Source organism: Adiantum capillus-veneris, chromosome 14, assembly GCF_014529385.1.
Source record: "Adiantum capillus-veneris isolate H3 chromosome 14, ASM1452938v2, whole genome shotgun sequence".
Taxonomy (NCBI): domain Eukaryota; kingdom Viridiplantae; phylum Streptophyta; class Polypodiopsida; order Polypodiales; family Pteridaceae; genus Adiantum; species Adiantum capillus-veneris.
This window is the reverse complement of record NC_140944.1, coordinates 8,259,318-8,547,675: the sequence shown is the minus strand read 5'-3', so window position 1 is coordinate 8,547,675 and position 288,358 is coordinate 8,259,318. Positions and strand designations below refer to the sequence as shown.

The following is a 288,358-nucleotide window of genomic DNA, read 5'->3' as shown; positions in this document are numbered from 1 at the left end:
CAAGTTCAATTTGCATTTCAACAACATTAGTGGTGCTATTCCATCCTCCCTTAACTCTCTGTCTAGCTTAAGAGGCTTGAACAGAAATCGTTTCTCGAGCACACACTCACGAGCTGATAGGTGACATACCTCAGCCAATATTGTCTATCTCAACCAGTGCAGGGGCCTACATGCCGAGGCAATTCCTCTCTCTCTCTCTCTCTCTCTCTCTCTCTCTCATCGGGCAGCAATGGATGAGTGGATTCATGTTGATGTTGGCATTAGCTCCATGGGCAGTAGACTACAGGAGGGATCAAGATGATGTAAACCCTAACTCTTTAAAAGGGTATCAACCACATGAACCTGATTTATTCAATATTTGCCAACATAGGGTTTTACGTTTGCTTTGTGCATGGGCTTTCGTGATCAAAGGAAGGGATTTTGCATGTGTTGCAAACTGCGACACTTATGATTTCTTGAAGAGTGTTGAGTCAGGTTTGGAGGCCACGGGCCCTGGGCACACTAGAGACAGCGCAAAGAGTAGGCGCTTTGGAGGATTTACGGGAACCGAGCATGAGTGTGGAGTGTAGCCCACAAACCAGGGGTGGCAACTTCTATGGCTGGGTAGGAGGAAGTTGAGGACAATATGAGGAAGCATCAAATGAATGTATAGAATTCATGTCATGTCCAGCTGTTGTCAAAGCCCCTGCATAAGCCTTACTTGCATGCTCAACTCGCAAAGTTTGTAGCTCATGTAGCCACAATTCCAATGCCTCCCAATCCGCAAGAGCAACATAGCTCTCGATGATACATGCAATAAGAAATTGAACCCCATCGGCACCCAGAGAACTAAGGGCATCATCTGTCTGCAGGATCTTGGAGAAAGCAATAGCAACACTCCCATATTGTCCTTGGCTCTCATCAACCATAATGGGAAGATTATCTTCAAGTATCCTAGTATCAAACATCCCCCTTCTCCACATCGTCTCTAGGCTCACTAGCTCTTCCTTATTCTTCTGTAGTTGATGCCTTGTGATCTTGAAAGTGGGAGAGGCCTCCTTGGATGTCACATTATGTTGCGTTGATTGTTTGCTATGTGTTGTGCTCACTTTAAAGATTCTTTCAAAACTAGGAGGACTCCTTTCCTTGACATTGCCTGCATCATAGGCTTCAATGCTGCTTGGCTCTTACCTTCCATGGAAACAGCACTACCTATATAAGTCGAAGGTTGTTCCGGTTGTTGTTGTGTTTGCAAATGTTATTTAAGATGAATTTTATGCAATTTGAGAAGAATTTGTTGTATACGAGGTAATAAAACCATGTTTGTTTGGTTATGTAGGTACTTGTTCTCGACCATCAAAACTTTGATACCTTCTCGCAAAATGTTAGCAACATAAAAGGTGAGGGCTCCTTCCTCACTCAGGATTTGGCTTTATTTTTAAAGTTTTCATAGCTTTCAAGCTTTTAACATGTAGTCTTTATGGTAGTTAATTTGCTCTTGGATTGTACATGCGACAAAATGAGAGGATGTTACTCGTGTCTGTTCTAGCTAATTTGCACCCTTAGTAACAAAGATTTATTGCTTGCTTTCTTGTTTATTATTTGGCATGAAGCATAAAGTGGGCTTGAAGTTTGAATGTCTAGAAAAAAATTATCACCCAAAAACAGTAGACTGTCCATCAATAAGACTCGAAATAATACAAGTGAAAAAAATGCACAAAGCATGCTATTTGTTTGCGTTGTTTTCTTCCAACAAACAGTCATTCATTACTTTTTCGGCCTCTTTTGTAATTTGCCATGATTCCTCATATAAGAAAGATAAAAATTTCATAGAAATTAACATTTTTTTTAGGTTTGTCACTGACATAGAGAAAATGATTGTTTGTTGGTCAAATCATATCTAAATCAAGTGAGACTTGATAGGTAGGTTGAAAACATCATAACCAAGCTGTTAAAACCTAAGCAGACAAAAAATTGATGGCATGGAATGAACTCATTTGTCTAGGATCCATAGGATGCCAGCACAAACATGCTAATGATGCTAATGGCTTTGTGTTAAAGATGCTAATATTTTGATTATTGTTAAAGATTCTACTATTCTAATTTCATACTTTTTTTAATTGTTCTTTGGTTGCTAGTTCAAATCAATGGATACCTATACTTATATATTGCTTTTTATATGCGGTTAGCATATTAAAAATATTTTGACTAGTGTACCTAGGGAAAGAAATACTTACAAAATGTCTCTTCAAAATCACTTGTCCACTGGATTCAAAAAGATGAAGAACGAGATTTATTTTTACGAACATTTTCTCGTGGACTGTGAGAAGATCTAGCATCACAATATTCTCGATATCTTCTACAACGCTCGAAGATAAAAGTGTTATGGCCAGAAATAAGATATAACTTATTTTCTAAGGGGGAAAAAGTTTGGAATATACAAAAGATTTTTCTTGATGATCTGGTTGATTGGGAAGGAAATTTAAAATTAGTGTTGGCAAAAGAGAAGTTGGGCCTAATCAAATATCACAAAATGACTCATTATGGAGGTGGAAACATGCCTTTATCATTGATGCGTTATAGAATGAGTATGATAATCCATCTCATTCCAACAAACGACTTTGTACTTATGAAAAGCCTTGGTAGATTTGAACTAAGTTACGTAGTGACTCTTAGCTTGGTCAAGCGCATGGACTTGGGCTTTGTTTTGAAAGTATATTTATGTATAGCTTATGGAGATGGAAACATGTCTTTATCATTGATGCGCTACATAATGAGTATGATAATCCATCTCGTTCTAGCAAAATGGCTTTGTACTTATGAAGAGCCCTAGTAGATTTGAACTAAGTTACATAGTGACTCTTGACTTAGTGAGGGCTTGGTTTTGAAGATATGTCTATGTGTATAAATTGAATGGAGGTTTAGGGTTTAAGATATGAAATCTTTGAGTTTTTTTTTAGTTTCAACATCCACTAATGCAAATAAAAGAGTTCTCTTCCACGTCAAAATTATATACATAGGTTCTAGGGTGCTCTTGAACTTTTGTTAAAAAAGTACTACATAAGGGTACACAAGCATATAAATTTACAAGCATGACATTTATGTGATGTGCCAGAAAAAGATCAATAAGCTAGATCCCATAAGCAGCCAGAACTACAATCCTCCTTATTACAACCCGGCATTAATTTAGAGATCCACAAAAACTAAAAACTTACCTGTTGTACTCAGTTAAAGAATGTCTCTTTTATGCATAGTGTGAATGTTTTTATGAAAACCAGGTAGACAATAAGAGCCAAAGAACCCGTTTATTTTTCCATGTAGAGTCCCAATGTAGCTTTATATGGTAATTAACCAAGTAGACAATAAGAGCTAGAAAACCCATATGTATTTTTTCATGTAGAGTCCCAGATGATGCCTAAATCACATGTAGAATCTAGATGTTGTAGAATCACATGTACTACATGTGCTAATTTTAACAAGGACAGTACCCACTTTGCCCAGTAGCTATTCACTATGGGAAAGCCAAGTGAAAGAGTAAGGTAGGCACTCAATACCAATAGCTATATTAAGTTTTGAGGAAAAGGTACACAAGCTACATATCGATCAAAGTAAGCCAGCTAAATATCCAAGGTTATCTTTAGGTGAATTACAAAGCCAATAGGGAATACCATTTTAGTATCATGCAATAGTGAATGTTTAGGTTTTAGGGTGCGGCTTGAACTTTTGTAAAAAGGTACTACAATTTTTTTAAATAAGTAACTTGTTTATTTTTAAATTTTTTTATTTAGATATATATACTCTAGGATACTTTGAGCTACCCATGGCAAGAAAGGAGATTGTCGTGCATTTGAATGAGGGTAGTTTAGACCAAGTTGACACAACTTTAGGCTTTGTTCTTCTAAAGTTCAGAGGTACTTACAAAGACTTGAGAGCAGAAATTGCTTGTGACAAGATATTTTGTGATGACTTTGTGTTTTTGGGAGGGTCCAAAATGCTTCCTTTAGCACCATCACAAGAGGAGAGGTGGGAAGTTGAAGTGGAGGAGGTGACAATTCGGGAAAAAGAAAAAGTAATGCATGCAAGCATCCACGTCAAGTGGATTCCATGGGTTTAAGCAATGATACACCTACCTTGAGCTCTAGCAATGATCCTCATATACATTACCAAATACCTAGTGTTGGTAATGATGACATTCCTATGTGTGAAGATGTGGCTATCACCTCACACAAGATGCTAAAGAGCACTTTAGCCTCTACAAAGGAGGTTAGAAAGTGGGAAGGAGATGTCAAGGTTGCTAAAGAGAAACTTAAAGCCATGGAGCGTCATGATAGATTTGAGTTGATGTCAAAAGATAAGGATGGGAAAGCTATGTTCCAACTTTGGTCTGTCGAATGTGAAAATCCATACGGGCAAGGAGGGCATGATACAATTTCTAACTTTCTACACTCACACATCAACACAATGGCTCATCGGCGCCACCTTGGAGTGGGCAAAAGAAGAAAGCAGAAGCACGACAATGAAATGGCGGAGCTCTCAAAAGTGGGCGTGAAGTCCAAAAATAAGGAGAAGGTGGATGAAGCCTTGCTTGAAGTTTCCACCTTTGAAAGGGACATTTCTCCCATCTTTAGTGTTGTTCTTGACACTCTTGGAGGTATGATAATTTGTCAAAAATATTTGTGGAATGTAGTTTGGACAAGAAACGGATACCTTTGTTTCCAAAAACTGGATCGATTGGCCAATGCATGATTGAGCATGTGAAGTCCAAGCTTCATATCAAAGCGGCTAATGGAGACATTGATGAAAAGATAGCAAAGGTGGGCTGTCTAAGCAAAGTGTTGATTGAAGATAAGAGACAAAGGAACTTACATGGTTTCTTCAAATGCAACACTAATCTAGGTGAGTAGAAAATCTTTTTTCTTTTTACATAAAAAATGATTAGTGTGTTTAACATTTCAAGTGTATTTTTTAATCTTATTGTAGAGCCTTGAAATGACAGTAACACAAATGCGTCACAAAACGCATTAGGTATCTATCTTTATATAATCATTTTCATGTTTGAATAAAGGAGGAAGATTGTATACTTAATGTGTCTATGCACAATATGCAGAAAATTATTTGCTACCCACTCTTTGTTGGGGATTTTGGCAAGACACTTATAGGGTTGAATACAAGATGTTTGATTTGAAACCTTTCTTGGATGACTACAAAGGAGGTGGTTGTTGGGATTGTGAGCCAACTACAATGGCCACATTTTTGTTTAAAGAGGTGCTTATGTGTATCCTAGGGACATTTCGTCATAAATATTGCAAATGAGTAAATCCTCATGGGGTTCCCTTTGAAAACTTTCAATGTACAAAGTGCACTACAATCCCCAAAGAGCAAGATATTCGCATGCGTTTGTATCGAGAAGACAAATCAATGCAAAATAGAGGCTCTCGTGGGACCGACTATGGAAGAAGATTGGATTTTATGACCCACTCAAAAATTTTACAGATTGCAAGAGCCAAGGGAAAGATGGTTAGGAAACTTAAAAGGCAGGTTTGGTTCACCAAAACAAGAGTTGTAGCCTTAAGTGTCAAGGTTCAAAGTCTTCAAGAAAGCACATTTGAAGCAATGAAAAGAGGAGATGTGAAGAAGTTTTGCCATGACATAGTCAATGCTCATAAGTATGGCCTTTTTGAAGGGAAAGAGGCCTTATAGAACTTTCTTGTGGATATTTCTCAAAACATGGCAAGAGAAAATGCAGGAAAGTGGTACTCAGAAACAACAAAGAATCTCTTTGAGGCTATAAAGATTTGGGGAGGTACTCGGTTGCATAATTTTCTTTCCTTGAATCTTGAAGGTCCAAATTTTTCGACCACCATGTGGGCTACTCGAAAATCTCTTTCTTATCGAACAGGCGTAAGAGAGGACATATTCAAGCATCTGGATGAAATTTACACTTCTCACATGAAAAAAAATGGACTTTGTATGGGAAGTGTGCCAGTAATTATTGCTGAAGATGAAACCGTCGTCAAAAGAATGATTCCTTCGGGATGATCATCTACTCGGATTTTGTGGCAAAAAGGAAAACCATTTTTGCAATCCAAACTTTGTGGTACTTGTTGGAAATGGCGAGGAGGGTTACAACGTGATTATTGACTCTTTTCAAAAATAATGTGATTGCACATCATGCAAGAGTCTTCATAGCAAATCCCCTGATTGATTGCTTGCCAAATTTGGTTGTTTTAGTTCAATTGACATGCAACAAGTTTGATTCTTTGTTTATCAGAGAGCAATGGATGGGAATCTCCCTCTATTGGAATAAATTTGTGAGAAACATTGTGGGTCCCTTAATTGGCCATGCTTCCGATGGAGACTTGAGGCGAAGAAAGCTTATGCTAGAGGATTATACATCATCTCTAGGAAATAGATTCTCAATGTCATGGCAACCTTGGCCTTTCACAGCTTCAGTTGAGATTGATGGGTCTATTTCTGGTTTGCATGATTCAGATTTCATTCTCAATGGAAAGAAATTGATTAATCCTCTTGATAATGCATCTAGAAGATTAGTCCTTGGCCAAGAGTTGGCTACTTTAAATCATGTAGCTCTTGTATATCAAACTTTCAAGGTTGAGGAGCATGGTCTTCAACAAGGTGACATTGAAAGAAAAGATCACCAAAATTGGAGGTCCACACAAAGAATAGCAAGCCGCAATGTTCAAAATTCCTTAAGCTTGTTGCGGACCCAATCCACTATACGTCGAGAGCGAACACTTGCTACGGAGATGTACCTATTGATAGTCTCATCATACATTGATATCTTTTTATCTCCTTCCCTCAACTTATTTGATCGGGTCAAAGCGGTTGGGAGGGTGTCTTTCTTTTTCAGGTACTTACATCATCAATCTTATTTTGTACCTTTGTATTGTCACATGTTAGAGCTTTAAATAGTATCAAGGAGTAACTCTCATGCTTAAATACTTATATAATCTTCCATTGTGATTAGACTATGGCGCATGTGGATTATGGATCATGAAGCATACTCTTTAAAGCAGAATTTTATAAGTAGAGAAACCTTTTTGGACATTCAATTGTCTTGCCATTTTGTCGTCCTATTGATAAAGGCTTTCAGGGACAAGTATGGCCACTTGCAAGTTCCTCTTTCCTCCACAAGTTCTGATTCTTGTGAGAACTTCTTCAGCAAGGTGGGAGGCATGATAAGAAACGACAGATGCTATGATGGTTATGATTTGTTGAGTAGCGCATGTGTTCTAAATAGGATTGCTGAAATGCAAGCACAATCATCTCTTGCTTTTCCTATGGCTCATGCAAAGCAAGAGAATATTTAATTTCAGATGAATCATTTAGCAGGTGTTTCATTAGCTAATCTTGGTGATTATAACAGTGTGCAAAGTGATGGACATATGATTAGCGCTCTAAAAGAGGGTTTATCGGAAGCGAAGATGTTGTGTTCAACACTAGATATGCAACATAAAGATTGGTGTAATGATGCATGGACAGAGTGTGGTCTCTCCTATCTTCTTAGTGTTGTTGACATTGACAATGACAATATAGAGGACTCATCCACTCAAGTTGATGAGCATACCGAGGAAGAGAACATTATCATTGCTGAAAGTAAACTCCACCATACATTGGATTGTCTTATTGATGAAGAGGAGAGTGGAGTGAAAGAAATCTCGTCTCTTGTTTTGATTGATTCAAAGACCATATGCAAAAGCACTCTTGTAAGCCATCTAAATGGGAATCCTACATTGTCGAAGGATAGGCTCACAAGGGTAAAAACAGAAGTTCTTTTCTCATTGGAAAAGAAGACTCAATTAGATACACGCACATGTCTTGTAATCGGATCAGATTGTGCTATTTTGTTTGAGAAGACAACAATGGAAGACAGTGCAAAGGAGAAAATTCGTGGTCGATTTGCAAGTACTAGTCAAGGAGTAACCAAAGGGACATGGCACTTGGGAAGAGTCGTGAGCATGAGAAGGAAGCTAGGAGGTAGTTTCAAAGAGACTCGTGGTCCTTTTGATCTTCTAGATTATCCTCCTAATGTGGACGTTCATCTATCATGGTATCAAGTGGCCAAGGGTAGAAGAAGCTACACATATGATTTAGTGGACAATCAAGCGGTATCTTTGGATTCCATAATTGCTAAAGTGCACTTGGATGATGATGCCACAACAAGAATATGTGCTTGATGCTAATGATTATAAGGTCTTTACTGATTATTTGAAGAATGTGAAAGGTAATTGTGTGGATGGCTATGTGATCAAGGTCATCCTGACATGCTTGAGTTTTTTTTGTAAGATGAATGGAGATGGATAATATGCAAGTTTGATTTTTGAGGTATATGTTTTTTCTTCATTTCCTTTTTATAATTATGTCCTTTTGTAAATTCTAAAACTTGTAAGCTTTAGATTCTTAATTAACATCACTTTTCATCTTATGGTGAATTTCAATATGGTGCAGGTGCAAGAGTTTTGGCTACAGAGTTTTGTTGCATTTTCCTGATGGGTTATATCATACTTCCTCAAAAGACCTCTACTTATAATGACAAAACATTTTGTTATGTGAAACTTCCATGAAAGATGCCATATGATACATGTACTTTATAAAGTGGGTTAGTTACTCATGTAAGATTTTATAATGTGAATTGTATTTTATGAAGAGCTTCAATATGGTACAAGGCCACACGTTTTAGCTACAAAGTGTCTTTGTATTTTTCCAATTGTTTATGTCATACTACCTCAGCAGATCTCTACTTATAAACAATGAGACTAATATTTTTTAGAGCATCCATGAAATTTAAAGAAGAAGAATTTACGATACAATCGTTTATGTGGATTGGTTACTCATATTTATTGCTTTTTCATTGTCCTTTTTGACATTGTGTCATTGTTATGTATGTTTGTGAAATAGATGATTCAATGCTATCGTATGATCAGTATGGTCTAAAGATTTTTTGATAGTTGTCTATTTTGTGCACTTGCCAATGACAATGCTCACTAGTTGGCATTTGAACGTTGTCTCTTTGAGCGTGTTGATAGAAATATTTCTCCAATATGGATCTCGCATTGGACTTGGTGTCTTTAAGAGAGTTGATAAAAGGATATGACCATTGGTTTGTGGCTTCGTGCACCAACATTTTGTTTAAGGCTTGTGGCTTTGTGCATTGACATTTTATTTACTTTTGGACCATGTTACTAGCAAGATGTTGTGAGCATGTATATGGCAAGGAAAGGTTTGGGTTTCTTGTACCACATGTGATCATGTAACTTAAAGCTTGCATTGTGCAAGACACTAGTGTGGGTGTGAGAATTCTTAATGAGGTTTTTTTTCTCATTGATTGCTAGAAAAACATGATGTGATGTTTATGCCAAACATGTCACCCTCAACAAAGCACAAAAGGCCCTTAATTAACTTTTGACTATACATGTAATCTATTTGAGCAAAAGAAAAATATTGCTCAAGAGCGTTCAACTTTACATGTGTTTTCTTTTGACTATAAACAAAAGAAAAATTATTGTTAAAATTGTTGTTTTTTGAAGCACACCAATTGCAAGCTATGAACATGCTTTATGTTTAAATTTGTTAGTGAAAACATTGGGATGGTACTCAAGACCTATTGAAGAAACATGTGCTTTGTGGTAAACTGGTTGATGTGTATGGCCAGTTGTGGCTCACTCTTATATGGAAAATTGATGTGGGTTTACTGAAGTGTGTTGATTGCAAGATATGCCCACAACATGGTCGTGATAATGTGGTTTCTTAGAGTGTGTTTATGGAATACGTGGGGAGGTGCAAACACCTCACATGCTAATTGTGCACCTAGATCGATTTTAAATTTTAGACAATTTTTTGCTGGAAAATTATGCACAACATTCAATCACATATAGATAGGAAAAGGTTGAAGGTGATCTCTTTTAGTGGGTTGATGCAATTCATGAATTGATTTTGATAGAAGGGCAAAAGAAATTTATAAGTTGTGGGTAGATTGTTACATTGTTAGGTGTTCATTTTCATGCTTTAAACCTTATTGTTTGCATACAAGAATCTGTGGAAAAACAAACTCAGTTTGATTACTTGTAATGATTGGTCATTGGTGTGCAATAGGACTTGGATGAATTTTGGGGAAGTTTTTTATCAGGTCACACATCAAATTTTGCATCAAGCCGGTCATAAATAAGGGCTGATTTGGAGCAGGTCAAGGGCTAATTTACATTACCTTTGGATGGGTCAGAATTGGACAAGTATCCAGAGTGCACGCTGGCTAGGCACATAGTTTGAAATTCAAACTAAGACACATTGAGGATACACTCGAGTCGATTCCTTAGTATGTTGTCAGTCACTATGCTACACACTCTTTGACTAGTTTTACTCAGCTAGATCATGTGAGACCTAAATTTTATATGTAAGATAGGGGTATGATAGTTTTCTTCATTGTTGTTGTGTAAGCATAGAAAGGGGGGGCATATTTCCTAATATGAGTCGTATATAGAGGTTTTATCAAAGTTGTCAGCTCGCAGGTGGCGTCCCGTATTGTACATAGAATGAATCCCTCGGGCATCTGGCATGGTTGTACAGTGTGCCACGCAAGCTTGGATTTTTGTGATTCATGGGCAGGTCTGTACAGCGTTGGCACGCCATCAGCTTCTACCCAAGTTGAATGTGTGTATGTGTGATTTGCTTTATTTAGGTGTTGGGCCCGTTGGCCAAGGTTCTGCAAGTTGGTAGGGTTAAGGGTTTTTAATCATAACCCTCTTCTGACTTCAATTATAGTTTTAGGCTCCTCGATTGGTGGGCTCTGTACGTCAAGAGGTCTTCTTCTTCTACCTCTAGGTTTTAGGCCCCTCAACCGACTTCAGTAAATTAATCAGATCTTTGAGGTTTGCCACACCAGTAGTACAAGGTGGGCAAAATAATGGTGGAAACGAGCCAATATGAGAAAACTATCTCACATAGGCCAGGTGTTGGGGTGTAGGCTAGGTGTCCATGGAAACCACGTCTAGCTTCATTTTCTCTATAATGAAATATAGGGAGAGAAAGCGAGAGTTGACTTGCACTCTCACTTTCTACTCCAATAACCCAAGCAACTCTCTGTGCTTCTCCTTCTTCCCCAATTCCCCCTCAGACTCTCCCTTGCTAGTGCACCTACACACACACGTGCACGCTATATTCGGGAATATAGCAATGCTCAACGTGTAGACGTGTACGCACACAAGCAACATCTGTGGGCAAATAAGCCTAGGAATTCCCTAGCCTAAGCCCATCACCCTCTAGCCGCTTAGGCATAAAGTGAGAGAGGAATTCAGCATCAACATGGTCTTTTGATTCCACATTGATTTTGGTGGCTTTCTTGGCATTCTGGCGTTCTCCTCAGCATCAGCGGCGGCTTGATAATTTTCGATAGCTACAACCATCGGTGATCACTCCCGTCCAACAGCAGAAGACGACATTGGCTCGACGTTTCGACATTGATTTTTTGGCATCGACTTCGTCGATGATCTACCGGCAATCTGTTGGGGTATAAAGCCCAATGTGGTCGCCCAGGTAAGTGGGCGGGCCGCCAGATATGTACACATATTCTTTTGTAAAAACCTAATAAGAACTCACTATGCTCTACACATTACAGTAGAGCGAGTTCACCATATCGTCGTGCTCTTCTTCTCGCACTCTCTCTCGCGTCGCACTTCCGCTCGTACTCCTTCAACTGGTATCAGAGCTCAGATCGAGGCTAGGGGCAGCACTGCAGGAGGCTAGAGTCACCAACTCAGATTGGAGTGAAATTAGACAGGCGAAGACACGGCCCCAAATCTCGTGGGTAGCACTGCAGGAGGCTAGAGTCACCAGCTCAGATTGGAGTGAAATTCGACAGGCGAAGATACGGCCCCAAATCTTGTGGGAGAACCCGAAGGGCCTGGTGTTGTCAGAATTTCATTCTGAGGTCATCTCGGCCACCGTTCGGCATTGAAAAAGGTCTGCGCAGGCCATTTTCGACTACGTGGTCTCGACGGGTGCAGATCCGACTCTGCAAATTTGGGGTTTTTGGCCTACGACTGCAGGTGCTGAGGATATCGACACTCCCAGAGTGTTGATTTGTGGCTGTCTACACATCGAAGGACGGGTCACAGTTCTTGGAGGCATGTCACATACGACACGGGCGCATCTACACACAGACTGTAGGCGACATCCACTAGTTCATCAGGTAGCTTGTGTTTGCTGCTTGATATTCCAGATTTCATCCTGACATTGCAGGTACTTCCACATGGGATGTATTGTCAGAGATGATGTATGTCTGTTGAGGGTTTGCTGGCTGTGAGTCACGCAGTAAACAACCGCCGCAGCGGTTACAGCATACAGTGGGAAATTTGTGGATGTATGACTTTGTGGATGTATGACTTTGTGGGAAGTCTATGTACTGTCAGATTTACTGCAGCCTTTGTTGAGGGTCGAGTGAGGTTTTATTGAGCTGGGGGATTCTCAAATGTTGAGATCCTTTCGGTGATATAGGTCTTGGAGCGATCCCTCGAGCACTCTTAGATAGGCAGCTAGGATGTATTGACTGTGAGTTAGACAGTTGGGATTGCATCTTTGCTTTACTACCGTTGAGGCATTGTCGCACTCTATGCTTATAGGACAGTGACAGGACAGTAAGAGACAGTACAGGTGCAAGACAGGTTTACCCGCAGCTTACAGTGTCAGAGAGACAGTGTTTTTTGAGCTGTTTTTTGGTCTGTTTTTAGTACACCAGAGCCATTTTACAAAGGAGACTCTGCCAAAATTTCTGCAGAATCTGAAGCTCTCTTGGTTCATTTGACAGGTTGATATTGGTTCAGAGGTCAGTTTACAGGGGTAACTCTGCCGAATTTTTCCCAGGACAGTAAACTACTGTGAATCATAGCTATGGTTGGATCCCAGGACACTGCTCTTTACAATATCAAGAAGCTGGATGGAACCAATTTCCCATTGTGGAAGAAGCAGATTTGGCACGTGTTGGTACAAAAGAAGCAGATAAAACCTATAAAGCTCAAGGGGATAAAACCAGAAGATATGGACGAAGATGAATGAAGCGAAATGGATGAATTGGCACTTTCTACCATTATGCTGACTTTGGCAGAAAGCGTTTACTTCAATGTAGCAGACGAGATGTCGGCTTATCAAGCATGGTTCAAGCTGAGTGATCTTTATGAGAAGCAGAGTGCACCTTCACAGGTATACTGGCTTAAGAAGCTTGTTGACTTGAAGATGAAAGAAGGGACACCTATGTCCAATCATCTGAATGAATTCAAAACAATCTATAGTCAGTTGTCAGCTCAAGGTGTCAAGTTTGATGAACCTGTTAGAGCTATGTTCCTGTTGATCACATTGCCGGAAAGTTGGGACACTTTTCGCACAGCTTTGAGTAATTATGCACCTCCAGATGGTTTGAACATAGCAGGTGTAGAAGGAAGTCTGCTTACTGAAGAAACCAATAGAAAGACAATGGACAAAGGCAAAGGAACAGCCTTAGTTGTCAGGGGAAGGACCAAAGAAAAGTACAAAGGTGGAAAGAGGAATCAGTCTCGTAGCAAGTCCCGCAGTGCTAAAGGCAAGAGTGACATAGAATGCTACCATTGTGGCAAGAAGGGTCACATGAAAAGAGACTGCAGAGAATGGAGAGCAGAAAAAGTCAAAGAGAAAGCTGAAGACCATGGTGAGAAGAACAAGTCCTCAGTGAAGATTCAAGAAATAAATGTGACAAACACTGTTGCAGAGGATGACAGTCTAGTGTCAGGAGACATCTACTCCTTGAAGAATACAATGGACTCAGCTCTTCTTACAGCATCTGATGGAAATGCACTGAGTGACTGGATTATAGACTCAGGGGCATCACTTCATGTGTCTCCAAACAAGGAGTGGTTTACTTCTTATGTGACCACTAAAGATCATGTTCGGCTAGGCAATGGGCAGACATGTGAGATCTTAGGTGTTGGAGATGTTCAATTGAAGTTTCAGAATGGCTCTTCTTTCACGCTGAAGAATGTGAGACATGTTCCCGCAATTACAACGAGCTTGATCAGCACAGGTTTACTTGATGATGCTGGCTACGTCACCATTTTTGGACAGAACATGTGGAAGATATCCAAGGGTTCTATGACAGTAGCACATGGAGTAAAGTCAGGAGGACTTTACATGATTTATGTATCAAATGTCTCTAAAATGTAATCAATGTAACCGAGCAGCCGAACGTTTCTTTGTGGCATAGCAAGTTAGGACATATATCCAAGAAGGGAATGGAAATATTGTCTCGGTCTGGTTATTTGCCTGGATTTTCATTTAATGATTTTGAATTCTGTGAACATTGTCTGTATGGTAAGCAAACACAGCAGCCACATAAGCATAGAAGCAGTAGAAGAGATACACAGTTGGCACTTGTTCATAGTGATTTGTGTGGACCTATGCCTAACCTATCTCTAGGGGGAGCTTCTTACTTTATGACATTTATAGATGATTACTCGAGGAAAGTATGGGTTTACTTTCTCAAGCACAAGGATGAAGCGTTTAGTGTTTTCAAAACGTTTGTGACACTTGTGGAGAATCAGAGTGGCAAGAAGCTTAAATGCTTACGCACTGACAATGGTGGAAAGTATATTTCAAAGGCCTTTCAGGACTTTTGTGAGTCAAAAGGTATAAAACGTGAACCTACTGCTCCTTACAATCCTCCTCAAAATGGTGTTGCTGAGAGGATGAATAGGACCATACAAGAGAAGGTCAGAAGTATGTTGTCTAATGCACAGCTGCCAAATGGGTTTTGGGCTGAAGCTGTATCAACAGCTGTTCATCTTGTAATTAGATCTCCTAGCAAGGTTTTGCAGAAGGATTCAGTGCCAAAGATGGTATGGTCAGGCAAAATGCCCTCATACAAGCATCTCAGAGTCTTTGGCTGTGAGGCATATACTCACGTTCCAAAGGAATTTAGGAACAAACTTGAGCCAAAGAGTAGATAGTGCATCTTTCTAGGCTATGGTAATTCTGGTGAGATGGGGTACAGACTTTGGGATCCCGAATCCAGAAAGGTTGTCCGCAGCAATGATGTTCACTTTGATGAATCCAAATATCATTCTAAACCAGAGAGGGTTGAGGAGATTAGAAGAGTTGTCTTCCAAGAAGATGGACCTGCACATGCAAGACAAAATGTTAGGGCTCAAGAGGAGTAAGGACAGGATAGAGTGGAACCACAGGTTGTGGCTGAGCCTGAGCCACCTATTGTGCGTAGATCTGGACGTGTCACGCGACCTCCTGATAGGTTTGTTCCATCTATGAACTATGTCATGTTGACTGATTGCAATGAGCCTTCATGTTACAAGGAAGCAGTGCAAATAAAGGACTCCGGGAATTGGCAATTGGCCATGCAGTCAGAGATGACAGCTCTGCATAAAAACCAGACATGGAAGCTAGTTAAATTACCACGGGGCAAAAAGGCTCTACCATGTAAATGGGTTTACAGGTATAAGATCACCGCTCATGATAGTCAGCCAAAGTACAAAGCACGGCTTGTTGCCAAGGGCTTTAAGCAAGAACAAGGCATTGACTTTGATGAAGTCTTCTCTCCGGTGGTCAAGATGACTACATTGAGATGCTTTCTTGCATCGGTTGCCATATTAGATTTGGTGTTGCACCAAATGGATGTCAAGACAGCGTTCTTGCATGGTGATTTAGATGTGGAAATTTACATGCAGCAGCCAAAAGGGTTTGTTGAGAAAGGCAAGGAAGATTGGGTATGCCAGTTGTTAAAGAGTCTTTATGGCTTAAAACAATCACCGAGGGCATGGTACCATAAATTCCACAAGTTTATGCTTTCTCAAGGCTACAAACATAGTGAGTTCGATCAATGTCTTTATACAAAGAAGGCTAAGGATGGTAGTTGGCTGATCCTTATTTTGTATGTGGATGACATGTTGATTGCTGGCAATCACTTGGAAGAAATTTCAGCTTTGAAGTCAAAGATGGCAAAATTGTTTGACATGAAAGACATGGGTGAGGCAAGTCATATACTTGGTATGCGCATTGAGAGAGACAGATCAAAGAAGGAAATTTGGTTATCTCAAACAGAGTATATTGACAAGGTTTTGCAACGTTTCAATATGGAGAAGGGAAAGGCACTGAGTGTTCCATTGCCACCATATGTGAAACTTAGCAAACAAGATTGTCCTGTGTCTGAGGAAGAACAGGCTGAAATGGATAACATTCCATATGCGTCTACAGTGGGTAGTTTGATGTATGCAATGATTGCTACTCGTCCAGACATTGCATTTGCAGTGGGAGTAGTAAGTCGATACATGTCAAACCCAGGCAAGAAACATTGGGAGGCAGTGAAAGGAATATTGAGATACCTGAAAGCTACAAAGAGTATGCGTTTATGCTATGGGAGTCAGGAGCTAAGTGTAAAGGGTTTTACAGACTCAGATTATGCAGGTGACTTAGACAACCGAAGGTCTACGTCAGGGTATGTCTTTACATTGGCTGGTGGAGCAGTATCATGGCGTTCTAGATTACAAGATTGTGTTATTCAGTCTACTACAGAGGCTGAATATGTTGCAGCATCAGAGGCATGCAAAGAATCAATTTGGCTTAATCGACTAGTAACAGATTTGGGAATCAAAGAAGAGATGCCTGTGTTATATTGTGATAGTCAAAGTGCTATACAATTGGCTCGCAATCCAGTTTATCACTCAAAGACAAAGCATGTGGATGTGAAGTATCATTTCATCAGGGAAATGCTCGAGGATAAGCAACTTCAGCTTGCCAAAGTTCACACCACAGAAAATCCTGCTGATCTACTTACAAAAGGACTTCCCTCAGAGAGCTTTACGCATTTTCGCAAGCAGTTAGGTGTAGGGTAGTACATCACTTCTCTACATCTCTTGTATATTAGCTTGTATAGTAGCTTCTCTCACACTTAAAGTACCACATTGGACTTTAAGTGGGAGGTTGTTGGGGTATAAAGCCCAATGTGGTCGCCCAGGTAAGTGGGCGGGCCGCCAGGTATGTACACATATTCTTTTGTTAAAACCTAATAAGAACTCACTATGCTCTACACATTACAGTAGAGCGAGTTCACCATATCGTCGTGCTCTTCTTCTCGCACTCTCTCTCGCGTCGCACTTCCACTCGTACTCCTTCACAATCTTTTGGCATGCATGGGTGAGGTACCTCTGTCATAGAGGAGTGACGCCCGGCGTCCACATCAAGCATGTTTTCATCTGACAATAGAAATTGGCATTGACATTCCTAGTCTACACCGACACACGTTTACAGGGGGCTTTTGAGCCCACATCGACCAGTTTTTCTTTCTTTCGACTCCGACATAGCGAGAGCACTCACAACCTCTTTTTTCACGGTCTCTTGAGAAACACTTTTCTCAAGCACACTGCCCATAGGCGGAGTTGTTTGCATCGAAATTACATGTGGTGTACGCGTCAAAGACCCAACTGACGGACTTTTTTTGGGTGAGGTGTAGACTTGGCTACGGCCATATAGGTGGTGTCTTCACAGTGGTTACAATTTTATGATGTTCGCTCTTTTGAGAGCCTCTTCAAACAAGGATTTTACCACTTGCAGATTTTGTGTGCGCATGTTGCAGATACTGCCTATGCACGTTTTTTGTGGAGCCATATTTGGCTAGTCTTGGCAGTAGCCATATTAGACTTGGTTCCGAAAGATCCCTTTCTAAGACTATGGATAGTGTCTTTGAGTCTGCATAGCCTATTGGAGGGACCACTGTGAGCTTGTAACATTCAATGGCCTAGTAACTTGTGTGTAGCAGAAAATAGCATAGACATAGTGAGCATTTCATTAGAATAGATTACTAATGAGCATAGCAAGAGTGCTTGGATGGAGAGAGAGCCACAAAAGGCATAACACCTAGTTAGATAGGCATGAACAATACTTCAAAAGAGAGAGAAATTAAGCTATTCGCAACAGTTGAGGACTGGATTTTCATGGAGCCGCTCCCCCCTCCAAAAGGTTTTGTACTACAGGTTTCCCCCATCAAGGGAGACATTTTACAATACAATTCTTTGTGTTCCTTCAAGAACAAGCTAGTGCAATGAAGATGGAAACTTCAAGCAGTAAGGAAACACTTTAAAACACAACATCAATTCCCTGACGGTCTCAAACCCAAGACCCCACACACCTTCAAAGATGGTGAGAGCTAGCGGGGTATGTGAGTAGATTGAGAGGAAGAAGGAGTGGTCTTATGAGAAAGAAGTATATCTCCTCACCTAATCACTCATAATAGCTTATCATAGCCTAGTAATTAGCATGGTAGAGGAGATGAGCATGCATTGAAGCTTGGTTCTTGGTTGGATTTGCATCACAAAGTCAAGAGTTGTTGTTGGTGTAGGCCTCCCTTCTCCAAGCTTGGAGTAGATGATGATCTTTCCATTAAAGCTTGAGAAGGAAAGAGAGAGAGTCTTCTTGCTTCACACATGAGGTTGTGTGAGTGTGTGTGTGATAATGCCTTGCCAAAATCAGCCCCTCTCTCTCTTGGTCGACCCCTCTTGCAAAATACTCATGATGGCACCCCATTGGACCCTGCAAAGCTTAGCCAATGAAAATTGAGAAGCATAAGTGATAGACTTGTGACATGTGTCCCCCTTTCCCCTTTCGTGAGAGCTTTAGGTAATTACTTAATGCAATTAACCTCTCACTATGCCCTTTGTGTAAAGGGGCTTGCATGAGTGTGTGTGTGTGTGTGTGTGTGTGTGTGTGTGTGTGTGTGTGTGTGTGTGTGTGTGTGTGTGTGTGTGTGTGTGTGTGTGTGTGTGTGTGTGTGTGTGTGTTTCTCTCTCATCCCCTACTAAAAGGGCTCACCCCCTCCTATGTAGAATCTTGCAAAGACTTTTTGGCACACTACAAAGCATCCAATTTTCCCTAGGGTTGGACCATTGGACATAACCTTTGAATTTTGGAACCTTAGCATTTTGGAAGTCTTAATGGGCTGAACCTTAGGGTCTTTGAAGCCCATTGTTGCACATTGCTCTTTTGCAAATGGCCCCCCCTTCGGATCCCTATTTTCCCTCCTTTGGATCCCTGCTGTGGCCGGTCTGCCAGCTTAACCAATATTCTAGCTTTTCTCCCCTGGTACTTCCCCATATTAAATGATCAGTTTAACATGAGAAAATCATTTAGGAGAATTAGATAGTAGTTATTATGACATTACCTCTCTCTTGAAATCATAATCGTCCTCGAATATGGGGTAGAGAAGATAAAGCCTATTCATTAGTCCTTTTTCTCGCGGGTAGAGGATCCCTATCTTACCCTACGACATCGTTCCAGAATGGATGACTAATCCATTTGGCACTTGAGAGCCTAAGCTGCCACAAGCATGTCTGTGCATTAGTCCTATCAATCTTCCATAGTAGAATGACAAGCTCTACTTGGTGTTTGGAAGACTCCGTCTCCAGAAACTTGATTCTAAGTATGCATACTACTTAACATTTGTGCATAATAAAGAAAAAGAGAGTATTATAAGACAAAAACTTTGTTCATTTTACACATTTGTACATTTCCTTACTCTAGGGAAGCATTGTAAGCATTGACAAGGTTTAGGTTATCCTTTGATTGTATGCCTTGCATCCATCTAGCATTTTCAAAGGGATAGTTCTTAAACTTAATAAGATACCATCAGATAATCTTACCGCCTCTTAATACCTTGTCTTCATGTCAAAGAATGGACTCAGGCTGCAGCACCTCTTCTTCGTCCTCGATCTTCGGTGGGGTCTTCAATAGTTGGTTCTTGAGGTGGCTCTCCTTTATAAGGCTTTAGTAGGCTCACACAAAAATCATTTTGTATGAGCCAATGACTGGGAAACTTGAGTTGATAGGCCATCTCAATGATTAGTCTAAGAATCTAGAAGGGACGATAGTACCTTTTTGCTAACTTAGCATAGTACTTTTGGTGTCCCGTAGGATTCTTGCACGTCGTGTGTCTTAATCAAGCCTTGGGAATTTTTAGCAAGACCAAATCATTTTCTTTAAAAGCTTGGGCTCTTCTATGCTTATCAGCAGCAACCTTTTGCCTTTGCTGTGAGATAGAGATAGCATCCTTAATCTTTTGGAAAGATTCTTGTAGGTCTTGGCTATACTCATCTGCAGCAAAGATCTTCCCTTGTACCTTAAGTAGCAGGGGACTTTTGGATCTTCCCTCAATTACCTCAAAAGGTGCTTTCTTGATGGAGGAATGTAAAATGTTATTATAGGCATACTCCACCAAAGGTAAGTACTTCTCCCATTGGGACCTTTGATCTACTTCCTTTACATAGGCTTTTAGTAGATCAAGAATTGTTAGGTTAGCTATTTCACTTTGGCCATCCGTTTGGGGGTGATAGGCAGAAGAGAAGTTTAGCCTTGTCCCTAAACTCTCAAAGAGACCCTTCTTACTGGTCATTCTAGGATCTCTATCTGACACTATGGACATCGGCAAACCATGATACTTGAAGTTTTGTGATATGAACAGGGTTGCCATTTGATGGGCCTTGATAGTCTTTTTGATAGGTATAAAATGAGCTTGTTTACTGAACTTGTCTACTATTGTCCATATTCCCGTATTCCCATGGATAGACTTAGGCAATCCATGGATATGCTCTCCCATGGTCAATTAAGGATTGTCAAAGGTTGAAGCAATCCAGGTTGCTTCCCTCCATCAAACTTCGTCTTTTGGCATACACATATAGAAACAGACTTAGGCAATCCAAGGATAAAATCCATGGATATGCTCTCCCATGGTCAATTAAGGATTGGCAAAGGTTGAAGCAATCCATGTTGCTTCCCTCCATCAAACTTCGTCTTTTGGCATACACATATAGAAACAGACTCTTGTATGTTTGCTTTCATGGTAGGCCAATAGAAATATGTTTCAATCCCTTTTTGGGTAGACTGAATCCCTCTATGCCCCACATAAGGAGGAGCATGAGATTCATATATTAATTTCTCACGTAGTAAGTTAGTAACACATAGTCTATTGCCATAGAGAAGATAACCATCTTGTAAAGTAAATGTTTCCTCTTTCTTTCCTAGTGCAAGGGCTGAAATCACATCTCTAAAATTGGGATCAATGGCATACTCATCTATCATAGAAGATAGATCATTGTGAGTTTCTATGGAAACCGCATTCACCCTCAGCCGTCTTGAGAGTGCATCGGCTACTTGATTATGCTTGCCAACAATGTGAGCAATATGAAAATGAAATTGCAAAAGGAAATTTGCCCACCTCATTTGTTTATCGAAGAGCTTGGTCTGTGTCATGAAGTACTTAATACTTTGGTGATCCGTCCGCAAAACGAAAGGAGTCCCCAATAAATAGTGCTTCCACGAGTCTAAGGCATGTAGAGCTGCGAGAAGCTCCTTTTCATATATGCCTAGAGCTTGCTCAACATGTTTGAGCCTTCAAATTTCATAGGCTATGGTGTGCCCTTCTTGGAGCAAAACAGCTCCAAGGCAATCAGCACAAGCATCACATTGGACCTCAAATGGCTTTGAGAGATTTGGCAGTGTAAGCACAGGTTGAGCATTAGGCTTTTCTTTAAGCTTTCTGAAAGCATTGTTCTCCTTGGCAGACCATGTATACCTAACGCTTTTCTTTGTTAGGTCATGTAATGGTCTTTTCTATGAACTTTTCTATGAAGCGTCTACAGTATGCACACATACCTATAAAGCTTCTTAGTTCATGAAGATTCCTTGGACTAGGCCATCCATTTATTACATCCATCTTTGATGGATCCATTTGAATGCCATCCTAAGAGATAATGTGACATAAATATTAAATCTCTTGTAAGAAAAACTCACTTTTCTTTAGATGAACATAAAGTTTATTCTCTCGTAAGACTTGAAATATTACCTAGAGATGTTGCTTGTGTTCGTCTAGTGAATTAGAGTAAATGATAATATCATCAAAGAACACTCCAGTAAAGGTCCGGTGAGGCCTAAATAGCTTCTCCATCAAGCGATTGAATGTGGTTGGTGTATTGGTCAAACCAAAAGGCATGACAATGTATTCGTAAAGACCAAACGTAGTGCAAAATGAGGTCTTTACAATGTCTTGATCAACTATCCTTATTTGATGGTAGCCACGTTTTAGGTCAATTCTACTAAAGTAGATCGACCCTTGTAGCTTATCAAATAGGTCTTCTACCCGTGGAATGGGAAACCTATTTTTGATAGTGATCCTATTGGGTGCTCTATAGTTGACACACAAATGATATGCGCCGTCTTTCTTTTTCACTAATAGCACGGGTGAACAAAATGGAGATGAGCTAGGCCTAACCATGCCCTTCTCAACTAACTCATGTACTTGCCACATAATCTCCTCTTGTTGAGCTTGAGAAACTCTATAACGAGGTTTATTAGGCAGCAAACTTCCTGGAAAAAGTTCAATTGCATGGTCATCATTGCCTCGTTTAGGAGGTAGTTCACAAGGAATGTCGTCAATAAAAACATCTTGAAATCCCTTGAGAAAATTGGATAACTCTAATTCCTTGTAATTGTTTATATTTTCTTTTGCTAAAGCATTAGGTTCAATTTTAGAATCTTTAACAAAAATCATGTATACGGAAATAGAGCTCTTTATTGATTTATTGAAAGCTTGCATATGTACAATGGGTATGGTGTTTCCCATCTCCTTAGCATCTATGTACATATCTTTTTCCATGAACCTAAAGTAGATTTTCCTTTCATTGGTAGCCATGCGATCAAACCATGGTGCCCCTAGGATTACATCCTGCTTGAGAGGAGAGATAAAGAAGTCCTCTTTGTCCACATAGCTTTGGACATGGAGCCTCAATTTCCCGATTAAGGGAGTGACTGAAGCTTCTTGCCCCTTGAAAGCACCATCGGCGGGTAGGACATCTCCCATCTCATAGGCTTGGATGCCTAGCTTGTTGGCCAACTCTGTGGATATGAAATTGTGAGTAGAACCAGGGTTAAAGAGAATAAAAGCATCATGTTCTCTTACCTTTCCCCAAGCATGGCATAGAGGAGATCCTTTGTGGTGGTGAGCTTCCTCTTCTTGGATTTTAACCAAGGTAGCTCTAGGAGCTCATGGCGGGTGTTCTTTTGGGGGCAAGCACGGTACACATGCCCTTGCTCGCCGCATTTGAAACAACGGTTATCCTTGCAATAACGCTCAAGCTCTTTAGGAGAGACTTTGTTTTTGCCTTTGTAAACTCCCTTCTCCTTAGCTTTGTTGTTATTGGAATTGCCTTTAGCAGATTATTGGACATTGTCCTTCCCCTTAGGCTCATTAGAACCCTTGTTTTCCGTCGGCTTAGGATTTCTCTTAGCCCCTATTTGGAAATTGATTTGTGAAGCTACCATGGTATGGTGTATGACCGCAGATATGGTGCGTGCCCTTTGGGAGTTAACATACTCCGCCATTTCTTCAATTAAGACCGCACAAAATTGTTGTTTTTGCTCTCCAAAATCCATCTTTTTAAAGACAGTGGCTTTGAGATGTAAGTCCCAAAAATTGTCTACATATTTGTCAATGGATTCGTAGGGAGAGAGCTTCAAGCTTCACCATTCGGTGAGTACTTTGTCTTTGGCATCGATAGCCAAAAACTGGTTCATGATGGAAGCTCTTAAAGCTTTTCATGTTCGTGGAGCTTCACCGTTTGCTTGTAGGCTAGACCACCAATTCCCAACGGATTTTTGAAAATGCATAGCTACATGGTGTAGCTTGGAGGACTCCGTGAATCCCTCATCTCCGAACACCGCATCGAATTGTTGGATGAAAGCCAAGACTTTATCCATAGCACCAAAGGTGCCATCATAGGTAAGGAAAGGGATGGTATTTCCTCCCTCTTTGAACTTCTTGAGCTTGGATGATCTCTTCCACATGGCGGCATAGGATTTCCTATGGCCTATTCTTTTTTATGGTTCAGAAGTTGCACCATCACTTTCTTCCGAAGATGAAGAATTTGAGGACGATGGAGAAGAGGGTGACCTCTTTCTTTCCTTTTCCTTGCCTTGATCCTTGTCTGCACTTGAAGGAGTACGAGCGGAAGTGCGACGCGAGAGAGAGTGTGAGAAGAAGAGCACGACGATATGGTGAACTCGCTCTACTGTAATGTGTAGAGCATAGTGAGTTCTTATTAGGTTTTAACAAAAGAATATGTGTACATACCTGGCGGCCCGCCCACTTACCTGGGTGACCACATTGGGCTTTATACCCAACAACCTCCCACTTAAAGTCCAATGTGGTACTTTAAGTGTGAGAGAAGCTACTATACAAGCTAATATACAAGACATGTAGAGAAGTGATGTACTACCCTACACCTAACTGCTTGCGAAAATGCGCAAAGCTCTCTGAGGGAAGTCCTTTTGTAAGAAGTTCAGCAAGATTTTCTGTGGTGTGAACTTTGACAAGCTGAAGTTGCTTATCCTCGAGCATTTCCCTGATGAAATGATACTTCACATCCACATGCTTTGTCTTTGAGTGATAAACTGGATTGTGAGCCAATTGTATAGCACTTTGACTATCACAATATAACACAGGCATCTCTTCTTTGATTCCCAAATCTGTTACTAGTCGATTAAGCCAAATTGATTCTTTGCATGCCTCTGATGCTGCAACATATTCAGCCTCTGTAGTAGACTGAGTATCACAATCTTGTAATCTAGAATGCCATGATACTGCTCCACCAGCCAATGTAAAGACATACCCTGACGTAGACCTTCGGTTGTCTAAGTCACCTGCATAATCTGAGTCTGTAAAACCCTTTACACTTAGCTTCTGACTCCCATAGCATAAACGCATACTCTTTGTAGCTTTCAGGTATCTCAATATTCCTTTCACTGCCTCCCAATGTTTCTTGCTTGGGTTTGACATGTATCGACTTACTACTCCCACTGCAAATGCAATGTCTGGGCAAGTAGCAATCATTGCATACATCAAACTACCCACTGGAGATGCATATGGAATCTTATCCATTTCAGGTTGTTCTTCCTCAGACATAGGACAATCTTGTTTGCTAAGTTTCACATATGGTGGCAATGGAACACTCAATGCCTTTCCCTTCTCCATATTGAAACGTTGCAAAACCTTGTCAATATACTCTGTTTGAGATAACCAAATCAATTTCTTTGATCTGTGTCTCTCAATGCGCATACCAAGTATATGACTTGCCTCACCCATGTCTGTCATGTCAAACGATTTTGCCATCTTTGACTTCAAAGCTGAAATTTCTTCCAATGCTTGCCAGCAATCAACATGTCATCCACATACAAAATAAGGATCAGCCAACTACCATCCTTAGCCTTCTTTGTATATAGACAGTGATCGAACTCACTACGTTTGTAGCCTTGAGAAAGCATAAACTTGTGGAATTTCTGGTACCATTCCCTCGGTGATTGTTTTAAGCCATAAAGACTCTTTAACAACTGGCATACCCAATCTTCCTTGCCTTTCTCAACAAACCCTTCTGGCTGCTGCATGTAAATTTCCACATCTAAATCACCATGCAAGAACGCTGTCTTGACATCCATTTGGTGCAACACCAAATCTAATATGGCAACCAATGCAAGAAAGCATCTCAATGTAGTCATTTTGACCACCGGAGAGAAGACTTCATCAAAGTCAATGCCTTGTTCTTGCTTAAAGCCCTTGGCAACAAGCCTTGCTTTGTACTTTGGCTGACTATCATGAGCGGTGATCTTATACCTGTAAACCCATTTACAAGGTAGAGCCTTTTTGCCCCGTGGTAATTTAACTAGCTTCCATGTCTCGTTTTTATGCAGAGCTGTCATCTCTGACTACATGGCCAATTGCCAATTCCCGGAGTCCTTCATTTGCACTGCTTCCTTGTAACATGAAGGCTCATTGCAATCAGTCAACATGACATAGTTCATAGATGGAACAAACCTATCCGGAGGTCGCGTGAAATGTCCAGATCTACGCACAATAGGTGGCTAAGGCTCAGCCACAACCTGTGGTTCCAATCTATCCTGTCCTTGCTCCTCTTGAGCCCTGACATTTTGTATTGCACGTGTAGGTCCATCTTCTTGGAAGACAACTCTTCTAATCTCCTCAACTTTCTCTGGTTTAGAATGATATTTGGCTTCATTAAAGCGAACATCATTGCTGCGGATAACCTTTCTGGATTCGGGATCCCAAAGTTTGTACCCCATCTCACCAGAATTACCATAGCCTAGAAAGATGCACTTTCTACTCTTTGGCTCAAGTTTGTTCCTAAATTCCTTTGCAACGTGAGTATATGCCTCACAGCCAAAGACACTGAGATGCTTGTATGAGGGCACCTTGCCTGACCATACCATCTCTGGCACTGAATCCTTCTGCAAAACCTTGCTAGGAGATCAATTTACAAGATGAACAGCTGTTGATACAGCTTCAGCCCAAAACCCATTTGGCAGCTGTGCATTAGACAACATACTTCTGACCTTCTCTTGTATGGTCCTATTCATCCTCTTAGTAACACCATTTTGAGGAGGATTGTAAGGAGCAGTAAGTTTACGTTTTATACCTTTTGACTCACAAAAGTCCTGAAAGGCCTTTGAAACATACTCTCCACCATTGTCAGTGCGTAAGCATTTAAGCTTCTTGCCACTCTGATTCTCCACGTGTCACAAACGTTTTGAAAACACTAAACGCTTCATCCTTGTGCTTGACAAAGTAAACCCATACTTTCCTCGAGTAATCATCTATAAATGTCATAAAGTAAGAAGCTCCCCCTAGAGATAGGTTAGGCATAGGTCCACACAAATCACTATGAACAAGTGCCAACTGTGTATCTCTTCTACTACTTCTATGCTTATGTGGCTGCTGTGTTTGCTTACCATACAGACAATGTTCACAGAATTCAAAATCATTAAATGAAAAGCCAGGCAAATAACCAGAACGAGACAAGATTTCCATTCCCTTCTTGGACATATGTCCTAACCGGCTATGCCACAAAGAAACGTTCGGCTGCTCGGTTACATTGATTACATTTTTAGAGACATTTGATACATAAATCATGTAAAGTCCTCCAGACTTTACTCCATGTGCTAGTGTCATAGAACCCTTGGATATCTTCCACATGTTCTGTCCAAAAGTGGTGACGTAGCCAGCATCATCAAGTAAACCTGTGTTGATCAAGCTCTTTGTAATTGCGGGAACATGCCTCACATTCTTCAGCGTGAAAAAAGAGCCATTCTGAAACTTCAATTGAACATCTCCAACACCTAAGATCTCACATGTCTGCCCATTGCCTAGCCGAACATGATCTTTAGTGGTCACATAAGAGGTAAACCACTCCTTGTTTGGAGACACATGAAGTGATGCCCCTGAGTCTATAATCCAGTCACTCAGTGCATTTCCATCAGATGCTGTAAGAAGAGCTGAGTCCATTGTATTCTTCAAGAAGTAGATGTCTCGTGACACTAGACTGTCATCCTCTGCAACAGTGTTTGTCACATTTATTTCTTGAATCTTCACTGAGGACTTGTTCATCTCACCATGGTCTTCAGCTTTCTCTTTGCCTTTTTCTGCTTTCCATTCTCTGCAGTCTCTTTTCTTGTGACCCTTCTTGCCACAATGGTAGCATTCTATGTCACTCTTGCCTTTAGCACTGCGGGACTTGCTACGAGACTGATTCCTCTTTCCACCTTTGTACTTTTCTTTGGCCCTTCCCCTGACAACTAAGGCTGTTCCTTTGCCTTTGTCCATTGTCTTTCTATTGGTTTCTTCAGTAAGCAGACTTCCTTCTACACCTACTATGTTCAAACCATCTGGAGGTACAGAATTACTCAAAGCTGTGCAAAAAGTGTCCCAACTTTCCGGCAATGTGATCAACAGGAACATAGCTCTAACAGGTTAATCAAACTTGACACCTTGAGCTGACAACTGACTGTAGATTGTGTTGAATTCATTCAGATGATTGGACATAGGTGTCCATTCTTTTATCTTTAAGTCAACAAGCTTCTTAAGCCAGTATACCTGTGAAGCTGCACTCTGCTTCTCATAAAGATAACTCAGCTTTAACCATGCTTGATAAGCCGACACCTCGTCTGCTACATTGAAGTCAACGCTTTCTGCCAAAGTCAGCATAATGGTAGAAAGTGTCAATTCATCCATTTCGCTCCATTCATCTTCGTCCATATCTTCTGGTTTTATCCCCTTGAGCTTTATAGGTTTTATCTGCTTCTTTTGTACCAACATGTGTCAAATCTGCTTCTTCCACAATAGGAAATTGGTTCCATCCAGCTTCTTGATATTGTAAAGAGCAGTGTCCTGTGATCCAGCCATAGCTACGCTTCACAGTGGTTTACTTTCCTGGGAAAAATTCGGCAGAGTTTCCCTTGTAAACTGACCTCTGAACCAATATCAACCTGTCAAATGAACCAAGAAAGCTTCAGATTCTACATAAATTTCGGCAGAGTCTCCTTTGTAAAGTGGCTCTGGTGTACTCAAAAAACAGACCAAAAAACAGCTCAAAAAACACTGTCTCTCTGACACTGTAAGCTGCGGGTAAACCTGTCCTGCACCTGTACTATCTCTCACTGTCCTGTCACTATCCTGTAAGCATAGACTGTGACAATGCCTCAACGGCAGTAAAGCAAAGATGCAATCCCAACTGTCTAACTCACAGTCAATACATCCTAGCTGCCTATCTAAGGGTGCTCGAGGGATCGCTCCAAGACCTGTATCATCGAAAGGATCTCAACATTCGAGAATCCCCCAGCTCAATAAAACCTCACTCGACCCTCAACAAAGGCTGCAGTAAATCTCACAGTACATAGACTTCCCACAAAGTCATACATCCACAAATTTCCCACTATATGCTGTAACTGCTGCGGCGGTTGTTTGCTGCGTGACTCACAGCCAGCAAACCCTCAACAAACATACATCATCTCTGACAATACATCCCATGTGGAAGTACCTGCAATGTCAGGATGAAATGTGGAATATCAAGCAGCAAACACAAGTTACCTGATGAACTAGTGGATGTCGCCTACAGTCTGTGTGTAGAGGCGCCCGTGTCGTATGTGACACGCCTCCAAGAACTGTGAGCCGTCCTTCGATGTGTAGACAGCCACAAATCAACACTTTGGGAGTGTCAATATCCTCAGCACCTGCATTTGTAGGCCGAAAACCCCAAATTTGCAGAGTCGGATCTGCACCCGCCGAGACCACGTAGTCGAAAATGGCCTGCACAGACCTTTGTCGAAGCCGAACGGTGGCCGAGATGACCTCAGAATGAAATTCTGAGAACACCAGGCCCTTCGGATTCTCCCACAAGATTTGGGGCCGTGTCTTCGCCTGTCGAATTTCACTCCAATCTGAGCTGGTGACTCTAGCCTCCTGCAGTGCTGCCTCGAGCCTCGATCTGAGCTCTGATACCAGTTGAAGGAGTACGAGCGGAAGTGCGACGCGAGAGAGAGTGCGAGAAGAAGAGCGCGACGATATGGTGAACTCGCTCTACTGTAATGTGTAGAGCATAGTGAGTTCTTATTAGGTTTTAATAAAAGAATATGTGTACATACCTGGCGGCCCGCCCACTTACCTGGGCGACCAGATTGGGCTTTATACCCCAACAGCACTATCACTTTCTTCATAAGAGGAAGAGGATGAAGAAGATAGGGAAGCAGGTGACCTCTTTCTCACCTTTTTCTTCTCTTGTTTTCTATCATCCCTCTTTGAATTTTGATGCGGAGAAGTGTGCATTGGTCTTCTCCGTTTAGGAGGTAATGGAGAGTGTTTTGCCCGCCGTCTTTTGGAGCCATCTCCGCTGAAGTGGCAAGAGACTCACGTCTTTCTCGTTCTTTTGGTGGGGGCTCTTGAATTCTTCTTTGAGAAGGAGATGTGTCATCAAGAAGAAAAGTTTTGAGCCCTTTGTATGGATCCTCTTCTTCTTCCTGAATTGGAGAGAGGCCTCTTTTGGAAGTTTCACAAGGAGGCTTCCTCGGTACTCTCTCTTCTTGGTGCGGAGTTTGGAGAATCCCATGAGCACGAAGCTGCCATTGTACTTCACTTTGGAGGGATGGATTTCCCATGGCTTGTTGAAGCCTACAAATAAGGTAGTTAACAAGCATAGGGGCATCATTAGTAACCTGCTCATTAGCAAAATCAAAGCTATCAACATTAATTTCACTCTCTTTACTATTGTCAGCCATTCTAACAATTTTTTAGGTTTAGTATTTTTTTGTGTACTTTGGCACTTCAAGCCCTAGTTGCTACTCCTCTTTACCCCTTTAGAAAAGCACTCAAGCTCCTGCGCCCATGGCTTGAATATCATTAATTGCAAGGAATAGAAGAGAGGGTCTTTCAACACCAAAACAATACTGGCTCATATCAAGCTTCTAATACCTCAATAGTGGTTAAGCCGTAGGCAAGCCCCAAAGGACTCCACTATTAAGACCATAGCTCTTGACGGTGATGCCTCGTTATCTGCACAAAGGCAGACACACTGAAAGGCTGAAAAATCCCTATTCTACTTACCCAATTGCAATTAATAATACCTACCATTTATAGCTAGCTTGAGGACCTCCCTTCTTGAGCAAGAAAAGAGAAACCTTGTGCTCTGATACCGATGTAACATTTAATGGCTCAATATTTTGGACCCCAAGCTCCTTGGAGAACAACCATGTAGATTTATCGGATGAACAAAACCACTTAAGCGAATCAAAACCTTGAATAAACTTGCTAATAAATGTATTTAGATCATTGATATCACTTTGTGAGTACGAGTTATTAACCGTTCCTAGGGGTGCTACCTAGGGGGAGTACCATATACCAATATGAGTTTGATGAGTGGTTCACATATGTTTTATGGCTTTTTTTGTGATTTTATTTCAAGTTTTTTACGTCCATAAACTTATATGGGTATGTATGGTTAGCAAATGAATAGAAGTTGGTTGGCATAAAAGGCTAGGCCTTCACAAATGGTTACCCAAATACATGCCTATCTAAGCTAGCCATCCTTGGAGGAGGCTTATATTGTAAGGTACCCACTAAAAGTACCTTCACCTTTTTACCAACTAAAAGCTAGCTCTTTATTTTTACAAATGATTCAAGGAATCTTCAAATTAGATAAAGTAAGATCTTGTGAATCTTAAGTTAAGCATTTCTTCACATAAATTTTTTTGCTCTAAAATCGAATTACTAGCCCTTGTAACCTAGATTGAAGCTTTAATGAAACCTTAGAGCTTGTAGATCTTTTGAAAACTATAAGAGTTGGGCAATCTTATTGGCTAGAATGGATAAGATATCACATGGGATTCACACAGAGTCACATGGGGGTAATGTGGCACTTAGATCAAGCAGGGAAGTAAATGCAAGGCATAGAAGCCTAAGAGATGATCAAATGGGCAGTGTAGAAGCATTAGGTTGCCTCCATGACCTTATCATGCTAAACATAGCATGCCAGGGAAGGTTATGAAGCTAGGGGCTTGCTCTTGCAGTAAGGGCGTTAGGTTCTAGCAAGCCCGTTGCTTAGCAAAACCAATAAAAAGTTATAAAAACATCACACGCACATACATGGTGTTGGGAATTGTCATAATAATCAATATCTAATTCTCCTAAATGATTTTCTCATATTAAACTGATCATTTAATGTGGGGAAGTTCCAGGGGATAAAAAGCTAGAATCTTGGTTAAGCTAGGAGACCGCCGGCCACAGTAGGGATCCAAAGGGGGGGGCATCTGCAAAAGAGCCATGTGCAAAAATGGGCTAAAAAGACCCTAAGGTTCAGCCCATTAAGACTTACAAAATGCTAAGGTTCCAAAATTCAAAGGTTGCGTCCAAAGGGTTAAAGCTTAGGGGGAATTGGATGCTTTGTGTGCTCTCCAAAGTCAACACACATCCCTACACATGACGGGGCGATCCCTAAAGGTAGGGGATGAGAGAGAAATCCACACGCACACACACACACACAAGCCCCCTTTACACAAAGGGAATGAGGGACACATGTCAGCTCCCTAGGCCAGATCCCCACAAGGTATGCCCAATTTCTATTGGATGACCCTTGAAGTGGACCAATGAGAATTAGGCTAGAGTAAATTTAGCCTAATTAATTTTAAAACACTTAATAAAAAGAACCAATGAAAATTAAGTCTCCTGGATGATTATTGGACAGCCTGAGAAGGGGTCCAATAGGAATTGAGCAGCCCAATGGGCTACTTAATTCCTATTGGTCAGAATGGGGAAAGGTCCAATGGGGATTTAATTCATTTAAATCAATTAAGTTTAATTGATTAAGCTCTCACAAAAGTGGAAAGGGAGACACATGTCAGAAGGCTATCACTTATGCTGCTTAATAGCCATTGGCTGAGCTTGGCATTGTCCAATAGGGAGCCTGCAAGAGCAAATAGCAAGGGGGCTCGCCCAAGAGAGAGAGGGGGCTGATTTTTGCAAGGCATTATCACACACACACTCACACAATCTCACGTGTGAAGAAAGAGAAGACTATCTCTTCCCAAGATTTAATGGAGAGCTCATCACCTACTCCAAGCTTGTGAGATAGAAGCCTACATCGACACACTCTTGGCTTGTGGATGCAAATCCAACCAAGAGCCAAGCTTCAATGCATGCTCATCTCCTCTACCAAGATAATTACTAAGCTAAAGCTATGCTAATATGAGTGATTATGTGAGGAGATGTACATCTTTCTCGTAAGATACTCCTTCTTCCTCTCAATCTACTCTCATACCCTACTAGCTCTCACCATCTTCGAAGTTGTGTGAGGTCTTGGGTCTGAGAACGGGGATAATTCAAGTTGTGTTTGCTAAGTGTTTTTCTTAGTGCATGAAGCTTTCATCTTCATTCACTAGCTAGTCTTGAAGGAACACAAAGAATTGTATTGTAAAATGTCTCTCTTGATGGGAGAATCCATAATACAAAGCCTTTTGGAGGGGGGACCGGCTCCATGCAAATCCGGTCCTCAACTGTTGTCAATAGATTAATTTCTCTCTCTTTGTCGATGCTATCTAACTAGGCGTTATGCTTTTTGTTCTCTCTCCACCCAAGCACTCTTGTAATTCTCATTAGGAATCTATTCCAATGAAATGCCCACTATGTTCATGCTAATTTCCGCTACACACAAGTTATTAGGCCATTAAATGTTACATTGGTATCAGAGCTCAAGGTTTCTCTTTTCTTGCTCAAGAAGGGAGGTCCTCAAGCTAGCTACAAATGGTTGGTATTATTAATTGCATGTGAGTAAGTAGAATAGGGATTTTTCAGCCGTCCAGTGCGCCTGCCTTTGTGCAGTTAACGGGGCATCACCGTCGAGAGCTATGGTCTTAATAGTGGAGTCCTACGGGGCTTGCCTATGGCTTAACCACTATTGAGCTATTAGAAGCTTGACAGGATCCGGTGCTGTTTTGGTGTTGAAAGACCCTCTCTTCTATTCCTTGCAATTAATGGTATTCGAGCCGCGGGTACAGTAGCTTGAGTGCTTTTTCTAAAGGGGTAAAGAGGAGTAGCAACTAGGGCTTGAAGTGCCAAAGTACACCTAAAAATTTTACACCTAAAAGTTGTTAGAATGGCTGACAATAGTAAAGAGAGTGAAATTAATGTTGATAATTTTGATTTTGCTCATGAGCAAGCTACTAATGATGCTTCAATGCTTGTTAAGTATCTTGTTTCTAGGCTTCAACAAGCCATGGGCAATCCATCTCTCCAAAGTGAGTGAAGTGCAACGGCAGCTCCGTGCTCACAGGATTCTCCAAGCTCATCACCATGACGAGAGAACACCTAGGAAGCCTCCTTGTGAGACTACCAAAAGAGGTCTCTCTCCGATTCGGGAAGAAGAAGAGAATCCATACGAAGGGCTCAAGAATTTACTTCTTGATGATGCATCTCCTTCCCAAAGGAGAACTCAAGAGCCTCCACCAAAGGAACGAGAAAAAAGCGAGTCTCCCGCCACCTCGGCGGAGATGGCTCCACGAAGACGGCGGGCTAAACGCTCTCCCTCACCACCAAAGCGGAGAAGACCATCATACTCTTCTCCACGCCATAATTCAAAGAGGGATGATAAAAAGCAAGAGAAGAAAAAGGCGAGAAAGAGGACACCCTCTTCTCCATCTTCTTCATCCTCTTCCGCTTATGAAAGAGATGGTGAAGATGACAAAATCAAGACAAGAAAAAGGCGAGAAAGAGGTCACCCTCTTCTCCACCTATTTCAAATTCTTCACCTTCTGAAGAAAGTGATGGTGCAACCTTTGAACCATCAAAAAGAAGAGGCCATAGGAAATCCTATGCCGCATGGAAGAGGTCGTCCAAATTGTAGAAATTCAAAGAGGGAGGGAAGAGCATCTCTTTCCTTAGCTATGATGGTACCTTTGGTGCTACGGACAAAGTCTTGGCCTTTATCCAACAATTCGATGCAGCGTTTGGAGATGAGGGCTTCACGGAGTCCTCTAAGCTACGCCATGTAGCTATGCACTTTCAAAAGTCCGCCAGACAATGGTGGTCTAGTCTACGAGCCAACGGTGAAGCTCCACGAACATGGAAAGATTTAAGAGCTTCCATTATGAAGCAGTTTTTGGCCACCGATGCCAAAGACAAAGTACTCACCGAATGGCGAAGCTTAAAGATCTCTCCCGATGAATCCATCCACAAATATGTGGACAAGTTTTGGGACCTACAACTCAAAGCCACTGTCTTCAAAAAGTTGGATTTTGGAGAGCAAAAGCAACAATTTTGTGCGGGCTTAACCGAAGAAATGGCGGAGTATGTCAACTCCCAAAGGCCACGTACCATATCGGCAGTAATACACCATACTATGGTGGCCTCTCGAATCAATTTCCAAACGGGGGCTAAAAGAAATAATAAGCCCCCAGAAAACAAGGGTTCCAATGAGCCTAAGGGGAAGGACAATGTCCAAAATTCTCCTAAGGGTAACTCCAACAAAGCTAAAGAGAAGGGAGTTTACAAAGGTAAGAATAAACTCTCTCCTGAAGAGCTTGAGCGTTATCGTAAGGATAACCGGTGTTTCAAGTGCAGCGAACAAGGGCATGCGTACCGTGCTTGTCCCCAAAAGAACAACTGCCAAGATCCTCCTACAGCTTCCTTGGTTGAAATCCAAGAGGAGGAGACTCACCAAACTCACCACAAAGGATCTCCTCTATGCCATGCTTGGGGAAAGGTAAGAGAACATGATGCTTTTATTCTCTTTGACCCTGGTTCTACTCACAATTTTATATCTATAGAGTTAGCCACCAAGCTAGGCATACAATCCTACGAGATGGGAGATGTCCTACACGCAGACAGTGCCTTCGAGGGGCAAGAAGCTTTAGTCACTCCCCTTAATCTGGAAATTGAGGCTTCATGTCCAAGGCTATGTGGACAAAGAGGACTTCTTTATCTCTCCTCTCAAGCATGAGGATGTAATCCTAGGGAAACCATGGTTTGACCGCCTGGCTGCCGATGTTGAATTTCCTGAAAGGAGAATCTCCTTTAAGTTCAGGGAAAAAGACATGTATATAGATGCTAAGGAAATGGGTAACACTATCCCCATTGTACATACACCAGCTTTCAACAAGTCAATAAAGAGCTCTATTTTCGTGTACATGATTTTTGTTAAAGACTCTCAAAATGAACCTAATGCTTTAGCAAAAGAAAATAAAAGCAACCAAAAGGAATTAGAGTTATCCAATTTTCTCAAGGGGTTTCAAGATGTTTTTATTGACGACATCCCTTGTGAGCTACCTCCTAAACGAGGTAATGATGACCATGCAATTGAACTTCTTCCAGGAAGTTCACCGCCTAACAAACCTCCTTATAGAGTGTCTCAAGCTCAACAAGAGGAGATTATGCGGCAAGTGCATGAGTTAGTTGAGAAGGGTATGGTTAGGCCAAGCTCATCTCCATTTTTCTCACCTGTGCTATTAGTGCAAAAGAAAGACGGCACATATCATATGTGTGTCGACTATAGAGCACTACTAATAGGATCACTATCAAGAATAGGTTTCCCGTTCCACGAGTAGAAGACCTATTTGATAAGCTACAAGGATCGACCTACTTCAATAGGATTGATCTAAAAAGTGGCTATCATCAAATAAGGATATTTGATCAAGACATTGTAAAGACCGCATTTCGCACCACATTTGGTCTTTATGAATACATTGTCATGCCTTTTGGCTTGACCAATGCGCCAGCCACATTCAACCGCTTGATGGAGAAGCTGTTCAGGCCTCATCGAACCTTCACTAGAGTGTTCTTTGATGATATTATCATCTACTCTAATTCATTGGAGGAACACAAGCAACACCTCCAGGTAATATTTCAAGTTTGAAGAGAGAATAAACTTTATGTTAATCGAAAGAAAAGTGAATTTTTCTTGCAAGAGATTCAGTATTTAGGTCATATTATCTCTCAAAATGGCATCCAAATGGATCCATCCAAGTTAGAGGTAATAAAAGGATGGCCTAAACCAAGGAATCTTCATGAACTAAGAAGCTTTATAGGTATGTGTGCATACTATAGACGCTTCATAGAAAAGTTCTCACAAATTGCGGGACCATTACATGACCTAACAAAGAAAAGCGTTAGGTATACATGGTCTGCTAAGGAGAACAATGCTTTCGAAAAGCTTAAAGAAAAGCTTATCTCTCAACCTGTGCTTACACTACCGGATCTCTCAAAACCATTTGAGGTCGAATGTGATGCTTGTGGTGATTGCCTTGGAGTTGTTTTGCTCCAAGAAGGGCATGCCATAGGCTATGAGAGTCGAAGGCTCGACCCTGTTGAGCAATCTCTAGGCATATATGAAAAGGAACTCCTTGCAGTTCTACATGCCTTAGACTCATGGAAGCACTATTTATTAGGGACTCCTTTCATTCTGCGAACGGATCACCAAAGTCTTAAGTACTTCATGACGCAGACCAAGCTCTCCGACAAACAAATGAGGTGGGCAAATTTCCTTTCGCAATTTCATTTTCATATTGCTCACATTGCTGGCAAGCATAATCAAGTAGTTGATGCACTCTCAAGACGGACGAGAGTGAATGCAGTTTCCATAGCAACTCACAATGATCTATCTTCAATGATAGATGAGTATGCTATTGATCCCGATTTTAGAGATGTGATTTCAGCCCTTGCATTAGGGAAGAAAGAAGAACCATTTACCTTACAAGATGGTTATCTTCTCTATGGCAATAGAATATGCGTTACTAACTCACTACGTGAGAAAGTAATGTATGAATCTCATGCTCCACCTTATGCGGGGCATAGAGGGATTCAGTCTACTTTAAAGGGAATTGAAACATATTTTGATTGGCCTACCATGAAAGTGAACATACAAGAGTATGTTTCTAAATGTGTGGTATGCCAAAAGACAAAATTTGATAGAGGGAAGCAACTTGGATTGCTTCAACCCTTGCCAATCCCTAATTCACCATGGGAGAGCATATCCATGGATTTTATCCTTGGATTGCCTAAGTCTATCCATGGGAATACGGGAATATGGACGATAGTAGACAGGTTCAGTAAACAAGCTCATTTTATACCTGTCAAAAAGACTATCAAAGCCCATCAAATGGCAACCCTCTTCATTTCACAAATTTTTAAGTACCATAGCTTGCCAATGTCCATAGTGTCGGATAGAGATCCTAGAATGACCAGTAATTTCTGGAAGGGTCTCTTTGAGGATTTAGGGACAAGGCTAAACTTCTCTTTGGCCTATCATCCACAAACGGATGGCCAAAGTGAAATAGCTAACCTAGCCATTCTCGATCTACTAAAAGCCTATGTAACTGAAGTAGATCAAAGATCCCAATGGGAGAAGTACTTACCCTTAGTGGAGTATGCTTACAATAACACTGTACATACTTCCACGGGAATGTTGTTTGTAGAAGTTATTATTGGCAAGCGCAAAAGGGTCAAATCCTTTTCTATGTCAAATGATGCCTTTCATGTCAAGGGGTTAAGGCTAAAAGACTAAAGCTAACATGTAAACTAATCCCTTGGATATTCCTCATATGAAGTGGGAATTTCATCAGCATGGATTTTATTACTGGACTTCCCATTGTTCAAGCTGGCTATGATTTAATTATGGTAGTAATTGACAAGTTTTACCAAACATCGAGAAAAATCTTTCAAGCAAAGAAAATATTGTGCGGACCATACATTTAATCAAGGAAAACATTGATTAAAAAAACGTGATTTGTCCAGTTGTTTACAAAAGAAAAATGATGTATGTAACACAATTTTAATCTATGCTCATATTGCCATTGAAGAGATGTTGCAAGATCATGACATGAAACCCAATCATCAAGCTTGCTTTTGAGAGAGTAGAGACTACTTGCACTAACTAATGTGGATGCTGACATTGAAGAGAACTCCTTGCATAATTACTTATAAGCCATCTCTCTAGAGTCAATAATGACTGCAATATAGAATCCAATTTGTAATAAAGTATATTTTAAAATATTTTACTTCAATTTTTAGTGAAATATAAACTAACATAGGAAATTACAACTTTGATCTCACTTTTATATTTTGTGGATACACTTTGTTCTAACACTTAATAAAAGAAACGTGGAGTGACCTAAAACCTTGCAAGGTATTTCGTGTCAAATCATACTCTCAAATCATAGAGTTTTTATCATTACAATATTATGTGAGAGAGATTACTATTGATAAATTTGATCTTGCACTGTGTTTGAAATACTCATAGATCCTAGAAAAGACCATGGCATTGGGATGTTCTCGAGAACCTTGAAAGTAAATATCCATATATTTAATTATAAAGAAAAATGCTTTATTAAAAATTGGGCTAATCTAAATTTTTGTAGTTGTTAGAAATTGAAAATTTTGACCACACCGTAACGTTCAAAATGCCCCAAAAACCTAGGAGCAACTGCCAATATGCCTCATTCTGACGCCCAAATACGGGGTTTCGTGCCAAAAAAATGTCCCAAAACTGCCTTAAAGAGTCCCACGCCGCCATGAGACCCTTCCATGCCGTTCCAGATGGTTGCATCTGGAATGGCCAAAACCCTAGAAAAAACTAAGGGTCCCACAGGTAGCGTCGGTGCAGGATCCTTTGGGACAGTTTTGGGACCTTTTTTGGCCCGAAACCCCATTTTCAAGTCTCAAAATGAGGCATATAGACAATCATTTCTAAGGTTTTGGGGCATTCCAAATGAAATGATGTGGTCAAAATCTAAGATAGAAAAAACAATTTTCCTTTTTTTTATTCTTCTAAACTAGTTCTACGTTTGGCTACATGAATATTGTTACTTCATTTTGAAGTCAAAATTCCGCCTCTAAACTCATAAAGAGACACATAGATATTTACTTTAAAGATTTTGGACATTTTAAATGCAATGTACGGTCAAAATTATTTAATTTCATCTCTCTCATATTGTTTTGTATAATAATATCCAATGAATTACTTTGTGTAAATATAAATATTTTAGGAGGAGATTAGATCATTTTTAAGTCAAGCATCTCTTACTTGGGTGATATATGAGGCAAATGGATGCTTTATTTTAACTAAAAATTCTTTGGTTTTTAGCTCATAATTATGTTTTCTATAATTGTTCTTTTAATAATTTCATGTAACACTATCAAGACAGTGGTGCTTGTAATATCCTATTGTTTGTAGAAATCAAGAATATATAGCTTCTAAAAGTAATTCATCTTTTGTGTCGACACATTGTAGAAATCTTGTGTTCGACAGCAATTTTGTGATGGAACTACAAGTTGTTAACAATTTTGTAGCAATAACACAGTCTCTCATCTCTCGAGTTGCTTTAACCATACCTTGTGTGATTGTCTTTATTTCTTTTATGATGGTAGAATATCATAGTTTTGGTCATCTTCACTCAAAATTCTACTTTTCTAGTGCAATGGAAATGCTAAAAGTTGACATGCTCATTAAAGTGGCACATCTTATACCATTCAAGACTACTTTCACTCCTTCATACCTTAGACTTCTTTGTATTAACAAAATCTTTCAACTTCATGGTTCATCCAAAAGAATTATAAGTGATGGTGATATCAAATTTACTTCAAAATTTTTGGTATGATTGTTTCAAGACATTGATACTCAGCTATGCTTCAGCGTTGTCTATCATCTTCAAATTGATGGCTAATCGAAATTTAAGCCTATTGCAATTGAGAGACTGATAAATGGATTCAATTGTAGCAGTTGGGAGCATAGAAGGCCCTACAAAAACACTAAAAACAACATACTACACACCATAAAATGACAAATTTGCATACATTGCAGCATTCGTAAGCACAAAATCACACCTACACACGATGGAGAGGGGGAAAGGGGAACACACCCAGAACACAACACAATGCCTCACTATAGCCCGAGTCCACCTTCAAAACTCGACACTATCCGCAAGCAAACCACCGCTTGCACATGACCATAGGCACACACGCTTTGCACTGACCAAACGTACCCGATCATTCCACTTTGCCCAACTCACAACCTTCCGCACACCCACAGCCTCTCTCTATCTCCCTTTGCACGACAAGCTTTGCGGGGCACACACACCAACACACGCCCAGAAACACACGCACACAAGCAGAGAAGAGAAGCAAGAAGGGAGAATCGATTCCAAGAAATAGCAATCATGGATTCCACTATCATCCACACAACCATGTACAAGATGACTCAGTCGGAACATCTCCGACGAGCTCAAAAACCAGGGTCGGCAGCCCTCTCTGGCTATCCGTACCTTCAAAATGGCAAAAAGCCCTTAAAAATTCATGTGCACCTCATTTTATATGAGTGACTAAAGACCACACAAAAAAAAATGGAACTTTTGAGCTCGTGCAGTTCAACTTGAGCCCTCTTTGGTATTTTTTGTGCATTGCACCCAATTTGCATGCTCGTTTAGTATTATTCATGCATGGTGGACATCTCCCCTTGTCTTTTGTCCGGCTTGAATTGCCTCTTGGCCCCTTGTCTGATTGGGTTTGGACACCCTTTGAACACACACTCTCTCTTTCACTCCCTTTTGGTCCTTCTGCTCCCTTTGCCCGGCCTTCAGCTGCTTTCTTGGCCGCCCTCTGGGCTCTCTCCCTTTTTCTCTCTCATATGCTCGCTCCCTTGGAATTTCCCCTCTACTTTGTGCTCTCTCTCTCTCTCTCTCTCTCTCTCTCTCTCTCTCTCTCTCTCTCTCTCTCTCTCTCTCTCTCTCTCTCTCTCTCTCTCTCTCTCTCTCTCTCTCTCTCTCTCTCTCTCTCTCTCTCTCTCTCTCTCTCTCTCTCTCTCTCTCTCTCTCTGGGGTGCCAACTTCATCCAGCTTCCATTTCAGCTTCACAAATTCAACCTCTGAGCTGCAAAGCTCGGTTGCAAGCTCATATCTTTGGCTTTGTTCTACGCAATCCCAGCTATCTTTTGACTTCTTCAAGCTTTCTATCTAAGGCCGCAAAGAAAACCGAGAAAATCATCTGAATGCACTCCCCTGCCAAATGCCCTAGGCTTTACCTGGCCATACCTCGGCCACCAAGAATCCGATCGATAACCCGAAAGTTCTTGCTGACTCCACACAGTATGTTCTATCTTCTTGAACCTTGACAAGCACCACAAAACACCAGATGGCACATCCTCCCTTGCGATCAGGTGGGCACAAACCCGTGGGCACAAACCCGACCCCCGGCAAACTTTCAAATGGTCACAGCCTGCAATCTAGAACTCCTATCATATCCAAAAGACGGGTATGCTCCTTAATTCAAGCACTACACATGTATCCACTAACATCCACTCGGGCCACCTATCCCCAGCTACCCTGTTCGTCTCATATCTACTAAACGTTTTAAGTTCAAACTTCAATATCTTCCACATCGGGGCTCCGTTTGACAAGCCGTCTGGACATCCTCCTTTAGCAACTCAAGATTTACATTCTCAAGACAAAAAACAGCCCTACAATCCTCTTTCACCTATCATCCTATGAGGCTCATCCTTGAGCCTTTTTTATCTATAAAACCTCATCAACCATACCCATCCGTTGCTATCGACCTGCCCAAGATCTTTGTAGTTGCTCCAGCTCTTTACCATGCATCTGCTAGCCTGCACATACCTGACCATGCCATCTTCTATGGTCAACCAACTTTGGTTGCACCATCATTGCCCACCCCCTAGTTGAACATTCATGCTCAACCAAGAAAGAGCTTTATTCCACTTATAACTGCAAAAACTTGGCAAACCCTATCAGAAAACCAAAACCATATATACAACGTTTTATTCATCCTACTGCCATCAAACCTGAAGTGGGTTGCCTTACCCCCTGCATCACATAGTTTCCACCTGGATCAAAAATCTATCATTGGTTCCTTCCACTTATTTGTAACAACATTCCATTGTGCCTTACCCTAGCACATAAACCATCATCTACGTGGACATCCATGGCTTGCCTTCAACACTCCATACATTCACCTACAAACTGCCTACTCCATACCAAGCAGCACCAAGCATACCATCATCCAAGAAACATGTACCTGACAACATATTTGAACACATGTTTGACCCTCACTCCCATCCATGTAAAGTAGAAGCCTCAACCATATACCCCTGCATGTGCTGAACCATCCACCGCATAGCTGCATCCATCACCATATTCATCAACCATAGCTCACATACCTTCAATGGAAGCAAAGCTACCACCTGGGATTCTCCTTTATCCATCACTAGTGGACATGCCTGTTGCATCGGGATCTCCACCATCTTTGGCAACATAACCTCCTCCTTGGCACCACACTCAATTATAGCATCATCCAGCCCTTTTATTGCAACCAGGTGCTCTTTAGCGTCAACCCACTCCACAGCTTCAACTACTTGTAATGCAATCACCTCTTCTCCTGCTGCATCATGTTCTTCCAAGGTAGAGAGAAATTCTCCCCACACTGCATCCTCATGGTGGTCATCCATAGGTAAGGCCACTTGATCCCTTTCTGCACCATCTCTATCTGCATACCTCCGGTGATGGGCATAGGCTCCTCCACTTGGTCTCCATTAAGCACAATGGCTTGCTCTATTCCCTGCTCTTCTTGAACATTGGATATCACCATATCATCAAGAACATAATAAGGCAGTTTTACCTTTACCATCTCAGGCTCATCAGACTTTGTTTCCTCGCCATAGGATGTGGACTCATAAGCTCTATCCTCCTCGCTCATTTCCTAGCAACTCGAGCTTGTATCTTCTTCATCACCGGCATCATATACCGACTCCGTATTTGCATCTTCATCCGCTTGCTGCTCCACAAATGCTTGACCATCTCCATGGCTTTGCACACTTTCTTCATCTGCTTCCACGATCTTGGCATATGCAACCTGATTGCACTCTGCTACCTTTTCATACAAGCTTTCCAGAAGAGCATGTTTTACCTCTTTAATCCGCTCTGGAATCTCAACATTTGTTACCGTTTTTGCATCTTGGTTCACTTCGGACCAAAGAACACTTTGCTATTGCCCCAATAGGCACATAATCTGCAAGATTCAACACGCCCAACTCCAGCTTCCACTTCACCTTTTCAGCTCTTCATCTTGGCCAGATACACCATGGCCTCATATGTATCCGCATCGTACTCGACCTTTTCTCTAATTCTTGAATGCAAGCACTCTAGCATCTTTGACAGCTTCAAATATTGATTGCCCTTTACCCCAATGGCAATCCTAACACCTTCCAACACGCTTCAAATTGATCAAGAAAAATGGGAAAATCCTTACTTGCGTCCTAGCATACCGCCTTCAACTTTGCACCAGCTTCTTTTGAAGTAATCACTTCTCGAAACCGCTCCAAAAACCAACTCTGCAGCTCCTGCCATGATCCTCAATCACTACTCTATAAACCATTGAACGAAACCTTGTCCCGGTTGCGCATCAACAGTGGCACCATCTGCAGTTGTTTTGCATCCATCAACATATGCATCGACAGCAGCCATAGCTCGAAATATGCTAACCAATCCTCAGGGTCTTCAACACCCATAAATAAGGGGCAAAAACATGGCTCCACCATTTTTGTCAGCTTCAAACTCAACCATCAAACATTTTGCCCATCAGCCAACCACTTTGTCAACTACCAAACATAACTTTAGACCTCAAATTGGAGCATTAGACAACTCGGTGGGGGCACTGGAAGATGAAGAGGGGGAGAAGGGAACACACCCAGAACACAACACAATGCCTCACGATAGCCCAGCGTATACATAGCTCCCTAGTCCACTAGAGTTCACCTTCAAAACTCAACACTATTTGCAAGCAAACCACTGCTTGCACATGACCATACGCACACACGCTTTGCAAGAAAACCACCTTCAAAACTCGACACTATCCGCAAGAAAACTACCGTTTGCACACAACCATACACACACACTTTGCAATGCACCAAACAAACCTAATCATTCTGCTCTGCCCAACCCACAGCCTTCCGCACACCCACAGCCTCTCTCTATCTCCCTTTGCACGACAAACGTTGGGGGGGGCACACACGCCGACACACGCACACAAGCAGACAAGAGAAGCTGGAAGCGAGAATCGATGCCAAGAGACAATAATCATGGATTCCACTATCATCCACACAACCATGTACAAAATGACTCAGCTGGAACACCTTTGACGAGCTCAAAAACCGTGGTCGACAGCCCTCTCTGGCTATCCATACCTTCAAAAGGCCCTTAAAAATGCATGTGCATCTCATTTTTACGAGTGACTAAAGACCAAAAAAAGAAAAAAATTGGAGCTTCTCAGCTCATGCAGTTCAACTTGAGCCCTCTCATGCATTTTTTGTGCAATGCACCCACTTGGCATGCTCTCCTAGTATTATTCGTGCATGGTGGACATCTCCCCTTGTCCTTTTTTTGGCTTGAATTGTGCTCTTGGCCCCTTGTCCAATTGAATTGGACACCCTTTCACTCCATTTTGGTTCTTCTGCTCCTTTTGCCCGGCCTTCAACTGCTTTCTTAGCCGCCCTCTGGGCTCTCTCCCTTTCTCTCTCTCATATGCTCACTCCCTTGGAATTGCCCCTCGGCTTGATGCTCTCTCTCTCTCTCTCTCTCTCTCTCTCTCTCTCTCTCTCTCTCTCTCTCTATATATATATATATATATATATATATGTGTGTGTGTGTGTGTGTGTGTGTGTGTGTGTGTGTGTGTGTGTGTGTGTGTGTGTGTGTGTGTGTGTGTGTGTGTGTGTGTGTGTGTGTGTGTCCCCTACCCATAGGCCCCAAGCACTAGTGACCTCGCTAGTTGGGTGGGTGGGGGTGGGGTGGGGGGGGTGGGGGGGCTTGACTGTCGGATCCTCCTTCCAGCCCACCTAATATAGGAGGGCCCATGGCCCTTTGCCCTAACTGGATCCCCTGTCCACACCTTCAGTCCGGCCCTTGGCCTAAGTCCCTGACTCCCCTAGGTCAGTACCTGCCCTCTAGCCCTTGGCCTGACATTACTCCCCCCTTGGAGAAGCGTCTTCGTCCTCAAAAACAAAAGTGGTAGGATCTTCATAAGAACACTAATGTTTTCCACATTGGTATCCCGTATGGATCCATCTGTTTGTTTGATCGAAACATGGTGCAGTAGGAGGTCCAATAAAATCTAAATAACATCTTGATTTTGCACATTGTTGTCCATTTGCAACCATCTTGTGTTACTCGTTCCAATCAAATCATAATGTGTAGACTCCATTTAGAACGCACATGAGCATGCTAAACAAGTTATTACAACAAAGATGTACCTGAAAGAGTACCGCTTTTCACTTTCCATAAAGGTAACTTGCTGACATAACTCATCAACCAAGTGTAAGTCCTTGACTTGTTCTCAAATTTTATCAATAAACAACCCCACCATAACTAGTGTTTAAGGTTGAGAACCTGACTTATACATGAAGAGACTAAACCTAATTGCAAGCATGCTTTATCTAATGGTAAGCAAACTCCAAGTAGAGCAATAAATTCTTATTAATTGGATTGCTTGGTGCTAATGTGTGCACTTTGCATATCCTTTAGCACAAGATTACACTTTGTAATCTACCTATCTCCTTGGATAATTGACAGTACTGAGGTGTGTTTCCCCCATGGTTTACAAATAGTCTTCCCAGATGACTGGTAAACGGGGATCACAATATCGTACAACATTGCTGAGGAATCACAATGTCCAAAATAACCATCGTGGTTAACTTGAAAAATCCACAAGCACCAAAACCGAGCCATGACCTCTATTGGTGATTGGTAGACCCAAAAGTAATCTCATAGAGATACTGCACATAGAGTGCAAAATGCTTCATAAGCAACAACTTGATAAATACGCATGCCGTTTCAAATCATCTTTTGCTAAACACTAGGGTCCATAACACCTAGTGTGCATACATTTAGCAAAAAAACAGATCCGAACTTGGATATCCATGATCATCCTTGCCAATACTTATGGCGAATGTGATGTGCATAGCACGCTGTAATGAGGAATGTAAATAGTTCTGAAAAGAAACTAAATACTTTTAGTTGCAATCATTTTCAAGCCTTGCTGAAATGTTTGAACCATAATAGAAGGTGAAACATTAATCACTTCTAGGGACAAACAATGAAACGTTTTCATTAACAACTCAGAGCCTTGCTATATGTATAAACAACCATCACTCATGTTGTTTAGCAGTACTTGTACTTGAACAAGTCATTCTAAGTATCTGACTATCTCCGGCCATTGAAAGTGCTCCTGATACATCGTGCTAAAAATGGTCTAGAAAACGGATTTGTAAGGACTTTGTCTTGACACATACTTGAAATAGTGGACACCATTGTCAGTTCCAGAGATGCATATTCGCCACATGTGGAATATGTCTCAACTAATGATGTCTGAAAAAAGAACACCCTACAAGAACAAGATGTACTTGTGTGTGGAGGTAATTGCAAACACTCTACGACGGGAGTGAGAGGGACCCTCATTAGCCTTGCTCCACACAAGCTAAACTGAAATCCTTGAGTCCCTAGAACATGTTGTATCCCAAGTGACAACATGTGCTAAATAAACCCTACAAGTGGGTCTATAACTGCATAATGCAGAAACTTATTTTGGACACTATAGCCCAAATGTCTTTGGCTCTTACATGACCTTGTCATCTCTCTGAAGAGCAAAAATGGATATGCATCCTACATAGAAAAAACAAACCAAAAGAAACAAAACCAAAACAGATGCGTACCTATAGCAGAGTGAAAAGCACCTACGCAAATTTCCCGCCGGCAAAGGTCTAGGGACACTAATTGAAAACTAGTGAAAGGCAAGTAGTCTTGCACATGGAACTCTGGGTGTTGCCTTTGCAAACCAGATCCCTTGGTTAAAATCATCATTGTCAAACCCCTTGGTTAAACGTTGCAGGAAAATTGCTCGACTAGCAGCCGACAGTATCTTAAGTCAACTCTGGAAACTAAAGTTGTCCACGAGCCCTTGGCAACTTATGGATTTCTGTCCTTGGAAGTGAAGGTGTGAAAATTGCAATAATTGACCATCACATTCAATAAGTGATTTTATAATCACGAGTTGGGTCTTACCCCAAAACTAGAGTCGTACAGACACTCTTAGTGTTGTAGATAAGATAGAAGACCCACTCAAGTTGGAATCGTATTCACAACCGGATCTTGTCTAGACTCAAAATCCATTGAAATCAATGGGTACTCAACATAAGAGATTTGTTCAATTTTGAAAGCAATCACTGATGGATTACAAACAGATGGCTCTTAGCCATTTCAAAATAGGTGGCTCTTAGCCCTTCAAAAACAGATGGCTCTCAGCCCTGCTTGTTACCATATCGACATAGAAAGATTTTAGAAAAATCATGCCTAATTTCACCTTTCCCGCATAGAAGTTAGAGAGAGAGAGAGACACGGAGAGAGAGAGAGAGAGAGAGAATGATGGGCTGAGGAAAACCCCTGAGGCGATTGTGTTGTATGCCCCGTGCATATGATCCTGTGCAAACCATGGTTGTGTTGTAACTTATCCTATAAGCGTACAACTACATGCTCTTGTAGAGAGAGATACCATAATGCACATCTGGACCCACCTATCGTATACGTGGTCATGAATGTACGAGAGTGACTGAGGTCTGGGACTTTGCTTGTGAATATACATAAAAATTGTTTTAACATGTCAGTGATTTACCTCGTCCTTGACAGAGTAGTTAGGGTGATAGTGGAAGCGTATACAATGATGGGTGTTATACGTCCATCATACTAGTATGTCATGGATACATATTGAAAAATGGAATGATAAGCCCTTGGCTACAATAACTGTCTCAACCATGTGAGCCATTGGTATACGTGCCGTGCATGATTACATTGGCATGGATACATCAGAGTGTGTCGTTGCATACTATGAGCTTAATACAATCGATAATACTTTGGCACAGAATAGAAGTCGTACTTCACATGAGACAGGCAAAGCACTTTGATTTATATAGTGGCTTCTGATGGAGTCTAGCCAAGCACTTTGCGTTGCACAGCAAAGAGATCCTTTCCCAAAAAGAAAAGTAAAACATAGACAAAAACAAACATAGCTTGAAAATGGACTAGCCTTGTCGCCCATTTGTGGTCAGGTTTTTGGTAATTTAGTCGAAGTCGGCTCATAGCCATATGTACCATCTGAGTGAGCTAGCGGATGTAGCATATACATGCTCTTGTGATGTAAAAAAAACTGCAAACGTCTCAGTAAGTTTCCCCAAATTCGTATGCTCCTAGCATAGTCCAAACATGGAAGTCTTGTATTTTCATGATAATTCTCAGTAGACCCACTTTGGATGCTACCATGCCTCAGAGCGACCGATACTCTTGCTCATATACAAATGTCATAGTAAAAGAAAGTCGACCTTGTCGAGCAGTCACAAATAATTGATCTTGTCGAATTGTCCAATTTATTGAAAAGAAAAAAATAAAAATAAAAATTTCTTGCAAAGAATGTACCTCCTACCTACTTGTCTTGATTACAGAGACAAAGCCTTGCTCCAGTGATGTCCAAAGAAAACAAGCCCTAACAATTTTCTTGACAGCTTCTTGAAATGGTCATTAATGGTCGGTCCTGTCGAGCACCTGCTGCCTCCTTCATCAAGATTAGCAACATATCGTGCCGATCTCCATGAGATTCTCCAGCACTACCATGCCCTAACCTTTGCCAAGCATGGACAAAAGCCTTGCTGTGAAACGAGATCATTTTTCACCCAAGCCTTGCTTGATGGGAAGTGGTTGTTGTGTATCGTGTGCACAAAAACAAAAATACCATGATTTTGGGAATGGTCGCGAGCATTGCTTGCACGACACTATACATACCTCAGTAAGTGCTCATGACGTCCAGTCTTACCGTTGTACTAATCGAAGGAAGAAGAAAACCGAGAAAACCATGATGTCAGATATTATCGCCTTCTGCTTGATCCTTGGTATCGTTGTTGATAGGGGCCCTACTTTGGCCGATCTTAATTCATATTGAGGCTCTTTGCTAGCTTTCAAATTTTTCGCTCCCCACTGGACATGCCTCGCATGATTTGTGTGTTGGAGCTGCCATGGTTCTTGAACCGGCTTATCCTTGGTGAGCTATACTTGTTATTAACATCTCACATGCCACATGATCATGCATGCAAAGCCATCTCTCCAATACGCACTTTGTAGCCCTTTTGCATCCCGGGGGATTCACCATGGAAAACTTATTGCACCACGTAAGTGCAGGGGAGGGGGGTTTTTCTACAAGTTACATAAGCGTATAATTTAGGGGTAGGCCCCCAATAATTTATCTCCTAAGCTTAAAAATAAGGGAGGGGGTCATATTTGGGGGGAAGGGGGGGGGGGGGTGAGAAAATGGAAAAATAAGAGAAAGTTTTTGTGTTTCAAAATCATGGCTTCCCAAAAGAGTCTTCCCTTCTACTTGCGAGTCAATAGCTACCAAGATACATGCAAGAACCAACACTACTTTGTATCAATTGCTTGTTTTGTTATTATAGTTCATTTGTTGAGGAATGAAAGCTATAAAGAGTTTGTATGGATTCAAATTTACACGGAGAACCTAACACATCTTTATAACCATGTTTTTTGAGTAATTTAGATGGTTCAAAGTCAAAATTGGACGAGTAGCTAGAGTGCACGCTGGACGGGCACGTAGTTTGAAAGTCAAACTAAGACACATTGAGGGTACATCTCATTATCAATAGAAGTGGATCCTTAGTACATTGCCAGTCACTATGCTACATGCTCTTTGACTAGTCTTACTTAGTCAGGTCATGTGAGACCTAAATTTTATACGTAAGATAGGGGTATGATAGTTTTTTGCATTGAATTTTGTATAAGTGTAGAAAGGGGGATCATATTCCCTAATATGAGTCGTACCGGGTTCTGCATCCATAGTTGTGCACCGGCCAAGGGATGCTAACACTGTGACTGTCAGGTGTGTGCCCGGGATGGACATGCAATCAGAATTTATGCACTTTGTCTCATTGCCTTGCTTCGAAACTCGACATGCAATCGTATTGCTTCCGTGTTGCTCTTCGGCATGGGAAAAGTCTCCTAAACTTGGGGGGGGGGGGGGGGTGCCCAAAATAGGGTTCCCCTTTAGATTTATGTGAACTCAAGGTCAACCATGGTAAATTTGTGTCGTCGAAGCCTGCAAGAAGAATGTGCTTGTAGCGCCCTGCGGGGTTGTCTTCTCCACCTGCTCTGTAGACTCGAGAAAGGTCCAACTTGCGAGGGCGCTCCTCTTTGGGGCCAGTCTTGTTGCAAACACCGGAGGTCGCTAAGGCCGACCTTCCATGCAAGCGACCACTCCCATCGATCCCACCTTCAGCCATCGGCTTCAAAACTCCGCCCTTGGAGAGCATGTACACGTTATTTCCTGCACGGCCCCTCCATCTCCTGCTTAGGGCACCTACCCACAACCTTCAGCTCCTGCTTGCTAGATGACTTGTCCACAAACCGAGAGAGAGAGAGAGAGAGAGGGAATACACATGAAAATCCATGCGTGACCTCGTACCCTTCTCCTTCTCTCCTCCATAGCTTCTCCCTCCCCCCTAAGCTCTGATTCCAGAGAAAGGCCGAGGGGATATTGAATACCAGATCCTCCTCCCAACCCACCTATTATAGGAGGTCCCATGGCCCTTTTCCCTAACTGGATCCCCTGTCCACGCCTTCAGTCCGGCCCTTGGCCTAAGTCCCTAACTCCCCTAGGTCGAGCCCTGCCCTCTAGCCCTTGGCCTGACAGGGGCTTTGAATTCACTTCAAAAGGGGCCCTTGTGGGCACGGGAGCCGGCCCATCCTGCCATGTCATCAATTGTGCCCCACTGCTACCGCCCACTGGCCGCCAGGAGCCCACCATTGTCAATATAATTGCCAGCACCGCCCGACTGCGCGCGAGCAGCGTAGTGAGGGGCACCACCATAGCCACGGTGTGGAGAGCTCTCTCTCCCTTCTACATCTCCATATGGGCCATGGTTTAGGCTTTATAGGCTCATATCTTGGTTCAAAGCTACACCTAGGGGATTTTGCATATGCCACATGGCATCCTCTCATTGCCTCCCTTCAAAGCCTCAAAAAAATCTCATTTTACGAGAGAAAACCCAGCTTGGGGTGCCAACTTCATCCAACTCCCATTTCCTCTTCACAAATCCAACCTCTGAGCTGCAAAGCCTGATCACAAGCTCATATCTTTGGCTTTGTTCTACGCAATCTCAATTGCCTTTTGACTTCTTTGAGCCCGCTATCCAAGGCCACAAAAAATTGAGAAAATCATATGAATGTACTCCCTTGCCAAATGCCCCAGGCTTTACCTGGCTGTAACTCTGCCATCGGTAATCAGATCGACAAACCGACAGTTCCAGCTGACTCTACATGGTATGTTTTATCTTCTTGAACCTTGACAAGCACCACAAAATACCAGATGGCACATCCTCCCCTACAGTCAGGTGGGCACAAACCCGCCCCTGGCAAACTTTCTAATGGCCACAACCTGCAATCTAAAACTTTCATCCGCAATCCAAAAAGGCGGGTATGCGCAATAATTCAAGCACTACACATGTACCACTGACTTCCACTGTCATAAAAACTAATATCTAATTCTTCCAAATGATTTTCTCATGTTAAACTGATCATTTAATATGGGGAAGTACCAGGGGAATAAAAGCTAGAATATTGGTAAGGCTGTCAGATCGGTCTCTACAGGGATCCAAAGGAGGGAAAATAGGGATCCAAATGGGGGAAAGTCTGCAAAAGAGAAATGTACTTCAATGGGGCCTAAAAGACCTAAGGATTAACCCCATTAAGACTTCCATAGGATAAAGTTCCTAATAAATTATTGTATTGTCCAAAGGCCAATATAGAGGAAAATTGGATGGTCATGGGAAGACTAAAAAGTCTTCCCACATCCCTATCAAGGATGGGGCGAGCCATGAGAGCAGGGGATGAGAGAGAATCACACACACACACACTCCAAGGCTTCCCCTACATGTCAAGCTCCTAGGCCAGTTGCCCCCAACCTCGCCTCAAATCCCATTGGATGGCCATAGAGGTGGACCAATGAGAATTAGGCTAGAGTAAATTTAGTCTAATTAATTTTAAAATGCTTGATAAAATAACCAATGAAAATTAAGCTCCCTAGAAGACTATTGGACAGTCTACCAAGGGGTCGAATGAGCATTCAGCAACCCAATGGCTTGCCTGATTCTTATTGGCCAGAAGACTAAGAGGTCCAGTGAGAGTTTAATTGAATTATTTAATTACCTAAATAAAGCTCTCACTAAAGGGGAAAGAGGGACACTTGTCACAAGGCTCTCCATTTGACCTCTAATTTCCTATCGGCTAAGCTTGGCATGAGCCAATGAGGGGCCAACAAGAGGAAATAGCCAGAGGGGTCGACCAAGAGAGAGGGGGGATGATTTTTCAAAGGCATTATGGCACACACAATCACACAAACTCATGTGTGAAGTAAAGAAGACTATGTCCTTCTCAAGCTTTAATGGAAAGCTCATCATCTACTCCAAGCTTGTGAGAAGGGAGGCCTACAGCAACAACTCTTGGCTTTGTGATGCAAATCCAACCAAGAGCGCTCCAATGCGTGCTCATATCCTCTACCATTCTAATTACTAAGCTATGCTAAGCTATTAAGAGTGATTATGTGAGGAGAAATACTTCTTTCTCATAAGAATACTTCTTCTTCCTCTAGATCTACTCTCATACCCCGCTAGCTCTCACCATCTTCGAAGGTGTGTGAGGTCTTGGGTCTGAGACTGTTAGGGAATTGATGTTGTGTTTTTCAAGTGTAAGCTTGGTGCTTGAAGCTTCCATCTTCATTGCACCAGCAAGTTATTGAAAGAGCACAAAGTATTGTATTGTAAAATGTCTCCCTTGATGGGGGAAACCTATAATACAAAGCCTTTTGGAGGGGGACCACCGGCTCCATGTAAATACGGTCCTCAACTATTGTCAATTGTTCTATTTCTCTCTCTTTTCAAGTATTGTCAATGCCAAACCAGCTAGGTGTAAATTGCTATGTTGCTTTCTCAATTAAGTACTCTCTCTATGCTCATTAGGAACTTGTTCTTAATAAAATGCTCACTATGATATCAATTTCCGCTACACACAAGTTACTAGTGCAATAAATGTTACATTGGTATCAGAGCTATTGGTTTCTCTTTTCTTGCTCAAGAAGAAAGGTCCTCAAGCTTGCTACAAATGTTTGGTGTTATTCATTGAAAAAGAGTAAGTAAAATAGGGATTTTTCATCCTTGAAGCACGCCTGCTTTATGCGGTTAACGGGGACACCGTCGAGTGCTACGGTCATAATAATGGAGTCCTATGGGGCTTGTTTTTTGCTTACCCATTATTGAGCTATCAGAAGCTTGACAGGAACCGGTGCTATCTTGGCTCTGTTGAACCCTCTCTTTTATTCCTTGCAATTAATAATATTCGAGCCACAGGTATAGATGATTGAGTGCTTATCTTTGAAGTTAAAGAGGAGTAGCAACTAGGGCTTGAAGTGCCAAAGTACAAGTAAAATTTTACACCTAAAATTTGCTAATGTGGCTGACAAAGGAAAAGAGATTGAAATGAATGTTGATAGCTCTGATTTTGCTAATGAAAGAGCAACTAATGATGCCCCTATGCTTGTATACTATCTTGTTTCTAGGCTTCAACAAGCCCTCGGCAACCCATCCCTCCAAGGTGAACTACAGCAATTGTGCACCCATGGTATTCTCCAAAATCCCCACTAAGAAGAGAGAGTACCTAGAAAGCCTCCTAGTGAGACTTCCAAAAGAGGACTCTCTCCGATAAGGGAAGAAGACCATCGCATACTTCTCTACACCATAATTCAAAGAGGGAAGAGAGAAAACAAGAGAGGAAAAATGTGAGAAAGAGGTCACCCTCTTCTCCAACTTCTTCATCCTCTTCCTCTTTTGAAGAAAGTGATGGTGCAGACAAGGAGGAACAAGGGAAGAAAAGGGCGAGAAAGATGTCACCCTCTTCTCCATCCTCCTCATACTCTTCCTCTTTTGACGAAAGTGATGGTGCATCTCTTGAACCACCTAAAAGAAGAGGCCATAGGAAATCCTATGCCGCATGGAAAGGTCATCCAAGCTCAAAAAGCTCAAAGAGGGAGGAAAGAACATCTCTTTCCTTACCTACAATGGCACTTTCGAACAAAGTCTTGGCCTTTATCCAACAATTCAATTCGGTGTTTGGGGATGAGGGCTTCACACAGTTCTCTAAGCTACGTCATGTAGCTACGCATTTTCAAAAGTCCGCCAGGCAACGGTGTTCTAGCCTACAAGAAAACGGTAAAGCTCCACAAACATGGAAAGCTTTAAGAGCTTCCATCATGAAGCAGTTTTTGACTACCGATGCCAAAGACAAAGTACTCACCGAATGGCAAATCTTGAAGCTCTCTCCCTACAAATCTATTCACAAAAAGTAGACAAGTTTTGCGGCTTACATCTCAAAGCCACTGTCTTTAAAAAGATGGATTTTGGAGAGCAAAAACAAAAATTTTGTGCAGGTTTAACTGAGGATATGGCGGAGTATGTTAACTACCAAAGGCCACGCACCATATTTGCGGTCATACACCATACCATGGTGGCTTCACGAATCAATTTCCAACAAGGGGCTATGAGAAATCCTAAGCCCACAGAAAACAAGGACCGTAACGAGCCTAAGGGGAAGGACAATGTCCAAAAGTCTCCCAAAGGCAACACCAACAACAACAAAGGTAAGGACAAGGGGGCTTATAAAGGCAAAAATAAAATCTCTCCTAAAGAACTAGAGTGTTATCGGAAAGATAACCGTTGTTTCATGTGCGGGGAGTAAGGGCATGACTATCATGCTTTCCCCCACAAAAGTACACGTAATGAGCCTCCTAGAGCTACCTTGGTTGAAGTTCAAGAAGAGGATGCTCATCACAAAGGATCTCCTCTATGTGATGCTTGGGGAAAGGTAAGAGAACATGATGATTTTATTCTCTTTGGCCCTGTTCTACTCACAATTTCATATCCATAGAGTTGGCCACCAAGCTAGGCATCCAAGCCTATGAGATGGGAGACGTCCTACCTGCCGATGGTGCTTTCAAGGGGCAAGAAGCCTCAGTCACTCCCTTAATTGGGAAATTGAGGCTCCATGTCCAAAGCTATGTGGACAAGGAGGATTTCTTTATCTCTCCTCTCAAGCATGAGGATGTAATCCTAGGGGCACCGTGGTTTGATCGCATGGCTGCCAATGTTAAATTCCCTAAAAGGCAAATCTACTTTGGGTTCAAGGAAAAAAATATGTGCATAGATGCTAAGGAGTTGGGTAGTACCATACCTCTTGCACATAAGCAAGCTTTCAATAAGTCAATAAAGAGCTCTATTTTCGTGTACATTATTTTTGTTAAATATTCTCAAATGAATCTAATGCTTTAGCAAAAGAAATATACACAATCAAAAGGAATTAGAGTTATCCAATTTCCTCAAGGGGTTTCAAGATGTTTTTATTGACGACATCCCTTGTGAGCTACCTCCTAAACGAGGTAATGATGACCATGCAATTGAACTTCTTCCAGGAAGTTCACCGCCTAACAAACCTCCTTATAGAGTGTCTCAAGCTCAACAAGAGGAGATTATGCGGCAAGTGCATGAGTTAGTTGAGAAGGGTATGGTTAGGCCAAGCTCATCTCCATTTTTCTCACCTGTGCTATTAGTGCAAAAGAAAGACGGCACATATCATATGTGTGTCGACTATAGAGCACTACTAATAGGATCACTATCAAGAATAGGTTTCCCGTTCCACGAGTAGAAGACCTATTTGATAAGCTACAAGGATCGACCTACTTCAGTAGGATTGATCTAAAAAGTGGCTATCATCAAATAAGGATATTTGATCAAGACATTGTAAAGACCGCATTTTGTTTGGTCTTTACAAGTACATTGTCATGCCTTTTGGCTTGACCAATGCACCAGCCACATTTAATCGCTTGATGGAGAAGCTATTCAAGCCTCACCGAACCTTTATTGGAGTGTTCTTTGATGATATATTCCTCAACTCTAACTCATTAGACGAACACAAGCAACACCTCCATGTAATATTTCAAGTTTTACGAGAGAATAAACTTTATGTTAATCAAAAGAAAAGTGAGTTTTTCTTACAAGAGATTCAGTATTTAGGTCACATTATCTCTCAATCTGGCATCCAAATGGATCCAACAAAGCTAAAGGTAATAAAAGGATGGCCTAATCCAAGGAATCTACATGAACTAAGAAGCTTTATAGGCATGTGTGCATACTATAGATGCTTCATAGAAAAGTTCTCACAAATTGTGGGACCATTACATAACCTAACAAAGAAAAATGTTAGGTATATATGGTTCACAAAGGAGAACAATGCTTTCAAAAATCTTAAAGAAAAGCTTATCTCTCAACCTGTGTATACACTTCCGGATCTCTCAAAGCCATTTAAAGTCCAATGCAATGCCTGTGGTGATTGCCTTGGAGCTATTGCTCCAAGAAGGGCACGCTATAGCCTACAAAAGTCAAAGGCTTGACCCTGTTGAGCAAGCTCTAGGCATATATGAGAAGGAACTCTTAGCAGTTCTACATGCTCTAGACTCGTGGAAGCACTATTTATTGGGGACTCCTTTCATTCTGCGGGACGGATCACCAAAGCCTTAAGTACTTCATGACACAGACCAAGCTCTCCAACAAACAAATGAGGTGGGAAAATTTCCTTTTGCAATTTCATTTTCATATTGCTCACATTGCTGGAAAGAATAATCAAGTAGCTAATGCACTCTCAAGATGACCGAGAGTGAATGGGTTTCCATAGCAACTCACAATTATCTATCTTCTATGATAGATGAGTACACTATTGATCCCGATTTTAGAGATGTGATTCTAGCTCCTGCACTAGGGAAGAAAGAAGAACCATTTACCCTCCTACAAGATGGTTATCTTCTCTATTGCAATAGACTATGCGTTATTAACTCACTACGTGAGTCACTACGTGAGAAAGTAATGTATGAATCCCATGCTCATCATTATGCGGTGCATAGAGGGATTCAGTCTACCCTAAAAGTGATAGAAACATATTTCTATTGGTCTGCCATGAAAGAAAACATACAAGAGTATGTTTGAAAATGTGTAATATGCCAAAAGACGAAGTTTGACAAAGGGAAGCAACCTGAATTGCTTCAACCCTTGCCAATCCCTAATTCACCATGGGAGATCATATTCATGGATTTTATCTTTGGATTGCCCAAGTCTATCCATGGGAATACAAGAATATGGACGATAGTAGATAGGTTTAGCAAACAAGCACATTTCATACCTGTCAAAAAGACTATCAAAGCCCATCAAATGGCAACCCTCTTTATATCACAAATCTTCAAGTACCATGGCTTGTCAATGTCCATAGTGTTGGATAGAGAATGACCAGTAACTTTTGGAAGGGTCTCTTTGAGAATTTAGGGACAAGGCTAAACTTCTCTTCGACCTATCATCCACAAACAGATGGCCAAAGTGAAATAGCTAACCTAACAATTCTTGATCTACTAAAAGCCTATGTAACGGAAGTAGATCAAAGGTCCCAATGGGAGAAGTACTTACCTTTGGTGGAGTATGCCTATAATAACATTTTACATACCTCCATCGAGAAATCACCTTTTGAGGTAATTGAGGGAAGATCCAAAAGTCCCCTGCTACTTAAGGTACACGGGAAGATCTTTGTTGCAGATGAGTATATCCGAGACCTACAAGAATATTCCCAAAATATTAAGGATGCTATCTCTATCTCACAGCAAAGGAAAAAGGCTAGTGGTAATAAGCACAGAAGAGCTCAAGCCTTTAAAGAAAATGATTGGGTCTTGCTCAAGTTTCCCAAGGCTCGATTAAGGCACACAACGGGCAAGAATCCTCTAGGACACAAAAAGTACTATGCTAAGCTAGCAAAAAGGTACTATGGTCCCTTCCAAATTCTTAGGCCTATCCATGAGATGGCCTATCAACTCAAGTTTCCTACCATCGGCTCATACACAATGCTTTTTATGTGAGCCTCTTGAAGCCTTATAAAGGTGAGCCACCCCATGAAGCAACCATTGAAGACCCGCCGAAGATCGAGGACCAAGAAGAGGTGTTGCAACCCGAGTCCATTCTCCAACATGAAGACAAGGTATTGAGAGGCGGTAAGATTGTATGACGGTATCTTATTAAGTTTAAGAACTATCCTTTTGAAGATGCTAGATGGATGCAAGGCATACAGTTAAAGAATAATCTAAACCTTGTCAATGCTTACAATGCTTCCCTAGAGTAAGCAAACGTAAAAATGTTTAAATGAACAAAGTTTTTGTCTTATAAGACTCTCTTTTTCTTTATTGTGCACACATGTTAATGAGTATGCATGCTTAGGATCATGTTTGTGGAGACGACGTCTCCCAAACACCAAGTAGAGCTTGTCACTCTACTATGGAAGATTGACATGGACTAATGTGCACACATGCTTGCGGCACGTAAGGCTCTCAAGCACCAAATGGACTAGTCATCCATTCTAGGACGATGTTGTAGGGTAAAATAGGGGTCCTCTATCCGCTAGCAAACAGACTAATGACTAGGCTTTATCTTCTCTACCTCATAGTCAAGGACAACTATGATTTCAAGAGAGAGGTAATGCCATAAAAACTAATATCTAATTCTCCCAAATGATCTTCTCATGTTAAACTAATGATTTAATAATGGGAAGTACCACGGGAATAAAAGCTAGAATATTGGTAAGGTTGCCAAACCAGTCTCTGCAGGGATCCAAAGGAGGAAAAATTAGGATCCAATAGGGGGACAGTCTGCAAAAGAGCAATGTACTTCAATGGGGCCTAAAAGACCTAAGGTTCAACCCCATTAAGGCTTCCATAGGCTAAAGTTCCTAATAAATTATAGTATTGTCCAAAGGCCAATATAAGGGAAAATTGGATGGTCATGGGAATACTAAAAAGTCTTCCCACATCCCTATCAAGGAGGGGACGAGCCATGAGAGCAGGGGATGAGAGAGAATCGCGCGCGCACACACACACACACACACACACACACACTACAAGGCTTCCCCTTTACACAAAGGGAATACTAAAAAGTCTTCCCACATCCCTATCAAGGAGGGGGCGAGCCATGAGAGCAGGGGATGAGAGAGAATCGCACGCGCACACACATACACACACACACTACAAGGCTTCCCCTTTACACAAAGGGAATACTGGACACATGTAAAGCTCCTAGGCCAGTTTGCCCCCAACCTCCCCTCAAATCCTATCGGATGGCCATAGAGGTGGACCAATGAGAATTAGGCTAGAGTAAATTTAGTCTACTTAATTTAGAAACACTTGATAAAAGAACCAATGAAAATTAATCTCCCTAGAAAACTATTCGACAATCTACCAAGGGGTCCAATGAGCATTCAGCAACCCAATGGCTTGCTTGATTCCTATTGGCCAGAAGACTAAGAGGTCCAATCAGATTTTAATTGAATTATTTTATTACCTAAAGCTCTCACTAAAGGGGAAAGAGGGACACTTGTCACAAGGCTCTCTATTTGGCCTCTAATTTCCTACTGGCTAAGCTTGGCATGAGCCAATGAGTGGCCAGCAAGAGAAAATAGCAAGAGGGGTTGACCGAGAGAGAGAGAGAGAGGGGGGGGGGGGGGGCTGATTTTGCAAAGGCATTATGGCACACACACTCACACAAACTCATGTGTGAAGTAAAGAAGAATATCTCCTTCTCAAGCTTTAATGGAAAGCTCATCACATCTACTCCAAGCTTGTGAGAAGGGAGGCCTACACCAACAACTCTTGGTTTTGTGATGCAAATCCAACCAAGAGCCAAGCTCCAATGCATTCTCATATCCTCTACCATGCTAATTACTAAGCTATTCTAAGCTATTGAAAGTGATTGTGTGAGGAGAAATACTTCTTTCTCGTAAGAATACTTCTTCTTCCTCTAGATCTACTCTCATACCCCGCTATCTCTCACCATCTTCGAAGGTGTGTGAGGTCTTGGGTCTGAGACTATGACGGAATTGATGTTGTGTTTTTCAAGTGTAAGCTTGGTGCTTGAAGCTTCCATCTTCATTGCACCAGTAAGTTATTAAAGGAACACAAAGTATTGTATTGTAAAATGTCTCCTTTGATGGGGGAAACCTATAATATAAAGTCTTTTGGAGGGGGGATCGGCTCCATGTAAATCCGGTCCTCAACTGTTGTCAATTGTTCTATTTCTCTCTCTTTTCAAGTATTGTCAATGCCAAATTAGCTAGGTGTAAATTTATATGTTGCTTTCTCAAATAAGTACTCTCTCTATGCTCATTAGGAACTTGTTCTTGATGAAATGCTCACTATGTTATCAATTTCCCGCTACACACAAGTTACTAGTGCATTAAATGTTACATCCGCCCAGGCCACCTATCCCCAGCTGCCCTGTTCGTTGTTAAATCTTCTAACTTCCAACTCTACAATATCTTCCATACCGGGGCTTTGTTTGATGAGCCGTCTAGACCTTCTCCTTTAGCAACTCAAGCTCTACATTCTCAAAGCAAAAAATAGCCTTGCAATCCTCTTTCACTTGTCATCCTGTCAGGCCCATCCTTGAGCGTTTTTTAATCTATAAAACCTCATCAATCATACACATCCGCTGCTACCTGCCTGCCCAAAATCTTTGTAGCTGCTCGAGTTCTTTACCATGCATCTACTAGCTTGCACATACCTGCCCATGCCATCTTCTATGGTCGACCAACTTTGGCTACACCAACAATTTGAGAGAGACAGACGGCAAGAAAGAGTAGAAGAGTGTGTGCAATTGCACCTCCTAAAGCGGAGTGGAACACTAGCACGGCGAGAGAGGAGAGGGGAGAAGAGTAACATAGACACTAGGTGCAATCTCCCTCGTGCACGTGTGAGGATTTTCCTCTTGCACATATTTATTTATAGATTTCTTGAGTGCCCAAAAATGAATATAGACTGCTCGATCGGACATAATAATGATCATAACTCATAAAGAGCACTTGAATAATACAATGTACATACATGTAATATCCTTTTGCATAAATTTGTCAAATACCTCCTCCATTGACTCGAAATCTCTACGTTCAATTGAATCAAACCGGTTGGCAGCATCCTTCTCTAGAGTTAACCCAAATCCTACAAACCACGTGGAAAATTCTAGGACCTCCTCAGCTCTAATGACGTGCACAAATGTTTCCACGTGATCCCTATTTTTGGAATATTTTTTGTTAAACCATTTTTGGACTTGAGAAGGTCTGATCCTGCAGTAATCCATCAATGTGAGCATGGGATCCCCCATTCCTCCTCTATGAGCTCTTTTTGGTCTCGAATATGTTATGTGTTCCTCACCTAGGGGTGCTCCTAATCCATCATTCGTGATTGGTCTAGCAAGTGGTTGTTCCTCTGCTCGGACCCTTTCTTCTCGTTCTCGTTCTCGTTCTCGTTCTCTATGTGGTGCTTCAGTCCTGGTCGGATTTGGCATTCTTGTTCTACTCTCATCTTGGTATTGTTGATGGAGTGGTGGTTTTGGTGGTGCTTCTAACCCTAACATGTCCTGATATCCACCTCCTTTCGCGTTCAAGTTTGGTGTTCTAAGCTGCTCAAGCCATGCTTGAAATGATATTGACGAGGCTTGAGAGTTCTGAGGGTTGGAAAATGGCTATCTATTTTATTGTGATGAGGTGTTGTATTCATCTGAGAAGGTATTTCTAGATCTTTTAGGGGTTTTTATGGGCTTTTGCTTCTCCTCAAAAGCCTGTGCCAACAGTTTTGGCGTTATCACTCTCCCTACATCTTTTGGATGGATGGGTTCATATTCTTGTTCGTACTTATCAACAAAAATGATATGGGTTCCAGCTGCAAAATCATATGAAAATAAGTACAGGACTTTGTCTTTGCTTAATTCATTCACATGGGGTTCCATGCACCGGTAGTAAGAGGTGACTCTTCGCTCCCTGTGCTTGTAAATCCCAATATTTTTTGTGAATTGTAGCCACTCTCACTACTCTCTTCTCATGAATGTAGAATTTTCCAGGAAGAGTGAGTTTAGGAGACAATTGTTGGGTCTCCATAACCATCTTTCCTTTTGCTATATTGTCTCCATACCAATTGTAATTTTTTGGGTCTTTAACAATGAGGTAGTGGTTTCTCTTCTCATCGCAAAACCTATCACCATTGTCGTTTACCATGATTACTGCCAATCCTCTCATTGGTCTTTGTTCAATACAGATGCGTTGACGTTCTCCAACATTAGCATACACTCGGGCTCCATGGGCATTTGTTCCCTTTAGGAAGATTTTCGTGTATTTTGGTATGTTTAAGGGTTTTTGGGAGGTGCTACCCCCCATAGTCCCTTGTTGTTGGAAACCTCCAAGTTTTTGGTTGCCATCCACTAATATGATCCGTCGAAAGAGGTATCAATATCGATGCCCTCTTCTATGATTGGTGCTAGCAGATCTATCCTTGCTTGGTTTACACTCTCTTCTGTACACTAAGCTAACATGATCTTCTACCCCTCTCTGGTCTCTTTGAAGATATCTACCGGATCTCAAATTCATCAAATCTTTCACACAAACAACTATTAACCTAAACCTCTTACCTTAGGAATCTGCTTGCAGCTACTCTTTGTCTTGATTTGCTTTTTCAACCGCTTTTTTTTGACTTGTAAAGTACTTTGCACTCCACAATGTTCACCAACTTGCAGGATCCTTGGTTCTGGCTATTTGTACAAAACTTTGATCCTGCAATTCTTTGTCCAAAAAGTGATTCTCACTTAAGTTTTCTATGGTGTTGATCAATATCACTAGATGGTTAATTCCAATCAAACAATTTTATATAAGGACCTGATTCCCTTAATGAGCTCTAAGCACTGATCTAAAGAGACAAATGGGATCCTAGGGTCACAAGGAAAGTTCTTGGGCAGTCAAAATCATTATCTCATTCCTAGAATAAGCTTTTAGACTTCATACGTGTATTATGTCTAAGTGTTCATAATTAGCCCAAACTTGAAATTTAGACTCTCCTTTGATGTGCTATAGCCTATCTCCAATTCCAGTCCTATTTTGTGATTCTAGCACTTGTAGGCATGTCAATCTTCCCTAATTATGTCTTAGTTGTTGTTAGCCTCTCTGGGAGGTCTCTAAGTCAAAGATTATCCAAACTAGGTGAAACTTGGTCTCTAAGCTTGTTTTTGTGGTGCTAAACACTCTGATCGGCTCTGATGTCAACTTTGGTCTCTAAAAATGCCTTTCAAACATCATACACATATGATGTCCAGCTGGTCAAATTGAAGTGAAACTCACTCCAGAGGTCTCTCACCTCTCAAGTAGCTCACAACAATTTTCAAAACTCAATTTCAACACTTTTAGTGCTAGATATGATCAATTCAAGCACTCACTTTGCCTAGATCTCTCTAGGTCTTTACAAGCCCAGCAAATGCTTCAAATTCAATGGAACTTTACCTATTTGCTTTCTAAATGCTCTAGATCACAAGGGTGCACACATATGTGTCCTTTGGCTCCAAATCTGTCCTCTACTAGGACATCATATGAATATGATGTCTTTCTGATCAGATTAAAATTATGTTTCTACTCCAGGTGCTCCTTGATGTGTACAACATGCACATATAATATGCTCCATCAAGTTTTGGAAGTCAAACTTACACAAATTCACCACTTTTTACCAAGGAACTTTTTTAAAAGAGAAAATTCCTCTCAATACTCAATCTATATGTCCAAATGAAATGAAAGTTGGTGTATATGCTCAACACAACATGCAAAATATGGGTATAATGTCAAAATTTCACTTCGGCTATCAAATTCACTCCTCAGACATCATTCACGTATGATATCTACTGATGGATTTTTGTCCAGAATTTATCCAAAAGCATTCCCAAGTCTCTCGCACTAGTTTCAAGCACTTTCACCAATTTTTATGCAAAGATATGCTCAAAATCACAAGTCCCTTTTTTCCATTTTCGACACTCCGTCTTTTGTCTTTTGGGTACTAAGTGTTGGTCAGAACTTTAGTATCAAAGTGTACTTAGGGTAGAACACCCCATTTGAACACTTTGGCGCAATCTGCTGTTTTGTCAAATTTGGCCTTCTGCTAGCCCTTAGGACATCATACGCATATGATGTCCGGAGTTGCAGGATTGCAAGTTTTCTCAACATATCTCTTGCATATGCTTTCTTATACACTCAACATCATTCATGTTGGAATTAGGGTTGCAGGATAACACACACAGCTTCGAGAAGACGAAGGAAGCTCAAGGCACACAACAGAGAGTAGATTACTTAGTGTGCAATGGAAAGATTAGATAGTTGTTACCATATACATGTGGTAGTGATTTGTGTGAACACACTTAAGACCGTCAGGGCATTTTTTTCCTCTTTAGGAGGTTTTTTCTCCCGTGCATTGTAAATACTCCCATCATTCTAGGGCTATCTATGTTTCCATCACACACTAAGATATACACTCTCTATTGTGTGCCTTGTGCTTCCTTAATCTTCTCCAAGTTGTGTATGTTTTCCTGCAACCCTAATTTTAACAATTGGTATCAAAGCAAGTTGCATCCTCTCGGGCTTAGTCACTAGCAGCTCCAGCACACGCCTTCTCACTTTCTCCAAATTCAATGAGCTTTGGCAAGCATTTCCACCTCGACAAAAATTTTGGGAGAGCTCAAAGAGCATAGTCTACGTAGATTTCTGATTCGGGCTCATTTCGGCCTTCGTTTCCACTACAGGCAGTACTGCATGTGCTATTTTGTCATTTTGTGCAAAAATTTTGTCAGTGCCATTTTTTGCATAACAGGTCTCTTACAGTCTTTTATGGTTTGTGCTATATAGCACGTGTTGTTCCTGCTTCATTTCTCCTCTTTTCGAGCAGTTTTCACATCAGGTGCAACATTTAACATGGATGACAACAACACAGATGTATTCAAGATGTTTGCTGCTAAGGACAGATTGGATGGCTTATATGATGCAACATATTCTTGTGTCAAAGGGCGTCTAGAATATTCTGTAGAGCATTGATGTACATCCTGGTTCTGAGGATATAGGCGATGTTGAGGATGTTGCAGGGCTGCAAGGATTGTTGTTGTTAGAGTTTTTTTGCCTACAGCTCAGCAAGCTCGTTGGGATGTAAAAGATGCACAGGCTCATGCATTTATTGCGTTTTCTGTGAAGCGCACTATTGCTCCCCACATTCATTCAATAAAATCTGCAAATTGGCTTGGGATATTCTGGTTGGTCGTTATGCAAGTCGCAATGAGGCTAAAATTGTATTGCTACATAAAGAGTTGGAATCGAAGATTATGCATGAGGAAGATGATATGGACACTTTCCTTACTGGTGTCAAGGATATCAATGAGCAACTTATTTCTGCAGGGGAAGTCATTTCAGACAATTCCCTTGTGCAGACTGCTCTTGATGCCTTGCCAGATTCTTACCAAACTTTTGCTAGTACTTGGAGACTTATGACCCAAGGAAATCCGAAAGTTGTCAAGTTTGATGCATTATGCACATTGTTGTTGCAAGAGTTGCTTTCCAAAAAAAACAGGGCTAGACAATGTCCAGTTGAACATGCCTTTATTGCTACTCAAAGAAAGGGTGGTAATAATAATGCAGCCACTTCTCATGGTTCTTCTGCCATTGGAAAATCACCAGTTCCTAATGCTTCTGTTGGCATCAATTCATCTGGAAATTTTGGTGATAAGGGCAAAAAGAAGATGTGTTGCCATTTTTGTAAAGCTAATGATCACTTGATCAAGCAGTGTCCTAAGTTGAAGGCCAAAGAGGCAACGAAGAAAGAGGGTGGTTCCACTACAAATGTTGGTTCTACTACAAATGTAGCTATTTTTGAGTCTCTGTGAAAGGAGACTGTGATGCTGATGTTGATGCAAAATGGGCTTTTAGTGCAGAGTGTACATATAATCCTGTTGTCCATGATGCATGCATGTCAGTTGCTGCAAATTCCATGTGTGGTATTTTAACAGTGGTGCTACAAAGCACACTACCTCACATCGTGAATTGTTCACCTCTCTTGAGTCTGCCCTCATGGGAATTCAGTTACTTGCGCCAACAATGCCTCATATCCGGTTCAAGGAGCTGGAAAGATTGTGCTTATTGCTACAAATGGTAGTTCTTTCACACTTGTTGATACACTTTATGTACATGGGACCAAGAAGAATCTTTTGTCTGTATCTACACTTGCTAGACTTGGACTTATAGTCAAATTTGTGGATGACAAATGTACAATACATGATCTCAATTTTGGTGATGAACGCATCCAGCATTTTATGTCGTGGGCTGTATAAGCTCACTTGTATGACAAGTGTGGGTAGAATTTTGCAAATGCAATTGTGCACTCAAAGACTATTTCAAATGCAAAATGTTGGCATGCACGTTTTGGTCATCTGAATTTTGCCAATTTGTTGTGTTTGCAGAGATCTAATATGGTTGCTTCTTTGCCGCCTCTTGAAGCACCTGGTCAAACATGTTTGTGAAGGTTGTATTTTGGGTAAGATGCAGTATTCAAAGTTTCCAAAGGATGGTTCGGTTAGGGCCACTGTTAGGTTTAATGGCCATGTGGCCGACCGCCCATCACTAACTGCCACTAACCCTAAGTGTATAGCTATACACTTGTGTGAGCCACTAACACTAAGTACAATGTGTATTGTGCCTTAGTGCATAAGATAAGAAAAGAAAGAAAGGGGGCATACAGTACGTTGGCTTTCCCCCTTCAACCTGTGTGTGGCTATGGTGGTATGTGTGTGAGTGTGTGTGCGTGCGTATTCTTCTTCCGTTGTGCTCCTAGCTCCTCCCCATCATCAGGTATCAGAGCGGTTTCATTCTCGAAATTGTTTCCGCGCGTGCGCGCACTTTCAAGAGTGCAGACAAGATTCCGATTTCGCCATTGGCAAGTTCAGCTTCTCGAGAGCGTTTCCACCAGGTGAGGGGTCTTGGGGTTTTACCCCCCTTTCAAAGCCATTCGAGCCATCAGAAACCCCATTCGAGCTACGATTCAGGAGCTGAAATTTTCAGCCCTCTTGTGGTAGTTTGTGTTGCAGTGCTTCCATAGCCAGTTTTAGAGGTACCATTGTTGCAGTCTCTTCCATCTACGAGATCCCACGGCTCATTCGGGAGTGTGTAGCCTCTTTCGGAGTGGCCTCATACACACACATAGAGTGGGAGCTTGACAGCATTGTCTTCTTTGACTACAGATACAGGTATAGGTACAGGCTATAGGTGTCAGTGCTTGCGATATTATGGTTCCAGTGGGAGAAATTGTTTATGCGTACATACATATGTTGACACTTTTGACAGTGTTTGAGCTCTTTTGAGAGTGGATTGACTCCTTGCAGGGATGTTTAGTTGCAGGCACATGCTTTTGATGCCTATTTGACCGTCTTGACAGACTTGTACGTCTTTGTGGATACTGCCAATGTACGCTTTTGTGGAGCCATTTTTTGGCTAGTACGGCAGTCCCGGCCATTTCTGAGACTTGGTCCAAAAGATAGCCATTTTTGAGACTTGGCTATACGTTTTTTGCTGCATAACCTACATTATTGAGGGTCTATAACGTGAGGTTTTCATTGAGTTGGGGTATTCTCAAATGTGGAGATACCTTCGGTGATACAGGTAGCTGGAGCATCCCTTACGAGGCCTCGCCATAGGACATGTATAGAGTGGTATAGGTGCTTTTGACGCCGAGTTGGCGGTCTATGGTCAGTTTGACTGTTTATGCGCCTCGGTTGGTCTCTACACAGTGTGCTTTTGAGAGGCATTGCTCTCTTCTATGCCTTGTGAGTGACATACTTGGTCATTTTGTCTCGTATTTTGGTTGACATAGTCCCAACTACAAAGGAGACTCTGCCGAAATTTTCCCAAAATCTTTTGGTAGTTTTGTCACCATGTCTACTAGCAAAGATCGTGACATTTATGACATAAAGAAGTTTGATGGCACTAATTTTCAGCTTTGGAAGAATCAGATGCAATATGTGCTTGTCCAAAAGAAACAGAAATTGCCTATTATTTATGTGACACGGACTGAAGAGATGAATTTGACTCAGTTTCAGTGGGAGGAGCTTGATGAGCTATGCAGATCTACTATTAGATTGCACCTTGCTGAGTCAATGTACTTTTCAATGCTAGAATGTGAATCTGCATTGCTTTATGGCAAAAGTTATGCAATACTTATGAGAACGATACGGCAAGTAATAAGGTTTTCATAATGCGAAAACTGTTTAACCTTCACATGAAGGAGTCAGCCAGTGTTTCCAATCATATTAATGACTTTGATTCTCTATTTGCCCAGATTCGTGCACAACGGATCAATATTGATGAGACGAGATGAAAGCAATCTTCGTACTTTGTTCGTTACCACCCTCATGGGATATCTTTTGCACAACTGTCAGTAACTCTGCTCCTAATGGTACGCTAGTGTACATTGATGTCACTATTTCTCTTTTGTTAGAGGAAATGTGCTGCAAGGCTATGGATAGCTCGCATCATGGAGAAGCTCATTATGTGCAAAAGGATGGAAAACAGCGTAAAGGTCGTTCTTGGAATCGTGAATCCAAGAAAGAGGGCAATAGAGATGCTTCAAAGGGTAGATCAAAGTCTCCTGGTCGTCGCAATGTTCAATGCCATTATTGTGATAAGTTTGGTCACATAAAGAAGGATTATTATGCTTGGAAGCGTGACAAAGGTAAATGCAAAGGCAAAGACAATGATGATAAAGAGGAAAAACCAAAGAGTTCGGTTAAGATTGAAGAACTGAACATAGTGCAAGATGATTGTGATGCACAAGACATCAATATGTTGACTAAAAATAATGATGTATTTTATGATGCACAAGAAACTCTATCTTTGGAGAGTTCTATGCTAGCAGAGCTACTTGTTAGTGGTGAAGTGTCCCATACATGGATTCTTGATTCGGGCGCTTCGTTGCATGTCACACCTCATAGGCATTGGTTTACTACATAGGAGGAAACCATTGGCACTGTTACGCTAGGTGACAGCTACTCTTGTGACATTGTGGGCATAGGTGATATTGCTATGGTTATGGCAAATGGGGTGAGGTTTACCATATATAATGTGCGTCATGTTCCAGCTTTGACACAAAATTTAATTTTGATTGGACGTCTTGATGACTTGGGTTACAAAGTCACTTTTCATCAGCAGTCTTGGCGTATTGCGAAAGGTCATCTTATTTTAGCCCATGGTTCTAAAGTTGGTACACTTTATCCTCTTTGTGTATCTGACAAGAACAGTGTTCTTTTTGTAACCGAGCTACCAACTGTTGCTTTGTGGCATAGCCGGTTAGGTCATATGTCAAAGAAGGGAATGAAAACTCTTTCTCGTTTGGGCTACTTACCGTCTTTATCATTTTTTTATTTTCCCTTTTGTGAACACTGTCAATTTGGTAAGCAAACATGAGCACGTCGTACACAGTCTTTTGACAAAGAAAGAAAGCCCTTAGAGCTTGTGCATAGTGATTTATGTGGGCCTATTCCTTCTAAATCCCATGGTGGTGCGTCTTATTATGTTACGTTCATTGACGATGCAACATGACATGTTTGGGTTTATGGCATGAAGTCTAAAGATGAGACTTTTTCTTGTTTCAAAAAGTTCTTATCTAGTGTGGAAAATCAGTCTGAACATGAGTTGAAAGCTTTATGCTCAGACAATGGTGGAGAATATGTCTCCAAAGAGTTTGTAGACTTCTGTTCAAGTAGGGGAATTAAGCGCGAGTTTACAGCTCCTTATACCCCTGCACAAAATGGTGTTGCCGAACGAATGAATAGGACCATCCAAGAGAGGGTTTGTGCTCAAGGGCAAGGAACATTTGGTCTGTAAGCTTCTGAAAAGTCTCTATGGCTTGAAGCAATCGTCCAGACAATGGTATCAAAAGCTTGATGCATTTATGCGTTCCCCAAGCTATAAGCGCAGTAATGAGGATTGGTGTCTTTACATGAAAAGACAACCAAATGGACAGCTTATTATGCTTATCCTTTATGTAGATGACATGCTTATTGCTGGTCATTCTAAGAAGGACATTGCTGACTTGAAAACCAAGCTGAAAACTCAATTCGACATGAAAGATTTGGGTGAAGCCGATCACATTTTGGGTATGCGTATTACTCGTGATCGTAAGAAGAGGTTGTTGTACCTTTCTCAAAAAGAGTATGTGCACAAGGTTCTTAATCGTTTCAACATGCAGAAGGGAAAGGCCTTGAGTACTCCATTGCCTGCATATTTGAAACTTAGCAAGAACGATTGTCCCAAATCTGCTAGGAAAAAGCTGCGATGGCCAAAATTCTTTATGCTTCAACTTGTGGTAGTCTCATGTATGCCATGGTGGCTACAAGACCTGACATTGCACATGCAGTGGGAGTTGTCATCAGATTTATGTCTAACCCTGGTAAAAAGCATTGGGATGTTGTCAAGTCGATTCTCAGATACTTGAGTGGCACTGCAGATAGACAGTTATGCTATGGTCGTGGAGAGTCATCCATTCAGGAATTTGTAGGCAGTGACTATGCAGGGTGTGTTGACAGACGTAAATCAACAACAGGTTGGATTTACACATTTGCTGGTTTTGCTATTTCTTGGAGATCTGTTCTTCAAGATTGTACATCCATTTCTACCACAGAGGCAGAGTATGTTGCATTGAGTGAAGCATGCAAAGAAGCTATTTGGCTTGCTCACCTAGTGAAAGATCTTGGATTGGAGCAGTATACACCAGTTCTTCATTGTGACAGTCAAAGTGCTATTGCCTTGGCTAACAATCCAGTGTTTCATTCCAGAACGAAACACATTGATGTGTGCTATCACTTCAGTCGTGAATGCCTGGCAAACAAGAGCCTTGATTTAGTGAAGATTCCTATGTTAGAGAACACAGCGGATGCACTCACTAAGAGTCTCTCCAGCCATCAGTTTCAACACTATCGTGAGTTGATGGGCATTGGGTGAAGAGTGGTGCTCTTCCATTTTTCTGTCTCCCACATTGGCCATCAAGTGGGAGAATGTTGGGTTTAATGGCCATGTGGCCGACAGCCCATCACTAACTGCCACTAACCCTAAGTGTACAGCTACACACTTGTGTGAGCCACTAACACTAAGTACAATGTGTATTGTGCCTTAGGGCATAAGATAAGAGAATAAAGAAAGGGGGTATACAGTACGTTGGCTCTCCCCCTTCAACCTGTGTGTGGCTATGGTGGTGTGTGTGTGAGTGTGTACGTGCGTATTCTTCTTCCATTGTGCTCCCAGCTCCTCCCCATCAGCCACATGCAGGTTGCAGCTTGTGCATAGTGATGTTTGTAGGCCCATGCAAACTCCGTCATTGGGCAATTACCTTTACTTTGTGACTTTCATTGATGAATACTCCAGGCATGCATGGGTATTTTTTTCTCAAAGACAAGTCCAAAGTTTTTATGTGCTTCAAACAATTTCTGGCTATGATTGAAAATGTCTCAAAATGTACTATGGGCACCCTCCTTTTCGATCGGGGGGGGGGGAGTATATGTCTCAAGAATTTAATGCATTTCTAGCTAGTTGTGGGATAAAACACCAATGTACAATGACTTATACGCCTCAGCAAAATGGTGTTGCTGAGAGGAAAAACAGGTCACTTACAAAAATGGCACAATGTATGGTCAAGTCAAGCTTTGCCGCATTCATTTTGGCTTGAGGCCATTATGTGTGCCACTTATGTACTAATCAGGTGTCCTACAAAATCTTTGCAGTCTATTACTCCATATAAAGCATGGCATGATAGAAAGCCTTCTATTGAGCACATGTATGTTTTTGGTTGTTTGGTGTATTCTTTGATGCCACCAACACAGCACAAAAAATTGGATGATAAGGCTGTCAAATATATTTTTGTTGGTTATAGTGTTGAAAGCAAAGGCTACAAGTTGTATCATCCACAAAAAAATTGTATTTTGGTTGCATAGGATGTTGTGTTTGTGGAAGGTTCAGTTCAGCCCTTGTTGATGTCATGTACTAGAGACAGTAATGTAAGCTCACAGAACATTTATGACACTTTGTTGCCTCTTTTCAATGGTGGAAGTTCGAATGTAAATTCTAGTGAGGAAAATTTACAGCCTATGGGGGTTTCTAAAAATGTTACAGAAGATCATCCTATTACTAATGCAGATGTACATGATTTACTTGATGAGGAACGGGCTAAAATGAGTAGGCTAAAGGTATGCCAAAATGGCTGGTGCATGCATTGCATGACATTAAATTGGATGCACCTTTGTCTAGTCACACTCGTTCATGCTCTTGCCATGCATCTTATGCATCAGATTGTTATGCTTTGGTTGTGTCTAGCTTACATGATGTTGAGGAACCTGTGTCTTTTGAGCACATAATTCAGAAATTGGATGGCAGTCATCCAATCAGAATATGATGCACTTCTAGAAAATGATACATGGACTTTATGTGATTTGCCTCCTGGAAAAAAGGCCATTGGTATGAAGTGGGTTCACAAGTTGAAACGCAAGCCGGATGGTAAGATTGATCGCTATAAGGCTCGACTTGTTGCAAAGGGTTATGCACAACAAAAAGGCATAGATTATGAAGATACTTTTACTCCCACTTGTCGTGTGGCTGTTGTGCATTTTCTATGTGCATTGGTAGCTCATTTTGGTTGGGATGTACATCAATCAGACATCGTTATCGCTTTCTTGAATGGTAACATATTTGAGGAAGTTTATGTAACACAGCCTCATGATTTTGTCAAGAAAGGACAAGAGGATAAGGTGTGCAAATGTAACAAAGCTTTGTATGTAATGAAGCAATCTCCTCGTGCTTGGTATGAGAAGGCTACACTCATTTGGTCAAACGAGGATTTTGTAACAGTCCAACAGAAAGCCCATTATATGAAAGTGTGAGGGTGATGTCCTCATTTTGGTTCTTTATGTAGATGGTTTATTGATCATTGGACCGAATGAGAGACATATTGTTGAATTTAAGGCTGATTTGAATGCTACTTTCAAGATGAAAGATTTGGGGTTGTGGCATCATTACTTGGGTATACAGTTTAATCACTGTGAGGGTGATGTACTTCTCATTGTGGTTCTTTATGTAGATGATTTGCTGATCACTGGACCAAATGAGAGACATATTGTTGAATTTAAGGCTGAATTGAATGCTACTTTCAAGATGAAAGATTTGGGGTTGTTGCATCATTACTTGGGTATACAGTTTAAGCAGTGTGATGGTGGTATTGCCTTCTGTCAAAAAAGTTACATAGAGACATTGCTATGTAAGTTTGGACTTGAGGATTGCAAACCTATTGCCACTCCCATGGAAAGGTTTGAAATTCATGACGCTGGTGATCCTGCAAATGTCTCTCTTTACCAAATTGTTGTTGGATGCTTCATGTATGTAAGCAATACGAGGCCGGATATTTAGTTTGCAGTCTCATAGGTCAGGAGATTTATGCATAGCCTAGGGTCCAAGCATTGGCAGGCTGTCAAGAGGATTTTCCACTACTTGAGTGGCACTTTACATCTTGGCTTATTTTATCCCAAGGGGGGGATCATTGCCGCCAGACGTACATGCTTTTTTGGACTCAAATTGGGCTAGTTGTTTTGACACACAAGTGTCCACAAGTGGTTTTTGTTTCATGCTTGGCAGCTCATGCATATCATGGTTGAGCAAGAAGCAACTTACTGTGGCCACTTCCAGTTGTGAGGCTGAGTACATGGTAGTCTTCATCACAGCTACGGTTGAGTGTGTATGGCTCAAACACCTTATGGCTAATTTGGGTGTTGGACAGGACACTACCAATAGTCAGAGCGCATTGGCGATTGCAAGGAACCCAATTTTTCATGCTTGCACAAAGCACATTGAGGTGCATTACCACTATGTCAGGGAGAGGCTCTTAGCAGGAGAGACCAGCTTGGCTTATGTGCCAACACAGGACAACCTTGAAGACCTTTTCACAAAGGCATTCTCTCGTGAGAAGTTCAAAGCTTTGGGCTTACTCCCTTTTGCAGACTGAACATATCCTCATGGCATGGCACTTCCCTTTACTCTATGTGCCAGCTCTCATTCACCGCATCACTCCAGGGGGTATTTGTTACCATATACATGTGGTAGTGATGTGTGTGAACACTTAGGACCTTCGGGGCATTTTTTTCCTCTTTAGGAGGGTTTTCCCCCTGTGCATTGTATATACGCCCATCATTCTACTTGCGAACACTCGCCAAAGCTCACAAAAATCAAAGAAATGGACAGGCGTGTGTTGGAGCTACCGGCAACTAAACCCCACAGGATGCAACCTGCTCTGATACCAATTGTTGGAATTAGGGTTGCAGGATAACACACATAACTTGGAGAAGACGAAGGAAGCTTAAGGCACACAACAAAGAGTACGTTACTTAGTGTACAATGGAAATATTAGATACCCCTAGAGTGATGAGCGTATATACAATGCACGGGGAGAAAACCTCCTAGTGAGGGGAAAAATGCCCCGATGGTCACATCACTACCACATGTATATGGTAACAATTCAGTCATGCACATATATGTCAATGAGCTTGTTTGTTGCATTTTTCCTTAAAAACCAAACTTTTCTATGATTTTAAATGCAAACAAGCACACAAGCAAATAAATATGTGATGCATAGCTCTAGATCATAATCAACATGTCCTAGATCTAAAACTACTCCTACACATCATATGGGGTGTTGCATTTATGATAAGAAAAATGCTTCACTACCTCACACGGACTAGCTATCATTTCTGTCACCTCACAAATCAATCACACACCATCTACAATAAAACACGAAAAAAACATGACTAATACTACCTATGGCAGAAAATCCACACGAGTCACACGCTCCCGAGCATTTCTCCTAGATCTCAAGAGTTCAACTCCCGGATCCTATCTAAACTAAAATACCAAGACTCTGGCAAACCAGTGGGACTTCTACCTTGTAGGACTAGTATAAGGTCACCTACCTAGGGCTCTCGTCCCCGGCAATGGCACCAATGTTGGCAGATATGCCGCGAGCAGCCACTATTATAGCGAGAACTAAACCAACATACCAAAATGCCAGCCAAGGATGTAGCTTGACCTGCAGGCGCGTGGAAGCAAATAGATGGTTGTCAATCACCTACTCAACCATCTAAGACAATCACTACTCGAGGAAATCAAACACGGACATCCTATGTGCTTGTGACTGCAAAACAACCTACACCACTCACGCTACCAAAATCAAAACCAAAAGTCCTCGAATCGCCTTGAAACTCACAAGGGGCTACTCTACTTATAAGGAGGTCACTACCCTATGGACTTTGACCCTATATCCTGTCCGCAACCACTTGGTGCAACAAACACATATGAAGACAAGCAGTCTATTACAGGTCACCAATTCTCAACTTGTATGATCCTAATGTGTAGCTCTACTCACCATGAACCTATTGTTATGAAGAACTCGCAAAACAGACACACGATTTGCAAGAAAACTCACTTAGATGCTCGTGGGAGCTTGCCTCACGATGGAACCAAAACCTCGCAAGCTTGGCTTTGGTGCGTAGCCCTCACCGTTGCTATCTCATTGTTGGTGTTAGCTTTGCAATGGTTGCTCCGTAGCGTGCATAGCAAACAGATAAGACCTCTCTCTCTCTCTCTCTCTCTCTCTCTCTCTCCATATATATATATTTATTTATTTATTTATTTATTTAGATATATATATATACTTGGTATCAACGGAATTTGATCTACCACATCCTATCTCTGTCTTGGTCTAAACACTAGACTAGATCGGACTGGATATCATATCTACTACATTGTAACTCTCTGATTTACTTTGACCCTTTTCTCTATGTGTGTGTGTGTGTGTGTGTGTGTGTGTATCCTGCTAAAGGATTGGCGACTCTTCATCCATGGTAACTACCTGGGGTTTCTTTCACCCCTTGATATTATTGTGTGAAAAGAAGACTTCTTGGGCGCCTTGGACTTTTTTGAGGGTCTTCTTTTTTCTAACCAAATATCTCATTGCATAATGAGGCGTGACAGCACATCATATCGACTTCAATGGCAGAAGGTAGCGCCGCTTACTGTTTTTGGGTTGCATGCACAGAGAACCGCCCGGCATCGAATGGGGGAGGAATCGAATGCGCTGCCAGCCAGCCTCTCCATCTGCCCCAAAGAGGGCTCCACGACCAGTTGAATGCGACTACGGACTTTCTTTGGCAATACTATATAAGGTGATCCTAAGCTCACTTAGCTTCCACTACGCATTGGGTTTCCTTTCTATCTTTTTCAATATTGTTGAGATTGTGAGTGGCTTCATCTCTGCAAGTCCTTTGGTGATGGCTCCTAACAAGAAGTCGCTGGCCGAATCTTCAGAGGTACCCTGTGTGATTTTAATATTGAATGGCACTTTGGACATGGTATGCTTTGATATAACGGTTTGAAATGAAGGTTTTTCAGCTGGGTAATTCATTGATGTTTCTTACACCATTTTCGGTTTAAACTTTGCAAAATAATTAAAATATGCTTTCTATCTCTGATGGGGAACATGGAAGCTCGTGGTTCGGGATGTAGCTAGGCTCACTCTATGGTTTTTTGGATATGGTATGATTGGGTTTCTCACAATAGCTCAATGTATCGTGCTAGGTAATCCAATGTGTTTAAAAGGTTGTATTGGCCTTGTATCCGAGTAGTGGTTGACACTGTTCGGGTGTTCTACTGAATGTGGTGAATAAAAGGATGGATTGTATCCTGTCCGGCGTTTGGTATGGGGTAATGTATGCTTTCTTATAATGTCCTAGCTATTTTGCAGACTGAGTTGTCTTTCTTTCTATGGATATCTTACAAAAGCTTAACCTTCAATTTCGGACTGTTGCATGGCTTAGTATATCCGTTAAGGAGTAAGGTTTTGAGACAAGGTGTAGTCTCGGGCTGTTGGACTACTCTTCTCTCTCATTTTGAGGGGTTGGGCTGGATCTACCTTGACTCGTGGCATTATCTGGTAGTGATGTGTCTAATCAGTGGATGGACTGAGATTGATTTTTGACTATGTAAGGATCCTTGCCGTTGGTAAATATATGGTAAGGTACGCTATCCTATGCTGGTTTTGGCCAACTGGTTTGCTGGTGTTACTCACAACTGCCAACTCTTAGGATTGCCTTACCTCAACTCTTGGCACTATATGGTAGTGGTATGTTGGATAGGATGACTGATTTTTTTCCGACTAATTGATGGTGAATTAAACTGTTGCCTAATATGATACAGGTATGATGCTTACTCTTAAATATTAAGTCTATCTTGCAGCGTTTTTGACGGGTAGGTTGGACTGAACTAATGAGTTGTTTTGTGAGAATCCTTGCCGATGTTTGATATATGGTAGGGTAAGCTATCCTCTGCTGGTCTTGGGGTTATTTTTGCTGACTGGTTTGCTGGTTATATTCACTGCTCCCGACTCTTGGGATTGGTCTACCTTGGGATTGATATATGGTAGGGTAAGCTATCCTCTGCTGGTCTTGGGGTTATTTTTTCCGACTGGTTTGCTGGTTATATTCACTGCTGCCGACTCTTGGGATTGGTCTACCTTGACTCTTGGCACTATCTGGTAGTGGTATGTTGGATAGGATGACTGGTTTTTCTGACTGGATTGCTGGTTTATTAAACTACTGCCTCGTATATACAATTATGATGCTTAAACTTAAGTATTAAGTTTGTCTTCCAGCGATTGACGGATAGGATGGACTGACCTAATGAGTTGTTTAGGGCTGAAGCATATTCTGGTGATTGAGTTGGTTTGGGAACAGAACGGCTTAAAGGCTCCCCACTCTATGTGGAAAATTATTTAATGGCCTTTGTTGGTCTTAGATGGTGCCGGAGCCATACTCTTTTTCTCTTATTTTTACTGGCTGGTAGCTATGGCAATTATTTGTTTTTCTAAAATCCATATTTTACATACAAGTATTTGTACTAGCTAGGAGCTTTTGGTTTTTTTTGGCCTGAGAGAAATACCAATTGAATGACTGGATTGGATGTGAATGTATGCATATGCTCATATTCTTTCTATCTGGATTTAGGAGGTTGTTCGTGCTGATGCATTTTCTCACACTAGCTTGATTGAGTGACTGTATACATATGCTCTTTTTCATTTATAGGGATAGGGTTGCATGACCTTGGGAGTGTCTCTTACAAATCTATACTATTTCGAACGGTTGGATGACATTGGTCTGGGAACGGACTGGTTTTTCCCTCGACTGACTTCTATTTTGCAGGCTATGTAAAGCAATAAAATACTAACAATTGAGCATTCTGTTGCGGAGAAATGAACCGACAGCAGGCTGTAGTCATAACATGGGTTGGTCTAATGGTTGGTTTAGGGATTCATTTTGGAAACACGTGAGGGATATGGGCCCCTCGTTCGACCTGAATGAGTGGGGTTGCAAAATATATTTCTATTTATTCTCTATATGATTAAATGGTAGCATAACCGGACGATAAAAAAGCTGGTGGTAAAAAATTCTTTTGTCTGCTGACTAAAATCTCGGATCATTACTGTTTGGGTTTTTGGTTTTTAAGAAAAGCTGTGACTCAAAGATTTCTTTAACTCATTAAAATAGGCTTTTTGAAATATTTTTGATGGTGGAAATACTGGTAGAGGCGGACAGCCATGCTAATGATTGATTAATCTGGATGAAAAACACTAAGACCTGACTTCAAGGTAACATAAAAAACAACTGATATAGCATGAACACTGTTTTGATCGATAAAAACTAAATTTTAAAGTAAGGAAGGAAGGATTTTTACTTGAACTGAAACTGGAAAGTTGTTTCAAAATTCCATTCTAGTTTAGGGAGAAAAAATATTACTAATCACTTTAAACCTTAGCAGCATGATTTTTCTTTTCTTGATACCTTGGTGACATGGATGACAACGAACGAATAGTTTCTTTTCTTAATGTGGATGCAGGTAAGGGTGTCCTCTCCTTGGAAATTGATTAAGAAGATGAAGTGTTGTACTTGTAACTATTGGACTATAACAGGACCATCCTACCCTTTAATGGCCTATTACTATGATGTATTTGCTTTGGATAAACTGTCAAAAGAAATACATGACTTTGTACTTTATCTGTAGGCCAAGGTCTTTGTAGAATATCTCATGTGTTATGTATACTGTAAATAGTTAAAACTCTCTCTCCTTAAGCACATGGGTGCTTTTCAGCCCTCGGGTTGCCCTAAAGCACCAAGACCTGGTCTAGAGGATGTTTATCCTCAGAAGATCTGGCTTGCAACCATATTTTCCGGGATAGGGAGTATCCCACACAACCGTTATGACCTTCTATCTTGGTTGTCATTAAGGTGGAATACTTACCAACTCCTCTTTTGGATCTTACTAATTTTTTCCTATTTCTGGCTTCAGATTATCCCTATCTGTGCTACCCTTGACCTTTCTACCTTGCCCTTCTCACCGGCATCCCTGCTCGTGATTAAACTAATCCGAGATGCTTTTGCCATTTCCCTCCTGAATCAACACTCAAAAGTAACAGAGGCCCATGATTCAATCATGAATCTGTTAACTTTCAACGACTGGGTTTTGATCCTCGCCAACCTGGTTGCTGATTCAAAGGAAGGGGTACTTCATCTACAGAGATTGGCTTCCAATCTATCTGCTATTGAAATAAGTCATAAAATTGATCTGCTACAATTCTCAGCTAAGGGAGCCGACCTATCTAACTTTATCAGAAAATTATGTGGCCTCACTTCATTTTTTTGCTTCCACTAAATCATTCGATCATGCTAAGGCTCCTAAAGGGCTTTTTTGTAGGGATGACGCGGCTCTAGAAGTTGTAAAAAGCTTTCAACAGGGACTTAGCTCGTCAAGTGAAACTTCTTTACTTATATGGTTCCAAAAGTCTCAAAATTTTTTCCTTTTCTCCCTCCCAGGCAGATTGCAATTGAAGGAATTGAGCTTGACCATCAGCTTTGGGAACTTCAGAACAAAGCCTCTGTTGCACCCATCTCTATAAAGACTTGGGTCTTCTTAGCAGCACTACCGGCCTCTACTAGTGAAGACTGTCGACTAGAGACCCTTAAAGGAGTTCAGTTCTTGGACAAAGGTGATGTGATAAAAGCACCTTTCAGTATGCACTTCTTGGATTCTAGGAAATGCCTGGTCTTATCAGGCATCTATGTCAGAACCAAGGGGACGATGACCTTTTCTAAACAAAGCAGTGAATTCTACTCTGAGTCTATTTGGAACATCTACCGTCCTTACATCAAGTGTGCTTGTAAAGCTTTGGATGCAAAAGCAGACTGTGAAAGCAACATCCTCTGGTTTGATCATGCCATCTGGTTATTTTTAACCATTTGGAGGACCTCTTCCCTTCACACACGGAGGAGCATTTTTTACCTATGATCTGTTCATGGCTTGGTGACCAAGCTAAGGAAGCTGTGCGAGCCCAGATTGCATATCTACATTTTAGGAATTTCATGTATGAAGCTCTGAAGGAGCTAAAGTTAGATGCACCTAGTCATCTACTGTCAAATCTTAGTGCTTCTAAAGGGATCAAACATATTCTATCCCTTCTCAAACCATCACTAGATACAGATGAGTCCCCCACTCTTAAAAGGCCTCTACTGAGTAGTTCTGCTTCTCACTCTATCACCTCATTTCTATCCCCCTCTTCTACACCTGGGTCTTCTGAAGGACGTAATAAAGCTAGAAGCTATGTCAAACGAAGAGGGAAGAATCTCCCTATCAAGAAAATGTTCAACTCTTGATTGTATTGCTTTTTCAGATCAAGCGGACTGATTCAGGGAAGCTGGTTCTATGCAAAAAAGATTATCTGAAGAAGCGTTTAATTCACTGCCATTTTTCAAGTCGATCTTTATACACCAAAGTCTTTGATGCAATATGCCTTTCAACGATTGTTTGGCAATACTAACATGTTAGATGAATTGACTTTTGGTTGGACCTTTGACCCACCACTAAAGTATTTTGTATACTCTACAGAAATTTTGACTTCTGACAAACAACCATCATGTACATGCCCTCTTTTCAGAGACTACTGTTCCGATTTTGGTGAGTTAGGACAACACGTTTGTACTACAGATCTATCTCTAATTGGTTCAAAGGAAATCAAAGACCTATTGAGTAAAGGTCTAAATCATATCCCCTTACAACCTTTGAACCCGCACTTGGCATTGGCCGCACTACTTACCTACTTGGCTAACATAGCCAAGGTATTGAATTTAGAAAGTCTACAACATGCTAGATTTTTTGAGTTTATTTTCTCATATTTTCAAACATGTATTGGAGCAATCCCACCTACATGGTTAAGCCAGGAAACAACTTGGCTATCTCCTCCACTGCTGTATATGATAAATAAACTAAAACAGGATTGGTTTGTGGTAGGATTTGACAAAGCCCCGCATATACCTACTCTTATCTGCAAGCACCTAGCCAAAGTAGCAGTTGAGGCTAGTCTTAAAGGACCAGAGTTCCTAATATCTGAAATGTGTCCAGAAGAAACCACACGATACCTCGGTATTTCACTAAATACCTTAAAACTAGACACTCATAGTTCGAAACTACCTTTACTATTTCCCGCGTATAAGAGTCACAAACGCAAGACGTAATTAGTGCGTGTCTCAATCTCATTCTCACTGACTTTACCAACATCTGTGAAGAAAAATTTATAGCAGCTAGGACCTTCACAGGGCTTCAAGTGAATAACTTTTGGCTATTAAAAAACGCGAGTGAGGTGCTCATTAATCTACCACAATGCATCTTTTTCATGTTTTCAGCAGATATCACGCAATGCTATGAAAACATATCACTATTTGAACCTTTGGGGCTGTTTTCTGTCCTACAACAGATGATTAAATGGGTGTTTCAAAAAAGAAGTTTGATAGGTTATCACGCTATTTCACTTACCCGGAGTCCCAGATGGGTAAAAAATGCACGTAAGGGACCACCCACTCACTATAACCGGTGTAGTCTGACTATGGTTATTGAATGGCTATTTCAGAATTGCTTTGTTTTGTTAGAGAATCAATGCTTTTGGCAGATTCATGGTATCCCTATGGGATTCTCATGTTCACCTGTTATGTGCAATCTCTACCTTGCTTTTTTTGAGTATAGATGGATAATGAAACAACTAGAGACAACGGACACCACTATTGACTTAACACTCTTTCGGCATACCTACAGGTATATGGATGACTTATTGATTCTAAACAATCCCAATTTTGCAAAGTACTTACCACTAATATATCCCAACAAACTTCAAATTGAACCTACCTCGTTGGATTGCGTGAACGATACCGAGCTGAATATCATTACTGAAACAGTATTTCTAAATATGGAGTTATCACTTCTTTCTCCATTAACTGGGAGGTTTGTCACAAAATTCTCCTAGAAAAGAGATAATCTGCACCTAAGCTTGATCGAATACGTCAAAAGGAAGAGTAATCGTCCACATAAGATAGCTGTAAAAACCTGTATCGGCATGGTGTATTTGATTATGTACTCATCCTCGGACTCATTCTTAGCCTTTCAGGCAATTTGTCACCTTATGAGGAAATATAAGGCGAATGGTTTTGCCATGAAAGAACTACAAGGCACAGTTAGGAATTTTCTCGCTAAAAACTCTTGGCCCTTACGCTTGGCTGACAAGGAGACTATTATTGAACTTTAACAGTCATACGCTGATACATTGGTTGTAGGGCAGGTCTCACCACTTGGTGATGACCCCCCTCACCAAGTGGAAGATCTTCCCCTGGGTAAGGGTGGGTCTCTCTCTCTCTCTCTCTCTCTCTCTCTCTCTCTCTCTCTCTCTCTCTCTCTCTCTCTCTCTCTCTCTATATATATATATATATATATATATATATATATATATATATATATATATATATATATATATACTTGGTATCAACGGGATTTGATCTACCACATCCTATCTCTGGCTTCGTCTAAACACTAGACTAGATCAGACTGGATATCATATCTACTACATTGTAACTCTCTAATTTACTTTGACCCTTCTCTCTCTCTCTCTCTCTCTCTCTCTCTCTCTCTCTCTCTCTCTCTCTCTCTCTCTCTCTCTCTCTCTCTCTCTCTCTGTATCCTGCTAAAGGATTGGCGACTCTTCATCCATGGTAACTACCTGGGGTTTCTTTCACCCCTTGATAATATTGTGTGAAAAGAAGACTTCTTGGGCGCCTTGGACTTTTTTGAGGGTCTTCATTTTTCTAACCAAATATCTCATTGCATAATGAGGCATGATAGCACATCATATCGACTTCAATGGCAGAAGGTAGCACCGCTTACTGTTTTTGGGTTGCATGCACAGAGCACCGCCCGACATCGGATGGGGGAGGAATCGAATGCGCTGCCAGCCAGCCTCTCCATCTGCCCCAAAGAGGGCTCCACGACCAATTGAATGCGACTGCGGACTTTCTTTGGCAATACTATATAAGGTGAGCCTAAGCTCACTTAGCTTCCACTACGCATTGGGTTTCCTTTCTGTCTTTTTCAATACTATTGAGATTGTGAGTGGTTTCATCTCTGCAAGTCCTTTGGTGATGGCTCCTAACAAGAAGTCGCTGGCCGAATCTACAGAGGTACCCTGTGTCATTTTAATATTGAATGGCACTTTGGACATGGTATGCTTTGATATAGCGGTTTGAAATGAAGGTTTTTCTGCTGGGTAATTCACTGATGTTGCTTACACCATTTTCGGTTTAAACTTTGCAAAATAATTAAAATATGCTTTCTATCTCTAATGGGGAACATGGAAGCTCGTGGTTCGGGATGTAGCAAGGCTCACTCTATGGTTTTTTGGATATGGTATGATTGGGCTTCTCACAATAGCTCAATGGATCGTGCTGGGTAATCCAATGTGTTTAAAAGGTTGTACTGGCCTTGTATCCGAGTAGTGGTTGACACTGTTCGGGTGTTCTACTGAATGTGGTGAATAAAAGGATGGATTGTATCCTGTCCGGTGTTTGGTATGGGGTAATGTATGCTTTCTTATAATGTCCTAGCTATTTTGCAGACTGAGTTGTCTTTCTTTCTATGGATATCTTACAAAAGCTTAACCTTCAATTTCGGACTGTTGCATGGCTTAGTATATCCGTTAAGGAGTAAGGTTTTGAGACAAGGTGTAGTCTCGGGCTGTTGGACTACTCTTCTCTCTCATTTTGAGGGGTTGGGTTGGATCTACCTTGACTCTTGGCATTATCTGGTAGTGATGTGTCTAATCAGTGGATGGACTGAGATTGATTTTTGACTATGTAAGGATCCTTGCCGTTGGTAAATATATGGTAAGGTAAGCTATCCTATGTTGGTTTTGGCTGACTGGTTTGCTGGTGTTACTCACAACTGCCAACTCTTAGGATTGCCTTACCTCGACTCTTGGCACTATCTGGTAGTGGTATGTTGGATAGGATGACTGATTTTTTTCCGACTAATTGATGGTGAATTAAACTGTTGCCTAATATGATACAGCTATGATGCTTACTCTTAAATATTAAGTCTATCTTGCAGCGTTTTTGACGGGTAGGTTGGACTGAACTAATGAGTTGTTTTGTGAGAATCCTTGCCGATGTTTGATATATGGTAGGGTAAGCTATCCTCTGCTGGTCTTGGGTCGAAAGAAATACATGACTTTGTACTTTATCTGTAGGCCAAGGTCTTTGTAGAATATCTCATGTGTTATGTATATTGTTAATAGTTAAAACTCTCTCTCTCACACACACACACACACACACACACACACTCAGTCACTCACACACACACACACACACACACACACACATGACATAGTAAACGCAATAGTTTGATTCAAATGTCTCCCTAGGGTTACAAAACTTTAGCTTATATACATTCCTCTTTAGGGGCACATTTCCATCAAAATAATCTCTCCAATCTATTAGAAATGAGATATTGCGGGTGATCTGGTGATCCTTCTCAGTGTCCATCAGTCAACATATGAACTAGCTACTAATAGAACAATTGTATAGATAAACACATGAGGGAGTTATTCTTCTATACATAGAAACCCATGTATGTGAAACAAGCTCATAAGACTATTAGTTGTCCTCATTATATGCAAGACAACTCAAACATGGAAAGACTCAAGTGGTTAGGAGTCTAATGGCCATCTATTGTACAAGATATTACAGCATACATATATTTTTGCAAGCAATGTCAAAAGTTAATCCATATTCCACATGTCACACTATTCCAAGTAGTGTTGACACCCTCTCGGAGCAAAGATTTGGTAGAAATTCTATCAAATAGAACATTCCAAAAAAGATGAGCAAAATATGCCGGTGAGCAATTGACATTAAAAAAAGCTACGAATTAATTGGAACTTAGTTGTACAAAAGAGGCCAAGACCAACATCTTCACCTTTGTGCAAATGCATATGATTACATTTTGTTATTAGAACAAACACACGCCAAATTAGCATGAGAATATTTTTTGGCAACAACAATTGTACAATCAGTTATGGCTGCAAGAATTTGGTAGTTTATGCTAAATTCAAATGGTCAAGAGTATTTGAAACAATATGATGCCTTCAAAGACGAGATAACATGCCACTACAGCCAATAATGGTACTCAAGATTTTGCAAAATGAAGAATAGAATTTTAGGAACAATTCACCTACACGGTCTGTAAAGTCCAAGCCCAATACATCGTTGTTGTTATAGGTTGTTCAACAAAATGGGTAGAGGCCAAAACATCAAGGAAAAATGATGCACACACCACAATGCAATTCTTGAATGAGAATCTGTTTACACGCTATGGGTTACCAATCAAGATTGTTAGCAATAGGAAAACTCATTTCTTAAACGATGTAGTTTAATATGTGTTTAATGAACTCATGGTGATTCACAAAAAAAATTAGCTCCCTATCATCCCAAGCCAATGGACAAGTAGAACACGCTAATAAAACTTTGAGCTCATTTCTCACAAAGATTATTAGCACTTGATGAGTTGATTGGTAAATATAGACACCTTACGTTATGAGCATATCGTGTCATTTACGAAAGTGCTTTGAGCTCAACACCATTCAATTTAGTTTTTGGACTAGATATAATGTTCCCAATGGAATTTTGAATTCTAGCACTTTGGGTAGCAAAAACACTTGAGTGGATGGACACAAATTGTCGAGCAAGCTAAAACTTTGAGCTCATTTCTCACAAATATTATTAGCACTTGACAAGTTGATTGGTAGACATAGACACCTTGCATTATGGGCATATTGTGTCGTTTATGAAAGCGCTTTGAGCTCAATGCCATTCAATTTAGTTTTCGGACTAGATACAATGCTCCCAATGGAATTTTTAATTCTAGCACGTTGGCTGGCAAAAACACTTGAGTGGGATGGACACAAATTGTCGATCAAGTTAGAAAAGCTTGAACATCACCCATATGTACACTCAAAAAAGGGGGGAAATTTTTTTGAGTCAAAAGTCGTCACCAAAGAGTTCAAGAAGGGGGACCTTGTTTTGGTATACTCATTGAAGCATCATATTCCAAAGTTTAAGGAAAAGGGGAATGAACTGTTCATTATTGAATATTTATCTCCTAGTAATAAAACTCACCACATTAGAAGGAGATCTTGCGGCCAATTGGATTAATGATGAGGACATTAAAAAAATAGCATCTCCCTCTAACAAAGGAGAGGCTAAGTAGACTGCATGCCAATAAGGAACAAAAGTTCAGAAAACATCAAGTAATCAAACAAGCTTCAGAGGAGACACAACTTTGAATTCTCAAGTGCAAGCAACTTATTCATCCGAAGACCATACCAATGGCAGCCACCTTTGAGCATGTACCATCTAATGAGTCCATACAAGCGGACATGGGTGTCAAGATCCAAATTGGTTCAAAAATAGGTGTCATATCAAATTCTATAAACTATACAGCTTATTTTCAAATGACCACTAAAGAAATGGAACCATAAAGAATAAGTCTTTGTACCACCAATCTATCTCTTTTCAACACAATTGGGAAGATGTACATAGATATTACAATTTAGGGCATTCCATGCATAAATTTGTTTTATATACTGTCGGATAACTAGCTCACAAAAAAAGTAATCCTTAGCACACCTTGGACTTGAAGTTTTAATGTAATTGCAAACTAGGAAAACAAGTCATTGATAGTGAAGACACCACAAGATCAATTTACAATTCAATTTACAAGAGCAACCATCACCACAAATCCTCTCCAACCCTCTTCCAGATATAACCATTGGAAAATAATGGTATGGCAGAAGAAAAATAACTCATTGGTCATTCAGCCTTCAACAGAGGCTCCAAGCCATCAATGTACTACCATCATCGATGCCCCCAAGCTAATTAAATAACATTCCAAGAGCATATCTATATGGATGTGGAAGCCCACACTGCTTGCCAAACCGTGTTCATGTATTACAATTGCAATATCTATTATTTGGTAAGGACTTATAACAACCCTCCTCATCTGATACCTTGAGTGCATTGCTCAAAATCCTCATCTTGCATAGCATGACTCCTTGAAATGCATTGACCTAAATTGCATGATAGAGCCATCATGGCTATGCATACGTGCCCTTACACCTATTTTCCAAGAGGATTCAATTTGAGGGGGGGGAGGTAGAGTACATATAGACTCAGTAAAATTATAATATGTTAATTATGGCCATTGTTTTCAAGCCGTTGGTTTCCTTCTTCTGTTTTGAGTGTAAATACTTTTTAAACTCCTATAAATGCCCATATTAGAAGCCAATAACAAGAATTAGGGACACAAGTTGAATATAAGCCCTTAATCAAGTGCACATGGCATGAAAAATTCAATAAAACCTAGAACTTAGAAAATTCATCAAAAAATTAAGTGCGAGTGAGTAGTTTTTCATAAAATTTTAAGCCAAATTTTATATTTTTGAGTGGTTTTTTTGTAAATATTTTAATTATTCCTAATAAAAATCCAAAACAAATAAATAAATGAGCAAGATTGTTGGAATCAGATTCTGACTTCAAGCATCAAATATATCCAATGGAATGAATGAAAAAAGTTTGGTTCAATTTTGAGGACATCACAGAATGGGAAAATTGGCTCGAGACTCAATTTGAAACCCAGGCATCGAAAGGGCCTATGGGTATCAAAATTAAGAAATTTTTGTTTTAGGAGTACATTACATGAGCTAACAAGTATAATGGTAAGTGAGTATCCTAGGCATAAAAAAATATAAGGTATATATAACCAATTGGGTCATTTTTAGGCTCATTTCTAGTTTGCTTTGTGAGAGAGAGAGGGTACACAACCTTTTTGTCAGTGAGCTCCCACACAAAATCTATGCCTCTTACCCACTCCAGACATAAAGAGTTAGTTCCTAACCCTATCTAGAAGTATTTTGACTCTGGGTTTGGACAATGGGGTAGTAGAATGGTCATAGGTAATACGAGGCAAAGTGCAGGATTCTAGGTAGAAAATCATCCACACTGGCAAGACCACGAGGCCAAATTGTATGAAAATTAACCAAAGGTATCCCCGTAGAGTACAGAACACAAAAATGGACTCAAAATCCAAATTCAAGCCCATTTTCTTGACCTAGAATAGTCGGCACGCCTATATTGTTGGGGGGGTCCTTTGGGAAAAGTGATCTAGCAAAGTTGTTTGGTGGCAGCATCTAGAGTACAACTGGACAAGTTGAGACAATTTAGAGCTCTAAACAAGGAGATCTACCCCCTTGTAAAGCTACAAAGCGTCGTTTATAGACAACGGGAAAAACATTGACCCAATAACCACCAAACTTCATAGGGGGGTTGGTCTTGATATGTCTAGCCCATTCTTAGCCCCATTAACTCAGCAAAGTGATGTATGTGTACCACACAATTTTAGGCCAAGTCAGAGGCCTCGGGCACCAAAGAATCAACTCAGGCATCATGGGAGCAAACAAAGGCTACAAAAAAACTTCAATAGGCTATTAGGGATCGTGTATGGAAGTTAAATTCTAATAATTCTATATTAGGCATGCTTAATATGCCAAGCTTAAATTTTGCATCACTGGCACCTCACCTTGCTTTGCACATGTTTGACTGCTTATATTAAACACACAAGCACATATCATCATCATTGAAAGTCACATCCAACCCACGAAGGACAAAATTGAGCACATACTAACCCCAATCAAACATATGAAGGTGAAAACACATGAGAGGCCATGAAGTGCCACCAAGGACCCATGCCCAAACACTAGGAATTAATAAAGTCAAAATGGTGCACTAGATATTAAGCACAACCAATATTTAGGTACCTTAATTGGGGGAAATTTTCATCAAACTAGGTCATGGCAAGGTACACATGATTTCATATCCTTATGTCAAGTTTCATCCAAAATGGCTCTGCGCACTTGAAGCTATCACATATCAGTTAGAAAGAGATTTTTTTGAGCCTGTTGTCCTCAATTGTGCTCTAAAGCCAACCAAACTTCACACACATCGGATGATTACAAGAACAATACCTGATAACAAGACAAGAACTAGAAGAGCATTTACCTCGCAAGCACCTCACAGCTGGTGTTGGCAAGACTGAGGGGCTTGTAGCCCAGGGCTTGTAGCCCAGGGCTTGTAGCCCAAGACCTCTATTCATACTTAAGATTAAGGAGGTTAAGAAACTTCTAGGTTCTTTCTCAAGCTTAAGAAGGTAAAGAATCTTCTAGGTTCTTTCTCAGGCTTAAGGAGGTTAAGAACCTTCCAAGCTTCTATAACTTTTTAGGACCTTCTAAATTCTTCTTCAAGCTTCTAGAACTTTCTAGATTCTTCTAGCTACTTCTAGAATCTTTTGGATCCTTTTAAATTCTTCTAAATGTTTCTAGAACCTTCTAGTGATGATGTTGGTGATGACATAAGCGATGATGTAGGCAATGCCATAAGCAATGATGCAAGCCATCTTCTAAAACCTTCCAAAATTTTCCTCAATCTTCTAGAATCTTCCACACCATTCTTCTAGAATCTTCTACAACCTTTTAGAATCTTCTAGTGCTTTCTTGTAGGAAACTCAAGAAGGCCAAATCTCAAAGCATCAATGACATTCCCCCTCCTCTAGTGACGAGTTCCACGAGGAGCGATATTGCTTCTTGGTATGGGAGCAAGGCTTGATGGATGTTGTTGATGGCACTCACAAACTTTGGACCAATGGCAAGGCTCCAACACTGAAACATGAAAGACTCGATGAATTTGCACAGAGTGGGAACAGATATTATATGTGACTGGATTCACTTGGCCATTTATATTGAATGGTCTTAGTCTTTATAATTCAGCTTTCTAAAAGGAAAAAATGAACCTAGATCGTGGGAGAGAAGCCACACTCGATCCTCCAATCTTACAGAGTGAATGTTGCATTTGATGTTTGTCTGCAATAAATCATATACCTCTGTTGAGCCTCTCTGATGTTCTTTGTCAATTTTTTATGAACGCTTTGTCCATGTGTGGATAAATGTGTGGCAGTCGGATTCTTCACTTTGTGATTCATGTGGATATCCATTGTTGCATCCTAGCCATGGTTTGCAAAGAATGGGGTTAAACCACGAATAGTGTTGTTCTCGGCAAGCTCAGTTAGGGCTTGCAATTTTACACAATTCTCTTTATGATAGTTGATTGTGCATCGAAGATACTACTCTAAGACTTGATTCACTCCCTTTGTTTGTCCACCACTTTGTGGATGATGGGATAAAGAGAGGTTAATCTTTATTCCTTAAAGCTTGACCAAGTCTTTCCGAAAGCTTGATATTAATTGTAGTCCTTGATTTGAAATATCAATGGAAAGCCCATAATAGCAGTAAATATCCTCAAAGAAAAACTTTCACATTGCTTTCCTAATGAATGAAAAAGGATGATAGCCTTATTGTAGCTTGCAAAGCTTGGTTTTGATAATTGCTTCTCCAAAGTGTGTTGAGAGAAGTGTGCCAATGAGACTAACATGAGAAGAATCATCCGAGTAAAGCTTTGGCTGCATGCATATAAACAAATCCACTTGTTGAAATAAGCCTCTAGACTTTGATCTTGTCGCATCATACTTTTCAAATGGGTTGAATTTGGGCTCCCTCCATTACTGTGGTGGACTAGCTGAAATTACAAGTGGATTTTTGCATGTATTGGCTTCACGTAGCTCTTGGATTGGGGTTGAAGCTCTTGCACCACTAGACTTGGCAAGTGTGGTTTCTTTGCTTGCCCCGCTGAAGTAGTTGAAATCATAGCTGGGTTTTGTTACATATTGGCTTTATGTAGTTCTTGGGCTCAATGTGGAAGGTCTTGTACCACTAGACTTGGCAAGTATGGTTGCTCTATTTTCCATGTGCATGTAGCTCCTGAATTTGTTGCTGCAAATTTTGCAAGTTGGATACTACACCTTCCATGCCTTGACAAAATGAATAAGTTCAGTCTTGCCAAACTGCTATGAGCGTGTCTCTAGCTAGAAGAGAGAGAGAGAGAGGAGGCACTCACAATATACAAGAGCTTGAAACTTGATTGCAATACTTAATCTTGATTACAAGGCTTAATACTTGATTGGGAGAACTTGATTATAAAACTTGGATTACAAAGCTTGACTTACAAGGCAAGACTTGATTACAAGAACAAAACTTGATAACAAGACAAGGAATGGAAGAGGACTTACCTTGCAGGAGCCTCACAAACTGGTGTTGAGAAGATTGATTACAAGAATAAGACTTGATAAGAACTAGAAGAGGACTTACCTCATAAGAGCCTCACAATTGGTGCTAGCAAGATTTAGGGGCTTGTAGCCCAAGACCTCTATTTATACTAAAGCTTAACGAGGTCAAGAACCTTCTAGGTTCTTTCTCAAGCTTAAGGAGGTTAAGTTTTCCACATTGGTGACTAAATCCACTTGATGCTTGGAAGATTAGCTATCGCAAGCATGTCTTTACTTAGCCCTAATAATCTTTCATAGTAGATTGAAAAGGTCTACTAGGTGCTTGAGAGACTAGGTTGCCGCAAGTACTGATGTATGCATACACTTACATAACTTATGAACAGTAAAAAGAAATATAAAAATCAAAATAAGACAAAATTCTTTATAGTAATCGCATTTTCATACCTTCTTAAGAACCTTGGATAGAAGTACTATAAACATTTACGAGGTCTTCATTGTCCTTTAGCTGGATGTCTTGCATCCACCTTTTGCATCTTCAAAAAGATAGTTCTTAAATTTGACAAGATATGGTTGAATAGTCATACAACTTCTTAAAACCTTGTCTTCATGTTGTAGGATGCTCTTTCGCTTCAAAATCTCTTCTTGACCTTCAAACACGGGTGGCTCTTCAATTACTAGTTCTTTGGGTGGCTCGCCTTAATAAGGTTTCAAGAGGCTTATATGAAAGGAATTATGATTGTGTCAGGAACTTGGTAACATTAATTTGTAAGTTGATTCATTGATAAGCTTAAGAATTTGAAACGGGCCATAATATCTTTTTGCTAACTTATCCTTGTGTTCCTTGGCCCCTAGTATGGCTTAGGCATGCTTTTGGAAACTTGAGCAATAACCAATCATTTTTTTTAAAGATCAAGGCTCATCTATGCTTATCAGTAGTGGCCTTTTGCTTATCAGTAGTGGCCTTTTGCTTCTGTTGCATGATGGATATAGTTTCCTTAATCTTTTGAAAAGATTCTTTAAGGTCTCTACTATACTCATCAACAGCAAATGTCTTCCCAAGTGTCTTATCAACAGGATCTTGGGTCTTCCTTTAATTATCTCAAAGGGTGCCTTTCCTATAGAGGTGAAATTCAACTTAGTATCCAAATTCTCAAAGAGACCTTCTAAAAATTGCTAGTCATTCTTGGATCTCTGTCCAATTCTATAGATATTGATGAGCCATGATACTTAAAGACTTGTGAGATAAAGAGGGTTGCCATATGGTGTGCTTCAATAGTCCTTTTGACTGGTATAAAATGCACCTACTTGCTAAATTGATCTACTATTGTCCATATTCTTGTATTTCCATTTATAGATTTTGGCAATCCAAAGATGAAATGCATGGATTTACTTTCCCATGGGGAATCATGTTTAGGCAATTAGCTAAAGCAAACCACGTTGCTTCCCTCTTTCATACTTTGTTTATTGACATACAATGCATTTGGCAACATAGTCCGATATGTTTGCCTTCATTGTTGGCCAATAAAAGTATATCTCTACTCCCTTGAGAGTACCTTGAATCCCTCTATGTCCCACATAAGGTTAAACATGAGATTTATACATGAATTTTGCATGTAAATTATGTGTAATGCATAACCTATTTCCATAGAGAAGATAACCATTTTGCACATTGTATGGTTCCTCTTTCTTCTCTAGTGCATTGGCTGACATTACATCTTTGAAGTTTGGATCCATAGCGTACTTATCTATCATAGAGGATAGATCGTTTTGATTAGCTATTGATACAACATTCACCCTTGGTCCTTGTGAAAGTGCATAGGTCACTTGGTTATGTGTGAGCAATATGAAAATTAAACTATGAAAGAGTGTTTGCCCACCTCATTTGTTTATCACTTCATTTAGCTTGCATTGAGAAGTACTTCAGACTTTGGTGTTCTATTGGAAAAATAAATGGAGTGCCTAGATGTAATGCTTCCACGCATCTAGGGCATGTAAAATAGCTAGCAGTTCGTTTTCATGTATGACTATATTATTTTCTTGGTCATCCAATCTCCTATTTTTGTATGCTATGGCATCCCCTTCTTGATGCAAAACAATCTCAAGGCATTGTCCACAAGCATCACACTAGACTTCAAAAGGATTTGAAAGGTCTGGTAATATTAACACTAGTTGAAAGGTAAGCTTAAGCTTTGAGATTTTCAAAAGATTCATTCTCTTTTGTAGTATATACAAATTTAACGTTCTTTTTAGTCAAATCATACAATGGCCCTGCTATGGATGAAGTTTTTCTATGAAGCGTCTATAATATCCACACATTCCTATAAAGCTTTTCAATTCATGTAGATTCGTTGGTATATGCTATGCTTTTCTTACCTCTAGATTTTTAGGGTCCATTTAGACCCCTAAATGGGAGATAATATGACCTAAATATTGAATCTCTTTTATGAAAACCTCACTTTTCTTTTGATTTATGTAAAGATTATCATCTCTTAAAATTCAAAATATTATTTGAATCTGCTGCTTATGTTCCTCAATAGATGATAATGTGAGTAAAGGTAGCTGGTACATTGGTAAGTCCAAAAGGAAGTAGCAAGAATTCATATAGGCCAAAGGTTGTGCGAAAGGCCGTCTTATGAATGTCTTCACACACTATCCTTATTTGATGATAGCCACTTTTGAGATCTACTATACTAAAGCAGGTAGACCCTCATAGCTTATCAAATACATCTTCTATCATGGGAATAGAATTCTATTCTTTATGGTTATCCGATTAAGCGCCCGATAGTCCACACACATTCTATAAGTACCATCTTTCTTTTGTACTAATAGAACTAGTGAAAAAAATGGAGATGAACTAGGCCTCACCATCCCTTATTAACAAGCTTGTTCACTTGCCTCATAATCTCCTTTTGTTGAGCCAATGAGACTCGGTAAGGAGGCTTATTAGGAGGTGAACTACCAGGTAGAAGTTCTATGGAATGATCATCTTGTCCCCTTTTGGGAGGTATCTCCCTAGGAATGTCATCCATAAACACATCTTGAAACTCATTTAGGAAACTAGAGAATTCTAACTCCTCTTTAGTTTCATTTTTAACTTTATTAGGAACACACATATCTTTCTTAGACTCCTTGACAAAAACCCATGATCAATGGTAACCTCTTCAATTTCCCACTTCCACACTTAGATATCAGCAATAAGGTCTCCCATCTTTCTTTGAATATCTTTCTCTAATGCATACCATTTTTTTCCTCCCTCGAATGTTGGGGACTTGATCCTCACGAACCCCTGAGACATTCACAATTCCATGCAAATAATACAACACACTAGTTAGATAGACTCCAGGGTAGAGAAGCCCATAAAAGGACGTGTCCCAAAATAAAGACAATGCTTGTATAAATCCATCATAACCTTTTTATCATTAGAATACTTTTTGATGTAGACATTTTGTACTTAAAAAGTTCCAAATCAGCTATTGTTTCACATCATTTTGATTCAAATGCATGGAATATCATGGGAGATTGAATTAGGAAGATTTAAAATTCCAACTTACATTGGCTCATATATTTTGAGTGTCCAGCGAGAAGATTTTAAATTTCCTACAATTTAAGTGTTTCTAAGAGCGCTCCCCCATAGCCCCTTGAAGGGCCCTTTAGCAGGCTTGACTGATGCTCAGAATGTGCGCCATACCCCTGCATCAAAAGAAAAATGCCCAACAGTGGAGGAATCGAGGTGACTTGTTGGTAACCACTGTTCTTTCGCTAGGGACACCCCTCAACCACCCCCTACATTTTCTAAACACCTTTACAATGGGCAATAGCAGGTACGCCGGTGATGTAGCAAGAGAAAATCACAGGCTATTGATGGGTTGTTGTTAGCAGCAAGCTAACTTGGATACCATTTTTCGGAGCTCTCATTGTAAAAAAACTTATTATTTTGATAAATCGGGAATATTGTAACTCTTATATCCGGATAAACTTTGTAATTGATGCACCGTGGCTACAAGCTTCTAGATTGTATCAATCTGTCAATACCTATCTTTAGTTAGAGCTCCCAGATTATTAGTTTTGACCACCAAAAACCTTGGCTAAGGTATAAAAGCCAATTTTTGTAAGTTAATTTCAAGTTTTGGATAATGAAATACACAGCATGAGCTAACGACGCTCACTTCTCTCCTTCTCACACCAATTTTTGTAAGTTAATTTCAAGTTTTGGATAACGAAATACACAGCGTGAGCTAACGATGCTCACTTCTCTCCTTCTAGCACCAATTTTTGTAAGTTAATTTCAAGTTTTGGATAATGAAATACACAGCGTGAGCTAACGATGCTCACTTATCTCCTTCTCGCACTTCTTACTCCCTCCCCAGTTGTCACATTGCAGTCGCGTTTGTTGCATTGCAATCGCAGGTAAGAGCTTTACGCATTGACGTAAACACTTCACGGTATTTCGTAGCTTTTGGCGTCAGCGACCTGCGGCCTAATTTCATCATAAGTAGGAATTTACAATTCAAAATAAAAAACTAAGCATAGGCCACGTATTGGGGCATCATTGCTAAGCATTTAGGTGCATTCTTGGTTGAAAACGACTAAGTCAAAAATCCATTGTTGTTAATAATCGCGATTTTTGCACTTGACCTAAAGTGGAATTTGAGACCATAAGCATGTGTGCTTAGGTCTTATAAACATGTCCTAGACTTTTCGTTACGTTTGGATGTCATTTGATGCTATAACGGATGTGATTTGTTTGTCGATGAGCGATTAACTTTTGGTGATTTCAGTCACTTGAGTGTAGCTTGAGTTAGATGCGAGTTGTATGTTATTTCCGAGAGATTGACAACCTCTTGTAGCCTCTATGCACTAGTCGAGTCAGCTTCGTCCCATGGATTGACAATTTAATCATGGTTCTCGCTAAATCTGCAATAAGATAGGAGTGAGGTTAGACACCCGTCCCACATTTGGTGCCGCTGATGGGGATCGAAGACACCTAAACTAGGGAAAAACATGAGCGTCTTGTGAAGTTATCCTTTAACTTCCTCTAGGATCTCCTAGAGTAAAAACTTATTTTTAGAAATCGCATAGCTTAAGATTGTCGTCTTTTGTTGTGTGGAGGTAGCTTGGAAGTAATCGTACTTGGTGAGTGCCTTTAGGATTGTAGGAATGTAGAACTAGATTAGGATTTCGAGGATGATTGATAGATGGGACAAGTCCATTAAAAAACAAGAAAACGAGTGTTTGTGGGCTTTCCACAATCCCATTGCATAAGAACCTAGGAGTAGGGTAAGTAGGATTTGAGGTGGATTTCAGAGCATTGCTCTCTCCGAAAGAATCATTGTGAGTTGTTATTTAAAGTTGCAAAATTTTAGGTCTACTACTAGAAATAGCCAAAAAGACTCCAAACCACTCAATCCGACTGGAGAGAGCATGCTTATAAGTTGTATGAACCAGTGGGTAAGCTCAAGGAGACATTGAGGTAAAAATTTCAAGATTTTGCAAAAACTCAAATTATTTATTTTTTCTTGACATTTTAGGAAAAACTAAGTTTTGACTTGATTCATAGGCTTAAAATAGCTCATGAAAAGACTGTCCATTGAAAAATTGCAAAAAATTATTCATTTTGGGCATAAAGTAAATAATCAAGATTATTCACTTTCAGCTCAAAATTGAACAAGGTTGATCCCAATGACTCATTGCATCTGTACAAACAAATTTTGTAAAGGCACAAAAGATTTGGATCACCAAACTAGCAAAAAACTAGGTAAAAACTAAAGTTTCTATTGGCTTTCGGGAACTTGAGTGTAAATTGGGAAAAAACTTGTCCAAACTCGAGGATAGAAATGTAAAAGATCTTCTGTGGACTTCGCATGCCAAATCAGGACAACTAACACCCATGAAGATCATCTATATCTTCAAGATCAAAGATAAGGGATCGACAGAACTACCAACCTACCTGTTTAGGGATTGTTATAACAACAACTTTGTTATGATCGACTCCTGAGGAGGTGGAACAACCAAGGGTACTCCATAAGGGATTGGATATTGGGCCAAGGACCAAAATCTATTCCAAGAGATGAACACCGTGAGAGATCTTCTTAGAGTAATGTTAAGAAACCAGAAACCACCTCATCACGAAGAAAACCGGGTAATACTAAAGCCAATCCAAGGCTACATGAGTCACTATTTCCAACAGACTGGTTTGAGGGACTCGGAACAGGACCAAATGCCAGAAGACCGGGAGTTGAACCAAATAGACGTTTCAGACAAGTTGATTTTAAAAAATGATTCAGAAAATATAGTGGATCTGGGGATCCATACGTCCACTTAGCAAGCTTTAAGCAAGTGCTAAGAGCAGAACGCATATTTGATTTTCATACTCAATTCGATGGGTTTGGAATGACCTTAGAAAGAAAGACATTAACATGGTTTCAAAACATTCCACCAAGGTCAATCATGGACTTGAATACATTATCTCAAGGATTTATAGCTGCTTGTTCCAAAACGGGGATCAAACACAATACGGTAGCTCAAATCTACAGCTTTAAACAAAAATAAGGTGAGTCTGTTATGGATTGTGCAACTGGAATGAAACAATACATTGCCAGATGCCTAGAGCTAGAGATACCTGTAGAAGAACGACTAGTATCATTGTTTCTAGAGGGACTGCTAAACAAAGAACTTCATGCTATATTGTATAGCAAGAAGATACCACCCTAGAAGAGTGTGTGTCAGATGATATTGACTTAGGAGACAATTGTGATATTTTCAGCGAAGAAGATGTCCCTAAGGATAACCAAAATGAGAAAACAGCATCCACTAAACTAGCACAAGTGGGAATGGCTGCTGCAGCACCACTTTAGCCGTAGAAGACATGCTCAAAAGGATGAATAACATGCAAAAAACACATATGAGGGGACCAGGGCAAGGGATACCTCAACAGGGACAACCAATTAAACGGCAGAAATAGTGTGCAATCGAGGGTAAATGGACCAACCATGAGACCAATGAGTGCTACTACCGACCAAAGTATGATGGGAATGTTCAGTACGTGCCTATGAGGCCACAAGGACAACCCATGTATAGATATTAGCCTAATATGGCCTCAGCTCAAAGACCACCAATGGGTATGGAAAGACCTCAACCATGTTGGGTCAACAACCTCCGTATCCAGGACATAATGCAGTGCCTGTAAAGTACATGCATCCAGAGGGAGTCATAGATAAACAAGCACTAGTGCCTGTAATACCCTATATCGAGCCTAGTCCATCTACAGTCATGGTAGAAGAAGATTGGTATAATTCACATCCACCACCAATGGAAGAACCTGTGACTTATGCTCCACCAGAGCTTGCACCAATGTACTATGTGGCTAATCAAGGTATTAGACCTCCTATGGTAAGACCCATGATTAAACCAAGAACGAAAAACTTTCATAATTGTGGTGCAGATGATCATTGAAAAAATGAATGCTCAAAGCCTGATAAAAACCTCAAGTGTCATCAAAACTAATATCTAATTCTCCTAAATGATTTTCTCATGTTAAACTGATCATTTAATATGGGGAAGTGGCAAGGGAGAAAAAGCTAGAATATTGGTTAAGCTGGCACACCGGCCACATTAGGGATCCAAACGAGGAAAAATAGCATCTGCAAAAGAGCAATGTGCAACAATGGGCTTAAAAGACCCTAAGGTTCAGCCCATTAAGACTTTCAAAATGCTAAGGTTCCAAAATTCAAAGGTTGTGTCCTAAGGTCAAAAGCCTAGGGAAATTGGATGCTTTGTGTGTGTCCCAAAAGTCTTCATACATCCCTACATAGGAGGGGCGAGCCCTAGTTGTAGGAGATGAGAGAGAAACTCACACACACAGACACAAGCTCCCTTTACACAACGGGAATGAGGGACACATGTCAACTCCCTAGCCCAGATGCCCACAAGGTGTACTCAAATCCTATTGGATGACCTTGGAGGTGGACCAATGAGAATTAGGCTAGAGTAAATCTAATTTAATCAATTTAAAAACACTTAATAAAAGAACCAATAAGAATTAAGCTCTCGAGAAGACTATTGGACAGTCTCCCAAAGGGGTCCAATGAGCATTCAACGACCCAATGGCTTGTCTGATTCCTATTGGCCAGGAGGCAAAGGGTCCAATGAGAGTTTAGTTGCATTTATTAATTACCTAAACCTCTACAAATTAAAGGGGAAAGGGGGACACATGTCAGAAGGCTATCACTTATGCTGCTTAATTTCCATTTGCTGAGGTTAGGGAGGTCCAATAGGATGTGAGCATGAGAAAATAGCAAGAGGGGTCAATCAAGAGAGAGAGGGGGCTGATTTTTCAAAGGCATTATTGACTTACACACTCACAAAATCTATGTGTGAAGGAAGAAGACTCTCTCTCTCTCTCTCCTTCTCAAGCTTTAATGGAAAGCTTACCACCTACTCCAAGCTTGTGAGAAGGGAGGCTTACACCAACAACTTTTGGCTTTGTGATGCAAATCCAACCAAGACCCAAGCTTCAATGCATGCTCATCTCCTCTACCATGCTAATTACTAAGCTAAGCTATTCTAATATGAGTGATTATGTGAGGAGATGTACATCTTTCTCGTAAGACTACTCCTTCGTCTCAATCTACTCTCATACCCCGCTAGCTCTCACCATCTTCAAAGGTGTGTAAGGTCTTGGGTCTGAAATCGTGAGGGAATTGATGTTGTGTTTGATACGTGTTGTGCTTAGTGCTTGAAGTTTCCATCTTCATTGCACTAGCTAGTATTGAAGGAACACAAAGGATTGTATCGTAAAATGTCTCTCTTGATGGGAGAAACCATAATACAAAGCCTTTTGGAGGGGGGACCGGCTCCATGCAAATCCGGTCCTCAACTGTTGTCAATTGCTTAATTTCTCCCTCTTTTGAAGTATTGTTCATGATATCTAACTAGGTGTCATACTTTTTGTTGCCCTCTCCACCCAAGCACTCTTGTTATTCTCATTAGGAATCTATTCTAATGAAATGCTCACTATGTCCATGCTATTTTCTTGTACACATAAGTATTAGACCATTAAATGTTACATCAAGCCAGTTGAATCTTATTGCATATAATGTTGCAAAAAAGGAGGACACTTCCTAGAAAATTTTCCTAAAAATCCTTTAAACAAGGGTAAAACAGTAGTGAACATAGTCAAAGTGATACCTAGTAGCTCATCTGAGAGTGAACCGATTGTTCCAATCAAGGTAATCACGAGAGCCCAGGCTAAGAAAAATAAACATAACTCCTCTGATGATTCGGAGAATACAAAAATTTCCTTTCAAAAGACCAAAAGAAGTAAAAGCAAAAGGTATGAGGTGAGAAAATAGAAACAACGGGCTGAAATTGAGGAGAAAGCAAACAAATATTCCAAGAAAAGGTAAAAGAAACTGGAAGCGAAGTCAAAAGAAACCACCGTGAAATCTAGAGGATCAATTTTGGTTGATAAAATTTTTGAGCCTATTAATGCAGCCTTGGAAGCCTACCAAGCAGCACTTAAAGCAGGCCAAAACATGGAAAACAAATGAAAAAACTATCCTCTCCAAACATGGAAGCTGCTAAGCTTGAAGCTTATAAAAATTTGGTAAGAATCACGCAAGAAATGCTGGAAAAACCAAAACCCAAGCTTGAAAGTATGGAAAAACCTGAAGAGCTTGTGGCAAGAGACCATAAAGAAAAATCCGAAGTGGTGGTAGAACCCCACCTTGAAACTAAAGAGCCAAAACTTATAGTGTCGGACAGCGAAGATGCCTTAGACAGGATTCCATTCGTAGAGAAAGATTGGCCGGGACACTTATGGGAAAAAGTTAGAGAGATCAATGATGGGAGCGTAACCCTGAAGTCAGATCCTTTAGAGGAAGTTTGGTTAGACAATCTACCTCTTGATATGGACATGGATGTACACTCCTTGTATGGGGATTGCGGATCTGAAGCTTCAGGAATGTCTAAACCATTGACCTTAAAAATGTTACCCTCTTACTTGGGAGATAACAAAGAAGTATGTAAGACCACTCAAGTAAAAAGAGCGGAACAAACCCTAGAAGTAGACAACATCCATTCCATCATGTCTACACCCATCCAAATGCACTCTTACTTTGGGAGAAATATTAAAAATCAAACCATAATTATGGAATGATCTATAGAAAACTCTAGAGAAGGTGGGGGATAACGGGGCTAATCACAAAAAAATTGGAAAAATTGAAACATGAAATGGATAACAAAGAGATTCAATCTGTTCCAATGAACAAAGTCGAAGAATACTACAAAGTGGAAGAAGGAAACGCCACTCTTCCAGTGAAATATAATGACACAGAAACCATGGCAATACTGGATAGTGGAGCAGGCATAGCCATAGCCATGAAGGTAGTATGGGAATCGTGGGGACAGCGAGCCATTAGGAAAACTCAAATGAAATTGCAATTGGTGGATGGACACATTGAAAGACCCTTAGGACTGCTTGAAAAAGCAATAGTTAATTCCTGTGGAATTGAATATCAACACACTTATGCCATAGTAGACTTTGGGAAGAAATTCAATTATGAAATCATATTCGGAAGACCTTTCATGCGACAGATACAACTCATCCAAGATTAGGGAAACAATTATCCGTACTTGAAGCAAGTGGGATCAATAACAAGGGTTAATCTAAAAGATCACACTTATAGAGATGTCATGAAAACGCCCATACAAGAGTTGGATTCAGTCTTTTCGACTGAAACTAAGCTTCCATTTTGGTTGAACAAAGACACTCCTATTTGGATGTGCGAAGCTTCAAAAAATGGGATCTTAAAAAGAGAAGAATGTATCTTAGAAAGGGATTTCACAGACGAAGCATATGTCCTGAATCCTTTTCACAACATTTTTTTGAGCCATTTGAGTGGACTCAAACTTTAGTGACAATGGATGTATGTGTTCAATTTTGCAATGAGGACGGCTACGACATAATTCCCATCCAAATGATTCCAACCCTCCACATTAAAGACAAAATCAAGAAACCAAGGACTTGATGAAAGTGAAAACCCAATAATTAAGAAAACCCATTGAAAAACACAGCTTTATTGTTTTTTGTTGGATTTCTCCATTTTTAAGTCTCAATATCAAGAAAAATGATGAAAAATAACAAAAAAGGACTATTTTTTGATGATTTTCTGATAGTATGTACACTATTTACACTCATGGGGGAGATATCATTAGTAGATTTTCTTTGTTGATGATTTATAAGGACATTATTAGGTTATTTTGTAAAAAATCACACGTTAACATCAATTTTTTTCTCCCTCTTCAAACATTGTCCTTAATTACTTAATGCCCTTCCACCCGTCCTAAATGGCGTACTATGGGACGACTGTGTGCATGGGTTGAACAACCATGTCTATGCATAGCCTTGGTTGGCTCTACCATGCTTTGAAGATCAATGCAGTTCAAATCGTTATGTTGTGCAAGAGTTGGGTCTTGAACAATTAATTCAAGGGTTTCTTATGTCGAGGCTTTCTGATGTTGTCTTCCAAAGAGTAAATCTTGTAGCTTGTGTGCTCTTTGCTTGATTGTACCATCAGGATGCTTTTAGCACGTTGATTTACTGAACTTTTGGTATCAATAATGACTGTTGTCGAGCTTTTACCCACCATTGATAGCTTGGTTTGTCTTGGTCATAATGGTGTGGTTGAGTTTTCTGAGACTTAACTCTCCATTGCTTGATTGGTTTTGCAACTTGCGGAGAAGATAAGTGTTCTTTTTTCTTCCAAATCCATTTTGTGTTAGGTTCCTTGCTCGGATATGTTCATCTTTGTGTTTTGAACCTTGGAACCATCTTTGGTTTTGTCAATGGTGTTTTTGGCACCCAGATTTGAATCGGCTTGTTCTTAAGCTGTGCTTTCGATACCCAAATTTGCTTGACTTCCTTGCATGCTACTTGTAGCATTTGCTTGTCGATAGGATGGAGAAGATTGATTGTTCCGTGATTTACCCTGCTGGTAATCTACTTTCCATTCCTACTTGCTTGGTGCAATTGGAACAATGAGTTGTCCGCCTTTAGGTGATAGCTTGAACTGATTGGTATCCCAATCTGGGATTGCCTTGTATGTCCGCATCCAGGGAATTCCAAGAATCATCGTTTCATTTATGTGTTCATCTGGTAAGCACACAAACTGATGAGGACATGAACATCCATGTACTATCACACTCAAGTTAACTACTCTCAATGTTGGTGTTGGGTTCTTGTTGCATCCTTTGATAGTTGCTATTCCTGATGTCAAAGACTGACTTGTTTCTTTCTTGTACATGGAATAACTAACTGCATTTACTCTAGCTCTCGTATCAACCAATGCATTGGTGCTATGGTTGTTGAGTTGTACTTTGATATGAAGGTCCATTCCATCTAATCATTCATCATCTGTTGACACTGCATCTTTCTGCAATTCCCATTGTCGGCCATCTATTTTCAAAGTGTTGATGGGAATAGGTGTTTGTTGATTCTTGAAAACAACTTTCCTTTTGAGTACTCAAAGCCGAGCTTCTTCTTGGGCTTCATCAATCACCTGATATCATTTTATCTTCCTTTGCTTAGTTGCATGCATTCTTTCTAGCAATTCATTGGTTAATGGAAGATTGTACTTCTTTAAACAACATCCACTAATCCAATTAGCCATTGCTTCACCATCTAGGGTGGACAACTTAACTGCTCCACTTGGAGATACATCTTCAATGATAAAAGGTATGTTTCCCTTTTTCTTAAACTAATGTGTTGCTTAAGGGAATAGAGTAGAACTAATTCCCCTTTTTTGAAGATTTTTGTAATTAGATGGGAATCAAAAAACTGTTTTTGTTTCTGCTTTTGTGCATAGATGTGAGCTACATCAGTTAGCCATTGCTCATCTAGCTTTTCTAAATCTTCAAGTCTCTCTCACAATTCATGTCCAGTCCACTCAATATCCTTAGCTACCCTTAATGTCGGCAACACAAATTCTATTGGCAATATGGCATCAAGACCATAAACAAGGTCAAAGAGTTTAGCATTTAAAGTTGTTTTGAATGAAACTCGATAAGCCCATAGAGCTACATGGAGATTAATCTCCCAATCTATCCTTCGTGAACTAACCACTTTAGTCAATACCGAGCTAAGAATTTTATTCATATGCTCAGCTTGTCCATTTGCTTGTGGGTGATAGGTAGTTGATTTGTTATAAATGACCATAAATTCATTAAGCAGATACTCGATTACCTCATTGAGGAAATGAGTTCTCCTATCAATGACAATTTCTATTGGCTGTCCGTATCTTGTGAACACATACTCATATAGGAATGCGGCAATGGTTCTGGCATCATTCTTTTGAGTTGCTTTAGCCTCGGCCCACTTGGTCAAATAATCCATAGCTACAATGATATATTGAGTGTGGGTTCTATAAGTAGGTGAATGTATTGGCCCAACAAAATCTATACCCCATTTTGCAAAAGCTCTAGCCCCCATCATTGGTCTTAAGGGCATGTTATCTACATGTGTTGGCATTTTTGCTCGTTGACAAGCATCACACCTTTGAACATACTCTTTGGCATCTGCAAAAAGTGTTGGCCATGATATGCCCACCATTAAGATTGCTCTTACAGTGGTCTCACGAGAAAAGTGACCTCCAGCTAATCCAGCATGTGCTTGTTCTATAATTGGAATATATTCGTTTTCATTTGCACAAAGACACAAATGTTGATCCTTACCTCTCTGATACAATTGGTTTACAATAAGAGCATAGTCTCTTACTTCAATTTCAATTGCTCTTTGACAAAGTTTACTCATATCCTCAGGAAATGTTCGGCTCGATAAGTAAGTAACTAGATAGTTACTCCACTTAGGAACATGTGACATTTGGAACAATGTTACATGAGGTATGGGTGTTTGTTTTTTACATTGAGGACAATCCTTTATAAAAGAGCGAACACCACTTCTCATAGTTGGCCAAAATACTCCAAGTCTCAAGATTCGTCGCATAGTTTGATCTTTCGCAAAGTGAAGTCCTACTATGGTAATATGTGCTTGACTTAGGTATTGGGTTTTCTCTTCAATATTAATACATAAGAGCAATATTCCATCTTGGTTTCTTTTGTATAGTCTCCCAGCTAGTAATTGATACATAGCTGATTGCTCAATTAATCCGATTGTAATAGGAAGTGGTATTTGTGAATCTACTTGAGCTATGGTCATCACTTATACCATATTTTCCGACCATCGAGGTATCATTTCTACGGAGAATAGATATGCATCTGGTAGATCATCGTCTACTCCTTTAGGTGGTTCCCCTGAAACAATCCTTGACAAATGATATGCTCTTTGATGCGTAGTGCCCTTTTTTACAACTACAGTGAAATCAAATTCTAGTGCATTTTGTTATTTTCTTTGATTTTTCCAATAAACAGGTCAAAAATTAATAACAAATAGCAAAGGAGCTCATATGGAAAAATTGAAGGCACGTTGATGATCAGAAAGACAAAGCAGACAAGCACAAAAAATTTCAATCAAAGCGGTAGTTAGGCGGCCAAACCTACTTTTGCAGAATTCTTGAAGAATGAGCTACAGGAATCCGATTGGGAAAATTTTTGAGTGTAACATAGATTTCATAGCCTAGTAGGACTAACAGGGGAATTTGGGGGAAAATGGTTCGGGAAGTCTGGGTATAGATACCCAAGGTAGGCTAAAATCACCTCATTTCCACTTGTTGCCTTTGGAGAGAGAGCCTTTCGACCCTCTTTGCGCGTATTTTCCGGAGTCCACACTCACCTATTTTCAGCGCCGTTTCATACGAGACATGAGGGGCAAGTTCTATACTTATCAATGATCCATTTTGTACGGCCGGTAGCTAGTCTAAACCCTTGGAAAAAACCCTAAAATCCGAGCAGTGCACGAAGACCTACGACCAAAACTCAACCATAGCGGCCTGTCAGCTCAACCAAATCGGATGAGACTTGAACTATAGCATTCCCCAACATAATAGAACACTTCTATATCAACAATTGACCATTCGGAAAGGGGTCGAGGGGGTCCCATGTAGAAAAGATAGGTTTTTGACAGATGCCAGAATTGGATTCTAACTCCACATACAACTTACATATGAGGCATATACACAATGTATATGATTGGTTTCACAAAATCGATCAAGCCAAGCCCTCGAAAAGCAAAAAACCTCTTGAAGTCTACAAAGCGTCAAATTCGACATACGAAGTCAAACTGACTCCAAATGGGCCAAAATTGGATGAGTTGCTTCACGACTATGTTGCGGACAAGTCCATAGTCTCAAAAGTGACTAACCAACTATACAGGCCATGTAGTCACAAAAATCGGTGATTTTAGAGTCGACAAAGCACGAGGTGATGCCGGTAAGAGTAAAAATTTTACCAAATTCAATATAGGACTTGTTTTAGGTGTATAGAATGTGTTTAGGTCAAAATTTTCAAGTTTTGCAAGAAAATGTTGACTGTTGTAAATAATCGCAATTATTTACTTTTGCAATATTTTGGCTTGAAAATTGTATCATCACCTCACCTATCACTTGTACATACCTATTACATGTCAAATTTCAAGTATGAGCCAAAATGATCAATTATAACTTGAAAAATTACCAAAAAACGCAAAGAAGTCCTTGCAAGCCAAATTTTGAGTTATGAGCCACTTTTTTTTATCCAACTCACCTCATATCACATACACAGGGTCTATACCATGCTTTGAACCAAGTTGCACCAAAAAATATTCATTTTGATAAAAAAGTTAATAATCATGATTATTTACTTTTTGGCCAAAATGGGGGAAATTTGCAACCTTGTCATCATGGGACCAAAGTACATGATGTCGTAAACCCACTAGCCAAGTTTGAACAAATGTGGAGCTAAAAATCTCAAAATTCCTTCACATCTACTGATTCAGAGACCTAAAGCCTAAATCTGGCACCATTTTCACCATGTGCACTCAAATGAGCCCATATTTCACTCAGAGTATCCAATTGATATATACTTCAAATCTATAATGCCAAATTTGAAAAAAGTTGACAAAATTACTTAGTTGTAAATAATCGCGATTATTTACTTTTGTTATAATTTTTTGTTTGAACTTCATAATTTTGACCTTTACATGTTTTAATGCATCTATGCATGTTCAAAAATTGATTTGAAGCAAATTGGACTAAATTTGTCAGCAATTTAGATTGAAGGACAATTCAAAGAAGAATATGCCAGATTTGCTAACTTTGACACTCTATTCACTTAACAGGAGCCATGCAAGCTGCAGAGAAGGCCAAGAAGAAGATCTCGCAAAAGGAGAAGCTGCAAGAGCTACCACCATACCAACTGGACCCCAGTTCAGTCAAAACTGCCAAAGCGACCTGTCTGTCAAGAGAACAGTTGGAAGAGAACAACACCACAGTGTTCACAGGTAGATTCAAAAGCGAAGAAGGACATCAGGTAAAACTGCAACTTCTACCAAAAGAAGTATATGATGTCGCAGCAAAGCCCGAGACCAAAGAAGCCAACCGAAGGCTGGGCCTCAAAGAGTTTTACAAACAAGATCCATGCGGAGTGGATTTCCAAAAAGCTTATGAGTTCTTATCCACAATCAAAGAAGATGGGACAACACAGATCTCTGACCAGCAAGGGAACAACATAGAAGTGGTGATTACAAAAGAGATAGTCGTTGAAGCTCTCAAGCTGCCAACAGAAAGAATGACAATGAGGGCAAGAGATAGAAAAACGGCAGGAACCTTCACCAAGGAAATCATTGTAGCCACATTTACGGATCTCATGTGGAAGAACCTGCAAGATTATACCACCAACACTTCCACTTCCTCGCCAAAATACTGCCAAGGTACACGACACCCAATCATGCGGTTGCGACCACTTTTACACAAGTTCTAAAGTCGACAACTAAGCAACCAATCGACCACGCGTAGTACGTGTTGTCCACACTGAAAGAGACAAAGAAAGAGGGTAAAATAACATATCTGGGAGCACCAAAGGTTCTCACAAGAATTGCCTACCATGCTATCGGCATGGCAGATAACTTGCCACCTGCCCCAGATCAGAACGCTTGGATCGTGTGTGCACAACCTTCCCCTCGAGCCACAAGATCTACCAAGGAACATACAAATCTGATGAAGAATCTGCCAAGAGCTCTCCCAAAAGGCATAGCTGTGACCGCTCCAACAATGAGGAAAAAAGAGTTCGAAGGGAAGAGATGAAAAGAAAAGTCGTGGCAACACATCAGGAGGAGCCACAACAGAAGCATGCAAGATTTGAGAGAGAGAAGCACTCTTATGAACGAAGCCACCAAGATCAAGGCAAGGACCCTGCAAAGTGGGTACCTATAAACGTCAAAGGGCCAAGAACAAAGCACCATGCTAGGAAAGAGGCCGAAGATCCCAAGGACCTATTAGAAAGAATGTATCAAGAGGCAGAGGCATTAAAGCAGAAAGAAGCCCAGGAAGCAGAACGGAAAGCGAAAGAGGCGGCATAGCAGCAAGAACAAGCTGAAGCAACCGCACAAGGAGAAGACCGGCATGAACAAGGTGACATGTCTCCTCGACCTCTTCACCTGCTACAGAACAACATGATCACCCCATGCCAAGCCCACCACCATCACCAGCAGATAGAACCACAGAAACTGAGCCCACAAAAGAAACAGAGCTTGAACAGAAAGAAGCAGTAGAATCTGCACAACATGCAGCCACTACATAAGAGCAAGCTAAAGCAAAGGAACCAGAGCCGGAAAGAGAAGCGAGTCCTACACCAGAGGGGACCACAAACTTTGAGCAAACATGGGAACAACAAACAAAGGAAACCCCTTCTACCTCGACACAACAAGAAACGGCCGAGGCATCCACGAAGCCTCAAGATGACAAAGCAGAAGAAGGCCAACCACAACCTCAAGGACAAGAATAACCAGCCACCACGAGAGTCCCAAGAGACTGCCGAGACGTCCACGCAGCTCACAAGAAATGAGGATTGGCAATCCAATGATGAGGTAATCCTGCAAGTCAACGAATTTGCAAGGTAAATGCAGATATGAAGGAAAGACTCCGATCAACAGCACTTAGCCGCAACACAAAGGCTAAAGAACTGGAGATGGTGATTGACGCTCTCCAAGGAGAGTTAGAAGACATATTAAATGTCATCACCGATCTACAAAAACAAGTGCAGGAATTAAAACCTGATGCTGAACAACATCAACTAGTAAGAGATAAACAACAAAAGGAAACGGAGGAGTTAGGTGAACTGCTTATGAAGCTTATTGAGAGTTCTTCACTCTGTCAGTGTTACTCAACTCACTCCCAATCAAATCAATGCACAATGGCATTAGCAATCCCTGCCATATCCTTTGATAAAGGTGGAGTTGCTCCAAGTCAAAGAGAGGCTTTACAAAGCCATGCAAGTAGAAGGCGCAGATGAAGACCACTCAAAGTGGAAGCTGAGCTGGTTGAACAAGAATCCAAGATACTTGATTTTGTTCACAAGAGCACCTACGGCACTTCAAAAGGATCCCACTTTTTGTCTTGTACCAAGAGTAAGGACTTGGCAAGCACATGAGGCGATAACAAAGAACCGGGCAACATGGTTGAAGTACCCACGATTGCCAGCTCCAAAAAAGGGACCGACCACAGAAGAATACATGGTGAAAACCCTAACGGGAGCCATGTCATTCTTCAAATGTCTACCTGATCTATCATGTGCGATGCTTTATAAAATCTGTCGAATGCTGCTCACCTGCATCGAAGTTTTTCATGAGGCAGAGCAAGCAGGCGCCTCGTGGATGTCATTCCTCGCGGGTAATAAAGGTTTAAGGTATTATCTCAGTGGTCAACCTCCGAAGAAGTCCTCTATGGCTTCTACGCTCGATGCATGTTCTTACCATCACATAATATGTTGGCATTTGAGGAAGCATTCTACACAGGGTTCTTCACTTGGCGAACAAAGATTTTTGGGCCAGTGATCAGCAACCTGACTTCGAGCTTTGTAGGCTACTCCACTGGTGAGCTTAAAAATAGAGTCACCATGCAGTTTTTGCAGGTGCCAGATAAAGAGAGAAAAATCAGATACGAAAAGGCTCTGCATGCACTTAAAGACCGCCTCGCCAGCCATCAACCCGAAAACTATTTCAGTCCATAAAGCTGTGTCAAGGGACGACATAGGCGAGGAGGGGGGGAATGTTAGCAACAAGCTAACTTTGATACCATTTTTCGGAGCTCTCATTGTAAAAATACTTATTATTTTGATAAATCGAAAATATTATAACTCTTATTTTTCGGATAACTTTGTAATTGATGAGCCGAGGCTACAAGACCAGATTGTATCAACCTCTCAGTACCCATCTTTAGTTAGAGCTCCCAAATTATTAGTTTTGACCACCAAAACCCTTGGCTAAGGTATAAAAGTCAATTTTTGTAAGTTAATTTCAAGTTTTGTATAATGAAATACACAGCATGAGCTAACAACGCTCACTTCTCTCCTTCTCGCGCTTCCTACTCCCTCCCCGGTTGTCACATTGCAGTCGCGTTTGTTGCATTGCAACCGCAGGTAAGAGCTCTACGCGTTGACGTAAACACTTCACGGTATTTCGTAGCTTTTGGCGTCGATGACCCACGGCCTAATTTCATCATAAGTAGAAATTTACACTTCAAAATAAAAAACTAAGCATAGGCGGGGTATTGGGGCATCATTGCTAAGCATTTAGGTGCATTTTGGGTAGAAAACGACTAGGTCAAAAATCCACTGCTGTTAATAATCGCGATTTTTGTACTTGACTTAAAGTGGGATTTGAGACCATAAGCATGTGTGCTTAGGTCTTATAAACATGTCCTAGAAGTTTTGTTACGTTTGGATGTCATTTAATGCTGTAACGGATGTGATTTGTTTGCCGATGAGCAATTGGCTTTTGATGATTTCAGTTACTTGAGTGTAGCTTGAGTTAGATACTAGTTGTTTGTTGTTTTTTGAGAGATTGACAACCTCTTGTAGCCTCTATGCACTAGTCGAGTCAGCTTCGTCCCATGGATTGACAATTTGATCGTGGTTCTCGCTAAATCTGCAATAAGATAGGAGTGACGTTAGACACTCGTCCCACAATTGTGAGCATATTCAGCAAGGCTGTGGGGAGCACAGTGGCCCTCTAGTGATTAATTAGACACTCAATTGGGAGGAGGACCCTTCAAGTAGAAGGATGTATTTGGTTGGGGGGGGGGGGGGGGGGGGGGGGGGAGAGGCCTCGTGACTAATTGACACCCCACTTGTCAGGTGGGATCAATGGTCTCAAAGAGGGGTTGCAGGCGGAATTCGATGCACACTGTCCGATTTGGGATCAAACCACAAGTGAACTACAAGTGATCCCATTTAAAAGTGAACTGCAAGTAAACTCCATGTGAACACAAAGTGTATTTGCAAATCTCAAAGTGAACATTAAGTGAACGCGTGAATACATTGTAAGCCTGTGTCTTCTCATGTGAACATCAAGTGATTGTACGGACCTCCAAGTGAACTCCATGTAATCCAAATGTGATCACAAAGTGAACTCCTCCCACCATTTTTTTTGGTATCACTCTTAGTTCACGCCACCATTTCAACAAACGCGCGATAGCTTAATGGAAGCGCCTTGTGAGTGGAACGTGCTGGGTTCGAGACTCAAGGTCAAAACTGGCTGCCCATTATGTTTTTTCCATCGTCTAATCGGACGGTCCATATCGCTTGATGATTTTGCACCTTTGTTCCCACCTCAAATAGTCACGAGGGGAGGGGAGGGGACGCGGGGTGGGGTGGGGTGGGCGCTCTAATCCGTGAGCTCCATAAAACATCCTAGCTTAATTTGTTGACTTTGCTGGTGGGGGGGGGGGGGGGGGGGGAGGCGGGGCGGGGCGGGAGGAAAGTTGTTGACTTTGCCAAGAGCCTTGCAAAGGACCAAGGTCAAAAAATGAATATCTGTGAAACGTCAATCCTTGCTTATTTTCCGACGGGATTCTCCACACTGCCGGTTCGCGCCGCATTTGTGCAGCATCGTTCCTCATGAAGCTTGTTTCCCTACTGCTCGCCATCTTCAAGAAGCAGCGAAAGCTGCTGCGAGCACATCAGCAAAGGAGACAAAGCAGAAAGGCTTTCTTCTTCTCTTCAGCAGCAAGCCTGAGCCAACACATAGCTTCCCAAGAAGAGCTTTTTATTTGCTTTTGTGGCAGGCTCTGCGACGCTAGCCTGCGTGAAAATGTTGGACAAAGAGATAGAGGCCCTTGGCCTCTTGGCCTACAAGCGTGGCCTCTTCTACGAAAGCAAAAAAGATTCTCTCAGGCAAGACATTGAAAGGCTTCGCAACTTTTTAGAGGCGATGGCAAAGGATCGAGTGTTGATGCAAAAGCAAGCAAAAGCAGAGCACATTTTATGTAAGAAGAAGCTTGTTAAAACAGAAATTGAGTTGCAAGACACTCAGAATCGCATGCGGGCAATGGAGACCGAGGCTGCCTGTTTGTTGGAGAGCAAGCATACGGAGATGGAGAGGCTACAAAAGGAGAGAGACGATGCCTTGGCTAAGATTGAGAGCCTTTGTGCAGAGTCTTGCTTTTTGAGAGGCTACGGTAACCATCTCGAGCGTAAGGTGTGTGCATTGGTGATCAAGCTCCATGAGTACCATCAACAACTACAAAGGAAAGCTGAAGAAGTGGTTCAAACACGTGGGCGTTCGGTGGATGATTGGGAGTGGATTCGGCAAAGTATGGCAAATTTTGAGAACAATCTGTTGGAGTTTCAAAGTGCAAATGCCCAGGTTAGATGGTTAATTCAAGTCCATTCAAGTGAGTGAAATAATTACGTGATATGGGCTGAAAGGAAATATGTTCATCATTTCAAGACCGTTATGCTTATAAACATAAAGTTCTAAAGGTTTGCATGGTTACCTTGGGTGCAAAGTTAATGAGATAACACATGGTGTAAGTTTTTAAATGAGGATGATCTTTTGCGCTCCCCTCAAGGGTGAGTATCAAGAGTGGTATCAACCAACAATGCTTGTTGAAAACCTCCTTTAGATGACATGCGGATATAGGTATCAAGACGTGACTTCTGGCTGAACACTATAGTGCCTTATCCCATATGTTGAGTTCATCTTGAGTCCAGTGGTGGTCGGGTATCTCCAAGAGCAGATGAGGGAGGAGGCCTGGTTTGTGGCTGTGCCTACTATATGCAAGGTAGATTTCCCTCCACGGGGCCTGTTGAACCATGCATGTGCCCGCTTGGTAGGCTGCCTAGAGCCGAAACCGGGTTTTTTGCTTACTTTGGGATTGGCAGAGTCTTAGTCTCTATGCATCTTGTGCCACGTGGCATTTCATTGATGATGGGGCATAAGTTGCTATGTGGCAACTTATGCCCATATGGCATAGTTTGGAAGGCGCCCCTGTTTTACTTTGTTGTGGGGTGTGGGTCTATGAGTCAGGCATGCGTTACGGGTATATGAGTTGGGCATGCACTTACTTGGTTTTCCTGTTGGCATTGATGTGTCTTATGAGCCGCAGTTTGAGCCAATTTTACAGTCTATCAAGAGGAAGCTTTGCCATTGGACTTCCTTGCATTTGTCTTTGGCTGGCAGAGCCCTTGTGGTAAATTAGGTCCTTCTTGTGATGGTGCGGTTCACTATATCCTGCCTGACTCTTTGCTCTGAAGTCCTGGCATGTCTGCGCCGCCTTGTGCGCAACTTTCTATGGAGTGGTTTAGATGGGTCCGCTGATATACGGCTATGAGTTCGTTGGGACACAATTATCTTGCCTAGGGAGGGGATTATTGATCTAGAGATGCAGAGCAAGGCATTGCTTGCCAAGCTCATGGTACACGGGTTGTTTCATGGGGCTAAGCCTTGCAAACCCTTTTTACACCATGCTTTGTCAGGTGTCTCTCCTCGTTTTGGGTCCATGGATAGTGATGGCGCTTGGCACTCGACCATTTGTTTCATTTTGTACAGATGCACCTTTGGGTATGTCACATTTGTCACCATTTATGTGCTGCTTGGTGAGGATTTGGATGGATCTACGTCTTGCTTTGATTCGACACACACCTTGTCGTTTGGAGGAGGTAGAGAGATAACCACTTTTTTAGAATGCATGTCACGGGTTCAAAGGGGCGACAACTAGGAGAGAGAACGTACATGGATCGGGCTAGATGGGAGGCAACATCCTTATGTTATTGGTTGGAGGCTTCCTGGATTGGTGCAAAGGTGGACTTCGATCTTGTTGAGTGGCAGTGGCCTTCTGCAGAGGCTGATGGGGCACCTCTTTCGTTTTTTGAGTACATTGTATCCCTTGGGAGAAGGTCATCTTGAGGACACGAAGCCTAGCTCACCGTTCATGTCAGTTCAGAGGATCTCTCCAGCCTTTCAGTGACAATTTTGGTCATGCATTTGGAGCATCAGGATCAGCCACCATAAATGCTATGTGGATGATTGTCACGTGCGCACTTCACTTGCGCTACGTGGACATGCTTCTGCTACAGTCTAGCATGAGTCATTAGCTTAGGACCTAGCCTGGCCTTGTACCTATTTAACCAGCCCTTGGTGCACCAGTAGAAGCCAGAGGAGCAATGAAGGTGCCTCTCAAGAACCAAGCAGTACCAAGCACTTGGAATGACATCATCTCCAACGTTTTCCAAGATCAGCCATGATGGCATCAGCGTTTTCAGCCAGCAGCAGCGTTTTGCTTTGCCCTCAGCACCCCGCAACAAATCCACCGCGGACAACCATAGCCTCCCCGTGGTCGCAGTCCTCGCAGTGTCTACACCAGCGTTTTTAGTTTTCAGCCCTCAGAACAGCTTCAGTTTTCAGCCATCGTCATCCACGAGAACAGCCTATCAGCCCGTAGCGTAGCCGCATTAGCAGATTTCCCCGCAGTACCTCAGTACTCGTAGTATCCCAATACTCGTAGTACCCTTTAGTATTTCAGTAGTACCTAGCATCAGTTGTCACAAACTGCTAACGTGGTGTCAGGCCACTGAAGAACGGAGCCACCGTGCAGATCCTGGCTGAGGGGCCTAAACCCTAAGAAGCAGAAGGAGTTGAAGTTCCCACCAACTTATGGGACCTCGTCCGATGGGGCCCAAGTGACATAAAGGCATTAAATTAAAGCAAGGCCACACACACGCGGAGAGACTGATGATGTGGCAACTGTACGGAATTCTTGATTTTGCACTGATTGTTGATGTGGTAGCCTGTACGTATTTCCGCGTTTTACACTGACAGCCTGTACGGATTTCCGCGTTTTACGTTGACAGCCTGTACGGATTTCTGTGATCTGCGCTGGCTGATTTTCAGCGCCAGCTTTTGGGCCAGTTGCTTTTGAGTTTGAATACTTTTCATGTAAACTGCTTTTGGGCCTAGGGCCTTTAAATAGAGGCTAGGGCTCATTCTCTGGCATGCTTCGGGACGAAGGTGTAGAGGATGGAGTACCGACTACTCAGTTGTTGAAATATAAAGAAATACCGAAAGGGACGCCAAGGTTTGGGCCCAATACTCTCTGGGGTGGAATTCCGTCACTCCGTGTTGCGCGTGCTCTCTCTTTCAGTTTCAGTTGTTATTGAAGTGCTAAAACTCTGTTCTTTTCTATTGGCACGTGGTGCCCGTCTTGTGACAGTGGTATTGGAGCATCAGGCATGTGCTTTTTTGAAAGCATACCGGTCCTACAAAAGAACACCGTCGCTTCCAAAGTCTATTGGAATCTTATTTGAAGTATCTTCTGGTCCCGACCTCGGACCTATTAGCCACTCCACCCTTACTTCATCGCGCATCGGGTTGCATCGGGCGCACTCCCGTCTTCACCGCTCATGTCTTACAGGGCATAAGCCATAAAGATCACTTGCAAGAGAAGGATCCAAGATCTGTTTTGAGTTGCTGTTTTTCTCAGAGGAAGTGCCATACAGTGGTGGAAGTCTATAGCACACTCCAAGGACTTGGCAAGCTTTCAAGAAAATTTTTGCCCGTAGTTATATGGTTTCTGACATCTTTCTTCGGAGTGCAACTTCTGGCAGAGTGGGGTATCCTGAATGCGTGCCATGGAAACCGTAGCAGATTATAACTTGAAATTTCTCGACATCTCTCAGTTGGTGTCTCTTTTCGAGCTAAAAACCTTGGGAGATCCAGCGTGATTGCAAGGTCTTGGGACTACCATCACCGCCACAGGAATATTGCTTGTTAAGGCTTGTTTCGACTATTCAAGAGTTTGTGGATCATGTTGCGGTCGGCTATGACCTTATGGAAGGAACCTAACCCTAATTCTTGGTTCAACTTTCAATATGGAAAGTCAGTCGATGTTTCAAGCTTGACTGATGTTGAGATTGCTTTTTAAGTTTGAGTTCTGTTTGGAACTTGTTTGGTGATTTTGTTTGGAACTTGTTTGAAATGAATGGTATCTATTTTGAACCTGTCTTGGTGTCGATTTGAAATGTTTGACTCTGGTTTTAATGCTGGTTTCAATGATTGGTGATTTTATTCTGGCTGGAGTAGTAAGAAATGCTTTTTTGGTATTGTGGAACCTCGGAACGACGCAGGTGGGATGTCTAGGGAGCGTTCAGAACGACACAGATGGGATGTCTGGGGAACATTTGGTTGTATGCTTGAAAAATATTATTGTTGTTACTTCCGACCCGGACTTGGATGGTTATGCAGGAGGAGTATTAAGAAGTCTGAGCAGTGGTTACTCTTAGCACCTTCAAACGATGCAGGCTTCGGTCTGGGGGGCGTTTGGTTGTAAAAGGCATCTATATCTCCCGGCCCGGACCTTTTTAGGTTATGCGGGAGGAGTGATGAGGGAGTCGTTGAATATCTCCCGGCTCGGACCTTGTTAGGTTATGCGGGAGGAGTGTTCATCGGCGACTTTATGTTTCTATGTCTTGTAACATGCATATATGAGCATTTGTGTTGCATTGTGATGTGCAAACCACTGAATATTCCTAATTGGATGAGATTGCTTGGGTATGTAATTTTAGTGCATCAAGAAACCCGTGGAAGATCAGTGCGGTCTGGGTGCGATGGCTAATTTTACTACGCCGAATTATCAAGAGTTCCGATTTGGACGAAAGGAGAAGCCAACTCCTTAACAAAAGAGTCGAAAGGAGAAGCCAACTCCTTAACGAAAAGAGCTAACTGATTGTCCCTCGGACTGCCCCTCGGAAATTTTTGAGCTAACTTGAGTTGTTTTGTAGATATGTTGTAATCGCGAATGATTACTTTCTTTCAAGAAGAGGTGATGCCACAACTGTTGACGTGTCAAGCCACTAAAGAACGGAGCCACTGTGCAGATTCCGGCTGAGGGGCCTAAACCCTAAGAAGCAGAAGGAGTTGAAGTTCCCACCAATTCATGGGACCCCCTCCGATGGGGCCCAAGTGACATAAAGGCATTAAAATAAAGCAAGGCCACACACACACGCGCGGAGAGATTGATGACGTGGCAACTATACGGAATTCCAGATTTTGCGCTGACTGTTGATGTGACAGCCTGCACGGATTCCAGTGTCTTACGCTGACAGCCTGTACGGATTTTTGTGATTTGCGCTGGCTGATTTTCAGCGCCCGCTACTTTTGAGTTCGAATACTTTTCATGTAAACTGCTTTTGGGCCTAGGGCCTAGGGCCTTCAAATATGAGGCTAGGGCTCATTCTCTGGCATGCTTCTGGACGAAGGTATAGAGGATGGAGTACTGGCTTGTACTTAGTTGTTGAAATATAAAGAAATACCGAAAGGGGCGCCAAGGTTTGGGGCCAATACTCTCTGAGGTGGAATTCCGCCACTCCATGTCGCGTGTGCTCTCTCTCTTTCAGTTTCAGTTATTATTGAAGTGCTAAAAGTTTGTTTAGTATGTTCTTTTCTATTGGCACGTGGTGCCCGCCTTGTGACATCAGTAGCATCAGTACCCATTAACATTAGCATCTCAGCATTTAGTCATTGTATCAACATTGTGCAAGAATAACGAAAGTACTTGCTTTGGCAACAGAGCAAGGGGGCCCTTGAGGTTTGGGACCCGACATTCGGTGTTGCTCTTCTCTCTCTCTCTCTCTCTCTCTCTCTCTCTCTCTCTCTCGTGTCACGACACATCCAACCCTATGTGTCCGTGGACAAGCTACAACACGACAAGGATTCAGTCAGTTTAGTCAGTCTAGATTTAGAAGTGATTTGGTACTTTTGTGAGTCTGTTCGCAGACCGTGCATGTTCAGACACTTAGTGTAGATGCATATCCTCTGGTTGCACACAGCATGATCATAAGCATTCCCATCAGAATCCATCAGAATCCTTTAGGGGAATTTTCCAGTGCATTTAGCCTATTTTACCTATTTTTGACATTTTTCACTTATTATTTTTAAGTGACTTTTGTTGGAAAGTAGGTAGGGCAAATTGAGTAAGTTTGTATATAAGCAAACCTAGACTAGTACTAAATGGCAGAAGAGGCAACAAGAGCCAAGCTTAGTAGGCAACTTCTCAACAAGACCCCTTGGTGGTTTTTCTCCCTCAAGCATCATTGCCCTAGTCTGCATCAGCCTTGGCGTTTTTCATCAAACAGAGGACCGCAGGACCCCCTTGCCCTAGCGTTTTGCATCAGCAACCATCGCCAGCAGAAGTCCCTGCACACCTAGCGTTTTCCAGATTGCACCCTAGCGTTTTGGAGATCCCAGCGTTTGCAGATCTCAGCCTTTACAGATTTCAGCATGCAGCGTTTTTCAGCCATGAAGAACCTGCAAGTTCAGCCCCTAAAGAGTAGCAGATTCAGTCCTTAAGAACCTCAGTTTTCAGCCCTAAACCTGCAGAATTTCAGCGACAAAGACCCACAGAAATAGCCCCCAAATTCAACGTTTTTGGACTAGCCGTAGATTTCAGCCCATAGCGTTTTTGGATAGCAGATACCAGATTGCAGATTTCAGCCCTTATGTCGGTCTCGTCATCCCCGTCGTCATCGCCAACATAGCCTAGACTTGCATTAGTCACATGCATTTAGTTTGTACCAGTTTGTGCAATCATAAGTAGACCACTCTTGCCGACAAGAGTGGGGCCTTTGGAGGAGGGTTTTCCAACGTCTCTTGTGTCGTATCTCTCTTCTCTCTCTATCTCTCAGTCTCATACTTTTGCACGCACAGTGTCCATTCACTTTGTTTGTGATCATAGCATTCTCTCATTAAGAACGGAAGGCTCTATCTTCCATAAGGACAAAAAGGAACCTTGAGCACAGTTCGGAGCACTCATCTTGAGCAAAGCGCAAACATTCAATTCGCTGCAACCAACATTGGTATCAAAGCTTTGGCAGTGTTTTGTATCACTCAAGGAAAGAACCACAAGAACCACACAATTTTTTTTTTGCTTGTTGAGGTCGCACGAACCCAAGTTCACTTGGGCGTGTCGATTGATAATCGTGTTGTCATGTGACACATCCAACCCTATGTGTTCGTGGACAAGCTACAACATAATCAGGGTTCGGTCAGTCCAGTCCTCTGGTTGCACACAACATGATCATCAGTATTCCCTCCAGAATTCATCAGATTCAGTCAGGGGAATTTTCCAGTGCATTTAGCCTATTTTCCCTATTTTTGGTATTTTTCACTTATTATTTTTAAGTGACTTTCCAACAAAAGTAGGTAGGGCAATTTTGCTAAGTTAATATATAAGCAAACCCAAGTTAGCACTTTTTGGCAGAAGAGGCAGCAAGAGCTTCTCACTCAACAGACACCTTCTCAGCAGGAACCTCCATCAGTACCCCCAGCGTTTTTGGTCTTCATTATCGTCCACCATCAGCCTTGCTTGATCGCCACAGACAATCAACTTAGCGTTTTGTTCTTCACCAACACCTAGCCCTGGCGTTTTTGCATATCCTCAGCACCCCCACAGCCCTGGCGTTTTCAGCCATCCCATGATCGCCAGCAAACCCAGAAACACCAACGTTTTTCACTAACGCTAGAAGGACAGACCAACGTTAGTGAAAAACACCAGCGTTTTTCACTAACGCTAGAAGGACAGATCAGCGTTTTTCATTTTCAGCCATTGTTGCTGCAGATGTTCAGCGTTTTCAGCATTCCACAACAGCAGCAGATTCAGCCCTAGTTGGTTGCAAAAGACCCCCACTTTCAGCCCACAAAAACGCAGCCAAAACAGTCATTTTCAGCCACCGAAAATAGTCCTAGATTTCAGCCTCTAGCGTTTTTGGACAGTAGTAGAAAGACCCCAGATTTCAGCCCTAAAGTCGTCGTCGTCATCGGCATAGTTCCAAGTTGCATCAGTCCATTGCATCCACATTGTACCACTTTGTGCAATCATAAGTAGACAACTCTCGCCGACGAGAGTGGGGCCTTCGGAGGAGGGTTTCATGTCTCTGGTGTCGTATCTCTCTTCTCTCTCTATCTCTCAGTCTCTTGCACGCACAGTGTCCATTCACTTTGTTTGTGATCATAGCATTCTCTCATTAAGAACGACAGGCTCTACCTTCCATAACAACAAAAGGAACCTTGAGCACAGTTCGGAGCACTCATCTTGAGCAAAGTGCAAACATTTGTTTCGCTGCACCTAACATTGGTATCAAAGCTTTGGCAGTGTTCTGTATCACTCAAGGAAAGAACCACAAGAACCACATAATTTTTTTTGCTTGTTGTGGTCGCACGAACCCAAGTTCACTTGGGCGTGTCGATTCCTAATCGTGTTTTTGAAGAGTGACAGGAATCCCAAGAAAGAAGGGCTTGTCCAGCCTCCCCTTGTGTCTCTTTTCACTCATTGAGAGCGGACCGTGCACTTAGCGGCCGGCCAATCGACATGAGGTGGGAAAAAGCAACCTTGGTGTGAGCGCAAGGCCACCAAGGGGTGTGCCTGCGGAAAAGAGTAGAACTCGGGTGAAGAGAAGATCCTTCTCAAACACGGTTTGCAAGCGCAAGAGAACCTCAAGAACCCAAGAACCTCAAGAATCTCAAGACCCTCAAGAACCCAAGTTCCTCGTGAACTTAAGGACCAAAGATTATAATGCATGGTCGTCACCCGAAGCGGAATGGATACTTCGCATACAGGTGATGAGCATGAGAGAGGCGACGAAGAATTTTTCCCACCAGGAGACTTTGTTGACCCTCCCCCTTCGCCATCTACGCCACCAAGTGTACCAAACCCTATGGAGGAAACGGTCAAGCAGATGATGGCCATGATGGATAGACAAGAAGCAAATCGCCTTGCTAAAGACCACGAGCAAGAAGCAAATCGCCTTGCTAAGGACCGCGAGCACGACGCACGCAAAGAACGAAAACAACAAAGAAAGGCGGACGAGGCGGCAAGAAGCGTGGCCTTGGAGGCTGAGCGTGCAGCGCAAAGATTGGCTCGGGAGACGAAGCGAGAGCTCAAAGAGTGGGTTTGGAGATCGAGCGTGAGGCTCAACGAGAACTACGCACTCAAGAATTGATTCGACAAGTACTTGCCTCGAAGACCGAACCACCCAAAGATCGTGGGAGTTTCTCAAGTGGTGCAAGCCACGATGCGGATTCCAACCATCCAGTCTCAGAGAAGTTGACTTTCAGTAAGTATGACGGTAAGATGGATGCTACGGTTATTCATTCTTTGTTGCATCAATTCAATGCTTATATTGCGACAACTAAGAAGACAGGAAATAGCAAAGTTTTGACAGCAGCTATGTACCTTGCCGGTGATGCCATCAATTGGTACCACGCATGGCAAGAGGCACAGCTAGTCGCGCACCTAGAGGAAGCCGACGGATTCACGCCCCTTTTCAATTGAGCTGATTTCCAAGATAAGCTCAAGGCGCGGTTTATGCCACCTCAGTACCTCTCACGATTGAAGGACGATTGGCGCGCTCTCAAGCAAAATGGTATGCCGGTTATATCTTTTTCTAATCGTGTTTTGCAGCTAGGTACCCAATTACGCAAGTCGGATGATGAACGCAAAGAGGCATTCCTTTTTGGGTTAGACGACTATATCAAGTTTGATATAGAAGTCTTCGATCCAATCGATCTCAACAAGGCGGTAGCGATTGCTCTCGCCCAAGAGATGAAGCATAACAAGGGAAAGCCTAAGGAGAACAAGACTTCCACAAGTACCTCACAGACTTCTCAGAACCCTCAGACCGGTAAGAAGGGTAAGAATGGTAACTCTTCTAACCAATCTTCCAACAGTCTCTCAAAAAAGAATTCTTCCAATGAATCTAAGGGTAAGGCTAACACAATTGCTAAACCTAAGCTTACTCCATATGAAAAGGTAGCACAAGGAATTGTAGGAGGATACATCACGTCAGAAGAGCAAAGCACTTATTTTAAAGAAGGTCGTTGTTTTCATTGTCACATTAAGGGTCACATAAAAAGAACATGTCCTAAGCTTGAATCGAATGAATCTAAAGAATCCACAGAACCCATTTTCTCTATCAATGCAATTAATGATAATATCATAGTTACAGGGGACGGGGGGGACGGGCCCTAGGGCCGAGGGACGGCCGTAACCGGGCCGGGAACAGAAGGGGACGCTGTGGGACGGACGGAATTCGGGCCGGACGGGCGGGTCGCAGGGGGGACGGACCGGGGACGGCCGGGGACGGACCGAACGACAGGGGTCGGACGGGGTCGGCCGGGAACGGCTGCTGTCAGGCCGAAAAAAGTGACCGTTTTTCAACTTTTTTGACCGTTTTTAACTTCTCTGTGCAGCCCCAACTGCCACATATTGGGGGGCCTTGGCCCTTGGGAGGCTATAAAAGGCTCCCTTGGGCCTCTTAGTACTCATAGTCTCATTCCACTTTGCAATTTCCCTCAAGCTCAAGCTACTCAATGCTTTCCTCTCTACTCAATGCTCATTGCTCAAGCCTCATAGCTTCATTGAGTCATTGCTCAAGCCTCAAGGCTCAAGCTTGAAGCATGACCATTGACTACTCTACACTCTAGTCTCCACTCTCAAGTCTCTCCCTCTTCTATCCACTTTGAAGTTTGAACTTTGAAGCTCTCCTCTCCCTCTTCTACCCACTTTGAAGCTCTCCTCTACTCTCTCTCCACACAAGCTCTCCTCTAACTCCTCTAACTTCTAAGCTCTACTCTCTCGAGTCTCTCCACCATCATGTCATGTCAAGCCAACTCCACTTCTCAAGCCGGTTCTTCTCGAAGGAGGCCCGCCGTGCAAACGTGGTCGTGGTGGGATGAAGTCGACTTTAGCTTGCGTGGCAAAGGTGGCAGTGCAAGACCATGGACGTGCAAGCTATGCCCATACAAGAGAACGGGTGGTTCAAACAAAGTGCGAGCCCATCTTCTTCATGAACCCGGTCACGAGGTGAAGTTTTGCCCTCATGTAGCTCCCGAGAAGAGGTTGGATCTTCTTGAGAAGCTCACGGTGTATGAGGTTGCGGAAGCGGCCAAGAGGGGCCGTTTTGTTGCCGTTGATCCCTCCGCCACGGCGACACCGCGAGAGCAAAGGGAAGCCAACCTTGACGACATCTCTCGAAGCTTCAAGAGCCATGCATCTACACCGTCCTCTTCCGTTCCGCATCGCCAAACCACTCTCAACGAAAATTGGAATCCTAAATTGAAGGAAGAGGTGGATAGGTCGGTTGCCCGATTCTTCTTCCACGACCACATTGCCTTCCATGCTTCGCGGTGAGTTTCCCTTGGCATATGCACATTGCAATCTTCCATTTTGTATTCATAATGGGTTATTACTTCTCGACTCTCGACTCTCCATACTAACACAACATGCTCTATTTTGTGTGGATAGGTCTCCATACTTTCGAACCATGGTTACGAAAATAGGGGAATATGGCTCCTCTTATGTGCCACCTTCATCGGAGAGGCTTCGCACCACCCTCCTTGACAAAGAGAAGCTTGCCGTGGAGCAAGCGGCCTAAGCAACAAAGGATTTGTGGGAGACCAATGGCGTCTCTCTCCTTGTAGATGGATGGAGCGACACCCGCAAGCGGTCCATCCACGGGGTGGTGGCCTACTCTCGGGGGGAGATGTACTTTGTGGAGTCACAAGATGCATCCGATAGTGGCAAGGCCGCCGAGATGCTTGCTGCGGAGTGGACAAGCACCATAGAGATCACCGTCCCGGAGAATGTCCTTTTTATGGTTGCAGATGGAGAGGCGTCAAATAGGGCAGCCGGAGCTATCATTGAGGGCATGTATCCCAACATCCATGTCACATTTTGCATGGCGCATTGCCTCAATAACCTCCTCAAGGACATAGGGAACTTGTCATGGATTTCACCCACCATTGGTGACGCCTCTCGAATTGTCTCCTTTGTGCTCAAGCATCAAAAAGTGCGCCATGAATTCTCAAAGAGGAGCCACTTGTCCTTGCTCAAATATTCAGAGACAAGATTTGCATTCAATTGGCTTATGCTAGGCCGCTTGTCTACATGTGGCGGAGCCTTAAGGGGCCTCTTTCTCAGTGATGAGTTCCAGGCCATGCCGGAGTCTACATCAGCAGTAGGATTGGAATGCCGAGAATGGGCCGACGACGCTGCTTGGTGGAAGGAGGTGAAGACTCTTGACGCCATGGTCAAGCCTATTCTACACCTACTTCGAGTGGTGGATGGCTTGCAGCCATGCATTGGCAAAGTCTACGAAGCCATGGATCGGATGATAGAGGCACTTGAGAAGCTTGTGCCTGACCCTGTTCAGTATGTGGAGATTCATGGCTCGTGTGAGTCGAGGTGGAATGGATACTACTCTCCACTTCATGCGGCAACTTATGTGCTTGACCCTGAGTTTCAAGGAAGGCGTCAAGAGACCGACGAGGAGGTGAGCAAAGGATGGCGGCTTGCATTGGACCGCCTTGAGCCTAGCAGTGACATTAGGCGCATTAGAGACGAGCTACTCAACTACAGGCAAAAGAAGGGCTCTTATGGATGTGTAGATGCACAGCTTGATCGCAACAAGATTGGCTCGGTTTTGTGGTGGGAGGACTATGGAGGAGATGGCCCACATTTGTAGCGCTTGGCTGTTCGTGTCCTTAGCCAAGCATGTATCACTAGTTGCTTGGAGCAACTATGGAGTGTGTACAGCCACATTGCCTCTAAGAAGAGGAATCGCCTTGGGGTTCAGAGGGCCAATGATTTGGTGTTTGTGAGCGCTAACTTGCGCATGCTTGCCAAGAGCGTCACACACAAGGTAGATCCTTTCACTGAGTGGGAGATGGCACAAGAGAATCCATCTATGGCCGATACTCTTTTGGAGGAGCTAGAGGAGGATTTCGAGCCTCAATGCGAGCCTCCCGAGCCCTCATACGTCACTGACGACCTCGACTACGACGACGATATGGACATTCAGCAGGCGAGCACTTCTTGAGTTTGATGATCATTGATCACTCGACTCTCGAGTCTAGACTCTTGAGTCTACGACTCTACCTACTACATAGCCCTTTGTACTTTTTGTTATCCTTGAGGCCTCAGGCTTGTCCTAAGTCCTTTAGGCTTTTTGACTCTTGAGCCCTTGTGGCATGCACTTCTCATTTTGTATGCATCGATCATCGATGTTTTATTAGCACATTTCAACCTATATGACTCGTGTTCTTTGGTCTATTTAGTGTAAATTTATGGTCAAAGTGATGCTCTATGTGTGTAGGTCAAAAAATGCCAAAAAAACTCTTTTTTTTTTGCCGTTCTGACCCCCGTCCCCGTTTCGTGACTTTTGCCGTCCCGACCCCGTTCCCGACCCCGACCCGCCGTCCCATGTAACTATGGATAACATGAGTGTGCCCCAAGTTTCTCATGACCCTCCCATTGATGATTCTCTGATTAAATGTTATGATCGTACGTCGGGGCAGCGTTTTGTCATATTGTTTGACCCAGGTAGTATGCATGATGTGATCAGTTCCTCTCTTGTTGAGAGAGCCCGCCTCGAAGTTAGTCCGAGATCTCCTATCGAGGTCTCTGGCTTTCGGCCCGGTATGGGCGCTCTCATCACGGAGGAGTGCCTTGATGTGTTGTTTGGAATTCAACAAGCTACCTTCACTAGAAGATTTGTTGTCTCCTCTCTCAGGATGTGATATGATTTTGGGCATTCGATGGTTTCGTGATAATGACGCTCTCATTGATTTTAAGACTAACACTTTAACTTTCAATGCCGAAAGTGATTCTCCTATTGTCATTCATGGAGAGGACATTGTTCATTCTCCATCTCTCATTACTAATATGCAGGACAAGATTGAAAGGATTCAGGAGAAGGAGACTCTCTCAGTCTTTTTTTCTCCACAACATGACACACAGAATTTGCATGATTATGAGAGACATGATAAGCATGATGATTTAGATGATAATGATGAGCATGATGATTTGCATGATCAAGATGTGCTTTCTCACAAGCATGATGAGTTGCATGAAGAAGCTGATGATGTGTTAGTTGATGCTTTTTCTAGCAAAACTAACCTCGTTGCAAATTCGATCAATCACGAAGGATCGATCTTGGCTCTCGAGCCTAGGTCCAAAGAACCCTCACATGAAGTATTATGTGTTTGCATGATTGATACGCACGCATTGTTCGAGTGTTTCATTCGTGATCGTTTCCTGTACTTTAGTCAACGTCATTATGTGATCCCTTTTCCTAGGCATGACATATTGTATGTTGAGCACGTTTCTCTCATGGATGAGCACGAATGTATGCGGATTTTTCATGAAAAGTTGAAAAGTATGTATGTAAGGAAGTCACATTCCATGTCTCTTCCTTGGCATGACATAGTTTCCGAACGAGCACATGAAAGTATGAGCACCAAGTATGGGCATTTCCATTGTGAATTGCCACAGTTGATTGATTTAGATCATTAAAGAAAGATTCGATCTCATTGTTTGTATGTGTTCGATGAATGGGTTGTCACTCCGTCTCTATGTTCATCTACATTGCATACACAGTCTTTAGAGAAGACAAGATTTTTTCCCTTCACTTTACATGGAATGGGTATGTTCATGGTTTTGTGTTGGAAATGGTTTCAGGAATTTTCATCCATGGAGATTCTTGAAGAAGAAAGAAGCATGACTCTAGACGAAGTTGAAGCATCGAAGGAGCCACAGAAGACTTTGTGTCGCTTTCGGCGTGGCCCAAAGAAGCAAGCGTTGCAGACCTTTATGAAGTTCAAGTACCGCACGACCCACACATCGGAGTGGGCCGGCGACGAGTCCCTTCCAAGATTCCGGATACTATTGGCGATCTCCCTCGACGCCATACAGTTCGGTATCAGTACCTCACTTTGAAAAGGAGGGGATGTCACGTGACACATCCAACCCTACGTGTCCATGGATAAGCTACAACATGATCAGGGTTCGGTCAGTCCAGTCCTTTGGTTGCACACAGCATGATCATCAGTATTCCCTTCAGAATCCATCAGATTCAGTCAGGGGAATTTTCCAATGCATTTAGCCTATTTTTCGTTTTTTTGGTATTTTTCACTTATCATTTTTAAGTGACTTCCCAATAAAAGTAGGTAGGGCAATTTTGCTAAGTTAATATATAAGCAAACCCAAGTTAGCACTTTCTGGCAAAAAAGGCAGCAGGAGCTTCCCGCTCAACAGACACCTTCTTAGCAGGAACCCCCATCAGTACCCCCAACGTTTTTGGTCTTCATCATCGTTCACCATCAGCCGTGCTTGATCGCCACCATTAGTACCCCCAACGTTTTTGGTCTTCATCATCGTCCACCATCAGCCTTGCTTGATCGCCATAGACAATCAGCCTAGCGTTTTGTTCTCCACCAACACCTAACCCTTGCGTTTTTGCATATCCTCAGCACCCCCACAGCCCTGGCGTTTTCAGCCATCCCATGATCGCCAGCAGACCCAGAAACACCAACGTTTTTCACTAACGCTAGAAGGGTAGATCAGCGTTTTTCATTTTCAGCCATTGTCGCTGCAGATGTTCAGTGTTTTCAACATTCCACAACAGCAGCAGATTCAGCCCTAGTTGGTTGCAGAAGACCCCTACTTTCAGCCCACAAAAACGTAGCCAAAACAGTCATTTTCAGCCACCGAAAACAGTCCTAGATTTCAGCCTCTAGCGTTTTTGGACAACAGTAGAAAGACCCCAGATTTCAGCCCTAAAATCGTCGTCGTCATCCCTGTCGTCGTCATCGGCATAGTTCCAAGTTGCATCAGTCCATTGCATCCACATTGTACCACTTTGTGCAATCATAAGTAGACCACTCTCGCCGACGAGAGTAGGGCCTTCGGAGGAGGGTTTTACAACGTCTCTGGTGTCGTATCTCTCTTCTCTCTCTATCTCTCAGTCTCTTGCACGCACAGTGTCCATTCACTTTGTTTGTGATCATAGCATTCTCTCATTAAGAACGGAAGGCTCTACCTTCCATAAGAACAAAAGGAACCTTGAGCACAGTTTGGAGCACTCATCTTGAGCAAAGCGCAAACATTCATTCCGCTGCACCTAACACGTGTTTTTGAAGAGTGACAAGAAGCCCAAGAAAGAAGGGCTTGTCCAGCCTCCCCTTGTGCCTCTTTTCATTCATTGAGAGCGGACTGTGCACTTAGCGGCCGGCCAATCGACGTGAGGTGGGAAAAAGCAACCTTGGTGTGAGCGCAAGGCCGCCAAGGGGTGCGCCCGCAGAAAGGAGTAGAACTCGGGTGAAGAGAAGATCCTTCTCAAACACGGTTTGCGAGCGAAAGACAACCTCAAGACCCTCAAGAACCCAAGTCCCTCGTGGACTTAAGAACCAAAGATCATAGTGCATGGTCATCACTCGAAGCGGAATGGATACTTCGCTTGGAGGTGATGAGCATGAGAGAGGCGAAGAAGAATTTTCCCCGCCAAGAAGTTTTTCCGACCCTCCCCCTTCCCCATCTACGTGAAGCATTGCACTAACTCCTATGGAGGCTTTCGACAAGATGGTGATGGACATGAAGTTAGACCGCGAAGCACGAAAAGCAGAAAGAGAAGCAGACAGAAAGGCCTACGAAGAAGAAATGGCAGCCATAGAGCGTGAGTACGACTTGGAAGAAAAGGAAAGTCAAGCCAAATTTGATCGCGAGAACAAAGCCATAAAAGAACAGAGCGACCGACACATGAAAGAGTTCTTGTGACTCTTTTCTCAAGTTCAGGCACAGATGCAAGAGATTCGGGAAAAGGAGACTCTCTCAGTCTCTTCTTCTTCAAAGCATGACACACATGATTTGCATGATGATAAGCATAATGGTTTGATTGACAATGATGAGCATGATGATTTGGATGATAATGATGAGCATGATGATTTGCACGATCAAGATGTGATTTCTCACAAGCATGATGATTTGCATGAAGAAGATGTGGTTGTTCACAAGAAGGATGAGTTAGTGAATACTTTTTCTAGCGAAGCTAATCTCGTTGCAGATTCGATTAATCACGAAGGATCGATCTTGGCTCTCGATCCTAGGTCCAAAGAACCCCTTCAGGAAGAACCGATCTTGGCTCTTGAGTCGAGGTCCAAAGAACCCTTACAGTAAGTATTATGTGTTCGCATGATTGATACACACGCATTGTTCGAGTGTTTCATTCGTGATCGTTTCCTGTATTTTAGTCAATGTCTTTATGTGATCCCTTTTATTAGGCATGACATATTGTACGTTGAGCACGTTTCACTCATGAATGAGCACGAATGTATGCGGATTGTTCATGGAAAGCTGAAAAGTATGTATGTAAGGAAGTCACATTCTATGTCTCTTCCTTGGCATGACACATTTGTAGAACGAGCATATGAAAGTATGAGCACCAAGCATGGGCATTTTCATTGTGAATTGCCACAATTGATTGATTCAGATCATAAGAGAGATTCAATCTCATTGTTTGCGTGTATGTGGTGAACGGTTTGGCACTCCATCTAATTGTTCATCTACATTGCATGCACAGTCTTTTAGGAAGACAAGATTTTTTCCACTCACTTTACATGGAATGGGTATGTTCATAGTTTTGTGTTGGAAATGGTTTCGGGAATTTTCAGCCAGAGATTCTTGAAGAAGAAAGAAGCATAACACTTGACGAAGTTGAAGCATTGAAGGAACCTCAAAAGACTTTGTGTCGCTTTCGGCGTGGCCCAAAGAAGCAAGCGTTGCAGACCTTTATGAAGTTCAAGTACCGCACGATCCACACAGCAAAGTGGGCCGGCGAAGAGTCCCTTCCAGGATCTCGGATGCTATTGGTGATTTCCCTCGACGCCATACAGTTCGGTACCAATACCTCACTTTGAAAAGAAGGGGACGTCACATGACGTATCTAACCTCATGTGTCCGTGGACAAGCTACAACACGACAAGGGTTCAGTCAGTCCAGTCAGTTTAGATTTAGAAGTGATCTGGCACTTTTGTGAGTCTGTTCGCAGACCGTGCATGTCCAGATACTTAGTGTAGATGCATATCCTCTGGTTGCACACAACATGATCATAAGCACTCCCATCAGAATCCATCAGAATCCTTTAGGGGAATTTTCCAGTGCATTTAGCCTATTTTACCTATTTTTGACATTTTTCACTTATTATTTTTAAGTGACTTTTGTTGGAAAGTAGGTGAGCAAATTGAGTAAGTTTGTATATAAGCAAACCTAAACTAGCACTAAATGGCAGAAGAGGCAACAGGAGCCAAGCTCAGTAGGCAACTTCTCAACAAGACCCTTGGGTGGTTTTCCTCCCTCAAGCATCATCGCCCTAGCCTGCATCAGCCTTGGCGTTTTTCATCAGACACAGGACTGCAGTATCCCCTTGTCCTAGCGTTTTGCATCAACAACCATCGCCAACAGAAGTCCCTGCACACCTAGCGTTTTCCAGATTGCACCCTAGCATTTTGGAGATCCCAGCGTTTGCAGATCTCAGCCTTTACAGATTTCAGCATGCAACGTTTTTTAGCCGTGAAGAATGTGCAAGTTCAGCCCCTAAAGAGTAGCAGATTCAGCCCTTAAGAACCTCAGTTTTCAGCCCTAAACCTGCAGAATTTAAGCGACAAAGACCCACAGAAACAACCCCCAAATTCAACGTTTTTGGACTAGCTGCAGATTTCAGCTCATAGCGTTTTTGGACAGCAGATACCAGATTGCAGATTTCAGCCCTTATGTCGGTCTCGTCATCCCCGTCATCATCGCCGACATAGCCTAGACTTGCATCAGTTACATGCATTCAGTTTGTACCAGTTTGTGCATCAGTCACATGCATTCAGTTTGTACCAGTTTATGCAATCATAAGTAGACCACTCTCGCCGACGAGAGTGGGGCCTTTGGAGGAGGGTTTTTCAACGTCTCTGGTGTCGTATCTCTCTTCTCTCTCTATCTCTCAGTCTCATACACTTGCACGCACAGTGTCCATTCACTTTGTTTGTGATCATAGCATTCTCTCATTAAGAACGGAAGGCTCTACCTTCCATAAGAACAAAAAGGAACCTTGAGCACAGTTCGGAGCACTCATCTTGAGCAAAGCGCAAACATTCATTCCGCTGCACCTAACATCTTGTGTCTCTCTCTTTCATTTATTTTAGTTCAGTTCTTTCAAGTGAAGTAAAGTGTTCCTTGTGTTTGTGCGGAGTACTAGATCCAAGCTAAATCCTTAAACACTCCTGCAAGCACAATACTATTTGCATACAACAATAGGGGTATCCATGTCCCTACCAATGGTGTTGCTTTGTCACCCTCCCTCTCTCTGTAGTCTGAAGCCTCATCCACATACATGTCAAAAAGAGTGGGGGATAGTTGACAGCCTTGTTTCACTCCAAAGGTGGAGTGAATAATTTTTGACATTCCCTGGGGCATAGGCACTCGTCCTGAAATTGTCCTGTACAAGGCCACGAGGCTGTTGCAACCACTAACCTTAGTTGTTGGTTTCTCTCCCTTGATTTTTATTTGATTTTTGGGACCCTCTTGTTGAAGTCACAAATGGTTGGACATTGTGTGGCCAGTGTGAAACGACCGACGGCCAAGAGTTTCACCCACAGGTCAAGAAGGGCAGGTCGCTACGAGACGGTCGGGCTAGTCGGCACTGAAATCCGAGCAGTAAAAGGATGTCCAGGCTCAGTTCAAAGTTATTTAGGCCCTGCGCTACACTTATAAGTTGGTGGGTACTAGGAAATTAAGTCAAAAGAGGCAAACTGGACACTTGGCGGCACCAAAGCCCATTTGCAACATATTTCAGCTGGGGTCCCAATTTGAGAGAAGGTTTTGGGCTGCTGGAGCTTCATTGTGAGACCACAGTGTGTGTGAGTAGTGGGTGCAGGTGATCACAGCTTTAATGGAAAGCTTGCCTTTTCCCTTGTTCTTTGTAGCACAATGATTCCGCTCTCGTGCACCTCTCCCCCTTTGAATACATAATTGTAATGCCTAGCTCAAGGGCTTTCCATCTGTATGTACAATTGTGTGGGTTCATGCGCGCATGTCGAGGCAAGAGCCTCTTGTCCAGGTACTGGATTAGCAAATTGCTAATCCCTTGCAGGTACAAGTGAACTCGGAGAGATTTTACGCAAGAAATCTCGTCCAATTCAAAGGGCAAGTAGCCCTATAGGTGAGGGAGTACCAGGGCTTGCTACGAAGGCGACCGGCATGTGAAATGGAGCCTGAAATAGTAAATTACAGTCTGCTGTGTATTTTTGCAAGTTTATGGTTTTGACCCTAATCGGTCCCTAATACCCCTAGAAGCTTTAAGGAAGCGAGGGGATCACTGTACATGTGATCTGGTGCATTTTTGGGGCAGAAAACAGAGAATTCAGCGTGCTGCAGATTCTCGCCAGGTTTGGAAAAGTGCTTCTATGCGCCAGGAAATCACCTTTTACATGGGGATTTTGTCTGTGAAGCTTCCTACTACGGTTATGCTACCGAAAACGGGCTAGAGTAGGTCATTTTCAGCCCAGCAAAAGGGGGACAGCTTGTAGGAACTTGCAGGTTTTCTCCCAAGTTCTATAAGAATAAAGAAATACTGAAAGGGGCGCGAGTCTTTGGGACCTACAGGGTGTTGCTGTCTGCTTGGAAGCACTAGCTCCCATGCCGTGCTTTGTTTGAAGTATTAATTCCAGTTATCAGTTTATTCGTGAAGTTTCTCTGTGTCGTAAAGTTAAGTTTATCAAGTAAAGAATCGGGTGAAAGCTAAAGTCTAAGTCTACCTCCGGTTTCTTGGTTCGGTACTTGAACACATTGTACATGAACAACCATGCCATTTGATCAGATTTGTAAAGTCAAGTAAAGTTTATCAAGTAAAGAATCGGGTGAAAGCTAAATTCTACCGCCCTACGGGCCAGTTTCATGGTTCGGTACTTGAACACATTGTACATGAACAACCGTGTCATGTGATCAGATTTTATCTTGTTTCTAGCAGGAACAAAATGGGCCTGCTTGCTGAACTTGCAAATAATGGTCCATATACCATCATTCTTTGTTGGCGTTCTTGGAAGCTCAAAGATAAAATCCATAGCAATACTTTCCTATGGCTTATTTGGAATAGGCAGTGATTGTAACAACCCCAGTGCCTTTTGCCTGTCAAACTTGACCTTTTGGCAAATCATGCATGCTCACACAAAGGCATCCACGTCTCTCCTCAAAGTAGGCCAATAAAAGAATGTCTCACCGCTTTCACTGTTGCATCTATACCACGATGCCATGCATACAGTGGGACATGGCTTTCTACCATAACTTTATGTCGCAATGGCCTAGCAACACATAGTCTGCCACGCATCATTATAAAACAGTCCTTGAGGAGGTAGTGCTCATGGCATTGACCATCTTGCAACTGTTTAAAGATCCTTGCAAAATCTTTATCAATAGCATACTGTTCCTTCATGTCATCAAGCTCATGATGATAAGGAATGGACACAACTCAAATTTGTAGCCTTCTGGATAATGCATCAACCACAACATTCTTCTTGCTTTCCACATGCAGAATCTGAAAGTGGAACATAGAGAGAACGTTTGCCATCTCATGTGCTTTTCAAATAACTTTGATTGTGCCAAGAAGTATTGCAAGGTCTGATGATCTGTTTGGACAACAAAATCAGCACCTAGCAGGTAGTGCTTCCAACTAGAAAGCGCATGAATCACAACGAGTATCTCTCTCTCTCATAGATTTGCACAGTCTTTTCTGGCACTCGCAAGATTGAACTCTCATAAGCTACTACCCGACCATCTTGCTTAACACTGCCCCAATACTATTGCCACACGCATCACACTGGACCACAAATGACTTCCTGAGATGTGGTAAGACAATTACTGGATCCGAAGTCATCTTTCCCTTTAAGAGATCAAAAGCTGAAATCTCTCTTTGTGTCCACTTGAACGTGACCTCTTTCTTTTGTAGAGCATAAAGGAGTGAAGCAATCTCGACAAAGTTCCTTAGAAACCTTTTGTAGTAAGAGCATAAGCCCAAGAAGCTACGGGTATCATGCACAATCTTCAAGTTTTGCCATGTCTTAATTGCTTCAACCTTGGCAGGATCCATTCGAACACCATCCTTTGACACTATGTGGCCAAGAAAGTGGATCTCCTCCAAGAAGAATTCACTTTTCTTAGGATTGACAAGCAACCTGTGACTGCGTAGCTCTTTTCAAACACAATCCTCAGATGACGCCTGTGCTCCTCTTCATTCTTTGAATAGACTATCATGTCATCAAAGAATGTGCCGACAAACTTTTGATGTGGGCGGAAGATCGATCCATCATTCCATTGAACGTAGCAAGAGCATATTTGTAAGACCAAACGGCATCACTAAGAATTCATACAGACCAAATGTCGTCCTAAACACAGTCGTATGCACATCCTCCGGCTTGATACAAATCTGATGGTACCCACTCTTAAGGTCTGTCCTGTTGAAAATTGCAACACCCTCTAGTCGGTCAAGAATATCATTAATCCTTGGAATAGGAAATCTATTTTTGATGGTATTCTTATTCGATGCATGGTAACCAATACACATGTGCCAAGAGCCGTCATTCTTCTGCACTAGAAGCACTAGGGAGCAAAAGGTTGAAGAACTAGGTTGAATCAGCCCTTTTCCTAACAACTCCTCTACTTTTCCCATAATTGTTGGGAGGTGGGGAGACCGGTTGCTTAGACAAATCAACAATTCTTCATAGACTTCACCATCAACATGTCACCTTCTCCTTCCAATTTCAAGTACACTCACATACCTAGATTATGACAGCGCACACATACACACACACAAAAGAATAGATTAACAAGGAAAGAGTGTGAGAGAGTGTAAGAGGGATTGTAAGAGATGTAGACATAATCATGGAGTACACAGAATAACACAGTATAGTATATAAGAGAGGGAAGGGAAAATTTAGGGCATCTACACAAGAAAGGCCTAAAGATTGCAGCCTCAAACTCCAACAGCACCTCTTGTGGAGTTTGGTATTTATTATTTGATATTACTTGTTAAATTGGAAGCCCCTCTTTTACACTTAGTCCTACTATAGTTATGAGTGGAACACATTACTTATTGCATGACCCTCTTAGGGTGAGTTCTCACTGTCCTACTTACAAAGCAGCCATAGTGGCTTATTGATAAAAGATCTAAAATACTATGCAAAAGTAAAATGACCGAGAGGATTATTATTTGTTGACGCCTCCTTCTCAACTCCCAGAATTTCAATCTACAAATCATCATGCACTCGCTATTAGTAAAATCAAATAGACAGCACATTATAAACCATTAAGCGAGCTATCCCAATTGCACCTAACCACATGCAACAGGAGGGTGTCTAGTTTCGTAACATCCCTCCCACCAAGAAGTAGCAACTGTCCCCAGGTTCTCAATAGATAATTAATTGAACCGTGAGTGATGGAAAGTGTGGAGAAGGTCTGGGAAGTTGCGGGAAAACTTTTCAGGCATCCATTTGGCATTCTCTCTAGGGTGGCCTTTGAAAGTGAAAAGATAACAATTTTAAACCATGCAAGTGCATGTAGTGATGGTCTCATGATCAACCATTTGCTCATGGATGAATTGCTCTTCTTGATCTACAAGTGTAGGTAGGGGTGCTCGAAATATTATAAAAGCTTGTGTGGAATGCATTGTATCTATGCCTTGGAGAAGTGAAATTAAGTACTAAAACACATTTCAAGGTTAGGTATCATGTTTAAATATGCTTGGGTATTACACCATGACCCAAAACATAATGACTATGCAAGCAGGAGCTGAGGGCAAGGAGGATGAACAAAATTTTAACAATCCTCTTGCCCAGCATATCTTGCATTAAAACCATAGAAGGGGCACAAACAGTGTCCACAAATGGGAATATCTAAAAATAAAAGCTTCACCCAAAATTTTAGTACCTCATGGGGCTAGTAGTAATTAAAGTAATGATGTCATTTTACTAGCAACTCAAGAACTTGGCATTCAACTTTTTCATAGATAGTACAAACCATTATAAACTGGATACTTATTTGAGTTTGGAGCTCACAATTCTTGAGAGAATTTGTACTAAAGAGCGATTGCCTTGGGGATCTACAACTAAAAGTGGCTTTTATGCCTTGATCATTAGCATGAAGATTGAAAAACATGTAACATGGAATCATCGATGCTTAACCACAAATGTCACATAAATTTTCCATACATGATAACAAAAAATGAATATTACCATGAATGTTCACAAATATACACTCAACATGGAATGTGATTAGACTCACGACAATCACGTGTGGTTGTCTTGGTATTGATGAAAAAGAAAGAAAGAGATACATTACACAAGGTCAGTATAAACTTTTAAGATACCTATTTTGAATGTTGGTGGTCAACCGATCCAAATGGCTTCAAATATAGACATGTGCTTAGTGGATTCTTCCATTGTCTTCTCAGTGCCATCTCTGCAACTTACAAATAGAGAAAACTCCATGGAAAGTTAGTACTACAAAGTTCACCAAACAAAACTTGTTTAAAATCATGGATAGAAATACCATCCCATCAGCAAGGAATCCGAGTGGAAATTGGGCTCCAAAATATGCTCAAAAGTTACGCTGTTTGCAAAATTTTTCAAGAATACACAAGAAAATGTATTAAGTTTAAATTAATCTACCTGGTTGTCAAACCTAGTAGGCTTCCTTGCGAGAAATTGGAAGGCTTTCACTTTTGAAAACCCGTCCTCCGTAGATGGAAATTGTCAATGGAATTCGTTTGTTGATGGTTGTCAATTAGTTGTTGTCGGCTTCAAGTTCTCATATAAGCCTTTAAGGCTCTAAAAAATGAATGATAAAAAATATAAGGATTGTGGGGGACTTTGTCACAAAAATACGGAAGCGTAAACTGACGTTTAATTGCACTTCAAATACTCAAGAGAATTAGAGGGAGCGAGAAAACTTGACACTTCATTGGGGACCAGAAGATGGGTTGGTCCCCCCCCATAAAGAGAATATCTTTATTACTAAGGGAGAATCTTTACAAGCACAGGAACGGGGCATACGCCCGTCCTCTATTCTTTCTTCTGTTCTGTTCTCACTACTGACTGAGAAAGTGTTTCCACTTTCTTACTGCTTAGGGGATTTCCCCTCTTCTGCGAGACTGGTTGGAAGCTCTCGAAAAGAGAGTCTATCTTCCGAAACAGCTCATCGGAAGCTCTCACAGAGGAAAGTCCATCTTCCGTTATGTGTTGCCTTCATGCTCATTCATTCATGCATCGAACACAAAAGAGAAACAAGCAAAATGCACACGCACATGCTTGCTGTAATTTTCTGCACATAACCTGAAATTCTTACCTGTGTACACCCCTACGCCGAAACAGAGGTCTTCTTCGCGATGGAATCGCGCCAAACTTGATGTAGACTTAGGATAAGGAGAGAGAAGAGAATTTCTATGGCTGATTTGCTGAAAACAGGCCTAATCGAGGTGATTAGGGGCTGAAAACAGAGAATTACAGCAGCCGCACTCTGCTAAGAGAGCGTCTACGGCAGCTTCTCGCGATGAAACTTCACCAGAAGGTGTCTATGACTGTGAGATCCCTTGTTCTTGACAATGGGAGCACAAGGCTACCACATATGTCGCAAGGGGCTGCTCTCAAGCTTCAATGGAGGGCTCCACCGCGTAGAGTACGCTCACATTAGGGGGGGTAGGTGCACTGCTAGCCCTGAAAATGGGGGAGGGGGGCTCCTAAATAGCCATCAGGGAGAGGGGACGCTAGGAAGAGAGAGGGGGTGAGAGTGAGAGTGAGAGAGAGTTAGTTTGCATTGGTAAGTGTGCCACTTGGCACACTTACTTTAAAAACTTAAAAACCATTCAACTTTTGACTTTAAAAACTTCTAGCTCATTAATTAAAAAAATGTGCAACTAACTAACAACTGCTACCAATGATTCTTTTATGAGAACACCAAAGGTCTGTCGGCGCAATGCCGCACGGGCACTGCATGGCCTTTACCTGTTCACACTTGTCCAGCCGCCCGCCCGAGTACGGACCGTTAAATTTAATTTCACGAAACTTACCCTAAGGCTTTATTAGCTTTATTAGCCTTAGGGTCACTGTTCTAAGGACCCCATCTCATTCATGTGCTTGTACTGACGCGCGTATTTTTTTGAGCCTAAAATCTGAGGCTACTGCTTACCCCTTTCTGAAGACCCGATTTCCCAATCACTAGGGCTTCAGGGTAATTTCTGCTAAGGTCCCTCTGAGGTGTTGTGGCCCGCATTTAGGCTCACCTGAGGCCTTAGAACTGCTAGGTCTATTCTGGTGTGCACACAACTAATTAGATAATTCTTTTCTCGTAAATAAATTAATTATTTACAAAGTCTGACTTAGTTACATCCCTCTTGGTTCTAAACAGTTGACCTCAACTGTAGAGCGTCAACATAACTTTGCAAGATGTCAGGGTAGTCCTTGAGATCGGACTCAGTCATCCACTTTGCATCTAAAGGAGTGTAATTCTTGAAGTTGACTAAATACTTTCGATGTAGACTCTCCGACTTGAGTTGTCTCTCCGAGTGGTGTATTATCTGTTCAGGTTGAAGGATTTCCTCAGTCTCTTCGACTTCTGGAGGATCTTCTTGTACGGGCGCCAGTGGAGGAGGTCCAACATAGGGTCGGAGGAGACTGACATGAAAAGCATTATGGATTCGCCAATTATAAGGTAAATCCAATCTGAAAGTCACATCATTGACTTTATCTGTAATTTTGAAAGGGCCGTAGAATCTATGGGAAAGTTTGACAACTTTCCCTTTGCCGACCCGCTTTTTCAATCTAGCTTTCTCAAACCGAAGCAGGACACATTGTCCTTTTTCAAGATTGAGATTCCTTCTGTGCTTGTCTGCTTTTCTCTTCTGCTGCTCTTGAGTACGAAGAATCGCTTGCTTTACTTGTTGATGGGCAATATCAATATTGCGCACAAATTCATCTGCGGCGCAGATGTTTTCTTTGGTCACCATAATAAGAAGTAAGAGTGGCTTCTCGTAAATAATTTCGAAGGGGGCTTTACCAGTTGAGGAATGTATGGTATTATTATACGCAAACTCAACTATTGGTAAGTACTGTTCCCATTCGGATTGTCGTTCCGAAACATAGCACTTGAGGAGATCTAAAACAGTGGCATTAGCGATTTCGCTTTGACCATCTGTTTGAGGATGATAAGCTGATGAAAAATCAAGCTTAGTTCCCAAGTTTTCAAACAATGCCTGCCAAAATAGACTAGTCATGCGGGGATCTCTATCGCTGACAATAGTCTTTGGCAATCCATGGTGTTTAAAAATCTGAGCTAGAAATATTCTAGCCATGTGATCAGCTTTGATCGTCTTCTTTACTGGAAGAAAATGGGCTTGCTTACTGAATTTGTCTACTATAGTCCAGATTGCATCATTTCCAGTCTTGGATCGAAGAAGATCTGTAATAAAATCCATGGCAATACTTTCCCATGGCGTGTTAGGCACAGGGAGCGGGTGAAGCTTGCCATAAACTTTATGTCTGTCATATTTTACCTTTTGGCAGACTAAACACTGACGTACATATTTTTCAATGTCCGCACGGAGTGTTGGCCAAAAGAAATACCTTTCGAGGGCACTAGTGGTGGAAGCAATTCCCCGATGCCCGGCATAAGGTGAATTATGTGCTTCATCCATCACCTTTTGTCGTAAGGGCTGAGCTATGCATATTGCTTGTTGACGATAGAGTGTATTATCCCTGATAGAATAAGGTGGATTTGAGTGACCAGCTTGAAGATCTGCCCAAATTGTGGCGAAGTCTGGATCTTGAGGATACATCTCGCTGAGAGATTCTAGTTCCTCATGATAAATTGTTGTTAGTGCATTGATCTTTGGACGCCTAGAGAGAGCATCTGCAACTGCATTCTTTGTTCCAGAGGTGTGTAAAATCTGAAAATGAAACATTGAAAGAAAGTTGGCCCATCTCATCTGCTTTTCTGATAACTTTCTCTGTGTGAGAAAGTAGTGAAGACTTTGATGATCTGTCTTGATAATAAAATCAGCTCCTAATAGATAGTGTTTCCAAATGGAAAGAGCATGAATTACTGCCATTAACTCTTTTTCGTATATGGAGGCATGCAACTGTGCATCTTTAAGGTGCCGACTTTCATAGGCTATTGCGTGACCCTCTTGGTTCAAAAATGCTCCTACACAATCTCCAGATGCATCGCAGTATACCTCGAAAGGTTTGCAAAGATCAGGGACGGTGAGAACAGGTCCGTGACCGAGTAGATACTTAAGCTTTTCGAAAGCTTGTTTTTGTCCAGACCCCCAATGGAATGGAATCCGCTTCTTTGTCAGGTCATGGAGGGGACCTGCTATCGCGGCAAAAGCTCGAATGAAACGCCGATAATAAGAACAGAGGCCGAGGAAACTTCGTACATCATGTACTGTAGTTGGCGTAGGCCATTTTACAACTGCTTGAATCTTATCAGGGTCCATTCTCACCTGGTTGTGAGATACTATATGGCCCAAATAGTGGATTTCTTTTAGAAAGAACTCACTCTTCTTAGCATTCACAAATAATTTGTGTTTGCGTAATTCTTCAAACACTAAGGCGAGATGCTTATAGTGTTCGTCTTCCGTCTCTGAGAAGATTAAGACGTCATCAAAGAAAACGCCTGTAAAGCTTCTGTATGAGTGGAAGATTCTATCCATCATTCTGTTGAATGTAGCTGGTGCATTAGTGAGCCCAAAAGGCATCACTAGAAATTCATACAACCCGAAGGTTGTTCTAAATGAAGTCTTATGCACATCCTGAGGAGCTATGCGGATTTGATGATAACCGCTCTTCAAGTCTATACGACTAAAGACACTGGCTCCTTGTAACTTATCAAGAATGTCGTCAATCCGAGGAATTGGAAATCGATTCTTGATTGTGATCTTGTTTAGAGATCTATAGTCTATGCACATGCGGAATGTGCCATCCTTTTTCTGTACTAGCAAGACAGGTGAGCAATATGGAGAAGTACTAGGCCTTATTAAGCCCTTCTCCAAAAGTTCGTTAACCTGCTTGAGAATTTCCTCTTGCTGCATTAGACTAACTCGATAAGGGGGCTGATTTGGAGGAGAACTTCCTGGGATCAAATCAATGGTATGATCCTCAGGTCGAAGGTGGGAGTTCATTTGGAAGTTCATCTGCAAAACAATCTTTATATCTTTCTATTAACTTAAGTCTTTTTTGCTTTAAAGAGGAAGAAAGTTGTGAAACAGACACATCTCTCTCTCTTGCAAAAATCAAGTACGCTGAAACACACTTCTTCATTTCTTTCTTGATGGCAATGTGATTGGCGATAGGAATACGCCAATCACCTGCATCTGCAAGTACAAGATACTCCTTTCCTTTATGAGCAAAAGATAAGGTTTTCTGAACATAGTCAGGAATGGGATGCATCTTGTAGTGCCAAGGCATTCCCAAGATAACATCGCATCCTTCAAGTGAAGCTAGTAAGAAAGACTCTTGATCCTTGTAGTCGTCGACCTTTAGATTCAACTTCCCTATGATTGGAGTAGAGTTTGAGTTCTGCCCTTTGAAAGCAGATTGCGCTTGAATAGAGACTCCAAAACGATTGGGCTGCAAGTTCAGGTCGTCAGCTAGCTTGGTAGAGATGAAGTTGTCTGTACTACCAGGGTCAAACAAAATAAGAGCCCGCTGGTTGTTGATACTACCCCATGCTTTGAGAAGAGCTCTTTCTTTTCCATCCTTGGTTGTATTTCCCTGTACATCTGGGACTGCATTGGAAGAGGGTGGTTGTGGAGGTTTGGTAGGACTGTCACCCTTCATATGACCAACTTGTCCACACTTGAAGCATCTTCCTTCACTAATGTATGTTCGCAACTCAGCAGGAGAGAGATATCTCCCTTTCTTGGGCTGATTTGGCTTTGCTTCTGCTTCGGAGGCGGTTCTTTTCTTCTTTTGAGAAGAAGTAGAAGAGGTAGGCTGCTCATGGAGAGCCTTCTGCTTAGCATGGTAAGTGCTTTGCTCCATCTTCCTGGGAGTACCCTTGTCATGTATTCCATCAGCTATGCGGGCTGATTCCATAAGTATCTGCAAGTTACCTCGAGGGTAAAGCTTCATAGCCTTTTGCAAGGCTTCATGCAAACCTGCTTCAAACTTGCGCATCTTCTCCGAATCGTCAATCTTCTTGAATGGAGTGACTTTCAAGAGAACGCCCCAAAACCTATCCACATAGCGTGGAACAGTTTCGTTCTCTGACTGTGAAAGTCGATTCTTTCTTTACCTCTTCCTCATAGTCTGGAGGAAGGAACTGTGCGTAGAACTCCTTCTTGAAAGCGGTCCAATCTTGGGGTTTGCGATCTTCCAGGATAAGGGTTAACCACCAATTGCTGGCGGTGCCTTTCAGGTACAAACTAACATGGCGAAGCTTGGATCTTTCTTTAAAATTCCCTTCAGCAAATGCAACTTCAAATTGGCGGATGAAAGCCAAAGCTTTGTCATTATCACGCCGTCCATTGTAGGTGTCGAATTTCACATCTTTATCTCCCGACTTGAATGTTTTCTGCCTGTGGTGCTTCTTCTTATGGTGCTCCTTCTTTCTATGCTTAGACTCCTTGGGGACAAGAGTCCTTTCCCTTGAATGTACTTCTTGCTGCGACGGATCGTCGAGAAACATGTCTTCCGGAGAAACTATGTCCTCCAGATCCTTCATGAAAGAGAACTGAGGGGAATCAGGGGGATCCTGCTCTTGAACTTTTGGATTAAACCGCACATGACGTTCTGGAGATTTCTTCTGCCTCTTGTGCATGCGTGAAGTTCCAATCAAAGGATCTTTTCTTGGTTGTGGCGCCTTTGGGTTCTGCGGAATTTCTCCCGACCCCATCGGCATTTTCTCCTTCCCTTCTTCAAGAGTATGGAGAATCTTTTGGACTTCTGGATGGGAGAGAGCTTTCTCCAACTCTTCCACCTGCTGTTGAAGGAGAGAGAACTCTATCTTGCGTCCTCCCATTTCTGCAGTCTGCCAAGAGTCGTCAATCCCTTCAGGAAGAATTCCAAAGCTTTCGATGTATCACCAATATCTTCAGCACCACAAAATTGTCGAGGTTTTCTTATGTGCAGTAGAAGAAGCACTTCCCGGTGTATGCTTCATGGGTTCTTTGCCTTTCAAAGGTCTAAGGATATTTTCGATGGTATTGGCTATAGGTGTGTTGGCAAGTCTGGGTAGTAATGGATTACCTAGGGAATATAGGAGGAGCCCACGAGCAGCTTCAAGCATATGTTCATGAAAGTGATAATAGACCAGAATAGCATGACGTATTTTGAGAGGTAAAGTATCTACCCAGGCAATAAATGCATTTGTGCAAGTCTAGAGCTGAAGGGAAAAAACTTAGGTAGATTTTGAAACACATACCATAGTAAGTGGTCTACCCATAGTATAGACATGTTGCAAGATGAACCAGGGTCTAGTTTTTTGTAGGCACGTTTGACAAAAGGTCTATATGTATTTCAACAATTAGAGAGAGGACCTTGCTCTGATACCACTGTCACAAAAATACGGAAGCGTAAACTGACGTTTAATTGCACTTCAAATACTCAAGAGAATTAGAGGGAGCGAGAAAACTTGACACTTCATTGGGGACCAGAAGATGGGCTGGTCCCCCCCCATAAAGAGAATATCTTTATTACTAAGGGAGAATCTTTACAAGCATAGGAACGGGGCATACGCCCGTCCTCTATTCTTTCTTCTGTTCTGTTCTGACTACTGACTGAGAAAGTGTTTCCACTTTCTTACTGCTTAGGGGATTTCCCCTCTTCTGCGAGACTGGTTGGAAGCTCTCGAAAAGAGAGTCTATCTTCCGAAACAGCTCATCGGAAGCTCTCACAGAGGAAAGTCCATCTTCCGTTATGTGTTGCCTTCATGCTCATTCTTTCATGCATCGAACACAAAAGAGAAACAAGCAAAATGCACACGCACATGCTTGCTGTAATTTTCTGCACATAACCTGAAATTCTTACCTGTGCACACCCCTACGCCGAAACAGAGGTCTTCTTCGCGATGGAATCGCGCCAAACTTGATGTAGACTTAGGATAAGGAGAGAGAAGAGAATTTCTATGGCTGATCTGCTGAAAACAGCCCTAATCGAGGTGATTAGGGGCTGAAAACAGAGAATTACAGCAGCCGCACTCTGCTAAGAGAGCGTCTACGGCAGCTTCTCGCAATGAAACTTCACCAGAAGGTGTCTATGACTGTGAGATCCCTTGTTCTTGACAATGGGAGCACAAGGCTACCACATATGTCGCAAGGGGCTGCTCTCAAGCTTCAATGGAGGGCTCCACCGCGTAGAGTACGCTCACATTAGGGGGGGTAGGTGCACTGCTAGCCCTGAAAATGGGGGAGGGGGGCTCCTAAATAGCCATCTGGGAGAGGGGGCGCTAGGAAGAGAGAGAGGGTGAGAGTGAGAGTGAGAGAGAGTTAGTTTGCATTGGTAAGTGTGCCACTTGGCACACTTACTTTAAAAACTTAAAAACCATTCAACTTTTGACTTTAAAAACTTCTAGCTCATTAATTAAAAAAATGTGCAACTAACTAACAACTGCTACCAATGATTCTTTTATGAGAACACCAAAGGTCTGCCGGCGCAATGCCGCACGGGCACTGCATGGCCTTTACCTGTTCACACTTGTCCAGCCGCCCGCCCGCCCGCCCGGGCACGGACCGTTAAATTTAATTTCACGAAACTTACCCTAAGGCTTTATTAGCTTTATTAGCCTTAGGGTCACTGTTCTAAGGACCCCATCTCATTCATGTGCTTGTACTGACGCGCGTATTTTTTTGAGCCTAAAATCTGAGGCTACTGCTTACCCCTTTCTGAAGACCCGATTTCCCAATCACTAGGGCTTCATGGTAATTTCTGCTAAGGTCCCTCTGAGGTGTTGTGGCCCGCATTTAGGCTCACCTGAGGCCTTAGAACTGCTAGGTCTATTCTGGTGTGCACACAACTAATTAGATAATTCTTTTTTCGTAAATAAATTAATTATTTACAAAGTCTGACTTAGTTACAGACTTGATTTTGGTTAGGGTTGATCGGACAAGATTTGTGGAGTTTGGGTGGCTAACAATAGTGAGGGAAAACAAGAGAATTGGGTTGTGGCTTTGTTAAGTGGCCATAGAATGAAAATAAATTGGGTAGCCAAAGGTGGGTGGCCGAAGGAGAGTTTAAAAATAAAATAAAAAACAATTTGTAGCTCGAGGAATCTAAAGGTGACAGCAATTGAAGGTAGTCGTGATATAATGGCTATGTGCCCTTAAAGTTTCAAACTAAAAGTTAAGGGTTTGTTGGGTGACCAACCAAGGGAGTGACTGGGCGGCCAAGCGTTTGATGGTGATGAGCGGCCAAGGAATAAAGAAACTATATTTATTTTTTATTTGCTTCTTGTGCTCGGCGTCCGACCAAGAACTTGAAGCAAAGAGGGAGATGAATTGCCCTTTAATTTAGGCAGGCAATGGATGGCCAATAATGTTCTTATGTTGGGTGATCGACCAAGATGGTGAGCTAGATAGGGGTGAAGTGCCTCTTGAGTGGCTCGACATGCAATGGGCAGCCAAAATTGGGCAACCAAAAGTTTTTTTTTTTTTTTTTTGGCTTGTGTTTGGTGGCCAACTAAGGACGTAAATCCAATAGGGATGTTCGGCGGCCAAATTTGAGGGTATGCAATTGACCGTGGTCGACCATGATCACGAGGGCTTAATCAAGTTAGGATAATGGGGGTGAATAGGTCCTTGATGTAATGACCATTGGATAAGTCACTCGGCGGCCGACCAAGAGGCGAAGCCAATGAATGAATGGCAACTTAAATGGAGGGGATAAACATGCAATGGGCGGTCGACCAACTGGTTGTGAGTGTGTGGTTAGACCAAACCTTTTAAATTTTAAAAAAAGTAAAATTGTTGAGGGTCGTCGGCGTCTTGCAGTGAGCACCGACTGCATGAGAGAAAAAAGGATGAAGGCGACTTGCAGAGGCAATTTTGGGCTTCGAGCAAGAACAGGGACATGCCCTGCGGTCCTGGGCGACTAGCGTGGCAGTGGTTATGAGCTTTTTGGCGCAGGTCGACAACTTGGCAGAAGGTAGGTGACGGCGGGCCACGGGACTGTGCACTGTGGAGCGATTCGAAGCCTAGGTCAGGGACTTGGGAGGTATTCGGCTCTTGGGCTTGCCAGTGAAGTCCTTGAGAAGCTAAGTGGGGATGATTGTGAGAGTGAGCAGCGGAAAGAGTGTGAGCCACGCGCGCCGAAAACACTGGGGGGAGAGAGAGAGAGAAAGAGAAAACACAGGTGCTCTACAAATGATGCTCTCAATACACAATCTATGTATGACTACAAGACCCTAAGCATTCTATTTATAGAATCTTAGGTTGAGGTAGGGCAAAAATGTGTAATTGGTTCAAAAAACATAAAAGCCCAAAAATGGCTAAGAATGTGTGCACCCAGCCAAGCTTAGAAAATGACCGGCCGGACACGTGCTAAAAGTGTCCGCCCATGCAATCTACATGATGTGCGATGGGTGGCCAACCTGGGACAATCACTAGCCGTACAAAATGGCGAAGCAACGGTGGTGTAACTCTAACAATGATGACGTTTGGCTAATTAGTTTTGGCTTGTACCCGCCAACAATAGGTGAATCTGATGATAGCATCAAAGACAAAAAGCCTTTTGAGGCTTAGGCGAACTCGTTCACAACAGGCCCAGTGAGTTTTGGTGATGCCGACACCTAGTAAAAGATGGGGGCGGTAGTGTGGGGCAAAACAAAGGCTACAATGCCTCATTCATCGCGCAATTTGGGCTCGGCTGCATCCTGCAGAGGAAGGGAATGATGTCGATCGCAAGTTAGGAGGTGATTTGAATGAATTTTGAAAGCACCAGCTCTTGTGCACATGGGCTTGTTCCCATGACTCTTGAATCTCTTGTGGGATTGAGTGTGGGGTTCGAGGTCATTTGGAATCGTCTCGGCAACTCCTCCAAAGTCCTGTCCTTTTTCTACAATGGCACGAACATTTCTCTCTACCATTTTGCCTCTCTATCACAGTGTTCGCCAATTTAATCCACTTTCTTCTTTATGAATATTTCCTATATACTAATATCGTTCAATTGGTGTTTAGAATCTTCTTCGACATCTACTCTTGTTTTGATTCCCAATTCCTACTAGTATAGGTTCGGCCATGGATCGAATCCCGATCAAGCTTTTGAATCATATCATTAATTCGACTTAATTTTCACTATCCTGATGCTGCATTCCTAGATCTAAGTTAATTTCTCTCTCGTTGGCTTATTGGAGAGCTCTTTTCCTTTGTATCAAGACAGTCATGAGGAAGCAAATATTGATTGTTGTCCTTGATTTAAATGTACGAGAGACATCTTCAAAGCTAATCTTAAAACAATTTACATAAAGATATAAGCAAAATTAAACTTATCTTTATTGATTGATCAATATGATTTTCATGGTTGTGAATTGTTGCTCTACGAAGAGAATTTTAAAAGCTTAAATTTCCAATATAAATCTTCATCCCCATGGTCGTCGCATTGCCAAGAGCGTCGCCTCGCTCCTATACCACTGTTGGGAGTTAGGGAGACTGGTTGCTTAGACAAATCAACAATTCCTCATAGACTTCACCATCAACATGTCACCTTCTCCTTCCAAATTCAAGTACACTCACACACCTAGATTATGACAGCGAGCGCACGCGCGCGCACACACACACTCACACAAAAGAATAGATTGACAAGGAAAGAGTGTGAGAGAGTGTAAGAGGGATTGTAAGAGATGTAGACATAATCATGGAGTACACAGAATAACACAGCATAGTATAAGAGAGAGGGAAGGGAAAATTTAGGGCATCTACACAAGAAAGGCCTAAAGATTGCAGCCCCAAACTCCACGACACCTCTTGTGGAGTTTGGTATTTAATATTTGATATTACTTGTTGGTGCCAAAAATTGGAGGCCCCTCTTTTACACTTAGTCCCACTATAGTGATGAGTGGAACACATTACTTATTGCATGACCCTTTTAGGGTGAGTTCTCACTGTCCTACTTACAAAGCAGCCATAATGGCTTATTGGTAAAAGATCTAAAACACTATGCAAAAGTAAAATGACCGAGAGGATTATTATTTGCCAGCGCCTCCTTCTCAACTCCCAGAATTCCATCTACAAATCATCATGCACTATTAGTAAAATCAAATAGACAACACATAATTAATCATTAAGCCAGCTATCCCAATTGCACTTAACCACATGCAACAGGAGGGTGTCCAGTTTCATAACAATAATCTCTTTCTGTTGAGCCGTACTAATCCTGTACAAAGGTCTATTTGGTGAGCTACAACCTGGCACCATGTCACAGGACGGGCACCACGTCCCAATAGAAAAGAGCAGACTGAACAGACTTTTAACACTTCAATAACAATTGAATTGAAAGAGAGAGACGACACGCGACATAGAGTGGCGGAATTCCACCCCAGAGAGTATTGGCCCCAAACCTTGGCGCCCCTTTCGGTATTTCTTTATATTGCATCAACACAGTACAAGCCGGTACTCCAGACTTTGCACCTTCTCTAAGAAGCATGCCAGAGAATGAGCCCTAACCTCATATTTAAAGGCCCTAGGCCCCAAAAGCAGTTTACAGTAAAAAGCCTTCAAACTTAAAAGCATCTGGTCCAAAAGCAAAGCCAAAAAGCTGCCAGCGTAAACCACGGAAATCTGTACAGCCTGCCACGTCATCAGCCAATGCAAAGTGCGGATATCCGTACAGCCTGCCACGTCATCATGTCAGGGCAATTTTCAAAAATCTGCCACGTCATCAGTTTGTGTGTGTGTGTGTGTGTGTGTGTGTGCAGGTCCTGCCTTATTTTAATCCTTTGTCACTTAGGGCCCCATTGAAGGGGGTCCCCATAAGTTGGTAGGACTTCTTCTTCTGTTACTTGTTCTTCTTAGGGTTTAGGCCCCTCGGCCCACATCTGCAAGTTGGCTCCATTCTTTAGGCTTTGACACGTCAGTAGTTTGTTACATCTCCCCTTCTTGAAAGAGAGTAATCGTCCGCGATTACAGCATATCTGCAAAACAACTCAAGCTAGCTCAAAAATTTCCGAGGGACAATCAGTTTGTTCTTTTTATTAAGGAGGTTAGCTTCTCCTTTCTGCTCTTTTGATAAAGGAGTTAGCTTCTTCTCTCGGCTGTTTTGATCAAGGAGTTAGCTTCTCCTTTCGTCCAGATCGGAACTCTTGATATTCCGGCGTAGTAAAATTAGCCATCACACCCATACCGTACTGATCTTCCACGGGTGTCTTGATGCACAAAAATTACATACCAAGGCAATCTCATCCAATTAGGAATATTCAATAGTTGGCACATCACAATGCAACACAAATGCTCACATATGCATGTTACAAGACATAGAAACATAAAGTCACCGATAAACACTCCTCCCGCATAACCTAACAAGGTCCGGGCCGGGAGATATTCAACGACTCCCTCATCACTCCTCCCGCATAACCACTGTCACAAGATGGGCACCACGTGCCAATAGAAAAGAGCAGACCGAACAGACTTTTAACACTTCAATAACAACTGAACTGAAAGAGAGAGACGACATGCGACACGGAGTGGCGGAATTCCACCCCAGAGAGTATTGGTCCCAAACCTTTGCGCCCCTTTCGGTATTTCTTTATATTGCATCAACACAGTAGAAGCCGGTACTCCAGACTCTGCACCTTCTCCAAGAAGCATGCCAAAGAATGAGCCCTAACCTCATATTTAAAGGCCCTAGGCCCCAAAAGCAGTTTACAGTAAAAAGCCTTCAAACTTAAAAGCATCTGGTCCAAAAGCAAAGCCAAAAAGCTGTCAGCGTAAATCACAGAAATCCGTACAGCCTGCCACGCCATCAGCCAGCGCAATTTTTCGGAAATCTGCCACTTCATCAGTTTGTGTGTGTGTGTGTGTATTTGCAGGTCCCGCTTTATTTCAATCCTTTGTCACTTGGGGTCCCATTGAAGGGGGTCCCCATAAAATGGTAGGACTTCTTCTTCTGTTACTTGTTCTTCTTAGGGTTTAGGCCCCTCGGCCCACATCTGCAAGTTGGCTCCATTCTTTAGGCTTTGACACGTCAACAGTTAGTTACACACCAAATCTATCGCATGATCCTCATACCTCTCCGGCAGCAACGGAGACGGTAATGAGTCAGAAAAACAGTCATTACACTCTCAAAAATGCTGACCTTTCTGTATCTCACACAGATAAATTTGATTGACAAGTATCTGAAACATCACGTGCAAAAATCAATTACGCAGAAAGATGATTCTTAATTACAAAAGTGATAGCCGAAGCAGATAGAATAGGGAGAGACTCTCCTCTAAGCTTTACATAAGGATGTGAGTTTTGTCCCTATGCCGAAGGGTGATCTTTTTGTTGAAGACATCCAGCACTCCCAAGTATACGAAACATCCACGAGATTCCCAAAAGCGCATCGCACTTTTCCAGTGGCATGATATAAAATTCCTTTGTGTCCACATATGATTGAATATGTAGATGCAACTTTCCAATGATAGGGGTAACACACTTTGAGTGGCCAAGACATGCCAACCGTCACCAGGAGGTGTATTTTTCCTGTTGCCTTCCGTAAATAAGTACTAGATATTTTTATTTATTTTTATTTTTACTTGTTTTCCCCGGAACCCTTGAAAAGGTGCAAGTAGACATTGCATGGCCAGTGTGAAACGGCTACGGCCGAATAGGTTTCTCACAGCGGGAGTCTGGGTCGGTCAGTCTGGGACTGGTCGGGCCAGTTAGCACTGAATTCTGATGAGTATGGAAGCCTGTGTGCGCCAAATGAAGTTTGGGCCACTCGAAAAGTCACTTATAACTTTATAAGTCAGTGGGAACTAGAGAATTAACTCAAAAGGGGCAACCTGGACACATGGCGGCTCCTGGTGCAGTTTTCCACTTCCATGAGCAGGAGGGGACGCCCAATTTGAGAGAGAAGGCTGATTTGACTCATAAGTGAGCTACAGTGTGTGTGTGAGTAGTGGGTGCAGGTCTACAACTTTAATGGAAAGCTTGCCTTCTCCTCTGTCTCATGTAGCGCGCGATGATTTGCTCTCGTGCATCTCTCTCTCCGTTTTTGGCACATATGGTAATGCCCCACTAGTTGGGCTACTCAGATGAACATGTACAGTTCTGGGGGTTTATGTGCGTTTGCCAAGGCAAGAGCCTTCTGAACAGGAACCGGATTAGTTAATTGCTAATCCCCCACAGGTACGCACAGTTCCATCGCGGAAGAGTTCGGAGAGTTTTCTTGCGTGAAAACTCGTCCAATTCACAGGGGAACTGTCCCGTTGCGTGCGGGAGCCCTTGGGACACGCGTAGGCGTGTTCGCTCCGCTAAAAACAATCCGAAACAGAGAATTACAGCCTGCTGTGTTTTTCTGCAGGTTTAGGGTTTCGCACCTAAACTGCAAGGGAACCCCGGGGGAGCCTCGTGAGAGCCTTGGGATGCGTGTACAGACAGGCTTTTGGGCACCCGGCAGTGAAAAACAGGGAATTACAGCCCGCTGAATTTCTGTGACAGCTCACCAGAAAGCTTCCAGATAGCGAGGGAATCCATCCTAGACAGGTGCTTTTGATCTACAGGGGTTTTTGCGCCGTTATGTTGCCAAAATCAGGTCGAAAACCTGCGTTTTCAGCCCTCGCCAGGTTTGGACAGCTTTGTGAAAGCTTGTGCGAAGTGGTCGGATCGTCTACCTTAATTTGAATAAAGAAATACCGAAAGGGGCGCCAGTCTTTGGGGCCTACAGGGTGTCGGTCTCGTGTGCGCAGTGACATTCTAGTCGCTGGACGCAACTGTGTTCTCTTCCCTTCTCAGTGCTCTGTGTAAAGTTAACAGGTAATTGAAATAGTACCGCCCTCTACATTGTACAGGCCGGTTATATGGTTCCATCGACGGGATAGTCACTTTTTCTTCAAAAAGTGCAGCGTGGATTGTTGTGGGTGAAAGCAACACAGATCTTGTCGTTATGGCAGAGAAGAGAGACCAAGTACCTGAAGAGGGATCTTCCTCACATGGCACGGAGAAAGTTCCTTCAACTCTTCAAGAAGAGGACAGGTTGTTTAGAACTCAACTGCGTTGCTGCATGGACATGTTTCAGCAGTTGACTAACAACCCAAGGATGCAGGAGTTCTTACAGGCTCCGACACAGGGTTTTCAGCCTCCTACACAGGGCATGACTGAGCCGTTGCAGGAAAAGGAGATTTCCAATGCTCAGAGGACTTATGATGCTCGAGGGAAAGCCCATGTGGTTGATTAACTAGCGGTGTCCAACGATCCAAAGCAACTTGCTTTAGCTAGACAGGAACCGTTTGTGAATGGTCAAGGGAGTAATGAACATGCTATGCGTCAGACACTTCCATTACCTAATACTTATCCTGGTTATTTTGGAGGTGGTTCAGTGTTTCAAGCTATGGATGGACCTTCCACAGGTTACATGCCAGGGAATATGTTCAGGACAATGCAAACAGGCATGGGTAACCCTATGTACGCGAACATGGGTGTCCAACCAGGTTTTCAGGGTGTCTACGGCCAGTTTCGAGTGCCTGGAACACAATTTGGTATAGCTGGTTTTTCGCAGCCATACGTACAAAATGCAGATATGACAGGTAAAACAGTTGATGCCAGTGCTGGAATGGACAATCATGGAGCACCACTGTTACAGGCACCTGTTTATGATAATGTGGCTCCTTTGAGTCAGTTGAAGGATTACAAGGAAGGTGGGCAGGGAGTGAAGTTTGAAACTTTCTGAGGAACTGAGGATCAATTGAAGGCTTTGACCTGAAAGGGAATGCGCTTCAATGGTGGACCGCATTGTTGAACCAGGGTCAAGCCCCAACAACGTGGGTCCAATTCAAACAGCTTTTTGCGCCTGCATGGTTGACAAACACTCTTGAAGTGGATGTGATGACAGAATGGCACGAGTTGAATGCTAAACAGTGTGCGAACTTGGAAGAATACAATAAACAGTTTTGGGCCGCATTGTTGCCAGTACCTCTTACAAGTTTTTGGCATTGTCAGAACAGATTGAGAAGTACTGTTGCGGATTGCCCAAGAAAATCAGGGACTACTGCACAAAGACTACCGTCATGAATATGTTTCAGTTGATAGAGAATGCAAGAGTGGCCAGCAATCTGTCGAAGGGAGATTCCGATGGATTTAATAGCCACAAGAAAGGGTCCGAGGGCAAACAGTTTTCAACCAAGGGCAATGTTGTAGCAAAGCCTTCTGAGCCTCCCACAAAGAAGCCCTCCACTGAAGAAGGTGATACGTCCAAGAAGCAGTCTAAGTCTTCTTCGGGACGAGGACAAGGACAAAAGAGGCATTTTTCTGGCAAAACTTTTGAAGAACGGAAAGCTCTTAGGGAGGCCAAGAAATGCTACATTTGTGAACAGGAAGGACATTTTGCAAATGAATGCCCACAGAAGAAGTCACAGGATAAGGATGACGAGTCAGACCATAAAGGGAAGAAGCCAAAGCCAAGTGCAGGACTTGTTCCAGATTTGGTTGGAGACCAGCCAAACACAGATGCCACGGAGCTGTGCAGAGCTTGGGGCAAAGTTAGAGACCAGACAGTGCTGGTTTTCTTTGATCCAGGGGCCCGTGCAAATTTCATATCACCAGAATTGGCATCAAAGTTGGGCATTCGTGCAGAGGAGATGGGCATTTGTGCAGGTTTGGCATGCCCAGGTCATTCAGAGCCTGTTACTCCCATTTTGGGAAAGCTTTGTCTGCACATTCAGAGCTATGTGGATGCGGAAGAATTTCATATTATGCCACTTGAGGGCTGTGATGTGTTACTGGGTATCCCATGGTGTTACAGGTTGCATGCTATGGTGGATACTTACAACAAAAAGATTACCCTTGTACATAGAGGAAAGACTCATATCCTTGATGTAAAGCTTAAAGGCGAGTCTGTTCTAGTTGTTTCTGCTTCTGCTATTTCATCTGTAATAAAGAATCATCTTTCTGCGTACTTGATCTTTGCAAAAGAAGTACCTCAAGTTGTATCTAATTTGTCTACCTTAGATAAAGACAGGTCAACTTTTTTGAGTGATTTCAGTGATTGTTTTTCGGACTCTTTGCCAGGGGAGTTACCTCTTGAGAGACCTGAGGATCATACCAAAGATCTTGTGCCAGGTTCTAGTCCACCGAATAGACCACCATACAGGGTTAGTGCAGCCCAGCAGAAAGAGATTATGAGTCAGGTCAACGAGCTTTTAGAGAAGGGGCTGATTCAGCCCAGTTCATCCCCTTTTTGTTCGCCTGTACTCTTAGTGCAGAAGAAGGATGGTTCATGGCGCATGTGCATTGACTATCGCGCCTTGAATAAGAATACCATCAAGAACAGGTTCCCCATACCGAGGATAGATGACATTCTTGATCGGCTTGAGGGAGCGTCATTGTTTACAAGAATAGACCTAAAGAGTGGGTATCATTAGATACGCATTAGGCCAGAAGATGTCCATAAGACTGCGTTCAGGACAACATTTGGTCTCTATGAGTTTCTTGTTATGCCATTTGGTCTCACAAATGCTCCTGCCACGTTTAATAGAATGATGGACAGAATTTTTAGACCACATAGAAACTTCGTGGGTACCTTCTTTGATGACATGATTGTCTATTCGAAGTCTGAAGAGGAGCACAGGGATCACTTGACTGCAGTTTTCAATGAGTTACGTAAGAACAGGCTACTCATTAATGCGAAAAAGAGTGAATTCTTTTTGCAAGAGATTCACTTCCTTGGGCACATTGTTTCAAAGGATGGGGTACGCATGGATCCCGCTAAAGTGGAAGCAATTAGGTCATGGCCAGACTTGAAGTCCGTACATGACATTCGAAGCTTTCTAGGTTTATGTTCCTACTACAGGAGGTTCATCTGAAATTTTGCTGAGATTGCTTCTCCACTCCATGCATTGCAAGGGAAAGGAGTTACTTTCAAGTGGACAGCCAAGGAAATTTTAGCGTTCAAACACTTGAAAGAGAAGCTGACTTCAAATCCGGTAATCATTTTGCCAGATCTTTCCAAACCTTTTGTGGTTCAATGTGATGCGTGTGGCCATAGTCTTGGTGCAGTTCTAATGCAGAATTGCCGAGTAGTTGCATATGAGAGCAGAATTCTTTTGAAGACTGAAAGGAACTTGCAAGTCTATGAGAAAGAATTGTTGGCAGTAATTCATGCTCTCACTAGTTGGAAACACTATCTGCTAGGGGCTGATTTTGTTGTCCAAACAGATCATCAAACCTTGCGATATTTTCTTACACTGACGAAGTTGTCTGAGAAGCACATGCGATGGGCAAACATCTTGTCAATGTTCCATTTTCAGATTGTGCATGTGCAAGGGAAAAAGAACGTGGTGGCTGATGCGTTGTCACGAAAGCCCCAAATTTCAGCAGTGTCAATTCCGTACCATTGTGAACTAGACGAAATGAAGACACAATATGCTGAAGATTCAGATTTTGCAAGGATCTATGACCAGCTTGTTGATGGGCAACATCATGAGCACTATATCCTTAAGAATGACTTTCTCATGATGCATGGAAAGTTATGCTTTACTAAACAGTTACGGCTAAAGATTTTGATGGAAAGTCACGCTCCACCTTATGCTGGGCATCGTGGAATTGATGCGACAGTGAAAGGGGTTGAGGCATTCTTCTATTGGCCAGCTTTGCGTCAAGATGTTGACACATTTGTAAGATCATGCTTATTATGCCAAAAAGTCAAATTTGAGAGACAAAAGCAACCGGGATTGTTGCAGCCATTGCCGATCCCAGATAGGCCATGGGAAAGCATAGCAATGGACTTTATCTTTGATCTTCCAAGGACACAAAGAGGCAATGATGGGATTTGGACTATCATTTGTAGGTTCAGTAAGCAAGCCCATTTCATTCCTGTGAGGAAGAAGATAAAGCCAGAACACATGGTCAAGATATTTAGGAGCAATATCTTTAAATATCACGGGATGCCTCAGTCAATTGTCAGTGACAGGGATCCACGTATGACGAGTCTTTTCTGGAAGGCATTGTTTGAGAACATGGGCACTACGCTAAAGTTCTCTTCTTCTTTTCATCCGCAAACTGATGGACAGTCAGAAGAGGCAAATTCTATTGTTCTGGACCTGCTCAAATGTTATGTGTCAGAGCACAAGGCAACTTGGGAACACCATCTTCCATTGGTTGAATATGCTTACAATAACACTGTGCATACGTCAACAGGTAAGGCACCATTTGAGATAGTGGTAGGAGGGAAGAAATTCCCGCCCATTTTGCAAACTAAGGACAAGATTTTTGAGGCAAACAAGTATATACAAGATATGGATGAAACATACAGGAAGATAAAGATTGCTCTTGAGAAGACTCAGGCTAAACAAAAGAAAGCTGCTGATCGTCACCGTCGTGAACTTGTATTTTCACTTGGTGATTGGGTGCTTTTGCGCTTTGAAAAGGCCAGGTTAAGGAAAAGGAAAGGCAAGGAACACTTGTTTCCTAAGCTCAGTATGTGATATTATGGTCCTTTTCAGATTTCAGAAAAGATCAGCTATGTAGCTTACAGGTTGAAGCTACCCGAAGGCTGGAAAATACATAATGCTTTTCATGTCAGTCTTCTAAGACCCTTTGTTGGTGATGTGCCAGAGAATATACTTGATGAGAAACAACCCGAAGTGGAATAATTGGATGAAATCCTTGTTCTTGAACAGATATTGGCACATAAAGAAAGAAAGGTTGCAAGACGCTATTTGGTGAAGTTCAAGAACTATCCATCGTTGGATGCCAAATGGATGGAAGAGTCTGAATTGGTTGATTCACCTCAGCTATTGCAATTGTCTCTTGAAGCCTTTCAGATGGAACCCACAGTGACTTGATGTAGCCTTTTCTGGAGCAAGGCAAGAGCATGGTTCATGATGCTCAAGAGAGTAGTTAAGCAATTGTATCTACTCTTTCCATACACAATTTAGCTAGAGAAGTTTGTGCTTGAGAGTACACTAGAAGACTTGTATGCTTGATATATGCGTCGTAGCTAGGTTGGTGGGATTGTTTAATCGTCCAATGCTACATTTTCGGAAGCATGTATATCTTGGATTCCCATCATAGAATATATGTGATATCAGGAGATACCGCATGTATTATTGGCATGCAAGCGAGGTCGCTTGCAGTATTTCAAGGGTGGGGTGTGTCACCAGGAGGTGTATTTTTCCTGTTGCCTTCCGTAAATAAGTACTAGGTATTTTTATTTATTTTTATTTTTACTTGTTTTCCTCGGAACCCTTGAAAAGGTGCAAGTGGACATTGCATGGCCAGTGTGAAACGGCTGCAGCCGAATAGGTTTCTCACAGCGGGAGTCTGGGTCGGTCAGTCTGGGACTGGTCGGGCCAGTTAGCACTGAATCCTAATGAGTATGGAAGCCTGTGTGCGCCAAATGAAGTCTGGGCCACTCGAAAAGTCACTTATAACTTTATAAGTCAGTGGGAACTAGAGAATTAACTCAAAAGGGGCAAACTGGACACATGGCGGCTCCTGGTGCAGTTTTCCACTTCCATCAACAGGAGGGGACGCCCAAGCCTACAGGGTGTCGGTCTCATGTGCGCAGTGACATTCTAGTCGCTGGACGCAACTGTGTTCTCTTCCCTTCTCAGTGCTCTGTGTAAACAGGTAATTGAAATAGTACCGCCCTCTACATTGTACAGGCCGGTTATACCAACCCTGCCTCTGCTGTGTACCCCATCTCTTTGGCTTTGATACCCAACTTGATGGACAACTCTGGTGAGATAAAGTTTGCTTTAGCACCTAAATCAAAGAAGATAAGTGTTGTCTGGTCTCTGACATTACCCCACGCTCTACATAACTCACTGGCATTTGAGTATCACCCACCATATCTGAAACTAACCTGGCCATGGTTTGGGCCTCTTTCCCTTTCTTGTCCTCTTTGTCCTCTGCTCTGAGTCAGTTGGTCTCCTCCTATGGAGACAATTTGCAGCAAAATGGCAAGGTTGCTCGCATATAAAGCATTTGTTCTCAGCCATTAAAGCCTTCTTTCCTCGAATGCCTTGCGCACAAAAGGCTTCATTTTCTTTTTGTTAGCCAGTCCTTCAGACGTCTTGGCTGAGTCCTTAGCTTTCCCTGTCTTTTCTGACCCTTGGGACGCTTGAGGAGTCACTTTCACAACGGGCTTCTTTGCTGAATTTTTCTTTTGCTGACCCCCCTTCACGTTGCCTTGAAACCCACTGTCCTCTCCCTTCAATAAGGCATGACCAGTGTTAGCAACTTTCATAAGCTAAGTACGGGTAGCCACTTTGTTCTTTGTACAGTAGTCTCGAAGCCCTTTAGGAAGCCCACAACAATACTTCCCAATTTGCTTTGTCAGTGGCACAAACCTGTAGGAGGTTACTGAGAGCAATGCGTAAGAGAACCTCCGATTATACTCTTGTAGGCTCTTGTAGGTGGCTGTAGTAAGTTGGTGCCAATCTGTCATGACGTCTGCTTCAAATTCACTGGACATCCACATAGATGCAAACATTTGCTTGAAGTATACCCATGTGGCGGGTGCCTGTCCTTGCATCATCAGTGTTGTAATGACTAGTGTTAGCAACTTTCATAAGCTGAGTACGGGTAGCCACTCTGTTACTTGTACAGTAGTCTCGAAGCCCTTTAGGCAGCCCACAACAATACTTCCCAATTTGCTTTGTCAGTGGAACAAACCTGTAGGAGGTTACTGAGAGCAACGCGTAAGAGAACCTCCGATTGTACTCTTGTAGGCTCTTGCAGGTGGCTGTAGTAAGTTGGTGCCAATTTGTCATGACGTCGGCTTCAAATTCATTTGACATCCACATAGATGCAAACATTTGCTTGAAGTATACCCATGTGGCGGGTGCCTGTCCTTGCATCATCAGTGTTGTCCACTATGTAAGCGAATTGCCTTTCAAGAAAGTGGCAGCTTTCCTAACCTTGGAGGCCTCTGTAAAATTTCCCCTTGCATAAGTTGTATCAAACTGCTGGAGGAAAGTAAGAGCCTTTGTCTTATCCTCAAAGCCGTTGAAAGTATCAAACTTCACAGCTGCACCACCTTCCTTGTATGCTTTTGGCTTTTCAAGTACTCCTAAATTATCATAGGTAAGTGGCTGCAACATGGGCACTGTAATAGGGATCATCGGTGCCCCTTGGCCATTGACATATTAAGTCACAAGTGCCATATGTGCCTGTTGGTCGAAAAAACTAGCCATGCCAAAATTGCCCTGTGGCACCCCAAACTGTCTCTGATTGCACTGAAACCCTTGCTGCATGCCAATGTTAGCATACATGGGGTCTGGCATCATGCCTTGCATACCCCCAAAGACCGTTCTTGGCATATATTGCTGGTTTTCAGGCGCATAACTAGCTGTGCTCTGAAACACAGATCCATCCCCAAAATACCCAGGTAGGATCGTGGGCGGTGGAAAAACTTGTTGCATAGCCTGGAAACTGGTTCCTTGTCCATTAATGCAACATTTGGACTCTGAAAAGTGGCTGGCTGAATTGGTAAAGTGTGTGGACTAGGCGTCCTAACCACGTGTTCGTGGACAGAAGGAATTTGTCTTGGAGTCCCAACTGACTCTGCAACATGTGAGTGCTCCCTGCCTTGCTGAGATGCACAAGGGACCGGGGCTTGAGCCTCAACGTGCTCCTGCATGAGAAAGTTGCCTTGTCAGTTGTGACACCGGTGGCACTTGCAGAAATTCCATAAACCTAGGGTTTTACACCAACTGAGAAAACACACACAGTAGCAACCAACTTTCCTAAATGCATCCTCTTCTAATATAAACCCTTGACCTTGTGGAGCATTCAAATCAACAAAAGGTACAGACAAGGGTGGCTGTGAACTCTCGCCACGGTCAAACATTGGAGGAGGAACAACCTGTCTATCCTATGAAGAGGAACTCCTGGTGTCGTTCTCTCTATCAGCCATAGTGTAATTTCGATCTCCTATGCTTTGTGTCTTCGCCGCAAACCAACGAAGGCTCACTCTTTAAGGAAAAAGTGATTGTATCCCGGCAACGAAACTATGGTATGCCGCAGTCTATTGTCAGTGATCGTAATCCTCGTATGACCAGCCTATCTTGGAGAGTCTTGTACATGGGCACCACGCTCAAGTTTTTCTCCTCATTTCATCCACAAACTGATGGATAGTTAGAAGAGGCTAATTCTATTGTCTTAAATGTGCTGAAATGCTATGTGTAAGGTAAGAAGGGCAAGTGGAAACAATATCTACCCATGCTTGAGTATGCGTACAACAATACGGTGCATTAAGTCAACAGGCAAGGCACCTTTGGATATTGTTGAGGGTGGCAAAAAGGTTCCTCCCATTTTGCACAAAAAGGATAAAATTTTCGAAGCAGATCAATATGTTGAGAATATGGATGAAATGTACAAGAAAATCAAGCTTATCTTGGAGAAGACTCAAGCGAAGCAGAAAAGGGCTGTTGATCATCACTGACATGAATTGTTGTTTTCACCCGGTGATTGGGTTCTTTCATGGTTTGAAAAGGCAAGGTTAAAGAAGATGAAGGGCAAGGAAGAAAGGCTATTCCCCAAGCTCAACATGCGTTATTATGGGCCTTTTCAAGTGCTTGATAAGATCAGGGATGCTGCGTACAGGCTGAAATTGCCTCACACTTTGAAGATTCATAATGCGTTTCACGTGAGTCTTTTAAGACCTTTGTGGGAGATGTGCTAGAAGATATGCTGGATGAGAATCAACCAGAAGTTGAGGAACTTGATGAGATCTTGGTACCTGAGTATATTTTGGCACATATGGAAAGAAAAGTTAAGGGAAAAGTTGCACAATTCCAGTCACCAATTTATTCGTGAAGTTTCTTTGTGTCGTAAAGTCAAGTAAATTTTATCAAGTAAATAATCCGGTGAAAGCTAAAGTCTACTACCCTATGGGCCGGTTTCAGCTGTGATCCCCTATATGAGCTCTACCAGCACTCCTAGCTCCTGCAATCTATGCATCAATCTGCCCCTCGAAACTGTATCAAAAGCTTTGCTGCAAAAAACCACAAAGCTACAATAAATCCTCCTCCCACTGCCCTCCTCAATAATAGCTCGTACAATGAGAATGTGATCTAGGGTAGAGAAACCGCTCCTGAAACCAACTTGGCATGGCGCTCGGATGCCCTCTCTACTGCAAAGATGGTAAAGAAGGCTATTGATAAGATGAAGACTGGGAGAGAATATGACCATGATGGTTTGGTTGCTGAGCGTTTTATACATACGAAAGATCTTTGGCCTGATCTTTTTGCATTGATGTTCAATAGAGCTATGTGTGAGGGTTTCCCTGATACGATCATGTCCATGATTGTACCTATTTTTCCAAATCTGGGGACCCTACTTTGCTTGGGAATTACCATACTGTCATGATTGGACACACACTAGCCAAAAGAAAGCGCAAGTGCATGGGCATGCCACGGTGGAACTGCTCGTTCGGGGCCATGTAGAGAGAAGTAGCATACGCACCCCCATATGTCTGTAGATGCAATAGTTGGTGCTGGGGAGTGCTCATGAACAATCTGTGAGCCTCACCAAAGTCTTGGCTCAAGAATAGTTGATATATATCTCTCTCCAACTGAGTTAGGTAAGCTCTCTTCTTTTGTTGCACAAGGCGCTGGAAGAGAGAGAGAGAGAGAGAGAGAGAGAGAGAGAGAGAGAGAGAGAGAGAGAGAGAGAGAGAGAGAGAGAGAGAGAGAGAGAGTGTCATCCATGCCTCGCAGACAGGTTTTGTGCAGGACAACTGTATTTTGGATAACATCTTCACTTTCTATGAGGCAATTGAATGGGCTGGTCAGACAGATCTGCCTATAGCATTCATGCTTCTTGATTTTGAGAAGGTTTATGATAGAATAGATTGGGGTTTCTTGGAGGGCACTAGTCAGAGGATGGGTTTCCCCTTGCTTTTAATCGGAGGTATCTGCATTACACCGTAGTGCTTCTAGCGTGGTACGGGATGCTCTTGCAACCTTTTGCTTGGCCAACGGTTGCTCTCATCAATTGGCACACGTCCTCTGGTTTTCTTGTAGGAGTGGATGCGGATTGTCAGTGGGGTGCGTAGGATAATTTCACTTGGCTACCTAGAGGGAAGACTTGCAGATATTTTAGTTTCCATGTCGGCATTGATGTGTCAGTTGAGTAGCAATTTGCATCCGTGCTGTAGTCTATCAGGAAGAAACTTTGCCATTGGTCATCCTTGCATTCATCTCTGGCTTGGCAGAGCTCTTGTGATGAATTAGGTTCTTCTTGCGACAGCTTGGTTCACCACATCTTGCATGACTCTTCACTCAGTGGGATGGCCTAGATGGCTCTACAAACAATCGACCATGAGTCCTTTGGGAGACAAACCATTTTTTCTAAAGAGGGAGGACTCGGGAGTATTGATTCAAAGATGCAAAGCAAGGCATTGCTTGCGAAGCTGATTGTTCACTGATTGTTTCCAGGAGCAGAGCCTTGGAAACAGTTTTTACACTATGCTTTGTCACATACATCTCCTCATTTCGGCTCTCTAGATACTACAGGCCCGACCATCAGATTCATCATTACAGATGCACCCTTGGATACATCTCATTTGTCATCATTTATGCGCTGCTTGCTGCTGATTTGGAAGGATTTAAGTCTTGCTTTAATTCACCACCGGCCTTCGCGTGTCGAGGAGGTAGCAAGGCAGCCCCTTGTATGGAATGGAATGCACGTGTGACAGATTCAGAAGGCCGTTAGTTAGGTGAGCGGATACACATTGACTGGGCTATATGGGATGATGGGCGAGCAAGTAGAAGCTTACTTGGTTGGGGCACAGGTGTTTGGAGCTATATACGGGATCCTCAGAGGGGTTGTTGCCCCTATGAGAGAGATTGATGAGGCTATTCCACCCGATTGGCACACCCTTATCGGGAGACAGACTCTTTTACCTTCTCATCACGGATGGTGGGTGTATTTCGATCCTCACTTGGGAGACCCGATTGTTGTTCAACAGAATAATCTAGTCTTTAGCATTTCGGAGATAGGGCATCATGGACGTCACATCAGACTCGAGTTTTAGGGTGGGGTTTCACCGGATCAACAGTTGACTGCCCATTGGCAAGCTATCAGAGGGGTATGCTCTTTCCAAAGGAGGTTCTGGGTTGATCCTGTTTTCACTACCAAGGAGGCACCACTTTGGAGACTCGATTTGGCAAGGAAAGCCTCTTGTTCAGTTGGAGTGGGATCCTGATGAGTGGCAGTGGCCTCCGTCGAGCCATGATGGAGCCCCTCTATCCTTTTTTGAGTACTCTGTTTTCCTTGGGAGGAGACTTTTTTGCAGACTTGACGCCCTTCTCACCATCCACGCCAATCGTAGGTTTGACAGGATCAGCACATCCTCCCCGTGTTCCAGAGAGAGTTTTGGTCATGCATTTGGACCCTCCGGATCAACAACAGGATATGTTTTTTCATGTGGATGCTAGCACATGCAGGATTGCCTATTGGTACTTGGTCGGCAGTCACTAGTCATGACCCAACTTGTTAGAGATGTACTTTGAGCCCGAGTCTTTGAGGCACTGTTTCTGGGTTTGTCCTTTTGTGCAGCCAGTGTGGATGGCAGTTTGTTGTTTGTTGATTCGAGTGGGCATCCACTATGGAGGACTGTGAGCCGGAGCTGCTGCATATTGTTTGGAGTTGGTGGGATTCTTTAGCCGGCTCCTCCAATGCAGCAGAGCAATGTCGATGCCTCTTTCTCCACACATGGGCACGGTCATCAGTTATTTTCCGTCAGGATCTAGGCCACATGACATGCATTATGAACCCCCACAGTGGTTCATTCTACATTCATTGTACAGACCACCTTGATGTTTACATAGCCTACACAGTATCACTCCTCTTTTGTACTTCCTTTGGGAGATAGGCCATTGAGAATCTCCCGAGGTCTCTTATGTACTCAGAATATAGTAGAGAGAGAGAGAGAGAGAGAGAGAGAGAGAGAGAGAGAGAGAGAGAGAGAGAGAGAGAGAGAGAGAGAGAGAGAGATCTCCATGTGGTGGACCCTGGATGCAGTGGTTCGATTTCCCACTGTGACGAACGGCTCCCTATCTTAAGCAACCACTGTACTTTTAACTACGGTGGTCGCTTAAGGTTTACAGAACCCCTCTCCTCTTCTGTCACATTCCCGCTTTCAGAGGCACCGCCTATCATCCATCAATATGAAGCCCCTGAGGACCGCTGTCTCTGCCTGGAGAAGGTTGCTTGTGCAACCTCGTCTCCCACACAAACCTTCTTCCTTTTGGTGCTGTAAACTCCCTGTTAGTTGTTCGGGTGTTTCTCCTTGTGTTGGTCCAGCTGTGTTGTCGTTGCCCTACTTGTTTTGGGTTTGTTTTCTTTTTTGCTTCCTTTTTGTTTCTTTCTTTTCTCTTCTTTCCTTGTTTCCTGGTTGTTCTTGATTGTATCTTTTAGTCTGTGTGTGTGCGTGCTCGTGTGTTTGTTTCATTGCCCTTTGAAGACTTGCTTTCGAGGGAGTGTGTGTGTGTATGTGAGTGAGTGCGTGGATGCATGTCCTTCGAGTTTACTGTTCTTTTTTTTTGTCCTTTTCTGTTGCTTTTGTTTTTTGTTGCTTTTCTCTCTCCTCCCTCTCCGAGGACTCTTCGGACGGTTTTCACTTGGACGCAGTTTTTAAAGCCTCCTACACCGTCTCCCTAGAGTTCCCTCTTTAGTTATGGTCTTCAGGAGCCACCTTCAGCAAGTGGATTGCTTGCTCTTCTGGATGAAAGCTCCTTGACTGCTTGGGTGGAGTGCTTTTTTACCCACCTTGTGCCATCCTGCCGAAGTCTCTTGGTGATGTCAGCTGCCTCTTCTCCCTCACCTTCCTCCCCAACTGCTCTCCCCCTTCTGTTCTTCCATTACCTTTTGCTGTCAGATTTTACTAGCTAGTGGGCTTTGCCCGACATTGAGCTTCTCGTAGCTGCTCATTGTCATCTTCACCGCTGGTGACTTTTGGTGGCTCTGGTTCTTGATTTACAGTCGCTAAATGGGCTTTTTGTCGAAGTGCCTATCTTTCAGAGGCTACTACCATCCTCTCTCCATTTAGCTTGCCAGGGCACGTTTTCTCTCTCTAGGAGAGGTTTAAAACCCTGGCCTTAAGTCTTTTCCGTTTGGCCATGTGCCTAAGTTGTATCTTGTTTTACAATTTTCCGTTTGATGCCTATGGGTTTGCTATGTAAACAGTGATGTACTTGCTCTCAGAATAGGCACCATTTGGGCGTTCTGGGAGATTTTCAAGTAATAGAATCAGCCTCTTTTCCTTGCGCGCGCGCGCGCACACACACACACACACACACACACACACAGAGAGAGAGAGAGAGAGAGAGAGAGAGAGAGAGAGAGAGAGAGAGAGAGAGAGAGAAGAAGAAGAAGAAGAGAGTTTTAACGTTGTAGGTAACTATCCCAAGAGACCTTAAAGATCTAGCCGACGAGAGAGAGAGAGAGAGAGAGAGAGAGAGAGAGAGAGAGAGAGAGAGAGATGTGAGGGGGGGTTGATCAAGCGGAAGCCGAAGCCACTATGTGATGTAGCAGTCACCAATAGACCGCACGGACCACCACCGGATGGTATACTGGCAGGAGATAGCATCCTTCAATGCCTCAAAACACAAGTCAATAAGCTGCTGTCCACCCAAAATTGCATAGGTCTGAAAATGCGGCTGTAACTCGAATTTCAGTGTGCTTGTTGCTAATGTGCATTCATCTACTTTTTACTTTATTAGGTGGTCACATCTTTAAGTTGTGATTTTTAAATATCTGTTTTAATCTCGTATGTTTAAATTGCTTTAATAAGGTTTTTAGTCGGGAAACAAGAACTACTACCACACCTTATTCCTTTGGGATTTTTCAGTTTTAGTAACCTCAGAAAACCAAGAGTCTGAGGATCCTTTCATCTAAGAGATAGAGATGTGTGGGTTGATTGTCTTCATCTTTTTTAGCACAAAATAATTGGCCGGAGGGAGCACAGATGCAGGGCTTTTCTTCGAAATAGGGTAGAGTGTTCTTTCTTAGTAGAGAGTAATGGCTCTATCCACTGTGGTTACAAGCCGCCTGTTTTACTTTCCCTCCTGTTTGTGTGTGTGGGACAATCTAGTGATATATAACCATCGGCGACTCTCTTTTCAAGCAAACAATTGGTATCCCTATGGGTACCAATTGTGCTGTTTTTCTTGCTAATTTCTATCTTTTACTTATGAGTTTGATCTTATGGAGCGTCTTGTCCTTGCTAACACTTGCCCAATATTTTTGCTCAAGTTATGCAATGTAAGACACTTTGTAGATGATCTTTTTGTCCCTGACGTTCCTTCTTTCCAAGATTTTATGTACTTGAATTCGAGTTCTTTAGGCGGAGGAATTTATCCCAAGGAGTTTTGTTGTGCCTTTTTAGACCTTAAGATTTTTCAGACTCCCTTGGGATTAGAAGTAGATATCTATGATAAGCGCCTTGAACCAGAATATGCCAATCTAAAAATCATCCGTATGCCTCACATTTCTTCGAACATTTCTCTTTTAGCTAAGTGCGTTGTCATTTGCTCTCAACTATTTAGATTTTCTCGTCTTTGTTCTAGTAAATCTACTTTTGTTGCTCAATCTTATTTCTTTACTAGTTGAAAAAGGATACTCATTCAAAAGAATCATGAAAAACATTCGTTCATTTTTGCATCGTAGTAAGTTTATTTTTAATATTTCTTCCTTTGGAATGTTCAAAATAATTAGTAGTAAATTCAATAGAAGTGGGGAGCTAAAAAGCCCACTTATTGTTTGACTTAATAACACCTTATGTTGTTGTTTTGATCTTTAGCGCTTCTAGTATTTTTAATTTAGCTTGACAAATGCTAGCCTTTATGATGGCTGAGTATGCCCATCACCTCCGGAGGGTGATAGAAACTCAGCTCGTTGGTTTTGTAGAGTACGTTCAAAGCATGAATGACCTCTATATAAACCTGCACCTACTCTTGGGCACTGACGACGTGAGTAGGGATGTCATAGCTGTTGTCCAAGCTATGCATGATAAAGGTGATAATCTTATTCTTCCTGTTTGGACAAGCAGCGAAGTTGAGATCACATATTGTCAAGTTTGGTTCTTTGCTCTTCGTAGGTTTGTAGTAGTATTCATTTTTCGATTTCGTATTTAACTTACCTGAGGACTTAAGAATGTGTTTTGTTAAAAGTTGTTGTGTGAAGTTTGATTTCTAGGATTAAGTTTTTAAGATGTCTTATCCTTTTTATGCTTCAAGTTGAGTACTTGTTTTAAGCCAAATACATTGTGTCAACTTATTTTACACATGCCTTTTCTAAAAACATTTTTAAGTTAATAATGTTTTGTTTTATCTAGTTTTGTTTCGTAGCAAACAAAGTGATTTAGTTAGTTTGTTTGTTTGTTTTTTATTTTTCTTTTCTTCTCTTGTGTCCCTTGCTTTTATAGTTTTATGAGTGCTTTATTCCCTCTTATAATTCGTGAGTTTAGACTATTCTGAACTTATGAAGGTATATGATTTTTAGTGCTTTCAACCCTATGGGATGGATGGAGCTCATTTTCATTATGCCCACAAAAGGGAAGAAGAATCTTTTCTATCTCGCAAAAATCTAATATTTATTCTCAACATACCAGTGATTAAATGTTTTCTTCTCATCAGATTTGACGTCATGTGCAATACTACACTTGATCCCTAGGGAGAAGTCTTTGTTTTGAATTTCAGAAAGTGATCGCTTAATTTTTGACTAAACATAACCACCATGTTGCAGTTGTCGTTAGAGAAGGAAAATTACATGAAAGAGCTCCAAGACATGAAGCAGCTAGAGAGGATCAGTTCAGACAAGTACAGCTTCAAAATTTTTTGTTGTTTCATAGAAACTTGCACTTACGAGTTCACACTGTTTAAGCTTGTGCTGAGTAGTTTTAGGCTTGTTGGCTCTTGAGAGTTCACACTGTTTTAAACTTCTGCAGAGTGTAGGCTTTCTTAAACATCATTTCTTCTGAAGCTATGGTCACACACGCTGAAAACGACCTGCAATCTGCACTTTTTCTAGGTCAAACGACGCATTGGCACAAGCGGAAGAAAAGCTGTATCTTGCCACCCAGACAGCTGGGGAACTACAAGGTGAACTGCAAAAAATGGACTGCAATTACCAAAGCGCAACACAAAGAGCTGAAGTGATTTCATCGCAATTAGATGAAGCTAATGCTACAATATCTGCACTTCAAGATCAAGTTGATAAATTACATGGTCAGCTTGAAACAATGGAAGAGAAAACCCTGGATTTAATCAAAGACAAACTGGAAGCAGATGCTGCAACGCAATTGAGAGAGGCAGCAATATCTGTCTTAAAACTTAGGATTTATGCGCTTGAAGGTGATCTTCAAAAAGAGGTGTTTCTGAGGGCGAATCACCTCCCCGACTCACATCTTAAATATCTCACTCAGTTTTCTCCAGCCATTGATGTGGAAGTAAGGGCCAACAGACCAGCCACTAGTAACAAACCTGTATGGACGGAGGGGGGGAATGCTTGTGTTTCTGCCAAAACAGACTTGAAAACTTTCAAGAAGCAACAAGATGGGGTTTGTGACATGCCAAAGAGGCCCGACAATCAACAGGATGTGTCAAAAGGTGTTCTTCTTGATCAGCTTGGGTCTGATGCTTGGAGTATGGAAAAAATCAGAAAACTGGAGCAAACACTTACTGGTGCCCATCAGAAGTACATGCTTTTGAGTCAATGTCAGAAGATGCCAGAGCCAAAGGTGGAATTGATCCAGTCGTACAGAGGGAACAACCTTTATTATTACAGGACCCAGCCAGCCCACGGATCTCATGTTCAGGTGACTTACAGGCAATTTCTCTTTGAGAAGAATGGATAAAGTTATTGAAACATAAAGGTTGTCCTTAACATTTATGAGATTTAAAAGTTGTTGGCCATGACTGCAATGAGCCAGTTAATTGAGTCTTTCCATCGCCAGAGCCTTTATGTGATTATGCATCGGTCTATGTGCATGGAGATCACAGGATGTAGAAAGGCACATGTCAACTAGATCATATTGTCACAGTGGCTCACTTGGTGTTCCAAGAACATGCCCATACATGATTAATCAAATACTTGGTTAGCGAGAGTGACAAGTAATTAGAATGCTACAAGCACAAGAAGTTAATTACTACTCATGGCTCTGATACCATTTGTAACTTCCAAGGATTAGGGTGTGGTTGATAAGCGTAGCATTCATAATGATAATTAAGCAATAAGCAATGGCACAATGCACAAGATGTAGCAAGCTGAAAATGAATTACATTATTGACCATAACTCACACTAGAAGTGGGTACAAGATGGGTTACTTAAGTAGAAGTAGCTAGTGTAGTACAATGTAGTAGTACCAATGAAATTAGCATTAAGAGGCACCCCAAATGAAACCCTACAAATGTGAGAACGACCCATGAGGCTAGGGAGGTCGTTTGGACTGATGTACAACTCATTTGGATTCTAGTACACCTCGGACACATCACATGGAAGTCACATGACAAGCTGCCACATAGGCTAGTGACTAAACTAAGGAAGGTACACACCATATATTGGTGCATATGCCAAAGGCCATATACCCAACAACCTACACTTGGGTGGCAGCTGCATGGCCTGCCTTATCGGCCCAAGCTACAAAACGGAGCCTGGCTATTCTGCTTCAGCAGGCAGAGTGCCCTTATCAATGCCCCATTCAATTTTTTTTTGTAGACATGGACCTACGAGAGGGATCTTCAATAAGAAAATGCCTTCCCATCTAGTTCATACGGGAGCTTGGTGCTTCAAGTATTCAAGGGGTCGCCCACACTAAGCGTTCTGGCTTTCTGGGTCGAGCGTGTATTAAACACTCATGAGGTCAATATGATCGCATTACGACAACACAAATCTGGCTAAGAGGTGACATCAAGCCTTTGTTATAGCCTTTGCAAGGCAGGACCCTTCCTCATGGTGGACTGTGGCCTTCGATGGCAGCACATGCCACCTATTTGGCTTTCCCCCCTCCCATTTCAATAAATCGACATTGTAGAGTCTGTTTTTATCTTAAGTGAGTCTAACCTCTTTGTACATACTTCCTCATGGTAGGGGTTGATGTAGCAAGGTGGGGTGTTTTTTAATTAATAGGAGAATCTAGTTTGTGAGAACAAAAAAACTCATGATTTGGATGTACAACTAGTAAGAAACAAAGGTATTCCTAATTCAAAGATTCTCTTAACAACAACAAAAATGGTGTGTTGGCCATCAACAACGACATTAATGATGCACTGGTCATCAATGACAACAAAAATGGTGCGCTAGTCTACGTCACGCCGGCAATCACGAAGACACGAGAACGGAGACAACATTTTGAGAGAGAGAGAGAGAGAGAGAGAGAGAGAGAGAGAGAGAGAGAGAGAGAGAGAGAGAAAAGAAAGAAAGAAAGAAAGATTTTTAACGTCTATGTCAGGCCGAAATCGGCCTATGAGACAAATCAAATGTACATGGTGTGTATGTCATCCGTCTATCGAAAAGACAAATGAAACAAAACTGATACAAAACTGAACTGAATGTAGGTAGTGGAGTATCTGAGGAGGGATGGAGCTCTATCTCTAGGGGTATATGCATGTCTATATGCTCAAGGTAGTACAATCATGAGAATGCATCAAGCTATCTAGCTCCATCCTGTACTAATGGGGGGATGTAAGATGTGGTACATGGGCGGGTCTGGTGCCAAGGCTACCCGGATGAAAGCTGTCGGGTCGGCCCTCATCTGAGCCACTTGCTCCTCAGTGGCACGGGGCTCCCGGGCTCGGATCTCCTCGATCTGTCGGTGGTGGGAGCTCGCGCCCCTATAGCCTGTGACTCGTGGTCGTCGTCTAGCTCGGCTCACCTCCGCCTGTGGGAGTGTCACTCCCCTCTGAGTGTCTGGTGAGGGAGGGGCGGCAATCCTCTGAAAGAAGTCTGTGAGCTGCGACTGTCTCCCCTCTGTCTGTGTAGCTGTGTGTGGCTGTAGTAGTGTGTCCCGATGGCTCTGTATCTCTAGTAAGAAACGTCCGAACTGTCTCTGATCTCGAGAGTCCATGATCTCTCTGAGAGTGGGCTGTCCTCTGAATAAGGCCTCATACCTGCCTCTGATCTCAGTGTATGCTCTGCATCTACATATAAAGTGCTCCTCACTCTCCACCTCCTCTGTGCAGGCTCTACAGACTCGCTCCTCCCTGGGAACACCAGTATGTCTCCCGATCTCAATCTCTAACCTGTGTGAAGCCACTCTCAGCTGACCAATCGCCACCCGCGAGCTATGTGGCATATATGTGTCCATGTAGCGTGGTCTCTGTATGAACCCCCCAGACAATATGGTGAGAAACTGGTCTCTGTAATCTGACATCCTCGTCCCCAAGCCAGGTGACTCCCAGACTCTCCTAGTGTATAGCTGCCACAAATCCTGTCTCAATACCAAGTTCCTCTCACTGCGAGAGAGGTGAACATATGGTGAGTGGGGGTCGTACTGGAATGGTGGTAGGCTCTCCATGTCAAGACCGTGTCCCTCAAACCATGCTCTGACCTGTGAGTACCATGCTCTCTCATGCCCACTCTCTGATAGCTGTATAGCTGCCTCAAATGCTCTACGAGTAAGTCTGTCAGGAGGTAGCTCTCTCATCCTCTGGATGAAGCAGACTGTCTGGAATAGTGCCTCTACAACCATAGGTGGTGTGGCGAGCTCGGCTCTAATAATGTCATGTGGCACTGTCTTCTTGCTGCGGAGCAAGCGTGAGATCATACATACCTGTGGCCTCTCAAGCTGTGTCCACTGGTCAGCTGTCAATCCTGGTGCCCATACTGCCGCCGAGTACATCAAGGCCGGGGTGACTAAGGTGTCGAAAAGCCACCCCTTCGTGCGGGGCTCCTGAAAGTGTGCCTGGTGGCATCTCCGCTCTAGCATGGCCAGAGCTGCATATCCTCGGGTGAGCCTGTCAGCAGCAGCCTGCCTCATAGTGAAGGGTCCTGGTAGGCTGGTGAATGTGATGCCAAGGTAGACATAGGAGGTGACTACATCAACCTGTCCTCCTGCTGCTGTGAAGGTGGCAGCGCTCCTCACTGCACTGGATGTGTGAAAGATCATAACCTTGGTTTTGCCAAGGTTCACAGTCAACCCCCTGTGTGTGCTGAATTCGTCCAAGGCCTCAAGATGGCGTTGCAAGCCCTCGGGTGACTCTGAAATCAACACAATATCATCAGCATATAACATGATGTGGACCAGAGTACCTGCCAAGTCGCTCCCCTCTCCTACTGCTCGCAGTATGTAGTCGGAGATCTCGTCGATGTAGAGCCCAAAGAGTGTCGGGGAGAGTGGGCATCCTTGCTTAACACCAATGGTGCTAGCAATGGTCTCTGAAAAACCTCCTGGGCAACGAACTCGACCCGTCACCCTCTCGTAGAGAGCATATATGGCCCAAATCATCTCTGTTGGTACCCCAATGCTGTGAAGGCGCTGGAAGAGTCTCTCGCGTGGGACTGTGTCAAAGGCCTTGCGGAAATCCACAAAGCAGCAGTAAAGCCTCTTCTTCCGCGCCTTTGCCCCATCAATGAGGCAGCGCAGAACGAAGATGTGATCAGTGGTGGAGAAAGCTCGTTTGAAACCTGCCTGGCCTGGAGCTCGTAAACCCTCGATCTCTGCGTAGCAGCTGAGCTGTGCCTCAAGTACTGCTCCATATAGCTTGGCCATCGTGTGGCCAATCATGATAGTCCTGTAGTTCCCTGGGTCCAGGGTGTCGCCAGATTTGTGGATAGGCACTATGGTGTGCTGTGTCCACTCCTCTGGGAAGCCCTCCCCTATAGCCCGGTTGAAGACATGTGCAATCAACGGGGCTATAGTGGAGGCCGCATAAATGATGTGCTCACTCTGTAATCCAGTATGGTCAGCTGATCGTCTGTTCTGCATGCGGCGTATGGCCCTCTCTACCATCTCTGCTGTAAAGAAGGAGGAGCACGTGGGGCGTGGCTCGTGTGGCTGTGGGATAGGAGGCTGCCCTGGCACCTCATAAAGTCGCTCTGCATAATCATGCCATATCTGTGGATCCTCAATAGCTGTAGTCGGACGTGGCTCGCGCAGGGTGCGCCATGCCGTCGCGCTATCCATGCTCATGAATAGGCGGTATAGCTCAAGCTCCTGTGCCTCTTCGAATGCTCGACGCTTTTGGCGTGTCAGCGTCTTCATATGCCGTCTGGCCTCTTTCTCTGTGATCTCTCCTAAGGCTCGCCGTGCACGGAGGCGTCGGTATAGCTCTCTGCACTCATCATCATACCAGCGGTTCTGAGGCATAGTCCCGGGGGGGGGGAGTGCGTCCTGTGTGAGTGGTGTGTGGAAAAGAGCTAATAGCTGAAGTGTGGAGAACGGAAGAGATATGTGATGTGAGAACTGAGAGTGGTGTGGATGGGTGGAGGAGGCATAGGCCATGCTCGACCTCGGCCGAGTAAAGAGAGGCTAGCTCATGTGTGAAATGGAGAGAGAGAGAGAGAGAGAGAGAGAGAGAGAGAGAGAGAGAGAGAGAGAGAGAGAGAGAGAGAGAGAGAGAGAGAAATGAAATGATATATTAACGTCTACAAGAGGCCAAAATGACCTATGAGACCAACTGATTACAATGATGAGTCTAGTACCAAGTCTGGGTACAAACAAGAAAACTACAAACAAAGAAATGATAGGAGTGCTACCGACTCCTATGGGTGGCTGGTAGGCTGAGCAATGGTATCATGCCATAAAGGTACAAAGTGGGGATAAGTGTGAAATGGAGAGAGAGAGAGAGAGAGAGAGAGAGAGAGAGAGAGAGAGAGAGAGAGAGAGAGAGAGAGAGAGAGAGAGAGAGTTACTTGAGTAGAATACACAGGGAGCGAACAAAAATTTTCTATCTTACAAAACCCATTTACTTGTATGATTTTAAAACCCAAGTGCGACCTTCCGAGTCCTCACGATAGCCCTCCAAATTTTTGGCTTTCCACCTACCACTCCTAAAATGACCCTTCGCTTATGTATATGAGATGTTTGTTTACACTCCTTCGCTTATGCATATGAGATGTTTGTATCCACTCAACCTTCTAGATTCTCCACTTTACACCTCTCCGCTTCTCCATGATATATCCATCTCATTATGATTTGAATATCAATGATTGTCCGAATTCTCAAGTGTAAACCTTTCAAATTCTCCACGACATGTCGATTTCATTTGGAATCTCCATGATTTTTCACAAGGATTTTTCTTTTTCTGAACTTGGGGGAACCTACTAATAAGAAACAAATTTACTTGTGACATCAACTATTTATAATAACAAAAATTTAGAACAAATTATGCAAGTTTATGCCAGTCGGTAAAATGTACATCACTAAATCATAGAACCTGTTTATAGAAATGAGAAGACAAAGGACACTTCAATGAAATACCAACTTTTACTTGTCAAGTTTGTGCAAAGGTGGAATAGAGGATATGGTTTACTCAAATGTTAACTAGGTGGCTCCTGCTACCTACATAGTAACAAGAAACAACGTTTTGGGGGCCCCAAACGGCAACGCCGTTTCCTCACTATTTCGGACAAGAAGAAACTCTGTTTCGGACCCTTTTTTTCTAAAGGGTAAATTTAAGGGAAATATGCAATTTTTTCCAATTTGTTGTTTTTGCGAGCAGTCTCATGGGCAAAGCTTTAGGAGCGAACAACAAGTGTCTGCACACACAGAGAGATAGGCTCTTGTAGCGTATGGACAGTTCTTACTTGTGACATGTGTGATGTATCTTGTAAGTTGTACCTTGGTTTGACACTCTGTAGTATTTGAAAAAGTCTATTAAGTTGTAACTTGTAGGGTTGTAGACTGTAAGTTTACGGTTTACCTGAAGCATTAAGTTTTTTGAAGCTTCTCTATCTTGTTTTGATGTGTTTCGGTTAGTAATACACTTATAGTCCCCTAGGCTACTTGCTTTATGAAATATATTGTTTAAATATATTTTTTTTAAAAGCCGTTTCTGCCTCGGACGAAACTCCAAAACACCGGTTTTTCTGTTTCCGTTTCTGCCGTTTCCATTTCGGGTGGTGACTATGGCTACCTAGACCTTTGCATTTTGTCAACTTCCAAGCAAGAAAGTGCTTCGATGCATGATGTAGCTTGGACTTTGGAAACAGGTCGGTTGTTTTTTTTAAAACAATCTGTAGGCTTCACCTATTAGTTGTCAAAATTTGTCCATATAATTATCAACAGATTTTTGATTCCAAGAATGCATACATAATGTAAAACTCACACAACTCAAGTTTACATTCTGTATCACTTTAGATTGCATCAATAAGTAGGTTATAATGTAAAAATCACACAGCTCGAATTTACATCCTGTATCACTTTAGATTGCATCAATAAGTAGGCTATTAGGAAAATAATTGTTCTCGTCTGTGATCCATAGTTGATAGCATTTCCCTTCCACACTTCTTGAAACACTAGTGTTTGTCAATTTGCCCAATCAAAAATCCTTAAAAGTCCAGTTTGCATATGCGTATGAAAAAATTATCCAAGGTTTGCAGATGTCTGCGTATGTAGGAGTATGAAACCTCTTTTCATGCATGGGCAGCCGTTTTGGGGAAACGGACAAAAGTTGGGGGGAAAAATTATGCGCATGTTTTGTGTACCTTGGGCCTGGACTTTGTTTTTGTTACTAACTTGTTATGGGTTATGTATATATCATGATATGACGTGTCATTCGATAATTTGATTCCATGGCACATTATTACCGGCATCCGCCTATGAATGGAGTATAATGAATAGTTTTGAACACAAGTGGCATGAAAAGAAAGCTCATTTAAAGAGCTCCTCATTCCCAATGCCTTTTGCATCACGAGTCTCAAGAATCTTAAAGATATTTGATGTTTAATTTGAAGGTGTCTCAGTATTAGATTTTGGCTCGTTACTGCACCTTTACCCTAGTGAGGGCACTCAAACTAGAGTTGTGTCACAAAGTGATGACATGGCATGCCCAATTGGCAGAGGAATGGCCGGGTGGACAAGAGGAATTGGAACCCAAAGAATTGAACCCAGAAAGTGGGGCTGAGAGGCCTAAATTGAAGGGGTTAGGGTTTTAAAATAAACCTAACCCTACCCAACTTATGGAGCACCGGTCGCGGGACCTAAAACCCAAATATTAAAATCTTGAACATTGGGGCTGATTTTTGTAAATAACACTGAGTGATGACGTGGTAGGCTATACGGATATGCACGATTTGCGTTGGCTGTTTCGGGCAGCTTTTCACAAGAGCTTTTGGTAGCAGATGCTTTTGGGGGTTTGTGCTTTTAGAGCAGAAGCTTTTGGGGCTGTGCTTATGGGCATCCCTTGTAAGTGCCACTCTCCCCACAGCATCTAGACACAGAGTCGCAAAGAAGTTGGACCCTTCAGAGTTGTACTTTGTGAAGTGAAATAGTAAAGAAGTTACCCAAAGGTGCGCCAGTCTTTGGGGCCAGTGCGTCTTAGCTCGGAACTTTGTTGTGCCGTGTTGACTCTCCTCTCTCTCTCTCTCTATTCAAGTTCAATGATTTTGCAGTTTTTGTTCATGTGTTGCTATTGATTTCTTGCTTGGAGTGTCCAAGCCCATAACTGTGGTTTTAGAGGTCAAAATGATTCTTTTTCTACGAAGGATCCGATTCTTTCTGTAGCACTCATGGTTTCTCGCGGAGAATCCGACAGAGACAACACCCCTACGAGGGTTGGTCACTGGGGAGATGAAGAAAAGTTGAAACCCGACGTGGGAACTGAAGCAACCAATGAAGATTTAGGCAAAGTTTTGACGGGAAATATTGCTAGAGCGGAGTACAAACGTCAGCTACGGGTTGACACACGTGAGAAAAGATTGTTCAAGTACTCCGGAGACCCGAAATATGCGAGTTGAGTGCATTTGGCTCAAATGCCTTTTGACTATTTGGGTGTTGAATAGTAGTTTGCTACCATGATCTTCATCGACAGTCAGAGTGCTTTGGCAGTTTTAAGGTATTGAGTGTTCCATTGTCACATGCACATGGCTCTGTGCACCACGTGGACATGCTTCATCGACTTCTAGAGCCAATTTTGCACCTATCCCTGGATATGAGTGTCTAGAATTCTAGGAAGATTAGTACCGGCAATTTTGTGAGCTTGTTCGCAAGGCCTGCATGTTCGGACGAGTCTGTTAGATTAGATTTTCCAGTTTTGGAACCCTCTTGCATAAATTGATTGTACAAGCGTTTTGACAGATGTTGTTACACTACGGTGGGCATCTAGCATGACGTGCATGTACTTCTAGGTTAGAGGAATTCAACGTGCCATTCCTCGCGTCAATCGGATTCTTGGGTGGGCAGATGTGCGACAATTTCACCCAAAAACTTTGTTGAAGTCAAGTTTATCAATAAATCATTTCAATGATTCATTTTTATAACTTTGTCTTCCAAACGTGCCCTACCTAAGTCTTAAAAAGTTTATAACTAGTATCTTGCCCTATAAAGGGAGCAATAGAGCCAGTCTCTGGACCGGATGAGCCAACGCCAGATCTAGGCCCAACGTTTTTGCATGCCCTTGCGTTTTTGCTCCCAGATCGCAGCTCAGCCCTAACGCAAGCAACTCAGTCCAGCGTTTTCAGTTTTCAGTCTTTTTCCTCGCCGTAACCGGCCCGGATTTGCTAACGCTAGCCTCTCCGTTGCAGCGCTGTACTTCGGCAATCCATTGAGCTTCTTCTCGGCCATTCCCTCGTCGCATCAAGTGCTCCCATTGCTGTCCATCATCGGCATCGTGATCATCTGTGCTTTCAGCCTTGCTTTATGTGACAGATCGGCTGCGTTTTTCAGCCAGCCTTCAGCCTCGATTCCTCTGCACAATCAGCCTCAGATCTACCCTTGGCAGCCATCAGCAACCCCTCATCGAGACGGATCCACAAGTGCATCAAATCAGCCTTGGAGGTGCTTCAGTTTGAAGAGTTACCGTGGTGACATTCCCCATCGAGTCAGTAGAGTCTGCATTGAGGTATTGCATGTGTGTGCATTCCATTGACACAATCAAAAGAAAATACCACATCGGCAACGGCGTGGGGGGCCATTGAGAGCACGTATTCAAGCAAGGAAAGAAGTAAAGATTTGTGGAAGTGTAAAGCCTAGATCTTGTCACCATTTCAATTCCGTTGCACCTGACATCCATGCTTGCACAAAGCACATTGAGGTGCATCATCATTATGTCAAGGAGAGACTCTCTGTAGAAGAGGTCAGCTTGGCTTATTTGCCCATGCAGAACAACCCTATTGATCTTTTCAAAGAACTTGGAAGCTTTTTGCAAGCTTTGAGCTTACTCCCCTTTGTAGACTGATCACGTAGGGTCTGGTGCTTACCTATGCATGAGTGTCAGCTCAGTTCACAACATCACTCCCAAGGGGGATTTGTTACCATATTATTGGTAGTGATGTATGTAAACACACTTATGACCGTCAGGGTACTTTTTCTCTCGCTTGTATATATGCCTTCAGTCTAAGGCAAGCTGTCATGTCCCGCTCACAGGAGAGGGGATCTAGCCCAGATGTCGTCGTGATGGGTGTCCAGTGTCCGTGCGGACGTAGTGTGAACACGACCAATGTGGCGGGCCATTATTATAAAAGGGAGGCCAAGGCCTCATTTGCAGTTATCAACCCCCATTGTTAGAGTGCCAGTGGTTAGCCCGCGAGGCTAGGAGTGCACGAGGTCACCTCCTCAAGGAGGTGAGGCCGGGTGGTATGGGACGCTCGGTCTTACAGGTGCACGCCTACGTCCTTGGACGTTGGCCCCAGCACGAGGGAGCTCCGGATGGTGCCTATCGAGGAAAATGTATGGCAAGATATGCGAACTGAGTACCCGTCATTTGTGCCAAAAGGCTTATGACGAGTACTTAATTAAATGGAAGGGTCAATCTGAAAGGTTTGCTACTTGGGAACCAGTTAGAGCTTTGAAAGCTCAGTATCCCCACTTCATTGATGAGGACATCAATGGTTCTTAAGGGGGGAAGTATGTTATGTCCCGCTCACAGGAGAGGGGATCTAGCCTAGATGCTGTCGGGATGGGTGTCCAGTGTTCGGGCGGACGTAGTGTGAACACGGCCAATGTGGCAAAGGGAGGCCAAGGCCTCATTTGCAGTTATTGACCCCCACCGATAGAGTGCCAGTGATTAGCCCGCGAGGCTAGGAGTGCACGCGGTCACCTTCAGGAGGTGAGGCCGGGTGGTATGGGACGCTCGGTCTTACAGGTGCACGCCTACGGAAGCTGGCCCAGCAGCACGGGGGAGCTACCGGATGGTGGCTATGGTTTGGTGGTTCGTCCGACGTGTGTCTGTAGGCGTCTGTGGAGCTGGGAGATCTACTCCTTGCGTTCGTTTCATGTCCACTCCCTGCGTTCGTTTCACAAGCATTATTATGAATTAGCACACTTAACAATACTACTTCCTGTGTAGTGTGCTCTTGAGTTTCTCCATATAATTCTCCATCTTATCATGCATTTCTGCAACTGTATTTTCAACACTCATGAGCAAACCAGAATAACAGAGATGAGTGGGTTTTTTCTGACCTTGCTGCTATACTACAGGGACTCTTTACTCCCTACCCACCTATGCATGCCATACTACACCCTCAGTTTGGTAGTGATGGAGCTAGCTCGATAGCCCTTTGCATATCATGGTTGTACTCCCCTATTCATATAGTTCCAAATTGATTGGAGTTAAAGCTCCATCCCCCTCATCCCTCATATGCATATACACTCACCCCCGTATCCGTAGGTTTATTTTTAGCTCTTTTTTACTTTTGTTGGATACCCACACATATGTTCACCGTTTTGTCTCATAGGCCGAATTTGGCCTCTAGAAGATGCGAATCTCTCTCTCTCTCTCTCTCTCTCTCTCTCTCTCTCTCTCTCTCTCTCTCTCTCTCTCTCTCTCATATTCTCTACAGGTGCTAGGTGACATAGCTACCTCTACCTCTTCAATCAGGCATTTTACGGGTTGTAAACTCAGCCCTAGGTGGAGATCTATGAGTACAAGAGGCTGTCCACTACTCGAGGCAGGTTTGGAACAGATTCTAGATCGAGTTGTTCAAGTCATTGCAGCCGTCCACACCGGAGAGAGGCATCTTTACCAATTGTAGTGTGCATCATCGGATTCACCTTTTCCGTTGCCACTTTGACATGATATCATAGCCATGGTGTGCTCAACACTCGGATAATTTATTGGAGCTTGTTTGAAGTGCTGATTGTATCCGACAAAGAGGAGCGTTAGGCTGGTTGCTTCCATCTCTCACATGTTTGGGGCTGATTTGATGCTCTTGCGGGCTGATTTAGAGTACTTATTTAATCTCTTCCGGTCTAAGCCTTTTCACATGCCCAAGCACTCCTCAGACCAATGGAGATGAGAATCGAAGAAGGATCCAATCGTTGAGGATGCTATTAACTATATGTAATGGTGCTGGAAGTGATGACGATTGGAGAGATTGGTGGAAACTACACCTAGGCATTGCGAATAAGCCAATCAAGAAACCAATTCCTCCGACTTTTCCGGTGGACTGGCAATTGAATGGCGACAACTATACTATCTAGCGGGCGACCATGACGGTAGTCTTTGGCTCATACGAGCTTGGAAATTTTGTTACCAAGGAGTCCAAAAGGCCGGTAGATGCGGTTGGAGCAACATTCCGGTCGTTCATTATTCTCAATAGTACACCATTTGTAATCTACCAGAATTGATGATGATTGGAGATAGTGGTGGAAATTACACCTGGGTATTGCATCAATATACGTAATGATGCCGGAAGGGATGAGGATTGGAGAGATTGGTCGAAACTACACTTAGGTATTGCGAATAAGTCAATCAAGAAACCTACCTTTCGAGTTTTCCGGTGGATTGGCAATTGAATCGACAACTATACTATCTGGGGTGCGACCATGGCGGCACTCTTTGGCTCATATAAGCTTGGAAGTTTTGTTACCAAGGAGAACAAAAGGCTGGTAGATGCGGTTGGAGCAACATTCCGGTCTTTCATTATTCTCATTAGTACACCATCTGTAATCTATCACAAAATCAAATTGATGAAAGATGCAAAGATGAGAGGCAACCTCTGTTATCTGCAAGATAATCCTAGACAAATGAACAAAACTGAGAGAAAGAGACGACATGGCACGACGGAGTTCCACGCCAGAAGTATTGGCCCCAAGACTCGCGTCCCTTCTCGGTATTTCTTTATTATTATGCTTCAACAAGTACAATGTATGAGGGTCCCGAGCTAATTTGCCCTAGGGGCCTTTATAAGTGTGCTAGGGCCTCCTCTTTTGGAAAATTAGCTTGAGACCCTCATACATTGTACTTGTTGAAGCATAATAATAAAGAAATACCGAGAAGGGATGCCAGCTCCCTAGGGGCTGTCCGTACGCAGTCGCCACATCAGCATGCTTCCGCAATCCCACCGTAAATCACGGGTGTTCGTACAGTCTGCCACGACAGCACATGCTATGCAATTTTTGATCCTAGCTTTATTTTTAAGGGTTTAGGCACCTCGGCTGGGGTACCATAAGTCGGTAGAACTTATTCAAATAGTTCTCTTTTATTTTGGCCACTCGGATAGGTGCCATAAGTTGGTTAAACTTCTTTTGCCTCTTTTGCTAGGGTTTAGGCCATGCCACATCATCAATTTGTGACATTGGGTGAGTGTTGGATGGCTTCGCCAGAGCATGGAGTATTTGGGGCTCCCGAATTAGTGTTTCATTTGCACCATCTTGCAAAGGCTTGTCCACGCAGGAGGACCCGACTCTCGACACAGACGCAACCTACCAAGGCTGGCCAGGCTCAACAAGCAAAGACACACAGTGCACAAGCGGGTACCTTATTTGAGACAAGTGCCTAGGTAGATGAGGGCTGGCAGGAGGTTCGTGGCCGTTGTCGTTAGGGACAGGCAACGTTCCTAACGAGCCGGATGCCCCTTCTACCTCAGCTTCGCCACCGCTAGCCCGTTCCCCTCCCCTCGCGTACTGCCCCCACTTCCTCGCCTCCTCCTCCACCTCCCCCTCCTGTCCCTCCCATCCCCCCAGCTAGCCCTCCCGCCTCGTCTCCTGATCCCTTCCATGCCATGCTGCCAGCCCAAGGGACATGCCATTCCTCAGCAGCTCAAAGGTCTCTTGGCAGCGCTTCTTTCACGAGCCGCTTGGTGCATGAGGAGCATCCCTACTTGCGGACGCCCCTCTTGGTGTGCAGGCTTAGTCCTTTGCGGTAGTCCCTCGCAAGAATTGGGCTAGAGTAGGGAAATTTCAGCCCAATAAAAGTGGGACAGCTTGTAGAAGTTTATAGGTATTCTCTAGTGCAATAAGAATAAAGAAATACCAAAAGGGGCACCAACCTTTGGGGCCAATAGGGTGTCTTTGTCTACTTGAGAGCACTCCAGCTACCAAGTCGTGGACTGTTACAGGATTATTTGTGAAATTACTTTGTGTTGTATAGTACAGGGAAAGTTAGACGGTTTATTTATAAGTGAAAGCTAAAGTTTACTGCCCTCTACTAAGGCTACAGGCCGGTTTCATGGCTCTATTGCGGGGATCGCATCACTTTTTCCTCAAGAAGTGAGCCTTGGTTTGTTTTGGGCGAAGACACACAAGTACAGATACTTGGAATTTTGTTATGGCTGACACGAGAGAAGAGGGTTTCTCTTCACAAGACAGACATGCTATTCCTACAGGGCATGAGATTTGCGAAAGTTCACGGTCACCACTGTCTCTATCTTTTATTGATGTGAATCCACCACAAGTTCAAGGGGTAATGATTGGGCAACTAGATGAGGATGTGTTTAGGATACAATTGGTAGCTGCTCTAAATGTGTTCACCCGGTTGATGCAGATCCCACGTTTATGGAGTTTCTGTAAGTTCCACAAGTGTCACAGCAGGCAAGGCAACATTCTGAGCGAGCGCAAGTTTCTAATGTGTCCCAGCAGGGCAGGGAGCATTCTCATAACGCGGAGTCACTTGAGGCTCCTAGACAAACCCTTCCTGTCCATGAATAGGTGGCTAGGACGCCAATTCCTCAGGCTATACTAGTTCAGCCAGCCACCTTTGAGCGTCCGAATGTTGGTTTAAATGGACAGGGAACTACCTTCCAGGCTATGCATCAGGTATTTCCACCACCTACAGTATATCCTCGATATTTTGGAGGTGGATCTGTGTTTCAAAGCATGGCTGGTTATACGCGTGGAAATCAGCAGTATATTCCAAGAACAGTGTTTGGGCGTATGCAAGGCATGATGCCAAACCCAGTTTATGGTAATGTTGGCTTAGAGTTACCATGGTTTTAGAGTACTCAAGGCGAGTTTGGGGTGCCACAAGGCAATTTTGTTATGTATGGTTTTGCCAATTAGCAAGCAAATATGGCACCAATAAGCCAAAATGCTAATGGCCAAGGAGCACAGATGATCCCAACCTTCAATTTGACAGTGCTTGACAAGTGGCCAAGGAGCACAGATGATCCTCCATAGCCACCTTCACCTGCTTGTAGCAGTCACCATTACACATTCTCACTAATTTGCTTGATTAACTAACACAAATGTCATTCATCCCCTACCACTGCAAGACATTACTAACAAGTCAAAACGATATCGATTAAACGTTGATTTAGAGCAGGAGTATGCTACTGTGCGACTTGGCACCTCTAATCCCAATGCTGGAGAATAGCTACGGAACCATGGATGCAAAGCAATCAACTTATGGGTTGATAGCCATATTTACCTGGCGATCCAATGACCAATGCATCACCGCCTTTCCGTAATGTCATTGAGCTACTGCGTTTTATTGGAGATGGGAGAGACGGACTGTTTGGCTACTGCTAGAGATTACATTCAGCTTTTTTCAATGAAAGGGAAGCAAGAAAACATCTCTGTGCTGCCTATTCATCATTGCAAGAGAAGTACGTGAAAGACATTCAGCAAGTCAAAGAGGAAGCCAATGAGAAGACGAAGCAGCTAAATGACAAGATGTCAAAGCTTATTAAAAACGCAGAGTATCAAAAAATGGAGCAAGAGCGTCGTTTAGACAATTATGTTCAGCTACAACACACTGCACGTAATATGCGCCGGCGAATCGATCATCTCACACACATTCCATTAGGCTATCACATTCGCAAGCGCAAGAGACATTCGATGTCTATGCTTCTTCAAGCGTTGGAGCTCAAAAGAAACGTATCCGTCAAACTCAGTAGGAATACAATTGCAAGCTTCTAATTTCATACATTTTTTGTAGGTTGGTGTAATATTATTTCAATATGTAGGAACTTGGCTCGGACGATAATGGGAATCGATTCCAATGTTGAAACGATCGGACATACTCTGCTGCAGCATATCATCAAACCATAGGAGCTGGTGGAGCTATTGGATGATCCATCCAATGCTGGCATTGCTAAAGTTTTGCGCCATAAGTATTTCAGTGAGCTAAATAGCATTGTTTCACCTCAGGAGATGATAGAGGTGTGTGACAACATAGGAATAAGTTTCAAGGCCTACGAAGCTTTGTATAGACTTGTCACACTAGGTCACAAAGCAAAAGGTTTGTTTAGGTTGCTGCCAACGCCTTACAGTGTTAGCGTTGCGGAAAGGTGCGCCAATAATGATGTTGCAAGCTTGTTGGGTGGATTTCAATATGTGGAGGATGCCCTGCCATTGGAAGAGAACAATTTCTTTCGTTACAACGAGTTCAATAATGTCTATGTTGACTTGTTGAAGCTCGAGGAGTCAATGATCAGATTTTATGGGTTAACATAGGAAGAGTGTGATGGCAAAGTTATATTTGTGATGAAGCTTGATGAGTGCCAGATTGTCAAAGGTCAACGGCTCGAAAGGGTAAGCGTTACGCTTATGAACATAGCCTTGGTGGACGTTGATTTTGAGCTAATTCCAGCGAGAAGGGAAACACCTTTTAGGTGTTCAGTCCGAGAAAAATATGAGTCTCTCAAATGGTATTTTAATCACACCCCAATCGTTGACGTCATTCGGCAACAACAAGAAGGACAACGATTGTAGGTTTCAGGTCTGGGTACGTTCCAAGTGGAGTGGCATTAGGCAGGAGACTTGAAAACTCCCAAGTGTATGTAAGGATGCAAGCAAGGTGCAATGACCCTCTTTCCATGCATTTATTGCTGCCACAGTAAAGTCTCATTAGGAACTGAGGGCAAGGGTAAGAGTAAGGGTGGCAAAGCTGCAGTCAACTCTGCGAAAGGTAAGGGTAAGGGTAAGGGTGGTGAAGTTGCAGTCAATTCTGCGAAAGGTGTGACTACTACACAAACAGTGGGTAAAGCACTCCAACAATGGTTCAAGGTATCCTCAATTGTAATTAGAGTGTACCCCTAATTGAGACATGTACGATCCAAATTGGGATCTTATTCTACCGATTTCTCTGATAAATGTGCATGTGTGCACTCTTCATGCCCGTCTACGAATTCTTGACAAGTTGCTTATGCTCCATATTAATTATGCTTGGAATATGGAGCCTGCAGAAAGAAGGGAAGAGTGTATCTGAGAACTTGAATCTATTCTATCAAGCGTTGGCATGCATGGGGGTGCAGTAGACCTATCAAAGGACAGGAATGCATCTGGAAGTACACAGGATCGTCCTAATAAAATATGTATGGGTGGTAGTAAAGCTAGGCATATGCTTTCAGACTATTCTAACTCCCAAAGTCCCAATGAGTTTCAATTCTGGAAAAAGGTGTGTGACATTACCACTTACAGAGGTAATGAAGCAGCCCTAGGAATTAATCGTGCTCGTGTGTGGCAGTCTGTAGATGATATTTTTCGTTTTCTTGAAAAGACAAATTTAACTTCTGCTGAGATATTCACTTTAAAGTTTGTAATCAATAGTTTCACAACGCAAATGGTGGATGTCGGGGGGGAGACACACATAACACATTACACGGTGGGTTAAACACTTCGTCTTTGCAGTAAAAAAACATCAGTGTTTGAACTAAAGGTTTATATTTTTGCAGCACATTGTTTTTGCTCATAGCTCATTTTTCTCGACACATTCGGCTCATTGGGCATCCTGGAGTAGCCAAGGAATGAAGCGCTCACACTATCAAGCAAAAGCAGTGTATTTTATAAATACATGGCATGAAGATGAGAGGAAAAAGAGCAATGCCCTGCACGAAATGTTCAATTGGTTCTACAGAGTTTTACTGGGAAGAGAAAGGAAGAAGATTAGAGTGCAAAGAAGCTTGAAATGCAGAAGAGAGAAAGTGATTAGCGTGAGGTGATCGCAATCATATCATGCTTCTAGTTCGACGATGGTTGGCAACAAGGCGACGAAATGGCAGACGTTGGGTGGAAAACCAATAAATTTTTGACACTAACCATTCCCATCTTAAGCATACATTGTAATGCCACGTGATTTGTTGACGCCCCAATCAGTGGTTTCATGTAACAAATTTTGACAATTTTGGAGTTATTTTCGGTATTATTGAGTTTTTAAGTTTTTTTTTTAAAATTAGTACTTCATAAGTCAAAAATCACAACATGAAGTTCATTTCTTGTTTGCACATTCTAGAAGATCCACTCAAGCACAAACGCACACGCACTCACATCTTGCACCACATGGACGAATCACACGAGCAGACTGACACTACCCACAACAATACCACCAAAGTCCCTCATACCACAGAAAATCCACAGCCCGCCGATCCCCATGCAGAATCTATGGCTTCAAATCCACATCCGCAACCAGAAGTGGATAACCCAGCACCCCAGCCCGCTCCAAACATCCAAGAGCCTCCCCAACCATCAAATCCAGATGATCTAAGCAACATGCGATACATATTTGGAGATCTCGGCGATATAATCCATGCCACTCGCACACCTCTGTGAGATCCCCCACTGATTTTACCTTTTCACAGAGCAACGCAAGAAACTAGAGAAATAGAAGAGGAATATTGAGGTCCGCTTGAAAATCCGGCACAATCGCCTCCTGCCACAGCCACTGGTGCTCAGGCCACCCCAAATACTACGCCACGAAAGTTTCCACTACGAATCAAAGAAAGAGTAATCAAGGTAATACCAAGCGACCCGATTTCTAAAGCAAAAGAGGCCAAGAGGAGAAAAAGACAAAGGGAGAGGGAAAAGAAAGAGGCAGCTGAGAAGGAAGCCCTTATAGTACAAGAAGAGCAGAGAAAACAGAGAGAGCAAGAGGAAAGGCAGAGAGCTGAGGCCGAGAGAGCTCATTTGGCCAATTTACAAGCACGAGCAGAGGCAGAGAAGAAGGCGGCACATGATAGAGCTCAAGCCACCCAACAAGCAAAGGCTAGGAGCTCAAAGCCTTCAAAAATCTCTCAGAGAGCCAAGCAATGTGCAAAAAGAAAAAGAGACAAGGTGACACCAGAAGAGCAACAAACCCAAGAGGAGAGGAGGAAAAAATACAAAGATGATCCTCCTCAATGGGCTAGGTAGGCGGTTCCTCCACCACCAACAACAACACAAAAAAAGAGGAGATGGAAGCCATGCACAGTGGCTCTGCGTGAGATCCGGAAATAATAAAAGAGCACTGAGCCAATCATACCCAAAGCAGCCTTCTCTCGGGTGGTAAGAGAGATGATCGATGAATATAGCGACTCCGTTACAAGAATACAACGCACAGCTTTACTGGCCCTACAGGATACCGCCGAAGACATTTTGGTGCAGCTTTTTCAGGATGGCGACTCCTGTATGGCGCATGCAAAGCGTGTAACATTAAAAAATTACGGATTTAGCTTTAGCAATAAATTTAAGAAATGAAGGATGCCTTCATAAGATGTAATTTATCCCATGTATTCTCTCTTCATGAGATTTGAAATCTTTTTCTATAATATCAAATGGCAAATTTCTACCATTCCGTGCAATTGTTCAATTTTAATTTGTTCATTGTTTTTTATAAGTATTTGAATTGTTGGATATGTTAAATTTAAGTTCACCACCATGGCTCCCTTTTTCCCTGTCGAGACACACGCATGTATAAAACCTCGAACATGCAGCCACCGAGCGGCCGGGAGGAGCGTCTCGGTGATAATTTTGCGAAACGGGGCGAAGAGGGGGGGGGGGGGGGGGGGGGGGGGGGGGGGGGCATATGGGGTCAAGAAGAGCATGTGATGCATCTGCGGCATCGGGCGGGGTCAGACGGGGCAGACGTTGGGTGGAAAACCAATAAATTTTTGACACTAACTATTCCCATATTAAGCATACATTGTAATGCCACGTGATTTGTTAACGTCCCAATCAGTGGTTTCACGTAACAAATTTTGACAATTTTGGAGTTATTTTTTATATTTAATGGTATTATTGAGTTTTTTCTAATTAAAAAAATTAGTACTTCATAAATCAAAACTCACAACTTGAAGTTCATTTCTTGTTTGCACATTCTAGAAGATCCACTCAAGCACAAACGCTCACACACTCACATCTTGCACCACATGGACGAATCACTCGAGCAGACTGACACTACCCACAACAATACCACCACAATCCCTCACACCACAGAAAATCCACGGCCCGAACCCCATGCACAATCTATGGCTTCAAATCCACATCCGCAACTTGAAGTGGATAACCTAGCACCCCAACCCGCTTCAAACATCCAAGAGCCTCCCCAACCATCAAATCCAGACGATCTAAGCAACATGCGATACATATTTGGAGATCTCGGTGATATAACCCATGCCACTCGCACACCTCTGCGAGATCCCCCACCGATTTTACCTTTTCATAGAGAAACGCAAGAAACTAGAGAAACAGAAGAGGAATATCGAGGTCGGCTTGACAATCCGCCGCAATCGCCTCCTGCCATAGCCACTGGTGCTCAGGCCACCCCAAATTACTACGCCACGAAAGTTTCCACCACGAATCAAAGAAACAGTATTCAAGGTAATACCAGGCGACCCGATTTCTAGAGCAAAAGAGGCCAAGAGGAAAAAAAGACAAAGGGAGAGAGAAAAGAAAGAGGTAGCTGAGAAGGAAGCCCTTAGAGCACAAGAAGAGCAGAGAAAACAGAGAGCAAGAGGAAAGGAAGAGAGCTGAGGCCGAGAGAGCTCATTTGGCCAATTTACAAGCATGAGCAGAGGCAGAGAAGAAGGCGGCACATGATAGAGCTCAAGCCACCCAACAAGCAAAGGCTGGGAGCTCAAAACCTTCAAAAATCTCTCAGAGAGCCAAGCAATGTGCAAAAAGAAAAAGGGACAAGGTGACACCAGAAGAGCAACAAACCAAAGAGGAGAGGAGGAAAAAATACAAAGATGATCCTCCTCCATGGGCCACCAACACAAAAAAAGAGAAGATGGAAGCCAGGCATAGTGGCTCTGCATGAGATCCGGAAATATCAAAAGAGCACTGAGCCAATCATACCCAAAGCGGCCTTCTCTCGTGTGGTAAGAGAGATGATTGATGAATATAGCGACTCCGTTACAAGAATACAACGCACAGCTTTATTGGCCCTACAGGATGTTGCCGAAGACATTTTGGTGCAGCTTTTCTAGGATGGCGACTCATGTATGGCGCATGCAAAGCGTGTAACATTAAAAAATACGGATTTAGCTTTAGCAATGAATTTAAGAAATGAAGGATGCCTTCATAAGATGTAATTTATCCCATGTACTCTCTCTTCATGAGATTTGAAATCTTTTTCTATAATATCAAATGGCGAATTTTTACCATTCCGTGCAATTGTTCAATTTTAATTTGTTCATTGCTTTTTCTAAGTATTTGAATTGTTGGATATGTTAAATTTAAGTTCACCACCATGGCTCCCTTTTCCCTCGTCGAGGCACACACATGCACAAAACCTCGAACATGCAGCCATCGGGCGGCCAAGAGGAGCGTCTCGGTGATAATTTTGCGAAACGGGGCGACGGAGTCAAGAAGAGCACTACAGAATTGCTCCCTGCGCGCCGTGGCGCAAAGGGGCTTTTTCTTGCCCCGTCCGACCCCGCCTGGCGCCGTCGATCATCACATACTCTTCTTGACTCCGTATGCTCCCCCCCCCCCCCCCCCCCCCCCTCCCCTGTCACCCCGTTTCACAAAATTATCACCGAAACGCTCCTCCCGGCCGCCCGGTGGCTGCATGTTCGAGGTTCTGTGCATGTGTGTGCCTCGGCGGGGGAAAATGGAAATTATTGAACAGTATGAATAAAAAAACAAGTACTGAATGGTGACAAGAATCATTGACAAAAACAAATATTCCTTATGGATTTGGATATTACATCATGGTCGATTGGTTTTTCTACGAATTACATCTTTGGGTATTGGGTGAATGGCTAACTTGACGCCAAGGAATTTTACAATTTCCTCTGGGTTTGTCAACCTTTGACCTAGGCTCAAGGCGGTGGGAGAGGACCGAGCCTGATTGTTTGCTTGTAAAGGCATACAGTGCTGCCTCTCGGTCCACCAATATACATTTGTGAGCGTTTAGGGTGAGAGAATCTTCAGCGAGTATGCTACTTAATGCTTTACACTTCAGCAGCTTTGCAGAATCATTCTTGGAGAACTCTGTGTGAGCAACTCTAAGAGTCGATGGCCCCAAATGGCTCAAGTAGTGCCAAAGAGAGCTATCCTTCCCCGTGGAGACGTTGCGCGAACCTCCAGTACAAATTGCGAACTTATCGACATGATAAGCCGTTTGCAAAGCATTTTAATTGATAATAACACTTGTAGTAAAGAATACTAGAAATTCTACCAGGTTAAGATTTATTTACCTCAGTTTCTTCATCCCTCTTCAAGATTTTTCTTTGTAAGATCGATGCTAGATCGATCATCTCTACCAATCGCAATCAGTGGTTTGTGTGGATGAAATGCGCTCTCCGATACGCTTTCGTAGAAAGAGACATGATTTTATTTCCACTAGTGTACTTGCTACTGTTTGCACCAACTGTTGTTCATTTTCATTGGGGAGGAAAGAGAGGCTTGCTGGGAGATCTTGGTCTTCGAAGTCAATTTGAAAATTGATTTTCTCTTCCTTTCCACTGGGATCCTTCATGCCCGCATAGATAGCAAGCACTACAAGCGACTCATCTTCTCCGAGTCCTAACGTTTTGGTAATGTCGTCAAGGAACAAAAACTGACAATCATCCACCACCATTGGATACAAAGTGAGAATTTGGAGGTCCGGGACCTCTTCCAGCACCTCATCCCCCTCTATCATTCGATCTTCCTCCTCAGTGGCGCTGGGATCTTGCAAGAGTACGAGTGCCATAGATGCTTCGGCCTACTCATCTATCTCTTCGATAACTTCATTTGATTCCTCCACAATGGTCATAGGAGGTCTTTGGTTGACCTTTTCCTTTGATTTTCCCTTGTCCATGCCCTCAAGCACAAGTAATGCCAGAACAATGTCCCATGAAATAAATTGGGTACCTATGCACCCCATGCCCAAATCCATGAGATCATCCTCATCCTCTATCTTGAAGTCCCGTTCTGTGAGGCCTTTAAAAAACCTCAACAAGCGAAACCGGAATTTTTTCAAGAAATCCACTGGCAACCACGCCGTGTTGGATCCCTCAAAGATTATGGCATATTCCTCCATGTGTTGCGCCATGTAGTCAAGAAAGCTTCTGAATGCCTCTGCATGAAGATTGGCAGTGGCGTGCATGTCAATTGTATCCTTGAACACACTGAGTAGTTCATGTGCTCGATCTGCAAGTCCTACCTTTTCTAATTGTGTGAGAAGTGCGTCGGTAGACGTTGCCATGGGTTCGTTTGCGAAGAAGATGCGAAGAGAGCTTAGAGCTAGAGTTTTGTGAATGTGAGAAATGAAGATTAAAAACTAGAAAGTCACTTATATACCCAAAGTCACTTTTTAAAAAGCTGACCAGTGGGTGTAGAAGTGGATCATGCTCTCTTGACACTTTCCATCTCTTTTCAGTACACTACAGCCCAAGTGTCAGGAGAGAGGACACATACCCACTATACATTTACACCAGAATCTGATTGCGTTTATACAGAGGAGATCTATAGTCGTCTATGTACAACAGCTAGGCCAAAACTCTCAATGGAGGAGATCACCACTTTACTGACTGAGACATTGCATGTGGCAGCAGTAGAGGCATACCCACACACTCGGCCTAATCAGAACGGTTGGTATGATGAGGAGTGTAGAGAGACGAGGTTGCAGCTTCAAAGAGATCTTCTCCTAGTGGTCATCAATTACAGACAGTCTCGGATAGCCTCCAGGCGCCTTGTACGACGGAAGAAGCGAGCATTCCTAGCTCAAATGGAACGAGACTTATACCAGTTGTTCTTGAGTAGAGAATCAGGAGAGGCATGGCGTTTCTTTCATGAGCACTCCCCTCCCCCAATGATTACTTCTCCTGATGTGTGGGGTAGTATGCAACATCCTTATATACAGTCCTTGGACAAACACCCCTTCCAGATCCTCCTCAGCCATGCCATCTACGAGTACCTTCTTTACCACTGAGATGGTAAAGACGACCATTGAGGATGAGGACCAAGAGGGCATATGATCATGATGGTCTAGTAGTAGAGCACTTTATACATGCTAGAGATATACTGGCAGAGGTTCTTGCAGTTCTCCTCAATTGTGTCATGTGTGAGGGTCTACCTGAGACTGTCTACTAATGTGCCTATCTTCAAGGCAGGTGATCCTACGGAGCTTGGAAACTACCATACTATCATGATTGGACACACATTGGCACGGTTGTATGTATCTATCCTTGAGCAGCAGTTGAGCAGATAGACAAAGAGTGGGGGCATACAAGCAGCAGGACAAGCCGGTTTTAGGAGAGGCTTCTCCACTCTTGACCATATTTTGACACTCAGAGCCATCATTGAGGAGGGTAGGGCACATGGGAGACGGATTTATTGTAGCTTTCTGGATTTCCGCAAAGCATTTGACATGGTGCCCTTAGCCAGATTGATGCGTAGACTGCAGGAGATGGGAGTGCCCATTAGTTGATTTGGGGGATCGTGGCTCTATATAGATCAGTGGTGGGACATGTACGCACTCCAGTCTAATTTAGTTTACTTCACTATTGGAGTGGAACAAGGCTGTCCATTGTCTCCTACTCTATTTGGTATGTATATAGATGAGGTTTCTGATTACATTGACAGAGAGGGTGACAGAGGTGCCGAGTTGGCAAGGACATGGATTCCATTGTTGTTATATGCTGATGATATTGTGTTGATCTTGGACTCACCGGAGGGTATGCAGTGACACTTGGACGCATTACATAGCTTTTTGGAGGATAGTGGATTGTGTGTAAACCTTGGTAAAACTAAGGTTATGGTGTTTAACACCACACCATAGTGGATCAGGAGATCAGCACCTACCTTCACTTATGGTCAGGAGACTGTGGAGTAGACAGATGCATACACTTATCTTGAGGTAGTCTTCATTGGGCCAAAGTTTTCTTTTTAAAGAGCAGCAGAGACTAGACTTATCAGAGCGTATGCGGCCTTGGGAGGATTGGAGAGGATGTGTTTGCAGGTTCAATTAGTTCCAGGAACCCCGAACAAAGCTCTTGCTCTTTGATACCTTGGTAGCTTCAGCTATGCTCTATGGGGTTCAGGTTTGGGGACCCTCTGTGGGTCAGGATGGGTGGAGAGGTATGGAGAGGCCCTTGGTATCAATGATCTCTCGGCTGATTAGAGCCAAGGCCTCCGTGCCACACGAGATCATTTGAGCGGAGTTAGCGGCCCCCCTTATGGAGATAGAGGCGCTTACCAGATCAGTCTCCTTTATGCACAGCTTATGGTATACTACCAGAGGTAGATTGGCCCTTGAGTCCTCCAGAAAATTCGCTTTACAGGGGGACACATCATGCTGGTATGCACAGATGTCATTATGGTTCCAGATACATGGCTTCAGCATGGGCAGCTTGCCTCCCTTTACGTACTCCATTGATGCACCATTGTTGTCTCTTACACGGCTGGAGATTACTAGACTTATTCGCCAGGACCTGACCCAGTTGAACACCAAGAGGACATGGATAGAGCCGACACATGAGTTGGGCACAAAGATGGCGTTCTATAGAGAGAATCTTCTTCAACTCACTGGGGATGGGTTTGTGATTTGTTCGAGCATATGGATACACATCTATCTTATGGGTTACAGTGTGCCATTGGTCAGATATGGACATCTTCACACCAGCTTGAGATTGAGACTAGTAGATTCAGAGGGATACCAGCAGTTAGCAGGATATGCCGCCTATGCCATACAAAGCCAGAGATAGAGACACATTATATGTCAGTGCACAGTGTATTACGAGGTACGGGGTGGCTTCCACTGTCTATTCAGAGAAGGCTTCGGACCCTTCTCGAGAGTCATGAGCTATGAGGACCAGAGAAGGGACACAAAGATAGTTTACTGAGGAGATCTGGAGAGAGACAATCTCAGAGACAGATTACTGGTTTCTTCACACCAAACACTGGACAAATAGAGGAGCAGCCACCATTGCAAAGCTCAGCTCATACTCACACGCTTGGTACTCTCATTGACCGAGCATTCGACCTAGGGAGATCGAGACGCCAACGACTGAGGAGAGGAGCTTCACAACATCGACGGAGACCACAATAGAGGATTCGAGCCATACTATCTCGACATCCAGAGTACAGATGGGGATGGATCCCTCACCCATTGTATCTTTCTCTTGTATTGGGCACCTATTGTATCAGTGTTCACACATATCCCACACAGTTCATTTCATCCCCCCCCCCTTCTCTCTCTCTCTCTCTCTCTCTCTCTCTCTCTCTCTCTCTCTCTCTCTCTCTCTCTCTCTCTCATGTATTCTCCCCATTGCTCTATACTTCCGCATCGTCGACTTTGACATGGTATCAAAGCAATCGACTCGTTGATTGTAAGAGAAAGCGGCATCGTGGAGAAGAGGAAAATCCAAGGCAAAAAGATCTCCTACAAATTGCGTTTTGAAAAGCTAGAGGGTTGGTAGCGTTTTTCAAGATTGGTGATTTCCGTGGCGTTTTGATATGCTACCGGAATCTGCCTTTTGATATGCTGCTGAAATCTGCTATGGCAGGTAGTCTGCTGAAGGGTGTTTTGAAACCCTAGGACTGAATGAGGGCTTCCATTGTAGTGAATTCAAAGAGCATCTTGAGATGCGAAGGAATTTTGGAGATGCTGGTTGGAGGCTTTTTGACTCTTGAGATGCTGTAGAAAGTGGAGATGGGCGGGGCACCTTGTGGCATTGCGTCTTGAAATACTTTGTAGAGGCTTGGCTCCATTGACGAAGGTGAACCAAAAACAACCATGAGCTATGGAAAGGGATTTGATTAGCACCCAATTAGAAGGCTATGCACGACTAAAGTGATCAAGGGAGGTTAAGATGCTTTGTTTGGCTCGGGAATGTGAAGCCAAAGGAAAATGCAAGAGCTCCCAAGAGGAAAAAGGCACAGGCAAGCTTGACAAGGATATAGCGGTGATAAAGATATGACAGAGGAGATCAACATGGCACACATGGCAGTCGCCATAGTGGCCACGATGCCAGATTTCTAGTCAAGTGGCCGTTATCGCAACTAGCTTCAACTAGGGAGAGGCTTGTGAGCGGCAGAAAGGGGCAAAAGAAGCTCCCTACAAATGATTTGGACCCATTTGTTGGAGTTCAAGTTATCGTTTGAACCCGTGGGTCGGAGTTCAAACGTCAAGACACATGCATCCGGCAAGGAACCAACACGGCGTATAAAAACACTATGGACGAGTGCACCAATCCATTGTTGGCCGGATTATGGACAGGATGTGTTTCGAAGTTTATTGTCTAGGATAGTTGGTTGGTTCAGGAGTCTCTCTCTCTCTCTCTCTCTCTCTCTCTCTCTCTCTCTCTCTCTCTCTCTCTCTCTCTGATGTATTCTCCCTATTGCTCTATGCTTCCGCATCATTGACTTTGACATGGTGTCAAAGCAATCGGCTCCTTGATCTTAGGAAAAAGCGGCATTGTGGAGAAGGGGAAAATCCAAGGCGAAAAGATCTCCTGCAAATTGCGTTCTAAAAAGGTAGAGGGCCGGTATTGTTTTCCAGATTGGTGATTCCGTGGCGTTTTGATACGCTGCCGGAATATGCTTTTTGAAATGCGCCTTTTGATATGCTGCTGAAATCTGCTGGCAGGTAATCTGTTGAAGGGTGTTTTGAAACCGTGCATGGAGAGAGGCATTCATTGTGAGTGTTTTGGAACGCTAGGAGTGAATGAGGGCTTCCATTGCAATGAAATCAAAGAGCGTCTTGAGATGCGAAGGAAGTTTGGAGATGCTGGTTGGAGGCATTTTGAGATGCTGTAGAAAGTGGAGACTTTGTGGCATTGCGTCTTGAAATGCTTTGCAAAGGCTTGGCTCCATTGATGAAGGTGAACCAAAAACAACCATGAGCTATGGAAAGGGATTCGATTAGCAGAAGTCTATCCACAACTAAAGTGCTCAAGGGAGGTTAAGATACTTTGTTTGACTCGGGAATGTGAAGCCAAAGGCAAATGCAAGAGCTCCCAAGAGGAAAAAGGCACAGGCAAGCTCGACAAGGATATAGCGGTGATAAAGAATTGACAGAGAAGATCGACATGGCACACATGGTAGCCGCCATAGTGGCCGCCATGCCAGATTTCTAGTCAGATGGCCGTTTTCGCAACTAGCTTCAGCCAGGGAGAGGCTTGTGAGTGGCAAAAAGGGGCAAAAGAAGCTCCCTACAAATGATTTGGACCCATGTATTGAAGTTCGAGTTATTGGTGTTTGAACCCGTGGGTCAGAGTTTAAGACACATGCATCCGGTGAGGAACCAACACGACGTATAAAAACACTATGGACGAGTGCACCAATCCATTGTTGGCCGGATTATGGACAGGACGTGTTTCAAAGTTTATTGTCTAGGATAGTTTGGACATGATGTGTTCATAGTTTACGAATGGGGATTCTTGGACATAGTGTGGTCTAAAGTTCAATTTTCTATGAAGCAAATGGTGCTCAAGATGGAATTCTTCTAAGGTAAAAAGTTGGAGGTTGCATAACCGAGGTGTATCGAGTGGAAAGGATCCTCTATTGGGGTGTCCATGGTAGCTTCTTCATCGACGTGGTCTTTCTACATATGCCCACTATGAGCTACAAAGGTGGTGTTAAAGTTATAGCATCTCAAGTGAATGGCCCAATGTAATCCCAAGATTTATTTTGGCTTTAGATATCTGTTTTACTTATTTGTCAAATCTTGGTTAGGGCAATTTACTAAGGGGGGTACCTAAGGGCCCCCAGACTAGTATATAAGCACCACCTTGCCTTCATTGTAAATCACTAATTCATTACCCAGTTGGTTAGTCCAGGAGTCTCTCTCTCTCTCTCTCTCTCTCTCTCTCTCTGGAGCACTTTGTATGTAGATGCAGAGCATACACTGAGATCAGAGGCAGGTATGAGGCCTTATTCAGAGGACAGCCCACTCTCCGAGAGATCATGGACTCTCGAGATCAGAGACAGCTCGGACGTTTCTTACTAGAGATACAGAGCCATCGGGACACACTACTACAGCCACGCACAGCTACACAGACAGAGGGGAGACAGTCGCAGCTCACAGACTTCTTTCAGAGGATTGCCACCCCTACCTCACCAGATACTCAGAGAGGAGTGACACTCCCACAGGCGGAGGTGAGCCGAGCTAGACGACGACCACGAGTCACAGGCTACAGGGGCGCGAGCTCCCACCACCGACAGATCGAGGAGATCCGAGCCCGGGAGCGCTGCGCCACTGAGGAGCGAGTAGCTCAGATGAGGGCCGACCCGACAGCTTTCATCCGGGTAGCCTTGGCACCAGCCCCGCCCATGTACCACATCTTACATCCCCCCATTTGTACAGGATGGAGCTAGATAGCTTGATGCATTCTCATGATTGTACTACCTTGAGCATATAGACATGCATATACCCCTAGAGATAGAGCTCCATCCCTCCTCAGATACTCCATTACCTACATTCAGTTCAGTTTTGTATCAGATCAGTTTTGTTTCATTTGTCTTTCCGATAGACGGATGACATACACACCATGTACATTTGATTTGTCTCATAGGCCGATTTCGGCCTGACATAGACGTTAAAAATCTTTCTTTCTTTCTTTCTTTCTTTCTCTCTCTCTCTCTCTCTCTCTCTCTCTCTCTCTCTCTCTCTCTCTCTCTCTCTCTCTCTCTCTCTCTCTCTCTCTCTCTCGTCTATTCTCCCCATTGCTCTACGCTTCCGCATCATCGACTTTGACACAATCTCTATTCGAGGAGGTTAGAGGGAGCATGGTGGACGGAGGACTCTACAAGCTCTCCTAGAGGTGATCGATCTATGGCACATGCAGTTTGGCCAGGGGCTCACACGACCTATGTGCACTTGTGCAGATTTCATCCCTTGGTGGAGCTCTTTACTTTATGCTATTGGTGGATGATTTTAGCCACTTTACTTGGGTATATTCTCTCTAGCACAAGGACGAGACCTTTGAAATTTTCAAGAATTGGCATAGCTCTTTTCGGCAGAAGCCATGTTATCCGCTTTATGGGCAGGCACTCAACTCTTCCTCAAGAGTTATAGAGGGAGGACCAGTCCATCTTCTTGTCCTAAGTTGTGTTGATTAGATTCTTCTCTTTTTCTTAGTTTTGTGTGGCTTAAGTGATTCTCTCATTGAAATTCCGTATGTTGGTATTGTTGTGTGGGGTCCTGTGTTGGCACTGGGCTTGCACCATCAATCTGTATATTTTGAAAGCTTGTCTTAGGTGGTTGGCTCAAATGCCGGTTACGATTCTTTTCGTTTTTGTGTGCGTGCGCGCGTCATAGTTGGCAAGAAACTCGTTTCTTACTTGTGAAATGTCTAAACTGTTTCAAAACTTCTCTTGAACGTTCAAAGGCGAATGCTTTCTACTAGTGTCCAAGTCGCATGGTCTTGTCCATATGTCACTTTGATTGAAGTTTTCAACTTCATAGTGATTTTGAATCTCCTAATCTTTTTATGATTTATGTGTTATGAGTGTAAGCTGTAGGCATGTTTGTGGCTTGACACGAAACATATTGATGGAACTTCTATTGTGGCGTTTCATAAACTAGTGAAACCTTTTTGAAACTCCTTGATATGAAATGTTTCAAAACTCCATGGCTACTATGTGCATGCGTGTGTGCACCAGTAAAAAGCTAATTCGGAAGTATAAATGGACAAATCCAGAGACGAATATGGTAGGGGATATATGTTGTGTAGCTTTAAAACTGCCCTTTGAATTTGGACTGATTAAGCCGGAAGCTGGTCCTGCTCTCAAAATGTCCAAGCCCTTCTATTCTGATTCAAACTCATTGCTTAGAAAAATAAGCACGCACACAATCATTTCAATAAGGAATCGGTGCTGACTTCTCGTCTATCTTTACATGGGCAGTGCAGCAAGCACATTTTTTGGAGAGTCTGTCTAAGGTGCCAAGGCTTATAAATCACTGCCACAGTATTTCCTTACTGAATGTGCTTCTTAGAGTTCAAACACTTCTGTCCTCGTTTGACTTGTGGAGTGCCTCTAGTTTCATGCTTTTCAATTCAGGATAGTTACAGTCTGAAGACAATCAGTTATTTCATTGATATGCGTGTACTAAGCAAGACACATTGGCTTTAGGAAATGTTCAGTCACATACTAGCCTTCAGAGGCAGCAAAGAAGATGAAATTTTGAAGGTTGTGAGCGACTTTTTGGAGGAAGAAGGCACACTATTTGTCCCCCAAATGGTTGTCTGGTAGGAATTTTCTTGCAAGGTGTGAACAACATGTAATGGCTTCTTCTTCCCAGTTTTGTTCAATTGGATGTAAGGTGTAGTGCTGCGAATTCAAGAATGAGTTCAGCTAGTAAAATCATTTGCCTTTATACTTCATCAACCAGGATCCTTAAAGCAGAGTATCCTGTATGGATGTACTCGGTTATCACTATGGAGGAGGGATGGCTAGCATGAAGTGCCATACAAAGGACCAAAATGGTTTTAATTAGATTGATTTTTATATTAACTTGCCCAGTCTCAATTTGATCGGTTAACAAACTTCACAACAAAGATGCTGTCACCACAGTATCACCCTTTTAAATGAGGACTGGGTAGAATATCAGGAGATTAACCATTTTTGTCGCTTTGTTCTGACTTTTTACTTTCTGAGTCTCTAAAGAGGGTACCATACTTGATTCTGAAGCAAACTGGTTTTTAAATTGATCCAGTGTTCTTGGCAAGACTCGTCCCCTTCAGAAAATGTCCACTCACATGCTAGCCTCCAGAACTCACACTGCAGCACCGAGGATGAATCTGTCTCTGAAAACTCTGCGGAAATAGTGAACCAGTTTTTGGGGAATAAAGACTCACGATTTATGCCGTCAAAAGCTACTGATGCTAGGAATGACCTTGCAATGTCTAACAACCGAGGGATTTTTGATCAATCTTATGTAAGCGCGGTAGTTAGAAAATCCAAGAATGAGCCATAAAATTGTTCTGATAATCATCAATTACATTTGATGGTCAAAAGCATGATTGACAGGTTCAAATGGAGTATGGCAGCAGTGGCCATCGTGCTCCTTATGACCATGGAAAGAGAGAAGATTTTGTCAAGACTCCATTTCAACAAGGAAAAAGTTCAAAGTTGGAACTTGATGACGACGCCATATATGGCTCGTCTTTTAGGGAGGATTGAAAGCAACAAAATCTAGATTCCAGCCTGGTGTAAGCAACAAAAAGCTCTCTCTTTTTCCTCACTGTAATGTAAACATTTGTACACAATAAGTAAGCGGTGCAAGAGAAATAGAAGCTCCTGAAAAAATCTGTTACCTTATATGTTGGCCTATTGGCAGTAAGGGGGTCTCTTTTAGTCTCATCCCTTTTTCTTATTCAACAGCTTTTAGGGTATATGCTGTGATGTTACACTACATGGCAGAAATATCCATCAAAGGCTGTATTGCACGAAGAGAAACCATCATATCTTGCATGTCTTTAAACGTAGCTAGAATAGTGCTCATTAAAACTTCTTCATGATATAATTTATTGGGAAAATCACCAAAGTGCCTTTGTTTATGAAAATTCCAGAAATACCTCCCAAATTTCTCCAATATACCCTTATATTATTTTGGGATGGATTGGGCCCAATTTTTGCATAGTCTACTCTTTATGAAAATGAAGATCTATCTTTGTCTTGCACGAAGCTCTTCATCAATGAGCTCACAAAGAGAGGCATTTGTGTCAAAAAATGAAAAACGATTTTATCTTAAGAGCCCACAATTACATCTGAAATCCTAGTTCTATCATCTTGTATCTAGGAAGAACAAGCCTCCCTATGAAGAGTTGCCACAAAAAGAACTTGTGTCTAGGGATTGGCAAGTTGATGAGGGGTATTTTGGGAATTTTTGGCCAAATATGAGGGCTATAATGGGAATTTTAGGTACCTATTAGTACCATATTCTACATTGAGTCTCTCTTTTTGATGTTGTATTTAGAATTGAGGGAGTTTTGAAGCTCCCATAACTAGGGGTCTTCACACCCTAGTAAAGATTCCCTTTAAGGGGGGGGATTAACCCATCTTTTGTGAGGATTATGCATGCTAATACTTGATGGATTAGCTTAATCTCAAATTTAAGACACAAGGTTAGGCTCAAGAGAGATTCAAAACTCATCAGCGTGATTGATAAAAGAGTGATATAGAGGCTCCTTACATAGGAGACATATACCTGTTCTTTTGTGTAGAGACATCCTTTTTGGGGACATCTATATGGTGTAGCCGGACCAATTCAATGAAGAGTTTCTTGAACGATGCAACTCTTCATTGAATTGGTCCCGACTCTACACTATGTTCCGTCAAAGAGTTTTGACCCTTGTGTGGGGACTCTTCATATCTTTATTAGCTAATGTGAAATGAACAGTAAGAATATAACAAAATAATGTGGTCTGACTCCATTAGTGTTGTGTAGTGATTCTCATTCCTTTTACCACTAATCAAAAAAATATAGAAGAAGAGAATTTTCAAAAGTGCTCGGTTCATATTTTGGATGAGTTACAAAGGTTGTTGTGCTAACAGACAATTTCTGTTGCTTGTTGTCTGAGAGGCTATGGTACCAAGCATATAATACATAATAAACACAAGACTTGTTTTTGTTTCACAAAGGTTGTTGGACTCCTTGCACTGACCACTTAAATCTGATTATGGGAACCAGTGATCAAAGAATTGGTATTCAAAATCCCAGCACTCGCAGCCATGTAGTGGCTTCTCATGTCATGGATTGCATTTGAAGACCAAAGAGTTATGGGAACCAGTGATCAAAGAATTGGTATTCAAAATCCCAGCACTCACAGCCATGTAGTAGCTTCTCGTGTCATGGATTGCATTTGAAGACCAAAGAGTTATGGGAACCAGTGATCAAAGAATTGGTATTCAAAATCCCAGCACTCGCAGCCACGTAGTAGCTTCTCGTGTCATGGATTGCATTTGAAGACCAAAGAGATTGTGCATGGAGGGCCTTTGAACATGGGATTCAGGGTAGAAGACATGAAGGAGTTGCTGTCGATGGTGCTCCATCAGGTTGAGCTTTACTTTCCATGTTGAAAGGACAACATGCGTTGTTGTAACCATTTATTAAAAGGACACGTTATAATGAAGTTCGGCCATTTGCTTTTATTGACTAGGGGGCTTGCAGCTCTAAACCTGGCAACTTCCTTAAGTAGGTTTGCTGCTCAACAAGTGTGTACTTTTTTAAAAATTGAGACTCTTTGTGCACGTCTTCATGTGTCACAAGTCTTGCACGGTGCGAAAAGTTTACGATCTCAAGCAAAGAATGGGATCGAATGCAATACAACACAAACAATCAATGATCAACAAATTATGCTGATGATACTTGGCTGCTCAACACAGACTTGCCCATTTTCAATAACATTCTTTAAACCCTACTACAAGGGTTGCATAGGATCAGCCCACCTTCACTTCTCTACAAATTGTCTCTCCCTTCAAAAGAAGGCAGCTCAAATGTGTAGAGAGCACAGCGCCCAAGTGGTAGATCCCTGCCGAGATACATTGGCCAGTACAAAGGTGGGCTTGACGACCCATTAAGACTCAAAATTCCACCGTCATTTTTCTTGCCATGGGAGTTAGTTATTCAGATAAAGCTCCAGGTCAAGACCCAACCCACCACCAATCATGTGGGGAATAACTGCATCTTTTAAGCAGCAACAGGCTAAGTGATGATGCAATACCAGGTGCACTGCAAGCCCTCCTACCACAGCACATTAAAAGAGAATCTTTGCCATGCGTGGGTGGAGATGTAAAGACACACTCTCTCTCTCTCTCTCTCTCTCTCTCATGCACAACGCCCGGTCAGACTACTCTCTCTCTCATGCACGACGCCCGGTCAGACTATTGACCATGGAGGAGATTGATGAGATCCTCCAACGACCATTGCTGGACGTGAAAGCTAAAAGCAGATAGTTGCAGGGACAAGTCATAGACTCTCTCTCTCTCTCTCTCTCTCTCTCTCTCTCTCTCTCTCTCTCACACACACACACACACACACACAGAGGAAAAGAAACTTGTACTATATAAGACCTCTCGAGGGAACACTTCCCGAGATGAAGTGTACAAAACATACCGATCACCACAGAGGTTCATCTCAAAACTGCTAGAAAAATACAATCAATCAAAATCGAGTCTATTTCTTTGTTCCAAATCTATCCACATATTTTATTCTTCTCATGCTGTGTCCTAACAAGAACTAGAGGAATACCATGTTGCTAAAGAACATGAAAGGACTACAATATCCCTGGGAGCCTTATCAAGCTCTAGAGAAACGGGCAGAATAGCTTTTGAAGAAGTGAGCGCATAGAGCTGGACGCTAAACAATAGGATCCCTACACCTATATACTTGAGTAGCCTCTACCACCTTCTCCTCCTCTGTTTTGCCTTCTTATCCGGATCTTGTATCAGATTTAACATGATGCAACTGTCTAGCCTTAATATGGCCTTCAGTAGGTGTCAATATATTACATTTCATTTTCTCTGCATGCAATTGTGACATTGTGATGCTGACATTAGAAGCACTATGTTGAAGTGGCTATTGAAAGAAACAGATCAACAGAACTACTTTGCTATTGAAAATTTGTGTAGTTTTTAGTGAAAAGCAAGTTTCACAGGAAGGTTTTCCATAAATATACAGAAACTAATGCTCAGCGACCAGCAGATCGCTTTGCCTAGTTAGAGTTGACATGTGTTAAGATAAATCCTTGTTAGTAAAGTGTACAGAATTTTTGGCATTTTCCCTACATATAAGGTTTGGTATCTTTAGCCCCTTTTGAGGGGAAACCTTCGCAAAACTGGGCCACAGTTATTTGAGTGAACTTGCATGAGGTCTGACCATCAACCTCTTTAATCTCTCCCAAACTGATTGTGCTTAATGTGCCTTCAGACAAGCTGCTGCTGGTGATAAAATTGCTCAAAGCCCTCCAACTGGATCTCCCACTGGACGTCATTCTGTGAGGGCGACCAGTAGGAAAGCTTGAATATATCACCTTCCACCTAATATCATTGACAAATATGGAGGCCACAATCTGTGTCCAATAAACCAAGCTTCATTCCATCCAAATCATGTTTGTAAGTAAAGGAAGTAGACCTCAAGTCCAGTGCAAAATATGATATCACGCAAGCAAGGGCTCTGTTAGGCTCTCCTCCACCTCGCGCGAGTTATCTGAGCTAATGGATAAGTACTTTTGGCTCTCTGACAAAATAATAGGCCTCTTCTCCCGTGACTTGCCCCACACCACGAGGTATAGACCAACAACTACAAAGAGTCCACCTATTAAACTGCAATTGACAAAGACAGTAGCTAATCAGTATCAGAGAAAAGGGAAACCTAACAAGTACACATTATATTGTTGTTAAAATACTCACCTTCCCAGATAAAATGTCTCATGTAAGAATAAAGATGATAGTATTGCTACAAGAATTGTTTGGAGTGGTTGATAGGCGGCAACAAGTACAGGACCCCCCCTGTACGCACACCACCCCTGCAAAGTCATTGCCACTCCAGAGGCAACTAAGCCCTGCATTCACATAATGAGGACGTCTTCATTAATTTACATGTTTGCCTCCAAGTCCAGTACACGTGAAGCCTTCAACTAACCGATTCATGCGCTTAACTTTTGAAGACTTCTGGGCAACACCAAAATGATCACATACCCCATACAAAAGAGCAGGTAGTTCCATGTAAAAAGTTGCAGCCCATGTGTCAAGATCTCTTTCTACACAAATAGCAATAATTGCAAGTTGAATGCTCCCAAAAATATATGTTAGCGTTGTTGCAGATAAGTAAGCTGGATAATCCCTCGCAACGGGAGCCTGTCCATCCAGTCGGTGAAGAACATCATTGAAGCAAAAAAATGATAAAAAGGAACAAAAGTTCAGTTCCATAAACAAAGCAAGAAAATGCCTACCTGCAAAATAAACCAGATTGCCCATGTGGTGCAATTGCCAAGCAGACAAAGAAGCCCCAACTTCAATGATACATATGACGAAGACTCAAAGAGCTCATTCTCTTTCACATCAAAGCTCAGTAAAAATGAGCCATCCCCACCTATGATTGAAGGTCCCTTATAGAATGCAATCAGGCTAGCTCCGCCCATGCCAACGAGGACTCCCAAGACCTTTGCCTGATCTTCCAGCTTTTTTATTTGTAGCCGCTCAATGCTAGAAGCAACAGAGGCAATAAATATCACAAACCTTGTGAAAATGATTAAAAAAAATTGTGTGAAAAGCAAAACAGGATATACTAACCCAAACATCACAGCTACAACAAAGGTCAGTGCAGGTGTCAGATTCTGGACAGTGGAAGCAAATGTTGCTGAAGTGTAGTAGAGACCAGTGAGAAAAAGTAACTGATTGATGCAAACTCTGCACAAAAGAAAAGTGTCTTAACAAAAGCAAACTTTGCCTACTGGTAGAATGCAGTAAGTTCGGGCATTCATTGCACAAATAGATGCAATCCATAATCTGCTTGACAAAAAAATTACCCAATAAAGCCGCATAGTAGAAGCTGGGAGATTTTGATGAAAGTTAAAGGTGGCCTCGTCTTCCTGTGAAACATCTCTCTCTCTCTCTCTCTCTCTCTCTCTCTCTCTCTCTCTCTCTCTCAGAGGCATTACATTAGCCTGTAGGCATACAAGGATAACAGATTTGATAGTGACAAAACCCGTGAGATCTTCAATGATTGCAGACCAAGGGGAAAAACTACCAATCATGCAAAGTTACAAAAGATGGATGATACAACAAAGGCTAGGAGCAGAGTAAGGGAAGAAAGTAGCAGAGCACTGAAGCAGAAACACGCCACCCTGACATGGAGGAGGCTGAGAACTCCACCAAAGAATGTCTGATAGCACATCTCCAAGGCCATGTGATGACGCATCCCAGCAGAAGAGACATCACCACCGCAAGAAGACTCAGAACCAAACATCAGGGATAGAGATAGCCTCCTTTTTTTTTTTTTTTGGGGGGGGGGGGGGGGGGGGGGGGGGGGTTGTATTCTGTGTACATAAGAGACCTCAGGAGATGCTCAACAGCCTATCACCCAGAGGAAGTACAAAAGAAGAGTGACAACAGTAAGCTATGTAAACATCAAGGAGGTCTGTACGATGAATGTAGAATGAACCATTGTGGGGGTGCGTAACGCCATGTGATGTGACCCTGATCCCGACAGAAAAGAACTGACGACCGCGCCCATGTGTGAAGAAAGACAGCCCAAGGATGCAAGGATCTTCACACCGTAGATGAGGTCTACATCGGAGACTACGGAGCATCATTGAGCGACATTGAGCATGCCCCGCTCCCCCCCCCCCCCCAACAAAACAGACCTGACTATGGAGGATATTGAGGCTATACTGAAGAGACCCATGAGAGAGCTCATCGCGGATGATTACCAGTGTCTACTTCCCCTGATGTGCACCTCATTAGCCCTCATGTGATTGTACCCCATCCCCATATGTTTTGAGCTGTGATGAGGACATTGATGATGATGAGGATGTAGGTTAGGCTTACAATGTACATATGTCATACCTACCCACTCTAGGTACCCTCGTTTATTTTTATCTGTAACTTCCCCCGACACTGTACTAGAGTCACACATGGTTTTCAATTTTATCTTTATGTTTCCCTGAAAATGTACTAGAGTCACACATGGTTGTAACCTGTTGGTCTCATAGGTTATTTTTTAATTTTTATGTTTCCCGGACACTGTACTAGAGTCACACATGGTCATAATCTTTTGCTCTCATAGGTCATTTTGTTTTTTTGAAGACGTTAATATAACGTTTCATTTCATCTCTCTCTCTCTCTCTCTCTCTCTCTCTCTCTCTCTCTCTCTATGTGTGTGTGTGTGTGTGCGCGCGCGCACGCGCGTGGATATAGTTTCCTACGACGTTAAAATTCTCCTCTTCTTCTTCTCTCTCAGAATCCTTTGATCAATTGAAGTTTGAACATCTCAATTGCAGTCCTCACGATCAATACACAAAAACATCCTGATCACCACACAGTGTGATCCTAAATTCATAAAATAAACAATCACAAACAAAGACTGTTTCTTGGTTCTCGATCTGGATCTTCTGGCACATACAATTTTTATCAAGTCCATGTTAGGTGCAGCGGAATGAATGTTTGCGCTTTGCTCAAGATGAGTGCTCCGAACTCTGCTCAAGGTTCCTTTTGTTCTTATGGAAGGGAGAGCCTTCCGTTCTTACTGAGAGAATGCTATGATCACAAACAAAGTGAATGGACACTGTGCGTGCAAGTGTATGAGACTGAGAGATAGAGAGAGAAGAGAGATACGACACCGGAGACGTTGTAAAACCCTCCTCCGAAGGCCCCACTCTCGTCGGCGAGAGTGGTCTACTTATGATTGCACAATCTGGTACAATGGTGATGCATGAGACTGATGCAAGTCTAGGCTATGTTGACGATGACGACGGTGATGAGGAAGTCGACCTAAGGGCTGAAATTTGCAATCTTTCTACTGCTGTCCAAAAACAGCTATGGGCTGAAATCTGCGACTAGTCCAAAAACGCTGATTTGGGGGCTGTTTTCTGTGGTTCTTTGACACTGAAAATCTGCAAGTTTAGGGCTGAAAACTGAGGATCTTCAAGGCTGAAAACTGAGGTCTTTCACGGGCTGAATCTGCTACCTTTTTAGGGCTGGTTCTTGTTGGTTTTTAGTGCTGCAAATCACTGCATGTGCCGATTCTGCAAGGTTGAGGCCGAAACCAAAACGCTAGGGATGCTGTGTTCCAAAAACGCTAGGGATGCTGGTCTTTCCAAAAACGCTAGCTTATCTGTGACTTCCGGCGATGAAAGACGATGTTGATGCAAGCGCTAGTGGCTGAGGATGGCTGGCGATGTTCCTTGTTGAAAAACGCTAGGACAATGGGGGATCTTGCTTGAGGGAATCGCCCCAAGGGTTCTTGCTTGAGAAGTTGCTTGTTGAGCGGTGGAGCTCCTGCTCCCTCTTCTGCCAAATAGTGCTAGCTTTGGTTTGCTTATATATTTTCTTACCCAAATTGCCCTACCTACTTTTGTTGGAAAGTCACTTAAATTAATAAGTGAAAAAATGCCAAAAATAGGTAAAATAGGCTAAATGCACTGGAAAATTTGCCCGATGGAATCTGATGGATTCTAATGGGTATTCTTATAATCATGCTGTGTGCAACCAGAGGATATGCATCTACACTAAATGACTGGGCATGCACGGTCTACGAATAGACTCACAAAAGTGCTAGACCACTTCTAAATCTAGACTGACTGGACTGACTGAACCCTAATCATGCTGTAGCTTGTCCACGGACACATAGGGTTGGATGCGTCACGTGACAGTCCAAGAGGAAAATTTCTCCACATACTATGTCACACGTCAAAGTGTAGCAAAAGGTGTGGTGTCAAGAGAGGCGAGGGGGGGGGGGCATCACGCCTACCACAAGGCTTCCTGTGACTCGGCCTCGACGTGGATAGCAACCCTAGCCTGCTCTAAGAGCAAAGCTCTGTAGCATGATGATGGCAGATGCATCTCCTCCCAGCAAGAAAACATATATGGAGGGAAAGAGACATGGCCATGGCCCAACCTCTAGAGAACATAAAACCTCTCCTCTCCACAGCCTGCAACTCAGATGAAATGCTCTACAAGATCCAACCGCCTCTGAATGGCTATTCCGAAAAGAAAAACGCAAAGATAAGTTATAACCGTCCTGGCCATAGTGGTGTTGCTCCATAACCAGAGACTGAAGAGGTGGTTGGCAGCCCAAAGTTTCTAGGAAGGGCTGCCCCCCAAAACACTAGTGGCTCCCCACCTATCACACTAGGGCTGCCCCAAGGGGCGCCATTTAAGGTTGAGCCATCTCCACACCATTCCAAAGGCCCACCCCCACCTATATAGGCTTCGCCAAGAGCTGCGTGCATCCAGCTCCACAACCTGGGAAAAAATAGGCCAGATACAGGAAACGGGGTTCACAAGTCTTTTCCGGGGGAGGGGCAGGTTCACAAGTGCAACTATAGGAACCTTGCAAGAATAGTTATAATTTGATACTTTAATTGTATCTAACTATGTTGTGTGGCATCCACATAAGGGCCCTTAGCATGAATCATCATAGCAAACAAGGCCAAACGTGATGAATGGTAATTGATGGAGAGGTCACTGATCGCCATGATCTCTAGGATTTTAAAGATAGCTCCAAAAGTCTATACCACATGAGATTGTTACAACACAGTTGGGATGCAACACCTATCATAGTCAAGGCACTCACCAAATCACTATCATTTATTTGCGCCTTGTGGGAGCTTCCAAAACACAAATATGAACGGATAGCCCTAGCATCCTCGAAACATTTGGCAAAGAGGAGATAGCACATTGTTAGTATACACAAATATCAACATGGTTTTCTGTACATGGATTCTTTGGTATTAGCAAGAGGATGGGGTCTAGGAGGGCCTCTTTATTTGCCATGAGATTATGGAGGTATTAACATTTTGACAAATAGGTGCAAGCCATGTGTGCAAGAATTGTGGGTGTGTAAGAAAGGTGTAAGAGTGGTCAAAAGGGGTGCACTCCTCCACCCCCCAAAAAAGGGGATGGACAATTTTACGATTTTCAACCTTCCATAACTCCAACATACAATCTCCTATTTGAGCAAAGATTATAGATCTGTGATCTATATGCCAAGCTCTTTCCATACATATGATACATGATAAGGTTTTATGTGACAAGTTTTAGGGTTAGGGTTTGTGTGTCAAGGTCATAGACGCATCGGTCCAATGCATTCGTTTGGCCTACCTTAGATTCATTGTCCCTAGAAAGGTGGTCCATGCTAATCTCTTGGTCAAAGCCAAAATCCTCTGTGCGTGAACAACTCTCTCTATGTGGCAATGCATCACTAGGGCATTTGTGTGACTGAGTTTTGCGGCCTATAACCTAGAGGAAAGATTTACCAACTTATAAATGCCCATCGAGGGGCCTAAAGTAATAGAAGAGGACACATATACACAAGCTTTGTGTAATCATTGATGACGTGGCAATTCAGTATGGAATTTCCATGTTTTGCGCTGCACATGACACGTGGCACTGCTCTACGGACTTCCACGTATGGTGCTGTTGGCTACTGATGTGGCACTGCTGTATGGACCATCCACTTTTTGCGCTAGTGTCACAAATAGATAACGTCACAGTACTGCTCGGACACGTGCTGTACGGACATCCCTGATTTTGCGTTGATTGCTGACGTGACAAAACAATACGGATTTCCGAGATTTACGCTGACAGTGCTGGCGTGGCAGATTTTGGGATACTTTCCTTCTGACCTCTTCTTTCAAGAAGATCAGTTTTAAGGAGCAGATTGAGAGATTTTGTTGTGGACTCCCCTAAGAAATTTGAGACTACAGCCTTGAGAAAAAGTCAGAGTCCATTCAACAATTGATGGGACATGCTAAGCGGGGATTCGCTATGCAATCAAGTAACTTGACTTACCCACCACATGAACCTCCGACAAGCCAGAACAGAAACACACGACAGACAGATACACGAACTCGACTGACAAAAGAAAAGAAAGATACACGATCTCGACTCAGAGAAGACCATAGCGATGAATATTTCAAAGCAAGAAAGTGTTTTGAATGTGGACAACAAGAACATATCGCTACACGGCGCCCCAACAAGGCACAAGAATAAGGATGACTTACAGAATGGGAATACACCAGGACGAGGAGATACTCGTTCAAGAATAGATTTTAGATGGAACATTACGAATGAATTAGCATTATTTTGTTGTAAGAATTTACGAAATAAGACTTTTTGAAAGAATATTTTGAATGAAACCAATGTTGTATGAAAGAACCTGTTATTTGTAAGCATATAGCACGATTATGAATAAGATGATGATGGCTTTGGGGCAATGATAGCTCCCCAATGAATCTAAAATGAAAGAGAGCGAGAAGAGACTCGTTCTGGAACAGATACTCGCTTTCCAAGAAAGGAAGGAGAAAGGTAAAGTGAACGGTGATTCTTAGTTAAGAACCATCCGGCATTAAATGCGAAATGGACGGAGGAGGAGGACCTAGGAGATACTCAGATTTGAAACTTTACGTCGACGCTTTTGGTCTAGCCGTGGCTATTCCAAGAGTTTCCATAGATGAGCGGGTTGAATCTGGTGTAGGCGAGACTGAACAAGGGGGGAGTTACTCTGCTCCTTTGTCACAGATTACATGGACGGAATAGGGTAACTAATTTCCCTTTAGGTTTCAAGGATATTGATGTGCTGACAGTATTCTGCTGAATGACTTTATGAGAAAAGTACTTCGACATGGGATCCCCAAAAATGATTACTCGCACACGACAGTGCTTGAGTGGAATAATTGACCAAATGACTGCAGCATATCGCTCTCGGAATCTATGGACATAATCGCAATATGGGATTAGTTAAATCGACATTTGTGAGGTCCGATGCGGATCTAGATGCGATTGCTAAATACATCGCCAGGAATCACAGTCCTAGATTCTATGTGATGTGAATGTGAATGTGATCTGAATGTGAACTGATGTGATGTGACTGTCGTCTTTGTACTCGATCTGTGTGGTCTAGTGCGTCGGTACTTAAGAGTCAGTGTCTACTGAATTGGTTTATGCCTCTATCTATTTTGCAGGCATAATCGAGGGCGATTACAATTCTTTCAAGAGGTGGGTATGTCACAAACTAATGAAATGGCAGTATTGCCCTGACACACGTTGTACCGACATTCCTGATGACGTGGCAGAACACTCTGGATTTTTGCTTTTCACGCTAGCTGCTGACATGGCAAGCCTGTTTTCGTAAATTGCGCTGGTGGCTTTTTCTGCCAGCTTTTGGGACCAGTTGCTTTTGGACCTATTTTCTTTTAAGCTTATTGTTTTAGGACCAGTTGCTTTTGAGTTTGGAAGCTTTCGGGGCTCTGCTTTCGGCAACTCTTGTGAGAATAAATTGACCCAAAGGACCTCACTCTTCAAGGCATCTGGACGTAGAGTCTGAGAGTAGAGGAACCCTCGGGAATTGTACTTTGCTCAAAGATTAATATAAAAGAAATACCGAAAGGGACGCCAATCTTTGGGGCCAATCTCTCTTGGCACGGAACTACAATGGGCCGTGTCGACCAAAGTGAACTGTGATAATAAAGTTATGAAGTGTTTTAAGTGGTCCTCTCTTGTGTCATGTTGGATTCTCATCTTGGAGGTCACCAAGATTGTGACAGGTAGCAGCCAGAGCAGATTTTAGCCAAAGTTTTTAGAGAGCAAATGCTTTTGGGATAAGATGCCTTTGGGCCTCATGCTCTTGGGGGCTATGCTTTTAGCAACCCTTGTACTCTTTATGAATGCCCCTAGGGAGATTCTTTCAGGCGTCTGAACGCAGAGCTCGAAGATATTGACTAAATGGCAATTGCACTCTTGCATATCACTAATAAAGACATACCGAAAGGGGCGCCAATCTTTGGGGCCATCGCGTCTTGGCTCAACAGTCCTTCGCGCCGTGTCGTCTCTCTCTCTTTCTCTATTTCAAGTAGTTTTGAAGTACTAAAAGTGTGCCAAGTGTGTAGTTTGCAATTATATCTGTGTTTCCATCCCATCCCTCACCAAAAGTGAGAACACTCGTAGCAAGGCGAGGAGTATGCTTTTCTAAAAGCATGTCGGTCCTACCAAAGAGGAGACAGATGGCGCTTCTAATGTCACGTGCACATCTAACCCTATGTGCATGTGGACAAGCTACTTCAAGTCCAAGGTTTAGGTCAGCTTAGTAAGTGTTCTGGCACCTTTGTGAGTCCTCTGGTTGCACACAGCATGATCATCAACATTACAGTCAGTACCCATCATGAGCATTTTATAGTGCACAGAATCCATTTTTCCTATTTTAGCCATTTTTCACTTATTGTGGTAGGACTTCTTCTTCTGTTACTTGTTCTTCTTAGGGTTTAGGCCCCTCGGCCAGGATCTGCAAGTTGGCTCCATTCTTCAAGGCTTTGACACGTCAGCAGTTTATGACATCCCCCCTTCTTGAAAGAAAGTAATCGACCGGGATTACAGAATATCTCCAAAACAACTCAAGTTAGCTCAAAAATTTCCGAGGGTCATTTTGAGGGACATTTCGTGGGACAATCAGTTTGCTCTTTTTGTTAAGGAGTTAGCTACTGCTTTCGACTCTTTTGATCAAGGAGTTGGCTTCTCCTTTCGCCTCTTTTGATCAAGGAGTTGGCTTTTCCTTTCGTCCAGTTCCAAACTCGTGATATACTGGCATAGTACAATTAGCCATCACACCCAAACTACATTGATCTTCTACAGGTGTCTTGATGCACTAAAATTACATACCCAAGCAATCCCATCCAGTTAGGAATATTTAGTAGTTGGCACGTCACAATGAAACACAAATGCTTACATATGCATGTTACAAGACACAACAAACAGCGTCGTTGAGCACTCCCTTGAGACAAATGGTCCGCAATATGAAGCTACTTAACAACTACCTTGTCACTCTCCCCGCAATAACCTAAAAAGGTACGAGCCATGAGCTCAGAGGACTGTACAACCAAACGCTCCCCAGACCACAGCCTACAATCGCTTGGAGGTTCAAGCATACAACCAAACGCTCCCCAGGCATCGACTTGCGTCATTCGGAGATTTTCTAGCATACAACGGGACACTCCCCAAACATTGGTCTGCGTCGTTCCGAGATTTTCAAACATACAACGAAACGCTCCCCAAGCATCGGCTTGCGTCGTTCCAAGGTTCAAACAATACCAAAACAATATTTCTCACTTCTCCACCCGGGAGTAAAATCACCAATCAATGAAACCAGTATTAAAACCAGAGTCAAACATTTCAAATGGCACCAAAACAGGTTCAAAACAGATACCATCCATTGCAAACAAATTTCAAACAGGATCACCAAACAAGTTCTCAAACAGATTTCAAACTTAAAAAGCAATCTCAACATCAGTTGAGCTTGAAAAGTCGACTGACTTTCCATCCTGAAACATGCACCAAAAATTAGGGTTAGGTTCATTCCATAAGGTCATAGCCGAGCACAGCATGGTCCATCAGCTCTTGGACAGACAGTGTTTCTTTGGCGGCGATGGTAGTCCCAAGATAGCAATCGCATTGGACGTCCAAGGTCATCTACTCGTGAAGAAACATCTACTGAGAGATGTCAAAAAAGTTCAAGTTATAATCTCCTAGGGTTTCCATGGCAAGCATTTCAAGATATCCCACTATGCCAGAAGTTGCAGTCCGAAGGAAGATGTCAGAAATCATACAACTTTGGGTAAAAATTTTCTTGAAAGCTTGCCAAGTCCTTGGAAGTGTGCGGCTTAGTAGCTATAGACATCAACATCTCCATGGCACTGCTTTTGAGAAAAACGGTGACTCCAAACAAATCTTGGATCCTTCTCTTGCAAGTGATCTTTTTGGCTTATGCCCTGTAAGACACAAGCGGTGAAGATGGGAGCACGCCCGATGCGCGATGTATGAAGGGTGGGGGAGTCGAAGATACTTCAAATAAAATTCCATTAGTCTCTAGTTTGCTTTGTCTGCTCTTTGGTAGGACCGGTATGCTTTCAGAAAAGCACACGATTGATGCTCTCATACCACTGTCACAAGACGGGCACCACGTGCTAATAGAAAAGAACAGACTGAACAAACTTTTAGCACTTCAATAACAACTGAACTGAGAGAGAGAGAGAGAGAGAGAGAGAGAGAGAGAGAGAGAGAGACGATACGCGACACGGAGTGGCGGAATTCCACCCCAGAGAGTATTGGCCCCAAACCTTGGCGCCTCTTTCAATATTTCTTTATATTGCATCAACCCAGTACAAGCCGGTACTCCAGACTCTGCACCTTTTCCAGGAAGCATGCCAGAGAATGAGCCCTAACCTCATATTTAAAGGCACTTGGCTTGAAAAGCAGTTACAATGAAAAGCTTCAAACTCAAAAGCTTCTGATCCAAAAGCAATGCCTAAAAGTTGTCAACATAAATCACGGAATTCCGTACAACTGCCACGTCAGCATTATCAATGCGTTTTACGAAAATCTACCACGTCAGCACTGTCAACGAAAAATCCAAAAAACTGCCACGTCATCAATTGCTACGCATGTGTGCGGGTACTGCTTTATTTTAATCCTTTATGTCACTTGGGACCCCATCGGACGGGGTCTCCATAGTTGGTAGGACTTCTTCTTCTGTTACTTGTTCTTCTTGGGGTTTAGGCCCCTCGGCCAAGATCTACAAGTTGGCTCCATTCTTTAGGGCTTTGACACCTCAACAGTTTGTGACATAGTATTTTTCTAGTCACTCTACATGGAATGGGTATGCTCATGATTTTGTGTTAGAAGTGGTTTCAAGAATTTTCCTCCTCCGTAGATTCTTGAAGAAGGTGGACCTACGTCCATAACAGAAGTTGGAGCATTTAAGCAGCCACAGATCCCTTTTTGTCGCTTTCGGCGCGGCCCAAAGAAGCAAGCATTGCAGACCTTCATGAAGTTCAAGTATCACACAACCCACGCATCTGAGTGGGCCGGCAAAGAGTCCTTCCCAGGATTCCAGAAGTTGTTGGCGATCTCCCTCGACGCCATACAGTTCGGTACCAATACCTCACCTTGAAAAGGAGGGGATGTCATGTGCACATCTAACCTTGTGTGCATGTGAACAAGCTACTTCAGGTCCAAGGTTCAGGTCAGCTTAGGAAGTGTTCTGGCACCTTTGTGAGCCTGTGTGCAAGATGTGCATGTTGAAGCACTTAAGAGTAGTTGCATATCCTCTGATTGCATATAGCATGATCATCAGCATTACAATCAATACCCATCATGAGCATTTTACAGTGCACAGAACCCATTTTCCCTATTTTAGCCATTTTTCACTTATTATTAATAAGTGACTTTATTGGGAAACTGGGTAGGGCAACTTTGCTAAGCTCTATGAAAGAAACCTAGCGCTAGCACTTACTAGCAGAAGAGGATGCAGAAGTTCCTACACTTGCAGTGCACCTTCTCAGCAAGACCGGTAGAATTCCTTAGCGTTTTCAACCATGACCATCCAGCATTTTCTCGGCGCAAGATCTATAACCGACTTGGACACTCCAAGTCAAGAATCAACCGCGACAGCACCAAACAACCACTTCAAAACAATTCACAGATCATAATAGATTTGCACTGGCCCGGCGGAGTTCCGTGCCTAGAGATATTGGCCCCAAAGACTGGTGTCCCTTTCGGTATTTCTTTTTATATTAATCAATCATCAAAGTACAAGAGAGCGGTTAGGGTTTGACTCTCAGACTTTGCGTCCAGATGCTCTGAGAAGTGAGGCCCTCACCACTAATTTAAAGGTTACAAGGGATGCCCAAAAGCAGAGCCCCAAAAGCTTTTAAAATAAAAAGCATAAGAGCTCAAAAGCTCTTCTCTCTCAAGTTCTTCTTTTTTTGGTTAAAAAAAAAGCATTCTCTTCAAAAGCGAAATTCGCGTCGCTCATCATTTTTTATTTTTTATTTTTTATTTTTTAAAAAATTTATTTCAACCTCCGCGATTTTGAAAATTAGGGTTTCTTACGGAAATTAGGGTTTCTACTGTCCGCCACGTCATCACTTTGTGACATATCCCCCTCTTGAAAGCATTGTAATCGACCGTGATTACGCCTACAAAACTGACAAAAGCCATAAACCGTCTTAGCAGACACTGACTATTAGTACCTACATACTAGGAACACACATCTAGCACATGTACAAAATCGACAGTCACATCACACGACATCACAGAACATCACCAGACATCACATGACATTCAACATTCATTCGGATCTTAGACCATGATTTATCAGCAATGTAGCTAGCAATCACATCTAGGTCCAATCGGGACCTCATCGATGTCCGATTGACTAACCCCTATTGCAACCATGTCTATTCGAGATCAAGTAGACCAAAATGCTGCAGTCATTTCGTCTATCAGTTCCTGCACTCACAAGAAGTCAAGAACAAAGCAGTATCATAATCAGGAATTCCATTTCATAAAGTTATCCAGCAGAATACTGTCAGCTCTCAATATCCCTGAAGCTCAAAGAGACATCAGTGACTTTAGTATCAAAATCGAGGCATCTGTTGACAAAGGAGCGGAGTAACTCCCCTCTTGTGCATCCCACTGCACCAGATCTTCGGCCAAGCTGAGTTTCTGGGTTCCGTTTGGAGTAGACTATGCTAAACCAAAACATCAAGGTAAAGTTTCATAATCCGAGGAGTATCTGCTAGGTCCTCCTCCTCCATCCACTTCGCATCAAATGCAGGAAAGTGCTTGAACTTAACCAAGAACCACCTTCGGACTTTACCTTTCTTCGTATCATTATGTGCCAAAATCTGTTCAGGAACAACGATCTCCTCGTTTTCTTCCACTGCGGGTTGCTCATCAGGCTCCCCATCATCAGGCACATCACCCTTAACAGGTTTCAAGAGACTCACATGCAATGCATTGTGAATCCTCCAAGTATCTGGCAGTTTCAATCGGAAGGAGATATCATTTATCTTGTCAGTGATCTAGAAAGGTCCGTAGTATCGCATACTAAGCTTTGGAAAAAGCCTCTCCTTTCCCTTTTTCTTTCGTAGGCGTGCCTTCTCAAAACGTAAGAGCACCCAATCATCCTCCAATTTCAAATCGCGACGATGGCGATCCGCTGCCTTATTCTATCGTTCTTGAGACTCCTGCAAAGTCTCGCGAACCTTGGCAAAAGCCGTATCCAAATCTCGCGAATATTCATCCGCTTCCAATATCTAATCTTTTGTGCTCAGGAAGGATGGAACCTTCGCAGTACTTTCAACAATCTCACATGGCGTCTTCCCCGTCGAAGAGTGTCTTGTGTTATTGTAGGCAAATTCCACCAAAGGTAAGTTCTTTTCCCATTGAGTCTTCTGATCCGAGATACAAGACTTCAATAAATCTAAAATCATTGAATTGGCAATCTCAAATTGCCCGTCAGTCTGCAAGTGAAACGATGACGAGAACTGCAACCGCGTGCCAATGTTCTCCAAAATTGCCTTCCAAAACAAACTCATAAATCTGGGGTCTCTGTCGGAGACAATCGTCTCAGACGTTCCATGTAATCGGAAAATCATCGTGATCTTTCTATGTTCTCGGGAGATCAAAAATGAAATCCATTGCAATACTTTCCTAGGGGTGGGTGGGTATGGATAAAGGCTGTAACAATCCCTGTGCCTTATGCCTGTCAAACTTGACCTTCTGGCATACCAAGCAACTGCGCACAAACTCTTCCACATCCTTTTAGAGTCTCGGCCCAAAGAAGTATCTCTCTACCCCTTTCATGGTGGTAGCAATGCCGCGATGACCCGTAAAAGGTGGACAGTGGCAATCAGTCATAACCTTTTCCCTCAACGGCTGTGTAACGCACAACATAGTCTTTTTCATCAAGTAGCCTACCCGAAGGGAGTATCCAGCTACTGTCTCCCCATCCCGTATCCGTGTGAAAATATCTGCAAAATTTGTATCTGTGGCACGCTGATCGACCATATCCTCGAAGCTCCTATGATGTATCGCGGAAATAGCCAAAACCAACGGTTTCCGAGACAAAGCATCTGCTACCACATTCTTCTGTCCCTGCACATACACAATCTGGAAGTGGAACTGTGACAAGATGTTCGCCCACCGCATCTGTTTTTCCGAAAGTTGCTTCTGTGACAAGAGGTAGCGCAAACTCAGATGGTCTGTAAAGACAGTGAAATCCGCGCCGAGTAGGTAATGCCGCCACTGAGTAAGAGCATGGATAACCGCCAAAAGCTCTTTCTCATAAATCTGTGCTGTCATCTCCGGCCTAGAGAACAATGGCTCTCGTAAGCTATGACATGGCCTTCTTGCATCAAGACCGCACCCAGACTACAACCACAAGCATCACAATATACTTCGAATGACTTCTGCAAGTCCGGCAAAGTCAAAATAGGTCCCGTAGTCAATTTCTCTTTCAACGTCTAAAAGGCAGTCACCTCTATGGGTCCCCACGAAAAAGATACTCCTTTCTGTGTCAAGATATGCAAAGGGGAAGCAACCTCTGCAAACTTTCGTATGAACCGCCTGTAGTACGAACACGGTCCCAAGAAGCTTCTAACTTCATGGACATTCCTCAAATCGGGCCAATCATGGATAGTCTCTATCTTGGCCGGGTCCATTTGCACTCCTGCTGCTGACACAATGTGTCCCAAAAAGTGTATCTCTGGTAGGAAAATTTCACTTTTCCTTTGCATTAATCACTAACGTGTGATCTCGTAATGCCTGAAAGATTTGAAGCAGATGATCTCTGTGTTCTGCCTCATTCTTGGAGAAAACAATGATGTCGTCAAAGAAAGTGCCAACAAATAGCATGTACTCTCGAAAAATCCTGTCCATCATCCGGTTAAATGTCGCAGGAGCATTGGTTAAGCCAAAAGGCATCACCAAAAACTCAAATAACCCAAAAGTCGTCCGAATAGTTGTCTTGTAGACATCTCCTGGCGCTATCCTGATCTGATGATATCCACTCTTCAAGTCAATCCTACTAAAGCACGAGGATCCCTGTAACCTGTCGAGTATATCATCGATCCTAGGAATCAGAAATCTGTTCTTGATGGTGATTTCGTTGAGAGTGCTATAATCGATGCACATTCTCCAAGATCCGTCTTTCTTCAAAACCAACAACACTAGAGAGCAATACGGTGAAGTACTAGGCTGGACAAGACTCTTTTCCAAGAGATCTTTCACTGGGTTCATAATCTTTTCATTCTGTACTCGGCTCACATGCTAAGGTGACCGATTCGGTGGCGTGCTTCCAAGTATCAGATCAATGGTTTGATCTTCAGGCCCTCTGAAAAGCAATCGGCATGAGTGTGGAGAAAAATCTTGGCGTTCTTTTGATCAGGTCAAAACATATTCAACCTTTATCCAGCGTTCAGTTCTCTCCCAAAAGAATGAGTAAGAAACTGAAGTTCATCAAGTACAATCTCTAAGCCCTTCATTTATCAAAGTCGCTTTCTCGGCCCGGTAGTCAACCACGGCGTAGTTCTTGTGGTACCAAGGGATCCCGAGTAGAACGTCACTCGCGTGCCCTGAACACCCCTGTCATTGCAAACGAAGTTTGCCAATGCTCGGTGTAATGGCAACATCCCATCCGAGTGCCATTCGAACTACCTCCGCCTATGGCGTCAGTCTCTTGGGCGTAATTCCAAATCGAGCCGCCAATTCCAAGTGAAAAGAAGTTGGCCTTTGCTCCTTCAAAAGAGCTTCCTGATCCTTCACTTTGCCCCAAAAGCGGCAAAGTTTGTACTTTCATTCATTAGATTTGGTACAGGTCCCACGCCATGTGGTACCAGTTCTGTTTTTCTATCTACCTTTTCTGCCACATTCCTCAGCTGCTCTCGAACTCTCATGCTTGTCGTCGTCTTTATCATTCTGTTCTTTCTGTGCCTTTTTAGGATACTTCGCGGAGATATGTTCATGTTCCCTGCATCCAAAGCACTTCCCCTCTATGATGAAGCGAGCTCTCTTCTCAGGAGTAAGCTTGGGTCGTGCATCATTTTTCTCTTGGTTACTCTTTTTTCTTTCTACTTTCATTCCCAGAAGTCTGTTCGGCTCGTTGTGTCATAGCCTTATCTGTGGGGTAGGTCAGACTGCCAGAGTGAATGGCAAAGCCCCGCTTCGCATGACTCATCAAATCCTGAATAGAAACTGACTTCTGTTCCGAGCAGTGATCTCGGATCTCTGTAGGTAGACCCAAGGTAAACCGCTCAATCTGTTCTCTGAACGAGATCTTCTTGAATGAAGAGGTGGGTAGAAAAGAGCTCCAGAATCTTTCACAATAAGCATTGATTGTATCTTTCTTGGTCATCCGAAGATGGTTCCAAGCAGCTCGTATATCTCGCTCAAACTCTTGAGTCAACCAAGAAGAAATAAAAAGCCTCTTAAATTTCAGCCATTTAACTGGTGCAGTCTTGTTTAAAAGAAGCGTGGACCACCAAGTACGAGCGTTCCCCTTAAAGTAAGAGACAGCTCTCCGAATCTTGGAGTGCTTTGAATAGCGTCCTGCCACGAAAGCGATGTCAAACTGTTGTATAAAAGACAAAGCCTTCGAAGCATCTGAGTATCCTGAAAAAGTATCAAACTTGATCAAGTGGCCACCTTCCTTAAACTCTCGGACTTTCTTGCTTTTATCTTCGAGAAAGTCATACTGGTTAGCTTTGTAAAAATTCTTCTTGTTCGCATAAAACTTTCCGTCATCGGAATCTGAGCTGTCTGTAGACGAGTCCTCAATAGAACTGTCAGTCTCTGGGCGAGATGTAGCCTTCTTTGCCTTTTTTTCTTGCCCTTTCCGAAGCTTTGTTTCTTGCTTCGCTTTTTACCTTTTCTATCTTCTTCGCTCGAATCCGAGGAGCTAGAAGAACTATAAGAAGAAGAAGAAGAAGAAGAACTGGGTACTCCTTCAAATCGAGCACGCTTCTTCTGTGTCTTTGCCTTGTCAAAAAACGATTGACGACCCAAATAACCTGGAAAGTCAGTGCCTTTCTTTTGCTTTTAGCCGTGCTTTTTGCCTTTCTTTTGCATGTCGAAAAGCTGAGCAATCTGTGCATCAACCACGTTCTCCAGTTCCTTCTCCGTATATTTCTTGGAGGCAGAAGGTTTCTTGAGAGCGGGTTTCGAGAGTGGTGTTGTGGTTCTCTGCCACTCCATCTGTACCTCTTCCAAAGAGGTCTGGTTCATATATTTTGCCATCTTCGGGTCCTTGGCAAAATTGAGCATCATCTTTGTTGCATCGTCGATCAATTGACGACGCTCTATCTCTCTTTGCTCCGCTTGAGTAGGCCGAGGCGGGGCATACTCTCTGTCTGAATCTTCGTTGTGATCCCAGCCCGCATCTCTAGATGCAGAGGGAGTCGACTGATCATTGCCTGAAGCCATAGGTGCCGCGGAAAAAAAATTCGGGGATCGGATTTCCCGTAGAAGAGAAATCGGTTGTGCCCTGATACCACTGTAACCGACTTGGACACTCTAAGTCAAGAATCAACCGCGACAGCACCAAATAACCACTTCAAAACAATTCACAGATCACAATAGATTTGCACTGGCCCGGCGGAGTTCCGTGCCTAGAGATATTGGCCCCAAAGACTGGCGCCCCTTTCGGTATTTCTTTTTATATTAATCAATCATCTAAGTACAAGAGAGCAGTTAGGGTTTCACTCTCAAACTCTGCGTCTAGATGCTCTGAGAAGTGAGGCCCTAACCACTAATTTAAAGGTTACAAGGGATGCCCAAAAGCAGAGCCCCAAAAGCTTTTAAAATAAAAAGCATAAGAGCTCAAAAGCTCTTCTCTCTCAAGTTCTTCTTTTTTTGGTTTAAAAAAAGAGTTCTCTTCAAAAGCGAAATTCACGTCGCTCATCATTTTTTTTTATTTTTATTTTTTAAATTTTTTTATTTTTTTAAATTTCAGCCTCCGCAATTTCCGGAAATTAGGATTTCTGGCAGAAATTAGGTTTCTACTGTCCGCCACGTCATCACTTTGTGACAGATCGGCCATTGCATCAGCGTTTCCAGATTTCAGCACTTAAACTCCGCAAGTACAGCCCCAAACCTCACAGATCTCACCTCCCGCAGCAGATCCTCGCCGCACAGTCAAATCAACCAGCGTTTTCAGTTTCAGCCCACTGTCCGCAGATTTTAGCATCTGCGTTTTCGGCACATTGTCGTCGCCATCGCCATCCTCACCGACATAGTGACAGAATTCAGCAGATTTCAGCCCCTAGCAATTTCAGTTTTCAGCCCGTCTCGTCGTCATCATCATTGTCGTCGACATCATCAGCAAGTCCGTTGCATCTAGACCATTGTACCAGATTTGTGCAATCAATAGCATAGACCTCTCTCGCCATAGAGGGAGGAACCCTTGGAGGAGGGTTTGACAACCATCTGGTGTCGTATTCTTCTTCTCTCTCTCTCTCTCTCTCTCTCTCTCTCTCTCTCTCTCTCTCTCTCTCTCTCTCTCTCTCTCAACACCTTCCTTCACAATGTCATTCACTTTGTTTGTGATCATTTGCACTCTCGCGCTAAAGGAATGGAAGGCTCTCCCTTCCGTAAGTAAAAGGAACCCTTGAGCATAGTTCGGAGCACTCATCTTGAGCAAAGTTCAACATTAATTTCCATTGCACCTTACATCTAGATTTTACCGAAATATTTATTTATCAAAGAATCTTCCTGTCCCTGCCTCGAACTATTAGCCACTCTCACCCTTAGTCCATAGTGCATCGGACGCGCTCCCGTCTTCATCGCTCTATCTTAAGGGACATAAGCCATAAAGAACCCAAGATCCTATCAACATGGACGGATCACACTGATGGAGGAGGAAATTCACCCACAAGCTCCTTGTCGAGACACATGCCGAGTATGTGTTAGACAATTTGTATATTCAGCAATACAACAAAGACAAAGGCTGAGGGATGACAGGATTGATTTGGGAGCTTCACATAGCTATTTGAGCACCTTGAATCCCCCTACTAACCCTATTATGCCACCCCAACCTTCCCAGATTTACTCCACTGATCCTCCCCGAAATTACCCGACTACTTCTTCAAGACAGAACTCTGGAGACATCTCTCAATTTTTGGGAGGCTTTTTCAAGAACATGGCTTCAAGAGAATGACCACGTGTGGTTTCCGAAGTACCACTACACATTCCCACTGTACCCTTGTCCTATGTTTCCCCACAACCAACTACACCCACTTATGCAACAAATGGACACCATCACCATTATTATTATTATTACTCAGCACCTCCGCTGGCAGAAGCATGTCCAAAACCCTTCAAGGATGGTGGTGCCGCGGTTTCCCCCACCCCCTCCCTCTACCAAACCTTCTCCCCATATGCACTAAGCTCTAATAACAAGCTCTGCTAACTCACAGTACCCTCGCGTTCTGAGCTCGCACGCTATACACGCCCTTTCACTCGCATGCGATACACAACCCCACCAACTACACCTAACTGCTACAGCTCATTTCTTGCTTCTCTCGCCTGCGCCACCCACCATCACAATGAACCCGCAGCCTCAGAGTTCTAATACGTTTCAATCGACAGGTTTTTCAGCGCTACTTAGCTGCTGAGGGCTCAAGCATTAGCATCCCAGTATAATCTATCATACTGATACCTAGCCTCCTGCTCACGCTCGCCTTACCCCTCCAGAGCAACGTTGCTACTGCTGCACCTCCTCGCGCTTCTGCAGAAACCTAGGCTTCGGCATCTCCGGGCTGCACTACGCTAACCCACGCATGGGGCAATACCACTTCTACATCTCGGGCACTACTTCATCTCCAGGTGGCTCTGGACAAACCCACGCTGCTGTAGAATCCGTGCTACTGCATATGCTAGTCACGCTACTGCAGAATCCACGCTACTACATACGCTGCTGCAGAAACTAGCGCTACTGCATATGCTGGTCACACTACACAAACCTTCACGAGAGGAAACTTAAACCCCTTGCCAACCCGGAGTGTCCACGAAAAGGAGAAGCAAACCGCCATCAAGCTAACCGCCATCAAACCTGTAACTAACCTCAACTCTGTAGCTCGGCAGCGACGACTACAACGACTCAACTCTGCAGCTCGACAACGACGACCGCAACGACTCTGACAACAACAACTCCGACCTCAAGCCTCTACTTAATAGTTACTCGCTGCTCGCCAACTGCTCTAACTATTCAGCCACTCGCCAACGGCTCAACAGCTCACCAACATCTCAACTACTCGGCCGGGAGCACACGCCATGGAGGACCATGGATTCGAAGATTTCGCAAGCAACGCGCAACGTCAAAATTCACCCTTGGCTGCCACCATGGAGACCACCTCGCCAACGGAGAGCCAACAAAGCTCCCAAGCCATTAATAATAACCCGGAGCTTACCCTTGTTGCCTCCAATACCTTTGACCACGACATTGTAGACCCTTACAAAATGATCACAGAAGAGCTCGAACACCTCCATGAAGACTCTTTTAACTTTTCTCTCAACCCACGACAGGCTAGGATTCAAGAAGATGATGAAGAAGAAGAAGAAGGCGAAGCGAGCTCCCCCATCCGACTCAACCTTAGCCTGAAGGAAAACTTCACTCTGCCCGCACCCACGAAACCTTACAAACGACCTCAATCTAATCTCCGAATATCCCTCAATACCATTAAACCTAACCCACCTAACCCTAAGTCCTTACCTTCCACCTCTAAACTTGAACCCCTTCCCAACCTTGGCCATGTTTCTCCCTCTCCTTATTTAGATCACACTCAAAAACAATTCTTGATACCCCCTCCCTTCTCCTTGAAAAACCGAAAGAGTTTGAGGGTATCCTTTCGTTCTCCCTCGTCGAATTTCAAAAGCTACACAAAAAGAAGTGCAAAGCTACAACTTTCATCACCCACTTAGAGGAGCTACACAAGCAACAATTGGCCCCTAATAGTCTCAACATGAAGCCACCCCACCCCGTCTACAAATAGAAGACACACAAGCTCAAGCTCTTCTCAATGCAAAATTTACCGCCCTCACCATCCAATATCAATTAAATTGCACCCAAGCCCTTATTTTAGCCAACAAACTTCTCCTCCAAAACCTCAACAATGAATTAAACAACTACCACACTAGTGTTGCCAACCGCCTCTCTAGCCTCACAACAAAACTCTCGCTCATCTCTCTACCTTTCGTCTCTGTCTCCGATTGGCAATGTCACTTGAAAGAATGGAAAGACTCTACTCTACAACATTTCCTCTCTCATGCAAAAACATATAGTAAACACCCACCTAACCACCTTCAACGATGAAGAAGCTAAGAAGGCTAGAAAGCGAACCATCACCTCTACCCTTGAGGAAATAACCCATCTCCCCAAAGAGGAATCCATAAAGGAACTTGTTGAGCGGGAAGTATTCAAGCAAATGAAATACCTTCCCCCCTCTAAAAATACCCCAAACAATAACCCTTCAATCTCTAACTCCCATCTCATCCTATCAAAATCACCCCCTCTCCATCCCTCTTCCAAATCCCCCGCTTTTCCACCTAGAGCCTCTCTCCCAAACAAGCAAACCAAGCTCCGTCCAGCCATCAAACCTAACAAAACTCTCCTTCATCACCTCTTCTCCCAAACCAAAGCTACTAAGACTAACTCTCCCCCTTTCAAAAAACGTAAACTCCCTTCCCCACACTACTCCAAAGAACCTACCATGCCACCTAAATACCCTCTCAATCGCATCCATAATCTCTTTTCCCCGAAGCCTCCTCCCCCTCTTCCACATACCTAAAACCCCCAATCTATGTCACGTAACAACCTCCAATCTACTTCCCGTAACAACCATGTGCTTCATCTCAGTCGTATCTCTTCGGTTTCGGGAAAAGGAAAAGGGAGGAGGGACTAGGGCAAACCCTCCCAACTTCATGGGTGCATCTACTTTTTAACAAGCCCCCCCTCCTCCCTACACTATGGATGCTTAATACCTCTCCTTCAACTCCCTCGACTACGACTTTGCCTAACCCGATGAACCACCGATGCAGCACAACCGCTACATGCAAAAACTCAAGGAGAAGGAATAAATTTTGGCCCTATCGATTCTTTAACACTCGCCTTCAACACCTATGCGGGGACTTTGCTTGAACACATCAAAATCACCCCCTCCATTTCTACCAACCAAGCCATAATCCTAGACATTCACTTCTTCAAGGGACCCAAATTTTTAACCTATGGCATCCTAGACTCTAATTGCTACCAAAAACCTCTAAACTCTTTCCACTATATACCATGGATCTCTTGGCACCCTATCCACCAGAAAATAGCCTTCATCGAGTTAAAAGTTAGGAGGTACCTTATGAGAGAAAGCTCCTTCGAACACTACCATAACACAAGGAACCTCTTTTTCATCAGACTGAGGAAAAGAGGCTATCCTAGGCAAGTGCTTTTCAAAGTATTCAACTCAATCTCTTAATTAGAAAGGGAAAACCTCTTGAAAAAACCTTCCGCAATAAAAAACCACCCCTCCCCAACCATTTTTAAAATACCTTTTACCCCCGAAACTAAAAAACTAAAACCCTCCTTCGTAATTGATAAACCTATCCATCAAGCATGCCAAAATTCTCCTAACCTCTCCCACCTAGATAAACCCATCACATGTTGGACCACCGGGCCCAATTTACATACACTCCTCCAAAACAAACCTTATGCACAATAATGACATTCGACCTACCCTAACTTACCCTCGTTTGTTTTGCCTTACTCTCTATACAAGTTGATGGATCATACTACTTCGGCACATTTTATCACCGCTTGCCCCCCATCAAAAGTATACCCATACTTTGTCACTATCTAGCCCTCCTTTGTACCCTACTTATGATCCAAGCGTTTTTTGTACCCCACTTATGAGCAAAACCATTTTTGTACTCCGTATGAGTAAACCCTTTTTTTTGTACCCCACTTACAAGCAAAACTCTTTTTTGTACCCCACTTACGAGCAAAACCTTTCTTTGTCACTACTCTAAACCTTCTCTGTCACTACTCTTAACCTCCTTTGTCACTACTTTACCACAAAAAAAAAAAAAAAAAAAATCTCCCTACCTAAGCAAGTATCGGGCATACCCCTTACTGTTTTACCCAAAATTTTATCAAACTAAAACCAATCTCTGGAATCCTTTCATATAGGTGTTACCTATTTTTTGGTATGACTACTTCGCACTAAATTTATGTTTAAAACCCTCCCGTTATAACAAACTCACCCTAGTTAAGTCTCTATTCTCCCTCTTAAAACCTATGTTTATAAGGCTCACCCTTAGCATTCAATCTCATGTCACTTTCACACAAAACAAGACTAAAGACTTTTGGAATTCCAAATTTCAAATTTCTAAACCTACTTCCCACTTTTTTCCAAACATCTTCCCTCCTAAACTCAGCCTACTTAAACAAACCCCTACTCCCTTCCCAAACTTCTTTACAATCTCCAATCTCACTAGAAACACCATGATGAGCTCTCTAAAGAGCGAAACACGTTTGGTTTCTCCTCGCCCGCCCCCGCCCAACATTAAGCTAGACTGTTCCGCACGCTTGATCTTTCTATTTATTGAAAGCTTTGTTGGGAAACTCGGTAGGGCAGCTTTGCTAAGCTCTATAAAAGAAACCTAGCGCTAGCACTTACTAGCAAAAGAGGCAGCAGAAGTTCCTACACTTGCAGTGCACCTTCTTAGCAAGACCGGCAAAATTCCTTAGCGTTTTGAGCCATCAAGACCATCCAACGTTTTCTCGGCGCAAGATCAACCATTGCATCAGAGTTTCCAGATTTCAGCAATTAGACTCCGCAAGTACAGCCAGAAATCCAACTCCTCGCTCCTCTACCCAAGATACCCCACAACAAAGAGCAAGTACAGTTTCCAACACTCCTACTCGAAGGCTCACTGTCCACAAAACGATAAACCCCAATAATAAAAGACCCTCTGCGTATGAAAGCCCAGGAAATAAGAAGTCCCGACCTTTAATTGGATTGATTTCCAACTTGATAGTGTTCTTGCCGTTAATACATCCAATGAACCATGCAGAGCTATGGTAAGAATAGAAGATCAAGATGCCCTTATCCTCTTTAACTCAGGCTCTATGCAAAATTTTATCTCAGATGCAAGATCGGATCACTTCGACTACAAGTTCAAACTTTCACAAATCGAATTGACTTCTACATTCTGGATTTGGTAGGATGTGTTGTTCTATTGGGCATGCCATGGTTTTACAAGTACCATGCCCGATTCGACGTCAGAGAACGAACTATCCGATTGAAGCACAAAAACAAAGAATTGATGATGAACTTCAAAATCAAACTACTCAAGGAGCAACAGCAAATTAAAGAAAGAACTATGAATGTAAATTAGGATGAACTACGAATTCTGATGTATGAATTTGTGATTAATTACGATTATGATTATGATTAAGATTATGATCTTGGGTGTGCGCACACACCACAAGCAAGATCCAATGACCTTTCATAAGCATTGGCTAAGATCTTGGGTGAGTGATCGACATCAAAGCAAGATCCAATGACCTTTTGCATGTGTTGGCTAAGATTTGGGTCATAAGATAGATTTTTAGACGCACCCGAGGTGTCTACAACTAGCCTTCACGTGTGCACGACCATCATGACACAAGGATGTACAAATAATTGATCAATTGTGAGATTTTAAGTTGCATGAACGTTAGTGGAGGTATGAGCATCTGTGACCTACAATCAAGGACGATTGCTTTGATTTTAAAAGACAATATGTGATAGATTTAAGAGTTAGGGTTTCTATGCCAAGGTCATAAACGCATCGGTCCAATGCGTTCATTTGGCCTGCCTTACATTCACTCTCCCTGGAAAGGTGGTCCATGTCAATCTCTTGGTCAAAGCCAAAATCCTCTATGCGTGAACAGCTCTCGTTATGTGGCATTGCATCACTAGTTTGACCTTCGAGTCTTGGACTGACTTGATTGAGTTTTGCAGGAGTTGACCGGGGTCCTAAAACCTAGAGGAAAGATTTACCAACTTACAAGTGCCTGTTGAGGGGCCTAAATTAATAAAAGAGGACACTCACACAAGCTTTGTGTACTCACTTATGACGTGGTAATTCGATGGAGGATTTTCGCGATTCGAGCTGCAAATGACATGTGGCACTATTGTACAAACTTCCATGTTTGGCACTACTGCTGCTAATGTGGCACTGCTGTACGGACCATCCGCGTTTGACGTTGCTGGCTACTGAAGTGGCACTGCTGTATAGACCATCCGCTTTTTGCACTGGCAGTCAGGGTAGATTTTATCGCAAGTTTTTAGACAGCAGATGCTTTTGGAATAAGATGCTTTTAGACCTGATGCTTTTGGGAATCTGCTTTTAGCAACCCTTGTACTCTTTATAAGTGCCCCTAGGGCCATTCTTTCAAGCATCTCGACGAAGATTTGGACCAACACGAGTTGTACTCTTGCAAATCAATGATAAAGAAATATTGAAAGGGGCGCCAGACTTTGGGGCCAACGTGTCTAGGCTCGCATCACCGATGCGCTACTATGTAATTTCCCTCTTGAATAACAAGTCTTGAGTTCAACTCCTCGTCGGCTAGATCTTCAAGGCCTCTTGGGATAGTTTCCTACGACATTATAACTATGTTCTTCTTCTTCTTCTTCTCTCTTTTTCAAGTTGTTTTGATGACTAGTGTGCCAAGTGTGTAGATTGCAGTTTTATCTGTGTTTCCATCCAAAACCTCACCGGAAGTAATTATATTTTACCTACTCAATTTCAAATTCCACTTTTGAGTGGGGCTAGGGGGGCAAGAAATTGAATTCAAAGAAACTAATCGTTTTACCTATTTGAATTCCAAAGTTGTAATTCGATTGCTTTCTTAATACAAAAGGTTTGACTCCCTTAATCTGCCAAATAAAGAGGCCCTTCTAGACACCATTCTCTTCCTAAAGGATGCACTATCTTTCACCATAAGCCGATCCCACGTTTGTCAAGCTCCCGCTCTTTGGTTCAGAATATTATGTAGCTGGCTATTTAGTGAGACATGGCTTACACCTACTCACGAGGCGAATCCAAAGATGTCTTCACACAAAGTGCATCCTCTTCGTACCACTGAAGATGGATCCATTATTCATCCGCACTATATGAGCATACATTCCACAGCAACTCCTTGCACCTGGAGATAGAAGTAGCGACATACAAGGAAGTGCCTCTACAGGCATATACGACAAGTTTGTAAGTTGATGCCAAAGACTTGGGCATTTCATCTTCAATCGTTCTTGTTTTGAGGTTAGAGGGCATTCCCATTACTTCTTCAACGAAAGTTTTGGACCACTATTCAAAGCCTTAGACTACTTAGTAGAAAAGACCTCTAGGCTTTACTTGCTAGAGGTTTGCAAAATTAAGAGATACACATTTAAGAGAATACTTCTGTGCATCGAAGACACGTACGACAGGAATGACATATTTTTTTCACCCCCAAGGACATACGCATGATACAGTCAAGGCTAGTGCTCAAGACATACTATTAGACAAAACCACCAGATACAACACTTGAACAATCTACACTCTGGGGGCGACCATTGCACCACTGCCCATTCCTCTGGAGGATCCAAGGCAGCATTTTGAGAGATCAAGCGAACCCTACTTACTTATTTACCCATGCAACAGTTATAGTTGATCTAGTATTGTACCCTCCCCCTCCCCCCCACACCACCCCCCCCCCCTTTTCCCTATCATAGGTTGACCTCCTATGTGACACCCAATGTATGTACAACTTTCCTAGTTTATCATGCATTCTCATTCTCATTCTCTCTCTCTCTCTCTCTCTCTCTCTCTCTCTCTCTCTCTCTCTCTCTCTCTCTCTCTCTCTCTCTCTCTCTCTCTCTCTCACACACAAAAAAAACAAGGTAAGAGCATTTATTACCATAAAGGACGGCTAGAATTCAACCTTTCTACCCAATTAAGCATTCTAAGTCATACATTGAACCAAGATTTCATGGGATTGAAACATGTGCAAACACACTCGTGCATTGCAAATGCTTATTATACAAATACAGAATGGACTTCAGCAATAGAACTAACAGCAAAATGTGCGGTATCTAATCTATAACATTAATGCACTCAGAATTCTGCATGAAGTTTAGCCACAGCTTAAAACCAGTGGCATTCCATCCTAGCTACATCCTAAGGTGAACGCTGGCTTTACATTTGACCTTCAACAAATGGCTGTTCCATTGTTACACTCTCTACTATAGCAATAAGAATAAAGAACCGTTGTGTATGCAAAGCTAACACACATGTAATCGTTCAAGTAAGAAGCACATTTGAAGTCAATTCCTCTCTGCAACGCTAGGAAATTACCTCTCTGTGAAGAATGCGATGATACCCAAAAACACAGCGGCAATGGCATTCCTGTAGACGGGGAAGACAGTCTTGCTGGCACCATTGGTGAGGGCAGCACTTGCAAGGACTTGGAAACCAGCATAAAGAATCTGCACGCAGGCTGCAGCTGCATGGACCTTTGCATTACCAAGGACTGAGGCGCTTTTGGATGTGAGTAAGGTGATGGGCAGGCGGAGCTTGATCAGCAAAGGACTGCTGCTGTCGTGGTCGTTGGCATCCATGGTGATCAAGCAAGAAAAGGCAGTAAACAGAGACCGCCAACCACTCGAGCCTCTTCTTCGGTGAGAAACACGTCTTCTAAACCGTCTTGGCCTGTAAGCCCCCGGCTCTCCACGCTCATTGGTGATGAGGCCTTCAATTGTGCCGTGCTGTGTACAATCCGTGATGGGTGGGAGGGTCCGCCTCTCCTACTTGGAAAGGTTTTCGGATAGCAAGCTGTCGTAATTTTGAGGGGGAAAAAATCTGGGCTGCACTGATGAACGAAGGAATCTGGCCTTGAGCTGCTGTGAGGGATTGATGGGGTCGAGGGGCGAGTTGCCGAGCTCACCAACAACGACAGTATGTGCGCTGGACGTTGCACGCTTTGAAATGATCATGGCCAACCGCTTGGAGCACGCAATAAGGGTGCGGCATGAGACGTGCCATCGCGTGTCACTCACTATTTGAGAGAGAGAGAGAGAGAGAGAAGGGAAGAGCAGGAAGTGCGTGTCCGGTCCTCGTGAGGCAAGAATTACTCCGTCCGTGTGGTGAAATCGGAATTTTTACGCCTCTTCCCAGTGTCTATTCTTCTTTAGATTTGTTAAGGTCCCAAGTTGCCATTAGAGCTGGGTCGCACCCGGTGGGAGCGGGGGGAGGAAGGAGAGGATACATACCATTTCTGGATATTCCGAAAAGGATGGCAGGAAATCCGAATGCTGCCAATAACCCTACTAACATTTTGAAAAAGGGAGAGATTAAGTGAGGGTTAAGGGGGTGCAATTCAGTTCCCCCCACTCGCCCAAGGTGTGACTCGACTTTTATTTGGCATTCTAAAACAAGTGCCAAGCTACAGTGGCGAAGAAAATGAAAGGCTACGCACATGAGGGGAAAAAAATTCATTTCGGCTTCCACAGGCAAGAAGCCAACAGCAGACGCCATCCCCATTCTACGCACATGAGGCAACACATTGCGCGCTACTTTTGACTTGAGCTTTTACAGAAAGGAAGAGAAACTCTTGCCGTTGCACTCAATTGTGTCCCTAGCCCTACTTTCACGTCTTGGCCGCCTTGGGAGGGATCTTTTCGCCACATCGACTTTTCTTGACACAACATTTAATTTTCCAATACATGTGGGTACGCTTTGAGGCATTTTTGGAATTATACATTTATCTACATTGTTTTTCTTTTTTCAAAATGACCCTTTCACAATTTCAGTTTCGAAAGAATTCATTCCCAAAATCTTACACAATTCTTTTGATAATCATAATAATTTATTATGATATCTTATTGGCTCTACTCTCGCTTTCATTGATTAATTTCCAACCGTGATTCCTTTGGAATCATCAATTCACAAGCAAAAGTCACCCTCACAAACCCCTTGTCACCCGTGCACCATGGAATCTGTGATCGCCATGCACACTCGCCTGCATTGTGACGGTGCCTGCCTTCTCCCCTCGTTGACGGTGGCTCAAGCCCAGAGCAAAGCGGAGGCTATAACCCCACGACCCCTGCCCTACCAATTCACACATCGATGCCATGATTCATCGGCTCTCTTGCCTATGCGTCCCATCAGATGAAAATGGCAGTGCTGCGTCTATCTGAGCTCATGCGTATTTAGCTTGCCCCTGGCCCCTCATGGGAAACACGCAGAATCGCCGGGCCAAAAGCTCTCTCTCCAATGATCAACAATGACTCCATGAGTCATGAGACAGGGCTGGATTTAGTTTGCCATGGCCAATTTCTGGATCTCGTTACCCTCGCCATGGCCAACTTCGGGAAGCCCCATCACCAGGGAGTGCATCTAGATGATCGCGAAACAAAAAAACCTCTGTCTCTACTGCCTTCGCTCTGACACCTACATCCAGACGACAGTGACAGCCAAAAAATCACGTTCGATCGGGCGTCTCTCTCTCTCTCTCTCTCTCTCTCTCTCTCTCTCTCTCTCTGCCACGTGCCCCCTCCGCCCACCCTTCTTTTCCCTAAAGCCTGTATTGAGATTCCTACAAAAAGAAATGGGGGAAAGATTAGAGGGACATATTTTTTTTGGGTACATTCTCATCTCATTAATTAATTCGTAGTCGAGATTCTCTCTCGTTAACCTTAGGAAATGTAAAGGCTGTCGCTTCTGTCCGGTTCCTGCACCCATCGCTCCTGCCCGATGGCGTGCCTCCATGTGTGCCCTGCACTTCCTTGAGCACATCATCTCGTCCATGCTCCATGCTCAGCTTGCAGTTCCTGTGTCTACGGACAGCTCTCCCACGGGGCCTTCAACAAATTTCCTATCACCAGGCGTCTACATTGAAGGGGTCGCCACTACTGGTGAATGTAACGCAGCAAGTCCAACACCAAGACAGTGTGATGGTGGAGAGAGAGAGAGAGAGAGAGAGAGAGAGAGAGAGAGAGAGAGAGTCGGATGTGTGCACTCTATCCCATTGCAAGCCATCGCGAGCACTGCGAGCATGATATCTCTCTCGCGGCACCAACCCTGTGTCCATGCAGTCTAGCCAGTGGACCTACAATTTGCGCAGCCTGAGGGAACCGCCCACCTGAAGAACACCTGTCTAGAGAGAGAGAGAGAGAGAGAGAGAGAGAGAGAGAGAGACTTCTAGCTATGCACCTCCCTCCTCCCCATAGCCGATGCATACGTGTCAATGTTTCTTGCACTCAATGCATCGCCTCCGGATTGCTCGTTCATCGACTGCTACAAGCTCGTGGCAGCTATCGAGCATTTCCACAATCAGTGCTTGCGAGAAATCATTTTTCTAAAATTACACATGCAACCTATCTTTCTCTTTCTTCCCCTCCATGTGCCATTTTCCCCCCTTCTCACTCCAAGAGGCTCAAACCTGTGAGAGCATTTTCCAAGATTCCTAAAAAAAGAAATCAGAAAAAGATCAGGGGGACATATATATATTTTTTTGGGTCTAAGTTGTATTCCATTAATTAATTTCTTAAGAAGATTCTCCATCACCTTAACGATTAAATCTATTCCCTCAATTGGATCCGATGCACACGTTCATTTGTTTTGCTTCGCAAGCAATCGGCCCGCCCCCCCCCCCCCCCCCCCCCCCGACGCATGGCCTCTCTTGCGCGTGTGCGCACACACACCATACAGAGAGAGAGAGAGAGAGAGAGAGAGAGACTTCTGTCACTCCCACCTCCATGCTGCAAGCACAACAGGTGTAAGCATGGCGTGTTTCTCGACATTCCCTGGTCGTCCTCGAGGTCGTCCTCCATCTTGCAAGTACGGCATGTTTCTCCAACGCCCCCTAGTGCTTGTATACTTCGGCTCTCTAAAGTGCTCCATCGTTGAGTCGCCCCGTCTTCCTTCACCACGCACAGGACCTCCTTTTCCCATGTCGAGTTGCTGCAGGAAGAGCTAACAGTGTAGCATGGCCTCAAGAGCACGCACATGGTTGTTCTCCATCAAGCCTTTTGAAGCTGCCTGCAGCGCCAGGAAGCTGATGAACCACATCCTGCTTTCTGGGTAGCGTCAAAGCATAGGGATGGATTGGGGGAGAGAGAGAGAGAGAGAGAGAGAGAGGGAGAGAGAGAGATTCGCTGCTCTCATATGATCTCGTTGATCTGTTGAGACTCCACACTCGTCTTTGGAGCTCCTACCAAAGCTTGACTGCGCACGTGCCCCACTGCGACAAGCCTATTCTCGCCCATCCCTCTTCCCTCGCCTTCGCGCTCTCACATGCCGTCCGTCGTCAAAGCGCAGAGGAAATATCTTACCCCAAAAATTTCCAAAATACTTCTGCTAATGAGATTCCCAAAATATCCGTCTAATTTTGTCAGAAATTCCAAAAATGCCCCTCAAATTTTCAAAAATTGCTAAAATACCTCTACCTGTGGTTGCAAGATAAAATTTCTCGAAAGATAAAAAATTTGTAGCTTTTCATAAGAAGACTAATTGCCTATCAACACACGATGTTAAAACTTCGTTATGCAGGCTTTAGAAATAAATTGTTTCATTAATTTTAGACGTAATTGTCTTTTATTGCAAGCTGATTCGTGACATATTACATGCTAAGCACTCAAAAACAGATGTCGCTTGTCAAAAAAGAATAAAGATTAGAAAATATTGAGCAATCCAACCAAAAAAGGTACAAGGGTATTTTGGAAATTTTAAAATATAACAGGTATTTTGGATTTTCGAAGGGTATTTTACTTTCCCTTCCCACTCTAAATAGTTTTGCTTTACTTTTTCAAATGGCATCTTCCAACAGGAAGAAGTTTTTGAGGGAGCAGACACTTTCCATTCATCGTGGATTCCAATCAAAGAGCTGGAAAAAAACGCCTGCGCACCCACCTAACTTAGAGTTTTGCTTCTTAGACAGGTTGGACAACACTTTTTTGGGTAGATCCGACATGGTGAAGGCCCAACAAGGGAACAGAGAAAAGCAATGGTTGCAACATACAGATTTGTGTGCAGGTGAATGAAGGGGAAGTTGCTATTCAACAGCCATTCTCATATTTACAAGCATTTCCGAGCAAATTGCATGCACGCTCACGTGTGAGATTGAATGTGCGCATGCACATGTACGCATGAGAGGAATGGAGTCATTCCTCAACTATTAACGTTTGCACCACCTTCCTCTGCCTTCGTCATCTTCTTCATTGTCTAAGAGTCAAGCTGGATGTCGTTATATATATATATATATATATATATATATATATATGTATATCCCTCTGCTCAGCAGCCACTGTTCTTTTTTTCCCTCTATGATATAAGGTTCACCGCTCTCTTGCGTTGCACGATTGCACACAGTTCACAGCTCTCTCTCTCTCTCTCTCTCTCTCTCTCTCTCTCTCATTTCGGTCACAGATGCATAGGATAATTTGAAAGCAAGAGATGTTAAAACTACAATTTGAGTTGATTATGTAGGCTTTGGAGATGCATCGCTTCATTAATTTTATACATAATTGCTTTTTTTGTGAGGTAATTTGCAACGGATTACATGCTAATCACTCAAAAACGGACCTCAACATGCAAAAGGGAATGAAGATGAATTCAACTAAAATAGATAGAAGGGTATTTTGGGAATTTTTGAATTTCAAGGGTATTTTGGAAATTTTCACAAATTAAAGGGATATTTTTGGTAATTTCCCATTTATTATTGATGTCTTAAATCTTTGGCCCGCTTGATCTAGGGGCTCTCTTTCTCTTCTCTCTCTCAGGCTACTATCCTGCAGTATTTGGGAAAGGTTTGCCTCACTTTAGCCTTGAGCTGATTGAAAATAAAGACTAGCATGTTTCAAACTAAGGTAAAGGGAAGAAAAACCATTAAAATATACAGGAAAATAATTTACAATTTTGCAAATTAAAATTTTTTACAAGTGTTTTTGGTTTGCATGTTGACAAGGAGGAAACCCACTTGTTTAGGAAAAAATACTTTCTAGAATCCTGAATATTGCAGTCGGGTTGTTCTAACCTTCCTGCGTAGGCCAATAGTACTACCCTCAAGCCCTTTATCTCCGAGGACTCCAAATTCCTTTCCATTCTCCAACACTTGCAACCCTGACCAAATGTCCTTTGTCCATATGATGTGCAAGCCCTTACATCATATGCCTCTAAGAGGGGGCCTCCATGGAGGGGGGTAACTGCTTCCCTCCTCTGAGGTGAGGTTGGATTTTAAAACCTTTAATCCCCCTCCCATTCAGCATGAACGTGAAGGCTTGTCATTTCAAAATGTCCCATCTAGCTCTCTCTTACGAATATCCACCTCGGCTTTTTGGCCACACCGACAAGGTATCCTCAACAACCAATCAATTGGCTTTGGTAGCGGCCAATGGTGTGTGTGTGTGTGTGTGTGTGTGTGTGTGTGTGTGTGGATGGAGAGAGAGAGAGAGAGAGAGAGAGAGAGAGAGAGAGAGAGAGAGAGATGGACCTTGAGAGACATGCTACAATCCCAATCGCCATTGATTGGGTGTTAGTGCTCGTGAGAAAGAGATTGCAAGTGTGAAGCCTTCTTCTTACGCAACGCTAGAGACTAGAGGGGGGGGAGAGAGAGAGAGAGAGAGAGCGAGAGAAAGAGAGAGAGGGAGAGGGATGAATGTGTGTTTGTGGAAGAGATTTGGTGTTATTTGTGCATCCTTGCTCTTTTTCTCCAATCCTTATCGATGAGTCACAACCTCCTCACCTTGATCAACATTGCCTACAATCTACCCCCACCCCCCCCCCCCCCCCCCCCCACCCAACCCCCCACCCAAAAAGCAACCGTCCCCATACCAATGATGCCTCCATATTCCTCTACCTCGCGTTGGCTTCAAATTGTCCAAACATCCTTTTCGTATGGATTACTCACCCCAACCTCATCTGCGACAACTCCCCAAAGTTAAATGAAAAGTTCCTCCATCGTGCAAGGATCGATCCTTGTTTGTCTCTTGGGCTCCCCAATTCAAAGTCCTTATCACCCAAACATGAGTTTGCAACTCCACTCTCGAGGTACATCACTGCAAGAGTGTCCACGAGCCTACCTATGCTTACTTATTTGTATGTGCAAATACATACACATGCATTTGTGTGTGTGTGTGAGAGAGAGAGAGAGAAGATTTTGACGTGTATTGTATTTCTATGCATAACATTCAACTAGGTTGTAAATTTTTTTATATTTTTATTGGCAGGCCCTGTGATTTTATCATTTGTTTCGCTTAAAGCTTTTCCCTTACTATTTTGCTTTGCACTCACGATGCATTACATAATCTTTTGGAAATAGTGTCCATTCACTTTTAAAACTATATAAAATTCATCTTTGCGGCGTTGCGCTCTTCTAAAGAGGTAATTCTAGAGATCGGATTGTTTTTCAAACGTTTAACACTATTTTTGGCTTTCTAAAACAAGTGTAAAGCCCCAGAGGAAGCAAAGATTTTAGCCATATATTTGACTTTTGGATATAAAACATTGAGATCTTCATCGATTTTATATTTGACAATGGATTTAAAAACATACGCGGAGATTTTAGGCATACATTCGACTTTTCTATGTAAAACATTGAAATCTTCATTGACTTTTTATTTGAAAACATTAGGGAATTCTTTTTGGCCCTCTAACAATATCCAGCTCAATAAAACAATTAAAAAAAAGTCTTTTTGGATAAAGATCTTTGTATTACTTTAAATTAAGCAAAAAACTTTTGTAAATCAAAATATATCTTAAGACGTATAGCTTTATGAGTGTTTGTGAAAGATTAATAGCAATCTATAAGCAGTAAAAAAATAAATTTGTGCAACAAAATATAAAAAAGGTGGAAAGTCAAGAGTTAAACACAAGCTTTTATAGTGCTTTCCTTACCACATATATTCTTTCGTCTTCATTCTTGCGATGGAGAACTTTTCCAGAGTGTTTTATTTAATTTTCAAGGAAAATGTAAATATAGCTTTGTTTGCAGATGTTATTGTGGAAACCCCTTCTAGCCCGAATGCCTCTTGTGATTACCAGAATTATGTAAAGATATGGAAGAGCTCTCTGGATTTTAAAGTGTTCTCCCATTAGTGTAATCGTACATTACCATGGGGACTAAAACTTAATGTTGTTCTTTAGAAGCCCTAGGTATAGAGACTAATTTTTAATGAAATTACAGAGGACTTTTTGGATAAGCATGTACAGGTGAAGCTATAGACACACACACACACAACTATCTTGTGATCTTCATAACTTTGTACGTGGTAATTGGAATAACTACTTCTTGGCCATATACCATCTTGAATGGTGTACTATTAATAGCCACTTTGTAAGTAGTACGATAAGCCCATAGAGTTGATGTCAGCTTCAAATCCCAATTTGTGCAATGAGCCTCTACCGTTTTGGTCAAGATAGAAATTAAGTCTTGTTAGTACTCTCAGCTTGGCCATTTGCTTGTGGATAATAAGGTGTCGACTTATGGTGGGATATCATGAAGCTTATCATGAGTTCCTTTATCACTTCATTTATAAAATGAGTACCATTGTCACTCACAATTTCAAAGGGACAACCAAATCGTGTAATAATGTTCTCAAAGAGAAACTTAGCGGTTGACCTTGCATCAGCCTTGCGTGTCGCCTTAGCATTTGTCCACTTTGTCACATAGTCAATCGCAACAATAATATATCGGGATTGAGTGCTACGGGCTGCCGGACTAATTGGGCCTACAAAGTCTAAACCCCATTTTTCAAATGGTTAGGTCACTTTAATAGGATGTAAGGGCATTATATCCTTCCATTGTGTGGTCTTATAACGTTGGCATTCATCACATCCTTTTGTAAAAAGTGATGCATCCTTGAATAAGGTGGGCCACCAATATCCCGATTGCAATATCTTTCTAGCAGTTAGTTCTCCTGAAAAATGTCATCCGGCTATGCTTATGTGTGCTTCTTGGAGTATCTACAAATACTCATCCTCCTTAGCACAACGTCTTAAGAATATCGTCCTTCCCTAGCTTGTAGAGAGTCCCTGCGATTAGAGAATAAGGTTCACATTCCTTTAGTAGCTTTCTAACTATATCCTTACGAAGCTCCTTGGGTGGAAAACCATTAACTAAAAAGTTTACAGTCTTCTCACCCCATTCAGGCATGGTCTTGACTATAAATAGAGAAGTATCAGGCAATTCATCATCAACTCCAGTAGGGGCTTCACCATTGGGTATGCGAGACAAATGATCAGCCATGACATGCCTTTTATCAGGTCTGGAAGAATTAATAATCATCGTGTAATTCTTCCCCTGGAACATGGTTTGTTTACCAGATACAACAACGCTTGATGATCCACATTAAAAACAAACTTGTTGGCAAGAAGGTAATAGCAAAATTTCTTTACTGCATAAATCATAGCTAAACCTTCTCGTTCTGTAGTGGTATAGTTTCTCTCGGCATCATTCAGAGTGATTTGCGAAGCGAATGGGGAAGTCCAATTTATGTTCTCTTGGTTGAGCTAAAACACACCCAATAGCAAAGTTCGATGCATTGATATGCACATGAAAATTACATTCCAATCGAGCACTCATAGGATTGGGGCACTTGTCAAGGCCCTTTTTAATAACTCATAAGCATGGTCACACTTCGCGGTCGAGTGAAACTCAATAAGAAGCTTGTACAAGGGCGGGCTATCTCGGTAAACTGTCGATAATAACCAACATGGCCCATGAACCTTTGAACTCCTTTATAGTTTGTAGGTGGTGGCAAAATGGAAATGGTTTTAATTTTGCTATCATCTGTGGAGATCCCATTCTTGGACACTATATGTCCTAAAATGACTCCATGTTTAACCCAAAAATTGGTATTTGAAAGGGTTTAATGAGATGCGATACAATATGCACCTTTCAAACACTTTTCGTAAACATGATAGATATTCTTTCTACGAAGAATAAATACAAAGGTCATCTAGAAAGCTTCGCAAAATTCCCTTAGATACTCCATAAAGACATTGTTTTTTAATCTTTGAAATGTAGCAGGGACATTGGCTAAGCCAAAAGCCATAACACGAAATGCGAACACTCCGAATTCAATTATAAAAGAGGTTTTAGCTTGGTCCTCTAGCGCAATCATGGTTTGATTGTAACCAGAGTACCCATCTAAAAAGCTAAAAGCTTTTTTCCCTGCAACTTTCTCGATCACATGTTTCGAATATGGCAAGGGGTAATGGTCTCTCCTAGTGGCAGCATTAACCTTCTCGAGATTCACACACACTCTGAGTTTTCCTTTTTTTTTTGGCACAATAACTGTTGGAGACACCCATTTCGAGTGCTCAATAGGGTATATGAATCCACATTTGATAAGCTTTTTGAGTTCTTTATGAATAATCTTTGCATACTTAGGATTCATTGGGTAGGGTCTTTGTTGGACTGGTTTAACAATGCTAATCAATGGAATTATATGTTGCACTACAGAAGGTGGAACGCCCTTCATATCATGATATGTCCAAGCAAATATGTCCTTGAATTCCTTGAAGATCTCCTTAAGTACATATTCCTCACAGGTCTTGGGCAACGAAAACAGGTTTGGACTCCTCACCTGGGTCTGCTAATTCTATTTCTTTAACTATCACCAGACCATCATAGACTTCATCACTTCCCTTAATAGGTGTCTTTGAGCCTTTGTATACACAACCTTATGCTCCTTTGTGGTGTAGGATTTGAAATGATCAGGTGCAGGGTGTAAGTCAGTGGGATCTTATTGTGTCGTGGATTGTGATTTTTCTTCCGCTTCTCTTAGTTATCGAGGCAACTCTCAATTTTGGTGTCTCCTTACAGTATGGCTCAACTTTGGCTTCTTTGCGGCCTCTAATTGTGCAATGTCAATGGGTTGTGGGCTGCACCACATGACGCTTTGAAGGTAGTCACCCCAACTATATACCAACTTCCGATGAGCATCACATGCCCCCCATAGAACTAGGCCATTTTTCAATAGATTTCTTTTCATTATCCTAGCACGTACATTGGCTCGATATCATCGCCTCTTATATCTCTTGTCCCTCTTGCCTAAATTTTTATTATGGCCGAACTCTAGTGCAGAGTTGCTAGATGAATTGCTACTAGTGTCTTCCCCTCTCCAGGATAGATTGTCATCTAGGGTACCATTGGGCCTTGAATGGTTTGTTCCCATATTTATACCAATATTTAACTCAGATTCTTCATCCTCAAAGTCAATTTCAACTGATGATTTTGACTCCGAATCGTGTGGGCTATAGTCTTCTGAGATGCTACTAGTACCAACATCAGTCAAGCCTTCATCTTGTAGGTCATCAAGAGCTATATGCATTGATCCTATCATATTTAAAGATATGAGCTGTGACACTTCATCCCCCTTAGGTGTTACCCAAGTTGTCCGTCTATTTCCCCAAGTGTCTATGGTTGTTGTTAGGTGGACCCAGTCTACATTGTCGGACTCAACCATTCTAGGTAGGACATCCATATAAGGGGAATCTTCCCCAACATCAGTGTCGTCTTTACACGTGTAACAATACTCCAATGGGGCCGAGTGAATTGTGGTGTCAGATCAATGGTCAATTATAAATTTGTTTCCTAGAGGATGTGCTCAACTAGTCACAAGACCAACTTAAATGACAAAGTCTTGGAACTGTAAGTAGACATGGTTTTTAGACCAGTCATGAACCATTTTTTCTTCCCTCATGAAAGGACGACCTAAGATCATCTCAAATGGCATAGTGTGCTTGGAAAATTTCATAACAATGAAGGTGTGCCTTACCTTGTGTCCAAGAACCTTGATCTTGAGATCTTCTAGCATCCCAATAGGTTTAACGATAGTCCCATTGACCATCTTTACCACTATGTTTGTAGTCTCAGGGTGAGGTCTCCCCATAGGTTCCCAATAATTTTTAGTTACAATGCTAACCCCATCGCCACCATCAAGGATTCCTTTCACATTTAATCCTTTGGTAGTGATTGGTAGGGTTGCATTGGATTCATTGCCTTCAAAATATTGTCCCAACTTGTCGACATGTATTTCAACAATAGAGTTCTCATCTAGGTTGGATTGTGGATCTAAGGGTTTCTCCTCTACTGGCACTTGTGGTAACCTGATTTTCAGTTCTCCATTGAGGAAAGATCAAAGAGCTAGGAATAGCTCGGGGTCTCCATATAGTTTAGACATGATGGTGGTTCTAACTTCTGAAGCCATGAAATCCATAAATTTGGTAATGTTTAGACTTGCTCATATTTAGAAATATCATGGGGCCAATTGAGGGTATAATGGCACCTCAATTTTGCCTCTTTGAGTGGATGATACCATGGAAGATATCACAGATCATTCTTTGTTGCTCCTCAATATTAATGGCCCTAGATGTGGATTGTACAATCTCTATCCAACCTACTGTGGGAATTAGGGTTGCAGAGAAACACACACAGCTTGGAGAAGAAAAAGGAAGCCCAAGGCACACAATAGAGAGTGTGTTACTTAGTGTGCAATGGAAAGATAGATAGCCCTAGAGTGATGGGCGTATATACAATGCTCGGGAGAAAAAACCTCCTAAAGAGGGAAAAAATGCCCCAACGGTCCTAGTGTGTTTATGCACATCACTACCACATGTATATGGTAACAAATCCCCCCTGGAGTGATGCGGTGAACGAGAGCTGGCACATGAGTAAAGGGAAGTGCCATGCCCTATGGACATGATCAGTCCACAAAGGGGAGTAAGCCCAAAGCTTTGTGGAAAGCTTCAAGCTTCTCACGAGACAATGCCTTTGTGAAAAGATCTGCAAGGTTGTCCTGTGTTGGCACATAAGCCAAGCTGATCTCTCCTGCTGAGAGCCTCTCCCTGACATAGTGGTAATGCACCTCAATGTGCTTTGTGCGAGCATGAAAAACTGGGTTCCTCGGAACTACCAATGCGCTCTGACTGTCAGTGTAGATAGTGTTGGCAGTGTGCTGTCCGACACCCAAATTAGCCATAAGGCATATGAGCCATACACACTCAACCGTAGCTATGAAGACTGCCCTGTACTCAGCCTCACAACTGGAAGTGGCCACAGTAGGTTGCTTCTTGCTCAACCATGATATACATGAACTGCCAAGCATGAAACAAAAACCACTTGTGGACACTCGCGTGTCAAAACAACCAGCCCAATTTGAGTCCGAAAAAGCATGTAAGTCTGGCGGCAATGATCCCCCCTTGGGATAAAACAAGCCAAGATGTAAAGTGCCACTAAGGTAGCGGAAAATCCTCTTGACATCCTGCCAATGCTTAGACCTTGGGCTATGCATAAATCTGCTGACCTGTGAGACTGCAAACTGAATATCCGGCCTCATGTTGCATACATAAATGAGGCAGCCAACAATAGTTTGATAAAGAGTGACATCAGCAGGATCGCCAGCATCATGTAGACTCAACTTCAAACCTGTTTCTGTGGGAGTGGCAATAGGTTTGCAATCCTCAAGTTCAAACTTACATAGCAATGTCTCTATGTAACTTTTCTGACACAAGGCAATACCACCATCACACTGTTTAAACTGTATACCCAAGTACTGATGCAATAGCCCCAAATCTTTCATCTTGAAAGTAGATATTTTTTTCATCCTCCAATTCAGCAATATGTCTCTCATTTGGTCCAGTGACCAGCAAATCATCGACATAAAGAACCACAATGAGAAGTACATCACCCTCACGCTTTACATATAGAGTGCTTTCTGTTGGAATGTTACGAAAGCCTTGTTTGACCAAATGAGTGTCAGGTTTCTCATACCAAGCACGAGGAGATTGCTTCAACCCATACAAAGCCTTCTTACATCTGCACACTTTGTCCTCTTGTCCTTTTATGACAAAACCGCGAGGCTGCATTACATAAACTTCCTCAAATATGTCACCATTCAAGAAAGCAGTAACAATGTTTGATTGATGTACATCCCAACCAAAATGAGCTGCCAATGCACATAGAAAACGCACAGTAGTCATATGAGAAGTGGGAGCAAAAGTCTCTTCATAATCAATGCTTTTTGCTGTGCATAACCCTATGCAACAAGTCGAGCCTTATGGCGATCGATCTCATCATCCGGCTTGCGTTTCAACTTGTAAACCCACTTCGTACCAATGGCCTTCTTGCCAGGAGGCAAATCACATAAAGTCCATGTGTCATTTTCTATAAGTGCATCATATTCTGATTGCATGGCAGCCATCTAATTTTTTGAATTCTGTGCTTCATCAAAAGACAGAAGCTCCTCAACATCATGTAAGCTAGACACAGCCAAAGCATAACAATCTGATGCATAAGATGCATGGTGAGAGCCTGACGAGTACGGCTAGACAAAGGTGCATCCAATTTACTATCACGCAAAGTGTGCACCAGTCATTTTGGCATACCTCTAGCCTGCTCATTTTCAACCCTTTCCTCATCAAGTACATTTGCATCAGTAATAGGCTGATCTATGACATTTTTAGAAACCCCCGTAGGTTGTACATTTTCCTCATTGGAACTTACATTCGTATTTCCACCACTGAAAAGAGGCAACAAAGTGTCATAAATGTCATGTGAGCTTACATTACTGTCTCTAGTACATGACAACAAGGGCTGAACAGAATCTTCCACAAACACTACATCCTGTGAAACCAGAATATGTTTTTTTTGCGGATGATACAACTTGTAACCTTTGCTTTCAGCACTATAACCAACAAAAATACATTTGACAGCCTTATCATCCAATTTTCTGCGCTGTGTTTGTGGCACCAAAGCATATGCCAAATAGCCAAAAACACGCATGTGCTCAATAGAAGGCTTTCTATCATGCCATGCTTCATATGGAGTAATAGACTGCAAAGCTTTCGTAGGACACCTGTTAAGTACATAAGTGGCACACATGATGGCCTCAAGCCAAAAAGAATGCGGCAAAGCTTGACTTTTGACCATACATCGTGCCATTTCCGTGAGTGACCTGTTTTTCCTCTCAGCAACACCATTTTGCTGAGGTGTATAAGGCATTGTACATTGGTGTTTTATCCCACGACTAGCCAGAAATGCATTGAATTCATGAGACATATACTCCTCGATTGGAACGGAGGGTGCCCATAGTAGATTTCGAGACATTTTCAGCCATAGCCAGAAATTGTTTGAAGCACATAAAACTTCGGACTTCGCTTTAAGTGGAAATACCCATGCATGCCTGGAGTAATCATCAATGAAAGTCATGAAGTAAAGGTAATTGCCCAAGGACAGAGTTTGCATGGGCCCACAAACATCACTATGCACAAGCTGCAACCTGCATATGGCCCGAACTGAACCATCCTTTGGAAACTTAGAATGCTGCATCTTACCCAAAATACAGCCTTCACAAACATGTTTGACAGGTGCTTCAAGAGGCGGCAAAGAAGCAACCATATCAGATTTTTGCAAACGCAGTAAACTGGTAAAATTCAGATGACCAAAACGTGCAAGCCAAAGTTTTGCATCTAAAATAGCCCTTGAATCAGCAACAGCATTTGCAAAATTTTGTCTACACTTGTCATACAAAGTGATCTTATACAGCCCACGGCACAAAAGGCCAGATGCAACAATTTCATCACCAAAACTGAGATCATGAACTGTACATCTGTCATCCACAAATTTGACTACAAGTCCAAGTCTAGCAAGTGCAGATACATACAAAAGATTCTTCTTGATCCCAGGTACATAAAGTGCATCAACAAGTGTGAAGGAACTGTCATTTGCAGCAGTGAGCACAATCTTTCCAACACCCTGAACCGGTTAAGAGGCATTGTTGGCACAAGTGACTGAATCCCATGAGGGACAGACTCAAGAGAGGTAAACAATTCACGATGTGAGGTAATGTGCTTTGTAGTGCAACTGTCAAAATACCACACATGTGAATCTGCAGCAATTAACAAGCATGCATCATGGACAACAGGATTGTTAGTGCACTCTACGCTATAAGCCCATTCTGCATCAACATTAGCATTATGGTCTCCTTTCATAGAAGACTCAACAATGGCTGCATTTGTAGTGGAACCAGCATTTGCAGTGGAACCACCCTCTTTCTTCTTAGCCTCTTTGGCCTTCAACTTAGGACACGACTTGATCAAGTGATCATTAGCTTTACAGTAATGGCAACGCATCTTCTTTTTGCCCTTGTCACCAGAATTGCCCGACATAGTGCTGCTAGCAGAAGCATTAGGAACATAAGTTTTGCCACTTGTAGCAGAACCATAAGATGTGGCTGCATTGCTGTTACCACCCTTTCTTTGAGAAGCAATAAAATCCTATTCAACTGCACGCTGTCTAGTCCTGTTTTTTCTGGAAAGTGACTCTTGCAACATCAATGTGCATAATGCATCAAGCTTGAAAACTTCTGGATTTCCTTGGGTCATAAGTCTCCAAGTACTAGCAAAAGTCTGGTAAGAATAAGGCATCAAGAACAGTCTGCACAAGGGAACTGTCTGAAATGACTTCTCCTGCATAAATAAGTTGCTCATTGATATCCTTGACACTAGCAAGGAAAGTGTCATCATCTTCCTCATGCATAATCTTCGACTCCAGCTCTTTACGTAGCAAAGCAATTTTAGCCTCATTGCGACTTGCATAAAGACCAGCCAAAATATCCCAAGCCTGTTTTGCAGATTTTGCTGAACGGATGTGAGGAACAATGGTGCGCTTCACAGACAACGCAATCAATGCATGAGCCTGCGCATCCTTAACATCCTAACGAGCTTGTTCTGCCGTAGGCAAAACAACTCTAACAGCAGCAATCCTTGCAGCAAGACTTGAAACATCCTCAACATCGCCTACATCCTCAAAACCAGGACATACATCAATGCCCTGCACAATATTCCAGATGCCTTTGACACAAGAACGCGTTGCATCATATAAGCCCACATAGGGTAATTGTCCCCATCCAACCTATCCTCACCAGCAAACATCTTGAACACATCTGTGTTGTTGTTGTCAGCCATGGTAAATGTTGCACCTGATGTGAAAACTTCCCAAAAATAGGAGAAACGAAGCGGGAACAACATATACTATATAGCACAAACCGTAGAAGATTGTAAGGCACCTGTTATGCAGAACACGGCACTGTCAGAAACTCTGCACAAAATGACAAAATAGCCTGTGCAACACTGCCTGTAGTGGAAACGGAGGCTGAAATGAGCCCAAACCAATAATCTGAGCAGACTGAGCTCTTTGATTCCTCTCGAAATATTTGTCGACCTGCGAACGCTCGCCAAACCTCACTGTAATCGAAGAAAGTAAGCAGGCGTATGCTAGAGCAGCTGGCGACTAAGCCCGGGAGGACGTGACCTGCTCTGATACCAATTGTTGGAATTAGGGTTGCAGAGAAACACACACAGCTTGGAGAAGACGAAGGAAGCTCAAGGCACACAATAGAGAGTGTGTTACTTAGTGTGCAATGGAAAGATAGATAGCCCTAGAGTGATGGGCGTATATACAATGCTCGGGGGGAAAAACCTCCTAAAGAGGGAAAAATGCCCCGGCGGTCCTAGTGTGTTCACACACATCACTACCACATGTATATGGTAACACCTACATGGTAGGAGTGACCAAAGTATAGATCCGTCAACATCTCAGTGTGGAGGTCATATCTCTTATTTTCATCAAGGAATAACCCTTCTAGACTTGACGTGCTAGAGGTCCCTTGTGAGGTGGAAGCAAGAAGGAACTTCCAAGGGAGGTAGCTCGATAGGGCATGCATTAAAGGAGGTAGGCAGAACATCCACATGGACACTTTGAGGAGGTATGAGGCCCACGTGAGATGTGAATAGAGAATCTACTTCCACATCCCTTTCATACGCTTCATTGGCCTCAAGTTCGAAGCAAATAGTTCTACTAAATGTCTCCATAAAACGGCTAAACATGCTAGCACTAGGTTGTGGAGCCCCAATGGGTGCGTGTCCTCCTTCCTCAAGGTTTTGTATAGGATAACCTTCCATCACGTATGAGTCAGAGGAAGAGTCACTAGCTACTAGGTGGGGGTCTTGAATAGTACTGCCTTTGGGTTCCCACTGAGGGTCTAGAGCCTAATACAGAGGCATAATGGGTGCCTGTGTAAATATAGGCACTCTCTATATGCTCGTGCTCTAGCACACGACCAGAGCATAGGTGCATGTGACCTTGACACCTTAGAAGTGTTGGTGAGTGCTCGTAAAGGCCGCTCAACTAATTTTTTGGGTGTTTTGCAACCCAGTTTTACTCTCAATTTTTGAAATTCTGGTCCTTTTTTTTAACGAAGCTATGGAACATAGCGTGTGATATCTCAAAATGAGAATCTTGGCCAAAGGGGCGTGGCCTGCTTTACAGCCCACAATATGGTTACTTTACATCCTCAGAATCCTCAAATATAGTCAATTTCTAGTTGAGAACTAAGCTTAAAATGGAAAGTCCAAGGGTGCAAGTGTGAAGGGGAGGGTGAAGGACTTGTCCCACACGCTCTCACACCCTCTTGTGGAGGTAGACTATATATATAGTCTTGGGTCTATACTATATCATAAGACTGAGGCCAGGGCCTCAGCTTGGGCTTGGGCTTGGGGAATGATCCCAAGCCCAAGCCGAGAATGATTGAGAATGATTGGGATCGGGAATGATCCTGATCCTTCTTTTAATGCGCGGTTTCCTTTTCTTGATTTAAATTTTTTATTTTTATTTTTAATAAATCTAAAGATAAGGGCCGCAATGGTGCAATCTGTGTGTGGTTGTGGCTGTGCACAGAGCAGCCACGCGTGGTCCTTCTAGAACCAGAATAAAACATGCAAGACAGAACTAACACAGTGCGAAACTAGCAAAACTACAATAGAGCTTGACTAGACAAAATTGAGCAGAACTTAACATGACAAAACAACACTTTCCTACCATTCCTTACAGACTTATACCAAAAACACACACATGCACCTTCCTCTACCTTTCCTACATGCACTGAGTGACTTCACGAGGCCGCACAAAGTGCTTCTTGAGCAAGTGCATGGCAACTCTCCGAAAATGGTGCCAAAAATATGTACGTCTATTGCACGTGTCGGAGCTAGGGACTTGCCGAGCATCGTGTGCGAGCCACAGTAGGTTGCAAACACAGAACCAAGCTAACCTAGCAAGCTAAAAGAGAGCAAGGGTGTGTCACTCACAAATCTAGGCTCGCCATCGTGAAGGATTCCTTGCCGCGAAGAAGAGGGAGCTACCATCGCCATACTCAACCGCTTCACCGCCGCAATGCTCAATCGCTCTCTCTCTCTCTCTCTCTCTCTCTCTATCTATCTATCTACTCTCTCTCTCTCTATCTATCTATCTAGCATACACACACACACACATACTCATGAGCACACAATTGCCTCGCCGCCGCAGTGCTCAATCACTCTCTCTCTCTCTCTCTCTCTCTCTCTCTCTAGCATACACACACACATACTGTGTGTGTGTGTAGCGCGCGCACACGCACACACACACATACACACACTCTCATGAGCACGCAATGGAGAAAGAGATGGAGATAAGGCAAGAGTACTCTTCTTTAGCTTGCACCCTTCAAAATGAGGGATTTAGGTCACAATGGCCCTTTTATATTGGTTTTGCCCATTCACATATAGGCGTCCACACTGGCCAGCCAAAGTGAAAATATTGTCAAATGAGATATGTGGTGTGCCTCTCATCGACGATCACCCAAGCACCTATAGGACCAACAAGCCCATAAAAAAAATGTGATGTGGTGTTTGTGGATGTTAACTGAGCTGACGTCCATTTGCAAAGGTCAGAACCAAGTGATGGGGAACGTGGGCAGTCACCAAGCCTCCTATTCGCCGGATGCTGACTCCACTGAGCTGACAATATCTTGTAGTGACTTTAGCACAAAGGTCAGGACCAAGCGATAGGGAGCGTGAGCCGTCACCAAGCCTCCTATTCGCCCAGTGCTGACTCCACTGCATGACCCGTAATCACATCATCACACAAATCTCCATCATCGGTTAACACATGTAAATTTGGCGGCAATGATCTGAACTTAATTTCAAACTTGTTTCCATTGAAGAAGCAATAGGTTTGCAATCCTCAAGGCCAAACTTACATAGTAATATCTCTATGTAGCTTGTTTGACACAAGGCAATATCATCATCACACACCTTAAATTGTATGCCCAAGTAATGATGCAAAAGCCCCAAGTCTTGAAAGTAGCATTCAAATTAGTCTTGAATTCAACAATGTGTGTCTCATTTGAACCAGTAATCATCAAGTCATCTACATATAGAACGATGATGAGAAATACGTTACCCTCATGCTTGACATGCAAAGTGCTTTTTGTTGGACTATTACAAAAGCCTCGTTTAACCAAATGAGTGTCAACTTTCTCATACCAAGAACGAGGGGATTGCTTCAACCCATATAAAGCTTTCTTACATTTGCACACTTTGTCTTCTTGTCCTTTCTTGACAAAACCACTAGGCTACGTTACATAAAATTCCTCGAATATATCACCATTCAAGAAAGAAATAACAATGTATGATTGATGTACATCCCATCCAAAGCGAGCTACCAATGCACATAGAAAACAAGAACAATAGTCATACAAGTAGGAGAAAAAGTCTCTTCATAATTTATGCCTTTTTGCTATGCATAACCTTTTGCAACAAGTCAAGCCTTGTAGCAATCAATCTTACCATCTGGCTTATGTTTCAACTTATAAACCCACTTTGTACCAATGGCCTTTTTTCATTTTCTATAAGTGCATTGTATTTTGATTGTATGGAAGCCATCCAATTTTTAAAATTTTGTGCTTCATCAAAAGAAAGAGGTTCCTCACATAAACTAGAAACGGCCAAAGCATAACAATGTGACGCATAAGATGCATGGCGAGAACGTGAATAAGTACGACTAAACATAGGTGCATCCAATTTATTGTCACACAAAGTATACACTTTGTCATACCTCGAGCCTCCTCATTCTCATCCCTTTCCACATCAAGTACATCATGTACATCTGCATCAATAATAGGATGATCTGTAACATTTTTAGAAGCTCCAATATGTTGTACATTTGCCTCATTGGAGATTACATTCAAGTTTCCACCATTATAAAGAGGCAACAAAGTGTCATAAATGTCCTTTGAGCTTACATTACTATCTTTGGTACATGATAACAAAGTCTAAACAGAATCTTCCACAAACACAACATCTTGTGAAACACGATACGTTTTTTGTGTGAATGGTATAACGTGTAATCTTTGCTTTCAATACTTTAACCAGCAAAAATCATTCAATAGCCTCATCATCCAATTTTTTGCACTACGTTGTGGAACCAAAGCATAAGCTAAACAACCAAAAATGCTCATGTGATCAATAGATGGCTTCCTATCATGCCATGCTTCATAAAGAGTCATAGATTGCAAAGCTTTTTTAGGACACCTATTAAGTATGTAACTAACACACATGATAGCCTCGAGCCAAAATGAATGTGGCAAAGCTTGAATCTTGACCACACATTGTGCCATCTCCATAAACGACCTATTTTTTCTTTCATCAGCAATACCATGTTGTTGAGGTGTATATGGCACTGTATATTGGTGTTTTATCCCACGATTAGACAAAAATGCATTAAACTCATGAGACATATTTTCCCCCCCTCGATCTAAACGGAGGGTGCCCATAGTACATTTAGAGCAATTTTTAGGCATGGCCAAAAATTGCTTGAAGCACACGAACATGTCATGTATGCCTAGATGAAGTATAGGTAATTGCCTAAGGATGGAGTTTGCATAAGCCCACAAGCATCAATATGCACAAGTTGCAACCTACATGTAGCCCTTACTGAAGCATGCTTTGAAAACTTTGAATGTTGCATCTTACCCAAAATATAGCCTTCACAAACATGCTGCGAAGGTGCTTCAAGTGGCAGCAAAGAAGTAACCATATCAACTTTCTACAAATGCAGAAACTGACAAGATTCAGATGCACAAAATGTGCATGCCAAAGTTTTGCATCTAAAACAACCTTTGAATCCACAAGTGCATTTGCAAAATTCTACCCATGCTTTTTATACAAAGTGATCTTGTACAACCCACAACACAAAATGCCGGATGCAACTATTTCATCACCAAAATTGAGATAATGAATTGTACATCTGTCATCCACAAATTTGATAACAAGACCAAGTCTAGCAAGTGAAGATATAGACAAAAGGTTCTTTTATATCCTTGGTACATAAAGTGCATCAACAAGTGTGAAAGAACTGCTATTTGTAGCAATTAGCACAACCTTTCCACCTCCCTTGACCGTATAAGAGGTATTGTTGGCAAAAGTGATCGTATTCTCATGAGGGATAGACTCGAGAAGGTAAAAAAGTCACGATGTGAAGTGATGTGCTTTGTAGCACCACCATCAAAATACCACACATGTGAATCTACAGCAACTAACATACATGCATCATGGACAGAAGGGTCATACGTACACTCACATTAAATGCTCACTTTGAATATAACATGTTCTTGTGTCAAAGGGCATTTGGAATGTTGTGCAAGGCATTGATGTACATTCTTCTTTGCAAATACAGCCTCTGTTGAGGATGTTGCAAGTTTTGGTGGCAGGTTTGTTGCTGCTAGAGCTGTTTTGCCTACAATTGAGCAGTCCCTTTGGGATGTTAAAGATGCACACGCTCATGCATTGATTGTATTATGTATGAAGCACACTATTACTCCTCACATTCGCTCAGCTAAATCAACAAAATAGGCTTGGGATATTCTGGTTGGCCTTTATGCAAGTCACAATGAGGCTAAAATTGTATTGCTACGTAAAGAGATGGAGTTGAAAATTATGCAAGAGCAAGATGAAATGGACACTTTCCTTGCTAGTATCAAGGATATTAATGAGAAACTCATTTATATAGGTTAATTCATTTCTGACAGTTCACTTGAAAATATGTTCTTGATGCATTGCCAGATTCTTACCAGACTACTGCTAGTACTCAACTTGTCAAATTCAATGCATGATGCACATTGTTGTTGCAAGAGCCACTTTCAAGAAAGAACAAGGCTAAATAGTGTACAATTGAACATGCTTTTGTTGTTGCTCAAAGAAAAGGTGGTGACAACAATGTAGCCACTTCTCATGGTTCTTTGGTGAGCAGAAAATCACCTATTCTTAAGGCTACTAGCAGCACCTCGTCTGGAAATTTTGGTGAAAAGGGTAAAAAGAAGATGCATTGCCATTATTGCAAATCTAATGATCACTTGATAAAGCAGTATCCTAAATTGAAGGCAAAAGAGGCCAAGAAGAAAGAGGTTGGTTCCACTACACATGCAGCTATTGTATAATCTTCTGGGAAAAGAGATTGTGGTGTTAGTAGTTCTCAACATGTTCTGATGCTTCTAAGGAGGATTAAGTGTTAAAGTTGAAAGTTATGACCAAATTACAAGAATTGCCTAATCCTATTTTTTGGCCAAATTTAGCACTTTTATGAATTTTTGGTGGCTTTCTTGATATCAAATTGCAATTTTGATTGTGTAAGCGGCATGTGTAACATAAAACTAATCTTCCTTGAGTTTTGGGGCACCTAATACTCTATATAGCATAGTATACAATGATGGTTGAGTTTTTCAATTGCAAAGGAATACAAGACATTCTAGTGCAACAAGTATAGCTTTCTTAATATTGCTAGTTTTTTAGGCAAATTGTGTGTATTTTGTAGGTAAAACATATCTAATCATAAACTTCAAATTTGGCTAGATATTGAGTAGTTTTAATAGGATTCTAGAGATCATAATGCTAAACCCAGTTTTTTCATGTTTGCTGTTCATCATAGTCCGCAAGGTTCCAAGGTAAGAGATCCATTATTAATTTGATATGATCCATGGCTCCTTTTGAATCCAAAGGCCCAAAGGGAACTAAGAGAACATGTATATAATATCTGTATTAAATGTGTCTATAGAAACTTTGATGATAGGTCCGTAGAATGGCACAAATGCAACTTTTTTGAACCTTTTTTTTTTTTGCCAAAAACAATTAGTGAGGCCAAAGAAACCATATGTTTTGATCACCAACCCATTGAACTTAATGACGAATTTTATCTCATATCCTATAAAAATCCCTAGTCTCATTTATATGCAATCAACTGTAAGAAATGGTTGTTTTGAACAAAATGGTATGGTCCATCAACTTTTAAGGCTTGTTGTGACCAAGAGATGAGAAATTTTAAAAGTTTCTCATTTTTTTCATATGTAGTAGTCCTTGAACTATAAGATCATGAAAGGATTTTTCAAAATGAGTGGATCTACTATGGTTTTGGAATTTTTATCAAAACCTTGAAAGGACACTTTTATGTCCTATTAGGTTACCAAACTAGTGGTAAAGAAAGCAAGTAATGCAATGGGTCCACTAAGCTATGCCCACTAGGTCAATAGATTACAGAAATTGACAAATGCTTTTAAACTATTTTTATTACCATATACATTTATGTGTCTTTGTTAGAAAAGCTTCGCAAGCAAGTATCTCATCACACTATCATGGTTGCTTCAATAAAATTCTAAACCAGAAATAAAACAAACCTAGACAACCTACAAGAACCTTACCTTCCCAAAAATAAATTTAACTTCTAAGTTATGCAACAAACTTTATTTCATCCTTGGAATTTATAGCGGCATCACAAGTGGTGGCTCTCATCTTCGTATCTATTGCATAGTAGCAAACACACTAGTAGGCACGATAGAATTGGCGATGTCGCTCTTGCCCTCTCTGCATCTCTCTCTCTCTCTCTCTCTCTCACACACACACACACACACACACACACACACACACACACAGACACACGCACATGTCACTTTCATCTGTGGCTTACTGTTCTGAGAATGGATACTTGCTGATATTTAACACTACATGGATGGTAGGTATAAGTGAAAAACGGTTGAAAGTAGGACATGGATGACAACTGATAGGTTTGTTGACACATGTAATACATATTCAAAGCTAACAAATCTGTTGTCTTGTGGATGTAGGTGATGACTCTATCTTTAGTTAAAGGATCTTTTTGGCTAAGCTGTCTTCCATCACAATCGAACCTGGCCTCTTTCACTTCAGAATAAGTTGTTCTTGACTATGTTATGTATCAAACACTAGAATAATACCTCATTCTCACTATGATGTACAAAAATGAATCAAAGTTTGAGTTGTTTTTGTTCTAATCATTGTCCTTTGTCTAAAGCTAGCCATCTTTTGAATTGTTATGTTCTTTTGTGTATGAGTATAATTCTAAAAACAGCAACACACATGTTCTAAACATAAGGTGCTCTCAGAAAGCTGGGAAACCAGGGGTTGGCTTTGGAGATTTTTGTCTATAGGCTTTGATGGTCCCACTGTCTATAATTCCTTATTAGGTTGACGACTGTTAGGTGGTCTTTCCTTGTCTATAGATCACATTCCTGCTCACAGCTATTATAGTCTTTGACTCTACTAGTTTTAGATTGCAAGTTAATCCAAAATTACTTACCTTTGTGTAATTATTTTGATTCTTATGATTTCAAGAACATTTCACCTATAAACGAACTACTCTTGGATGGATGGTTCATTTGAGGACTATGCATAGAAACTAGTTAAAGCATGAAAACCTTCTACGATTGACTATGAACGAGATCCATACTATTCTCTACTAGCTAACAAAGCCTTAAAATTCCGACTAGAGTATAATCCTTTGTATTAACAAGGATCTTCTGATATGATATAGCTCTTTGGCTTCAGACTTGACTATTCTATTCTCATCAACTTGATGAGGCAGTAGGCCCATACTCAATGGGCCTACTGCCAACTCATTGAGTATGATGCATGGGTTAGGGAGGGCACGCACACACACACACAGACATGTCACTTTCATATGTGGCTTATTGTTATGAGAATGGATACTTGCTGATTTTAACACTACATGGATGGTAGCTATAAGTTAAAAAGGTTTTAAGTAGGACATGGATAACGATTGATAGGTTTGTTCACACCTGTAATATGTATTCAAGGCTAACAAATATGTTGTCTTGTTTATATGGATGCAGGTCATGACTCTATCTTTACTTAGGATCTCTTTGGCTAAGCTGCTATTCAATCACTATCGACCTGGCCTCTTTCACTCAAGAATAAGTTTTTCTTGACTATCTTATGTACAAAACACTAGAACAATAACCTCATTACCTCATTCTCTCTATGATGTACAAAAATGAATCAAAGACTGATTTGTTTTTGTGCTAATCATTGTCCTTTGTCGAAAGCCAATTGTCTTTTGAACTGTTATGTTCTTTTGTGTAAAAGTATAATTCTAAAAATAGCAACACACACATGCACGACCCTTTAACTATTGTGTTGAAATTACACTTTGCATTACATAAAATCGACAATAGGTTAGAGCTCTAAGAAAAAAAATATTCTAAACTTATCAAACCTGCATATGAAATTTTTAGAGGTAAATCGACTAAATTTGAAGGTTTTTACACTAAATTTGTTTATATATTTTGTAGGTTTTTGCACCTTGGTAAATCTTTAAATTTATAGATTGGATTACAATAAACCTAGGGTTTTTGCAGCACTACAATTAGTCAATATCAATGGCGTGTGGCTCATCTTACAAGTGTGTCACTTTGAAATTAAAAAATGTCTCTAAGGAGCAAGAGGAAAAACGAAATTGTCTCCTAAATTTCAAGAAAAATAGTGTAAATTTATTAAAATTAGCTCTTTTTTTAAAACATTGCTTTGGATACTCATAAAGAGGCATTATGCATGGTTGTGAAACTTAATTTTCCCGAATAATGGCCCATATGCAAGAGGTTTTTAAAATTCCCACAATATAAATTTAAAATGAGATCATGAGAAAGTCCACAAGAAAAACCACAAGATACATCATCTAGGGAATAAGGATACACTAATGAGTTCAAAAGGCATGTAGATAGCCTCCATGAGATGCTCCCTCTTTCTCACTCACACACACTGTCTTCTATGTGTAAATTTTAAATCTGAATAGATGAATTAAATTCCATTCTAAAAATTCGTTAAGTAAGCAAGAAATTTGATGATTTTATTCATTCAAGCCTCTAGTATTGGTTCAAAAAAGAGAGAATAATTATCTTCATTTTCTTAGTTATATAGACCATGGCTATGCAAAAAAATCAAGATGGCATTGCCAAAGAGAAGTCCTCAAGCATATATGATAATTCAGAAGAGCCTAGAAAAGAGACAACCAAAATAGGTAAAGATAGCTAACAAAGAAAAGAAACTATCCATATTAATCTTTCAATGGTTTTTTTCACAAAGATGGAGGATCCAAAGGGTTTTCTTATAGAGCTAATCTATAATAGCAAAGCCATTGAAGATTATGCTCTCTAATACAAAATGTTCAATACTCCTCTAGATTTCTCAAAATATTTATGTTTTCCTTCATCTATCCTAGAAGAGCAAGCTTTAGATTTTGAACAACTGGAGAAGATTGGAGAGATTACCTACCTTAAATAAATATTTCTACATGCAATAGATTTGATAAAGGATTTGCCGTTAGCACCTTCATAGCTAAACAAAAAATATGCTGCAATTCTTGAGGATAGAAAACTTGTTCTCTTTCATTGTCCAAAGTGCAAGAATAAGTGTAGAGTCCTGAAGAGGAATGAGGTCTTTTTATTGTAGTCGTTTTGACTCAAAATGATGAAGAGAAATTGAATGAGGAAGAGCCTAGTTTAATAAAGATGTTCAATTCAAAGAAGAGGTCAATATGTTATCAAAAGAACAAGAAGTTGAAAAGCTTGATCTTGCAATAATTAAATTAGAGGCCAAGTTCTTTGAAAGCTTTAATAAGCCTATCAAACACTTACCCATGCCTATTTTTTTGACCTTCCCTCCTGAAAAATGTGAGTATGTCCTATTGACAGATATTCAAAGAGTTTTCAGTCTAAGAGAAGATGAAATGCTTGCAATTCCTGCTCAAAGATGGAACTTCAATGTGGATATTGATAATGAGCCATTGAAATATAAAGATTTTGTGGAGAAAGAATCTACATTCTTACCACGTGAAACATGTTTCAACTCAACAATGGCTCTTGCAATATATTCCAATAAGGCTCTGGAATATAGTGAACCTACTGAAGAGGAGTTTCTCTTAGCAAAACAAACAATCAAGGATCCTCACTTTAGAAATCTAAAGATAATGAAGCAAAGACAAGTGGATCTCAAGGTACCGTTCCAATTTTAGAAGAGCCATAAAACAATGAGAGTATTGAGGGATCCATCAAGATAAAAACCAATTAGAGTAGGATAAAAACAAGCATAATTCTTCTTCACTTTTATTGTATTTTCCTTGATCTATTTGTGGTATCTCATTTAGAAGGTTCAAGCAGTGAAGGATAACTTTTTGAGTAGATCAGGAGGGTGAAGAGCATCTGTTGACCTTCATAGAAATGCAGCTTTTAAGTTTATATAGGAAAAATAGCGAGCCCATATCATTAATCTTTGTACATGTCAATTTTTGCTTTGAGAAGACGTTTTCAAGATACCTAAGTGGCTATAAAGTTCTTGCAAATAGCAATAAATTCATTCTTCTTGAAAGAAATACTAAAATAGGTATTTTTGGTTCTGCTCATGGTCTCTAAGGATCTTTAGCTGTACATTATCTAGCATTGGATATGGATTTCTATCAAAAAAAGATCCAAGTAGGCTATCACTAGGTGGAAAACAACATTTTCTATTGATGAGTTTCAAGACCCACGAAGTACATTGGAGCAAGCTTTGGAAGAAGACGAAGACATGAAAGGCCTTACGAAACTTTGAAAGAAGAGGAAGACATGAAAGGCCTTGAGAAACTTATGTAGAAAAACATGTGGTGAAAGTGCATAGATCATGTACATGCTTACTCTTTAATTTTCAATTGTCTGATCATTAAGAACTCAAACATTGTAATATTTGGTTCTGGTCAATCTCCATGAATCTAACTTCTCCTGCACACTAGAATTCTTCCAGTATTGTCGTCTTTGAATTTGTTGAGATATTTTGTTTGACCGTGCTTGTCATCTTTCTATTAATATCTTGTTCTTTTATTTTGAGAAGAATCCTTCTGGAAAGCCATAAGAAAACCTCTTCATAACTATATTCTCTGGTGGTTCCACCACTTGTGTATGGAAAAAATAAGCTCCTCGTGATTGATAATGTGACTTCCCATTCTTTGTGTGCTCTATATTGAAGGACATCCATATGTTTTTGCAAACCATGGAATATGATAGTGTAAAATTCATATAAATGAGTAGGATAACAAAGTAAGACACATAAATTGCAGCAATATATACATCATAGCATGTGGTTTGTGTTTTTCTTTTAAAAGAAAACTCATAAAAAATAATTATATAACCAAAAAAAAAACATACCATGTAATGTTTATGTTTTGAGGTGACCAAGCCTCTTGCATACTCTTGCCAAAAGTTTGGAGTGCAAGTCTCAACTTTAAGTTGTCCACTTGGGTCCACGTTTTTTTGTCAAATATACAAAAATTTCTACCAAACATATCCACACCTGTGCTTTAGGATTCCTAAGCCTCACCCATGTCTACATGATCTATAATCACATTATATTGTTGTAGAGTTTGGTCGGACCTTTATGTGATGCTATTGATCTTTTATAACATTTTGTGATTTTGACATGACCTCTATGAAGTCCTATGCTAGAAAGAACTTCTTTGATATTTTGAATACCCTCTTTTGATGCTTTTTCAGCTTTATTCTCCATGCAAATTGGTTATATAAGTAAAATATTTTGTCCGCAGTTGTACACAATGTAGAGACAATGCATGCCATGTATAGACATGTATATGTGATAGTGGAATTTCTAAAACAAGTTTAAAGTATAAATCTAAAAGATCCCTTGTAAGTTTTTGTAATTGACTCCAATGATTTAAATGATCTTTTGATTGCATACAATATAAACAAGGATATTTTAAAAGGAAACTCTGAGATATTATACATGTATTTCAATGTTTTGAAATCACCATGTGTCATTCAATAGAAAAACTACCAACATCCTTCACATACAAAAGTTTGTTGCTGATTGTTTTTGAATAATTGTTGGCATTTGGGTTTGATGAAATCCCAAGAAAGTATAAAATATTATGATCTTCCTTCTCAACCTACAATAACCATTGTTCATAGTCAATAAGGGTTCAAATGGCTGATATATAGAGAAAGTTAGCTCAAGATTTTACCTCATAAAATCCAAGCCACAAATATGATTTTTTAATTGCAAACTCAAATCTCTCTCTTTGTTTTTTTTGGGCTATCATTTGCACTTATAAAAAATTATTTCTATAGATCTTGATTCATGAGGAATTTGATGAGATGAGATGGTTGTGAGTGTGAGTGTGTGTGTGTGTGTGTGTGTGTGTGTGTGTGTGTGAGAGAGAGAGAGAGAGAGAGAGAGAGAGAGAGAGAGAGAGAGAGAGAGAGAGAGAGAGGCCCTAGTCTTAGACATTGCCCGGTTGTTGTAGGTCCAAAAGCATACAAGATTGTTAAAAAAATAACCATGTGTGAAAGCACATTGATGAACTTGGATAATTGACAATGAAGTTGATGTTGTTTCTCAACCCATGCATACATACACACCCTCCAACCCAATGTTCACAAAAAAATTTCCATTTAGTGTATTTTTTAAGTGGCTAAAATTGTAGAATCTCAATCAAGCTTTCCTTGAAGAAACCGGTATGATTTTACAAAGTTGGACCTAAAAATGGAAAGGGTTTTAAGCATTCTCTTTTTTACTTTGGTTTTTAACAAGCCTCAAAAATTTAAAGTAAGACATGCACACCCGCACACACGTGCACACACACACACACGGAGTTGGAGGTTTGAGGAAGAGTAGAAGAAAGAGAAAAAGGGGAAGAGAGGAGGAATGGATTCAATTTTTTGAACTATACCTATGTTGGGTCTTGTCGACTATGGTAGATGAAGCCTGTGGCAAGCCATTGAAAGGGGATGGAAGGCATGCAACAGAGGATAAACAATGAGAGAGAGAGAGAGAGAGAGAGAGAGAGAGAGAGAGAGAGAGAGAGAGAGAGAGAGAGAGAGAGAGAGAGAGAGAGAGAGAGAGAGAGAGAGAGAGAGAGAGAGAGAGAGACCTCAATGAGCTATGAAAAATGCTATGGTTGATTATTAAAAAAATTAGTACATATATAGAAGACTTCACTAACATTATCCATACCCTTTTACCAGGCGAATTCCACACTAAAGGAGTGGTATGTGTTTGTCCTCTAATAGAGTAGCTTCCCATGGGATAGACCAAACATGGCTTGAACCCAAAAATCAAGGCCAATCTACTGATAATGGGCTACGTACAGAGCATGGAAGAGTCCACAAAACCACTTGAAACAATGAGTAGAACCACCCCGACAGTAACATCGAGGTGTGTGTACTTCCCTTTGACAACAATCAGAGTGGGGACAACAAGAACTCAACCAAAATTGACAAGTGAGATCTTATCACTTTTTTGTGTGGCAGTGTCTATATCCGTACTAGATTTATTGGACAAAAGCTGACAACTAACAAACTAAAACAAGAATTTGACAAAAAATAGATGATGGTGGTGACATAAGATTTCTAAAAAATTACATCTGTTGATGTATCTCCTTGTTGTAGAAAACCTTCCTTTTTCTTGTCGTTGTCAATGTGTTATAATCTTCTTTGTCAAGAAAAGTCACTAATTTGACCAATATGGCATGCACACACCCATGCGGCAACTCACAAAAAACAATTCCTTGCTAGGTTTGATGATGTGATTTCTACGACCTGCAACATACTTAGCATGATAAGAGTACCACTGGCTTTTGTGCTCAAAGGGTTCCATGCCTCTACACCATCATTAGGCAACATTTTGAGATGCTAGGTTAACCACTACTACCTTCTAGATCCATCTATGCCACCATCTAGAAAAACCTTCATTGATTTTTGAAAAGTTGTGTGCTTAACAGTGAGTTTTGTATTCGCAAGTAGCACATGCCCCTAGCGTTCCCCATATTGCCGCTTGCTTACACTACCTAGTTGCATTTTGAAATGCTAGTACCAAGGATAGGCAGAACTATTGATGTCTACAAGCACACTCTTGAGACAATCTTGTAGAACTATTGATGTCTACAAGCACAGTCTTGAGACAATGTTTCAACATCCCATAGAACTACTTGCCTAAGAGAATTTTAATATGCCCCACCCCGCAACCAATGCCTAGCTCTGATACCACTTGTTTGGTCTCATTGGCTATGGTGGATGAAGCTTGTGACAAGCCATGGAAAGGGGATGGAGGCCATGCATCAAAGAAACAATGAAAGAGAGAGAGAGAGAGAGAGAGAGAGAGAGAGAGAGAGAGAGAGAGAGAGAGAGAGAGAGAGAGCTGTGAGAAAATGCTATGTTTGATTATTAAAAAACCAGTACATACATAGAAAACTTGACTAATATTAGCCAAACCCCTTTACCATGCAAACTCCACACTAACAGAGTGGTATATAGCAATCCAGTAAAAGGTCCTAAAAGAGTACCCACAAGTTCTCTAGTGCATTTGGGATGATCTTGAGACTTGTATGATGTCACAAGAGATTCCTAGACTAGCTCTATATAATGAGACTCTTTGTACTCATTTTCGATCAATGTAGACATTATTTTGTGTCTACACTCTACTCTAAGTCCATTAAGTGATTAAGCTACACTCTACTCTAAGTCCATTAAGTGATTAAGTCCATTATTTTGTGTCTACACTCTACTCTAAGTACATTAAGTGATTAATCTTGTGATCAAATGTCATTACCATGAATGAACCACTATCTAAACCTCCTTAAATTCTACAAATCATATCAAAACCTAAAGGGATTAATTCTCTTATTTAACTAGCCTTAGTCTAGTAGTAATCCCTATGCTAGATCACATTGCATCTCTCCATTCTTACCACTATGATTGATTCAAACTTCTTTTGGATTTCCATGTAGGATGAACTTGTCATTTCACTCTCACTAATTGCTCCTTTTGATGGGATAATTTGAACGAATCACCACAGTCTCAAGTACTTCATGACACAAACCAAACTTTCTGACAAATAAATGAGGTGGGCAAATTTCTTTTCACATCGCTCACATTCTTGGCAAGCACAATCAAGTCATTGATGAACTCTCATGTAGCCCTTGATGCAATATTGCATCAATAAATGATCTAACCTCTATGGTAGATGAGTATTCTATTGAACCAGATCTTTGAGATGTTATGTCTGCCATAGCACTAGGAAAGATGCAATAATCATGCGTGGATCAAGATAGATATATTCTCTATGTAGTTTGACTATGTGTTACTAAAATCTTAAGAGATAAGGCCGTGTATGAATTGCATGCTCCTTCATATGCTAGGCATATAGAGATTCAAGAAACAATGAATGCAATTGAGACATATTTCTTGTGGCCACATTTTTTGCACAATAGGTGCATTCACTCAAGGGATACATAAACATACTTAGTTTTGTTTAATTGATTTATAGTCTAAATAAAGTAAAGCTTTATTACAACTTAGAAGACTTCAAATATACCTACTATTTCAAGACAACACTTTCAATTAAACTGGACTTGACTAGCTGGCACTAAGGTGTATTCATTGAAAAAAAATATCATTGAAGCATCTAGTATGCATGATTATCAATCAAATAATCTCTACTTTAATGCCAATATATATAGATGTGTGACCGTAATCTTGGAGTAGTTTGAAAACTCACCATATAAAGTTTATGAATAACAAACTTCAAATGTTCAATTAAAAAAATAAGAGTACAAAAAATATAGAAAATCCAAAGTCAATGTTTGATTTTTTATATTATTTTTATTTGTAGAAAAATTCATGGCTAGAACAAATCCAATCGCAAAGAGAGCGGATTGACCAAAAGACAACATTCAATCATCTGAAAAGACTTTGATTAGAGCTCGACCAAAATGTATTATACAAAGTATAAGTGTACTTACTAAAATAAGAAAAGAGCAAGATAAAGGAACCTTCTATATTTCGAAAGCTCCATTTGTTTGAGACTCAAGTTGTCAAGCAAAAAAAGGACATGTGCAAAGAGAAATTAAGATGGGGACATATAGTGCTAGCATGTGTTCAAGGAGCTTGTGATGACTACTTGATATATTATTTAAATGACACATATATTGTTACTTATGATGCACATATAGCTTTAGCCCGTGTTCAAGGACCTTGTGATGACTACTTGATATAGTTTTTTTAATGACACATATATTCTTACTAATCATGCACATAGACTCATTGTCATGTGGAAAGATTTTAGTAGTATTGCAATGCTGAGATCAAATATTGAAACCTTCCAGCATGAACCAATCTTTGTAGATAAAAAATGAGAGATGTTCTATTGGTTCCTCTAGCGAGGCTTTCTAAAGATAGGGTGGAGATTCAAGATAGAACACATGATAAATAAACAAGATTAAAACAAAAGAAATTGGAAAATTTCAAATAAAAGAAAGAAGATAAACTGAAACAACAAACTTTAGCTCAATATTTAATGATCCTTTGAAGAGAAGAACCTTATGCTCAATATATTAAAAGATTTGGAATTGAATGTCGAAGTGTTTGTGACGGGTTTGGAATCAAATGTCAAATGTTACAATAACCCAAAAGGTTATGCTCTAAGAGGCATAGAAATTGAAATGTTGAAAAGTAAAGGTGCAGATCTACCAGATACTTTTGATCAATTCTCTACAAGATAAACACTTGTTCTTAATAAGCTAAATTTTAACTTTTATATATTTGGAAGTTCATATATTTCTTTGAATTTTTTTGTAGCATTATAAAGGCTAAACTTGAAGATCAATTTTCAAGCAAATCTCCAAAAGAACTTTTTTACACGGTTAACATATTGTCTAGATACAATAAAATTGGTCATAATTCCTTATTGTTCTCGTAGATCAAAGTGATGAAGAGAAGAGCAAGAATCAAGAAGACAATGTAGATACTGAGCATCAAGAAGACTAGCTTTGTTTTTTTTTGGAATAAATACATGATTACATTGAAATTATGTAATCTTTTTGTAAGAAATACATGATTACATTGAAATCATGTAAATCAAGTCATGACAAAGACTTTCACAATTATTTTTTCTCCCTCCTCTTCTAGAAATATGCATTGAAAAGCATCACTAATTATGTCTTTAGATCAAATTGAAATTACAAAAAAAACTTACTATCTGCGCATTGATTTGAAAGATGAAGGTCTCTTCAAGGTTTACTTCATCCTCTATACTCAAATCTTGTCTGAGTTGTTTGTGAGAGAGAGTGCATTGTTAGCCTATTAATATAGAGGTTTGAAGTTGCAAATCCATGCAAGTATCAATTGATTTCCATGCATATTCTCAAGATCTTGATCAAGAGGTATCCGAATACCCTCACCCGGAGTTTTGTGATAATAAATGATAAAATAAAATTTGAGATTTAATCATGTCTTTAACATTAATAGGTTGAAAATCTACTTTGAATTGAATTACAACGAATTAGTGCATTGACTTTGCGATTCCATCTCTTGCCAAAAATCTCCAAAATTGTGTCATAATCTATCTTATCGCAAATCACCATGGTATTCTTCAATTTGATGGGCCCACTATTTGAAAAGAAAGCAACAAAGGCATGAAATGGGCATGTATATCTTGATTTTCATTATTTGACTTGAAATTGTTGGCTTTAATCCTCTTTGAACTTCATGAAAAAGTTCAAGGCAATAATCTTCACTAATCTCAGTAGTTGGAAGAGGCCAATTATTGCTAGTGAATGTTGGTAAAAGATTTGTTCAAGTGTTCCAAAAGAGAGGTCATCTCCCACAAGAAAGAAATGATCATGAAAGAAGACTCCCAATTTTGCAAGCTATCTATTAGTTCTCCCTTAATATTTTTAGTTGCTTATGAATGGTTGACATTGAAGTGCACTCCACGAATTAGCATCCTCCATAAGAGGAAGAATAACATTTGCAATTAAAAAAACAAAAATGAATAGTATACTACAAATAGTGGCATAAAACAAATCAAAAGTACTTACAATTTGGTCTATTTTTCAAAATATAGAGTGGGCGTTCATTTATGTTAGTTATTAATATATGCATATATACATGCTAAACTTCTTTTGTTCTCATTAACTTTAAAGTCCTTCAATCTTTCTTCCCATGAAGCCAAAAACTTTTTCTCTTTCTCTTTCTCGATTGAAGTAATATCAAAGAGCCTTTTGTTATTGCACGTGGTATCCATAGATTTCTCTCATCTAGGGTGTTTGAACCAATGAAAGATTTATCAATGGCTTTCTTGATCTCTCTATAGAATCCATGGAGAATGTAAATGATGGAGAACTTGTTTGTAGAGTTTGAAATAGAGAGAGAAGACTAAGATCAAGCTGAAATGGGAAGAGATCAAGTTGTCTCTTAGTCCTCTTGTATTTCCGTATTATTATGAGGGCTACTTTGAATGAGGAGAATCTAAGAAAGCTTTTCTTTTTATCAAAACTTTACAAAATTGTAATCATAAGATTACTTTCACAAGATTTCTTTTATAACATGTTTTTAGTATTTTTTCTTTCTATTTTTAGATTTTTTATTTGATTAAGCTCAAATATCATGCATAATTTTCTTGGAAAATATCTTTGTTATGGTGCCTAGTCACGATTGGTTGAGTTCGAATACCCCACAATTAAAAGGTGCTAAAGTGACCCCAACATTCCTCTAATGCAGTGGGCTCTAAAAAATTATTCTCAATATCTTACACAATTCCTTTCTATGAGTTTTCCAAAAGGAAAATTAGAAAAATTGAGGCAATTTTTCTATTTTTACTTTTTTTTTCTCAAAATTTAGTCAAGATTTTCCTTTTCTTCTTGTTTTCAAATGCGATTTGTCAAATCTCAAGCGACAGAACGGTGAGCTGAGATAGACTTTCCCAAATAGAGCCCTTTCATTCAAGAGCCATATTTCTACCTTGAAACTATACACAATGTGAGACCTCGGTGTCTTGAGCCTCTCTCTCCTCTAGCCGCTTGCCATTATATATGAAAACCTCCAAGTTGAGATAGACTTTCCCAGACTAGCCCTTGGACTGACATTACTCCCCCCCTTGGAGAAGTGTTTTCGTCCTCGCAAACAAAAGCAAGAAATTTCTTCTTAAGAACATTAATGTTTTTCCAAGTGGAATCTTTCTCAAATCTGTCTTTCCACTTGACTAGTGCTTGTGGATGCACTTGATGGTGAGTACATAGATCATGATAGTCAAGAATGTACTGAGGTTCATGCAATTGATTTCAATGAAATCAACCAAAATTTATTGGTCAATGACATTGCCAACCCTATGCAAGCATTTATGTAAATGACTTACATGTAAAATTGGATGAATATGAGAGTACACAGGTAAAGAGAGTTTGTAAGCCATAACTCCACCTTGCTTGAGTATCTTAAAAGGCCCACAATATCTTGGAGATAATTTAAATGTTGGCCCAATTTTCAAACTTTTTGAATGTTTTGGCACCCATAAAAATACCTCTTCTCCTTACATGAAGTTTCCTTGTCAACGTTTCTCATCAACATACTTTATGTATCTATCTTGTGCTTGGCAAAACATGCTGACAAGCAAGCTTCAACATTTCTATGTCGTCTTGGAGAAAATTCTTGACCTACCAAAGTTTCTCGATTGCTAACCGCACCGTAAATGGTGACTAAAACCAATTGTCACATGCTTTGCACTATTGTAAGAAAACTCGATAATCTTTCCAATCTGATTGATTTTTGCTAATGTATGCTCTTAGCATATCTTCAAGCACCTCATTAACACGTTGGTGCCACCAAAATGTGTTGACCCTAACAGAGGGCACATGCAGAGATGTGTATGCTTATGGATGCATGGCAGAGGGCTAGGGCACATGGGAAGAGCTTGTGCAGGCAAGTGGAAACAGGGATGTATGCTTTATGTGGTTTTCTAGGTCAAAAAGGCTCCAGATAGGGCCTGACATGGTGGAAGATGAAGGGTGATCAAAGTGCTAGTTTTTGGCCCAGATGTGTAGAGCTTGAAGTGCTTAAGGAAGAGGTCTAGACAGCTCATCAAACGAAGCTATAGGCTGCATGATATTTGAGTTTGAAAGTGCAGTGCATTGCAAATCCTTGCTGGGCAGGGCAGCTAGGGACAGGTGGCCCAAGGGGATGTCAATATATAGATGCATAGTGCTCGACTTATGGAGCATGCCTGTCTTTTCAGATTGCAGATCAGAGCTATGATAGCAAGTTATGGTCGGTCAAAGTTTTGTCGGGGGCCAGGTTTGAGTCGAATGTGCCACCTCAAGAAATGTGCCATCTGATGATTTTGGAGTCTTGCTAGGGTTTGAATGCTAAGTGTGCAGTGTGAGGAGACCACTGGAAGTGACTGCACATCAAACAGAGCCTAGGTAGGTCAAATATTGAAGTTTGAAGTTGCTAACAATGGTTAGTAGTGAGATGTCTGATGTTTCTTGCCAATTTTGACGCACGTCGTTCAAGGTCATCGGCTAGCCAATGTGCATCGCATGCAGCGAAATTGGAGATGGCAAAAAGATCTTTTGATGGGAATTTACAGTCGGGCATTCGGAGCACCGGGCCAAGAGTAGCAGGCAGAGCAAAAAGGGCAAAAAAGGGGTTTTTCATTTAATTTACTTGTGGAGAGTTCTTTGGATTTGGGGGAGCTAGAGGCGGCGAGCCGCCTGCAGCTCCCACGTGGCACCCAAAGGCCCCATATGCCATTTTGAGACCCTGAGAAGCGTGCTATATATGATAGGGTGTGACCCCTCATATCTCCAGTGAGATGGGTTCGAAGAGCTCGTGAGCTCTGGCAATGGTGGTTCTTCTTGGGCGTTGTGCGGGCGTCTGCAGTGGCGGACCCCCGTAGTTTTGGGCGTGTCCAGTGGCATAGTTGGTGGTCGCGGGTGGTGTAGCTTGTGAGAAAGGCAATGAAATGGCACGCGTTGGGGCAGTTTCACCCGCCCAACCGGGCCAAAGGTTTTTTGAAGGCAATGATGGGTGCACCGACGGCGCCGTTGGTACCCCGCTTGGATAAGTGAGGGTTCTCATGCAATGGTGTGGGGCTCAAGGCAAGCCCACGGGGTGCTGTCACATGCAAAAAAAGGTGGCTGAAAATAGGAGTTGAGGAGTCCGAAAAATAGAAAAGAGAAGGCTCACACGTCCATAAGGCCCCCGTTTTGGCATTTTTTGGGGGGATTTTTGGTAGTTTTTGGATAGTGCTTGGGGAGCGGAAGAAGGAAGAACGGTTTGCTTTTTCTCCTCAAGGGAGGGTCCCTCGGCCTAGAGGAGGCGGACTTGGAGGTGTGTTCCCGAGCCCTCAAGGCAGGATGAAGGCAAATTTCCTTTTGAAGCGAAGATGCCATAATAGAGGTTGGTTGCCGTGCTCTCAGCAAGGAGGGTTGCATGAGTGGTGAAGCCAGAGATTACAGTTTTTTCCCTGTTTCTTGCGATCTCCATGGCGAGCAGGTTGTAGCGGTTTTTGATGATTGTGTAGACGAGGTTTTCTTTGTCATAATTGAAGTAGATGCTCTCAATTTTCGGTGTCGTTTCTTCCCTTTTTCCCCCCTTCTTCTCTTTGCTTTGTTCTGACTATCTGGTGCCGGTGTTGAGATGTGTTTGCCTCCCTAGGCCTCCGTGTGCATGAGAGAGAAAGAGAGAACGATGTATGTTGCGGTACGGTTGTAAACAGGCCGAACCAGTGTGGTCTGATATCAATTGTGTGAGTTTTGAAGGTGAATTCTAGTGGATCGGGGTGTAGTGATTATCCTGGGCTATAGAGAGGCAAATTGTTTGGGTTCTGGGTGTGTTCCCCTTTCCCCCCATCCATCTTCTGGTTCTCCCATTGAGGAGCACTGATGCTCCAATTTGAACGTTGAAGTGGTGTTTGAAAGTCGACAAGCAGTCGACAGATGGTCAAATTTTTTGGCGGTTGTGTTTGAAGATAGCAGGGATGATGGAGCCGAACTTTGGCCCCATTTTATAAGTGTTGAAGATTGGTTAGCAGATTTTGAATTGTGGATGCTATCGATGCGTATGGTGACAGATGCAAAAAAGTTACAAAAAATTGGTACGACGACTTGAAGTCTGATGGTTGAAGTTCATAGCAGCAGTTTCTGGAGTGGTTTTGAGAAGTGATCACCCCGACGGAGGTTGGTGCTAAGCTGAAAGCGATACGCAAAGACGTAAGTAACGATTTTTCTTGAGTAGTTTGAAGCCTGTTGGAAACAATTAGAAGTTTCCACGGGGGTGACAAGAAATCAAATTTTGAAGTTGTCAGGTTCTTGAGTGCTTGCATCCGAGGATCAGAGATAAGGTGGAAGACGGCACTGATATCTATGAAGATATGGGGTATTTGGCCAAGATGAAGAGCAGAAAGGTGAAGCGGAAGCTGGAGCTAGGTTTGCTGAAGTCTATAGATTATTTGCCCATTGCAAAGCTAGCGGAGTATTCTATGGTTCAATCAAAGGCAATGACAATTGTGCAAGATGCAAAACCTATTGAGGTAAGGCCAACAATGGATTATGTTCCTTGGAGGTTTCCAGTTTATGATGTGTATGTGCCAGTGGTGGTGGACGAGCTTGTCAAAGAGGATAAGCCCCTTGTTGAAGTAAGCCGGTGTGCCAAAGAGGAAGGAGGTGTTGGGTTTCTAGAGCAGATTAACGAGGTAGAGCCCGTTCTTGTGGAAAGCTTGCATGAGAAGGTAGCAGATAGTAGTCAAGTTGCACAAACTAATGATTCAGAAGTAGATGAAGAAAGTGTGCAAAGCCTAGACAATGATCAAGCTTTTGTGGAGCAGCAAGCAGTTGAAGATGCTCATAACAAGTCAGTGTATGATGCTGATGAAGATGGAGATGCCAATTCCAATTTCTAAGATGGACCGGATAAGCCCACATCCTATGACGAGGAGACCGAGTCTGATAAGCCAGTGCTGGTAAGGGTAAAGCTGCCTGATTATGTGGCTAACAATGTGGTCCTAGCCAATGTGGAAGAAGAACAAGTTGAAGTACCCAAGCAAGTGAGAGAGGATGTGCTGTCAAAGGTGACATGTAGTGCTCTATTGGCGGCCATGTTGATGAAAGTAGCAGTGGAAATGGCTGTGGCAGTACACTTGGTTCAAACCTTGGCATAGGTTTGAGTCTATGGATAGCCGAGTTGGCCTATCGAATCGGCAAGGGGATGATGATGAAGCGAAACGGAGGGGGTTGGCCATATTTCTGAAGCTCATGAGGTGAGGGATGCTGACCAAAGAAAGGAGCCACTGGAGGTGCCTATGGATTGGCATGATGGTGCTATAGATGCAAGCCGCTTGGGTCAGGTATGTTGTGGAAGTGAAGATGATTAGGGCTTTGATGATGCTGAGGATGCCATGGATAAAGAGATGCAAGTGCTTGTGGATAAGGCTTTGACCAAGGTATAGGTTATGAGAGGGTTGATCTTGCTACATGTGGAGAGTCCACTAAAGCAGGCATGTCATATGGCAAATGAAAGGGATTTTCCAATAGAGTTCAAGCTGTCCAAAGAGGTATGCAATACATGGTTGAAGTGTATGCTTGTAAGTGCAGCAATGAGGTATGTTATCTGCCAGATACGGAGTTCCACGGAGATGAACTCTGCTTACATGGTTGGGAGGGAGGGTCAAAATTGTTAGTTGGTATGGATGGCGTGTTTACAGAACCATGTGTGTTTATGAGGTAGGTAGAGGTGAGAAGAAGTGCTAAGGTCATTTGGGCATATTGTGTGCATGGCTGGTTGGGCCTTGTACATAGGGTAGGTTTTTTTATTTGCTCACAATTTTGGACAGTGTTTGCCAATTTTTGCAGTTAGTAGAGGAATAAAAATGCTATTTGGTTGAACATGAATGTTCAACAAGGGGGTAGGGCGATGATGGTGGAGCCAAAGTGTGTCGACCCTAACAGAGGGCACATGCAGTGATGTGTATGCTTATGGATGCATGTTAGAGGGCTAGGGCAGATGGGAAGAGCTTGTGCAGGCAAGTGGCAACAGGGATGTATGCTTTATGTGGTTTTCTAGGTGAAAAAGGCTCCAGATAGGGCTTGACAGGGTGGAAGATGAAGGGTGATCAAAATGCTAGTTTTTGGCCGAGGTGTGTAGAGCTTGAAGTGCTTAAGGAACACATCCAGAGGGCTCATCAAACGGAGCTATAGACTGCAAGATATTTGAGTTTGAAAGCGCAGTGCATTGCATATCCTTGCTGGGCAGGGAAACTGGGGATAGGTGTCCCAAGGAGATGCTAGTATATAGACGTGTAGTGCTCGACTTATGGAGCATGCCTGTCTTTTTAGATTGCAGATCAAAGCTATGGATATCAAGTTATGGTTGATCAAAGTTTTGCCGAGGGCCAGGTTTTAGCCAGATGGGCCGCCTCAAAAAATGCTCCATCTGATCATTTTGGAGTCTCACTAGGGTTTAAATGCTAAGTGTGCAGTGTGAGGAGACCACTGGAAGTGACTGCACATCAAACAGAGCCAAGGTCGGTCAACTATTGAAGTTTGAAGTTGCCAACAATGGTTAGCAGTGCGATGTCTGCTATTTCTTGCCAGTTTTGATGCGCGTCGTTCCAGGTAATCGAATAGTCGGGGTGCGTTGCATGTAGGGGGAATTGGAGCCGTCAAAGAGATCTTTTGATGGGAAATTATAGTCGGGCATTCGGATCACCGGGCCATGAGTAGTAGGCAGAGGAAAAAGGGCAAAAAAGGTTTTTTTTTTTTAATTTACTTGTGGAGAGTTCTTTGGATTTGGGGGAGCTAGAGGAGGTGAGCTGCCTGCAGCTGCCACATGGCACCCAAAGGCCCCATATATCGTTTTAAGGCCCTGAGGAGCGTGTTGTATATGATAGGGCGTGACCCCTCATATCTCCAGTGAGACGGGATCGAAGAGCTCGTGAGCTCTAGCGATGGTGGTTCTTCTTGGGTGCTGCGCGAGCGTTTGCAGTGGCGGACCCCGGTAGTTTTGGGTGTGTCCAATGGCATAGTTGGCGGCCACGGGTGTGTAGCTTGTGAGAAAGGCGATGACATGGTGCCCGCTGGGGCAGTTTCACTTGCCCAACCGGGCCAAAGGTTTTTGAAGGCAATGTTGGGTGCATCGACGGCCCCGTCGGTGCCCCGCTTGGATAAGTGAGGGTTCTCATGCAATGGTGTGGGGCTCAAGGAAAGCCCACGGGGCGCTATCACATGCAAAAAAAGGCGGCTAAAAATAGGAGTTGAGGAGTTTGAAAAATAGAAAAAGAAGGCTCACACTGCCATAAGGCCCCCGTTTTGGCATTTTTTGGCAATTTTTGGAGAGTGCTTGGGGAGCGGAAGAACGGTTTTTTGTTTTTGGCTCAAGGCAGGGGCCCTCAGCCTAGAGGAGGCGGACTCAAAGGTGTGTTCCCGAGCCCTCGAGGCAGGACAAAGGCAGGTTTCCTTTTGAAGCGAAGGTGCCATAATAGAGGTTGGTTGTCGTGCTCTCAGCAAGGAGGGTCGCACGAGTGGTGAAGCGAGAGATTGCAGTTTTTCCCATGTTGCTTGAGGTCTCCATGCCGAGCAGGTTGTAGTGGTTTTTGATGATTGTGTAGATGAGGTTTTCTTTTGTCATAATTGAAGCAGATCCTATCGGTTTTTTATGTCGTTTCTCCCCCCCCCCCCCCCCCCCCCCCCCCCCCCTCTTTTCTTTGCTCTGTTCCGACTATCCGGTGTTGGTGGTCGAGATGTCTGTGCCTCCCCGGGCCTCCATGTGCATGAGAGAGAAAGAGAGAATGGTGTGTGCTGTGGTACGATCGTAAACGGTACCAATGTGGTTTGATGTCAATTGTGTGAGTTTTGAAGGTGAACTCTAGTGGATCGGGGTGCAGTGATTATCCTGGCTATAGAGAGGCAAACTGTTTGGGTTCCGGGTGTGTTCTCCTTTCCCCTCATCCAACGTTCAACCGAACCATCCATTTTTGGACGATCTGTAGTACTGATGTTGAGTTGTATACCTAGATCCTAGTCATTTAAATACAACCCTCCAAAAATTACTGTTAATCTTGGCATCATGATCAACCACAATATTACTAGGCAACCCAAACTGTTTATTTAGATTGTTAACAAATAACTTAGCTAACTCTAGAGTTTTGATTGTGGATTTGGTTGGAATAAATTTGCAAAGTGTGTGGAGGAAAAAGACACACTATCAACATAGAAGTGAGAAGGATCCCTCATTTTTACATGGCTCCACACTTTGGAGTATGTTTCATCATGCCAAAATTTGCCCTTTAAAGATTCCAAAAACTCACTCCGAAGCTCTATAAAACGAAGAGAGTTGATCTCATGCATACACCTAAGAGCATCTACTATCACATTGTATCATCATTTATGATACTAAAGCTTTGCATCACACTCCTAAAGAATCTCAACAAACGTAGCCTTTTGAATCTTCAAATTGGTTTGTTATGTGGACCATTTTATGCTCTCACTCTCAAACACAATCTCAATCTGAGCCCCATACAAATAATGTTTCCATGTTTTCAAAGCAAACACTATTGCATAGATTTATCTTTCATAATCAGAAAAATTTTACTGTGCAGAATCAAGTTTCTTGATTTCAAATTTAATTAGCCTTCCCACTTGTAGAAGGACTTCTCTAATAGCACGATGACTAGAATTTGTTTCTAACGCAAGTGATTTCATAGGGTCCACAATAGCTAAAATAGGACATGTAGCTAATGCGACCTTAAGAGCATCAAAATTTTGCTATAGATCTTCTCCCCACTGAAAGTTTTTTCCCTTGTCTTTCAATTGGTTTGTCTTAGGAACAACAGTATGATCATAGTTTTTAACGAATCGTCGGTAATGCAAAGCCCAAGATAATATGCAACTCTTCCAAAATTTTGGGAGAAGGCCATCTCGTAATGGCATCCAGTTTGGATTTATCCATATATGGAGTGTGACAAATGAAATTACATGCCCCAAATAGTGAATTTCCTCCTTGAGAAAATCACACTTGGATTCCTTAGCATATAACTTATCAAGTCAAACACCTGCTTCAGATATTGTAAGGGCTCTTCTTTGGAGGCACCATATGCTAGAATGCCATCGAGAAATATGATAACAATTTTGCCTAGATATGGCTTCAAGACACTGTTCATAAGCATCATGAAAGTAGCTAGCACATTGGTAAGCTCGACGAGCATAACCAAAAACTCATAGTGTCCAAACCTTGTTCAAAAATCAAACTTTGGTATATTAGCAAGCCTAATGCATACCCGATGATAAGCTCAAATGTAAAAACAACAAATGAGGCTTATTTGAGCCTTATTTTGTGTCATATGAATCTCACAAAAAGAGAGATTCATAAGCTCAAATGTAAAAATAAGTGGTGAGAAAATAATATCCTTCTTCCCAAACAACAACACATGCATGCCATTGGATTCAAACATCAAACTATTATGCTCATAGCTATGCTTAAATGAGGACCTAGCCTATATAATTGATCCCGACTAAGTACCACATCTGCTCGATCCATATTCATGACTTGGAAATTCAAGGACGTATGATACCCTTGAATATCTAGTGGTACATCCTTTACTTTGTGTATCCCACACCTCGACATCATGGGATCGTTAATTATAGCTACCTTGTAGCAGTGGGAATTGGAGTATGGGGAAAATTGAGCCATTTCACTAACTTATAGTTAGTGAAATTTTGCAAAGCACCATCATCTACCAAGATTTTCACCTTGTGACCTTAGATAAACCCATGTATGCACATTAGATTGTGTGGACCAAAGGCCCGCTACCACATTGAGGCTGTAATACAACACTTGTGCATTGCTTTGGTGTGTGTTACTTCCACATTGGTAAAGAGAGAAGAGGGATTGAGAGGCTGCAACTGCACCATGTGCATCATCTTGGACAATAGATTTCCCCATGGGACAATCCTTTTTGCCTTGTCCACTCCCTAAACAGTTAAAACATAGCTTTTCCTTCTTTTCTTTCTCAAACTCTTCACTAGATAGATGGCCCCTTGGGCTTCTTGGAACATAAGATGTACCTCCTATAAATTTTCTCTTATTATGCCCATGAGGTGTTCATGCATTTGCATGTGAAGTTTCAAGCACATGTGTGCTACGCAATGCTTTTTCATTGGGATCGTCACGTATATGCGCTTGCACTATAACTTCCTTAATCATCTTGGGGTCCTGGGTTTTAACATGCTTCTTATGCTCTAGTCCTAACCCACGGATGAACCCAAGCACTTGCTGGGAGGTGTCTATACCCTCCAACTTGAGAATCACATCACAATAGTGAGAGATATACTCTAACAATTTCTTATGCTGACACATAAAGAACTTGTCCCATGCAGACCAATTTTTGTCTGCTTCATTTATGGGTAGAAGTTCCTTTTTGAACACATTATCGAGGTGACCCATGTCTATGGTATGATGACCTTCTCCTTGAGCAACACCCACCATTTATAGGCTTGACCCTCTAGTGTTATACTTGTTTGTAGTGCCTTGATTGCATCTAGAGTGTGTCTAAGATCGTGAATATAATCCCATTTACTTAGGAATTTATTCATAGTATCTTTGTTGCGCTCTGTTCCACTCCTTGAAAAATTGATGGCTTGGTATTCTTTAACATGTCATCCACCTCTTTTTGAGAGAGAAGGTGCAACCCCTCTGATTGGAGCCTTGCTTTTGCAGACCAAGCCTAAAAGATTCATATGTGTTTGAAGTGCCCTAAACTCTTGGATGTCAAGCAATTTGACACTATCATATGACCCAATTGCTGTGTGGGCATCCTCCATGAGAGTGGCCAATCGGGCAACAATAGGCAAAACTAGGGCAGGGTTCTCAAAACTAAAACTATGATGCATGTCAACATTCAAATCTATGGCATAACATGTTGTGCTAGGAATTAAAGATAAGTACTTTGTTGCAAAAAATACTTGGCAAAAATAGAGAGTGATCGCTGATGAGAAATCGTGAAAGAAATTGATTAGCCTTGCTAAATCAAAGTGATCAATTTGTACTAAAGTGTCGCTGTCAATTTTAAACATCAAAACTAACGATTAGCAAGAAAAAATTATCAAATTTTCTTCTTACTTTAAGTACAACGTTTGAAAGCTGTCAACTTCTTTACCTTGCCAGATTAGGAGTAGAAGTTGATGGATGCTCTGCACTGCAACATGAATTGAGCAAAGATGTTTTGAGAGGAACTTTTTGGAATTTACAAGCCTTGCTAGAGAATTTGTAGATATTGTAGAGATTGTACTCAACTACCATCGTGATGCCGATACTTTATCATCGAAGGAGCTTTTGCACTCAAGCCCATTACTCAAGACAAGATGGTTGGTGCATATGCACATACCTTTGGACTTTAAAAAGTAAAGGTGCCCAACCTTTGGGTCACCTTAGTGTAAAAGCAAGAGCCCGAAGCTATGGTGTGATATGGCAATAGCAAAGGGAGACAAGAAAGCTTTGGAGCACCCAAACTAGAGGCTGATGGGGGCAACTCAAGAGACAAAATTTACCCCTTGTGGCAGCATGAATCTGCAAAGCTAGGCTACATGCAATTTGGTGATGGTCGCTTTGACCTCCCTTCCCCACAAGCCCTCATGCCCACACCGCTCCTCGGCCTATCTTCTTGGATTTTTCTTGGAGATGAGATGCACTTTTCTTGGACACTATCCTTTCATTTAAGAGCCTCAAATGGCTCCTCATTTTTTGGGATGCCTTTGTCTTTTTGGGCTAATTAAAATGACAAAAAACATAGTATTGGCCTACATAAGGCCTTGAAAAAGCATGGAACTCTTGAGACCAATTGTGGCCCGTTCGATAAAGCTTGTTGATTAGCTCCATGTAGCAAGTTAATGATTGCAAACTTTTTTTCATCCTATTTTTTGGAAGTGTTGTCTTTTGTAGTTGTAGACCACTACAAGATATGATTGAAAATTGTTTTCTTGTTTTTGCAAAAAGGGGCATTGAGTAGTGGGTCTAATACTTCTTTTCATTCTCTTATCTAGACCGCTCTAGCTTTTTGCCTTGGTAATGTTTTCAAGCTTCTATTGGTGGTAGAAAAATATTGCTTGAGAAACTTCCATGGCAAAATCCTTGAAAGTTGGAAGCCATTAAAGCACTAATTGTTTTGTCAAAAGTAAAAGGTGAGGCATCATAGGACCAATTTGTAACAATGTTGTATACTGATGTATTTCAATAAAGTATCACTAGGTCTCCCAATCTCGAAAAAAATAAAAATCCTTTCAAAACATCTCAAGTGCATAAGTGAAGGGTGAGTTTAGGAAATGAAAAGACCCATGGAAGTGGAAAGTCAAAAGACTTTTTGTGCCCATCCATATATATATAATATATATATATATATGTATGTATATAGATGGTAAAGTGCACCTTACATGTCATAAAATCTAATGTCTAGCCAACCCAAATGATTTTCTCATATTAAACTGATCATTTAATGTGGGAGAATAAACGAGAACAAGGGTTAAGATATAGACATGTGCTTATAGATCTATCTCAACACGGGGCCAATGGTAAAGGGGCCCAAATGAGAAATGGTCTGCCAAAGAGCAAGGCTAACCAATGGAGCATAAATACCTTAGGGTTAGCTTCATTGAAGACCTCCAATAGTTAGTGTTAAAAGTCCTTTGACCTTAGGTAAGCTAGGACTGTGCTTGTGGTGGGAACCCGGCCCAAGCTTAAGGTGCTTGAGGTGCTTGATGAGTGGGATGCTTGAGGTGATTGTTATGCTTGAGATGCTAGGGTTTTACTTGAGGTGGGAACATGGCCCAAGCTTGAGGTGCTTAAGGGCCAAGCTTGTGGTGGGAACCAAGCCCAAGGTTGAGTGGCGTGAGGTGTGCAAAATTCAATGCCAATCCCTACAAGGAGGGGGCGAGCCCTACATGAGGGGGGATGAGAGATAACACACACACACTCACTCACATAAGGCATGCCTAGTACAGAGAAAGCAAAAGGGACACTTGTCAATTTCCTCCTCATGTTGCCCTCATGGTGTGCCTGAAGCCTATAGGTTGGCCACCCAAGGGGTCCAATGATAATTTAGGAGATTTAATTAATTATCTTTGCATTTATCAAGTCCTCTCTCTCAAGGCTACCCTTGTTGCTTGGTATGACTTCTGCTTATGATTGGCTAGGCCTAGAGGGGTCCAATGAGCTTCAAGCATGAGCTACAAGGGGGGATCGACCAAAGCTAGCACGGGGCTTGCTTAGGGGGTATACTCTCCCACACACACTCTCATTGTGTGAATTGTAAACTGCAAGAGCTCCCTCTCCTTCTCCAAGCAAGTAGAGAGGTTGAGAGCCTACACCAACACTCTTGGCTATGGAGTGCAAATCCAACCAAGAGCCATGCTTCAATACTTAAGCTTTCCATCTTCTCCATCTTCATTACTATGCTATTATGTATGCTAGCAAGAAGAGTGATGATAAGTGAGGAACTAATTCTTTCTCCTATTAAATTTTTCTTCTTCCTCTTCCCTACCCTCATTCCCTGCTAGCTCTCTCCACCTTCGAAGATGTTTGAGGTCTTGGGACCGAGGCTTGGGATAATTAAAGATTTCCATAAAGTTTATGTTATGCTTGTGATGTATGAAGCTTTCCATATTCATTGCATCACCTAGGTCACAAGGAACACAAAGATTGTATTGTAACAAGTCTTGCTTAATGGGAGAAATCATAATACAAATGCCTATTGGAGAGGGGACCGGCTCCACATAAATCCGGTCCTCAAATGTTGTCAAGTTCTCCAAATTCTCTCTCTTGCAAAATTATTGTTCATGCCAAGTTAACTAATTGCTATGATTATGTTGCTATCTTCAATTATGTTCACCTGCTATGCTCACAAAGTAATTTCTCAAAAGTACTCTCTTTAATTTCCGCTACTCTCAAGTTAATAGGCCAATTCCATTACATTGGTATCAGAGCATTTGGTTTCTCTTTTCTTGCTTAAGAAGAGAGGTCCTTAAGTAGACTTTAAATGGTTGATGTTGTTAATTATATTAGGATAAGTTGAACTAGGATCTATTATCGGTTTTGTTGAGCCCACTATGTGGGATATGGTGCACACCTCGGGAGCTTTGGACTTAATAATGTAGTCTTTTTAGACTTGCCTACGGTTTTACCATTATTGAGCCATAAGAATTCCAAAAGGAGCTAGCCCTCGAAAACTATGCTATGTTAGACCTACTCGCTAGTCTCTATTATTAACCACTTCAAGCCGTGGGTGTAGATAAAGAGCCAATTTTCAAAGGCTAAGAGGAGTGGCAACTAAGGTTTTGAAGAACATTGGTATCTTTGATTTTGCACATGAAGGTGCTAATGATGATGCCCCCATGTTTGTCAATTATCTAGTTACTAGGTTGCAGCAAGCTATGGGCAACCCTTCTTTGCAAGTGGAAGTTACACAACAACTTTGCGCTTATGGGATTTCCCTTCCTCTCCAAGAGGAGAGAGAGCTTAGGAGGCCTCTTGGAGAGACCCCCAAAAGAAGAGACTTTCCCACATGAGAGGAGGAATCCAAAGAGCAATAAAGCAATGAAACTTTAAGTTCCTCTGAAGATGTGGCTCCACGAAGATGGAGGTCTAGACGATCGCCCACTCCTCCCAAGAGGAAAAGATCAACACATAGTCCTTCTCCTCATCATTCCGAAAGGGAAGAGAGGAAAAAAAGGAAGAAAAGAGCTAGAAAGAGGTCACCCTCTTCTCCTTCTTCTTCATCTTCCTCCTCTTCCAACAAGAGCTATGGCTATTCTCCAAGAGGATACAAGAGGGGAGGACATCGCAAATCATACAGTTCAAGGAGGGAGAAAAGAGTATCTCTTTTCTCACCTATGATGGCACCTTTGGTGCTACCGACAAAGTGTTGGCCTTCATCAGGGCTTCACGGAGTCCTCCAAGCTATGCCATGTAGCTATGCACTTCCAAAAGTCAACTCATCAACGGTGGGCTAGCCTTTGTGGCAATGGAAAAGCCCCAAAGACATGGAAAACTCTACGAGTTTCCATTAGGAAGCAATTCCTTGCAAGCGATGCAAAGGACAAAGTGCTTACTGAATGGCGCAGCTTGAAGCTTCTCTCTCATGAGAAGCTTCACAAGTATGTAGACAAGTTTTGGGATTTACATCTCAAGGCTACTGTCTTTCAAAAGATAGACTTTGCTGAAGCTTCTCTCTCATGAGTCTGTCCACAAGTATGTACACAAGTTTTGGGATTTACATCTCAAGGCACTGTCTTTCAAAAGATAGACTTTGTTGAGCAAAAGTAGCAATTCTGTGCGGGAGTACCTGAAGAGATGGACAAATACATCAACTCTCAACGGCCTGGTTCTATCACCGAAGTAATCCATCACACCATGGTTGCTTCATGCATCAATTTCCATGGAGGGGCTAGACGCAATGTCAAGCCCATGGAAAACAAAGATAAAAATGATGCAAAGGGGAAAACCAATGCACAACAACAACAACAATCGGTCCAAGGAGAAGGGAGTTTACAAAGGCAAAAAAAAAATCTCTCTTGAAGAGCTTGAAGCTTTTCGCAAGGACCATAAATGTTTCAAGTGTGGGGAGCAAGGACATGGCTATTGTTCTTGCCCCAAGAAGAATTCTCACAATGAGACTACTAGGGGTTCCACCATCGAAGCTCCAAAAGAGGATGTTCATTGCAAAGGATCATCACTTTCCTATGCTTGGGGAAAGTTAAGAGAGCATGATGCCTTCATCTTGTTTGACCCTGGCTCTACTCACAACTTCATATCAACGGAGTTGGCCACCAAGTTGGGCATTCAAGCTTTTGAGATGGGAGATATGGTAATGGCTGACACAGCTTTCAAGGGACAACAAGCCTCCGTTACTCCCTTGATTGGGAAGTTGATGCTTCAAGTCCAAAGCTATGTTGACAAAGAAGACTTTGTCATCTCTCCTCTCCAACATGAGGATGCTATCCTAGGGGCACCATGGTTTAATCGCATGGCTACCAATATGAAGTTCCTTGAAAGGAGAATCTACTTCACCTACAGGGGAAAGAACATGTATATAATGCTAATGAGTGTGGTTGCACTATTCCACTTGTAAATCCTCCTGCTTTTGATAAATCAATGAAGAGCTCAGTTTCTGCGTACATGATTTTTGTCAAAGAGTCTTTAAAAGATCCTAATGTTTCATCAAATGTAAATAGTAGGAATCAAGAAGAGTTAGACTTGTTTAATTTTCTAAAAGGATTCCAAGATGTGTTCATCGATGATATCCCTATGGACTTACCTCCAAATGAGGGGATGATGACCATCAAATTGAGCTCCTTCTAGGAAGCTCACAGCCTAACAAGCCTCCTTATCGAGTCTCTCAAGCTCAACAAGAGGAGATTATGAGGCAAGTACAGGAATTGGTAGACAAAGGTATGGTGAGGACTAGTTCCTCTCCCTTCTGTTCTCCAATCCTATTAGTGCAAAAGAAAGATGGTACATACCATATGTGTGTGGACTATCGAGCACTAAACCATATCACTATGAAAAACAGATTTCCCGTGCCTCAGATAGAAGATCTGTATGATAAGCTACAAGGCTCAACCTACTTCAATAGGATTGACCTTAAAATTGATATCATCAAATAAGGATAGTGGATGAAGATATCCTAAAGACTGCGTTTCGTACAACATTTGGTCTTTATGAATATCTAGTCACGCCTTTTGGCTTGACTAATGCACCAGCTACGTTTAATCGTCTAAGGGAGAAAATTTTTAGACCTTATCGCAAATTTACTGGAGTGTTATTTGATGATATCATCATCTACTCCAAGTCTTTGGAGGAACACAAGCAACATCTCCAAGTGAATTTTCAAGCATTGAGGGAGAACAAGCTTTTTCTCAACCAAAAGAAATCCTCAAAAAGATTCAATACTTAGGTCATATTATCTCTCAAGATGGTATCTTTATGGATCCATCGAAGTTAGAGGTAATAAAAGCATGGCCTAATCCAAGGAATCTACATGAGCTAAGAAGCTTTATTGGTGTGCGCATACTATAGATGATTCACAACAAAATTCTCTCAAATAGTAGGACCACTACATTACTTAACTAAGAAGAATGTTATGTATGTATGGACTGCTAAGGAGCAAAATGCTTTTAATAAGCTCAAAGAAAAGCTTACCTCCCAACCAGTCCTCATGCTTCCGAATCTCTCAAAGCCATTTGACATCCAATGTGATGCTTGTGGTGATTGCCTTGGAGGAGTTTTCCTTCAAGAAGGACATGCCATAGCATATGAGAGCCGAAGGCTCAATACCAATGAACGAATCTTGGGCATTTATGAGAAAGACATTTTAGTTGTTCTACATGCCCTAGACACATGGAAGCACTATTCATTGGGGACTCCATTTATTCTACGAACTGACCACCAAAGTCTCAAGTATTTCATGATGCAAACCAAGATTTCTGACAAACAAATGAGGTGGGAAAATTTTCTTTCGCAATTTAATTTCCATATTGCTCACATTGATGATAAGCACAATCAAGTGACTAATGCACTTCATGACAACCAAAAGTTGATGCGGTGTCTATAGCTACTCACAATAATCTATCCTCTATGATAGATGAGTATGCTATTGACCCTGACTTTAGAGACATAATGTCAGTCCTTGCTTTGGGGAAGAAAGAGGAACCATTCACCTTGCAGGATGGTTATCTTCTCCACAACAATAGGCTATGTGTTACACATTCCCTTCGTGAGAAAGTTATGTATGAATCCCATGCTCCTCCCTATGTGGGGCATAGAGGTATTCAACCTACCCTTCGAGGAGTAGAGATGTATTTCTATTGGCCTACCATGAAAGTGGACATACAAGAGTATGTTTCAAAATGTGTAGTATGCCAAAAGACTAAGTATGATAGAGGAAAGCAACGTGGATTACTCCCTATCCCAAATTCACCATTGGAGAGTATATCCGTGGATTACCCAAGTCTATCCATGGAAATATGAAAATATGGACAATAGTCGACAGGTTTAGCAAGTAAGCACACTTTATTTATGTCAAAAAGACTATTAAGGCACACCAAATGGAAACTTTCTTCATAGCTCAGATTTTCAAACACCATGGATTACCAACATCCATCGAGTCAGATAGAGATCCTAGAATGACTGGTAATTTTTGGAAAGGTCTGTTTGAAAATCTAGGAACAAGACTGAATTTCTATTCGGCCTATCACTCACAAACGGATGTCCAAAGTGAGATAGCCAATCTTACGATACTCGATCTACTCAAGACTTATGTTATCAAAGTAGATCAATGCTCACAATGGGAAAAGTGCTTACCTCTTGTAGAGTATGCCTACAATAATATTGTACATACCTCTTCGGGAAAAGCACCTTTTGAGATCATTGAAGGAAGACCTAAAAGTCCCTTGGTACTCAAAGTACATGGGAAAATCTTCGTTGCCGATGAGTATAGCCGTGACCTACAAGAATCTTTTCAAAAGATTAAGGAGGCTATATCCATCTCTCAAAAAAGACAAAAAGCTCCTACTGACAAGCACATAAGGGCCTTAACATTTAAAGAAAATGATTGGGTCTTGCTGAAGTTTCCTAAGGCTCGATTGAGGCAAACCTCGGGCAAAAATCCTACGGGCCATCAAAAGTATTATGCTAAGCTAGAAAAAACAATACTATGGTCCTTTCCAAATTTTGAAGCCTATCAATGAGACGGCCTACCAACTCAAGTTGCCCAACCATTGGCTCATACACAATGATTTTCATGTGAGCCTATTCACGCCCTACAAAGGAGAGCCACCAAGTGAACCAATTATT

General features: G+C 42.2%; 3 protein-coding genes and 2 pseudogenes across 6 annotated transcripts; 3 read left to right on the top strand and 2 right to left on the bottom strand.

Moving 5' to 3' along the window:
• The window catches only part of LOC147441866 (uncharacterized), a 902-nt pseudogene extending 778 nt beyond the window's left edge, over positions 1-124 (top strand).
• A 469-nt stretch (positions 125-593) lies between these two features.
• LOC147441865 (uncharacterized) lies at positions 594-962 on the bottom strand. Its single transcript, XM_086529891.1, has one exon. It carries the CDS (start codon positions 960-962, stop codon positions 594-596), a length of 369 nt encoding a protein of 122 aa, XP_086386017.1.
• A 112,016-nt stretch (positions 963-112,978) lies between these two features.
• Positions 112,979-202,462, top strand: LOC147441864 (uncharacterized). Of its 4 annotated transcripts, none has more exons than XM_086528257.1 (5): positions 112,979-113,872; positions 169,246-169,319; positions 169,531-170,317; positions 201,661-201,882; positions 201,975-202,462. In XM_086528257.1, the coding sequence occupies exons 1-5, from the start codon at positions 113,318-113,320 to the stop codon at positions 202,125-202,127; spliced, it is 1,791 nt and encodes a 596-aa protein (XP_086384383.1). In that variant the 5' UTR covers positions 112,979-113,317; the 3' UTR covers positions 202,128-202,462. The 4 variants fall into 4 exon arrangements, with proteins under 4 accessions (XP_086384383.1, XP_086384386.1, XP_086384387.1 ...); XM_086528260.1 differs by having other exon boundaries at positions 201,963-202,115; XM_086528261.1 differs by lacking the exons at positions 201,661-201,882; positions 201,975-202,462 and adding an exon at positions 201,078-201,640.
• A 3,079-nt stretch (positions 202,463-205,541) lies between these two features.
• On the bottom strand, positions 205,542-234,574 carry LOC147441863 (WAT1-related protein At3g18200-like). The gene is made up of 7 exons (XM_086528262.1): positions 233,868-234,574; positions 207,476-207,538; positions 207,240-207,356; positions 206,900-207,152; positions 206,646-206,804; positions 206,358-206,509; positions 205,542-206,270 (listed from the first exon to the last, which is right to left on the bottom strand). Exons 1-7 carry the CDS (start codon positions 234,128-234,130, stop codon positions 206,105-206,107), a joined length of 1,173 nt encoding a protein of 390 aa, XP_086384388.1. The 5' UTR covers positions 234,131-234,574; the 3' UTR covers positions 205,542-206,104.
• Positions 234,575-260,768: 26,194 nt separating this feature from the next.
• On the top strand, positions 260,769-261,731 carry LOC147441862 (uncharacterized; annotated as a pseudogene).
• The last annotated feature ends 26,627 nt before the right edge of the window (positions 261,732-288,358 follow it).

Bases quoted from the DNA above. Each gene is read 5' to 3' on its own strand.
- LOC147441863 (XM_086528262.1), bottom strand. From the start codon at position 234,130: ATGGATGCCAACGACCACGACAGCAGCAGTCCTTTGCTGATCAAGCTC. The intron at 207,539-233,867 runs GTAATTTCCTAG...GATGTTTCACAG, and splicing joins ATCGCATTCTTCACAGAGAG to GAAGACGAGGCCACCTTTAA. The intron at 206,805-206,899 runs GTAGGCATTTTC...CTGGATGGACAG, and splicing joins CAATCTGGTTTATTTTGCAG to GCTCCCGTTGCGAGGGATTA.
- LOC147441865 (XM_086529891.1), bottom strand. From the start codon at position 962: ATGTGGAGAAGGGGGATGTTTGATACTAGGATACTTGAAGATAATCTT.
- LOC147441864 (XM_086528257.1), top strand. From the start codon at position 113,318: ATGTTGGACAAAGAGATAGAGGCCCTTGGCCTCTTGGCCTACAAGCGT. The intron at 169,320-169,530 runs GTACAGCTTCAA...CACTTTTTCTAG, and splicing joins GAGAGGATCAGTTCAGACAA to GTCAAACGACGCATTGGCAC. The intron at 201,883-201,974 runs GTAAGCGCGGTA...CATGATTGACAG, and splicing joins GGATTTTTGATCAATCTTAT to GTTCAAATGGAGTATGGCAG.